The sequence below is a fragment of the Xyrauchen texanus genome, chromosome 31 (assembly GCF_025860055.1).
Source record: "Xyrauchen texanus isolate HMW12.3.18 chromosome 31, RBS_HiC_50CHRs, whole genome shotgun sequence".
Classification (NCBI taxonomy): Eukaryota; Metazoa; Chordata; class Actinopteri; order Cypriniformes; family Catostomidae; genus Xyrauchen; species Xyrauchen texanus.
Window position 1 is genome coordinate 20,732,618 of NC_068306.1, and position 288,358 is coordinate 21,020,975.

At 39.2% G+C, this 288,358-nt stretch overlaps 14 protein-coding genes, 2 long non-coding RNA genes and 1 pseudogene across 27 annotated transcripts; 8 read left to right on the forward strand and 9 right to left on the reverse strand.

The window, feature by feature from the left end:
• Positions 1 to 1,371: 1,371 nt before the first annotated feature.
• Positions 1,372 to 16,816, reverse strand: LOC127625181 (H(+)/Cl(-) exchange transporter 5-like). 2 transcript variants are annotated; one of them, XM_052100288.1, is made up of 12 exons: positions 16,688 to 16,816; positions 15,824 to 16,009; positions 14,699 to 14,850; positions 10,462 to 10,561; positions 9,591 to 9,901; positions 9,146 to 9,352; positions 8,505 to 8,585; positions 7,194 to 7,739; positions 4,544 to 4,730; positions 3,979 to 4,377; positions 3,403 to 3,619; positions 1,372 to 3,260 (listed from the first exon to the last, which is right to left on the reverse strand). In XM_052100288.1, the coding sequence occupies exons 2-12, from the start codon at positions 15,966 to 15,968 to the stop codon at positions 3,170 to 3,172; spliced, it is 2,436 nt and encodes an 811-aa protein (XP_051956248.1). In that variant the 5' UTR covers positions 15,969 to 16,009; positions 16,688 to 16,816; the 3' UTR covers positions 1,372 to 3,169. The 2 variants fall into 2 exon arrangements, with proteins under 2 accessions (XP_051956248.1, XP_051956249.1); XM_052100289.1 differs by lacking the exons at positions 14,699 to 14,850; positions 15,824 to 16,009; positions 16,688 to 16,816 and adding an exon at positions 12,691 to 12,935.
• A 1,549-nt stretch (positions 16,817 to 18,365) lies between these two features.
• On the forward strand, positions 18,366 to 19,859 carry si:dkey-22f5.9 (liver-expressed antimicrobial peptide 2-like). Its single transcript, XM_052100632.1, has 3 exons — positions 18,366 to 18,556; positions 18,773 to 18,936; positions 19,017 to 19,859. Exons 1-3 carry the CDS (start codon positions 18,485 to 18,487, stop codon positions 19,054 to 19,056), a joined length of 276 nt encoding a protein of 91 aa, XP_051956592.1. The 5' UTR covers positions 18,366 to 18,484; the 3' UTR covers positions 19,057 to 19,859.
• A 1,206-nt stretch (positions 19,860 to 21,065) lies between these two features.
• On the forward strand, positions 21,066 to 48,336 carry phka1b (phosphorylase kinase, alpha 1b (muscle)). Its single transcript, XM_052099812.1, has 32 exons — positions 21,066 to 21,201; positions 22,108 to 22,266; positions 22,644 to 22,691; positions 24,624 to 24,792; positions 24,880 to 24,962; positions 25,061 to 25,141; positions 25,240 to 25,338; positions 25,478 to 25,624; positions 25,770 to 25,823; positions 25,966 to 26,088; positions 26,196 to 26,291; positions 26,448 to 26,555; positions 27,119 to 27,197; positions 27,335 to 27,469; positions 36,716 to 36,825; positions 36,901 to 37,045; positions 37,131 to 37,209; positions 38,642 to 38,712; positions 39,878 to 40,039; positions 40,672 to 40,748; positions 40,946 to 41,094; positions 41,261 to 41,414; positions 45,447 to 45,526; positions 45,609 to 45,687; positions 45,797 to 45,926; positions 46,115 to 46,216; positions 46,423 to 46,538; positions 46,624 to 46,668; positions 46,799 to 46,960; positions 47,669 to 47,722; positions 47,834 to 48,034; positions 48,163 to 48,336. Exons 1-32 carry the CDS (start codon positions 21,124 to 21,126, stop codon positions 48,334 to 48,336), a joined length of 3,549 nt encoding a protein of 1,182 aa, XP_051955772.1. The 5' UTR covers positions 21,066 to 21,123.
• A 1,221-nt stretch (positions 48,337 to 49,557) lies between these two features.
• Positions 49,558 to 72,737, reverse strand: LOC127624863 (phosphatidylinositol-binding clathrin assembly protein-like). 4 transcript variants are annotated; one of them, XM_052099814.1, is made up of 19 exons: positions 71,950 to 72,737; positions 69,078 to 69,220; positions 68,570 to 68,645; positions 68,058 to 68,160; positions 67,791 to 67,884; positions 59,868 to 59,979; positions 58,053 to 58,159; positions 56,965 to 57,006; positions 54,682 to 54,767; positions 54,382 to 54,415; positions 54,068 to 54,210; positions 52,746 to 52,843; positions 52,377 to 52,493; positions 52,241 to 52,271; positions 51,390 to 51,522; positions 51,146 to 51,169; positions 50,962 to 51,018; positions 49,938 to 50,054; positions 49,558 to 49,705 (listed from the first exon to the last, which is right to left on the reverse strand). In XM_052099814.1, the coding sequence occupies exons 1-19, from the start codon at positions 72,077 to 72,079 to the stop codon at positions 49,691 to 49,693; spliced, it is 1,662 nt and encodes a 553-aa protein (XP_051955774.1). In that variant the 5' UTR covers positions 72,080 to 72,737; the 3' UTR covers positions 49,558 to 49,690. The 4 variants fall into 4 exon arrangements, 3 of the variants coding, with proteins under 3 accessions (XP_051955774.1, XP_051955776.1, XP_051955775.1); XM_052099816.1 differs by lacking the exon at positions 56,965 to 57,006; XM_052099815.1 differs by lacking the exon at positions 51,146 to 51,169.
• Positions 72,738 to 73,521: 784 nt separating this feature from the next.
• LOC127624890 (ras-related protein Rab-38-like) lies at positions 73,522 to 79,242 on the reverse strand (annotated as a pseudogene).
• A 3,582-nt stretch (positions 79,243 to 82,824) lies between these two features.
• On the forward strand, positions 82,825 to 89,042 carry LOC127625130 (ras-related protein Rab-39B-like). The gene is made up of 3 exons (XM_052100218.1): positions 82,825 to 83,127; positions 85,827 to 86,053; positions 86,880 to 89,042. Exons 2-3 carry the CDS (start codon positions 85,839 to 85,841, stop codon positions 87,304 to 87,306), a joined length of 642 nt encoding a protein of 213 aa, XP_051956178.1. The 5' UTR covers positions 82,825 to 83,127; positions 85,827 to 85,838; the 3' UTR covers positions 87,307 to 89,042.
• A 3,634-nt stretch (positions 89,043 to 92,676) lies between these two features.
• Positions 92,677 to 119,010, reverse strand: LOC127625129 (cationic amino acid transporter 3-like). 2 transcript variants are annotated; one of them, XM_052100216.1, is made up of 12 exons: positions 118,894 to 119,010; positions 100,511 to 100,976; positions 100,235 to 100,396; positions 98,658 to 98,829; positions 98,332 to 98,450; positions 97,996 to 98,218; positions 97,617 to 97,756; positions 97,414 to 97,516; positions 96,581 to 96,807; positions 96,201 to 96,367; positions 94,919 to 95,027; positions 92,677 to 94,825 (listed from the first exon to the last, which is right to left on the reverse strand). In XM_052100216.1, the coding sequence occupies exons 2-12, from the start codon at positions 100,875 to 100,877 to the stop codon at positions 94,680 to 94,682; spliced, it is 1,935 nt and encodes a 644-aa protein (XP_051956176.1). In that variant the 5' UTR covers positions 100,878 to 100,976; positions 118,894 to 119,010; the 3' UTR covers positions 92,677 to 94,679. The 2 variants fall into 2 exon arrangements, with proteins under 2 accessions (XP_051956176.1, XP_051956177.1); XM_052100217.1 differs by having other exon boundaries at positions 118,946 to 118,993.
• Positions 119,011 to 125,866: 6,856 nt separating this feature from the next.
• On the forward strand, positions 125,867 to 127,263 carry LOC127625306 (uncharacterized). The gene is made up of 3 exons (XR_007968273.1): positions 125,867 to 125,978; positions 126,196 to 126,258; positions 127,065 to 127,263. It is a non-coding gene; the product is annotated as an uncharacterized LOC127625306 (long non-coding RNA).
• A 2,607-nt stretch (positions 127,264 to 129,870) lies between these two features.
• Positions 129,871 to 130,497, reverse strand: LOC127625178 (uncharacterized). Its single transcript, XR_007968266.1, has 3 exons — positions 130,393 to 130,497; positions 130,241 to 130,304; positions 129,871 to 130,106 (listed from the first exon to the last, which is right to left on the reverse strand). It is a non-coding gene; the product is annotated as an uncharacterized LOC127625178 (long non-coding RNA).
• Positions 130,498 to 143,317: 12,820 nt separating this feature from the next.
• LOC127625177 (sorting nexin-12) lies at positions 143,318 to 153,615 on the reverse strand. Of its 2 annotated transcripts, XM_052100285.1 has the most exons (6): positions 153,243 to 153,613; positions 152,669 to 152,764; positions 152,354 to 152,478; positions 148,399 to 148,489; positions 147,049 to 147,064; positions 143,318 to 145,071 (listed from the first exon to the last, which is right to left on the reverse strand). In XM_052100285.1, the coding sequence occupies exons 1-5, from the start codon at positions 153,405 to 153,407 to the stop codon at positions 147,059 to 147,061; spliced, it is 483 nt and encodes a 160-aa protein (XP_051956245.1). In that variant the 5' UTR covers positions 153,408 to 153,613; the 3' UTR covers positions 143,318 to 145,071; positions 147,049 to 147,058. The 2 variants fall into 2 exon arrangements, with proteins under 2 accessions (XP_051956245.1, XP_051956244.1); XM_052100284.1 differs by lacking the exons at positions 143,318 to 145,071; positions 147,049 to 147,064 and having other exon boundaries at positions 148,372 to 148,489; positions 153,243 to 153,615.
• Positions 153,616 to 156,576: 2,961 nt separating this feature from the next.
• On the forward strand, positions 156,577 to 188,482 carry LOC127624642 (actin filament-associated protein 1-like 1). 3 transcript variants are annotated; one of them, XM_052099452.1, is made up of 19 exons: positions 156,577 to 156,702; positions 174,819 to 174,944; positions 175,327 to 175,410; positions 175,696 to 175,772; positions 176,396 to 176,492; positions 176,573 to 176,671; positions 176,765 to 176,976; positions 177,512 to 177,691; positions 178,196 to 178,288; positions 178,425 to 178,503; positions 179,696 to 179,851; positions 182,191 to 182,402; positions 182,494 to 182,639; positions 182,742 to 182,814; positions 185,697 to 185,796; positions 185,943 to 186,110; positions 186,706 to 186,881; positions 187,032 to 187,160; positions 187,609 to 188,481. In XM_052099452.1, the coding sequence occupies exons 1-19, from the start codon at positions 156,681 to 156,683 to the stop codon at positions 187,633 to 187,635; spliced, it is 2,256 nt and encodes a 751-aa protein (XP_051955412.1). In that variant the 5' UTR covers positions 156,577 to 156,680; the 3' UTR covers positions 187,636 to 188,481. The 3 variants fall into 3 exon arrangements, with proteins under 3 accessions (XP_051955412.1, XP_051955410.1, XP_051955413.1); XM_052099450.1 differs by lacking the exon at positions 156,577 to 156,702 and adding an exon at positions 168,241 to 168,377 and having other exon boundaries at positions 187,609 to 188,482; XM_052099453.1 differs by lacking the exon at positions 156,577 to 156,702 and adding an exon at positions 168,402 to 168,530.
• A 424-nt stretch (positions 188,483 to 188,906) lies between these two features.
• LOC127624648 (grpE protein homolog 2, mitochondrial-like) lies at positions 188,907 to 195,724 on the forward strand. The gene is made up of 4 exons (XM_052099461.1): positions 188,907 to 189,042; positions 190,066 to 190,225; positions 194,415 to 194,496; positions 194,604 to 195,724. The coding sequence occupies exons 1-4, from the start codon at positions 188,966 to 188,968 to the stop codon at positions 194,936 to 194,938; spliced, it is 654 nt and encodes a 217-aa protein (XP_051955421.1). The 5' UTR covers positions 188,907 to 188,965; the 3' UTR covers positions 194,939 to 195,724.
• A 21,277-nt stretch (positions 195,725 to 217,001) lies between these two features.
• On the reverse strand, positions 217,002 to 219,255 carry LOC127624645 (forkhead box protein I1-ema-like). The gene is made up of 2 exons (XM_052099457.1): positions 218,623 to 219,255; positions 217,002 to 218,516 (listed from the first exon to the last, which is right to left on the reverse strand). The coding sequence occupies exons 1-2, from the start codon at positions 219,173 to 219,175 to the stop codon at positions 217,966 to 217,968; spliced, it is 1,104 nt and encodes a 367-aa protein (XP_051955417.1). The 5' UTR covers positions 219,176 to 219,255; the 3' UTR covers positions 217,002 to 217,965.
• Positions 219,256 to 220,908: 1,653 nt separating this feature from the next.
• Positions 220,909 to 239,352, reverse strand: LOC127624643 (lymphocyte cytosolic protein 2-like). 2 transcript variants are annotated; one of them, XM_052099455.1, is made up of 21 exons: positions 238,977 to 239,352; positions 238,679 to 238,741; positions 237,814 to 237,860; positions 236,561 to 236,632; positions 236,420 to 236,457; positions 236,297 to 236,340; positions 229,908 to 230,079; positions 229,399 to 229,514; positions 229,254 to 229,299; positions 228,222 to 228,287; positions 227,756 to 227,784; positions 227,446 to 227,465; positions 225,783 to 225,923; positions 223,670 to 223,694; positions 223,038 to 223,050; positions 222,808 to 222,901; positions 222,570 to 222,610; positions 222,401 to 222,468; positions 222,007 to 222,081; positions 221,699 to 221,848; positions 220,909 to 221,579 (listed from the first exon to the last, which is right to left on the reverse strand). In XM_052099455.1, the coding sequence occupies exons 1-21, from the start codon at positions 239,052 to 239,054 to the stop codon at positions 221,454 to 221,456; spliced, it is 1,524 nt and encodes a 507-aa protein (XP_051955415.1). In that variant the 5' UTR covers positions 239,055 to 239,352; the 3' UTR covers positions 220,909 to 221,453. The 2 variants fall into 2 exon arrangements, with proteins under 2 accessions (XP_051955415.1, XP_051955414.1); XM_052099454.1 differs by having other exon boundaries at positions 229,896 to 230,079.
• A 1,650-nt stretch (positions 239,353 to 241,002) lies between these two features.
• On the forward strand, positions 241,003 to 253,977 carry LOC127624646 (oocyte-specific histone RNA stem-loop-binding protein 2-like). 3 transcript variants are annotated; one of them, XM_052099459.1, is made up of 9 exons: positions 241,003 to 241,131; positions 244,071 to 244,242; positions 251,863 to 251,985; positions 252,086 to 252,169; positions 252,375 to 252,458; positions 252,585 to 252,731; positions 252,861 to 253,028; positions 253,103 to 253,259; positions 253,349 to 253,977. In XM_052099459.1, the coding sequence occupies exons 2-9, from the start codon at positions 244,235 to 244,237 to the stop codon at positions 253,523 to 253,525; spliced, it is 948 nt and encodes a 315-aa protein (XP_051955419.1). In that variant the 5' UTR covers positions 241,003 to 241,131; positions 244,071 to 244,234; the 3' UTR covers positions 253,526 to 253,977. The 3 variants fall into 3 exon arrangements, with proteins under 3 accessions (XP_051955419.1, XP_051955420.1, XP_051955418.1); XM_052099460.1 differs by lacking the exon at positions 241,003 to 241,131 and having other exon boundaries at positions 244,038 to 244,242; XM_052099458.1 differs by lacking the exons at positions 241,003 to 241,131; positions 244,071 to 244,242 and adding an exon at positions 251,688 to 251,740.
• Positions 245,999 to 250,879, reverse strand: LOC127624649 (zinc finger matrin-type protein 2-like). The gene is made up of 6 exons (XM_052099462.1): positions 250,850 to 250,879; positions 248,220 to 248,310; positions 247,800 to 247,923; positions 247,585 to 247,658; positions 247,356 to 247,501; positions 245,999 to 247,049 (listed from the first exon to the last, which is right to left on the reverse strand). The coding sequence occupies exons 1-6, from the start codon at positions 250,865 to 250,867 to the stop codon at positions 246,906 to 246,908; spliced, it is 597 nt and encodes a 198-aa protein (XP_051955422.1). The 5' UTR covers positions 250,868 to 250,879; the 3' UTR covers positions 245,999 to 246,905.
• Positions 253,978 to 256,331: 2,354 nt separating the features above from the next.
• Positions 256,332 to 285,463, forward strand: LOC127624644 (protein FAM53C-like). Its single transcript, XM_052099456.1, has 5 exons — positions 256,332 to 256,742; positions 271,014 to 271,197; positions 271,319 to 271,376; positions 274,232 to 275,076; positions 284,233 to 285,463. The coding sequence occupies exons 3-5, from the start codon at positions 271,370 to 271,372 to the stop codon at positions 284,506 to 284,508; spliced, it is 1,128 nt and encodes a 375-aa protein (XP_051955416.1). The 5' UTR covers positions 256,332 to 256,742; positions 271,014 to 271,197; positions 271,319 to 271,369; the 3' UTR covers positions 284,509 to 285,463.
• Positions 285,464 to 288,358: the final 2,895 nt, after the last annotated feature.

Consider the following 288,358-nt stretch of genomic DNA (forward strand, 5'->3'; position numbering starts at 1 on the left):
TAAACAATTAGTACACACAATGATCTAATATGATTTTCTTTTGTAAAGTGGCCTTTTATCAAAATGACTCCCATTTTGATAAAGATGTAAATACTGTAAAACTGAGCTAAATTCAGAACAACACAAAATCGGCTGAAATGGAGGGGATTGCTGAGAAACAAGCAAGCTAGTGAGTTCAGAGGATATAAACTCTGGATGATCACAACTGTCAGATTCAAGGAGTGCCTATAAAAATGTATTCTTTTGATCATTGTTTAGAATGATCTTTGACTTCTTTCAATGTCCCATTGTGAAAGGTTTCTAAACACAGTGGTGTAGTATGCTGGCAGAGAAAAGAAAATTACAAAAAGTTGACCCAGGAATAAGCAAGCTGTAAACATTCAAATGTAAATATCTGGGTAAGTAATGCATATAATGAAATTAATAAATTAAAGTGACTACATTTTGCACGCTCAGATGACATTTTGACGTGATTGGAATAAAATGGTACAAGCATAATTATGTGTACAGGCAGCATTTGTTGGAGCAAATTTTGTTCCTGTGACAACGGAAGCAATTTCAGAAGGCCAATCTGACAACTGGGTTACAAAAAAAAAACAATTAATGGTAATGTAATTTTGCAGTAATTGCACATCCATATTAATTCTCCAAATGTAATGCTAACTTGCATAGGAAATTGCTTAAAAAACAAAACAAATAAAAATAATATTAACATTTTTAAATGGGAACATAAATTCCAACATATTAAAGTATATTCAGAATGAGACTTTTTTAATGCATTATCTCTTGGCAGAAACTACACAGTCCTTCTCTAACATTATAAGCTCATTGTATTCCAACCCAAACATTTGGAAAAATGGCCCTAAAAGCCTTACCTCATGAGGAAACTGTAAATCATCATGCTCATAAACCATATAGATTCACATTATAAAGCAAAACTAAATGATAGCAGATGAGCTTTTAGCTGCTGGAATATTTGTGCTCATAATAAGTGCTTATTCAAATCAAAGAGTAAAAACGAATATCGAACCAAAAAATAATGGTTTTAACTTACATCATGCATCATGCCATATTGGAGGGCAAGAGAACTTTTGGGAAATGTAATTTGCACATCCGTCACTGCTTGGATGTTATTTATTTTTTTGACACACAAGAAAATCCCCTGAATATTGAAAAATTAGGATGTAGTCTTCTCACCAGAGGTGTGCAAGGCATGAGAAATACAATCTAACAAAGGCCATGTACAACCCAAATTCCGAAAAAGTTGGGGCAGTATGAAAAATGCTAATAAAAATTTGTAAATTATATTCACCCTTTGCTATATTGAAAGCACCACAACTACACATATTATGTTTTACCTCGTGAATTGTATTGTTTTTTTTTATGTTCAGCAATTTCGAATAAGATGATTGTAACACACTCCATAATAATAACTAATAACAATTTGAAACGAGTTAAAATAAGGTGAATCAGGAGATGTTAAACAGGTAAGGCAATTGTGTCATAATACTGTATAAGGGGCCACCAAAAACAGCCTAGACCTTCAAGAGCAAGGATCATTCAAGGCTTGTCAATTTTCCAACTGATGCTTCAACAAATAATCTGGCACTTTGAGAACAATGTTCCCCAAAGATTTTGGGCATTTCACCCTCTACAGTGCACAATATAGTTAAAAGATTCAAGGAATCTAGTCAAATCTCAGGGAGTAAAGGGCAAGAAAACCACTTCTCCCTCTGACATCACTGTCTTAAAAAGACATCATTCATCTGTAATGGATATCATGAACATGGGCTTGGGATAACTTTAGTAAACCTTTGTTAGTCAACACCACTCGCCGCTGAATCCACAGATGCAAGTTATGACTTTACTATGCAAAGCAGAAGCCCTGCCGACTTCTCTGGGCTCGATCTCATCGTTAGATGGAAGGTAGAACAGTGTTTTTTGGTCTGACGAGTCCACATTTCAATTTTTTTTTAATTTTTATTATTTTTGTTTTAAATACAGCCAGTGTTCTCTGGGCCAAAGAGGAAAACGACCATCCAAGCTGTTATTAGCATCAGGTCCAAAAGCCAGTGTCTGTGGGCCAAGGGTGTGTCAGTGCCCATGGTATGGGTAACTTGCACATCTGTGAGAACACCATGAATGCAGACGGATATGTACAAATTTTGGAGCAACATATAGTTCCATCCAGCACAGTCTTTTCCAGGGACATCCCTGCATTTTCCAGCAGGACAACTCCAGACCACATACTGCCCAGATTACAAGTGCATAGCTGTGCAGAGAGTGTGGGTGCAAGAATGGCCTGCCTGCAGTCCTGACCTGTCTCCAATTGAGAATGTGTGGTGCATTATAAAGCGGATTAGATGGCAACGAAGACCCTGTACAATTGTGCAGCCAAAGACCAACATAATGGATGAATGGGGAACAATTCCACTTTTTAAACCAAACAAACTTCTTTCTTCAGCGCCAAAATGCTTAATATGTGTTATTTGAAGAAATTGTGATGTTTCACAATGGTAAACACTCAACTGTCCCAACCTTTTTGGAGTGTGTTATAATCATCTGATTTTAAATTACTGTACATTAAAAATACTTCATAGGGAAAAACATCATATAATGTGTTGTTGTAGAGCTTTTAATATAGCAAAGGGTGAATATCATTTACAAATCACTAATTTTTGTTGTTAATAGAATTTTCATACTGTCCCAAATTTATCGGAATCAGGGTTGTAGGTGAATGTCCATATTTTGCAGGAATAATAACAGATTTATTATATAAAAAATGTATGATTGCGATTGTAATCTTGAGTCTTGAGCATACTTGGTTTTCCCTGTCATCTCTTGCCTGTGTGGTAACTATTGAGATAGTCTTGATATGTTATGATAGGATGGCTTCTTACAAAGACCAATACTTTTTGCCTTCAGTTTCAATTCAGTTCCACCTCTAAAGCTATATGCTGGAGTGCATAGAATGTGTTTCTGTAAGTTCTCCATCCCGTAGTTGTAATGCCTGCACCAATGAGGCTCTACGAAATGGTTTTCACAGTGTGAATGGATTCTAATCCAGTACTGGCAGTTCTATAGTGCAAATAATTTGGCCAGACTGGTGTTTTCTGACCAATGGGTCATTTCAAACTGGCTGGTGTTTTATAAAAGCCAGTTTAGCACTTCAGTTGAAGAGAATAGAGTCAGGGTCTCGGTTGGCCATCTGGGCCATATGTTTGAGAATGTCCTTTTTGGTGATGATGCCCAATAAACGCCTGTAAAGGAAAAACAAGAACACAAAATTATGTAATATGCCTGATGTACAGTTGCACAAAAAGTATTCGGACAAGTGGTGTCTGCCAACAAATCATACTAAGATAACAAATATTTCTTGCTTATGATGAACTAAGCCTTTACCCGTTGTGAGTGACAAGACATTGGCGCAGGCCCAGCTTGCGGAAGATGTCCACCACAATATCCATGGCAGTGTGATCAGTTACGGTGAATGGGCTGAGGTCCATGATACCACGAAGCTTCAGTGGGGGAGGACTGTTGGGTGGTTGTGGAGGCGTGTATTCGGTGAAAAAAATTTGAGAGGCGCTAACCACACCTTCCTGCCGCTGACGAGCATTCTCTGCCAGAGGGAATTGGCAAATAAAGAAAACTCTCATGAGAGTCATATGTCACTTCACATTTAAGCCCTACTTTACTTATTAAAGAATCAAGTTTACCCAAAAATGAAAACATACTCATCATTTACTCATCCTCAAACCTGTATGACTTTCTTCCATGTTACATAAAAGGAGATGTAAGGCAAAATGTTATGGACTGACAGTATCAGTCACCATTCACTTGAAAGAGAATGTATACTGAAACTAACATTCTGAAGCCTACTTTGCTTTTACACAGATGCAAATTAGAAAGTCATTAGATCCATCCATCCAATTTGATTTAGAAATCCACCTAAAGCTGCAGTTTAGTGTACTTTCTTACCAATGGAGATGATCAGATCTCTTCGCAGCACAAAGCCCACAAGTCTCTGAGACTCATGTGAGACAACCACGGGGAAGCCGCTGTATGACGTTTCTGCAATGAGTGACTCGACTTCCTCCACACTCATCCCATCTTGAGTCACCACGGAGAGCGGGGGGTCACTTCGCCGAGGTCGCATCACATCCATGGCCAGAGTCTTGTGGCTGAACTCCTCCTTTGACTCCAAGAAGGGGTATCCATTGAGACGGATGTGGGCTTCATAGATGCCCTCTCGACCCAGAGCATCTGCCACCCATTTACTAGTCATGGTGGCAGCCATCAGAGGCACAATGTATTCCAGACCACCAGTAAGTTCAAACATGATGACCACTAGAGAGACAGTCATACGAGTCACGCCACCTGTAAAGTAAGATAAGTTTTATAGCAAATATTCCACGTTTGAAAATACTTCAAATGCAGGAAAGCCACCATCAAGTCATTTCATGGAGGCTTGACAGGCTTTTAAGTGCTCATTTTTAGTGGAAGACAAAGTCCAGTTCAAAACACTTTAACCGAAGACACTTACCTAAGCAGGCAGTGGCACCCACCATAGCATAGAGGCCTGGGGTAATGCAGTCTGCTCCAGGTGAGCACCAGCCTCTGAAGATTACCCAGTCATGATGGTAATATGCCAGTTGCTCCATGCCCACACCAAGCAGCCTGCCTGCAATCGCACCCACAGCCATACTGGGGATAAAGAGACCAGAGGGCACCTGAGAGGGCACAAAGATGAAAGGTCAATAGTAGGTTCAGCAGAAGAAAGAAAGTCACACATCTGGGATGGCATGAGGGTCAGTGAACTCTTTTGGATGAACTCTCCCTTTAACGGTGTTCAGCGCATAGGCGGTCTGCTGCCCAATTCTGTTCCAGTTAGATCACAAATAAATATGCAACTAGTGCTTCAAGTGGGAAGAAAAGTACTGTGGCAGTGTTGTGTTAACGTTCCCTCTCATCTTCCCACCTTGAAATTTTCAACTACTTTTGCAATAGCAAAACTCACTTGTGCACTTGTAAACCCATATGTGAGAGAGGAGGCTACTGATGTTGTGTGGGGCAAACGAAGTTGTGACTAATCACAACAGCTGGAACAACTGATGCTGGACCAATAAAAACTGATCATCTTAAAACACGATGACGATATATGCATCTGCGCCAGCACTGTTTTTTTTTTGTAGCAAAACAAGTCCAATGTTTGGTTGCTGTAGTGGCAGGATAAGTTAAGTAACTTGACAATGACATGATTTAGAGTGAGTTTATCATGTAACAGATCAAATTATTTGATCAAGTTGATCAATGCAGAATTCGGCTCAGACTGACCACACATGTTCTCTCTAAGGATGGTAATGAGAAATTCTCTAAAGAAATGTTTCTGCAGGATGTTTGTATTTGGTAAAACTAAATGGGATGCGACAATCTAACCAGCCGCATATGCCACCATAGAAGAGTTCCATATTTCCATGAAAATAATACATAGAGGTTAGGTTAAAATAGGTATACGAGTAAAGAAAGAATCTCAATTATCACAGATAACTTTCCTAAATTTTTTTTATCTTATCCAGATAACATTAGATGAATTATTGATGACAGCTGACAAATCCTTAAAATGTCAAATTGCAGCGTTCTACTATACTTCAGTACGTTTCTGACATTCATTTATCTGTATTATTTAATCTTTTATTAAAATGTTTAAACTGAAAAAAGTCTGGTATTATGTTGTTGCTTAAGTGCTTATTTCAGTTTTTGTGATATTTCAGTTTTTCTTTTTTAATAAATGTGCAGAAATGTCAACAATTCTGTGTTTTTCTGTCAATATGGGGTGCTGTGTGTACAATAATGAGGAAAAAAAATGAACTTAAATGATTTTAGCAAATGCCTGCAATATAACAAAGAGTGAACAATTGAAGGGGGTCTGAATACTTTCCGTACCCACTGTGTATATATATATATATATATATATATATATATATATATATATATATATATCATGCTTGCTGCCTACCTATAGAAGATTAAAATAATGCCTTTATTATTATTTCAGTTAGTCGTTTCTATGCTGTAATATTGCACTGTTGCAAATTAGCAAGCAAATGTTAAATCTTAATAAGCCATCCTGTACTTGCTTAGATGAATTGTAATGGTACTGTATTTATTTGAAGAAACCGACTAGTGAAATAAAGATAATATTGTACACAGTGTGCTTTCTGTTTGAAATGAGACTCTGTTCGTATATGTATCCAATCAGAATAAAACTAAGGTCATTTTTAAATGTCTTTTACATGACAGTAATTCATTTCTTAGAACAGTTTAAACAGACTTTAAACTAGAACTATCCACCCGTCCATGCTGTTCAGTCCTTCAAGCAGTAAGAAAGTACACCTTGATGCCTTAAAAATAAGATATATAATTTAGAACAGATTTGCATGAATGTGATGATTTGCATTAATCATGATTATTTCAGATTAACGTGGACATGTGCACTTTTAATTTAAATCACATATTGACGTCTAAACAAGGGAAATTAGAGAATACTAAAAACAACAAAAAAGCTAATTTCTATATCTTAAGTTCAGATGCAGCGGGAGAATAGATCCATCAAGTAAGTGCTATGATCTGTTTTGATTGGTCTGGCATTAGTTGTTTCAGATCTTGTGATTGGTCACAACTTCGTTGGCCCCGCCCCCACCCAACAAAGGTAGCCTTCTCTCTAACATCTTGATTTACAAGTGCACAAGTGAGTTTTGCTACAGGTTTATTGCAAAAGTAGTTGCAAAAGACAAGGTGGGAAGATCTGAAGTTGCAGTGCCAGATTTGAGCGTTTGTAACTGCCGATTTGTGGTTGTACTGCGAAAGTGATTTAAACTACAGAAGTAAATATGCAATACAAGTTTGTGTCTGTCATTGTATTTATGTGAACATTATTTTACAGATTTGTGACTATTTGTCTACGACTCTGAATTAAAAATACAGGTTTTGGATTATTGTCTGTAAGAACAAATTGCAACATTCAACTTCAAATTTTTAGATTACAAGTATACTCATCGTTGCTGTGAATGTAAATTTCAACTTACAAATATTTATTGTACAAGTTCTCAAATTCAAATCTACAAACACTTGAGTTTTGCAACTGATTTACCTTCACAAACAACAGCCTTCCCTCTGTACATTTCACCACATACCTTCATGCCGAATGTCACCACAGTGATGAGTATCTTGAAGATCAGGGCCAGTGACAGCTGCCACATGGCTGTGTAGACATCATATCCCGCTGGCCTGTCGGGCAGAGCATTGCTGTTGATCTTGGTAACGCTTACATTAGTGTAGTTGCAGAGCTGTGAGGAATCCAAGAGGCCGCAATCGTTGAATAATTCTGAGATAAGCTCACTGGTGCTCATTCGAGTGTAGCTGTTGGGGAACGCCAGCAGGGCTGTGACTGCTGTTACAACCAGCACCTCCAGCACAGGGTAGTGTCCTAGCCGTGTGGTCTTACGCTGGCGACACCAGGCAATGTTGGCACGGATGAAGAACGCTCCCCAGATTCCCCCAAAAATACCCAACAGGATGAAGGGTATGAGCTCCAGCAAGTGCCATGGTGAGTGAAACTCTACATAGAACAGCACCAGCCTGCTGTTACCAAATGGGTTGATAGAGCGAAGAGTGAAGGCAGCCACCAATGCAGCAAAGAAAGAGCGCCAGAGTGTCTTCAGAGGGAAGTAGTAACTCACCTAAGGGAAAAAGTGATGGTGAGATTCTGTAATAAGACAGTTCTGATTGTGACAATGACAAGGGGTGACACTAGATAAGGTGGACAAAAATTCTCCTCTATCAGAAAATAATAGGGCTGTCAAAGTAAACGCTTTAATGTCTGTATAACACCATAATTATTTTTTAATGGCATTAACTATTTTATTCATTTTAACCCTTTCATTCTTTTCGGTGTGATTTCTCTCACACAAATAAAAGTCCCTAGCAAAAGCACCTGTTCATCAGATAGGACATTTAATAAAAGTAATTTGCTATCTTTGTATGGTAAACTTTAATTATTATTGGACCTCAACAAGTGAAATTTCACCTATGAGCGAAACATCTCCATTCCTAGAAATTAAAACATGATCAGAAGACAGAGGCAGGCCAGTAGTATTTTAATTACACATGTAAGATTTCTACAGTAAAGTGTGGGAGTTTTTTTTTTTATTGAACTATTGCATATTTGTACTGAGATCTACGTTTACATTTCCAATGCATTTTGAGAAATGAAGAATCTGTTTTCTTTTTAGCATTTATGCATTCAGGAAATTTGTGCTATGAGTGTCATCCACATAAATTGATGAACAAAAACATTTGATTTGAGTGTCTTTGCATAAGTAGAACTGAATGTGTTACCTACAAAATATTATTATGAGATTAATAAAAATTGTAATCGATTGACAGTCCCAGAACATAAATCAATGTTGAGAGCATGCAAAAATAATAACATTGAGTGTGCTTGCCTCCTCTAGACTGAAAAGAACTCCACCGATGGGAGCCCCAAAAGCTACTGACACACCAACAGCTGCTGCAGCTGACAATACCTAAACAACATACAAATAAAACAAGGAAGATATTACTTAAACAATATACCAAGCTTATCATAGAATGGACTTGATGCACATGATCTATGTTTGGTCTTGTCTTCATGTCAATGAAAACATTCTCACAACGAAGTCAGTTGAAAACATAAAACCACAAAAACAGGCCACCAGAACGTTCTTAGAATCAAGCCACAAAAATGCAACGTAACAAACGCCCCTTAGAGCTGCTGTATTTTTAGAGGCAGATAGATATGAGACTATTTTAGAGTCCAAGTTACTGCCCTGCTCCTCAAATATTTACAATGATCACAGTCCGACATGTTTGTTCCAAACCCGTTTGACTGACTTTTTTCCAGTAATCAAAAAGAGATGTTAGACAGAATGTTAGGGACTTAAAACTTCTTCTTCCCAAACAATTAAATTAAATGGTCACTGAGACAAAACATTGGACCTAAAATCTTCTTTTGTGTTTCATGGGAGAAAGAAGGTCATAAGGGTTATGAAACACATGAAGGTGGTTAAATGATGACAGAATTGTCATTGTCGTTCATTCATCATACCTCTCGTCTCTTTGCTTCATTTTTGCGATACTTGGTGAACAGGTGGCATAGAATATTGGCACAGCAACATGCCACGTGGACCAGAGGCCCCTCTTTGCCCAAACTGAGACCAGATGATACAGCCAGCACCAGGGTGATGGTTTTAATCATAAGAGTCCATTTGCCCAGGTAGCCACGGATGATAAATCCACTCAGGATGGTCTTGATCTATAGGGTCAAACAAGAACAGGCATATTTACACAGTGGCCCACCATAGTGGTGTTATAAACCAATGACAACTCATCAGGCCCTCAAGTGGGGTTGCACAGTAAATTGAATAATCAAAAATACAATACCAATTATTTACTAATGTATAAAAAACAGGATTAAATAAAACTAATTTGGGGATGTGCATCCTACATTCATTTTTCGAGATGTATCCTACGTAAAGAATTCCTTTGTTTACCTCAGGTATTCCAGAGCCACAGGCATATGGAGCAAAGGCTCTGACTAAAGACACAGCCAAGAAGGAGAAGAGCAGTGCCCAGCAGACATACATCAGGTAATTCATAATGTAGGCAAAAGGGCCGTCATTGGTGCCGACAATGAGCTCAGCCCAGCTTTTCCAGTTAGGGCACTTGTCTCTCTCCTGGAAAGTAGTCTCGTTAGAGTTCCAGCAGCAGTGCTCGTGGTTGAACCAGAAGCCACTCAGACACACACCCTCCTTCAGGTCGGTCATCCAGTGAGCAGAGATGTCAATCCCACCAGCCAGGGCACCTGAGATGGAAAAAAGGGATGTTTGTTATAAAATAAACTGATGGGCTTCAATAATGAAAATTAGTCATGACTTGGTAAGGTTTAGCACAGAAATTATGAGAGTAGGCCAGATGTTGATGGTACTGTATATAAATTCCATTCCCTTTTAGAGTGGCATAATAAACTATATGATTGTCTATGCATTATTAGAAAATATCAAACCAAGTGGCATTTCAGATAAATATCACACAAACACAATCTTCAAGAAAGAAAATACAAAAAAGTTTTTTTTGGTTATAGATATATTGATCAAAGTTAAGTAATTCCATATTTTCTAGTTGGTAAACATTAAATATTTTCATATGAACTACAGCTGTGGTTACTTTGCTAGGACACCTGAACTTGAGGGAACTGAATTCATACTTCCACTAAAATATAATGATAAAGCATAATTTATTTTTCCTCTAATGCATAAGTGTCAGTATACATATACGTTTTTGTACCACTGTACTGTTGCTTGATTCCACAGTAATAACTCAAGATGCTGATTCATGCATTTATCAAAACAGAGAACCACCAACCTGACATCAGTCCCACAAGCAGCATGAGAAGCCAGCCAGAGAAGGCATCACTGATGCTCTTCATCAGAGCCCATGTAGACTCTTTACTTTTAGTAGCAATCTAATAAGTGGATAAATTGAAGACATCAGATGAATATAAACAAACTGAGAAGAACGATTCATCCTGATCTTGGTGCATGAAGGAATAGTTCACCCAAAAATGAAAATTCTCATAATTTACTGACCTTCATCTCAAAATCTTATGACTTTCTGTCTTCCACAGAAAACAAACAAAGATATTTGAATAGAGATATTATGTCTGTTTATCCATACAATGCAAGTGAATGGTGACCAAATTTGGTTGCTCCATAAAGTACATAAAAGCAGCATCAAGATAATCAATTAGACTCTAGTGGTTTTATTCATGTATTTTAAAGTTATCCAATTGATTTTGTGTGAGAACAGACCAAAATATAACTCCTTGTTCACTGTACATCTTGTCATTGCAGTCTCTAGGAACTAGAGATGCACCGATCGACCGGCCAGGGACCGGAATTAGACGATTTTCCGCATGCTCGGCCCGGACCGGTAACTGGCCGGTCAGCCTCACGTCTTACCGATTCCAAGAGGGTCCGTTTTGTTGCCAGCGGCGCAGGCAATAACGTCACAGCCGCATGTAAACATGTCATTGGCGTTAAAGATCATCACTGTGTGAGTGATGAATACATAAAGTTCGAAATGTGTAATAATTGTAAGGCCAAAGTAAACCGTGGGGGAACCACCACAATAACTTTCAGATCAACAAACCTAATTAGACATTTATAACACCATCACCCAGCTGAAAATGCCCATTTTAAAAAAGAAGCTAAAAAGTGAAAGCGGCTAAAGCTAGCCAGAGCTCAGAGCCAGCCACAAGTCAGCAGCCTCTCCTATCATTCCTTGTAATGAGCAGCGAAAAGACCAAAGCAATTACAAGGAAAATTATGGAATTCATGGCCCTGGATGACCAGCTGTTCTCCATAGTTGAGGACAGAGGGTTCAGAAATCGGATACATTTCCTCGATACAGAGTATGAGGTACTATCCGACGTTGCGTTGCCCGAGTTGTTTAATCTCGTGTCATGTCACACACACGCCTGTTATCTGTCAACATTTGGGTACACAAATCCGGGAGAGGGGAAGTGGGGTGCTGGATGGATCGATTGTGAGAGTAGGATGCGTTTCATTCAAGATCTGGCAACTGGATCACCTTGGAATAATATATTGATGTGATTATTCATATAACGTGGTTTGGGCCATACAAATTACGGGAGTTTTTTGGGAGAAATAACAAAATGGGAGACTCCCGGGAAAAACGGGAGTGTTGACCGGTACAAGCCGTTCCCGAAGCAGTGCTCAGTTTTACAACTGATATTTGTACATCTAACGTAAGTTGAGCGTATTGGACACTTCAGTTTTTCAGATCTTTAGAATTGTTTTGTTAGACGAGTAATAAAGAGAAAAAGGTCCATTTATAAAAATAGTGGATAATGACATTTGTTATATAAAGCAACTCATTTGCAGTTAATTGTTATTTCTACCTCTTTCCAGTCACAGAGCACTTTATTTGAGAGTTGTTTAAGAGAGAGAAGATCCTGTAACTTAGTGCAGTTTGGGGGAAAATGTAATGTTTAATAATTAATTATGAATGTCATAAATGTTTAATCGGCCAAGAAAATTGCAATCGGTGCATCTCTACTAGGAACAATCATGATTTCAAGCTCGATTACACTTCCTAGTGCTTGATGCATGTGCAGAGTGCTAGATGGCGCTTGGATGTGTAATCGAGCCTGAAATCATGATTGCCAAGTAGACTAATAATGTCAAGATTTATAGTAAAAAATAAAAAATTACATTGAGTTCAATTTTTGTCTGTTCTCACCCAAAACTGATTGGATCACTTCAGAAGATATGGACGTATATATTTCACTGGGGCCTTATGGATTACCTTTATGCTGCATTTATGTTCATAAAAAGTTGGTCAACATTTACTTGCATTGTATGGACAAACAGACATCATATCTCTGTTGAAATATCTTCATTTGTGTTCTGGAGAGAAAGGCAAGAGAGAAAGTCATACACATTTGCGAAGGCATGAGGGTGAATAAATGATGAGAGAATTATAATTTTTGGGTAAACTAATCCTTAAAACTGAAGAGTAATTTTTGGCACTTTTCCACTGCACGTTACGGTTCGAATCGACTCTACTCACTTTACTTTTCTGTGTTTGCTTTTCCACTGCTGTTTATTGCTGCATCAACGTGGGTGGGATTATAGGCTGTTCGTTATATAGTTGCGCCGCCTCTACATGACATCATCTTAAATGCGACACAAAACAATAACACAACCGCTAGCTGTTAGCTACTAGCTCATTGTGTTGCATAAAGCAGTTGATGCATGGTGATATTACACAAGTGTAACAGTTAAATTGGCCTGGTTGTTTTAGAAGCAAGCTTTCCAGTAGCTGGTCAACTAAATAAAGTGAAGCTTTCAAGCAGAATATAGAGTAAACCTACCATCCTCCAGCTGTGGCTGAGTCCAGGGCACTCTCCCTCCCATTGCTCGCTGGTCTAGATAGCGTCCATTTGGTCGAACCACTTCCACTTTTCCTTGATGGTTCTGTAGTCACTTTTAAGTTTTTTTTTTTTACTTTTCCCTACACTTATAGTAGGTCTGGTGGTAGCCATTCCTGAAAGACTTTTTTGTTTTGTTCGTCGCTAACGAGAGGAATGTCTGCACCTCGTTTATTCACCACGCCGTGTTTTTCCGCACAGTGGAATTTCTTTTTACAATTCGAAAGTTGTGTGAACAAATGATACTGTTATTGCTGTAGCTAACTTCAAAACTAGCGGGTCCCGTGTCGAAAATCCAGTGACGCTGGTAGATCACTGATTCTCTATGACCAATCAGTGATCTGCAGGTTTTTGACATCACATTTAGTATCGGCTCGTCTCGCTTGGAACCTTGACCGAGGTGGTACTAAAAAAGTACCAGGTACAATCCAAAGTGGAAAACCCCCAAAAAGCAAGCAGAGACGAGTCGAGTCGTACGGTGCAGAGGAAAAGCCCCATAGTCACTAACTCCACGTCCATGATTAATTTCTTGGTGACCTACTTTCTGAGAAAAGAAGATATTAAAGTCAACATGAAATCACAACTGACCCCATTTACTTTATTAAAGGGTTAGTTCACCCAAAAAATTGTCTCATCATTTACTCACCGTCGTGCCATCCCAGGTGTGCATGATGTCCTTTCTTCTGCAGAACATAAATTAAGATTTTTAGAAGAATATCTCAGATCTGTAGGCCCATACAATGCAAGTGAATGGTGGCTAGAACTTTGAAGGTAAAAACATAAGCATAAAGGCAAAAAATAAAAGTAATCCATAGGACTACTGGTTTAATAGATATCTTCAGAGGCGAGATGATGTGTAGGTGAGAAACAGATCAATATTTAATCCTTTTTTTACTATAAATTCTCTTCCCTGCCCAGTAGGTGGCAATATGCACAAAGAATACAAATAAAAAAAGAAGAATGTGAACGTAAAAGTGGAGATAGTAAAAAGGACTTAATATTGACCTGTATTTACCCACACATATCATATCGCTTTTGAAGACATGGATTTAACCACTGTAGTCATATGGATTACTTTTATGCTGCCTTTTGTTTATGTGCTTTTGGAGCTTCAAAATGTTAGAATTCATTCACTTACATTGAAAGGAACTACAAAGCTGCAATATTCTTCTAAAAATCTTCATTAGTTTTCTGCAGATATAAGAAAGTCATACACATCTGGGATGCAGGAGGGTGAGTAAACAATGTGAGAATTTAAATTTTTTTTGGTGAACTATCCCTTTAATCCACATTCCTGGTCGTATTGTGCATGACTTCTTGGTTCATATAATTCCAACATAAATTTTTTTTAAAGATTGTCCTCGCAATCTTTTATCAAAATGCAATAACTTGCTCTTCCTCTGAGATGATTTCCCTTTTCAGCAATCCCTCTAATTCCCCCACCCCATTTCACAATCCAATAAATTCCAAATGTATAAAGTATGTCTCGCCTTAATTTTTTCCTGTTTCACTTGGAAATACAGCACATTACGGAAGTTATATGGGCTGTGAATGCAGTTCCACATTGACTTTAAAATGAAAATGCTGTACAACACAAACAGCTGTGTAGTGGATTAGGATAGAATAAAAAGTACAGCATATTTTCACCTCTCTGTGGCGATCCCGATCCTTGGATTTCTCCCTGACCCAATCGATTGTGTTGAAGTCTTCATAAGTTCCCACCCCAGGCACTGGCTCATCTAGCAAATCCATCAGTTTAGGAACCCCATTGGGTCCATCTCCACCTCCATATGAAGCACCTGCACAGAGAAGAGACCGCTAATTATGCATGCAGGTGAAAAGTCGCAATAAATAGCCATCTCTGACAGTTAAAGCCTTCAGGGGTGAAATGGCCTAGTAATCACAAGTTTGCCAATTCACATTTATGGCGGAGCACAACCTGTTCCAGTGTTGACGGTTCTTCACATGACTTTCTTCAGTAAGACTTTAGCAGTACCAAGAACAGGAAATTAACTTGCACAACAAGAAACACAGCAATAAAACTAGTTATGGTTAATCATTGCCAACTTCTAAAAATTAAGCCCGTTTACAAATCAATTTCAGGGCAGTAGTATATTTTTTAAGATAAATTTTGCTTGAGAAATTCTGTCACATATGTTACGATTATCGCAATAATCAACAAACATGATGTGTGAAAGACCCTCACCTAACCACAAACAATAATAGTCCAAGAAGCAGACAAAACAGCAGCACCTGAGCAACTGATATCAAACACTGAGGAAGTTCAAGTGAAACAGATTGATGTGAAAACCTGACACCAGACAAAATATGAAACTAGCTACAAAAGAAATAACTTGAGGGGGGGACTTTGATCTCTCTGATAAAAGGATATGCCAGGCTTTTCTGCAAATACCAAAGTTGTGACCACAGCAAATTCTCACCACTATTTTCTCACAGTTTTACAAACACCAAGACCTATACATTACACATTCACCCGCAAACCTATATCAAATGCTGAGAGAAAAGAGGAAAAACTATGGGAATCTTGTGCATGACAATAAAAATGAAGAAAAGTACAAAAATGAAGGAGGATAAAACTGGGTGGCAGTTTCTATTAGAGAAATAATATGACTTACATCGCCACCCCTTCACAACATCACTGTTATTGTCATCATTGGAGACATTTTCGGTCCCCTTTTTTTAATCCCACTGAGAAAAAATGTGACACAAATAACTGTTATTGATAATCCCGTGGCTGAATCAAGCACTCACCAGAGCCAAAGTCCCGGTCCAGAGGGGGCACGTCATCTGTGCTGGAGAAGTCCAGTGTGGCTCCAGCGATTTCCACCATGTCCTCATCGCTGGTTCCGCTCTGCAGGCTGTTGAAGCTATCGCTGCAATAGCCTGTGTTTTCCATCTTTCCACCAGACTGTGGCAGACATAGAAATGTCCTTTGACCTGAGCATAAAAACTCCATTAACGTTAAAGCGTGACAGGTACCTCCCAACTATTAATGTTTGCCAGGCACATCTACATTACAAAGTAACTTGCATAGCTGAAAGCTCTGATATAAATCATGACCATTTAATTATATATATTACATCATTCTGGATGAGGAGCCTTGAAAAGCAGTTACATTAGTATTAAAGATTTTATATATTAAGTAATATTAACTTCAGCAACAGCACATCCATGCAAATAATGTATATTTAAAGCCAGATTCAGTAAGCCACTCTCTTGCAGTGTACTGATGCAAATGTATAAGTAACTGAAAGTTTACCAGCTGAGTACTAAACCTAATGACATCAGCAAACTTCAAATATAGGACATTTTATCTTAACCAAGTAGCTGGCCGAATAAATGTAAGTATGTACCAGTAGAATGGCATTGGACAATACACATATAACATGCGAACACTTCTCCAAACCTGATATAAACTAAGAAGAAACGTTAATTTCACAAGAACATACTGATGTGCAGATTAGCATGACAGCTAAAACAGGTAGATTACTAGCCAACTGTATTTTTCATAAACGAAAGTCTGGTGCTTGAATGGCTAATTAGACTCTTTTTCAGGATATTTTTATTAGGTGCCACAAATTGACTGTAATTATGCTGAAACTAGTAAATATTTACCTTGTTTGCTATTTTGTTTGACTCAAGCTCCGAGGCCAGTGACGTCCAATCTCTGAGAGACATGCATAGTCGAGTGTAGAGGACACACAGGATTTAGCATCGGCATTCGATTAACACTGTCACTCGTTGTTCAAATTAACGTTTCTGTGACTAAAAAGTAGTATCTATGAGCTTTAGACAAACAAACAAAAAAATTGAATAAAAACAAAACTCAGTACTTTGTTAAAATGGGTCATGGAAACTAATCACATTTTAAAGCATTGAGCGTAGCTCATTGGCACTTTCTATTGCTGACAGTGCAGTGCAGTATTGCCACAGAACATTTAGCAGAGATGGAGCACTTGTAGGTAATACAAGTAGGCTGGACCCTAAAGAAGCACAATTTATGAAACAGTTGTTGTCATATTTGACTGCTGAAGCTGATTTGAAATATGTTATTTGATTGTAATCATGACCAACCGTTTGGAGACTTCAGTCTTTTCACATTCAAATAAATAGTAGCTGAACATTAATGCCATTTGTGTCCATAGAAAATAGCTCAACAGGAGCTTTTCAAAGATGAATGCCCAGTGGACTGACTTGCCTTGTAAGTCACTTTGGTAGTACAATTTCTTCAGACCTAAAATCTTGTAAAGCATTTTCGACCAAAAATGAAAATGCTGTCATAATTAACTCACCCTATCATTCCAAACATGTATGACTTTCTTTTTTTTTCCATGAAACACAAAAGGAGAAATGCTGAAGAATGTTAGGGCCTCAGATGCAATGAAAGTTAATGGTGACTGAGTCAGTCTGTAACATTCTGACTAACATTCTCTGGGTTCAGCAGACAAAAGTAAGGCATATGGTTTTGGAATGACATGAGCATGAGTAAATGATGACAGAATTTTCATATCTGGGTGAACTGTTCCTTGGGGTCATGAACTTTGCATTGGCATCTATACTTTAAAATAAATCATGATGGTTCCCTATAAAATACAAAACATAAATCCATAACTGCCGACATGTAATGGGGATGGTCCAAAGGTGACTTTTCAAAACAGAATATTTTTTAGAACTTTCAGGTTTGTGCTGATTAAATACATAGTTTGTGAGGACTGGGTCACACTGTTCTACTAGGACCACACATGGTGAGCTTTCACTGTTCAGCAGTCTGAGCCTGCAGAGCTGACCCACAGAGTCGCATGTTGAACATACAAAAGGTTCACAAAATCAATTCTGTTCTGTCCAAATTGCAATATTGCAATATTTCAGGGAAAGAAATGTTTGTCAGTATGAACCGGCCATGTGAAAACTGAGTGTACTTTATGACCTATTGATTCAGAGAGATGGGAACATACCAGTCATTTAAAGTTACAAAAAATTTGTATTTTCATTTAATTTTCCCTAACCACCACAATAAATTGTATCAGTCTGTATGCAATGTTTTCCCTCATTTTATCACAGTTTTTAAAATCCATTTTAAACAACCACACATGATGCAAGATCCACTAAATCTTGAAAGCATATAGGGCAGCACTTCTGGCAACTGTAATATTTTACTACTATTAACATATCCCAGAAGCAAGATGACTAAACGTTAAGCTCGTTGAAGCTTATGTAAACTCTCAAATATTTACTAAACACGTGGTTTAATCTTGGCCATGGCCCTGTGCAGAGCAAGAGAACAGGAGAGAACAAAGTAGGATAGACAGAGAGGGTGGGAGGTAAGATCTGTGTTACAGGGTTATAAATACAGATGGTCAGTCCTATTGCAAAGTCTTCACTTATCTCCTGGACACACAGACCTCCACCAAAATGCATTTTCATCGCTTTAACCTGGCAAAATTTGGATTTTGCATGTTGCTCTTGCTAGCGCTGATATATCAGGTGGGTTTACACCTCTTTTTCCACCACATTTCTACACAGACTGAGATCAAGAATGGGAAGCTTTTCAGGCAATGTGTAGGCTATCTTTTGTTGGAAAGCTGACAATGTGTAGCAAAGTATAGAATACATTTATATTTTTACTAGAATCAATCAAGTATGAAGTTATTAATCAAAATTATGTGAGATGTTCCCTATTGACTGATACATGTGTGTCAGGTATCTAGTGTGCCATTGGTGACTCCTGAGGTACAATCAGATCTTCAGCTTTCACATATACTGCACCGCAAGATACGAATGTCCCCTCTATGGCGAATTATGGGGTTCAAACCATATGGAGCCTATTGCCAGGACAATATAGAGTGTTCCACAGGATTTTGCAGGTATGCAAAGCACAGCTCTTCTTTAAATGGTAAAAGCACTTAAATATAATCTGAAAACTGATTATATTTTCTACCCACAGGAATGGTCATTGTTCTTTCAGTGGGCCTGTTCATTCTTAGTGGAGTGGACAACTGAAATTTTGAACAGAAAAATATTCATTTACAAGTCAACCCAATATGTTCAAAATGCCAAGACTTTTTTTTTTTAAAACATGTAATCATAGCATTGTGAGTGTATGTTGTAAGCACTTTAACTTTTGATCTGTATGTAGCACAGTACACAGTGCATGTGAAGAAATCTGACTTGAAAAGTTACATTGGTTACACTGGATATCTTTTACTCTCAAGGCACGTATTAAGATTTATTTAATTAGATTTACTTATGCTAAATCCAAAGTCTCTTTGAATTGGGTTGTTATTTTGGATAATGTTTTAATTTCATTTATACAGACCCAAAAATGTCATGCCAAATTATTTTCCATTTCTAAGCCTTAACCCTTACATACCTTGTAATTATGCTTAGTTAAAGGGCTGTATTACCCTGTGTGAGCATGTGTTTTTAATTGTGAAATGCATTATTAAGAATTACTGTATGATGCCTCATTAGTGTATTTGTTATTATTTATAGACTAGACCCTTACTAGAAGTATTTTCATGGAAATTCCATTTTGATACAGATCATTTTTTTGCTCATTTGATCTTTGATATAAAGTACTGTATTTGATAATGAGGTAATAAGGGCATACAGGAAGGTCATTGTGACTAATTCTCAGAAACCCACTTCTAGTGACAAAGGCCATTGATTTTCCTCAGCATGCATGTGTTAGAGAGAGAGGAGTATTTGCACAAGAATGTACTGTAACAGAATGATGTCATTGTACTGTGAACAACCTCCACATTAAGTCGAATAAAACACTAATTCTTAAAAATCTTTTATGATCATTCCTTTTTTATGTCAGCATATGTCATCAGAGAATACATTCATTTTGTTTACTATCATTTTGTATACTTAAAAAAAAACAAAAAAACAAGTCAAAATATTTTTTAACACGTCCGAACTTACAAACAAAAAAACTAAAATGTTTTTAAAGGAAGAACAGGTAGAATTGGCTCTGTAAGGTAACATTTGCATGTTACCTCTTTATAAACCATATCATGGGCACTGTGATGGAATATGTGACTATCTAAAGAATGAACTCTCATATGAAGAAAACTTTTCTGCCTGTTTATTGTAAAGAATAATTCTGATAAATAGAATAAAATCTGATCTAATAAATGAGCCACAACAATACTCAAGGTCTTCCTAAAGAGATAGTTCACCCAAAAATGAAAATTCTCTCATTTACACACCCTCATGAGGGTGTGTAAATGAGAGAATTTTCATTTTTGGGTGAACTATCTCTTTAGGAAGACCTTGAGTATTGTTGTCAGACGTTTTTTGCGATTCACATTCTTCAGGCATATCGCCACCTACTGGGCAGGGAGGAGAATTTATAGTAAAAAAGGACTAATATATAGTGATCTGTTTTCCCACACCTATCGTAGTTGTATGTATTACTTTTATGGTGCCTTTATGTACTTTTTGGAGCTTTGTCACCATTCACTCTGTAGGTATGGACCTACAAAGCTGAGAATTTCTTCTAAAAATCATCATTTGAATTCTACAGAATAAAGAAAGTTTGATGAGGGTGAGTAAATGCGAGAATTTTCATGTTTTGGTGAACTATCACTTTAAATAAATTACACACAAACAACAATATATTTCTTGCAATATAAGTCTTCACTGTACCCACTGCGTAAATATTTACAGTGCAGAGTGAAAAATAAGTGAATCTCTAGGAGAATTATTTCAAGTTAACCTGGAGTCAAATCAATGAGATTAGAGGTGTTGGTTAGAGCCCCTCTTCATCAGTCCATGACAAGACCAAACCAGGTAGACCAGGTGAATCCAAAGGTTTATATACTTTTTTCTTTAACTGTAAATGGGTTTTAGGAAGCTATGACCCTTGTGTAAGCTAGGGAGCGCCTCAACACCAGTTGATATGTAACAGATACTACTGAACATCTCGTCCCTAATAGTTTGACATTTGCCTGTCTCACATACGGTATATGATACTTGCCCACCAGCAGCTAAAAGAGATTGGTGGTGAGATTGTAGAAGTAAACAGCATTTAGAAAGCAACCATAATGAGAGGTCGCAGTAATTCCGGAGTGAAACTTGATAACTATGCAAGAATTTTGCAACAGACAATCCTCTGTCACCAGGTAAGCCTACATTTTCTTTACATTCGCTGATTATATGGAAGCAGGAAAAGTTAAAACACTCACATTACTGCAGTGTTGATATCTAATGAAATGGCAGTGTTACTGTTTACATGCAATCCTCACCAGGTTATTAGAGTTTAATGAGAGCTATACATTTGTGTTATTGTAGATATACAGTATATCAAAACTTTCATTTTATAAAAAAAAAAAAAATGTGTTTCTGACACCACACTTTATTAGAGTAGATAAAAAACATCTGCCATGATAGACCAGTAATGATGCTTCAACTAATCTCTCTCTCTCTCTCTCTCTCTCTCACACACACACACACACACACACACACACACACACACACACACACACACACACACACACACACACACACACACACACACTACACACACACACACACACACACACACACACACACACACACACACACATGTTGTGTTTCCATGTTTTATGGGGACTTTCCATAGACATAATGGTTTTTATACTGTACAAACTTTATATTCTATCCCCTAAACCTAACCCTACCCCTAAACCTAACCCTCACAGAAAACTTTCTGCATTTTTACATTTTCAAAAAACATAATTTAGTATGATTTATAAGCTGTTTTCCTCATGGGGACCGACAAAATGTTTTACAAGGTAAAAAATTTCGGGTTTTACTATCCTCATGAGGGACATTTGGTCCCCACAAAGTGATAAATACACGCTCACACACACACACACACACACACACACACACACACACACACACACACACACACACACACACACACACACACACACACACACACACACACTAAATTATATAAATCTATAATTATGTGTGTTTACATATAATTTATATGAGCAGGACCCTCTCGAAAATGACAAATGCTTCCTTATGACGTTTTGCAGGATCCGGTGACAGGGTTACTTCCAGGTGATGAGCAGTTACCTCATGCCTGGGTTAGAGACAATGTATACTGCATCCTGTCTGTGTGGGCTTTGAGTTTAGCCTATAGGAAGAATGCAGACAGAGATGAAGATAAAGCCAAAGCCTATGAACTGGAACAGGTTGGTTGTAATGGCATGTAATGAACTAATCAGTGATATGAGAAACACACAGAATGACGATCCTCAATTTGTGATACAAGAAGTCTTGAGGCTTTTCAGGCAAGAGTAATTAGAGTTCCAGGAATTGTATTTGCTATTCCAAAATATGATTTTCACCATAACATACAATTTTGTCAAAGGGCATAGGAGACAAGGCCTTACAATATCCCAGAAACCTAATTTTTTCTGCTAATTAGGGTTTGTGTCAGGGAGAGCATGTAAAATGCCATAGGGCAAATCATTTGGCTCATGTTTCTTTCATGGTCATGCAGCAGATGGAGAGGATAAGGTCATGGTCAAGGCTGACTGCTCACTTTCTCTCTCTTCTCATTCTTTAGAGTGTGGTCAAACTCATGCGAGGCTTACTGCAGTGTATGATGAGGCAGGTATGGTAAATGCAACATGAGCAAAATACACATTTCATTCCATTACTAGATTAAATAAAAAAGTTTAGTGTGAAAAAAAAAACACTCTTAACCCTGTATTTCTCTTATAATATGTAAACTATCCAGAATAAAGGTTAAGTAAAAAGTAATGGTTCTTTGATACACATTGGTTTCATTAAAGATTTACATTTTCACCGTCAGTTCAGCAACAGTTGGTCGAAAGACTGTCAGCTGAAATCGGCCTGTGCTTGTTTACCAAAATTCCAACAACTGCTGCCAGTGCCAGAAGCTGGAAGGGTTGTCGAACGAATGGGCATGTGCGAGGTCCTGTTTCAGGGTGAAATGTCCACAGAATGGTACCAAAAGTGAATTGGTTTCAGTTGTTAATGATGTAATGCAGTCAACAGGAATGCATATTTTATTAACCTTTGCCCTAACTAAAACCTCAACCCTAAACCTAACCATCAATGTAGGAAGAATATAATCTCAGAGGGAAAATGCAACCTCTGCATTACGATCTTCATTGATGATGTGAATGTTATTACTTTCTGGTTTCCATTGTGTTTCTGAGGCTGCTTGCTCAACGCAATGTTAATAGCACCACAGGAAAAATATTAAATTACATTTGAACTGATGCAAATATGTCTGTTGGGAGATGGCGCTTTTGGTAGCAATATCAGTGGCGTAACTTGGATCTTGCGGGCCCCAGTGCACCCTTCTTGGTGTGCCTCAGTGGTTTTTCATTGCCAGTTCATCAAACATTGCCCAAAAACAGCAGCAGGCTATGAAGCATTTCATGCCTAAAAGAGCAGCACCCCCCGAAACAGTTGCACTCTACTCCCAGACCCCTCAGGGTCAATCTGAGCTGGCTGTTCACCAGAAAAACCTTGGCCAAAGCGCCGCTATCCACAGTCACTGCACCAAGGGCCCTGCCCATCGGCAAAACCTTCCTCTGATCAGCCTCAGTGTTCCTGACGGCTTCAGCGGCATGAAGAGTAGTCTCCTATCCGGGAGAATGTTCACAATTGTTTATCTGTGCCAATAAAGTGTATAACAAATGTGCACTCTGCCAGCCCGAAAAATACACAAATACTCACGAAAAGAGCTATGTTCCTTTTCACGCACCCAAACACTTCCCACAAACCATCAGCCCTGCCCCTGGGCCAGCTCTTCAGTGATTTCACTATCCCGTGTCCAGTTGGACCTGCTGTAATGTATAAAGTGCAGTACATTACACATCTTAATATCTAGATTTGATTAATTGGATATAAATAAAACACATTTGTGTTAGATGTTCTTCCGATGAAAGTTTTGGGTAGGTAGCATCTGTTAACAAAGGAAGACAATTTCCTCCTGGGTTATTTAAAGCAACAGTACATAGTTTAGAACCATAGACCTTAAAAAGCATCAAGCAATTCCTATGGCATCCAACATAATCACATGGTAAGTCGGCATGTTGTTTTATGTGAATTTAATTACTGCAGGACCGGCCACATCACTGACTAGAGGGATCTCCTATCAGACATTTTTGCATTACCTCAAACATAAAATGTTTACTCCGCAGATAGTTAGGTTTAGGTTTGGGGTTTGGGATGCCCATTTTGTTTATACAATATGCATTCCTCTTCACTCTATTACATCCTATATTGCTGAAAACAACTTGCTTCACAACTCGCTTTTGGCTCCCCTCTGTAGACATTAAACCCGGAAAATGGAGCTCAACTGCCCATTCGCCCAACAACACTTACCACATTGGCCACTTGGAGCAGTGTTTTGCCCAACAATACTTACTGCTTTGGCCACTGGATGTAGTGTTTCGAATTTCAGAAACCACAGACCAATATTAGCTAATGAAAAGTCAACCTACTGTGAGGTGTCATTGGTTTTTTTCTTTTCATAACTTGATAAATTGAGCCTGTATTTAATTCTCAGCTTGACAAGATGGAGAAGTTCAAGTATAGCAAAAGCACCACAGACTGCCTTCATGCCAAGTACCATACAGGAACTTGTGCTACTGTAGTTGGTGATCAGGAATGGGGCCATCTACAGGTGGATGCTACTTCCATCTTCCTGCTCTTCTTGGCCCAGATGACAGCATCAGGTCAGCATAGCCGTCATTAAATATTTAGAATGTTAAATCATTTGTGTGGAAATAAAAGTCTAGATTTTCACCACTTTTTGTTTGCAGGGCTGCATATTGTTTACACTCGTGATGAGGTTGATGTAGTGCAGAATCTGATCTTTTACATTGAATCTGCATACAAAGTGGCAGTAAGTGGTAATGTATTGCACAGAATGCTATTCTGATATGGAAGGATTTCACATGTGGTCCTTGGGTATCAAAACATTTTGCTATGGATAATTCTCAGGATTTTGGAATGTGGGAACGAGGAGACAAGACCAATCAAGGCATTCCCGAGATTAACGTCAGCTCTATTGGAATGGCAAAGGTAAAATAAAGTGGCAAATTGTGCTATTTAAAATGTCAAACAAGTGTCAATTTATGATTACGCAGTGATGAAATGACACTTAGTATGTTTGTATTCAGGCAGCTTTGGAGGCCTTGGATGGACTGAACCTTTTCGGTGCCAAAGGTGGCCCGGAGTCTGTTGTACATGCTTTAGCTGATGATATTCAGCACTGCCAAGTAATAACCTCCTTCATGATGATGTGACAGATGGGGAGAGAGTGTCCACAGTTCAAATTATTATTAATACTTTTTTATTATTTGTCATGACTCTAGAAGATAACAAAACAGTTTTCTCTGTTTGGATCCTTCCCAATAGTCTATTCTTAGCTCCATGCTTCCAAGGGCGTCTACATCCAAAGAGGTGGACGCTGGGGTTCTGTCCATCATTTCTTATCCAGCATTTGCAGTTGAAGATACTGACACTGTTAATATCACCAAAGAGGAAATTATTTCAAAACTTCAGGTGAATACAAATGTCTTCAGATATGGATCATCAAAACAAATTTAAATGGCATACAATAATAAATGCATTATGCAACGATTAAGAAAATAAATCAATGATTGGCTAAATCAGCAGGCATTACAATACTTTAATTAAACTCTCATAGGGCCGATATGGATGCTGTCGCTTCCTCAGGGATGGACACAAAACTCCCCGTGAGGTAAAACCATACCTGAACAGTTTGTCAGACAGACACAATATGTTATTGAGTCTATGATTGTGGCTATCTTTTGAATTAAGGGAAATTGTAACTTGCTGAGTCAGTCTTGACAACCTTATTCACACAATCTTTCTTTTCCAAGGACCCCAATCGCTTGTACTATGAGTCATCGGAGCTGAAGCTCTTCGAGAACATAGAGTGCGAATGGCCACTGTTCTGGACATACCTCATCCTGGATGGCATTTTTATCAACAGACCTGAACAGGTACAAACAATTCACTATCATCACGATGCAAATTTTTTATCAGAAAAAATATTTTCTTTCTTTTCTTTCTATATTTCTTTCTTTCTTTCTTTGCCTGTGATATTTAGGTTCAGGAATACAGAGAGGCTTTAGATAGTATTCTCATCAAAGGGAAGAATGGATTATGTCTGGTCCCTGAGCTTTATAGTGTTCCTCCAGATAAGGTACTGTCTGAACTGAAACTGTTGGTCTCTTAACATTAAAGCATTGAATTCTGTATCATTATGAAATACCTAAAGACAGATTCAAGGTTTAATGAATCTTCATGGGATATTCCAAAGGAAAATGGACTTTCACTTCATATGTGTCCTTTATACTAGGTTGATGAAGAGTATGTTCATCCACACACTGTTGATAGAGTGCCAATAGGCAAGTGTCCACTAAAATGGGGCCAGTCTCTGTACATATTGGGTAACCTGCTGGCAGAGGTACAGTAAATTCCATTAAAATGCTCAATGCTAATGCTACAGTATAGCAGTGTTTCTCAGTCCATTCCTGCAGAGCCCACTGCACATGCTGAATGTCTCCTTCATAAAACAAGCCTGATTCAACTCATCAGCTCATTAGAAAAGCATTCCATGACCTGAATGGGGTGTGTCAGATTATCGAGAAAAGTGAAATGTGCAGTGTGGAACAGAATAGATTTTGGAATGGAATGGATTGAGAGATATTATACTGAAATCTTTTAAATATCATCCACATTGTGTGCAAAGATATTTTTTGGCAAAATTAAAGTTTGCTTTAAGTCCCTGCTGATAAAAAGCAGTATAAACCAGCCTAAGATGATTTGCAGGTCTTAGTTGGTCTAGCTGGTCTCCCAGCTGGTGCTCGGCTGGTATAGCAAGTCGGCCAGTTGGTCTCGCAGTCTGACCAGCTGAAAAACCCTCCAAAACCAGCAAACAGACCAATCGGACCAGGCAGACCAGCGTAGGCTAGTTTAAATGCCTTTTTTCTCAGTTATAACATAGATACATTTTTACTGCCTTTATAGGGTTTCTTAGCACCTGGAGAAATCGATCCTCTTAATAGACGCCTTTCCACTGTCCCCAAGCCTGATGTAGTAGTTCAAGGTAGGACATAAACTGTTTAAGAGTAGGCTACTGGGTTAATTAATTTGGAAGCATATGTGTTTGATTTTTAATCTATTACATAAATGTTCTATCTCATCATATTTACACTGGCTGTTTTCCATACCTTGCGTGTTTAGTGTCTATCCTGGCAGAAAATGAGGAGATTAAACAGCTCCTGCAGGGACACGGCATTGATTCAGAAACCCTGGAGGACATTCACCCAATCAGAGTCCAGCCCTCCAGAGTCCTCAGTCACATCTACGCTAGACTAGGTCAGCTCAATTTAAAGTATAGTTCAAATTAAAATTCTGTTATTATTTACATACACTAATGTCAATCCAAATCCAAAAAATAGTTTTAATACTTTTTATGTCATGAACCGGTGAGATTCAATACACCCTGTTCCATAACTGTTCTAGGAAGACAATATGTCAAAGAATTCAAAATCCTAGGGCTCTGGAGACATAAAAAGACACTTACGTGCTCAAGCTGACACCACTGAGCAGCAGGCCGCATGCCCGGGAGCCAATTTGGCTGGAGATGTGAGGGAAATTCGGTAAGAATTGTTGAACTTGATGGCAATGTTGACAAAGGTCGTTGCTGCCTTGGAGGATCTTGCTGTAATACGTCGATCAGTCATTGCCATGGAGATGAAATTCACTGAATCTGCTTGACATTACAGGCCATAAGCTGGAAATCGAGCGAGCTCATAGGGTTCCGGCTCGGTGATCAACTGAGGGAGACAGGCCCCGATCAATTCTGGCCAAATTTCTTAGATCATCTGATAAAGATCTTATGCTGCGTGAGGTGAGGAGTAAAGGAAGACTTTTTTGGAAGAACCACGGCATTGTGAGGCTGTACTGCCGGCTCAGGTCCTGCATGCACCCACACCCCCACAATCTTCTTCCCCTGTCCTGTTCACTAAAAGTCTTCACCCGCCCGACGGCTCTTCCGCCCTCGAGCAGTTCGGCAGAATTTCGGAGAATTATGATGCTGTATCTCTCATGGCTTCAGACGCTGTCATCTTATCCGTGTCAATGGAGGACGCTGCCTGTTCTCCCCCCCTAAGATGTGGAGACCGTTCTTCAACGGCAGATGCATTCTCACTAAGGCTATAGACGAGCTGGAGCTTGAATGGTCACCTCCATTAGAGCCAACTCGTTCTCGGTTGGACGAGTGGTTTTTGCCGGGCCACCAAACTAAGACTGCCCTGTATAGACCTGGCCCATTTTTCCCCGAGGTCCATGCTGAACTCTCCAAATCGTGGAGTTCACCATACTCGGCGAGGCTGCACCTCTCCAATACAGCAGATTTCGCATCCATCGACCGCAGAGACCAAATGTGATATGGCTCGCTTCCCCCCATTGAATACCGGTGCGATTGTGCATTCCATGGGAAAACTGGTCTTCCTAGACCATCACCTTTGGCTGATGCTGACCGACATGTGCAATGGGGACAAGTCAGTCCTCCTCAAATGGTCTCTTCAGCAACACAGTGGAAGCCCTATCATAGCGTTTCCAGACAGCCCAAAAACAGCAGCAGGCTATGAAGCATTCCATGCCTAAACGAGGCAGTAGCCACTCAGCCCAGCCATTCACGCTCTGCTTCAGAGCAGCACCCCCCCAAAACAGTATCACTCTACTCCCCAGGCCCCTTAGGGTCAATCTGAGCTGGCTGTTCATCCGAAAAAGCCTTGGCCGAAGCGCCGCTATCCACAGTCACTGCACCAAGGACCCTGCCATTGGCAAAACCATCCTCTGATCAGCCTCAATGTTCCTGACGGCTTAAGCGGCGTGAAGAGTAGTCTCCTATTCGGGAGATTGTTCACAATTGTTTATCTGTGCCAATAAAGTGTATAACAAATGTGCACTCGGCCCGCCCTAAAAATACACAAATACTCACGAAAAGAGCTATGTTCCTCTTCACGCACCCACACACATCCCACAAACCGTCAGCCCTGCTCCTGGGCCAGGCGCTGAGTTAAGCTCTTCAGTGATCTCACTATCCCAGTGTGGAGCGGAGAGGGGCGGGGCCGGGCTAGAATGTCGCACGCCCGGTCCCCAATCGGCCTGATGGGGCGCGCGAGGGATAAAGGCGAGAGGGAGAGAGAATTATGGGCATGTCCGTCATGTGTGTGTTTATGTTTGTGCTTTTGGTTTAAGTTTCCATTAAATTATGATTTATATTGACAAGCCGGTTCTCGCCTCCTCCTTGCCCATCTTAACCCCCTTACATTGGTGCCGAAACCCGGGAAGGAGGAGGGATGCCCGTCGCAGAGTCCTCGACACTACCGTCCACCCAGGGGAGCGCCGCTACCATCTGCCGGGTGACGGAGTAGCCCGACCGCCCGGACGTGGGGAACGGCCACCGTCCATGGGGCGAGTGGGGACTAGATTTCCCGAACTCCTGGAGCGATGGAGCCACTGCAAGGGACGGAGGAGTGCCCTGCCATCCCCCAGAAACGCGGAGGGGGCAAGGGAAGACCGCCGTCCACGAGGGGAGGAGTGAAGTAACTCCCCGATTGCCTGGAGCAGTAGGGCCGCTAGAATGTTGCACGCCCGGTCCCCAATCGGCCTGATGGGGCGCGCGAGGGATAAAAGCGGCCGATGACGATGGTTCGAGGGAGAGTGAATTACGGGCACGTCCGTCATGTGTGTGTTTATGTTGGTGCTTTTGGTTTAAGTTTCCATTAAATTATGATTTATATTGACAAGCCGGTTCTCGCCTCCTCCTTGCCCATCTTAACCCCCTTACACCCTGCTGTCCAAGCGAATAAAAGCGTGGCATAGCATATTCCCAGGATAGCAAATTGGGTGTTTATAACTATAAAGCACGATTACACACTTCAGTTTGCGAGACGGCTACCGTACTTCAATGGCGTGATGTCATCTCAAAACGCACACATTCTGCGTGCAGAAATCAATAGCCTGCTAGCAGTACAGGCATCAAAAGGGCCTTTACAGCCATTATTTTCTTGTCCAGAAGAAAGATGGTAGGTTGCGTCAAATTCTGGACTTAAAGCTTCAGAATAGTGCACTGTCAAAGCGCCCGTTCAAAATGTTGACACAAAAGCAGATCAAAGCACACATCCGTCAGAACGACTGGTTTGTCTCAGTAGATCTGAAAGATGCCTATTTTCATATCTCGATCCTTCCTCATCACAGATGCTTCTTGAGGTTCACGTTTGAACCTTAGTTCACAGTTCTACCGTTTGGCCTTTCCCTCGCTCCGTGCACATTCATGAAATGTGTGGATGCAGCTTTAGCCCCTCTGAAAGGGGGCTAAAGCTCGCACAGGGACAGGCTGCTCGCGCATTTGAATACACTTGGCCTACGGGTCAATGTGAGGAAAGCTCATTAATTGTGTTTGAACTCTGTAACAATGCACACTTCACTCTCAGCTGAGAGAATACACTCGATATGCAGCACGGCAGTGAGTTTCAAATTGGGCAGGGCTCTGCCTCTGAAATGCTTTCAGAAACTCCTCGGACTTATGGCAGCCACAGTGGCGGTCCCTCCCCTTGGTCTGTTACACATGAAACCTCTACAATGATGGCTCAACCGCCATGTTCCTCAACGGGCATGGCGCTACGGGCACCATCGCATTGCTGAATCCCACTAAGACGGGATCTTCTCTCTCAGGCTTGTGGCTCGATTTGGCATCCACAGCCAAAGTTTGGTATCTACATGTGTGGCCGTTGAGTGGGTCACATTGGATGATGAAGACATCTTACAGGCAATAAAGAATATTGCATGCTAGAGCCCAATCTATGAGAAGGCTCTATACCTACAAATGGAATGTGTTTGTGAAATGGTGCAAAACACGACGTGACGATCCCATTAATTGCTCTACTTCTGTCATTTTGGAATTTTTACAGGAGCGCTTAGACGCAGATCTTACTCCATCTACGCTAAAAGTATATATAGCCTCTATTTCGGCAAATCATGCAGCTGTAGGGGGCATGCTAGTAGGTAGACACTGTTTCTTGGTCAGCTTTCTAAGAGGCGCGAGGCGATTGAATCCTCCCCACCCAGCTACAATCCCTACATGGGACCTAGCCTTGGCGCTGAACAAAGCCTCCTTTGAACCGATCGAGACTATCGATCTGCATTCTCTTTCCTTTAAAACAGCTCTCTTACTCACCCTGGCATCTATTAAGAGGGTGAGTGATCTGCAGGCATTCTCAACACACAGCTCCTGTTTGAAATTTGTTCTGAGCTAATCTGGAGCTAGAGCCCCTATAAGGTGCAGGTAGTCACTTTACAAGCCTTTTACCCCCCATTCCTTGCAGTCGGAAGAGCAACGCTCCTTCCATATGCTCTGTCCAGTCCGAGTGCTACACACCCATGTGTCCCGCATGAGCCAATTCAGAAAAATGGACCAGAGTCTGTTTCAGAGGTTGCTCGAAAGGCATGCCAGTCTCAAAGCAGAGACTGTCACATTGGATTGTCGACGCTATAACACTGTACACTATAGCATATTTAAAAACAACCAAAGTTGAACAAAGTGCTGCACAATATATAAAAAGACAACAATCAAGACATATAATAACAATAAACAATAAACTTACAAAGATAAAAGAAAAATGGTCAACGAATGTTAAAAGCCAAGGAAAATAGATACGTTTTAAGTTTAGTTTTAAAAGCTCAGATAGTTGAGGCAGTTCTAATATGTGCCGGAAGACTGTTAGCCAAGTCCAACAACAGCAAAGACACGATCACCACTATATAAATATAAGTTTAAGACCTGGGAACACAAAGCAATTCAGATTCACCAGATCTAAGAGATCTCGATGAGGTGTACGGTTGCAGCATGAAATAGATGAATGAAGGGCACCAATGTAAAGTGAGTTACAGTAATCAAGGTAAGAAGTAATAAAAGCATGGTTCACTGATTCAAACTTGCTTAATGACAAGAATGGCTTAACCTTAGATAACAAACGAAGATGATAAAAACATATCTGCTTATCAAATTTAAGTTTGCTGTCAAACAGAACACCCAAGTTCCTAGCTCACACGTTCCTATAAGGTGAGAGAGTCTAGGTCAAAATCACATGCACTGTTGTTATTTGAGCCAAACAGGATGATTTCAGTTTTACTCTCATTCAGCTTTAAAAAGTTATTCGTAAGCCATAATTTAAGCTCATCTTAACAGTCTAATATGGGCTGTAAGGCATGTTTGTTGTCACGCTTTAAAGGGAGATCGATTTGGGTGGCGTCAGCATAGAGATGAAAGGCCACTCCGTATCTGTTAAAAATGGAGCCCAGAGGAAGCATATACAGAGAAAACAATACAGGGCCAAGAATTGAGCCCTGTGGAACTTAGATGAAAATCAGAGGAAGAATGATGTCCAAGATGGACAACAAACCTCCAATTAGTAAGGAATGAACGAAACCAATGCAACACTGTGCACCGAAAGCCCACACTCTAGTCGAGAAAGAAGAATATGGTGATCAACCAAATCAAAGGCAGAGCTAAGATTTAACAGGACCAGAGCCATAGATTTCCCAGAATCAGTGGTTAGTAAGATGCCATTCGAAACTCGTGAGAGCAGATTTGATACTGTGATGATCTTTAAAACCTGATTGGAATATTGAGTTTATCAGACAAAAAAGACTGTAGTTGAATTAATACCACTTTCTCCAAGATTTTAGAAGCAAAAGGCAAGTTGGGGATAGGGAGAATGTTGATCAGGGAAGTGGGGTCCAGATTTGTATTTCTATAAGCTAAGCTTTGTATCTGTGCGACACAATCTCATGTCCTGCCCCTTCTATACACTCGGGGTAGTTAAAAGGAGATTCACTCTTGAGTGTTATGTGTCCTTTGTCCAGTACCGCGGCATGATTGTACATGTTCCCATAAGCATCAGCGATGCAATGGAAGTGGTAACTAATTTCATCTATTGTTGATTGCTCAATTGGAAACATTTTAGACTCCGATCATGCCTTGGTGTGTTTAGAGGTGTTGCCACATATGGAGAAAAGGAAATCATATAGTTGCCACTTTTATGTATCCCTTTTGCAAAATCCTGAATTCCAACAAATGTTAAAGGCTGAAGTATCCTCTGTGGCCGTGGCTTGGGAGGCACTTAAGGCTGTTCACAGGGGCCGGATCATACAGTATGCTTCATTCACCATAAAATCCAAAGCACGAGAACTCATGGAGTTGGAAGGGAATATTAAAACTGCAGGGACAGAGCCGAAGTGCCGAATGTCGTCTGATGGCCTCAGAGAATTGACCCAACTGAAATACAGATATAATACTATTTTGTCATGGAAGGTGGCGTTTTGGCTATTCAGGGCAATCCAGTCATATCTTGAGTTGGGGGACAAGGCAGGAAAACCTTTGGCTAGATATATAAAACAGAGAGAGTTTTTTTCTACCATTCCCCCGAAATATTTACATCAGCCATTGATATTAATAATGCTTTTAAAAAATGATATCTTGATCTCTATAGTTCCACGTCTTTGTCTATTGATAAGGATATTAGAAACTTTGTGGAACCATTAGAACTTCCTAAACTAATGCCTGAGCAAAAAATTATCTTGATTCCGAAATAACCTTGGAGGAGCTTAACGAGTTAATTAAGGCCTTGCCTACAGGCAAGTCTCTGGGGCCACATGGCTTTGCTGCTAGGTTCTTTTTAGATATTATGCTACAGAATTGGCTTCATTAAAGAATGTAAAGCTTCTGCCAACATGATGCAAACCCGGATCAGTATGATTCAAAAAAAGGACAAAGATCCAAGTGAGTGTAAGAGTTACCATCCAATCTCCCTGATCTAGCTAGACGTTAAAATAGTGTCAACATTTTTGGCTAATCAATTAAGTAAAGTTATGACATCTCTTATACATATAGATCAGGTGGGGTTTATCAGGGCCGTAGCTCTTCTGAAAACATTTGGCGTTTCATCAATATCATGTGGTCAGTGGCGAATGATCAGACTCCGGTCACTGCCATCTCACTTGATGCTGAAAAGGCATTTGATATGGTAGAATGGGATTAACTTTTTAAGATTTCGGAAATGTATGGGTTCGGGAGTACATTTATTGGTTGGATTAAGTTACTTTATAGACACCCAGTAGTGGCGGTACAAACTAATGGATTAATTTCAGAATATTTTACTCTGGATAGGGGCACCCGGCAGGGTTGCCCTCTTTCCCCATTATTGTTCTGTCTTGCCCTGGAACCATTAGCGGCCGCGATAAGAAAGGAGGATGATTTTCCAGGGGTGGTGGTGGGAGGTGTGACGCAGAAGCTTTTGCTTTATGCAAATTATATTTTGTTATTTGTCTCCGACCCCACTAGATCTATGCCTTACCTCCACAGAATTATTAATTCCTTTTCTATGTTCTCAGGATACAGAGTTAATTGGTCTAAATCCGAAGCTTTGGCTCTGACAGCGTACTGCCTGGTAACGGCTTTTCAGCTGGGCACCTTCCAGTGGCCCAAACATTAAGTATTTTGGTATTTTATTCCCAGCAAAATTGTGTGATTTAGTTATTGTTAATTTTGACCCTTTAATAAAAAGTTTTTTCAGCGATGTGGGCAGGTGGGCTTCATTTCATTTATCTATGATTGGGAAGGTTAATGTTATAAAAATGAACTGTATTCCAAAATTCAACTACCTGCTACAATCTCTCCCTATAGATGTCCCCACTCTTATTTCAAGAAATTTGGATAGCATAGCGAAGTCCTTCATTTGGAATGGTAAACTTCCCAGATTACATTTCAGTATGTTGCATAGGCCGATTGACAAAGGTGGGCTCGGCCTACCCAAGATTTTGTTTTATTATTATGCTTTCGGTCTCAGACATTTGGCTCATTGTTCACTTCCACCTGAGATAGCCCCTCCTTGGTTTTTTACTGCACAGGAAGTTCTTGCCCCTATTTCACCATTGCAAATCGGTGAAGTAAAATAACATTATGGACAAAAGTGTCCAGAGTGTTTAATACGGACATTTATTTAAATGTTGCCTCGAGCATATGGCTGAACCCAATATTATTTAATAATAAGTCCCCTTTCTGCTGGTAAGAGTGGATTGTGAGGGAGGTTAATACACTCTGTGACCTGTATGAGAGTGGAGTGTTGAGATCCTTTGAAAATTTGGTTCAACATTTTGGGATTCCCAGAATTCAGTTCTTTAGGTATTTACAGCTGCGCCACCTGCACTGAACTATTTTTAGCAGTAGCATACACCCCCTTAAAGCAGAAGATACTCTGGGAGTTGTGATTACTGCTTTTGGAAAAGATCATTAGGCATCAGTGTATTACTCCCTGCTAATTCAGAGTCTGTGGGACGGAGCTTTAACTTCTGCCAAGAGATTATGGGAGAAAGATTTAAACTTGGTATTGAAGGAGGGAGTGTGGGCTAGGATTCTAAAATGTCAAGTCAGCATCTAGAGATACAAGGTTGTGCCTTATGTAATTCAAGATTTTACATTGATTCTATTGGACACCCTCTATATTGTATAGGCTTGGTCTTAAAGACACACCCACCTGCTGGTGTTGCCAATCAGAAGATGGAGACACAATCCATGTCTTTTAGTGTGTTAAGATCCAAGAATTTTTGTTGAATGTTCAGAGTTTTGTGTGTGACACAAATTTCATTTTGTCCCAGACTCTGCATGAAGAATTGGGTCCTGGCCGGTGTTTTGATAGGTCATCCTTAGGGGATGTACAGAAAGCCCTCTTTTCGTGAGTGGTATGCAGAGATGAGCAGGGTGGCGCCATTTGAGGAGTTGGACCATAGATGGCTGGGCAACATAGATTTGTTCATCAGGAAATGTGGCAGCTATTTATCCTTTTTGGAAGTCTCTCAGGGAGGAGGACTGGTGGGAGACTTGTCGTTTTGAATGTGTGTGTTGCAACCTTTTTGTTTTTGAATGTATGCTTTTTAGTTTTTTTTTTAATGTTTCTAAATATTTATTACTGTTTTATTGTCTGTTTGTGTGTCATTGTCAGTTGACACTGGGGTGCCTGTTTGTGTCGGGTGGGGGATGGGGAGGTTAATGTTCAGGGGAAAGGGTTGTACAATTATATGATTTGATTCCAATTTTTCTGTTATGTTTAAAAAAAAAAAAAGTTTTTAAATGTATTTGTTATATGGAATCAATAATATGTAATAATAATAATAATAATAATAATAATAATAATAATAAAAATACTTGCTATAGTATCACATTTTATGGTTAATGGTGCTTTTTTTTTTTTACTTGGGATTGCAATTTTGGATCTTCACAGCCCCAAAATTAATTCACTTTCATTCTCTGGAAAAGAGTGATAAACTATTCAATATTCCATTTAATATTCCATTCAATATTCCAGAATATTAAAAAAAAATCACTTTTTACGTTTAATGAAGAAAGATAGTCATGCAGGTTTGGAATGACATGAGGTTAAGTAAATAATGACATAATTATATTTTTTGAAAGATTAAGATTGAGACAAAAAAGCGGGACTGAAGAATGTGTGCCAGATTGAGGCTTAAGGTTTTTCCTTTATGGGCTTCTTTCAGGGCGTAACCAAAGACTGAACCTGACTGGAAGGCCCTACCGCCGAATTGGTGTACTTGGAACATCCAAATACTACATTATTCGCAACACCATCTTCACCTTTACACCTCAAGTATGTCAGTTAAAAATATGTTAACTTGCCAGTATTTGCTTCTATTCACCCATATAATTTTGGTTGAATGTCCAGTTTGTAGACCATCATGAGTTTTATCTGGCTCTGGACAATCACATGATTGTGGAGATGCTCCGTACCGACCTCTCCTACCTCTGCTCTCGCTGGAGGATGACCGGCCGGCCCACAGTGACCTTCCCTGTTTCACACGACATGCTCAGTGAGTGATCTCAACATGCCATAAATATCCAAACTTGGAGAGAGTCTCATTCTGAGACACTTATTTAGTTTTTGATGTTTTGCAGCTGATGATCACAAATACATTGATCCCACTGTTTTGGCCACCTTGAAAAAACTACAGAATGGTTACTTTGGAGGAGCAAGGTAACATCTTCAACAATGTCAACACAGTCAGGGGGAATTCACTAGGAATTAATTGTGCCCGGCCACTGATCAGAATGTTCTCACTGGAAATCGTCGAAATTATTGTCAGCTATAGTCTGTCTTGGCATTAGGACTTTCCAAACTGTCTGCATTGGCCGAAATTAGAACTACAGTTAAACACATCTGCTTGACCAAATACAGCTCACGCAGTCTGAATTTTGGTGAACATTTTTTCGAAGTAAAACAGCGATTACCCACAGGACACTGTTGTGCTGTTAGCATGGTGCAAATAGGTTTGGGATCACTGCCTTTTTTCTGCATTGATAATCAGAACATTTTCCTGATAATTATTGGCATTTGTTCAGACAGGGATTTTCGTTGCACAATAGTCTTTGTCACTTCATACATATTTCTCAACACAACTTAAGTAAAACGTGTGCAGCAAGGAAACATAAAGTGGGTCGCACACCAGGCAAGTCAGGTGAACAACTTGGTGTGTTCTAAAATTCTAAACAGTCATTTTCTATGAAGGTACAATCACTGCTGCTCGCTGTCTTTCGCAGTACGCTTCAAAGGAGGCTGCTCAAAATCCTGCTGCACCACGGAGCGCAACTCGCATAGTTTTCCATTAAATTCTAACCAAATCATTAACAAAGGACATAGATTATTTTCTCTAGCCATTATTGGATGATATTGTATATTGTTATAGGCCAACTCTATATTTCATAAAGCCTACACAATATATTTTCAGCTACAAGAATGTCTTTTTGTGGATTGACAGCTTGCACAGTTACACCTGTAAAACCTGCAAATTAATTTACGTCACTTTGTTCATTCTTGAAGAAGTACAAAATCTATCGTACCTTTTCTGTGTACGTTGACTTCACAACTTTGGACTGCCATCTGCACCGCATCGACGAGTCATGTGTGTGATACCTGCGACTTGTCCTACCCGCAACAGGGCACTTCTCATCCAGCGTGTGATCGACATCAGTATTAAGTACTGTAAATGTTAAATCACCCCCTTGTGGTCTCACAAAGCTATTATGCCCAACTACATTAAACAGAAGGCCAACTGACAGTGAATTGGAAAGCACATAAATTAGGTTTCTATTTTAAATTCAGCTTACATTAATATTGTAAACGATGCCTCAAAAACATATCAAGAAAATATCAATGTACTGATGTTTTATGACATTCCAAGCAAACATGCCCAAAACACTGTGCTGAACGCAATTTGGATAGCACAATTCCAGATCTTACAGGTTGAATTTGAGTGTTACATTGTGGTGGATGCTGCAGACCATGATCTAGCATGCACTTTACTGGAAGTGTACAGTATCGCTCTGTTTAGTGAATTCACCCCTCAGAATGCAGTATATTTGTTCCATATGTTAAGTAACTCATGAACAAATAAGTTTTACAATTTAAGGGTTAAGACTGGGAAACTTTCCGCTTTTCTTGACACTTCCTGTTGTGCCCATCTTACGTTTATGGACTGTGGTGAGTGAAAATGCCACTGGCAGCCTTCAGCACATTTTACTAAACTTTTAGCTGAAGAGACTAAACCCATCAGATATCATGAGTGAAATTCTTCTGTTCAGTCAGTTGCCACTAACTACATTATATGCTTTTGCCTTGTTTGGAAGCTACTTAACATCGCATGTGCCTTGTTGTGTAAATAGCTCCCACTTTCCTTACGAATAGTTAACCCAGTAGTTACATTTGTGTCATAATTTACTCACCATCATCTAATTTTAAAGTAATATAACTTTCTTTCTTAGACAGATGACAAAAGTATATGTTTTTTAACAAATATCTCAGTCTGACTTTTCATAGTGCTCATGAATGCAGACTTGGAATATGATGCATGCACTTTTATGACACTTTAAGGGTCTTTTTTTAAGCTTATACAGGTTTGAAACAACAAGAATGTGAGTAAATTGTGACAGATACCTATCCTTTTAAAGAACTTCATTAAAGAAATTCTGAAAAATGTATCCACAGCACTGATACAAACTGGTAAAGATTTAAACAGTTGCCTTTTACTGGAATTTTAATTTTATTGGTTAAAAAACACTGACTAAAACTATTTTGGATGGCTCCCTCAACTGGTGCATCTTGTTTTTTTTTCTTTTCTTTTTTTTCTCTTTCCTTTTTTTTTTGGAAAACATTTAATGTGAAAAGTCTGGCCAATGCTTGGCAGTGACAGTTATATTTACTGAGCCATGGGCTACAAGTCAGTTGTGAAATACTCCATTACTTCTCAAGAATGACAGCCAGGAGACTTTGTATTTGTGGCTTTTATTTAATTGTGTGTGTGTATGTATGTGGGCGGATTTGGGTGGTTTATGAGGGAATTTGTTTTAGGTTACTAAATGGTAATTACAAGGGTATTATGCTATAAATGTGGTTTATGAGGACATTTCTAGTGTACCCATAATTCAAATCTCTTAGTGGGTACACTAGAAATGTCCTCATAAACCACATTTATTGAAACCACTCTTCAAGTCTTTTTTGAGGGTTAGGTTTAGGGGATAGAATCTGTAGTTCGTAAAGTATAAAAACCATTAAGTCCTCATAAGGATAGCTGCACCAGTGTGTGTGTGTGTGTGTGTGTGTGTGTGTGTGTGTGTGTGTGTGTGTGTGTGTGTGTGTGTGTTTGCAGAGGTGGATGACCTGGCTGTATATCTGGATCAGCTACTAGCAGTTCCTGGGCAGAGCACCATTAGTGCCACTAAAGGAGGCCTGAACCGCTTCAGGGCTGCCGCCCTAAAGACCAGAGAGATGGTGTCTCTAGTGCACAAAGCCAGAGAACTCAATATACACAGTGAGTTCAGAAAAGGGCAATTTTCAGGCCAAGGTTTCAATTCTGAGCCTTGTTCATTGTCATTTACGTTTTTTAACTTTTAAGTTGTAAAATAAGGGACACTCCACAGTTTTAGCAATAAATACATGCGTTAAATTATTTTATCTGTTAAAAATATATTTATTTGAAATGTTTTTATTATTTGTCTTCTTTATCTTATTTATGTATACATTTTGGTTGGTTTATAAGAATTTAGTTTTATTTTTATCATTTATATTTTAGTTGTTTATTTTTTTCCTTCACCTTTACTTGTCTTTATGACTGTATGTATGTATTCATACATTGTTTGATCTTATTGAACATTTATATAGAAATATATCCACAGATTTAGCACCATTTTTGGACTTTTCAGATGGTCCCTTGCCCACCATAGGAAAATCTTCCAACCTATATCAATGTTAAATTAATGATCTGGAATGATTTCACTGCAACACCATTTTACCAGCTTAAATGCAGGACAAATCATCTTGATTCGTAAGGGACACATCATTTTATCTTTAAATACAGGATGATCCATTATTTTACAGGACCGGTGGCAACCCTATCATTGCAAATGCTCAGAATGCATAATGTTTGTATTGACCTCTCCACAGATGTGCACATGTACCTTCCTACTAAACTGTTCCATTCTCCAGCACCAAACCTTCATTTGCAGAATAACAAAGGCAAGGTAGTGTACACATAATCTGTCTAAGCCAATTACTGGCTTTCACTGTGAACATTTGAGCATTAAATAGAATAATAATGCCATTGTCTCTGCGACTATTAAAAGCATGCCTACTTCCTTTTCGATTTTTCAAGTTATAGTGTCTAACCCATTTGCAGTTATCTACACGCAATGAGCTTTCATGCTTTATCATTGATAAGGTGCCTGAGTCACAAGCCATTTCTACAGAGATATCAATGCCCAGAGATATCAATGGTGGGATTGACCACTCAGCCCTTGTTAAGATGCTGAAACAAACTCAAAACTTGCAGGATCAGGCCGACATTCTCAACATCCTCTTCAAAGACAAGTTAGTACCACTGATAGTATAAAAAAACATTACATTTAATACGCTATATGTGTACAATGCTCAATTTTCTAGTGTTGCTAGATCTAATGCATAGGAAAGAGCTGTAAATGAGGTGTGAAGGTTGTGAAGAATGTTTTTATTTATTTGTTGGTTTTTCTGTTCTAAGGGGAATGGACTGGGACACTAGGTTACATGGGAAAGGGTGGACAGTGCGAAGGCTCCTGAGTGACTTGTATGAAACGGCAGGAAACCTTAAACACTGGGGCCTCATCCGGATGACCGGTGGAATGCTACGCAAGAAAGTAGAGGAGCTGGATGCAGTAAGTTCTAGTACTGCTACTCTTCTTTTGTTAGTTCTCTATGCCAGACTAGGTCAGCTTAGTGTAAGAAGGATAGATCATTCCTTTTCCCCTTCTGTCCCTCACTTGATGTTGTCGCCTCAGGGCCAGCCTAATGTCACTTTCGGAACTTGCGAGAATTATGAGATTTCGATCACTGCATCGGAGAGCGCTGTGGTGATGTTGGACTCTGGGGACTGGATTTGGCTAGGGATACTTCAAATGCCATTTCCTTAACCTTGGAATTAGGATAGACCTCACTGAAATTACCGGCCAGGTTAGACTGCGATGAAACTCACTGATCTCTGCCTGCATCACCTCGGTCTAATGATGGACTACACTCTTGAAATGGAATACATCGACTATCAATTAATTGCCAACAAAATCCTCCATCAGCCAACTAACAATACAATTGCATCTATGTGAACTTCTGCAGTTAATACAGGTCACAAGTGAGCGAGCGCAGTCGGTGCTGAGCTGCTGAACTTATTCAGGCGGAGGACGGCGGTTCCACTTTTCAGAGGCTCCTGGGGCATTTGGCATCCTCAGCGGCGGTCACGCCACTCGGGTTGATGTATATGAGACCGCTGCAGCACTGGCTTCACCAGAGAACAGTCACCCTCGTGGTGCCGAATTGGCCCACCCAGACTTGGTTCACGGACCTCACACTCCTCGCGACAGCACCTCCCTGGCAAATTCCCCTAAAGAAGGACCTTGTTTCTCAGGGACAGGGCTCCATAAGGCACCCACGCCCAGACATCTGGAACCTGGTCCCTGGATGGGATGCGGAAGACTTAAGTGGTCTACCACCCGCGGTGGTAAACACGATCACTCAGGACAGGGCTCCTTCCACAAGGCAGCTGTATACCCTGAAGTGGCATGTGTTCGCTAAGTGCTGTTCTACCTGATGCTAAGACCCCCAGAGATGCGCATTCGGATCAGTGCTTTCCTTCCTTCAGGAGAGGCTTGTGGGGCAGCTGTCCCCCTTCCACCTTGAAGGTGTTTGTAGCCGCTATATCGGCCACCATGATGCAGTAGACGGTAAATATTTAGGGAAGCACAACTTGATCATTAGGTTCCTGAGAGGCCTGAGGATGTTACATCCTCCTAGGCTACGCCTCTTCCCTCATGGGACCTCTCTTTGAAGAGCCCCATTCAAGCCCTAGAGCCAGTCGAGTTGATGCCGTCTCATTGAAGACTGTCCTCCTGAAAATGCTCACTTCCATCAAGAGGGTCGGGGACCTACAAGTGTTCTCTGTCAGCGAAACATGCCTGAGTTCGGTCCGGAGGACTCTCACGTGAGAGTTTCCATGGTTCCCACGACCCATTTAGGGGCCAGGTGGTGAGCCTGCAAGCGAAGTTGCCCTGGGAGGAGGCAGACCCAGCCTTTTCATTGCTGTGTCCGGAGCGTGCTTTGCGCATCTATTTGGATCGCACGCAGAGCTCTAGATCCTCTGAGTAGCCCTTTGCCTGCTTTGGCGGACAGTGGAAAGGGATCGCTGTCTCCAAACAGAAGCTTGCCCACTGGGTCATGAATGCCATCATACTGGCTTACCAGGCCCAGGCCGTGCCCGCCCCTTCAGGAATACGAGCACACTCTACAAGGAGTCTGGCATCCTCATGGGCCCTGGCCAATGGCACCTCTCTAGCAGACATCTGCAGAGCAGTGGGATGGGCAACACCCAATACTTTTGCGAGATTTTACAATCTCCAGGTTGATTGGGTTTCGTCCCATGTTCTATCAGGTAGGAACAGGTACATTTCATAATGCAGGGCAGCTGGTCAGGTGTACCGCTTGCATATAATGGCTTTCCCCTCCAGGAGGTGAAGTTGTGCACTCTTTTCTCCCATGCGAGTTCACAAACCCTGAATCCTAGAGTTCCTTCCTCCGTAGCCCTCTGGAGGAATTCATAGTCGGACCCAGTACATGTACTAACATGCCCTGTACTGGAGTAAGTGCTCCACAGGTGCCAGTTACCTCAGTAACCTCCTGTGATGTATTTTCCGTGGCACGGTCTTCCTTCAGTAGCCCTCTTTGCCCCGGTCGCTGTGTTTGTAGAGCTCCTCCCCTTCTAGGCAGGACCTACCGCCGTGCCTCTTCAATGTGAGGCCCTGAGCCCATGTGATGTATTTGTCACATGTCAACCCCCTCTTCGGGGCAGGGTGTGGTCTCTGTGGGGTCTTTTCTCCCTGAAGAATAGGAAAGGGGATGTGGGGAACTATACAAATTTTTTTGGCACATTGGGAGGGGCTACGTCCAGCCCAAGTGCGTCTGCTTTTACTCACGCTGTAGCCTGCTTGCACCTGCATCGGTAGTTCAATTCAGCTGTTGTGGCATTTTGTATAGGGACCCCTAGTGTCACTACATCGACACAACGTCAAGTGAGTGACAGAAGGGGAAAGTCTCAGTTACTGTCCTAACCTCTGTTCACTGATGGAGGGAATGAGACGTTGTGTCCCTCTTGCCACAATGCTATACTACCTGCTGAAATGTCCGGCACCTTGTCTCGGCTCCTCAGCACAAAACCTGAATGAGTGTGGGCATTCCAGCTCCTTTTATACCCGTATGTCCGGGGGAGTGGCATGCAAATTCCACTCACCAATTTTTATTGGCCTTTTCTGAAAGATCTGTGGTGTTTTGGGGCTCTCAAGAGCGACCCAAAGTGTCACCACATCAACACAACGTCTCATTCCCTCCATCAGGTAACGGAGGTTAGGACAGTAACCAAGACTTTACATACGTTTTTGAGGAACACCAGTATAGTACACAAAGACTTTCTCTAAACTTTGTTTCGATTTTTTATATTTTTTTTTAATCCCTAAACCAAGACCAAAATTTCTAACATCTCCTGAAGCTTTCAAGCTACTTCCACCAAGCCTGGTACAGACCTTCAAACTGTTCTGAAATAGTGTGCTATGACTTTTCAAACTGAGTTTTTAGCACAGCGGATGATCAAAAATGTGAAAAATCCATAGATTATGTTGACCAAATGTTTAAACAGGCAAACAACACAAAATGCCTTTAATCTGCTATCTATGTGACGGTTTATCTGACTATCTACTATGTGATACTCTGTCTGAATATTTATCTAGCAAGCAGTTCATCTTCTGGTAATGTCTGTGTAAACATTAAACTTTTAAAACTAGTTTTAACTTCAGACAAGGCTTTGTCAATCACATCAATGGGGAATATGCAGGTGGTCACTTCGATTGTTTTTACTGGTCACTTTGCTGTCCAGTTGAACAAGCACATTCCATAAAACCTGGCCTCATCAATGTGTCTCCTTCTATACACATAAATCCAATCTTCCATTATCACGCTATATGCAAATAGAACCAGTTCACTTCCATGAAATAGATGATCAAATTGAATAGATGTGATTTATTATTTAATTCCAAGTGACTTTACCCAGTGTGCGTGCGTGTATGTGTGTGCACGCTGTTTATTTTTTCCCTTGGTGCTAAGATATGTCTATACATGTCTGCTACACTCATTATCAGTGTTTAGTTCCAGTTTTGTTGGCGATCTGCATCAAATGAATGTCTCTTCTACGTGCATCCGTTTCTTAATTTAGTATTATTTACTGCACAACGTGACGTGATCCCTATGCAAATATTGTTTAACATTTTTCGGATGCTCAGCGGAGTAAAGTGTAGGCCTACATGTGTGGCTTGAACAGGCAGATGCATTTACACTTCACTGGGTTTCGAATGGAATACATCTCAAACCACCATCCGGATTTATATCCATATTGAATCCTTCTTGGAGGGCACTTACACTTGGTCTTTTCATGATCGTGTAGCTATCCGATTAGTAAAAAAAAAATGCATGAAGTGACCAAGTGGATATATCATCTGTTTCTTGTGACAATCTTTACCTAGTTTTGTATATTATAAGATAATCTACTATGTAATTAGAATTTAATCAGTATAATCTATATTATGTTTTTATGCAATTATACATAATGCAAGTTGGGATTGATTTACAAGGTTTTTGTTGAATATATTAAACAGGCTTGCTCCGATTTGTTAAGTCATCAGAAACATCTTACTGTTGGTCTTCCTCCTGAACCACGAGAGAAAACTATATCAGCGTGAGTTCCAAACACTTAAACACACACACACTGAATGTACTCACATTTAACTGATCATACCACAATATTTGTCTCCTTATAGCCCTATGCCCCCAGATAAACTGGCAAGGCTCATTGATGAAGCTAGTGAGAACAACATCACCATTGCTATTCTAACTCAGGTTAGAGTTGCATTCATACGGTCTGCTTTTTTATTATTTCATCTACATGTAAATCTTGTATGTTTTCATTCTTTGATTTTCCACCAAAACTCATGAATGTGTTTGGCAGGAGATAATTGTGTTCCTGGGCATGAGCATTCGTACCCAGCCAAAACTATTCAGTGAAATGTTTCGCCTCCGTACTGGCCTCATTCTTCAGGTCATGGTCACCGAGCTCTCCCAGTCCCTCAATTGCTCAGGTATCTTAGTTCCTGTTTCTTTTTAACTCCTCAAATTAACATAAAACTCATTCCTTTGCCATTCAGTATATATTTTAATAAGCTATCACAAATGTAAAGATAGAGCATGTATGTTGTTGTTTTAGTTTGATATTATTTAGTAATCTGGTTGTGAGCAAGAGGATCATATTGGTTATTTTTGGTCATAGGTGAGGAGGCTACAGAGTGTTTGATGAACATGAGCCCATCTGAGCTTAAAAACCTGCTGCTTCATATTCTCAGTGGCAAAGAGTTTGGGGTTCAAAAAAGCAGTAAGCATTCATTCATTCGCACAGTAGAGAGAGAGTTTTAGAACAACATGAGGGTAAGAAAATGATAACAGAATTTTCATTTTTGGGTGAACTGTCTCTTTCAGCTCATAGCCCCCATTGTACTTAACGCATCAGTTATTTGAATGTGTGCTTGTATTTTTTACCATATAGTTTTACCATTTGTTACCATTATGATTTTGTGTCAGTACGCTCAACAGGAAATGTGGTCAGCACTGCCATCAGTATCCAGGACAATAGCAAATCTGGCTCCACCAAAACTGAACTAAAAGTCAAAAGCAAACAAGGGTCTGATATCAAACTGGTGAGAGATCCTGCGTTGATTTAGAATCAATGTTTAAAATGTAGTTGCCATAGCTTAACAACAAGCTCTTTCTTATCTCCTGTAGTTTGTGTCAGTCCATTCCTTGGATATTAGTAACACTGAATCTGGGGTGAGTGGATCAGAAGTTTTATCCTTTTGTCCAAGGCTGGCCTTTTATTTGTAGGATTGCTAATATGAACTATTTTCAATGAAGCTATTGAAGTCATTTCGGGCTCTGTGCTCATCTGCTTGTCCTCCAGAGATACAGACTTCCATCCATCGAGTCATTTCAGGGATCGTTAGGAGCTACATTGGTGCATGACAGCAGACATGGTCAGTGGCTTCGTCGTAGACGTCTAGATGGAGCTCTTAACCGAGTTCCCATTGGTTTCTATCAGAATGTGTGGAAGATTTTGCAGAAGGTGAGTGCGACGACATTATTTACTCACCCTAATGTTGTTCCAAAACTATTATGATGAAAGTTTTCCATGCAGCTTGTGCATCATATTCCAAATCTACTAAAGACAGTGGTGAATTATCAGGGCCAGCAAAGGCTTCTCTGCTGGCTTAACATGCCTAATAAATGAATATTTTTAAATTCTTGTATGTATGTATTTTCAATCACTTTGAAAATCACTTATTCATCTACAAATGAATAGTAAAAAATGAAAATTGTATCTAATCAGAATTTAATCTTTGATTCTTATAACTGAAGCATGATGGCTTTTTCACAAATCGCATGCTCGAAGTCAAGCTTGTTAGCCAAAGCAGTATGTGAGTCTGAGCTCCACCCCATTAGGCCTTCAGAATGTCTACAGTATCCCTCAGCTGTGCATTGAATAGGCATCTAAAGTCAGATTGTCAGATTCATCAGCCAATAAAATGTATTTATTTGTTCTTGGTGGGTGTGGTCTTTAGGATATGTCCCAATCAAGGCCTTCTTGCTGGCCTTGAGTGACGCAATCACGCTTAAAGTGATGACCTTAATTTGAAAGTTAAAAAAACAAAAACACCTTTCGTATGTCTTCAGAAGACGTTGAATATGATGTAGGAAATTTATGTCATAATTTCATTTTAAGGTGAACTGTCCCTTTAAGCTCATTGACAAACCTGATCTTGTCCATAAACAGTGTCATGGGTTGTCTATTGAGGGTTTTGTACTTCCATCCTCAACCACAAGAGAGGTAAACAATTTAAATGTTTTGTGACATGTAATCATCTACAGTACATGTGGCCCATAAATCTCGTAAATTAGCTAGTCTTGAATTTACATCATAACAAACGGCCTTTTCCAGATGACTCCAGGAGAAATAAAGTTTGCGGTGCATGTGGAAACAGTTCTGAACCGAGTTCCTCAGCCTGAATACAGGCAGTTGTTGGTGGAAGCCATCCTGGTACTAACTATGCTGGCTGAGGTGGACATCCAGAGTGTGGGTGGTGTCATTCAGGTGGAGAAGATAGTACAAATGGCCAGTGACATGTTCTACAAAGATCAGGTCAGCTTCATGCAAGGTCTACAGTCCTTGTTATTTACCAATAACGTTCATATGAAGCATAATCTGCTGGCACATTAAGATCTAGTGTAACTACTGACAAAGGTTCATGTTCTCAACTGGTTCTACAGAAAGAACTAGGAGCTGATGAGGGTCTCCTCGAGAGAGATCAGTCAACCGGCATCTGCAGGCTTCTCTATGACAGCGCCCCTAGTGGTCGTTTTGGAAGCATGACCTACCTTTTTAAAGCAGTGACTACATATGTTGAGGACTTTCTTCCCAGTGGAGCTTGTGCTCTTCAGTGAGACAGAGATATGTAATTTTGTCTTAAAGATGCACTCAGTAATTTTTTCCTCTTTAAAATGTTTTACCCTAAAGAAATAAATGTTATTTTTGAAAATTATATTTAAAATCACACTCACAATTGATGACAACTTAAGTCATATCATTATAAAAAATAAAAGGTATGTTTTATTTAACATGGAGCTAGGTTGCCTAATGTGGATCACCATGTTGAGATCAGATGACCAGCTGAATACAACTTTCATTATTTTATTTGCTTATGTAGAATAAATTGATCATGGCCTATACTGCCAAATGTGCACTTCTACAATGACATTGAGATCTGAGAACTATTACTATAGAACTAGAACTAGATGTTAGCATAGGTTAGAATAAGTCCAAGATGACTTCCGTATTAGCCTGGATAATAAAAATCACTGACAACCACTTTAAGGATTTCAAAGAAGGCTAGTCAGCCTCATACCAATATTCAATCTGTTTCAACCTCAATATTGGACAGATAATCTGTTTAAATTTACTGTTAAATGCTAGGGGCAGTGATTTGTTTTCAATGTGACCACGCCTTAAGTGTCAGCGCACCTGAGTGCACCTTTAAGTTTTAGTTGAAAAGTGATTTGTTTTGAAGTTGGACACCATACAGTATTTGCAAGATATATAATAAATTGTATAATTTCCATAAACATACTGCTGTAATTTACTTTAATCCAAACAGCCATACCTTACCATACCTGAATGAGGCATTACAAGTCATGACAAAACAAACTGAACCTTTAAGGTGAAATCCAAAATGTTTGGGAATGAGACAAATGTACAAAAAGTGATCTGTACACATTTTTCCAAGACTCAAGAATTTGGGATGCCAGCCACTGTGGCACAATTAACATTGACAGTGGTTGATTCAAAACACTATTCAGGCAATGTGCATACAAAACCGTGGCTTGGTTTAAACATTATAAACATTGATTCAAGTGTGCACAATTACAACAATCACTTTTCCAAACGGATGGACTTGACATCATGACAACTTTTCATTCCACTGCAATTCACTGTACACTGTCATTCCATTTGAATCAACCTGTGACATCATCAAAGAGGGCTGCCTAAAAACACTAAATTTTGACACTTAGAAATGAAAGGTAACATGTAAAATGACAGAGGACTGTTATGTTGCTGGATGTTGGGGGAGTGGTTATGTTACAAATACACAGGTTAAAGGGGTAAAATGCCACATGAACACTTCTTCAGTCCTTATGAGCCATATGAACCATTTCTCATGTCTGCCTTTCCATTTTTTGGTTTTGAGTTTGTTGATGTTTTTCCTCGGGCGTACGTGTCAGTTCATCGTGGTCCTCAGTGCTACATAAAGTGCATCTGGAAAGAAAGAATTCAGCTTCATCAACAACATTATGCCATGTTACAAGGTTCCCACACCAACCTATTAATTAATCTTTTGACCCACATCTTTTAAAAAAAACACTCATTTGAATTTTTTTCACGACTGTGGGAACCATAGTGTTAGCATTTATCACTGCTACCACACACTCCCAAGTATAGATATGTATAGAACATTTTTCATTAATCGTTTTATCATTTATGACAGTACCTGAGCTCCAGGAATAGGGGTGAAAGGATTGGTGGTGCGGAGGATGGGCTGATTATATATCACAGGCTGAGGGGCCATAAAGGGAACTGACCCCATTTGGCCCAGAGTAGGAGGAATCTACAGGGCAACAAATGCAAAAACATAGCGTGAGTGCCACACATAATGAAGTCCTTGTATTATAGGGATAGTTCAACCAAAAATGAAAATTCTGTCACCATTTACTCACTCTCATGTTGACTTTCTTTCTTCCGTGGAACACAAAAGGAGATGTTAGGCAGAATGTTTGCCTCATTCACCATTCATTTTAATTGTATAGACAAAAGATGCAATGAAAGTGAATGGTGACTGACATTTCCTTTTGTGTTACATTTAAGAGAGAAAGTCATATGGTTTTAGAACAACATGATGACATCATTTTGATTTTTTGTTTTGGGTGCATAACTCCTTTAATTCTGTATATTATGATAGTAATAATTATTAATACACTCAAAACTTAATTTTTGCCTCTTGTTCAATTTACTTTAACCAATTTACTTAAACTAAAGCAACACAATTACAGAACATTTTGTTCTTGGGTTATTCATTTGGTTCTATCCATTCAAATTTGTATAATGGAAGTTTACTTAATCCATTTAAGTTGGGAATACATGATTACTTTTGTGGTGTTAATGTAGCATAGATGAAACTGGGCAGGGGATTTCCATGTCCCAGCATGCTTTGCATGGGACTGAATAGGGAGAACAAGTGTTAAAATTAAGTTATTTTATTTATTTATTTTATGTTTAATGTTCTGTCATATTGGTATTTAATAGTTTCTGATATGCTGGAGTTTTGTGGGTTACCTTTGTGTTGATGAATGATGCTTATGCATAGCTTGAGGATACATTTTCAATCAAGTAATGCTTCATTTGAGTGCTACATAGCTCTATAATCAGTCGCTATTTGAATATTTATTTTAAAATATTTTTTTTGTAATTATTCTAATTATCCAATATTATTAAGCTGCATGATGAGTAACACATACCATCCCATACACAGGCACTTGGGGGGTTGTCATCGGAAATGCTACCGGAGCTGGTGCCTGAGAGAGAGAGATAGACATTGAAAAAAGTCAAAAGTAATGCAAATATAAAGAAATATGCATATTTCTTTTGATAGTTCTTTGAAACTAGCTCATTCAGTTATGTTTATGTACAAGCAGGACTTACATAGCCAGTGTAAATCATTCCATTCTGTCGCATAACAAAAACATGCAAAAAAGCGAAAAACACAAAGGTATTACTGACAATGACACAAAACCAATTGCTTTTCTGTGTTATATAGAGTGCACAGACCATGTTGCTTGCATAGTGAATCCCATACATAGTCTATTCAAAACATGCCAAATCAAAGAAGCAGACTGAAATTTCATGACAGCAGCATGAGCCTTGAGGAATTAATCATTTTCCGTACCATTTGTGGCATCGGTATGGGAGCAGGAGCCAGGTGTGTGTGGCTCCAGGGTGCTGTGCCATTCATGGCTTTAGACTGCCAGTGGGAACCTCCTGATGATTTCTTCTCCAAATGAGCCCACTGCACTTCTGGCCTGAAAACAATGTATTCCTATTTCAGACTATAGCACTTAAGGCTGTACTTTCTACAACAATTATGGGTGTTACAGAACCTTTTCCAAGAAAGAGTTCAGCGTTTACGTCCGAAAAATTATTTTAACCCTCAAGTATGGTGTGAGTCCCCACGCAGCCCTTACCTTCATCAGAAAAACATGCTTAACATTGATCTATCAAGTTGATACTTCAGGATTTTCCTAATCTCATAAGAACTAGTTTTAAACTAAATTGAAACTAGACAACATGCTTCAAACATCACCTATGAACATTTTTACATCACATTTTTGGGAAATGTAGAGCATAAAAATGAATAAATGCAATTCATTTTCACATGATTAGATTTCATAACTGGTATAAACACTGTAGAGGTACAGTCCAATCTGTATGTTTCTACAAAATGTACCCCAAACAGAAACAATGTTACTATTTGTGATAACCACCAAATGTAAAGCTGATGCCTAGTTTGTGATAAAACAGAGGGTTAAAGCTTCAGTAATATCAGCCAACTGGGTTTTGACTAGGTCAGATGAATATTTTAAATATATTAAGATCATCATTTTGAAATTACTGTTATTATATTTAGACTTAAACATTTGGGGTCTCTGGACCCCAAACAACAATCGAATTTGACAGAACATAAAGGTTATAATAATTTCAAGCTAATAATTGCTTCTCTTTGACTCGAAGAACCCTTACTTTTTGGCTGGGGGTCCACCAAAATGTAGATCTAGGAAAAACAAAACACACGTACATTTTAAGTAAAGGTAACACATAGTTGAATGTGTTGAATTGCCATGGAAACTAAATAAAAAAAGTTTTTTGAAAGACTCACTGCCCACAAGATTGGCCAAGGACGAGTCCAGGTCATTAGTAAGTAATTTTCCTCCATTGTAGAACTGTGTGCCTTGACTTTGGACCTGTGAGGAGAAGGTGGGCTTCAAAAGTGCTCCTACGGGAAAAGCAACCTAGAACATAAAATGGAGGAATCGTGTCTAAGAATTTTCTCAAAAGTAAAAGCATTATAATCTTTATAAAAACTTGTGAAAGACTCACCCAGATGGGTCCCAAACAAGTGAAGAATATTCCATGAATTAATAAAGAAAAGGCAAGATAAATATTTCACCAATGACTTAGAATACAGAAAGAAAGAAAGAAATAGAAACAGTTATGTGCCAGTGTCAGGGTGTTCTGCTTTTGTTACCTCCCCAGCTGTTGTTATTGGCTGGTAGGGTGGTTGTCTGGGCAGAGGTGCTGGAATTGTGTTGCAGATCAAAATGGTCACTGTTGAAGTTGTGCACACTGTTAGGTATGAAGGGGAAGATTACAATTAAACCTTGTAAGTTGTTTTCACAAAAAAAGGTAAACAAGACCTTCAACTTCACTCCTGTTCTAGATTCGTACTAATCTGGTCGACTCTTGAAATTTTGTACTCTTAATCTTCTTGGCATCTTTATGATAAATTGCTTGCATTTCTCCTCATTTGTAAGTCTCTTTGGTTAGAAGAGCAACTTGGCTCTGCTATATGAATACATGTAAATGTAAAAGGCATATAGAGTAATGGTCCCCAAGTAAACCTCCAGATTTTTGTTTTTTATTCATGTGCAGCTCCTACTATGGATGTGATAAACAACATATTTTCAAACTCAACTAGTTGGAGGGTTGTCTAAGTGACTAGCTGACTAATTGGTCTTAAGGAAGCCCTGTATAATTAGGCTGGTTTGAGGCTCACCTGCTCCATATTGGGTGAATTTCACTTCTTGTGTCAAAAACAGATAGACAGAGCACAACAGAATCGAACAGAATGCAGGGATCTTTTTTTCCTTTACATGCCATCTTAAACCACAACACTTGTGACTGGATGCACAAACCAACAGCATGGCACATTTCCGATTTTGCAATACGGTTCTGAGCGAGTATAATGTGGAGGATGCAGCAGACCACTGTGATTTGACAAAAACTGCCGGGACTATACAGCATTACTCGGTGAATGTGATACAGAATTATCTCTTTAACTTGACTACACCACACATCTGGATATATGCCAGGTTATAACAATTTTCTCCATCATTTTATCATTATTTGAATAATGACTGCTGATATTATTGATAGAAAATACACACACACACACATCTCTTTTGAATCAAATTAATTTTTCTGTCTGCTTTCATATGGTGGGAAAAGCGCAATGTAAATTGCACCGGGCAATGAAGCGCAATCTATAAAGAGCCTAATTTGTAAACAACTAGTCTGACCCATCTCTAGCTCCTTGAGGCGTGGGGACGTGGTCATGTGTCGGTCTGCGGGAGAGAGAGAGAGCGGTAACCTGGTTTGTAATTAACCCAAACACCTGTGTCTTGTTATAGTGATGCGGAGCAAGACATAAACAAGACACAGGAGTTAGGGTTAATTACAAACCAGGTGACAAGCCTTACCGCTCTCTCTCTCTCCCACAGACCAACACATGACCACGTCCCCACGCCGCACTCCTACTCTAGCAAAATTCCAGAAACAGGACTTGTGTACCCATTTGTGATGGGTAGATCAGATGGACTGGAGAGAAATTCTGTGGCACCGCTGCTGGTGCAGCTGCTGTTGGCACTGCCCACAGACTGCCCACTGGGGGATATTGTTGGGGTCTGCATACCAATATCTTTGAGCTGAACAGCCTGCAGAACAGAAATAACATCATAAACTGAACCATTTGATACTGAATGTTTCAGAAAAGATAGTTTGGCTAAACATACATTGTGCAAAGATCTTTCATAGCGTTGTGAATGCTATGCTCATTAGCAATTTGACAGAGGTATGTACTCTGGCAAATTAATTCAATTTCTTACCTTTGCAGGCTGTAGTCTGTCACCCTCTAACTCCCTATGAATGTAAGAAAATTATTTACTGGAACATCAGATAGCCGAGAAACAAAAACTAACAAATCATTTGCAAGTTCGCAGTGGTTCTATGAGAACCTATTTTATAATGAGAACCACAATCCTATGGCAACGTTGATTATAGGTGTACATTTAACAGCAATACATGTCTTTTTATTTTAACTTTATTCTTAAAAATATAAAAGATCTTTAGAGCCACAATACCAATATGATGGAACAATATCAATAAGATCCGTGATTGTAAAGTACCTGCTGATGGTAGTGGCATCTTTCATTTTCTTGCCCTCCAGAGAAGCCAGGTGTTGCTCCAAAGCTTCTAAGAGACTGCTTGGAGCCTGATGGTGAAGTTAAATAAGGATGGAAGACAGGTTTTAGGTAATACAACAAAATGGTTAAAAGTAGCAATAGCAGATTATTTGCTAAATGCAAACACACACACACACACACAAACATTTTCACATAGGACAATTAGGAAGTGATATGTAAACTAAACATATCCTACCATAACAATGTATACACTTTAAAAAACAAAACTATACATGTTTCCTTTTTATTCTGTTTCTCTGACACACTCATATCTTCACACACATTAAGTCTGCATAACTAAGAGAACCTAACTGTGGTCATGGGTCTCTGAAAACAAAGGGGAAACACAACAGAAATAATTCAAGTGGAAAGGATTTAGCTTAAAGCTACACATGCAAAAAATATCTGTTTCCCATGTAAGTTTTCCGACAGGCCATGTCAAGACCTGTGAGGTCAACTGAGATCAATGGCCTCTTAAGAAGAATTAAACCATGAAAAACAGAAAGCAGACTGACCTACAAAGGAACTTTTTACTCGTGCACAGGATAAAAATGCACACACTGTACAGGTATCAAATGCCACAGCAGAACCTACTAATCTTTGGATTCCACTTGGATTTCTTTTAAATAAATCAGGAGTTTAATAAGGTGTTGCCTTACAAGTACAATTGCTGCTTTTCAAACAGTTTTTGTGATTAGAATGTCAAATAGAGTGTCTGCATAAACATTTTGATAGAATTTGAAACATTTGGAAGCCAAAGCAGGTTAACAGAAGAAAGGCAAACATTGATTGAGAGCATGTTTCCAATATTTTATGGTTTTACTTTGGTCTAAAAAGAGCAATGCCAATTGAATATTAATGTTGGCAAAAGGATTCAGTATGCAAGCATGTGTGTCTGTTCTTATACAATATTTGCCTTCCAGCCACTAGCTGTGCACAGTGTGCATGCCAATTTGGAGGAGGAAATTTCATGAATAACAAAAGAACAGATTTCTCAGACCCATAATCAGACACAATTGAGGGAGATTTTTTACTGAGAAATCTGAAACATAGGCAACGAAACAACACACTATTAAAAGGAGAGATAAACAAGGAAGAGAAGTTAAGACAAGGGTACTACAGGAGTAGGAGTATACAAAAGGCCATGATGAGTATCTATCTTACAGACAAGAGGAGCCACTTATTAAATAATAGGCTTTCAAACATACAATTGCTGATCATTAATGAAACTGCTAATGATAGTGTACTTGGGAAAATAATGCAGGCCTTCTGAATACTGCTTCAGCTTAAGTAACAAAGGCACTCCTTCCAATAAAATGTTTTGTTGACATAGTTGAAGTACCACTCTGTAGTGTGCCAGCCCAACACCTTCAGGAGTCCCTGTCCAATGTAAATAAAAATGTCAAATATGCCAAATGGTGACAAACTGAAGGGGGACGTCAATGCCCAGCACCCCTCTTCTGTTGGCATGGAGAACATCTGGTAAAACATGCAAAACTTGCAAAAACTGGAGGCCTATATATGCCTTTAATGCAGACTATAAAACTTTGGGAGGTGCCAGGCAGAATTTCATCCCCTACTCCAGTTTTAAGGCATTCTTTTAGTTGTGCACATTCACTGTTCTACCCATGAAGCTATCCAAGCAGAGTACCCTACCAATACAGAGATATATGGCAAAGGTGAGTGTGTACAGGTAAGGAAATGTCTTTATTTGGGAGCCCATGCCCATAACATCAGACTGGTCACATACAGTGTGGCAAAGTTCATCAGCACAAGCACCATTTAGCCATATTTCAATCAGAATAAGAATTACAAGCAGTCAGATTTCTCATGGATATGCCAGTAAGAAATAGTGGCTTGAGGAGCAAGCACTAAGATTTAATGAGACAATAGCCTGACTTCAATTACTGATCAAATGCTAAACGAATACATGTGGTTATGACAAAGGCAACAGCTATCAGAGATAGCACCTCTAAAAGTTCACATATACTAGCTTTATTACCCATTTACCTCGGATGACAACAGAAAATGCAAAACAGCACATCCGATTCCTTGGGAGTGCACGGGTATGGAGTAAGTTTCTTGAGGCCCCTATCCTAAAAGTCTGATAGATGAGGGGAAAATGAAAAGAATAAGGGCTGGGGATGATCGTCTATGGGGTGAGGCGTGAATGAGAGATCAGGGTGAAGCCACATGAGAGAAACTGAGATGAAATGCACCACTAACCTGTGAGAGATCTGGGATGTCAACCTGATCAATTCCAACTTGCTGTGACATAAAAGAAAAGGAAGGGAGGGAGAACGGAAAACAAAATGTGAAACCAAATGGTAAAAAGAGAACCGAGGCACGTGGAGAAGGGAGAAAGAGGAATTAAGAAAAAGAGCCATTACTCCATGCAGTGTTATGAGAACAGAAAGGATTTGTAGGTGGAGTGATAGGTGAGAAGACATTGAAATGTCACTTGTAGGTCATGGGAACAATGGCGAAATATTTACATGACTAGGTGAGAAACATCCAAAAGAAACACACAACTAATGTTGACTTTGGAAAAAAGACAAGAAAAACAAATGGCATACACACATCGTTATACAAATAAAGAAATGTGCTCTTAAAGTCAACTTTAGTCAGTTTTTGGATAGCACTTCACCTTTTTCCTGAAGAGTCATATTTTTCAGCCAAAAAGCAAAAGGAACCAAAAGAAAATTAAAACTCAAGAAGGATGTGCTTAGCATTTTTTCCCAACATACGCCTCCATACATATCAAAATAATGAGTAAACAGCTAAATTCCAACCATCATAGTGGCACAGTTGTCAAAAATAGTGTTTGTTTGCAGCTAATGAGGGTGCCCGGTAATTAGTCATCGATAGCGAAGCTTTATCTTGACAACTTATCAAACATACAGTATCAAAACGGTATAAAAAGAATCAACAAGAGTCTTTGTCTTTATGCAATTATGCATCCAATAGTTCCAGAGGGACTTGTGAAGGGCCAAATTGACAACTGTGCACTGCATCCAAACTGCAAAAACAAAGATTCAACTCACATTTATTTAAAAAGGGACTGTCACTGCAGAAACAGATGGTTTACATCTAAGCATCATAGCACTAATCTTGCTGTTGTTGAGAGGGACAGATAGATAGAAAGACTTTTTCTTCTAAGCATGCAGTGCAGGTACCAGAACAGGCAGTATAGGGGTGGGGGGCTTTGAAACATGTTTTTAGACCTAAAGGCAAGAGGGATACTCAGCATAAAAGGGCCTGAATAAGATGAGCCCAACCAACCCATGCATGGAATATATCTGGAGACGCTTTACCTCGGCCACCTTGAGAAACTCTGAGAGCTTGGTCATCCTGATAAGAAATGTCTTGTATATTTCCAGCGCTTCTTTGCATTGATTCTTCTTCATATTAAAATATTTCTCTTTGAAGTGAAGAAAAAAGTGAGTTTAGCAAATCCAAGCAACAACATTTCTCTTTGAAGTAAAACAGAATATATTTCTTCTATATAATATATTAATATCCTGTGACCAAAAACAATTGCAGTGCACTCTCATTTACAAACACACATATAGGCAAATTACACACTCGTTCAAACAAACACAGACTGGCATTAAGATTTGTCTTAATACTTTTGCATAGATATTTGCCCATCTTTTGACAAAAAGAATTTCCATGGCTTTTCCAACACTTTTCCTGTCACTATTGACCCTTCTCTAAGCTCCGCCTCCATTTGGTTACTGCTGCTTGCTCAGACATGCTTTGCAGTAAGTCCCATAGGAATAAATAGGAGATTACCATCAACGTTGCAATTTTCTGCAAAATATGCTTATTAATTAAATTAATATTATTCTAATGTTGTTTGGAATGTTAAGTGACATTGTAAAGCATTTTTATCTTCAGTGATTCTTGAATAAAACTGTTAAATTAAGCTATTGTCTCCCAAACCGGGGTAACTGTACCCCTGGGTGTACGGGAGGTACATAAAATAACATTCAAACCATTATTTTCATGTATTTCTCACTGGCAAAAAAACAATTTGTGTGCCCTCCAGTATTGAAACACCAAAAGGGTTGAGTCATAAAGGTCAGAGGAATAGCATGCAATGAAATAATCTTTTACAGTTAAAAAATGCATCTACTCATGAGTCGTACATGGGTGTGCAACAAGCCCAGCACACTGCATAAGCTTAGTGATAGCTAACAAAATGGATACTTCGCTGTTTTACCATACTAGCACTTGTCAGTCCTCTATTATTTTACTTTATTGTATTATTTTTTAATCACAGTTTGAAACTTAATTTTTATATACGGTGAGATGCATTGGGAGTTTTGATTCTGATGGTATAAGTTAATACGTTTTGTTATCAGCTATCAGATTTCACTCGCACCGATGCAGCCAAATAATTTTTTACATTCCCACACAGTAATTTTCACTCACATTTTCTCGCACCCTAGAGCCTTGTTTTTTAACTGTTGCATGATTTGTTTTTAGCAAATGAGCTCAACCTTGCTAACAGTGTCAAACGTGACATAAAAAAACTTCACCTGGAACAATTGTGCAGATACTTCCTCGCAATGCCCAAAGTCGACCGGTAATGCCATACCTGCAATGATGTGCAATTTCTGACATATAACCGGCAGCTATTCTTGCATACTGGAAGCTCTAATAAGGTGCTGGTACTGTGTCCTGCTCCCGTGACATGATGATGGGGAGTTTGCAAGTTATGCAGTTATGTCATATCTAGCACACCCATCCCACTAAGGAAAGCAATGGAGTTATCAATGGAGTGCCCTAGCGTATTAAACATTACCAAGCTGTGATTGGTCAATGGACATTTCGCGTTTAGTGAAGGGTCAACTGGACAAGGATTTTTACAAATTATTTTGTAGAGATTGCACTCAGAAAGAGCAATATTCTGCCAATGAATTATTTCAGAGCTGAGCATAAACCTTATCAATAGTATATTAACAAAATAAATGTCCATTAATTTTTAAGATTGTATTATTTCCCTGACTTTTACAGGCCTGTAAATCATAATTTTCAAATTCCCTGTTATTTCTCGGTTTTCCATTAACAAGAGAACCCTGTAAGTTACAGAAAATGCATAGAACTGAATGTGAATGAATTACCTAACAGATTAATGACACCCTCATTGTAAGCAGCAAAGATGCGGATGGAGTCCTTGAACAGCAGCGTGAAGGCACAATTGATCACCCCATTGGTCAGTTCACTAGAGCTGGCCTGGAGAGAAATGCAAAGTACAAATGTAATCAAAACATTCATGTTTCAGATCAGCCTTTAAGTCCTTGTTTGCTTTTATCTCCACATTTCTTCTAGGCATCTACAAAATTCACTATCAAACATCCATATTCTATTAAGCATAAAATATTTTGTACCTCATGGTCAGAACAAAAATGGCGTTTGGGGAAAACTGACTCTGAAAATGACTAAATGTTTTGGGAAACCTGTATATTTACAATATGAGGGAATAAAATGTCAGCATATTGCAATTTATTTATTTATTTAGATATATTTCTAGGCTAATCAAGTTATGGGTTTATGCCTCTGCAGACACTGTAGTGACCTGAAGCTGTCTATGTATTCACTGTCTCAGAGGTGAGTGCTTTTTTTGTTATTAACAATTTTTATTGATCCCATACAACAAGCCAAACAGACATAACTGAAAATGTGGAATCATATTATATGAAACTAAAACCATTCTCCCCAAAACACTACCCCATACTATTAAATCTTTCTCCAATAATCTCTATAGAGAAGTTGAAGCTCCGTCCCACAGACTCTGAATTAGCAGGGAGTAATAAACCGATGCCTCATGACCTTCTCCAAAAGCTGTAATCACCACTCCCAGAGTATCTGCCACTCTAGGGGGGTGTATGTTACTCCCAACAAATAGTGCAGAGCAGGTGGTGCAGCTGTAAATACCTAAAAATGTAACCTGGGAATCACAAAATGTTGAACCATATTTTCAAAGGATCTCAACACTCCACTCTCACATAGGTCACAGAGTGTATTAACCTCCCTCTCAATCCACTCTGACCAGCAGAAAAGGGACTTATTAATACATAACTGTGGGTTCCGCCATATGCTCGAGGCAACATTTAAATAAATGTCTGAATTAATCACTCTGGACACTTTTGTCCATACCGCGTGCAAATGCAAGATAACGGGGGTGTAACTTAACTTCTCCTGTTAGTTTGATAGAAAGGCTTTGCAATGGCGAAATAGGGGCAAGAACTTTGTTCAAAACCAGGGAGGGGCTCTCTCAGGTGGAAGCAACCAATGAGCCAAATGTCTGAGACCAAATGCATAATAATAAAACAAAATCTTGGGAAGGCCGAGCTCACCTTTGTCAATCGGCCTATGAAACTTGTAATGCCAAATTTGTGGCTCTAAGAATGGAAGTCCTTCCTTACAATAAAAATGAGCCAATCACCATTTTGATGGAGACATCGCCGTTTGGTTACGTATGTAACCTCCGTTCCCCGAGGGAGGGAACGACACGTTGTGTCGGAGAAGCGACACTAGGGGTCTCTCTTGAGCGCCGATATTCACCTCTGATCTTATTGAAAAGGGCCAATGGGAGTTGGCAGTCGGTATTTGCATATCCCGTCCCCGGACATACGGGTATTTAAGCGGCGCAAATACGGGAGTTCATTCAGGATTTTTCTGAGGAGCCGGAAATGGTCAGGCCACAACAGTGGCTCGGTTCAGCGACATGGCGGAGGAAAGACACAACGTGTCGTTCCCTCCCTCGGGGAACGGAGGTTACATACGTAACCAAACGTTCCCCTTCTGTCGCTCTCTCCACGTTGTGTCGGAGAAGCGACACTAGGGGACCCATTCCAATCTTGCCATGCGCTGAACCGTGTACGTGAACCGCCGATACAGAGGCGGGCAGGGATTTCATCCAGTGCTGGGCCTCTTTTCTCTCTATGTTTCTCGCATAGAGCAATCAATGCCGGGGCCCTTACAAGCATATAGGGAAGGGGTCTTACCCAGACCCTGCGGAGACCACACCTGCCCTTTTTCTTGGGGAGGAAAAGTGGTAGACACGTCACACGGCCGTCCTAGGGCTCGTGTGGAAAGTATGGTGCGGTGGTAGATCCCAGCCTCGAAGGGGGAGTTGCTACAGCATGGCGACCGGGGCAGCTGTAACTGCCTAAGGGAGACACGGGGGTCCGCTCGTAAGGGGACAGAACCGTGGAAATACACACAGGGGGCATCCGCACAGGAGGCCTTCTACTTTACCTGTGGAGCACCTATACCAGTACAGGGTAGCCATCAGGGTACCACGCAGTGGCTTGGGTCGGCGAGTTCCTCCGCTGAACCACGGACCCAGAGGGCTGGGGAGGAATCGACCAGGGGCCTGACTTCGAGTGGGGTGCCCTGGGAAGAAGGCGCACTACTTTACCTTGACGTCAGGAAAGGGCGCTGGGCACAGCTGATCCACCCGGCCAGTCGGTCTCACGTGTTACCGAAGTTCTCACGGGCTCAGACCTGAGAAAACACGAGACGCTAACCGACTCAACGCGGAGGTTGTAAAACCTCGCGAAGGTGTTGGGTGTTGCCCAACCCGCGGCTCTACAGATGTCTGCTAGGGAGGTGCCCTTGGCCAGTGCCCACGAGGACGCAACACCCCTTGTTGAGTGAGCTCGGACCCGTAAGGGCAGGGGCACGGCCTGGGTGTGATAAGCCAGTGTGATGGCGTCAACAACCCAGTGGGCAAGCCTCTGTTTGGAGATGGCATTCCCTTTCTGCCGTCCCCCAAAGCAGACAAAGAGCTGCTCAGAGCGTCTGGTGCTCTGTGTGCGGTCCAGGTAAATGCGCAGGGCGCGCACTGGACACAGCAACGAAAGGGCTGGGTCTGCCTCCTCCCGGGCAGCGCTTGCAGGTTCACTACCTGATCTCGGAATGGTGTGGTAGGAACCTTGGGCACATAGCCCGGTCGCGGTCTTAGGATCACAGACGTATCTGCCGGACCGAACTCCAGGCAAGTGTCGCTGACAGAGAACGCTTGCAGGTCCCCGACCCTCTTAATGGAGGCGAGCGCGATCAGCAGGGCCGTCTTAAGAGAGAGGGCCCTGAGTCCAACTGATTCGAGCGGCTCGAAGGGAGGTCTCTGGAGTCCTGCCAAGACTACCGAGAGATCCCAGGAGGGAACTAGGCCTGGCCGGGAGGGATTCAACCTCCGGGCGCCTCTCAGGAACCTGAGGATCAGGTCGTGCTTACCCAAAGCACATCTCTGTGGGTCTTCGGCTCGTGAAGAACACCAATCTGCGAACAAGTGCCACTATAGGGCGTAAAGGTGCCTGGTAGAGGGGGCTCTGGCTTGGTTGATGGTATTCACAACGGTCGCCGGTAAGCCGGCTAGCTCTTCCACGTCCCGTCCAGGGACCAGACGTGGAGGTTCTAGAGGTCTGGGCGCGGGTGCCAGAGCGTGCCCTGTCCCTGAGAGAGGAGGTCCTTTATCAGGGGAATTCGCCAGGGAGGAGCTGTCGCAAGGAGCCTGAGTTCCGAGAACCAAGTCCGAGTGGGCCAGTAGGGGGCCACCAACGTGACTTGCTCCTCATCCTCCCTGACCTTGCACAGCACCGGTGCAAGAAGGCTCACTGGGGAAATGCGTGCTTGCGCGAGCCCCGAGGGCCAGCTGTGTGCCAGCTGCTCTGTCCCGAGGGGAGCCTCTGTTAGGGCGTACCAGAGCGGGCAGTGGGAGGTTTCCTGGGCAGCGAACAGGTCTACCTGGGCCTTGCCAAACCGTTCCCAAATCAGCTGGACCGACTGGGGTGAAGCCTCCACTCCCGCCGGGCAGGCATTGTCGTGATAGTGCGTCCGCTACGACGTTGAGCTTGCCGGGGAGTGATGCACTGAGTCGCTGGCTCCATAGGAGGAGACGGCGGGCAAGTTGTGACATGTGGCGGGAGCGTACGCCACCTTGGCGATTTATGTACGCCACCACCGTGGTGCTGTCCGATCTCACGAGGACATGTTTGTCCCGAACTAACGGGAGGAACTTCCTGAGAGCAAGAAGGACGGTCAGCAACTCCAGGCAATTGATGTGCCAACACAGCGGGGCCCCTTTCCAACGGCCCGCTGCTGCGTGCCCGCTGCACACGGCACCCCACCCGGACCGGGAGGCGTCGGTTGTGACCAGGACGCGTCGGGACACCTGCTGCAGGGGCACTCCTGCCCGTAAAAAGCAGAGGTCTGTCCAGGGTCGGAGTGTTTTGAGGCAGGCGGGGGTGATCCTTACCCGATGCGTGCCGCGGTGCCATGCTTGTCTCGGGACTCGAGTCTGGAGCCAGTGCTGGAGTGGTCTCATATGCATCAACCCCAGCGGCGCGACCGCCGCGGAGGACGCCATATGCCCCAGGAGCCTCTGGAAAAGTTTTAGAGGGACCACTGTGCCTGGCTTGAAGGTCGAGGCAGTCCAGCACCGACTTGCAGCCTACAGGCTCGTAGTGAGGCGTGCTGTCATTGAAACTGAGTCTAACTCCATCACGATAAAAGAGATGCTCTGAACCGGAGTGAGCTTGCTCTTTTCCCAGTTGACCTGAAGCCCCAAGCGGCTGAGGTGCCGGAGCACCTGGTCTCTGTGTGTGCATAATAACTCTCGAGAGTGTGCTAGGATGAGCCAGTCGTCGAGGTAGTTGAGAATGCGGATGCCGGCTACTCATAGCGGGGCAAGGGCCGCCTCTGCGACTTTCGTGAAGACGCGAGGGAAAGAGACAGGCCGAAGGGGAGGACTTTGTACTGAAACGCCTGGCCGTTGAACGCGAACCGTAGGAAGGGTTGGTGTTGTGGCAAAATTGAGATGTGGAAGTACGCGTCCTTCAGGTCCACCGCTGCGAACCAATCTAGATGCTGAACGCCAGCCAGAATATTTCTCTGCGTAAGCATTTTGAACGGGAGTTTTAACAAGGCCTGATTGAAAACTCACAAGTCCAGGATTGGTCGTAAGCCGCCGCCTTTCTTGGGTACAATGAAGTAAGGGCTGTAGAAACCCTTCCTCATTTCGGTTGGAGGGACGGGCTCTACCGCGCCCTTGGCTAAGAGGGTCGCGATTTCTGTGCGCAGGGAACTGGCGTGCTCGCCGTGTACTGCGGAAAAGCGGACGCCCCTGAAGGGGGGCGGGAGCCGGGCAAACTGAATTGCGTAACCGAGTCGAATGGTCCGGTGCGGCCAGCATGATGCGTTGGGAAGCGAAAGCCACGCTTCCCAGCTCTGCGCTAGGGGCACCAAAGGGATGAGTATTTTGGACGTACCCGGCGGGGCCTCGCAGCGGTGCAGAACAGGTAATGCAGCGTCGGGCGGCTTCGTTGCGGCCTGAGGCTGAGGTGCTGAGAATAGACTCAAAGCACTTACCTTGCTCCGCACGCCCGGCAGGAGCGGGTTCTTGACTGAGGAGGAGGTCTGATGTTGGCGTCCTCTGGACTCGTCTGAACCGGCCGGCTGGGGGACAGTCGTGGGCAGGCGGAAGGCAGGATCGCCGCGTCTGGTGTACCGGGACTGTTGTGATCTGAAAGCACATTGCCGTGAGAACGGCATTTGTGGGCCAGGTGACCCAGAGGCAAAGGAAATAGCTCTTTTATTGAGAATGTGGGTACCACAGCCCCCGTCAGGGGGTGTGGCAAATGAAAAAACGAAGGATTCTCCTCCCGGCCCTCCACCGGGGGACGGAGTGGTCTTACCACCTCCGGAGCTAACGTCTTCGGCTCTGGGTCGGCTGTCTCAGGAACGCTTGGGAGCCTTCCGGGTCCCGGAGGGGGTTCGTGAGACAGGGGCGTGCGCCGCCTGCGGAGTGCTCGACGCTGGGGCTGAGAGCTGGGCCCGGGTTGAGGCAGAGCAGGAGCTGGTTTCCTCGCAGGGGGACGCACTCGGTGGGCAGACGGGGCAGGGCCCGTAGCGGCAGGTCTGCGGCGGGGCATGATGTGCGAAATGGCCTCCGTCTGCTTCTTCACCGTGGAGAACTGTTGGGCGAAGTCCTGGACGGTGTCACCGAAAAGGCCAATCTGGGAGACAGGTGCGTCCAGGAAGCGGTTTTTGTCAGCCTCACGCATCTCGACCAGGTTGAGCCAAAGATGGCGTTCCTGGACCACTATTGTGGCCATCGTCTGTCCGAGTGCCTGCGCTGTGGCCTTCGTAGCTCTCAGGGCGAGGTCGGTCGCTGAGCGCAGTTCCTGCAGCACATCAGGATCAGGTCCACGCCCGTGCATGTTTCTGAGAGCTTTGGCCTGGTGGACTTGCAGGAGGGCCATCGCATGCAGGGCGGAGGCAGCGCATCCAGCCGTAGTGTAGGCCTTCGCGTTAAGCGAGGATGTTGTCCTACAGGGCTTGGATGGGAGTACGGGGCGACCCCGCCAGGAGGTAGGGCTACCGGGGCATAGATGGTGCGCAACTGCCCTATCAACCTGGGGAATCGCGTCGTACCCGTGGCGCTCTCCGCCGTCGAGGGTGGAGAGAGTGGAGCGGGTGGCACCTAGACGAGCGGAGAGCGGGGCTCTCCACGTAGACGTCAGCTCATCATGCACCTCCGGGAAGAAAGGGACCAGGGGGATGCGAGGTCGCGAACGCGCGCTGCCCCCAGGAACCAATCATCCAACCGAGAAGGCTGTGGGGAGGATGGAGGGTTCCAGTCCAACCCCACGCTCAAGGCGGCCCGGGCAAGCATGTCGGACATCTGAGCTGCCGGCCTCAGCCTGGGCCTGCTGGCCCGAAGGCGGCAGTCCAGGGAGTCCTCGGCATCAGACACCGCACTCTCCGATGCAGCGGCGAGCTCATCTGCTTCGGATTCGGGAGGATAGACAGCCGGGCCGTGAGGCGAGCCGCTATCGCCGCGAGCGTGGACGGAGACCAGCGAGCGTGTCGGGAACGGGAGGTTCGCGGGGGCTACCCGGTGAAACTGCACCCGCTGCCGCCCCAAATCGCCCCAGCGCCAACCGCACCGTCCTTAATCCCGTGGGAAGAAGGAGCAATCGCGGGTGCAGCTGGGGTGGCTTGCTTTCTGTTGAAAGCGAGCCGCGACCGCAACGTGGTCATGGTCATGTTCTCGCAGTGAGAACATGAACCATCCACAAACGCCGCCTCGGTGTGATCGCGGCCCAAACACACGAGACAGCGCCTGTGGCCGTCTGAAGCACAGAGCACTCTACCGCATCCAGGAACGACACAGGGAGGAAAGGCATCTTGAAAAGACGCGTCCTTAAAAGGACGTTCAACGCCGCTGTGTTTGCTCTTTTAGAGAAAATTACTCTTTTAGTAAAAAACTCTTTTAATACACAGTGTGTGTGTGTATGCGTGTCTGCGCTGTCGAGCGCTCAGGGGCAACAATGCACGCCGTGCACTGAGAAGGAGAAAGCCGCTGTTGTGCGCCGTCAAGATCCAACAGCATGCAGATCGTCAGAGGAAAACAGGAACGTTTAAGTGGCGTGTAACTCGCAGCAAACTGCAGACAGACCATCGGCTCCGAAGAAATTTTCTGAATGAACTCCCGTATTTGCGCCACTTAAATACCCGTATGTCCGGGGGCGGGATATGCAAATACCGACTGCCAACTCCCATTGGCCCTTTTCAATAAGATCAGAGGTGAATATCGGCGCTCAAGAGAGACCCCTAGTGTCGCTTCTCCGACACAACGTGGAGAGAGCGACAGAAGGGGAACTGTCAGTTACATGCTTTAGCTGGACCAGCCTGAAATATAGCGGGGTTTTTTTTGCATGAAGCAGCTAAAGCAGCAACATTTATGACATCATTTTTGTCTGATTTTATTATCAAGTTAAATGGTTGTCTCTTAATCTGACCAGGAGGGAGGTGTCAGAACTTTCTGGAACTTTCACATGGAAAGTTCACATTTCACAATTTGTATTTGATGTTGATTTGATGTTATAGGCAACAGCTATAATTATCTTAAGATTGAGAATTTAATTCAATTGAAGTACTGGACATAAATGGATGACACACTGTGTGCTTTATATGGTTAGAAATTAAATTCCAGGGAGTGCATATTGCAAGTTAATTTATGTTAATATCTTTACCTCAAAGTCCAGAAGGGTGTCCAGCTGATTCTGAATGATAGGGAGGGTCTTCATCAGCTTTTCTATGCTCATAGTGCGCATCACTCCATCAGTCCTAAATAGAACAGATTGATGGCATGATGTTACAGAGCTGAAAGTGAAAAGTGTGATCACAGTTCTATGCTGTCAGAGGCTGCTTTAAAACAGCACCATTCTATCAGCAGTAATGTTTGCCATTTGTTTTGTTTGGCTCGTTATAGAATTTTTTTCCTCGAGCAGATGCCTCACCCTCTCTTCATCTTGGTGAAATCAACTGCAACTAGCCGGTAGGACAGTGCCCTCTCATTCAGATACCTGCTGTAACGTCTGATGTAGATGGACATATCGTAACCTAGAAGAGACATTCAATAAGAATAAGACTAATAGAATATTGTACCCTACTTTTATACCTTGTTTCTTTCACTACACAGATTTCAGTATCAGACACAACACACATAACATAAACCTATGCAGTAAAACATTGCACTAAAATATAAAGTCTACATTTATTTTCAGCCTTTACATTTATAAGTACAACCTGCAGTGATAAGTTCACATTTTCAACCACTTTCACTTTCTTCGTTATGAAGAAAATCTGGCTGAAACACTGAAAACTCATCCGAACTGAGTAGAAATGGCAGAAATGATTGCAACAAAATTGTTGTTATAAAATAATGATGAAAAAGTAAAGGTCTGAATAGTATAGGTCCATAAACCGAGCTATAATAAATTATGACAGAGAAACATAAAGGTTTACTTACCTTGTAATGCACATTTATCTACGAAATTGTTCAAGTTAAAGAGTGTGCTTCTTGATGCAAGGTACTGGATAAACCTCTGGTAATGTAAAAGACAGATAATGAAGTGCAGGATTGTGGGGTTACCAGTAAACTAAGTGGAATAATACAAATAAATACTTTTTGGAAAAGCATAAAAGAGAACATCAGACCCAATTGCAACAAACCCCTTAAGTTAATAAAACCCTTAGATATAATTGTAAGCATATTACTATTATTAAGGGTTTATTTAACAGGGTTTGTGGCAAAAAGGAGACTTGATTATAGTTTTTTGCTTCTAACAATTGACTGAATAGTTCTAGCAAATACTACTGTTATATTGATTTTGTGAGACAGTCCACTGAGAAACTGCAGCCAATTCCTTTAGTTAAAATACCCTTGCAGTTATACTTTGGAAAAAGGGTTTTCTTAACTTAAGGGGTTTGTTGCAACAACAACAATACATCCGATGATACAGGACGTGAGACCTTACCTCATTGCCATACATCATGAGGTGGTGTGACGTAATGAGAGCCTTGAACACCACCACCCAGCTTTGATTTGCTGTCCTCTCAAACAGCGTGTCAGCCAAGTGAGGTATGTTCATGTTCAGCTCATTGGTGCAGTGCATTAGATCTGGAAATGGTGTGAAAACAGAGCAGAAACAATGTCTTTACATGTTCCAGGGCGATTTTATAGTGGCTGAATAAGTCTTTGGTTTGTTGACCTATTAATAAGATACCTCACAGAAACACATACATTTTACAAACATTAAAGATGTTTCACCCAATAATAAAAATTCTGTCATCATGTTATTCCAAACCTGTATGACTTACTTTCCTCCATGGAACACAAAAGGACATGTTAAGCAGACAAATGGCTTCGGTCACTATTTAAATTGAATGGGAAAACTGATGGTGATTGAGGCTAATGTTCTGCATGATATCTCCATTTTTGTTTTACAAAGGAAAAAGTAATTCGAATTATAAACAACATGAGAGTGTGTACATTTTTGATGAACTATTCCTTTCATGTATATATTTAATCTAGAAATGAAGGAAATGTGTTTAATTATTTCATTGCTTAGCAAAATTGGATTGTCAACCAAGCAGATATATATGTTAAGACATGGCATACATAAGATATTGACCATGTTTTTAAAATATATTACAGAAAACTGCCAGGGGTACAATTGCAGTATAATGTTCCACTATGACAGTGACACAATATACAGTATAGTGATGTGATATTATGTAGTGATGATGGTCTGCTATCTAGTGTGACATTGCTTGAATTGCAGTTACTCAAAAGATACACTTGATTTCTCTCTAATTAACTGATAATAAAACCTGTGTCAGTGAATACTAGCACATATTCAGGGAACACCTGCTACTTTTATTAGGCTACATTGGATGAGCCTGGCAGTTTATTAGATCTATAGGCTGCTTTCTTTCTTTATGTCCCCCACAGGACATCTGCTCTAGACTCTGGACTGACAGCTTAATTGATAACCTGCTCCATTAATCAACTAAGCTTAGCTATTATTTGTGAATTAAAGAAAAACTCATTTTGACATAAAAGTAGGTGCACACACAAACCTTTCTATATTTAGACAACATGGTTGTGATGGTGTGTGTGTGTGTGGGGGGTTGGGGTAACTATGTTGCACTTTACATAAAAAATTTATACAAATTAAAAACTCACATCCAAACCTAAAATAATTATATTAATAATAATTCATACAAATATATTTTAAAAAACCTGAATCGGATTAGTGATATTACGATTGGTACAGGGGATGATTTCTGTTAAAATTATTTTTTATTGACTCATTTCTAAAGAGCAACAAACTGGGTAACATTATTATATGTATTAAATAGAATTTGTATACATATCTTAAATATGATTATTTCATAACATATATTTATTACACTAAAAGATCCACTTAAAAGGGTGATTAGGGGGTGGAAAGATGTGCTCAATCCACAACATTGGTTGTATAATATTGATTACTACATAAATTAATTTGGACTAAATTTAAAATTTAAATTTACTAATTTAAATTTATATTAATTGTTTTTTGTTTCTAAAGCAAACATTTGGGCTCAAGTGAGACACTTACAATGGAAGTGAATGGGGCCAGTCTGTAAATGTTAAAATACTGTTTCAAAAGTATAGCCACAAGACATGAACAATATGTTTATGTGCGATAAAATTGCTCTTTAAACTTTTCTTTGTAAAGTTATATTCAGTTCTACAACTTTGTCGGCGTAGCGGCGTAAACCCTAAAACGACTGTAAAAATTTGCATTTAATTCATCAAAAAAGTGCTTTTATAAAATTATAAGATACACATTTCTGCCTTTAAACCTTAAAAAAAAATGTTTGGCCCAATTCACTTCCATTGTAAATGCTTTGTAACCTCGATTTTGCCTTTTTTACAGAAAAGGAGGGACATGATGGAATAAATGTTTTGTTAATTGGCCTAAACTGGTATTGAACCAAAAGTATTCTTTTAATCTAAATTAAAACAAATGTATAGATGTTCGGGTTCATCAGAACAGGCTGAAATTACAGGTTATTGTGATGGTGAGGGCTGCAATATGTAAAAATCTCCACTGCATTGATAGTGCTGTCACCTTCAGTGACTCAGAGGATACCAAAAAGCACAAGTAAACAATGTATACAAATACAAACAGCAACAACAACATTAAAAAGTGAGATAAAGATTAAATTCAGCAACAATTTGGAAATTACAGTGCATACCTCTGATCTGACAAATTAGTGGTCACCATGCGTTGCCCTTGACATTGTATGTTGCATTTAATGGAATCAGAATTAAAAATGATTGTACAGGTTTCACACCACAGGTGTTCTATTACTGTCAACATAAAGGCAACAGCACAATTATTTAATAAACATATACGTTATCGTACGCATAAAATTAATACAGCTTTAAATGCATTTTTGAACAATTTAAATAACTAAAAGCGGTCAAGTGTAATGGTGAATACTTAGGTTGCAAATGTGTATATGCTAATTTGTCAGTGTGTCAATCATGCGTAGTAATTTGCACTCACGCGCGCGGCTTTAATGTTCGTATGGGACCATGAACGGGCCACGGTGACCTTCAGTTAATTGATTAAATTAATTCTATAATGGCTGTCTAGAAATCATCAGCTTTAATCATTTGAATGTACCCCATTGGGTTGTAACATACCAACAAACAAAAAAACAAACAAAAAAAAAAAAAACGTCTAGAAAAGATTGAATAGGATTACTAAATGACAACCGTTCAGCTTACACCAAGCCATGATGCATAATAAAACCTATGACATTTTGAAGAGCTTTTCTGCTTTAACCTACAATCAAGGTGCTTCTTCTTGGGCGCGCTGACTTCGTGCGTCGTGGCCTTGCACACGGCTTTGCTGATGGCAGATCCCGTCATGCTGTGCTGAGCCGCGGCGATCCGGTCCGTGATAGACTGTCCCGACATATTACAATTTTCAATAAATCGTCTTTCAAAAAGATTTTTTCACTGCAGGGGTGTGAGGGAGCCCACTCCGTGGGTTTTCAAAGGTCTTGCAGAGCGCGCTACCCTGATACGAACAGGACACGGCCGAGGATGCTCTGACATTCAGATAACGTCGATCACTCACGGTTATCTGCGCGCGGAAACGATGACAATTCCGAATAGCGATATATCGTTTCCGATCAGCGTTATTTAAATACCCCTTTCGGTGCACACAAAAAGGACACTGTTACTCGCTTTCCTTCGGTGTTGCCGGTTAACCATGTAATTGCTGTTTGAATGGAGCTATCTATAGGCAATATCTGCTAATGAAAATTGAACAAATCCGGTCGGCCCGTCTTTATATCGTAGTGTCGATGTCAAGTTGTCGATCTAGCAGCGGAAAAATTCGCCGTGATTCATTGCATGCATGTAGTCGGTGCATAACGGAATTTGATACCGAGCATCATTTTCAAATTCCTTCAGCCCTAAGTATAAATTCATAAGCCACTCAAAATATTAAATGTCATATAAATATCCAATTCGAATAGATAGGCTACAGCAGCGGTCCTACATGTGGAAATTCAACATCTCGTCGATGACATCTTTGATGAAGCAACAATTCCTATTTCCTTCAGTTAACAGTCGAACGCTCTGGCAAAATGGCAGTATCAGAATCAGGTGACTGAAAAGGGGGGCGATTGGCCCGTGTCAGAATATCTGGGGTGGGCACCTTAAGGTGGAATTTCCGCACTGCTTTAAACCCCTCTCTGAATACACATAAGAGTGCATCAGACGGCCATTTCATAGTCTTTCAGTATGTATCTTGTTTCTTTCTGTATTGCACAACCAAGGACTGTGCATCCAGGAATGAATGAACGAACATATTCAATTGCTTATATGAAGACAGAGAATACTGCATGTTTTATTTTCAATGCAAGAGGATGCTCAATAGCATTATTTAAGAAATAATGGGCATTGATGATTCACACATCAAGTCTTGAGCAAATCAGTGCATTCACATGACAAATAATAGAAATAGAGGCAACTTTTTATAAATGTTAAAAAAGTTTATCAACCATCTGCTGTCAGTATGTTCACATACATAACAGTAAGAAATGTATATTTGACCTAGAATGACATAAAATGGTTGTTGCCTGTATAGAATTGCCAAGCACTCACCTGCAAACAAAACTCTGATGGGTCAAAAACATGTTACATATAAACACCAAACTCTAATCTTTCTATACATTCCTTGCCATTTTGTTTCATTTCTCACCCCTCAAAGACTATACATTCTTTGTTTTGGCACCATTAAATGGCAGTCCCCTTAAATCTATAAGAAATTGCTACACATTTTGATTTCTTCTTTCATGTCTTCTGTCCACCTCATATATTCAAGATTTAGAACACATTGTGCATCTGGCTCAGACTCGTTCTTTGCTGTTGTTGTTGTACCCGGGAAGGGCCACCACATCTGGGTCTGTGTCACTGCTGATGATGATGATGTTCTCCTCATAAATGTGCTCCACCAGACATCTAAGATTAAGATTAAACTTTATTGTCATTGTGCAGATTACAGGTATAGAGCCAATGAAATGCAGTTGTTTTCGCATATCCCAACTAAGCTGGGGTTAGAGCGCAGGGTCAGCCATGAAACAGTGCCCCTGGAGCAGATAGGGTCAAGGGCCTTGCTCAAGGGCCCAACAGTGGAACCTTGATGGTGCTGGGGCTTGAACTTTCAGTCAGTAACCCAGAGCCTTAACCGCTGAGCCACCACTGGCCCCTTAATGTAACATTTACATGCATTGGCCGGGAATTGGACCCAGGTCTCCCACATGGTAGGCGAGAATTCTACCACTGAATGTGGTACAAACTCAATGTTTGTGTTCTCCTTCAGTGAACGTGAAACACTTGAAAACAAAAATGTGGATGTCCTATATCACACAACATCCACACATTTTAAATTAGAGCCGTATATATAAACACACACACACACAAACACATTCTACATATATTCATTACACACATGTCTCAAATAAAAGTAAAATATTGCATTAATAATAATAATGCATTCTTAATTGGATATACCACTAATGTGTAATTATATGACATGAACAGACAGAAATTGCAGAAATAGTTTTAAATGACCATATTTTGTCACATATTATTCAGTATTACACATTATTATCTTTGGCCAATGCATGCTCAATTAAAGTAATGGTTCACCCAAAAATAATAATTCTCTCATAATTTACTCAACCTCTTTCACGCCCATTTTCTTTTTTCTTCAGAACACAAATTAAGATTTTTAGAAGAATATCTCAGCTCTGTAGGTCCATACAATGCAAGTGAATGGTGACCAGAACTTTGAAGCTCCAAAAGGGGAAAAAAGGCAGCATAAAAGTCATCCATACAACTCCAGAGGTTAAATCTATATCTTCAGAAGTGATATGATTGTTTTGGTGAGAAACAGATCAACATTTAAGTCTTTTCCCATACCAGTAGGTGGTGATATGCACAAAAAATGTGAATCACCAAAAACAAAAGAAGAAGAATATGTATGTGAAAGTGGAGATTGATAGTGAAAAAGGACTTAAGTATTGATCTGTTATGGATTTATGCTGCCTTAATGTGCTTTTTGGACCTTCAAAGTTTTGGTCACCATTTACTTACATTGTATGGACCTACAGAGCTGAGATATTCTACTAAAAATCTTTATGCCCTGCAAAAGAAAGAAATTCACAAACATCTGGGATGACATGAGAGTGAGTAAATGATGAGAGAATTTTCATTTTTGGGTGAACTATCCCTTTAAAGTACCGTGTATTCAAATCAGAGCATGTGATATGAAGAAACCTTTAATCGTAATTGTATTCGTAAACTGCCTGGAGTTTTTTCTTTTTTCATTTTTTTAACTGCACTGGACTGTTTGTGATAGCCTCTGCAAATTAACTGAATTGGTTTGGTAAACAAATATAAGAAAAAAGTCATAAAGTGATTTCAAGTGATCCAGAGTTAAAGTGTCTCAGATTGTAGGGTGTTATAATCCTATTTATCCCAGGAGCCAGTTTATAGCACCATCTGCCATATGCACAACATTCCCCTTTCACACACCACTAAGTAACTCATTAAAGCAGGTCTGTAGATGGTAAACAAAGATCTCTCTGCTAATGAGCACAAAGCTTTCTTGCTGTATTTGTTAGTGTTAAATGCAAACACACACTGAGCTATGCTCACATAAATTCCTGACTTCTGGATCACCCCAGTGTCTGTGAAAATAGAGCAGAACCAATGGATCATCACAGATACAAAAAATCCCTATGAAGCTGAACCGATAATCCAGTCAAAACTAAAACATGTTGTAGGAAGGTTGTGATGACATTCCTCTGTTCTGTTCAATCTAGAACCTGGACTTCTAGGGCCCTGCAGCATTAACCCATTTACAATTACAAATAACCATTTCTAGCATTAGAAACTTGTATGAAACATCTGTAAACTGCACAATAAAAAGTGAAAATGTGCAGTTGTTCCCTTAAGGAGCTCTGTCTACCTGACCTGACCCTGAAAAATTACTTTTGTCGGTATAAAAAAGTTTACTGTAAAAAAATTAAAAAATACATTAAACCTGAAAAATGTGCTTCATGTTGTAACATATAAATTAACTGGTTTGAACATTACAAATACTATTTACATCACTGAATTAATGTGAATACCTTTAGATTACACAAACAAAAAATGTTTAGGGGTTAAATCAAGTAGAAATACTGTAGCTTCTTCAGGTAACAGTTGCAGGTTAGCACTTTTTACATTGTAATGTAGTCAGGTTCATTCAGTCATACTGTAAAACTCGGCTTGTTCTTTGGGGTTTCTTAGGCACTACTTTCTGTAAAGCAATTGAACCAATTTGCATTGTGAAAAATGCTATGCAAATAAAACTGACTTGACTTGATAAAAACAATAAAGCCACACTGGCATTCCATGTTTGACAATATAATTAAGTTAGATTAGGCCACTGTACAGTTTAATGAAGTAGCAAGTGTCTAATATTTTATAAAGTTAGATTTCACAGGTCAATATGTGTTCAATTATCTGTGTTCTTTCCTAGGCAATAATGGTGAAAATGTTCAATAGCTTTTTTGTTGCCAAGAATTTAAGGTATGTGCCAATACACAAATTGACTTTCAAAATTAAACCAACCCTGAGAAATATTCTGTGGAGTACAAAAAAAAGTTTGACAACCAGCCCTGGGCTCCAAAGGCCTCAATCTAACAAGCTCCACTAACCTTAGCAGAGGTCTCAAACCAGCCCACAAATCCATTCTCTTTGCAGAATGTATCAAGTTTTGAATTCTGGGAATGCAGACACTCATGTGATTGGTCAGACTTGTTGGCTAAAAGAACAGCTGGGACAGGTTTGCCATTGTTGAAGGTAACTTTAATGTCCAGGTCATCTTTCCATTTCAATACTGCATCAAATGTGGAGTTTCAGCTCTGGTCACGTCAAATACTATGAGTGCTCCCACGGCCTCCCAATAGTAAACTCTATGTTCCCATAGTGCTCCTGTATGACAAACACAGGATTGCAAATTATATCATAAAAATCACTCAGACATAAAGATCATAATATATTTAATCTCTATTTAATTTATTACAGGTAATAATAAAGAGAGTGAGTGAGTGAGTGAGTGTGTGTGTGCGTGTTTTTGTGATTTACGAGGACAATTTTGTAAGTTACAATTTAGTAATTACAAGGGTATTATGCTATAAATGTTATTTATGAGGACATTTCTAGTGTCCCCATAATTCAAATCGCTTATAAATCATACTAAACAATGTTTTATTGAAAATGTAAAAATGCAGAAAGTTTTCTGTGATGATTAGGTTTAGGGGTTGTGTTAGGTTTAGAGGACAGAATCTATAGTTTGTACAGTATAAAAGTCATTATGTCTATGCAAAGACCTCATAATGATAGGTAGACCAACGTGTGTGTGTGTGTGTGTGTGTGTGTGAGAGAGAGATGGGGGAGTTATGGACACTTAACTCATACTCTCTTGTGACTCTAGCATGAGCATGAGACCAGCTGAGATTTACAAGATAAACATTCCTTCATGTTCCACTAATAATTCAAGCAAAGGAACTGAGGAGGAAGGGATACAGAGGTGATATTTAAAGAATGGTCCACCAACACCCAAAGTAACTAGCATATAAAACAAGACTATAAGATATATAATTTATCCATCACTTAAATAATTTTGACCAAAAACCTCAATCAACCAGGTTGAAAGGCTATATATGGCGTCATTTTTATATCACCAGAACTTGAATTTGAAAAAGAATAGAATTCATAATCTTGAAAAGTGTAATTTGATGTTATCGAAACATTTTGCTGTTAATTTTAAATATTTGAAAATATTTTGTGTGAATTCACCTAAAAATAATTCATATTGTGAAATTCAAGTTTTTATTATTCAAGGTATGGATTTCAGGTCATGAAATTCAGGTCTCAATATTCAGGTTGTTGAATACGGGTTGAGAAATTCAGGTGGCAAAATTTGAGGATGACATCCGGGAATGCGAGGAAGAGCAAACGAGCATCGATGTAATCCATCTCTCTCTGACAATCGCAAAGCGATGGAAATAGCTCAAAAGTCATTTTAAAAGTATATCGTTGCTTTCTGATGAAAAACTAATTTTTCAAGAGCATGGAAAAACTATTTTTCTCATAAACAATCTTACAAGAGACTTGTTAAACAGACAGCCTGATTAAACATATTTTCATTGGTCATTTTGATGCACAAATCAAACAGTAGGAAGAGGTCATTTGGTGCATTCCGTCTATGGTAAAAAGTCAAAATTGCCAAAAGTGGAGATTTGCGTTTTTCATATATATATATATATATATCTCCACTCAAATCTCCACTCCACTTTCCACAATCCTCTCATACGGGGTTGCCCCCCCCCCCCAAAATATCATTACAATATGTGTATTGTAAATAATATAATGATATATTCTTAAAATAATTGTTTAAGAAATAAAATGTTACAAATGCAATCGGGGCAACAACAAAAAAAAACCCTTAGTGTCCCCTTCAAAAATTGCTCTTGAGAATTGTTATGTTTATTGTCCCCCCCAACATTTTGATGAAATTTTCGCCCCTGGTTACAGCCTTATTCCAAAATTGGGGTAGCCTGATTACTGTCATGTATGTAGGTGATCATTGTTTGTCCATGAATCTTTGTGATTTCTGATTGTTTACAACTTTCATGTATGAGGTTGTTTATTTTCTATTATGTCACAAGGTTATTGGCTGAGGACAGCCATTATTTTTTGAGGGGGGCCTCTGTAACGGTCACTTACAGGGATTACGGTAATTATGGGATGTGATACAGTTGCGCATAGAGAGCGCTGACAGGGAGAGCGTAAGAGAAGGTTTGTAAAGTGGAGGATGTGAGGAGATAGTTGCTCTCAACTTGTATTTCTTTTTGTTTCCCTTTTATTTTGTGTGACTAAGTTGGATGTTATACGCTTCCCCACTCGCCTTCATGTATGTGGAGGAGGTAGCACTCTTTTTTTGGACATTTTTTTAAATGCAGGTTGAAATGCTAACACCTGTTTGTCTCATGCGTCTCCTTCTCGCGTGAGTTATATCTATTTTCCCTCCTTGAGACACCTCTAACATCCAGCCTCCGTTACACTTCCTATTCCATTCCAAATATGAGAAACAAAACAAAGCTCATAAAACCCCTTAAAAATAAAGCAAATTAATCAAATAAATTATCAATAACATGTAGCATAAATTAAACAAAAGTAAAATAATTATTCTGTTTTCCCCTTCAAGTCGTAGAACTGGTAAAAGGCACGGATGGATTGCGCTTCTCTTACATTCTCCTTCTGTCCCAGTGATAAGAAAACTCAAGAACGCCACACCAATTTCCTCACGGTGGGCCCTGTTGTGTTAACCGACTGTATGGTGTGAAAAGACGTTTGATTAAAAAAAATAATAAATAAAAAAAACTTATGTAGGCCTAATTGTTCACACGGAAGAAGAATAATACACTTTATTTAAGAAAAAGAAAAAGTATGCATAGCCCCTTTAAATCTAAAATACATGCTAATTTACCTGACCAACCACTGGGCGGCGCCATGACGATTCCCAGATAATTTGCGTCTCCGAGATTTTTGTTTAAGAGCATTTCATCTGGACAGCATAATCTTAAAAACAGCAGTTCTATACACTGTATAATAAACGTCTCAAAGACATCTGCTGAGCCTCTTATTGACATCTAAGACATCCGAAAAGAAACGTCGACCTATTGCTGATGAGCACACAATTTAAAGGGATAGCTCACTCAAAAAAGAAAATTCTGTCATCAATTACTCACCCTAATGCACTCACAGATGTTTATGACTTTCTTTAGCAGAACATAAACAAAGATTTTTAGAAGAATATTTTAGCACTGTAGGTCCATACAATACAAGTGAATGGTAATCAGACCTTTGTAGCTCCAAAAATCACATAAAGGAAACAAACATAGTCCATACAACTCCAGTGGTTAAATCCATGTCTTCAGAGGTGATATAATAGGAGTGGGTGAGAAACGGATCAAAATTTAAGTCCTTTTTTTACTTTAAATCTCAACTTTTACTATTACATCTGAAAGTCACATGAGGTGCCGGTTTAGTTTCAATTATGCGTCTGAAAGTGAAAGTAGAGATTTTTTTTAAAAGGATTTAAATATTATTCTGTTTCTCACCCACACCTATTATATCACTTCTGAATATATGGATTAAACCGCTGGAGTCAAATCGATTACTTTTATTTTTCCTGTATGTGATTTTTGGAGCTGCAAATGTCTGATCACTATTCACTTGCATTGTATGGACAAACAGAGCTAAGATATTTTTCTAAAAATCTTTGTTTGTGTTCTGCTAAAGAAAGACATTTAGTACATTTGGCAGACGCTTTTATCCAAAGCGACTTACAGTGCACTTATTACAGGGACAATAACCAGGAGCAACCTGGAGTTAAGGGCCTTGCTCAAGGGCCCAACAGTGGCATCTTGGTGGTGCTGGAGCTTGAACCCCCAACCTTCTGGTCAGTAACCCTGAGCCTCAACCACTGAGCCACCACTGTCAGTCCAATAAAGAAAGTTATATACATCTGGGATGCATGAGTGTGAGTAAATAATAAGAACTTAAATTTTTGCATGAACTATCCCTTTAAAAAATATATATCTTTCAGATGTTCTCACTAGGGAGAAAAAGACTTTAGACGTTTTATGGAACTGTCAAAAATGCTTATATTTCATCCCTTCTCCACTGGGGGCGTCTGATTACAGTGTAGTTTATCACCGCCCTGTTTATCAGAGGTTACTTAAAAGGGGAAACCTCAGGAAAAGACTGTTAAAGTGTGGGATAATGATAGTATAATGGCCTTGCAGCGATGCTTTGAATGTACATAGTGGGAGGTCTTTGGTAGTGTAGAAATTACAGAACAGGTTGAGACAATGACTGATTACATACGTTTTTTTGTAGACTCTGTCATCGCTACTAAGATTTTCAAAGTCTACCCTAATGATAAACCTTGGGTGTCTAAAGAATTAAAGACCCTCCTAAATGAGAAAAGAAAGGCATGTATAATTCAGGATGTGATAACTTAAAGGGACATACAGAGGCAGATCAAAAGGCAAATACAAATAGATAAGCATATATAAGCAATAAATAGAGGCATCTCTGACATCTGATAACTCTAGACATGCTTGACAGGGGATTAAGATTATGACAAATGTCCCCCATAAGAGAAGAGGTAAATTGCCTCTGGTACTAATGAGGAGCTGAATATGGCCAATCAGCTTAAATCTGCTGTTTTGAAAGGGAATGTGGGGACGCTGTTTCAGCGATGTCGTTATTACCTACAACTCATTTTTCTGCTGCTTTATATTAATGAACTAGAGTTTTTACTGATATTTGTAGGGCATCTTAAAATACTGGTATTGTTCCTGCTTTATGGAAAACATCTACAATAGTTCCAGTAGCAAAATGTATTAGACTTTCAGGATTAAATGATTTTTCGACTAATAGCATTAACATCACTAGTGATTACGTTTTTTTTAGCATTTAGTGAAAAAGTACATCTCAAACACAGCATCTTATAAATCCTCTGTAATTTGGATATCATGCTTCTAGGGGGGTAGAGGAAGCAATCTTGACTGTATTGCATCTGTTGCATTCTCACTCAGAGAAACCAAAGACTCATTGTAAAGGTTTATTTGCAGATTTTCCCATCCGCCTTTAATAGTATTTACCCTAGTACATTGGACACTGACAGCCTTTTCCTGTACAGTTAGAGTTCAGTGCTGGGGACTTACTAAAAGTAGCAACACTACAAATATTATTATAATTTCAGAAGTGTGACAGCACACTACTCAACAAGGTGTGGTATAGCGTCACAATGAGAAACAGTCAAAGAAGTAATCAAACACACCTAAATCATATTTAGTGTTGAGAAGTCCAAATCTTTTAAGTGAATCAGTTTGTTCCGACAGTGCATGTGACTGAATCGGTATAACCATTAGCCGATTCAGCCATATAGCTTGGAAAGTCCATTTTATTTTAGTGAATCGATTCATTGGAATGGTTCATGTAAATTAACCAGTTAAAAATAACTGATTCACTTGAACCTCTGTGCATGTTACTGCAGCTTCATTTTGAAATAAAATATGTTATCACTGAAGTTTGTCATTAGCTTTGTTTCCATCGAAGTAGTGAATTTAATTTATGCAAAAAAACATAATATTGTAAAAACAATATGCAAATAAAGCCAAATTTTTTTCCCCATGTACTGTATTTCACTTCTGGATAAATTGTAGCCACTGTGACTCTCTACTTGCGGGTTAGAGCGTGTAGACAAATACTGTAAAGAACTTGTCTCATGTCTTGCAGCGACAGAGCATCACACATTTCTGGGAGCACTGTGTGTGTGCGTTCATCCATCCTAGTGACTTTATCGTGCAGATCTACAGTATAAGATATTTTGCAAAACCTGCCCTTCGGCACAGTTCAAGTTTGTATTCGACCTATTCGCTCTGTAAACTCTATGCAGGGTTTTTTTTATTATTTCAAGATGACCAGAGCAACATTTCAGATGTGATGATTGGTCTGCTGGTTAGTCCAGTTATTAACGAGTTATACACATTTCTTCTTCTTCTACTTGGATGGTAACCCATCTATGCTATGAATGTTTTTGACTCAATTTGTTGAATTTAGTAGCCTATTCACTTATATCTGTCAACTTGATTTGTGTGTGTCAAATACTTCTTCAGCAAAATTAAATAACATTATCTGATTGTCATACACTTAAAAAGGTATTCTTCCTTAAATAGCTTCAGTGTTAGCTTCCTTTTGTTAGTACCTTGTAGTGTAGCTAGCTATTTTTAAAAGGGTAGCTTGACTGTAGTTTAACTACTTTAACGTCTGAGTTGCTTGTAGCTTTGTGAGGTCCCTTGAAATGGACTTTGGTACAGGTTCAAAGCATCAGTGGGTGGGTTCAGAAGTGCAACGCCTCCCGGACGTTCCCTCTACGTTGAGAGCCGAGATTTGCAACACAGCCATTTTTGTATTACCCCATCTAGTGCGCCGCTCTGGCAGTTATTACGGTTATGGTACTGACGAGAGATGAGTCAGGCTATATGATGCTGATGATACTGCCATTTCATCAGCATATTTTCACAAACATCTCTTCATCCTAATTCACGAGGCTAACGATATGAATTTACAAATAATTTATGGGCGTTCTGAACGAACTAGTTATTGATATAAAGGCCCCAGACGCGTATGGTTATTCGTTTGGTTAGGCTATTTATTGCACACTCAAAGCGGGGACTAGTTGCACATTTATTCTCAAAAACATTCGGGTGTGCTTGGATGCCTTTCCTGGGAACGTCACTATACTACATGTTTACAGAATGAAAGAAAGCGATATTGGATAATATGGGAATTACTATTGTTAGACACTGAGCAGCATTACCGAGGTAATAACAACACTATATTCATGTGTTTATTTTAATAGTGCGATTTATCTGGATAACTTGCCAATATCGGACTGATAGGCCTGTAAGCAATCCCTACAATGCTCGTGCTTTATGGAATAATTTATCAAGAAACGCGGTGTTGTAATGAAGTTCATTATGGTTTGGCTAGGCCTATGTGGCTGGATTAAACTGACCGAATAACATTGCATTTTAATTCACGATTATCAGTGTGGGAATGCCTAAATATCTGATACAGATGCAAACTCTCAGAATAGGCCAAAACAGTCATTTTAAAACCCCGTTTTGGTCAATTTGGGCACTAATGTTTCCAACTTGATTAGGCTACTATTTGCAAATTGCAATGAACTAAATTAAATTGATGACTTGCACTGCCATTATAAAAGATTATAGGTCTTGCATGCATAGGGCTACGTAAAATTAGAGGAATTTAACATCTATTTGAATTTCAAGAAGCCCAGCTAATGTCTAAATAGGCTAGGGCCTACTTATTTTTTAAATTGAGTGTAATCCTTTATATTATATAATAATAATAATAATAATAAATATATATATATATTTTAGGATTTACACATTACAATTTCATAACAAAATTAAAGAGTAGCCTAATCTGTAATAAAATTACATTTAAAAACTAAATATTTTAAGTTTCAATAATTTGATTTGGCTAAATATTACACAGTTCAGTTAGATTTAATTTAGTTGTGAAATTGAAATTCATAAAACTTAAAATATAGACAAATACTTTTTGAGTGTATGCCTTGGCTAATATTTAAAATATTTGAAAAACGTGTTTTTAATAAATGAAAGATAAATAATACTCTTGAGAATACTACAATTTTCTTGATGATGTGTGGTTATATACACTGTAGAAAATGTACAAGTGAGGTTAAGGTGCTATATCTACCTGATCTGGCCTGAGTTTCCCGAAACCTTCTTAACGCTACGTCGTTCTTAAGTTACACCTTAAGCTGTACCTTATCGTTTCCCGAAACGTTCTTAGTTAAGTAGGCCTATACCTTCTGTAAGTCATACGTTCGGAAGGTTGGTCTGGAGCACTCTTAGCTATACCTTATCACTGTTGGCAGTTCACTCCGCTAGTGGGCACCACTGCAAAAAGCTTCTTTACATCTTAGTCTATACGAATATTATTTTAAATTGAATACACCCAGTGTTCAATTAGGCTAATTCAAGTGTTTTCATGCAAATAATAAAATTGTCATCGCACTGATTGTTGTTAGCTTTTTAATTATATTATCCAAAGGTAGCCTACATCAGCTGGCAAACCATTCGAAAGTAAAGGCTTATTCGTCTATTTAAAGAGAATGACTGTGGTGGGGAATTTGGTCAAACTATGGCAGCGATACAGCGAATAGTTGTGCTAAATCAAAGACGGCGCCGTCCGCGAAGCCATTTGCACTATTATATTCGCGAAAAATTTAGTCCCCTGGCTACCATGTCAGAAGATACAATTCAAAAGAAATTTCGCCTGCCACGACAGCAAATTCAGCAGCTTTTAGATCTTATTAGTCCGGATGTGTCAAGACAAACTCGACGTAACCACCCCCTCAGCCCCGAAATTCAGCTGCTTGCGGCTCTCCGTATTTATGCAGTGGGGAGTTTTCTGGAGGTGGCTGGGGATGGATATGGACTGAGTAAGACCTCGGTGTGGCGGTGCGTTCGTTCAGTCACAAACATCCTGCTCCGTCATGCCACAAATTATATCCGCATGCCTTCCGCCAGGCACGAAGTGATGGAGGCGCATCAAAGCTTCCATGCCATTGCCAGTATACCACAAATAGTCCTAATAGGGCTTGTCGACGGGACACTTATCCCCATAGCCAACCCATCAGCGCTCAACCAGGCCTTCATCTGTCGTAAGGGCTTCGCGGCCATCAATGTCCAGGTGGTGGTGGACCACAGGGGGATGTTTGCAGACGTGGTGGCAAAGTGGCCTGGTAGCGCACAAGACAGCTTTGTATGGGCCAATTCAGTAGTGGGTTAGACGCATGACACGTTTGAGCACGAGGTTGTGCGTTCGCGCACTCTTTCCGAAATTATATAAAATATCCAGGGTTTAATTTAGATAGCAATTTGTAATTTTTTATTTTTTATAATATCCCATGAGTCCAAATAAATGCAATTTCCACTATTTCCGAAGTGCTTCTTTTAAAAAGAACACCGCTTTCTCACATAACGCAGTGAAGCAGCCCCTGCACGAGAGAATAATTGATTCTCGAGCCATCGATATCAACAAATTCAGCACCATCGCCACGGACAGCACCGGGTAACGTCGCACGTAAGAAGGTATATCTTAAGCGGCTTCCTAAGGCATGATTCGAGGAACACACCTAGAAATGGTATACCTTCAGTTAAGTTATACCTTAAGAGTCTTCGTAGCGCTAAGAGACAACGTTATCGGGAAACTCAGCCCTGACCCTTAAAAATGACCTTCATTGGTGTAGTCCAATGCATTCAGGTCTATTCAGTAATAAATCATTATTAATTTACTAAAATAAAACCATGCAGTACATGTGCAGGTTGCCCGACATCACATTTTTACAGTGTAATCTATAAAATCACTCAAATGTGGATCATATGTTTGATTCAGCACACAGTTAATGAAGGCAGTCATTTTTTATTGTTTTGACAGAAACAGCTTTACTTCCATTTCTTTATAGATTAAGTAAGATATGGAAGCTATATGGCTGTACCAGTTCCGGCTGATTGTCATTGGTGACTCGACAGTGGGAAAGTCTTGTCTGATCAGACGCTTCACAGAGGGACGTTTTGCGCTGGTGTCTGATCCTACTGTCGGAGTCGATTTCTTTTCCCGCCTGGTAGAGATTGAACCAGGCAAGCGTATCAAGCTTCAGATCTGGGACACGGCTGGCCAAGAAAGATTCAGGTACATCTGGTGGTATTTAATGACATTTTACCTGTGTTGGCCTTATTAAGATTCGTAAGATTCAAAATAATATTTTGGATTCTTGTATTTCAACTAAAGGTGCGTCTCAATCAGCTCAATTAGTCCAGCAGTCAGGACACTGATCAGGGAGTTGTGAAATCCCAATCACGTACTCGTCCACTGAAACGTGGCAGGTTTTCTGAAGTCTCTCAAGTCGTTTAAATACGATTGCAATGGTAAGATTATGAAATCAGACTTATTTTCTCTTTAAAAAAGTCCATAATGGGCATGAAAGGGAAACAACAATCAAAATATTTTAGAGTATTTTGAAAATTAAAAACACACTCCTTTGTCTTTTTTATTTCTTATTTTATGTCATTTATCTTTCAAAATTACACAGTACTTTTTGAAAATGCACGACAGTGTCATTTATACAGCAATGTCGTTGATTAATAACAGCTGCGTTTAAACATGTAACATCGTTATCGTTTCACAGCTGAATGAGAAATAAGTGTCTTACTGTTCGGTGGATGAACACCCTTGTCAGTGCTTGAATTCATGTTCACCATATACTGATTTAAGACAGAGGGAGCGAGATGAGATGCACCCTTAGAAACCCGGTTTTGGAAAGTGCAGTTCTAATAGCCATTTATAGCAATTGATACTAGGTTATTATTAGTTCATTACATCAATATGCCTTTTTGTATAAAAAAAATAAATAACTTTTTCTGGTGTAAAGTTAAGCTCTTCAATCTTTGACACCCTTATTCTCATAATTGCCACCACCAGTCATACATTTTCTGCTCTTCCCCACTGTGTGATCTAGATCTATCACAAGGGCTTATTACCGTAATTCAGTGGGTGGCCTGTTGCTTTTTGACATCACCAACCGCCGCTCCTTCCAGAATGTTCACGAGTGGCTGGAGGAAGCGCGCAGTCATGTGCAGCCACATAGCATCGTCTTCTTATTGGTTGGTCACAAGTGTGACCTGGAACAGCAGCGGCAGGTGAGCCAGCAGGAAGCGGAGAAACTGGCAGTTGCTTATGGCATGCGTTACGTGGAAACCTCTGCACGTGATGCCATAAATGTAGAGAGGGCCTTCACCGAGTTGACACGAGATATCTTTGAGCTGGTCAAAAGTGGGGACATCACCATCCAGGAGGGTTGGGAGGGAGTCAAGAGTGGTTTTGTGCCCAATGTGGTGCATTCATCTGAGGAGGTGACCAAGAGCGACCGTCGATGCTTCTGTTGATCAAGTGACTCTGGCTGGTGTATCATGGCTCTTCACTGCAAAACCAGTGCTGTTCTTCTCCCTTAGCTTTACATTTCCCACTAATGCAGCCCTACAAATACTTTCTTCCCTCTTCCAGTGTTTCCCGCTCTCATAATTACTTCAAGTACAGTTCCTATTCTCAACATAAATTCAGAACTTCACATTCAAATAATGACCTAAAAGATAAGTGACAAAACTTCATCCACTTTGTGGCAAGATGGAACCAGCAGAACTGTGTTGTAAGAATGGTGCGAGTAAAAGGTTGCAGCATTTTCCAGACTGGAGATCTCAAACATGCATCCAAGGGAAAAGCTCATTCTTTGGAGCAAAGACAGGTCCAAAGTTTACACCAAATATTCACCCATCAATGTTTTCTTCTAAACAGAACATTTCAGAGCATGCACAGGAGGACCACACCAGTCAAAACATCAATTTTCTCATTTGCCCATTTAGCTCCTATTGTTTTCATCTGAGCCACATCCACACTTATACGTTTTTGTTTTAAAACACATACGTTTTGCTGTTTACACCTCTCATTCACACTAGAGTGGCACTTTTCTCCACTGAAAATGCTCTATATTACCTGCATACTTTGGAAAACGGTGATGTAAGAAAACTGAAAGGGGAGTCTTGCAACAAAAACAGATAAGTGTTGATGTGGCCTAAAGATACTCCATATGGTACTTTCACATCATGTCAGAATTACTGTAATTATGACTTTCCGACTTAAAAATGGTAAAAAAACCTCTTAAATACAAGTTCAGAACTTCGGATTTTATGAAAGATGAAAAATTGTGATGCAATGTAAAAATAAACTGTTAAAAGTAGTTTACACATATTTCTGTTTGAAATGGCATTTTATTATAGCCAGTTATCTTGTGCAATTTCGTTTTTCTTACAAAGATGTCAACAACAACAAAGCCGAAAATTTATCCAAATTGGCATTTTAAGTGTTGCCTAAAAAACGAATACTTTGAGTTGTCATCTCGTAATTACAGTCATTCCAACACAAAAGTGTAATTCCTTATTGGCATACTGCATATTGATTGTTTGGTGTGACGTCGGAGTTGAAGAATTCAACAAGAGGGAGAGAAATTCTGTTCCTTACTGTCGTTGTCTGACAAAGATGAAGACTGTGCCTGTAGAGGCAAGAGGATTTACCAATCATAGGGAATGTGAGAAGTAATATTTTGTTTTCCTTCAGGATTAACCCCTTCTGCTTTTGACATCTTTAAACAGAGATCTCTCTAAAAAGTAATGCCGTTAACAAAAAATTGTCTTTCAATGCTACATTAAAATATCTGATACACATCAACATCATCATCAATAAAGCTTCCAGGAAATACTCAATTCTAGGGAGCCGCATTTCAAAGTTTCTGACCTTCTCATTTAAAGTGGTGTATCACAATACCACAGATTTTCCACATGAATAGAACATTCAGGGACTTTATCCACATATCTATATGTAAAGCACTGATAGATCATGTCCCAAAGTTGTTCTTTTCAGATATATCAACAATGATATTAGATTTAATATCTGAATTGGTTCTTAAGAAATTCCACTTTCATAACCATCACTTGAGGTTAGAAGCTGCAGAGTACTTTTTTGACTTCAGACTAATAAAAGATCACTAAACCGACTGAAATTACTATTAACTGTGTATTTATTGATCTTGCGAGAGAGATGGATGAACAATCAATAAAATGTGACTCAAAAGATTGAGCCTCATCATGGTTTCGGTTTTTCTTTTTACATATATTTTGCTTGGTAAGACACAATAGCTATAAAGACAAACATCTTTGATCATTTTGATAATCATTTTATTTTACAAAACAAGAGAGAGAATGTATGAATTACAATGGAATCTTTACAATACAGCTAATTTTTTTTTTTTATACACAAGACATTAATATTTAGTTTTAAAAAAAACCCAGACACACACACACACACACAGAGAGAAAACCCAACATATCCAACACTACAAATAGTGTATCTCAAAAGGCATATGGCATGGCCTGTATTGATATCTACCAGCCATCTTTGAGGTACATTTTAAACTTCAGGCACTGTTCAACATGGACATACATCTCCAAAGAGAAATCAAAACTTTGCCAAATGTAAATAAAGCAAATAGTTTATCGAACACTTTTAGATGCTAAATTTTACATGCACGTTTCATGTTAGCAGAAACATTTCATTTGATTGTGAAACACAAATTGTAAAGCTATACAAAAATATGGTTCTAACAAAGTCATATTTTAATATAAAAAGACCAAAATAATTGTGGTTTTGAAAATGATAGTGGTTTTAAACTAAATGCATTTAGTTTCCAAGAGATTTCCAGCATTAGCTGTAATATTAATGGTTTCTATTGCTCTCCAGTTACATGACTACATTTAGGTTACACTGTTTTAACAAAAAGTCATTTGCAAAAATGGTTTAAAAAAAAAATAAAAAATTCTGAAAATCGCAGCCAGGTTTGGGGAGTAACGAAATACATGTAATGAGAATACACATTTAAAATACAAAATGTAAGTAACTGTATTCCACCAGTAACAATTTAAATCATTGGTATTTAGATTACTGAAGAGATTACTTTGCTTTTTATTGTCATTTGTTTTATCTAATATTTAGTCCTTTCAGATGGAAAACATTTATACATCTAAAGGATGCAATCCAAAGTGCATTTGAACAGTGGTGAAACACTTTCTTGTGATGCGTTACATTCATACGAGCAGTAAGTTTGAAGTAAGTTTAGAGCAGAAGAAATAGAAATAAACCTTGTGTAAATTGTCAGCTTTACGCTAAGATAAAATGCTATTTCTAGCCATTTTACATACACGTTACCAAGGACGATCATATGTTTTTATCAAGAAAATTTACGCTGGATCATAATTTATTTTTTCCTAGTAAGATCTTTGATATTAGGGCAAATATCATATTTTTATAATAATGTTTGTATTGTTTTCCTGTAAAAATATCTAAAGATCAGTTTGATTGATCTTGTTTTAGAAACAACACAGCATAAGATATTTAGGTTTTTCAGAGAATGTATTTTTAACATGTGTATTTTGTCTATCTTGTACTTTGTCTTATTTTGGCAGAGTTTTATAGTGATGGACTTTACGTTACAAATTACATTTTACAGCATGTATTCTGTAATCTGTAGTGGAATACATTTCAAAAGTAACACTCCCAACCCTGATCGCAGCATCCTGAAGAGCTAACACATTAATACAATAAAATGTAAAAATGGTCCACTGTTATAACACAAAATAATTAACAATTATGACTGAGCAACATAAACAAGTATTACAATGAATCTACAATATAGAAGAAACAGATAAAATGTAACATAAGCTCAAAGCCAATCTGCCAAGAACAAGTTTCAATGGAAACTAAAATTTGGTGAAAAAAAAATTCCACACAAGAATCTACAGCTTCAGATATGAAAAAAGGCCATTACAAGCCTTTAGGTATTCAGTCAGGTTTAGTCTTAACCTCGAACCTGTGAACGTTATTTGGATTCCAGTCTACCCTTACAAAAACACACCATGCTAACCATAGTTTCCACCAAAATATCATAGTTACTATTATTGTTATAAAACCATAATAAAATTATTATGGGTTTTACTTCAATGTACAACACTTTCAGAATCTTTCTACAAATGCTCATTCATTTTCTTTTTCAATGGTGGTTAATACTAAAATTGCCACAATTATTGTAGTAACAATAAGGATAGAAACTACGCTATTTTGGCACAACTATTAAATGTTTATCTGGAATCAAAACACCTACTTTAGTTTATTGAAGTTAAATGTATCCATTTTAAGGAAGTTTTGTGAATGGGTAAAATGTATATATCCATATAAAAGTTCATGTAAAAAAATAAATAATAATAATTCAGCATTTTGTAAAACGGAGTAAGAGGAACACATTCTCTGGCGCACAATCTAAAAATCACACACATACGCTTTAAATTAATGTTTATATCATAATGCCCAATACAATTATTCCAAAATATAGATTTTTTTTTTTATCTGTATACTCTTATGAGAGCTCATATACACCGGGTAAAAACAGCACTGTTAAGATCGTCAGAAGCCTCATGCTAAATCCAAAAACGCTTCAGTCATTCGAATCTTTCATCTTTTGTCGTTTAACAGTAACCAATAACAACATATACAGCCTTAAATGCCGTTGCATTCTGCACTTATAACACTAGAGGTCCCTACATACATACATCACGACCGGGTGGAAGGAGACCATTTTGGAATTTGCAGCAGCCAAAGGCTTATCATAGTGCACATCCAATGTGTTTTGAACTAGATAATGAAAATGATTCAAGTTTCACAGGCTCGCAGTTACCCTGTACACAGTTAGATCATTGTCTGAAAGACAATATGACTACTACAGTACAAGAGATTACAGCAGCAGCCACAGAAAAATTCAACCAGTATTAACAGTCCTGGGGCCAAGGCTGTATAACAACCTCTAACGGATGCTAAAGAAAGTCAAAACACTTTAGGGTTCCTTTAAGATGAACATTTGATATTATTATGAGAACTGAGATGAACTGAGGGGCAGTGTTGTATTCAAGACCACCTAAACCAAGTCAAGACAAAACCATTGTGTATCGAGACACATTAGCTACCTATGCATTTACTGTTTTTTTAGGGTGCTAGTTTCAATTGCTTGCCAGCTATTTGCCACCTAGCTAGGTGCGCAAGCTACCTAATTTAGTTAACATATATTGAGGAATGTAGCTAATGCGGTGTTGCAGTATTAGTATTAACCATCTTTATTCAACTCTCCTTTTCAAAGTTTTACAATCCACCTAAAATTATACAATTTTGTGCAAGCGTCGCATCTGGTTTTCTGGAGGACTCTTCCCCTAGAAACCATAATTATGTACAGAATATATCAAACAGTTATTCATTACTTAAGTCTTCTCTTTTCTGTCTTAAACAATACAGTACGTTTTTTTGTTGTTGTTTTTGAACCAAAAGGCGGCATGTATAATTGTGTGCAATTTGCTAACCACATAGCTAAATCTAGAAAATTGAACAAAGAATGCCAAACATAAGCAAAGCAGCCTATTTAAAATTTGACATTTTCATATAAGTGGTCTCCACTCTCTGCTGTCACATCTCTAGCTCTCTCACCCAAGTGAGGGAGTGTTACCACAGGATAAAGCATTTATGTCGGAACTAACATCGCTGTAACGTAACTTTATAGACATTAGGAACAACAATTTGTCCCCTCAATCTCTCACAAAGTTAACACCGCATTAGCTACATTCCTCAATATATGTTAACTAAATTAGGTAGCTTGCGCACCTAGCTAGGTGGCAAATAGCTGGCAAGCCACTGAAACTAGCACCCTTAAAAAAAAAAAAAAAAAAAAGTAAATACATAGGTAGCTAATGTGCATCACTAATACTTGCTAAATTTCTTAGGGTGAAGGGTGAAGATGAGTTTAGGTACAGATGCTGCTTTCCATTCAAATCGGATGTGAGAAATTCCACTTGATATCTCTGATTAATATCATGTAAATTAGGAACATTGACTCATCGATATTATTGAATAAAAGTGAATGTTTATCACTTATTTTGTACATCTTCCTGGGTGCCGACAAGATTGTGTGATGTCACACACCTACATCTCAGAGAAATCAGAGTTTAACAGTTTAGTATGACTTCAAGTGGTGTTCCATTGCACTTTTCCCAGTAGAAAGTTGGAAAATCCGATTTGAATGGAATGCAGAAAGAGGCAGAACTCTTTGTGGTTTAGGTCAGTTTACCCAACCTTTTTTCTGCCATGGCACACTTTTTACGATTAAAATAATCCCATGGCACACTACTATCCCACATAACCATCGTCGATAGTTTTCCTTTTCAAGAACATGTCCATATTTTCTGTCTGTCTTAGTAGCGTGAACACGTTTGAAATTCGGCTATGCAAAAAACGCAAGTAACATAGGCACGCTGTATAATGAGGTCACAGATTCCAAGAGCGCTACTTGGATAATGAAAAACCAACAAAATTGTGTTACAAATTGTCTTTTCCAATTTGTTCTTGCAAATTAAATTCTTGCAACAGCAATTAAAATGTATTATTTTTTATTTATTTACTGTATTTTCGGAAAATAAATTCTAAGTCGCACCGGGTTAAAATCGCGTTGTTGATAGAGAGAGAAAAAAAACACATGTTGCAATGACAGAGATTGGATACGGCAGGCATTAGGACCCGAGAGCAGCCGCCCGGCCTCCTTTCACTGGTTCAGATGTCAAACGCACTTTGTGAAGATTACAGTACCACAGAATCTACACATCATATCACTGTGTTTTTGGACTTGTTCAAAACAGGAGTATTTGCTTTTAGTAATCTTATTTAACAGTTTCTCATATTCACATTTTGTTTCATGAGAGAAACGAGACAAGTAAGCCACATTTATTCATAACACCTGTAACTATGCTGTGCACAAATAAACAGCTTTTAATCTTTGAGTAAAACAATATGCCTGTTGTATTCTATTCATTCGGTTCACTGACTGAATTTTTTTACTACAAGTGTGATGTGAAGCATCATTTTGTGGGCATGTGAGGAGTTGTTTGACAGCGGACTAGAGTTTGTTAGACCAATAATTTTATGATGGACAAAATATTTAAACTGGTTGCATAAAATACTTCGTAATGGAAAATATAATGAATTGGCAACTTTAAAACTCTTCTACAGTCTCTATGCCTTCATTAAAATACCAGGGAACATTTTTTTATTTATTTTGAGGAATTTGTTAATTTTCCACGGCACGCCTCACAATCTTTCACGGCACACTAGTGGGCACAGTGGTTGGGAAAAACTGGTTTAGGTAGCCAAATTGTATTACAGAAGATTTGTCTGACATCTTCACAGTTTCTTCTCCTGTCTCTCACATTCACTTTCTTGGAGTGCGTGTGGAGGGGGGCTGGGAGGTGTGACAGCCGTTAACAGTAACAAAAATTTCAAATTAGAAATGAGTCAAGTTATTGCTTGTATTTGAAGCAGGAAGTCTTCCATCCAATCACATTAATGATGTTAACAATTAAATCAGTCAATGCACAGGCAATTTAGTGATATCCCCGCAGTTGTGGTCTTGACCAGTCTTGAAATAAAATTCAGGGTCCTGGAAAATGCGATCGATTCCGAGACCTTCAAAAAGTGGTCTCAAGACCAAGACCGATCTTGAGTACTACAACACTGGTTGGGGGGGCATTAAATGAGCAAGAGTTACTTTTACATTAAATCTGCAGACTTCAACGGATGAATGTAGAACAGGAAGGCTAACTTGGCTAGCCCATCTGTCTTTTCATCAGGGAGAAATCCCCTCCAGCTCACTCTCATCTCTACCAAGATAGATAGGGCTTTTGCTCTTAAGTTGAGGCTCATATTTTAGGGTGGAGCTGTTCTTGGCCTCTGTGCTGTTCCGGATACCATAGCCGAAGTAGATTGCAAAACCTGAGGAGGAAAGGAGAGAAATGGGACATTTGGAACAAAGGAAACAAACAGCATGCCATCTCATTGAGTAGCTAAATTATCATATGTACTAACCGATGCCCATCCACACTGTGAAGCGACACCAGGTGGCAATGTCCAACTGCATCATGAGATAGATGTTGACAAAAATACTGAAAAGAGGCAGCCAAGGCAACAGAGGCACCTGCATACAAGATGATGTATCTTAGGGTGTATTCACACTTGTAGTTTTGTTCACTTGGTCCAGACCAAAAAAGAAAATGATACATTTAGTCCTGGTACGCGTAGCGTTCACACTGGCATTTTTAACACCAAACTTAGATACAAAACAAAAGGCATAAGGATAAGGTCACAACCTGATTGGATAGCTTTTATGACTTATGTTTTGCGAAGGAACTTGCCGAACATCCAAAACAATGCTGGCTGCTGGGCTAAATGCATGCATTGGTATTTTTACCAGCTGAGAACAAACAAAGAACTAATAAAATGTGTAAAAGGAGTCAAACCAGGAAATCCTCCATTGCACACACAAGCTGCAAGGATGGCTGACGGCGGTTCCGACACCTGTACCGAACTATAATGGGCAACATAGCTCCAATGATGAGAAAACCAGGTATGCTTGAGGTCAGTATTAAAGGCAAATTACTTCCTGTTATTGGCCTGTTTAGACATATGAAAGCAGCATGGACCAAAGATATGTCAAACCGCACCAGAGTTAGTTTGGAAGCGGACCGAACCCCACTATTCAGGGGCATGTTTGGTGCGCACCAAGGTTCAGATGGCAGCGTTCACACTTGTTCAAATGAACCGCACTAACAGAGCAATCGTACCAGAGTTAATTTTAATCTAACCAACCTTGCCATGTGTGAACTCACCCGTAGTTAACTATAAAAGGGTGGTTAGCATGGGCAGTTTGTCTCTGCTGGTAGATGCCATAAAGTAAACAATTATGGGACAAAAAACATCTTTTAAAAGTAGCCATTTACAATATAGCCAATATTTCATTAGCTGTTTTGCTAGTGCTCAATTTAAATGGATGTGTATTTTTAGCATGCAACAGATAAGAAACTATTTGAGATTAATGGACATGCAATGGATAGCTCTCTCTAGGCATTATTGGTACATTATTAAAAAAAAAGAAAACTCTTTTCTTAAACCGAGTTAGTCTCTTTGCATGCCAATTAACAAAGTGATAGCTTCTTTGGCTAGAAACTGAAAACAATTATTTGATACTGAGAGCTGCTTGTTTTATGAGCACATTTCATTTTACATCACTTATGGTCAAGCCAAGAGCAGATCCCAAAGTATTAAAGCATAATAAAAAGCCATCATCAATAGTAATCAGTACATCTAGTACCTTGAAGGCGAGCGCTTCCTTGCTCTCAGGCTGTCTGAAGATCACAATGACGCACAAGAAGCACAGCACAGCCAGAATGACACACATCGTCACCCACACAATCTCGCCATTCATGATGGCCTCCAGACGTACAGCTAAGACTACGCACAACACGGTCATCAGCACAGCTACACAGAAGAGAGGAAAAATAAATTAGTCCAGTAATTTTAACGGACTCCGGATCAGCAGTTTGTTTACAATCATTGCAACAAAATTACACACTGATTCTGCCAAAAACAGTATTGAGTCTACGAATTACAAATGGAATTAATATAAATAACAGTCAGTAATGTAAAACTTAGTGCTCATATGTTTTTCATCAAGTGAAAATTTTCACTTACAGATGACAGAGGTTGTAGCATAGACAATAGTGCCAGATGTTTCAGTCGGCGAGTCCTTAGAGGGAACCAGAAGGAGTTTCAGGGAGAACTTCTCTTTGCGGGGAGTGTCGTCCAGCTCTGTGCCATATTCATCACCACTGTCTCCACATACCGCCACTTTCTCCCCACCGACTAGTTCTACCAGTTTCTCAGTCTGACTGGAAGAGCTCAGGTTGCCTGGCTGATATCTACAGATATAAAGATGGGATAGTGCCAACTATATTGGATCTGACAGCAAACCTGCAACCAGTAAGCTTTCCTAGTCATTTCACATGTGAAGAGGCAAGTCAATAATAACATGGATCATTAAATTTTTAATATTACAGCACTCAATCTATTAATTAATTTCCATGACTTTTATAGTTATTTGCGATTACGAGAAAACATTTTTTTTTTTTAAGTATTTTTAGAAATTGCACTTTCTAGACCATTAAATATTTTAAAGCTGAGCATAACAAGAACATTTTAACTGTTATATAAAAATGTGTATAGATTTTTCCATAACCTTTTGAAAACTTTTATTTCATTTCCATGACTTTTACAGTCCTGGAAATCAAAATAACATATTATATTACTGTATATAAGAAACAAAAATGTCCTGTTAAATGCTAAATGTCACAGAGATGGTAGAAATAGTCTGTGAAAACAAAATAACATTTTTGGTGCAAGAAACCATGACTAACAAGTGGACCTAGAAAAAGAAAAAGTGACCCAAAAAGTGTCCAATATGGAATCCTAAAGCATTTTAGGTAGTTACTACTAGCAATGCCATTGTTTTTATAGGTCTGCCCTACCTAAGGATGAGAACACACACAGCCACCAGAGAGTAAGCCAGCAATGTCCCAATAGACATGAGGTCAACCAATGCAGCCAAATCAAAGAGAAAAGCCATGAGAGCTGAAAGGAGGACAAAATAAATAAACATGTTTTAAATCTTATCCAGCCATAACATATGAACAACTTAAGAGGTCTAATAAAAACAGAGAAAGTCTCTCACCTGCTACTATGCCAGACACAACGGTCGCCAACAATGGAGTTTTGGTTCTCTTGTTCATCCTGGAAAGTGAACGGAAGAGCAGTCCATCCTCTGCCATAGCGTAAATCACTCGAGGCATGGGGAACATGGAGCCCAGCAGACTAAAGAATAAGGAGATATTTTTGGCTTTTGTAAATCATTAATTACAATAGACATAAAAGCAGCATTACAAATAAACATGTAGATGCCCTTGTTTAAATAAAACCTTTTCAGATTAAATCATTAAGAATTATGAAATTTGAATACATAATTTTTTTATTGATAAAATTGACTATTTTCAATCAATGCCTATGAGGATCCCCATGTCGAGTAATTAATAATAATTACAACAAAAAAAAACCTTGTAGAGAGGGCGCAGAGTGAACCAACTGCTACAATATAGCGTGCTGGCGCCCAGCCCACGTAACTGAAAGCCTCAGGCAATGGACTCTGGGTGTTGAGCTTGTAGTAGGGCATCATGAGTGTAAGAGCGGCTGACACTCCAAAGTAAGCAAAGAAGCAAATGAGAAGAGATGCCACGATGCCCACAGGGATGGAACGCATTGGGTTTTTGGCTTCTTCACCTACAGGAAAAGAAACACTAAGTTTAAAAGTTTCACTAAGAAACACCTCGCAGATGGTTTTAGTAGAATTCTTTCTGTAATTAATCTATAATTGTGACATTTAAGAGACGCACTTGTTGTAGCAATGCAATCAAAGCCCACAAAGGCGTAGAAACATGTGGCAGCCCCAGACAAGATTCCTCCAGTGCCAAACGGAGCAAAACCACCACTTCCAAATGTGCTTTCTACCCGTCTGTGAAAACAAAATCATAGAGCCGTGTTAGACATGATCTTTTGACATGCCCTAGATATTAAGGGCCATGTGACATTAAACAACAAATTTGCATTAAATTACCTCTCCATGTCAAGAGATCATCTTAATAACACTTCTTCAGATGCAGCTTGTGGCAAAAACATTGAGTAGCAATATTATACGTTTTCTTTTCTCATAAAAACTCACTCTGGTTCGGTGATATTGGTATCATTGACGAAGTCCTGGTATGTGAGGTTCCAGTTCGCTGTATTGCCTTTGAAAAAGCCAGATATGATGACAAAGCCCAAAACTACCAGGTTGATCCCAGTGAAGATCTTGTTGACCAAAGCAGACTCACTTGCACCAAAAGCAAGCAGTCCTGGAGAGTAAATCACACATCTAAATGCAAAGTTTAAATATTCTCATAATTTAAGTTCTTCAAATGAATAGAAACAGCTGATAACACAAATTAAACATAATACATAGAAATAAATGTTTAGCAGGACACCGTTATTTTTAATAAAAGGGATAGTTCAACCAAAAATGAAAATTCTTTTGTGATTTACTCACTCTCCTGGCATCCCACATCTGTATGACTTTCTTTCTTCGCAGAACAGAAATAAAGATTTTTAGAAGAATATTTAATCTCTGTAGGTTTATACAATGCAAGTTAATGGGTTCCAAAATTCACAAGGCAGCATAAAAGTAATCCATAAGACTCCAGTGTTTTAATCCATATCTTCATACAAGATATGATAGGGTGATTAACAGATCCATTTTTTCCTTTTTGTTTTATCATAAATTCTCCTCTTCCCAGTAGGGGGCAATATGTATGAAGAATGTGAATCACCAGAAACAGAAGAAGAAGAATGGGAAAGCGAAATAGAAGATTGACTGAGCAAGGAGGAGAATTTATATGAAAAAAAAAGACTTAATTATTGATCTTTACACCCACACCTATCATATTGCTACTGAAGATATGAATTTAACTACCAGACCAGAGTTGTCTGGCGTACCTTTATTTTGCAGCTTCAAAATTGACACCCATTCACTTGCATTGTTTGGACATACAGAGCTGAGAAATTCTTCTAAAAATCTTTGTTTGTGTTCAGCAGATGAAAGAAGGTCATACATCTGGGATGGCATGAGGAAAATATGAGAGAATTTTCATTTTGGGGTGAACTAACCCTTTAAGTCAACTGTAACTTATTCAAAACTAAGTTATAAATACATCTTAGGGTATACAAAGTGGTTGATTATTTTGGTTATTCTGATACAGTAAATCATGAAGATTTGATCATTATTAAGGCCAAAACATACTTTATGCACATCAGATAACAAAGACGTCCCAGTTTCGCAAGCTCAATTTTGTGTGTTTTGAAAGTGTATCAGACTACAATTTATAACACAACGCAAGAATACATTGCATTCTCAACATTGCTGCAAGGGGTGATATTAGTGCCGATAAAAATCTACTTCTATGGTGAGTTTTCTCTTTCAAGCCAACTACGGTCATGGCGGAGCAACAGTTTGAAGAGAATAATGCTGAGAAAGTAAGGTAAATTCAATACTTAAACAACTTACCAAAATAAAAACATCCAGTTTAAATGGCATACACATTCGAAGTTTAATCTATTGCCCCCTTGAGTACTGAGATTTTTTACCACCATGGTTACGCAACAACGCACGTTAAGCAGGTTTAACCAGACCACATGCATTGGCCTAGTGCTCACACCTGCGTATGCACTCTTGCGAAAAGTATGCTTCAACCTTAGTTTGCTCACCAGTCAGTAGAAGGATGAGAATGAGGGCAAACAGGTCTGGATATTCGGCAAGAACCTTCCCAGGAACCTTCATAGCCATGGATGCCTTGAAAAAGCTAGAGATCTTCTGCTCAATCAAATTATCAAAAGTGGAGCTCCAAGCTCGTGCCACACTAGCTGTACCTATAACCGTAATTGTTACATTTAAAGTCACAAAGGATTTCTTTAAAATTAAAATTTGCTCTCTTTAATCACCTAGCAACTGAATGCCTTTTTCACAGTACTGGACACACTTACCTATCACATATGAGAGAATGAGGTTCCAACCAGTTATGAAGGCCCAGATCTCTCCCACCGTTACATAGCTGTACAAGTACGCTGACCCTGTCTTAGGCACTCGGGCTCCAAACTCTGCATAGCACAGTCCAGCCAGCATGGAGGAGAGTGCGGCCACGAGGAAACATAAGATGATAGCAGGACCAGCCTTCTCTCTTGCAACCTCCCCGGCTAGAACATACACTCCAGCTCCAAGTGTAGAGCCCACACCGAGTGCCACTAGATCCAGAGTGGACAGGCAGCGAGCAAAGCGTGTTTCCTCTCCAGAGCAATCCAGCACACGACGGCGAAGCAGCGCATGTCCAAAAGAGGCAATTTTGTCCACCATGGTTAAATGCAGAATGTGGTACTGAAGAGGTAAAAAAATCTGGAGAGGTTCTGGGTTGTTGTTGTTATAGTTACTAGTAACACTCCTTTGCTCAAATACCTATAAGAACACACAGAAGAGTAAGAAGAATTAGTTTAATTTGGGTGTGCGAGAGTAAGTTGCACAAGGCACCCCACAAAGCTGGGTTTCCTTGAACTGGTCTAGTCAGGGCCTGACTGAATTATTTCTGCTGTATCTATTTTAGTCACACCTTGCCAAATTTCAATGAATGTGCCATTTTGTAATTCTCTGAAATCTAACCTCAAAAGAAAATTACAGTGCTATAACAAAATAAAAATAAAAACAATGAGTTCTGTCTCTAACCTCTAGATTCCAGCCCTTTAATTAAATAGGACTTGGTTATGATCAGATAAAAAAGAATTAATCTAATATGCACTCAACCAGTAAAGGGGCATTCCTGGAGGACAAGTCAAGTAACATACTGTATTTCATGACATTGACTGTGCAGTCTTGTGCTGTTAACAACAAGGCTGTTGTATCAAATCTGACTTGCAAATATTTTGGCAAACAAAGAAAAACTTATATTAGGCAATTTCCACAAGTTTCGAAAGTATTTTTCCAATTCATATTTTCTATTAATCAAATCAACCAAGGTAAATCATAACATTATGAACTTTGATTCAGAGCAACAAATTTGAAAATATTCGAAAAAAAAAATCAAAAGTGCAAAAGGTGCAAGACACTGACTTTACATCTTTGGGGGAATTAACTACAATCCTATGAAACACTGACTACAAATGAAATACAATAAAAAAAAAATGGATCAACAATAATCAACTGATTTAAAGTTGTTAATTAAAAGTATATATAAAAATATTTTTTATTTTAATGAAAAATAAAATATTTTAATCAAAATATTTTGTATTTGTATTGCAAAATATTTAGACATATACAAATATAGCCTACAAATATTTTGACAGTGTAGGGAAACCATCTTGTTTTGGATCATTTGCGTCATTCACAGTGCATCATGGGAGTGGACGGTCACAGAAGTGTTTTGGTGCACTTTGCTGGCTATGTTGATTCTCTGGTTGGTGGGTATTGCAGTTATTCATCAAACATTCTGCTATTAAACAGTTTTATATAGTTAAAATAGCACAGAGGCTTCAACAGTAGTATAACAACCTTGGAGCTCAAGATAGGTTTGCATTTTAAGGTTTACAAGTTATTGTTAAAAATCTACTAATCTATGATGAAAATTAATTTTGCTCTATATTTACTCACTCAAACTACTTATCACAGGTGTTTGATTCCAAAGAACTTCAGCCAGCATATCAGGTCACATAGCCATGTTTGTGTCAGCAAGCAGTAGTAGGCGGATGTTGACTTTTAGTAGTGAGGAAGCAGTTCCTTACCTAGGTTATCACTTATACCTACAGGTGACGTTTATAGTGATGCTTGTTCCCAAATCATTATTTCTGTTTAGACTTGAGGGACGCAACTGAACCTCGAGTTCAGAAACTCAAAACAGTACACAACATTGGCAAAGGAAGCTGCAAAGTGGAATGTTCTTTTTGTTCAATCTACGTAATTTCTGCAAAAAACGCTTCCTTGTTTGGGCAATGAAGAAGTCAGAGGGCAGCGACCTGTCAACATGAGTATTTGTTTATTACTCTTCAGTGTCATACATAAACTTAAAACGGCACTCAGTGGCCAAGTAGTCACACACACAAATAATGAGTAATGGCTTCTTGTCGAGCACACACAGGTACCGACTCTCTCTGGTCTCTCTCTCTGTCACTTTTTATGCCTTCCTCCACAATCACTACAACAAGAAACAGGTGTTAGAGATAATGACAATAGGGTTGTGCCGATGGACGATATCATCGTCCATCGTGATGGCTGACCAACATCACAATGTCGAGCCACCATCGTGATGCCACGCCCCCTTTTGCGAGTCTTGCTAGTGTGACCCACTAATCCTAGTCTCTTCTTTAGTTAACCTAAAAACTTTGCAGGGATTGCTCTGTAAATTAAATTGAGAATATAACTAATGCATATATGCTATTTTAAATACTGTAGTATATGCCGGAGACGTGACGTGTTAGTCTGTGAAAATACCGTGTCAGGCAGGCTACACAAATATTGATCTTGACATTGTTAGCTTCTTGTCTTTTTTTTACATGTCTTACACTGTACATTTAGATTAAAATATTTTATGTTGTAGGCTACAAGAAAATAGCCTTTATTAATTAATTATTAGCAGTTGTAGTGTCTCAGAAAATCTTGCTCATTGTCACATAGCTCTTGTATACACTGAAGCGGCAGTTTAAGATAAACCCAGACCAGCGAACGTCAAATAACTTTTGTCTGGTTAATACTTTTAAAGAAAAATTTCCTTGGCCATAAATCCATAATGTCAAATCAAATGAAAGGAACAAGGTGAATATGAATAACACACATTTATTAAAACATAGAAGAACAACAAATAAAGAACTAGAAAACGGAACAACACTCAGACCGAAACTCGGCAGTAACATTTCACTTATAATTAGCAGCACAATTAACTTCAGCACAGGCTACAAAATAAATTATGTTATTGAAATATTGTAAAGTGGTCATATGAACTACACAAATGAACGTTTAAAAAATAATATTCAAAATCGAATAGCTCCGCAACGGATGGCGAAAAATGCGTAAAGAAGTCTAATATCTTTCACCATAGACCATGTTTAAATTTCGATGTTTCTGGCCAGAAATACCAACATATTCACTTTATCTGGTTTTAATAAGCTGCGGATTGGAGTAACTACACTACCTGCTGTGCTGAAGACCCGCTCTGATGGAGTACTGGTAGCACATATGCAGATATTTCCGTGCTAATCTTGCCATGAACGGAAACCTTTTGTCGTTCGTTTTCCACCAAGTCAGCGGGTCCTCTTCCCCATCAATGGCCATTTCCTGCAGGTACATGGTCATTTCTGCCTCGACCTTTTGCTCATCAGTGAGCGTGGCTGTGGCTGCTCTCTTCGCAAGAAGGCTGCCCAAAGACGACTTTTTTTCTTAGGCGCAATATATTAAAAAGCCCGGATGAGTAGGCTACTAATTAGTTGGGCTAGTAAAATAACGAAATTATAGTTTTTCAGTAGAAAAAAATATCTATGTAAAGAGATATATTAAAATAAAAAGTGCTTAAAAGTGCACAACTCTTCTTAAGTGGAAGAAATATTTTTCCCCCTTACGTGCAACCTATTGGAAAGCGCGGATGAGTCAGTTGGGATAGTAAAATAACGAAATGTTAGTTTTTAAGTGGAAAATAGCATTTATGTAAAGAGATATATTAAAATAAAAAGTGCACAACTCTTCTTAAGTGAAAGCTAAAAAAAAAAAATGCTTCACCTGTCGTGCAACCTACTGATAAATCGCCGACGATGGGTTGGGTTAGTAAAATAACGAAATGATAATTTTTCATATAATTTTTGAAAATTACTCAGGAGTACCTCAGCAACACTTCATGCTGAGATTTTGCAAAGGGGCACTGCTTCTGGATATCGCATTGCATAGTCCACCAGAACTTGTACAAAGCGATATCTGTGTGTGGACCATTCTAATGGCCTGACGAGGTCCATGCCAATTCTTTCAAAGGGGACCTCAATTAGCGAAAGGGGGCACAATGGTGCTTTGGGGGTGGCCTGTGGATTCACCAACTGACATTCATGGCATGTTGCGCACCACTTGCAAACGTTTCTGTGAATGCCCGGGCAAAAAAAAAAAACCGCCATTATTCTGTTGTTTTTTGTGACCTAGATGGCCAGCCATTGGATTATTGTGAGCCGTCTGGAAGAGGACTTCCCGACAGCTCTTTGGTACTAATAATTGTATTTGTATAATTGTAAGAAATGTATTTTCTTTTGTTCGAGTGTCCTGCCTCACTCAATATAACCCATCTTTGATAATTGAAAAATATGTGCGATGCCAGGCCAGGCAACTTTTGACCAATCGCTTGCTCTCAATTGGTCAAACCAGTGTTTGAGAGACTCGTCACATGACTGCTCAAGAGGGAAATCCCCTGAGGATGGGAACTCTCTCTCCTGTGCCATTGAGATGCAGGGGAGGGAGATGTGTTTCCGGGCTGTCAACCGGAAACACCGCCATGTGACCCAGGACCCAGGTAGGCTTCAGGACTGTAACCTGGCCCCATTTTGACGAGGGTCACCGGCGATGTGGGCTCCAGGGTTGCAGCTGCAGCCCTCTCTCGGTCTATCAGGCTCCGGAATGCCTGTCGGTCTTCTGCTTGAGCCTGGAGCAGGAAATGCTGCTCCTGGCATAACTCCATGAGGGCATGGTGTTGTGTTTGCTGGATGTTGGCAAGGGGCTTGATGATTTGGCCAGGTTTCGGCACCACTGTAACAAGTTCGTTGTTTGGGCAATGAAGGAGTCAGGAGGCAGCGAACGGTCAATGTGAGTATTTGTTTATTACTGTGACGAGGAGGATCGTGTGGCCGGGCTGTGAGTGTGTGTGCCTGGTGCGGAGTGGCCCAATCAGCGGGAGAGAGATAAGAGGGGGAAGGAGAGGGAGACGCACACAGAGCTGTGTATGTGTTTGTGGTCAACATCTGTTATGTTCCAGTTTGATGTTGTTATAAATAAAGTCTTGAGTGCTGATCCAGCTCCCACCTCCCCCTTTCCCAAACCAGTTACACTGGTGCCGAAATCCGGGACTTGAGGAAGATGCGCCGTCAGAGAGCCCTTGCCGCTGACAGAGGTTTAAATCGGGGGAGCTTGCTGACATTTGCCGGGTATTGGAGGAACTGCTTCTGATCACTATTCAATTCCATTTTATTTGTTTAGCGCTTTTCACAACACACATCTTTTCAAAGCAGCTTTACAGCAGATCAGGCATTAACAGACGATAAAACTGTAATGTCTATAATGTTGATGAATCATTGTTGTGTAATTAGATAAAATACGATTGTTAATAGTGTTTAAAAATAAGTAATTATATAATAATTGTATTAATAACCCCAGTGAGCAAGCTGAAGGTGACTGTAGCAAGGAACAAAAAACTCCATAAGACGTTGATTAAATGGAGAAAAATTATCTTGGGAGATAACAAACTCACTGTGGGGGTCAGTTCCCCTCTGGCTAACATCATGAATATAATGTAAATATTACTTATGTATATGTGGCAGGGCGGAGGGTGGGGCCAGGTCATGATCATACACAACCGGTACCTTATCAGGCTAATCAAGCCTCAGAGAGGGATAAGGGCCAACAGCGGAGGATTGTGTGGGAGAGAGAGATAGTTTACGGATATGTCCGTCATGTGTGCGTTTGTCTGTTAAGTTTATCATTAAAACTATTTATATTGTCAAGCCGGTTCTCGCCTCCTCCTTTCCATTGACTGCTTTACAGTATAGTTAAAGTCATGGTTTAAAATTATTAAACTAAGTAAGTGTTAAGGGTCAGTGTTTAAACATCAATTTTGTTTGAATTGTAAGATTAATGACCAATGTCTTTGAAGTCCATCCTGTATTAACTGCAGAAGTTCACATAGATGCAATTGTCCTTGTTAATTTGCTGACGAAGGCTTTTGTTGGCAATTTTGTTAGTCTATGCATTCCATTTCAAGATCGCAGTCCATCAATAGACCGAGGTGATGCAGGCAGAGATCAGGGATGTGAAACGCAGTTCAACCTGGCCGGTAATTTCGGTGAGGTGCGGTCCATCCTAAATCCAAGGTTCAGACAATGGCATATGAAGTATCCCATGTCTTATGGTTGGATATGGCATCAATTCATCCTCTGAAGTCCATCATAATAGACTGAAGTGATGTTTGGCTGGCACCGGCTGCATTTAGTAATCATCATTCAGCGACATGTAGCAGTGGAGTCCAACACGAAGCAGGAATGGTGCTGGATCAGCCGGTTCTGGTGACCTCAGGATAGCAGTCCCAAGGTTCAGACAGGGCAACAAATGAAACAATACAAGTAGAGGTCGACCGATATGAGTTTTTTTCAGGCCAATGCCGATCTTTTGAAATCCGGGTCGGCCAATGGCCGATAAACGCTGCCGATTTATTTTGGTCGATATGTGCTTGTTTTTAACCTCTTATTTTAACCTTTTATTTGAAAGATAAAATGTAACACAAATAATTACTTAAGATAGACAACATTTCTCAACAAAAACATTTATTGAACACTTGACCAATCTGCACTTGTACACTTAAATTAAAAATGTATAATGTAAAAACATATTGTATAAATAATGTATAACAAATATATTAAATAAACAAAGTAGGTGTTACGAACTGCTCCGAGACACGAAGGTTGAGATCCAAATGCAGCTTTAATTAAGGGGCAATCCAGACACGTAATCCAATATTCAGAGCATCCAAGAGAAGCACAGGCATAACTAGGGATGGGAATCGTTAAGGTTTTAATGGTATTACTACTCTTACCGATACTGCTTATCGATCCGGTACTTTAACGGTATTCTTAACGGTTCTTTTTGTTATATATACACACACATTTTAAACAAAGATAAACAAAAGATAAACAATTACACAAAGATAAACATTATATAGGCACAGTGATTTAATTTCAGGAAGGTCTACTAACATTACTGTTCAGGTGTGGTCTAAAAAGAAATTAATAAAGTAATCAATTGTAAAATAACACTGCATAGTTTATCATAGATAGATTAATGCAGATTAATACTCATTAATGCAGAAGTTATTCATTCAAGAGCTGTAAGTGATTTTGTCTTTGCCATTTGTTGTTTGATTCACAGTAATGGCTCAATCGTCAGCATGTTTATTGGACTGCTTCCCCTCTAAAACCGAGTGCAGATCTAATAGGCTCCTGATGCACCATATTTTCTCCCAACTATTTCCATAACTACGTTCATTTAAGACATAAACTGTGTTTAAGTGAATCTCCAAGCCGGTCAGTTTTACATATTTTTGTGTATAGTTGATCGTTTAGACGCGCACATGAAACCCAAAGTAGCCTATACTTTGCTTGTCTCGTTGCGGTCTGTTTCGGAGCGCGCGCCGCCTTAGGAACGGTATCTCTTGCGCTCCTTTTATTATTAAACACGTCCCGCAATTTAGCAACAGTAATAATCGGCTTGATATACTTGGATATTGGCCGATGCCGATTATGTTAAAAAAAAAAAAAAAAATCGGCCGACCTCTAAATATAACCATAGATGTCATTACATTTATTGCAGAGGCACTAGAGGGTGGAGAAGAGCTCACCACCATCTGCCGGGAGGTGGAACAGTCACTGACATCTGCAGTAAGGCTGAGGAGCTAGCTGCCGTCTGCCAGGAGGTCAGGTTCAGTTTCAACGGCCAGTGTCACAGAGGACCCAGCTGGCCGTGGACCAAATGACCCTCCTAACTAACCCTCCTTTCCGGAACCCCATTACAATTACTCTTCAGCGTCGTACATAAACAAACAAAACGGCATTCAGTGGCAAAGTAGTCACACACACACACACACACACACACACACACACACACACACACACACACACACACACACACACACACACACACACACACACACACACACACACACACACTCTCTCGGTCACTCTTACGTCAGGTGTGCATTTTTATATCTCCCTCCATTATCACTACAACAAGAAACATGTGTTAGAGGTAATGACAACACAGGTGACGAGCCTTACCACTCTCTCTCTCTCCCGCAGACTGACACACACGACCCCCACATCACCACAATGCTCTAAAAATATGTTTTGACTTCCGGTCCCATGACAAAGTTCTACGACCATGCGTGAAAACTGGTACAATGAAATTACAGTCAATTGCTAAAAATGGCTTAATAAAAGTTATGGAAATGCTCGCATAACATTCCATGTCCACAGATAAAAGAGAGGTTTCACAAAGAGGACAGAGGGAGAGAATTTAAAACATCCCTGTCATTCAGCATACAATAGAGAGGGTGAAATGGACTCTTTATCTGCAAGGTGGTTTGTTTCACTTGGCACAGCAACTGGCAAGATTCTTAAAGAGTTTAATCAAGCTCCATCCGGGTAAGGGCTCAGAATTTTAAAACTTTTGTATGTGTTGGCCTTACACAACACATACAATGACTGCATTCTTTCGCTACTCTCTGGCTTTGTCCGACATGGTGAATACACATAAAACATGTTAATGAGGAACCATAAACAGTTATGTAAATAAAAACTCTCTCACCAAGAGCAGGACTGACATATCTAGCTCTCAAAAGGGTGTGGAATTTTGCCTGCCTTTGCAGGTTGGCGCCCGAAACACTTGTGGTGGGTTGAATTTGGAAAAGGTTGCTGAGTGCATAGATATCAGTTGCCTTGAGAATGTTTCCTCTGTGTGAAGCCTCCCAGTCTTATCGCCCAGCATGTCTGCTGCTCTCAGGAGTTAGTTTTCTTACTGGGGCATACATGTACAGATCTGCAATAGACCAAAGTGAGGCCAGATGTACAAATCTCTTCCTTCTGGTCTTCACAAGGATGGCTGGGTGACACGTAGGTGAAATTAAATCTGTAAATAGTTTGATCTGGTCATGAGAAATACATGAATGTCATGACGTCTGTTATATCGTATCCTAAGAAAACTCACACCAACAAGACCAACACATCTTTGCTGTAACAAACGGACTTCAGCTTGGTTGTACTTGCTTTTTAGTGCTTGGGGATGAACTTTAGGCATGCAGACTAGAGACAATGTTGAAGTCAGACGACACGGACAAATATCCATAATTACTTTGATGAGGAAGGATCAAGTATATTAATGATTCAAGTAACCTGTTCACGAATGCATGAGATGGTGGTGTTGTGGAGTGACTCATTGGGCTTTTCTCAAAATAAATACCTCAATTGATACTAGGAGGATTACATAAAGACCTGCCAACCCGTTAACCTTCTTAACGGGAGAGAGGACTTCTGTTGGTTTACATTAGTTCTTGTTTTTGTTTTGTTTCTATTTTCTGCAAATTGCTTTTTGTACAATTGCAACTAAGGTAACATGTATCCAATATCTGAACTCTTAAGACATTTAAAACAAACACTGCATAAAAGTTTAAATTAGTACAATTTCCCTGATACAATTAAACTTGGGATTAGGGCTGCATGATTTGGGGAAAATGTCATATTGGGATTATTGAGGCTAATATTGCGATATGCGATATAATAAACAAATGGTAACATGAGTCAACTTGCTTGGTTATCAAGGAAAATGCACAAATAGATTACAGATAATGCTGAAATGTGTATTTCTCAACTCAAACATACAAACTAGCAACAACAAGAACAATAAATGCAGTGTTTTCAAATTAAAATATTCTTTGCAATAAATAAGAACATACACATTTTCATGAAGATAAGATTGTCCAAACAAACAGGGACATGTAATCAGGATGTAAAATGTACTTTCTATAAACTCTTTTGAAAAAGGAAACTGGATATAAAAGTGTGGTTCACTCAAACCACTAAAACTGTTCTTGCTGTTGTGTGTTTTTTTTTTTTAAATGACCAACTGGTATTTCCAAATCCTCTTTCTAAAAAGTTCTACTTCTCACTGGTACCTCTTGTCCAGTGTGTGGATCATTTTCTGAAATCCCACTTTGCTAACGGTGCATCATGTCTCTTTATATCTCTGTGAAGACTTGTCATATGGCGTGACACTCGCAAACACATCTGTAATTGTGCTTTGTTTTGTTAACTGGGCTTTTTAATGTAGTTTTAGTTAGAGATGCACAGATCGACCGGCCAGGGACCGGAATTAGCCAATTTTCTGGTCAGCCTCACGTCTTTCCGATTCCAAGCCGGTCTGTTTTGTTGCCATCGGCGCAGGCAATAACGTCACAGCCGCATGTAAACATGTAATTGGCGTGAAAGATCATCACTGTGAAGAATACATAAAGTTCGAAAAGTGTAATAATTGTAAGGCCAAAGTAAACCGCGGGGGAACCACCACAATAACTTTCAGATCAACAAACCTAATCAGACATTTATAACACAATCACCCAGCTGAAAATGCCCATTTTAAAAAAGAAGCTAAAAAGGGAAAGCGGCTAAAGCTAGCCAGAGCTCAGAGCCAGCCACAAGTCAGCAGCCTCTCCTATCATTCCTTGTAATGAGCGGCGAAAAGACCAAAGCAATTACAAGGAAAATTATGGAATTCATGGCCCTGGATGACCAGCTGTTCTCCATAGTTGAGGACAGAGGGTTCAGAAATCTGATAAATTTCCTCGATACAGAGTAGGAGGTACTTTGACGTCTCGTTGCCCGAGTTGTTTAATCTCGTGTCATGTCACACACGCAGCCTGTTATCGGTCAACGTTTGGGTACACAAATCCGGGAGAGGGGAAGTGGGGTGCTGGATGGCAGAGGCAGGCTAAATACTATAGAAATTGTGCCGTTGTGATTTAATGTGCTGAGTAACGTAATTTTTCCCACCGTGTCCGATATTAAAATCAGTGCGACACACATTGCAAAAGGCGTGGGCATTGTCGATATGGCTTCGGGATATGAAATTAAATTCTTCCATCCAGCTGTTGTTAAGTTGAGTCTTCTCCTCCCATCTCTACCAGTGATGCTTGATTCAACATCCCGCGTCTACTGCGCAGATATCAACAGCGCAACTGGGTTTTAGGTTGCAGTCATAAATTATTTTTAATGTGTATGATGTGTCGATTGTGAGAGTAGGATGCGTTTCATTCAAGATCTGGCAACTGGACCACCTTGGAATAATATATTGATGTGATTATTCATATAACGTGGTTTGGGCCATACAAATTATGGGAGTTTTTTGGGAGAAATAACAAAAACAGGAGACTAAGGGGAAAACGGGAGTGTTGACAGGTACAAGCCGTTCCCGAAGCAGTGCTCAGTTTTACAACTGATATTTGGACATCTAACGTAAGTTGAGCGTATTGGACAGTTCAGTTTTTCGGATCTTTGGAATTGTTTTGTTAGACGAGTAATAAAGAGAAAAGGGTCCATTTATAAAAATAGTGGATAATGACATTTGTTATATAAAGCAACTCATTTGCAGTTAATTGTTATTTCTACCTCTTTCCAGTCACAGAGCACTTTATTTTGAGAGTTGTTAAAGAGAGAGAAGATCCTGTAACTTAGTGCAGTTTGGGGGAAATTATAATGTTTAATAATTTATTTTATTATGAAAATAAAATGTTGCATTGAAGAAAGGTAGATTTTGTTTGTATATGCGGTCAATAATAGTTCTTAGAAAGAAAATCTGAATAAATAAATAAATAAATAAATAAAAAATTGGTATCGGCTGGTCACATTTGCAAAAAAATCAGCCAAGAAAATTGCAATCAGTGCAGCTCTAGTTTTAGTCAATGAAAACCGTTAACATTTTAGTCATATTTTAGTAACATATAGTCATATTGATATTTTAGCCACTGAACACTGGAAACAATTTAGCCATAAGAGTATTATTGATAAGCATTTGTCAATCTTGTCTATCCAAAACCAATATATATATCGTTTATATATACTGTTGTCATTTTAGTGTTATTGTTCAAATAAGATTGATCTTATCATGATGATCTCATCAACGATAATACAGGTTGCAAGCTGCAGACAGCGGGGGTGAGAGACAAGCGTCTCCGTGTTAGAGTGCGCATCACACGGCAGAACTTTATATCTCTCCCGGTCTCGACTCCCGCTCAGATGGTGTCTGTTCCGCGACTGGTTGAAGCGGCTCTGCCTCTGACCGCACCGAGAATGACAGTTTTGGAGTTTGTGTTTATTTACATGGCACCCTGCCGTATTATATGAACTTTAAGGATGAAATAAAGATATATCGCCAAGCTATGATCCGTGTTATTTTTTCTGGCCACCAGTTCAACGTCGGTCTGCTCGGCATCTATTTCCACGCTGAACACCGGAAACTCACATGACCACACGTGCCACTCCCTAAACTGAGACTGACTGGTCATCTTTTTATTAGCGGTGTAGAAAATGGGCAAACAGCTCTCAGAGAGAATGGGCTGTCATGTCCACACATGCACTTATTTATTTCATATAATTGCACAGGCTGACATCGCGATTGCGATATGATTAATCGTGCAGCACTACTTGGGATATATTGTAAACAGGTTCTGGGACCACAATTGAGGGTAGTTTGATCCCTTGAGAAACATTAAAAGGCATATTCAGACTTATTACAGTAATTCCTTGACAGGATTTGATAAATTCTTGCAGGAACACCCATTGTCAGAACTGTTCTTCTTTTGATACTTGGGTCATTGAAAAATAAGTTTGTCCAAGATTATAATTTTTTTTTTAAAAGCTAGTTTGTAGCACGTGTCAAGCTCGTGTATATATATATATATATAATATCTTCGGGTCCAATTTGATTTTCATAAACTTTAAAACATTTATAGCATTTTCCACAAAAAATATTTAATGATAGGGTTGCCACGGTGTATGGGGTTACCGCTTTTACTCTGTACAAGGGACAACACCGTTGTGAAATTTTATACTGGGTAAAATATTATGAACGGAACTTCCAATGTCAATTCAATAGCCTAACGAATAGAATAGCCTTAAATAAAGAATAGTTGCCTAATGAAGAGTTTGTGACCCATGATAAATGAACCTAAATAACGCACCAGATTTTTAGTTTTTAACCAACATATCAAATTACACAGGCAGCAGAGTACGCACACTGACAGAAGACATTTAATTGCAGGTAGCATGTGCATGGTGGGTAACTGTGAGACATCTCTAATTTGGAATGATACAAGAAATGCTGTTAGACAAAGACATGCGCTTGAAGAAACACACTTTATTATATTTTTAAAACAGATGACAGAAAAAAAACATTTGTACCCATTTCTGACGCACTGTTTTTTCGGAGGCATGCAGTCTCGTTGAACACGTGTATGTTAAGGGTTCTCACTCTTTTGTTGTTTCAGTATTCAGAATGGTTTTTTTTTTGCAAGAATATTATGGTCAATGAGAATGCTGGAAATGACTTCAGACAATTTCAGCTCAGGAGGTGCTCAGAGTTCAGTTTGCTTAATTTTCTACAGAGCAGTTCGTTGTGAGCGCAACTCTGCAGGGTCACTTTATATATAGCCTATACATCTGTGATAAAATCATAAAATAATACAAGAACACCCCGAACCAATATTTATATTTTAGGGATTACCATCATCATCATTATAACTAATATGTTTACATAATTGTTTTTATATCTTAATTTGTATTAATAATTTTCCACCTGTTGTCATAGACGGATACTTGCGTGATGGTAAATGGAAAGGTGGTTATATTATATACCTTGAGTTGAGTTGTTTCATTTTTGAATGAAAAGGCAATATGTATTTCTTCCTTTATTTTACAGTTAAATAATAAGAAGCACTTTGTTCTTACGTGAACTGCCTACCTCTTTGCACTTTAATAAAAAAAGACTGTGGTATTTGGCATATTTGTTTTTGCAGTAGTTTTTGGGGGGTTATTTTTCCTGTAAAGATATCGAGATATATATCGTATATCGAGATATAGCAAAATATATCGAGATATATTTTTTGCTCCATATCGTCCAGCCCTAGTTATATATGTTTTTGTTTTTTTTACCACTTGTTATTTTAATTGCTTTTTCTTTTAGTTTGAAGTGCAGTTTGAATTTAGAAATGTCTTTGGTGTTAGTTTTTAATTTTTTAAATAAATAAAGTTTTCAATTCACAATCACTAAAGCAAGAATATTCACTGGTCCCTCAGCCAGGGGTTTGAAAATGTAATTGGATATTATGATTAGAAACAACACTGAATAAGATATTTAGCTTTTTCAGAGAATGTATTTTTAACATGTGTATTTTGTCTTACTGTACTGGCAGAGTTTTTATAGTCAAAAAAAGATCTACCAGTGTTGTAGAAGTAATCCAAAGTATTTAGAATATGTTACTGACCTTGAGTAATCTAACAAAATGCATTACAAATGACATTTTACAGCATGTATTATGTAATCTGTAGTGGAATATATTTCAAAGGTAACACTCCCAACCCTGCTAATAGTGTACCTATGCAATAAACGAAATTCTCTGCAACAGAAATTTAAAACTGCATTGGGCAGGGGAGGCGGCTATTGACATAATGATAATTATTTTGTGTTACGTATGGTAGTCAAATAAAGAAATGCCTCCATTGCCATCTTTAACAGCAATGATGATCTACTTTTTCATCATGTTATTGCAACAAGATCTACCATGTACAATACAGGCTATACATTTTCACAATTCCAAAATTTAAGTAGTTGGATGTGAAATTTGATGATTCTCAATGTCAGCTTCAAAATCATAACAAATAACACTAACTAATATGTTAAATGGTTTCAAGTTCTTAAGTAATAATTCATGACTAGTGGTGTAGTGGACTAAAGCACATAACCGGTAATCAGAAGGTCAATGGTTCGATCCCCACAGCCACCACCATTGTGTCCTTGAGCAAGGCACTTAACTCCAGGTTGCTCTGGGGGGATTGTCCCTGTAATAAGTGCACTGTAAGTCGCTTTGGATAAAAGCATCTGCCAAATGCATAAATGTCAATGTAGAAATAGATTGAAAATAACAGAACAAAAACATTAAGAAAATTCTGTGCTTTATTACAGCTTTAACAGTTTTTAACAGCAGTGTGAAACTTCTTTTGTTTAATGGTCACTGTATTGTGATATATTTTTGGTGAAGGACTTTTATTTTGGGAATTGAGTCGTCATGGAGGATGATGTAATGGGGAGCGGGAAGAGAGAGGAAGAGGAGGAGTTAAGGTAGCGACAGAACGTGAAGTGTGGTGTCTCTGCTCTCCATTTAAGATTTTCTTTTATAACACTGCTTAATAAAAGTTGGTAGCCGTCAATAGTGGAGTCCATCGTCTTCATTGATACTGATCAATCTACGGACAGCTAAACCCCACGCCTTACAGCAGTATCAAGAAATGCATCACAAAACTACTTCTAGTAATCACTGAATGATTATAATACAGGAATACTTTTAAAAGCTACTTAAGTTACTCAGTCAAGAGCAGTGTGTGTTTTCTCGTTTTCATGGTTGTTTGATTATGATATGACACACTAGACAGCAGTAGGTCTATTTGCATACATTTATACATATAAGCATACATTATAACTTAAAAATTAGCTTTTTACTCCACGGTTTACGTTCACTTTAGACATTTAGATCACTCTCTGTGTTTACATGAATATCTCACCAAGACGGTCATTTTAGCAGAATTTTGAAATGTATTTGACCATTCAGACACACGTTAGCACGGGCATTTTCAGAACACACACACATACACCGCCTGTCAATCAAACAGGTTATTTTTTTGTTATCGACGTTTTAATCAATCTGCTTGTCTGTCCGAGCAAGTAAACTTCTCTTTCACTTGCCCCTTCAAAAACCCACTTGTCCCAGACAAGAGTTAATGTCGAGCTCTCCATCTGGGATGGAATAAGGGTGAGTAAATGAGAGAATTTTCATTTTTGGGTGATCTATCCCTTTAAACCACAGAAAACAAAATATCATAATAAGTTTAAACTCAGTAATTGAAAACATGTTCATCCTCAAAGTTGTACTTGAGCGAGCAAAAAAAAAAAAAATTGAATTGGGTTTCTGATACATTTTATGAATTACTTTAATAACAAAAAAAAGGAGCATCACATCACTGACCTGCTTAATAACTCTATAATTTATTTATCTCAGAGGCTGAGAAAACAAGTATGGCATGATGAGATCTGTGGGCACACTGACATTTAATATTCTGCATGCAGTGATTATAAACATAGGGCATAGACATCTTCTCATATCAAACAATGAGATATGCTGTTGAGAAGGAGATACTATCAAACTGTTTTGAGACCTTTAGGACTTCTGGTCCCATATTACAGGTAAGAAATCAGCATGAGACAATCATTCTTCAAGCACTAAACTGTTCATGGTTATGAAATGGTCTTGTACAGTCAGGCGGCACATACCGCTGTGAATGAACCAACTCCTCCAATAGCTGGCATGGTGCCGTTATACTGTCCCTTTCAAAAGGGCTCCAAAGACTGTGCCACAAGACAGAGATGCCTTGTTTGCATCATCTGACTGCAAACAGTGTGGCAACACCAAAAAAATGTGGGTTGGGTAATACAAATACAAATTCACTAAATTAATGTCATGGATGAATCAGGTACAAATGTGACATCACAATCAAACAGAACCTTTTGTTACAGGTGTAAGATTTGGTCAGTCTGAACTGGTTTCAGTCAGTTCTGGGCTGATGCAACACTTACAGCAGCGACTAGGAACGGGCAGTACCACTTATTTTGTTTTTGACCCAATACAAAGTACTTTTAAGCCAATATCGATAACAATACCGATACAACTATTAAATTGAATTTTTACAAATTATTTGGATAAAATGTGTAACTTTATTATTCCTTAATTTTTTTTTATATATTTATGGGCCTTAACAGAAAATTATTAGGCTGCATTATTTACCCTTTAAAATTTAGTTTGTATCAGTCACATATAAAACTTAAAAAAATGAAATGGTTAAATGGTTACAATTACTAAAACCAAGTTACAGTAATGCTGTAGTAAAACCATGGTTAATTGTATCAAAACCTTGGTTACTTCCAAAAAGAAAAACATGGTTACTACAGTCGAGTTTACTATGTTTAATACTATATTACTACAGTAAATCCATGGTAAGTTTTATAAGGGTATAATTTATTAACGAGGATAAAATATCATTATCAATGTTTTATCAACTCTGAATTTAAATAAGCCTGTAAAAATTGTCAAACAAGTCCATTAATAAATGTCATATCTAGATTTGTCATTACTTAGTGTGAATAACTCCAGACGCTGTTTTCTGTCATTAACTCTGGAAAGCACTGCTCCCACTTTGAACAAGAGCTATGACTGAAAGGGTGAGCAATGTATGACTGCTAGTGTATTTTAGCATTTCTGCACGTCAACAATTAGCGGAAGAAAAAAAAAAGTTCCAGTGCCATGCAACAATTCGCTAATATAATATTTTTTCCCAATACGAATCTTAAGTGAATCATTAATATTCATGTAATCTAAATAATACGATCATTTGTTAAAAAAATACAAATAAAATCAGAATCTATATTTTTATGCGAGGAACGATATTCTTGATACCTTATCAGAATAGATAAGTATCGATACTTTAGTATCGATCCGCCCATCCCTAGTAGCTTCCGGGGCAGTAACGTAGCCTACATTCAAAATATGCTGAGCGGGAATTCGCGTGAATGAATTAAACACGTCGAAAAAATACCTGTAAAAAACGAAATTAAATTATATAAATGTAAGAAACGAAAACGATGCACGAAATGTAAGCAGGTATTTAAATAAACTTTATTTATCGTAAGACATGTTCTACAAAGCTCGGTACAACACACATACGGTTTACTTCACTGAAAAATAACCATGCCAAATTACAGAATATATAAAACCGATATCTGTTTTGTCACCCATATATTTAAGAATATGTAATTAAGTATAATTGTTAAAACTGAAATAGAATAAGTTCCGATTAAACAAAATATATCAAAGCTATTCGTACAGTCAGTAGGTTTTGAATATTTATAATAATTTCTGGCGCCATTTACAGATGGACATATAGCCACTTATTGGATAAGATAAATGGTGAATTAAAGAGGACAGTGATAGCTGATGCACATGTACATTTTTCCTTCTGTTGACAAGAGTGCACTCATTTATTTGAACAATTTACATCTACATTATTTTGACATGAAAATACTAATAGAGACTTGCAAATATTGAAGGCTGACATGAATTCGGAGCTTTATATTCATTTTAGAATATGATCACATGCACGAGTTCGATTGCATCAGACGTTTGACCGTAAAGTACAATGGAATATCCGAGCAGCATGGTTGACAGATAAGAACAAACCTTACACAAAGCCAATGTGACACATGGCAAAGAGTGAAATGTTACCTTCAGAGGAGGCTTTTGGAAAGACGTTGATATCCTCAGATTGTTTTATTACCTTGTCTCCCGGCGACAGTGTGTGCAAGTGATTAATCCGAGGATCCGGTGTCTAGTCTACGGCTGGGTGCTATGTAGGAGGTGTCCTTTGAAGGATGTATATGCAGTCCAGGCGCCATGGGCGGCCTGGCCCGCCCTGTGAGTCACTAGTGCCCGCCCTGGACGATCCTGTCTCCCTTCATCAACTCTACGTCACGTCTCACATTTCATTTCATCGCGATCTCACAAAGCTCTTTTATTATGCAGCATGCTAGAATTCAGCACTGAACAAAAACTCCAACGTTTTGAGCGGTGAGTGGATTTTATCTGAAATGCATCTGATTGGCCATTGCGTTTTAGAAATCAACACATATGTCTGTGATTGACTACATTGCACAACGCTGCAAAAACACGTTATAATGAGAACATCTACTTATGCTTGCGACTGTAATCGTTATTTTGTTTAGATGTTCTTATTGCTTTTGTGCAATAGATGAATAACAATGTATTTGTTTTTGGATGTTTTATTTAGATAGGGAGTCCCACGAATCGTTTTATTCTCCCGCAACCCATTACCGCCCGCGCCCGCACTCGACCATCAAATCTAGTCGTGAATGTTAGTAGTCCCGCGGGTGTCGACCAACCACCAGTCCTTTTTTGTTTGCACTTTTATTTATATTTTTTTTATCAGTAGGCTACTGTAACTTTCGTTACAAGTTGGTAAGTTGTCATTTTGTATATGCATGATGAATGAATAAAAATAAAAATGTGTTTGGTCTGATTTAAAAAATTATATTTTTAAATGGATTTGATTGGTTTGTCGATAGTGAGCGCGGGAATGTTTGTTTGTGTCCTAAGCATAGTAGCGCTTAATATCGACTCGGTTACTGGCGTAACCTCGGTTCCCTGAGAGGAGGGAACGAGTATTGCGTAAGTAGCTTACGCTATGGGAAAACTCCGTTTCTCGAGAAACATTGAAGTCTTTATGTAAAACGCATTGCAGCTGCACAGCAGACAGCAATGAGCGAGGCAGCTCGGTCATTGGCTGTGCTGCGGCAACTTGCTCGAACCAATGACGGGGCGACTCTGAACGCGCAACCAATGAGCGCGCTTCGCGCTCGCACGCTCAGAGCCCGCCAAGATGGGCGTGGCTAAGGCTATATATTAGGCGCCCCGTCATGAGAGTTCTTTAGGTTCAATCGACTGAAGCGACTGACCAAGCACAAGCACGGCAGCTTACGCAATACTCGTTCCCTCCTCTCAGGGAACCGAGGTTACGCCAGTAACCGAGTCGTTCCCTCTCGAGAGGTCTCTCCTATTGCGTAAGTAGCTTACGCTATGGGAACACCATGCAAAACGCCGTGCGTGCTGACTTCGCTCTATAAAGCCAGAGGCAGATGCCTGAGCCTTAAAGCAAAGTGATTATTCAACGAGCCGGCCAACGACGAGCTATATAATCGGATAATACAGAGCGCCTTTGCCCCAAGGTGGCCCATGGTGGGGCGCTCATTGTAAAAACACAAGCACATATCTTATGTACTGATTTTTCTATTTACTGATATGCATAATAAACCCTCTAAGTCAGTCAGAGACGGACCTTATAAGGGAGGAGATAATGCTCAGCATATACGTACTCCAGTCCATACTACAGTCAGGCTGATAGATTGTTGGAATGCAATGAGGGGACCTGTAGGTTATAAAACCTGATAAATGTCGAAGGCGAGGCCCAGCCTGCCACCGCACAAATATCCTCAATGGGTATCCCACTCGACCACGCCCACGAGGAGGCCATGCTCCTCGTAGAGTGAGCTCTGACGCCTAAGGGGCATTGAAGGCCCTTGGCTTCATAAGCCAGCGCTATAGCATCCACTATCAAGCGCAATATTCTTTGCTTTGAAACTGCGAGACCTTTAGTGCGGCCGCAAAAGCATACGAATAATTGTTCCGTCTGTCTGAACGAGGCAGAACGTTCCAAGTATACTCTGAGTGCCCTGACCGGGCAGAGTAAATTAGCGTCGCTTTCGTCTGCTGGAGACGATAGCGCTGCCAGAGATATCACCTGTATCCTGAAGGGTGTGGAGAGCACTTTAGGAATATACCCGTGCTTTGGCCTAAGGACAACTCTGCAGTCGTTAGGTCCAAATTCCAAGCAAGCAGCGCTTGATGACAGCGCGTGCAGGTCGCCCACTCTCTTGACTGAGGCGAGTGCCAGCAAGAGCGCAGTTTTGAGCGAGAGCTGTTTAAGGTGCACGGTTCGGAGAGGTTCGAACGGGGCACTCTTGAGTGCGTCCAGGACCGTGGCCAGGTCCCAGATTGGTACCGAGGGGGAGGAGGGTTCATCCTCCTAGCGCCTCTTAGGAAACGAATGATTAGGTCGTTTTCCCTAATGAGCGTTCTTTATCAGGATTGTGTGACGCTGCTATGGCAGCCACATAGACTTTGAGCGTGGAGGGTGTGCGGCCCGCCTCCAGCAGCTCTTGCAAAAAGGCGAGTACACTTGGTATCTCGCACGATTTGGGGTTCAAGCTCTTGGTATCACACCAGTCACTGAACACTTTCCACTTTTGGGCATATAAGCGCCTCGTAGAGGGCGCTCAGCGCCTCAGTGATGGTTCTCAACACTCCGCTGGGGAGGTTCTCTGGAACCCGTTGAGGGGCCATGCATGAAGGGCCCACAGATCGGGCGGGGATGAAGAATCATCCCGTTGGCCTGCCTGAGGAGGTCCAGCCTCAACTGAATCGGCCATGGGGCAGATTGCATCATCTGCATTAGTTCTGGAAACCACGTCTGGTTCTTCCAGAGTGGGGCTACCAGGAGCACTGCACATTTCACCTCCCTGATCCGACTGATGACCTGAGGTAGCATCGCGATCGGGGGAAAAGCATACAAGGGGCGGCTCGGCCAGACTTGGGTGAGCGCGTCCGTGCTCTTTGAGAAGAAAAGAGGGCAGTGCGCATTTTCCCTGGAGGTGAAGAGGTCGACCTCTGCCTCGCCAAAGGTTTGCCATAACCACTGAACCGTCAGGGGGTGGAGAGACCATTCTCCTGGGAGAACTTTGTCTCTGGACAGCATGTCCGTTCCCTGGTTCAGGACGCCTGGCACATGCGCTGCTCTCAGCGAGTGCAGGTTGTGCTGTGACCATAAGATGAGCTCCCTGGCCATAGAGTGCAGGGAGCTCGACCTGAGTCCACCCTGGTGATTTATATATGATACTACCGTCATGTTGTCCGTTCGGACCAGGACGTGTTCGTTTTTCAGGTACGGAAGCAGGGCTCTGAGAGCCAAGGCGACCGCTTTCATTTCCAGACAGTTTATATGTAGGCGCTTTTCCGGGTTTGACCAAAAACCGGAGACAGGCCTGCCCTCGTAAAGGGCCCCCCATCCTATTTTGGAGGCATCTGTCGTGATCATTTTTCTCCGTGTGTTCACGCCCAGACTCACGCCGGTTTGATACCAGTCGATGGCCTTCCAGGGCGTCAGGGCTTTTATACAGCCGTGATTCACTTTGATTAAAAAGTGGCCCGAGCGCCACGCGTGAGTGGGGACATGGCTCTTGAGCCAGCGTTGGAGAGGACACATGTGCAGCAATCCTAGCTGGAGTACAGCTGATGCCGAGGCAATGAGACCGAGCATCCTTTGAAATCGTTTGACGGGGCGCGCACGCCCGCTCTGAATGATGTTGCAAGGCGCCGAATAGCGAGCGCGCGTCATCTGCACTGAGTCTAGCACTATTCCCAGAAAAGAGATATTCTGGCTGGGGGATAGCACGCTCTTTGCAAAATTGATTCTCAGACCCAGGCATTCCAGATGGCTGATAATCCAAGATCTGTGCGTCGTTAACTGACTCTCTGATTGTGCTAGGATTAGCCAATCATCGAGGTAATTCAGTATTCGCACTCCCCGCTGTCTCAGGGGGGAAAGTGCTGCGTCCATACATTTCGTGAATGTACGGGGGCCAATGATAGGCCGAATGGTAGTACTGTGTACTGGTATGACTGTCCCTCAAGCGAATCTCAGAAATGGCCTGTGATGAGGCGCTATCGGAATGTGAAAGTAAGCGTCTTTCAAATCCACTGATAGAAACCAATCCCCGGGCGAACTTGCGCGAGGATATGTTTGGTCGTTAACATTCTGAACGAGCGAATCATTAAAGCTTTGTTCAGATGTCTGAGATCTAGGATGGGGCGGAGGCCACCGTCCTTTTCGGACGAAAGTAGCAGCTGTAAAAACCCGCCTCGCTCATAGAGGGAGGAACAGTTTCTATAGCGCCCTTCTCTATCAGTTTGAGCACCTCGGTGCGTAGAACATGTGAAACATCTTTCCTCACTTTCGTCTCGACCACCGCTGAAAAGCGGGGTGGTCTGCGAGCGAATTGAAGCGAGTAACCGTGTTTTATTATGTTCAAAACCCATTTCGGCATGTCGGGGATTTTTTCCCAGGCTTTTGCTCGCACAGATATGGGCTGAATGCTGGCTGGGGGCATGTCGCAGTGACGTATGGGCCCTGCCAGTGAATTGCCTTGTGCTAACACTGAGCTTACAGCTCTCAGAGGCGCGGGAGCGCGCTGAGCAGCTTTGTTGAGTGCCGAGTGCAGGGGTGCGTGTGAGATTACAGGCACGCGCTATCTCCGTAATGCTCGCAGCATGAGCTGGAGAAATGTTTGAAACTGTATAGACAGTGTTTACGGGTGGGGGTGCATACATTGTAATAGGCACGCGCGCCACTTTCATAAAGCTTCCCGTTCTTAGCGGGGAGTTTCTTGGCTCGCGCATCGCATCTGTGATGCTCGCAGCATGAGCCAGAGAACTGTTTGAAACTGTATGGGCAGCGCTTATGGGTGGGGGTGCATATACCGTAGTAGGCACGCGCGCCATTTTCATAAAGCCTCCCGCTCACGGCGGGGGGTTTTTGGGCATGCATACAGTGTTTGTGTGTAGGGGTGCATGCATGACAGCAGGCACGCGCGCTACCTTTATAGTATTTCCCGCTTTTACTGGGGAAGTGTTTATAACTGTGGGAACAGTGCTTGTGTGTAGTGGTGCATACATGACAATAGGCACACGATCCACATTTATGGGGCGTCCAGCTTGAGCTGGGGAAGTATTCGGCACTGTTTGGACAGTATTGATATGTGGGAATGCGCACTTTAGTGTGGACACGTGACCCCTTAGTGACACAGGCAGAAAATGACTCTTTTGTGATTTCTGTGTGTTGCCGTTAAAACGGCGTTTGATTGCAGGTGAGCGAGTTCTGTGACTGGCCCATTGACTGCTGTACAGACATTTCCAGCCGCCTGTAAGGGGACTGGGTAATGTTTTACACGTTTTGGAGAGAGTGGTCCGGCTTTTGCGAGACACGCACTCTCTCTTTTTCTTCCTATGGCTAGGAAGACTTACGAGGCTCCGGGTTCAGCACGATCTTGGGCCGAGGTCCCTGTCGCTCAGGCGGCTGCTTTCGGTTAGCGGAACGCGAGCGGCGTCGATCGTCCGTTTCAGGTCTGGGCTGGGAGACGGGAGGCGCCGCCCTGGCTCGCTGCTGCAGCTGAGGCGGTCTCTGGCGGCTCTGTGATGAGCTGGAGCGCTTGGGCAGGAAGTGACGCATAGCCTGTGAATTCTTCTGGGCTTCAGTGAAGCGTTCAGCGACCTCTCTTACCGCCGGTCTGAACAGGCCGCTTGGAGCGATAGGCGCGTAGAGGAATGGCGCCTTATCCGTGTCCTTCATTTCTGTTAGCGTCAGCCACAGATGGCGCTCAAGGACAGTCAGGTTAGCCATGGCCCGGCCGATGGATGCGGAGAAGTTTGGCCTGATAGACTTGCAGCACAGCCATGGAATGAAGCGCTGACGCAGCTTGGCCGGCGGCGGCGTATGCGCGACCGGCGAGAGCTGAGGTAGATCGGCAGTGCTTCGAGGGATGAGAAGCTTTGGCTTTCCATCCAGCGGTGGAGGGTGGGCACAGATGGTTGGCCATAGCCTCCTCGAGGGGCGGGGTTCCCTCGTAGCCTCTTTCTCTCGCGCCGCCCACCGAGGAGAGCGAGGAATAGAAAGAAGGCTTCAGGCGAGCAGAGTGCGGGGCTTTCCACGACTTTGTGAGTTCGTCGTGAACTTTGGGGAAGAAAGGAGAGGGTCTCTGTCGAGGGGCCTGCCGGCGCCCTTGCAGGAACCACTCGTCCAGCCGGCTGCGGGCGGGTTCTTCCGGAGAAGACCAGTCGAGCCCGAGGTCTTCCACGGCTTTGGACAGGATGCGGACAATCTCTGAGTCCATGCTGGTGCCCCTGCTCGTGTCCGCTAATGTCGACGTTGCGGCGTCGAAAGGCCGAGCCCGGCCAGTCGTCGGATGCAATGTCAATGGAAAGGCTGTCATCCTTTTCACCGTCGTCCCCTGACGCGCCGAACGAGACGAGACCCACCGCTCCGGAGGGGTGCTGGTCTGCCGGAGGGGTGGTGGTGAAGCACGCGGGGACTGGCCCGGCGTGACGTCACTGAAGTCTGCGTGCTCTGGCGGCCTCCGTGAGCGGCGCTTTTTCTTGCGCGGCTCGAACAGAGGGGATGGCAGCACGGTGGTAGCAGGCTCGTTCGCGATATGCAATAGGAGAGACCTCTCGAGAGGGAATGATAGCTGTTATTTATTTTTTTTTAACAACTATGCTGAGCTATTTCGTGTGACAGTTACCATGGATATACAGCGTTTCTTTAATCAAAGACCACCAAAGTTGGCAGAAGAGAGCAGCGAGGTAAGGGGAGAAGACCCAGGGTGTAGCAGTTCACAAGAGGTCGATCCAACTCCCAACACTGCAGAGGCTAGCCATTCCAGCGATACTAGTTGGTCTAACGTTACTTGCCATAGCCTCAAGCAAGGGATGTCACGGCCACAGGTGAGTAAGGGCAGAGCCATATAGAGAGAGAGTTGCGACAACTCCATTGATTCCAATGGAACGTTTTTTTTACAGCAATGGTGGCTCGTGGAGCCTCTCAATAGTTCCCGGAAGTAGCAGCAAACACATGCCGCGCCGTAGAGATGCAGCAGAACAAACCGTTTGCGACACACTTTTAAAAGGTGAGACGTTTAAAGAATAATATTATCTTATTCTGTATATTATCAGTACATCTAAATAAAAATAACTTGTAAATTAAAACCTTATAGTTGAGTATTACTCATTAAATTAGGAGATAAGGGATGTTATCGGATAACTAACAGATTAGGCAAGGATTGGAGCTGGATAAAGTTAGTAACGAACACCCTATTAATTGTAAAATCTGTTCTCTTGATTCAGTTTCATCCATCGTTTTTGGAATTAGAGAAACGGAGTCTAAACATATATGTTTTGCAGGGTGAGGTAAGTTGCATATTAGTTCAATATAATGTTTGACCACGTGTGACAGCGGTGGGTGGAAGTGGTAAAAATGAGGATATCAAGTTTGTTTCCTATTACACGTATTAAATAATAAAGTGCACCCTATTGATATAAATTTAGTGTGAATTGAGTTTGCAAAACATATGGGTGGAGTGTTTTTAGGCATTGTGATTCAATTGACTATTAACAGTTACCTGTCTATATTTCAGCTCAGCTGAATTTTGGATTTATGTCAACAACAACAAAAACTCTTAAAATAGGGGAGCAGTTTTGAAAAAGGAAGCATACTAGGCTTAATGGGGAATCATACTAAATACCAGAACTGTATTATATAATACTACTTTATTATAGAAGTAATCATACTTAACATGTATTTTATATATATGGGCCCTCCTCTTTTTGACCACAGGACGATGCACAAAGATGGTGGAAATAGCATCTGGTCTCAGCCTACTCTTGAATTTTTTTGTCATGACAAATTGGTTTGCCTCAAAATGTGCCTGCAGAGTGATTTGAGTTTAGTTTCCACACACAACTTTGTCTACCCACATACTGTACATATCGCATGATGGTTAAAGGCACAGTTATAGGTAACACTGATGACTCCCTGCAATGTGACTGCACCCTTACCATGAGATTTAGCTCCCTGGGTTTTGCAAGACTTTGCTTGGTCCTTATTTCTAGTAAAAAAAATTCCCATTGGGGTATTTCCATGTGAAAAAGTGCAAATAAATGTATAAATGCCTCACACATTTTTTTTTGTTGTTGTAATTTTTATTTATATTTAGATTGCTCCTGCTGACTTGAGCCAACCATTTTTTTCTCCTCTCCATGTCAGTGGGGAAGCCATACATTCACACACCTTTCTCTGAGCGATTGGAGCATCCCCATGCAGCACAGCAAACCATGGTGAAGACTATGCAACGACAACATGAAAGAAAGGACACATACAAAATGCTTGGCATGCTATTTCATTTATTAGAACTGTATTCATGAATTGCTGTAAATAGTTATTGCATTTATTTGAATAAAAATACAAAAAAGTGATATCGTAATATATTATTACAATTTAAAATAACTGTTTTCTATTTTAATGTATTTTAAAATGTAATTTACTCCTGTGATGCCAAGCTGAATTTTCAGCCTCATTACTTTTGAACGGCAGTTTATATACGAGTATGCTTAAGTTGTTTTAAAGCTGAAAATATTGTGTATATGAATAAGTATTGTAAGAATTATACATTAGATATATAATATTTATAATACATAAATAATTATATTACTATATATAGAATTGTAAACAATAAGCTTCATTTCACTCAATTTTACATCTGCTGTTAATAGTTCATTGACCCATTGTGCGGTGCGAGCTGGAAATCACCTGTCACCAGCCTGTCTCTGTACTATCTGAAAAGTCATAAATATGACATTAGTTACCATGAGATTAGTGAAAACAATGAACATGAGGTAACATAAAAGGCAACAGAAACCCTAGCCTGAAATAAGTTGAGGCAAATAACGGTAGCTGAACACTAATCCTCAAATATTAGCTGATTTGATCTTTAAAAAAACAACATCGCTGTAACAACATACTCATGCTACATACATATGTCGGTGTGTTACATAAATATATAAAATAAGTGCATTTATTGACTACTAATTACCAGAAATCGCAGTTCTGTCACTCTACTCTAACAGTTTGAAATGCCCGCCAAAACACTTCCTGGAACTATCTGAAGTCTACGTGAATCACGTGACGATCAAGCATTTAGAACGTCCCTTGTCGCAACTGGCTCTGCATTACTCTATCCATAATGGAAGGTATCATGGTTGCTATGACAGCACACCACTCTTTAATAAGCGCTTGTACTTTTAGTGACAAGGGAACAAAGTCCCTCTGGAAGAGAATGTAAGAGGTACATTTAGGAGAGTTATAATGATGTAAAAAAAAAAAAAATATATATATATATATATATATATATATATATATATATATATATATATATATATATATATATATATATATATATATATATATAGCATGTGTACTTTTAGTCTGATTCTTTATTTGAATTATATATTAATATAATACATATTATATAGCTACTCTGCACCCATCTACTGAGGTACTTCAACTTGGGAATTAACATTCCTTGTGTTTGGCGTCATTTTTATAGACAATTCCGTTGAAGCAAATAATTATGGGTTGTGAGTGCCCACGAAGGATACACCTCATGCATCCTCCGAATTCCCGTGAAAGGAGGTCACATTCGAAGGCTGCATTCGAAGTGTCCTACTCGCTTTTCTGAAACAAGCTATAGTATCCAGCTGCAGATCCGCAGCACCACCAGTTTCAGAACCCCAGCGCCAGAACCTGAAGTGAGGGGCGGAGCTTACGTTCTAAACCGAGTAGCGCTACCTAACGTTTTGGAGAGTAGGCTACACCATAGACATAATAATACATAGACGCCCTATTGGCCGCTGGAGCGTACGTCAACGGGCCGCCATATTGCGGAGGGCAACATTCCCATTTCTCTCATAACGGGAGTTGAGGAAAAATGCCTGCCTCATGTGCTGCTTGGGGCTGTACAAATCGCCGCACTATTGAAAACAGGTCTCGGGGAATTACTTTTCACAAGTAAGACTGAACATTTGTTTTTGGTTGTATTTGGTCGTTATATAATTAGTAACAGTAACGTTAGTTGGCCACCGGGGTTAGTCAGACTAAAATAGCTTGCTTGCGAGCTGTGAAAGTTGAGACATGAGTTGACATGATTTATAGTATAGTTTTATCTTATTTTTTATATTATAAAGTACATTCCCTGAAAATCTAAATATTTTCATAAAACCGACTTTTATGACAAGTACTCGTTACACCATGTACGAACCACTGAAATAGGTTGATAAATGTAAACGTTATTTTTGTTTTTATCCAGAAAAACCGCAACTCACCCGTTTACTTGCATTTGATTACAGCGCAGTCTTGCCCTCCGCAAAATGGCGGACGCGTTGACGTATCGCAGCAACGTTCCAAAGCGGCCAATAGGGCGTCTATGTATTTATTATGTCTATGGGCTACACCACCAGTTTCAGAACCCCAGCGCCAGAACCTGAAGTGAGGGGCGGAGCTTACGTTCGAAACCGAGTAGCCACCTAACGTTTTGGAGAGTACTTTGCTGTTATTACAAATTGAAATATCATACTTTATACGTATGTTATAATGATTCTTTAAGGTACAGTACAATAAGCATTTTAAAACATTGATCTTGTGTAATATAATTGTATATATTTATCCGTTTCATTGTATTATGAGAGTTACTTCCTGATCATGATGGTGAAAAAAATTGCTTGAAACTTATGGGCATTTTATATAAAATATACTTTATTTCACAAGAACATGTGCAGCATGCATTTTTCTTTATGTAAAATAAAACATGTCAAAAAACTAAAAAAGACAGAAAATTAAGCATCATTTTAAAAGAAGCAATAAAAATATATACAACAAATGACCAATTCACCCCTAGGCCCATTTTAACATGACAATCCTGTATAAATTAAACTTAAAATGTATCAAATGAGGCATTCACTCTCAGGCCCATTTTGTCCTTACATTCTTGCTAAAATAACTCCATGTCATCCCTGAACACAAAATGAAATAGAAAGGGCTCTCTGGAAGCTTCTGACTGTTCCAGGAGATTGTTGCGGGCCTTTTCCTTGTGGTCTTCATTCATTCGAATGAAAAGAGGCTCTTCCACTGGACCCCTGAGCAGATGGCTGTTGGAATGGAGCCATTTCACAGCTTCTTTCATGTGCCGGATTATTGGGAGCTCCTTCATTACAGAATATTAAAGGAAAATGTGACTTTATAAATGTGACATATAAATGTATTATATGTTAAGAGATTATATATACATATATATATATATATATATATATATATATATATATATATATACACACACACCGCCTCACTGCTGCTAAGCGTAGCTTGTTCTTCACATGGAAGGGACTCTTGTAGGGTTTCTGCACTGGAATATATATATCTTGGTTAATTTAAAATTAATCAGAAGAGGGTGCAAATGTAACGGTGGGCTGGAGTAAATGTCCAGTATCTACCTTTCAGAGAAAACCCCAAAGTTCTTCAGAAGAATAAGAGCCCACCATCTCCGTATGTTTGGAAAGTCGCACTGGAAGACAAAAATAGAGAAATCTTGATATTTCAACTGCTACAACATCATAAAGGTCAATTACTTGAACTGGTAATTACTTACAGACATAAAATCAAAGGGCGCTCCCAAGACAAGATGTAGAGCATACTGGAAAACAGCAAAAATTAAGGAACATTATCTCTGTAAACGTCAAATTAAAAAAATTCTTCCTTGTTCCGTATTTAACAACTTTAAAAAATTAAAATAAAAACACCACCACACCAATCATTGGTTTAATTATATCAAAACAATGTCTTAATACAATAAAGTATGACAACATATTCAAGCTTCAATAAGATGATAAAGTTATGCACAAATTAATTATTTAGCAGATAAACGCTGAACTTAATATATGCGATAATTTTTCACCACATGATTTCAAAAACGTTAGACAACGTTACACAACTCACCATGCTCTCCGCCATGCTTGTCTCATTGTCAATAACTCCGCCCCTCACTTCAGGTTCTGGCGCTGGGGTTCTGAAACTGGGGTTCTGAAACTGGTTGTGCTGCGGGTCTGCAGCTGGATATGTCTCGAAACAAGACCGCCTCGATGACGTATGCGGCCGACAAATGCGACCTTCGGAGGACACAGCCATTAATTATTTCGAGTCATTTCGCGATGGTAATTTGTAGTATATCTACTATTCACGTCCTCGGAACTTTTAAAGGGATAGTTCGCCAATTTTTTTTTTTAATTCTGTCGTTATTTACTCACCCTCATCATGATTTTCCTGTTCGTATTATTTGCCTTTCTTTCTTCTTCACACGTTTGAAGAAAATTAGACAAATATATCCTCATTGAACTTCATTGAAACGACTCCAGCATTTAAATTTGTCTTCTTAAGCGATTCGATCACTTTTGGTGCAAATATATATATATATATATATATATATATATATATATATATAAACCATCACTCCTTGAGGAGTGGGTGAACAGTCTTTGGTGTGACGTACGGACGCAATCTGACGTTCTCCACGGTTGAGACATCCAGGATGAGCACACAAACGCACCATTGTGAGTAAAGAAACAGATAAATGCAGATGTTAACCAAAACCAACTAAGCTGCTGTAAAGCATTCCCTTTTCTCACCTGTAAACAGATAATATATTTTTCAAATTTTCTTCAAATGTGTTCTGGTGAAGAAAGAAAGTCATGCATTCCTGAGATATCATGAGTGTGAAAAAATGATGTGAGAATTTACATTTTTGGGTGATCTATCCCTTTAAGTCATTATTGACAACACTTATAACACTTTGGTGTTGATAACAGCAAAATGTTATTCACTACATTCATTCATTCACCTCTATATATTTTTCCAAAAGCTTTTAGAAAAGAATATATACATCAGGCATCAATGGCATAATAATATGGCTTATCAAACAGAATTCATATTGGTTCCTTTAACATGACGTGATGATGTTCAAGTCAGAGCTTTTATAGAATTCAGAGTTTAGAATGTGTATTTACGAGTTATATGAAGACGTAAACACTCTCATAAGTTTTTCTATCTGAACGCACCTTTATAGACATATTACATTTTTCACAGGAACGAAAATGAGTTTGTGCGGTATAAAAGTCCTTGAGATCACATCTCATTTTCAAAACTTTTTTTAACTTTTTTTGTCTTCTAAAAGTATTTTGAAAAGATGTCATTTTAATGCGTTTTCAGCTGAAATATCAACACTACAGTACAAGCCATTAACATTTTTCCCTGATAGCCATCAAAAATTAAATATGGCGATACTAAAGGTCTATAGGTGCAATATGGAACATGAAGCACATACTTTATTACAAACATGTTATAAAATTATGAAGTTATTCAGAAGGTTTTTGTTACAAATAGAGACCCTCCAGGTGATCTCATGAGAAAAATTACATATAGTAATTTTAAAAGTATTTACAACATAGATAGGCTATTGCTACCTATCAGTCTGCTTTCTCACACATAATCTTTGTTTAATTATGACAGAGGGCACTGTATCTTGTATGTACAGAAGGTTGGTGAGGTTTAGGCGGGGCTCTGTAAGGAACGCTAGAGTATAATTTAAGGTTTAACATTTAGCTCTGCTGGTACTGGCCAAGTCCAGCTGGCTTAGTATGGTTTCCACTCAATAAAAAAATAAAAAGCGATATGAGATTTCTGTGCCCTGTGGCTCTTTTTGAGGTGTAGTTTGAGTGAGGTACTGTGGGTGTTGTAAAATACATTTCCTCCCATTGGCCTTGACAAAGTTCAGTCCTCTCTCCCATATCCACATAAACAGTCTTCATAATCTGAAACATTTCCAAGAAGTGAATTAGAGGAAAAAAGGAACACTTGGCAGAAGGTATAGGCCATAAAGAGAGATGTAGGTGGAATCGTTGTCGGGAGGAGGCACCTTTGTTGATAGAGGCCCACTAATGTCCTCTTTCTATAATCAGCAGAGGGGGCTGACCAATCAAAATTTTTTCCTGGTCCCATTAATTTTAGCAGTGGCCCTGGATGTAGGTCTACCTTTAATTAAAAGATTATAAGTTATTAATGCATCTAAAATGTCTTCTTTTTTGGTTCTCATCCAGACAGAAAGTCTGGAGCATATCCTCGTTTTTGTTTGATCTTTTTCCATCCATAAAGTTGACTGAACATCAAGTCTCACATCATAAAAGAATGGTTACCAGTGGAAACCAGGTCACAGCCTTACATTCTGTGATCTCATCCACTGCAGTTTCAGAGTTAACAAAGCACTTGTAATCTCACTTCTGTCCTTATAACTTTTGTTTACATAGGCAAGTGAATGAATAAAATGGAATGCAAAGTGTTAATGAACTGAATTAATACTTATACCTATTCTTCCCTGCAGTGTTAGTGAGGATGGGTAAGAGGTAACCCCTCTTTTTACAACCGAGATTGCCTGGGTGGTCTCTGAAGAAAAAAAATAATAAATAAAGGATTTGTGAAAGATATAGAAGCATTAAATTCTTATTGGCATTATGAATGAGAATATGTTGAAATAACTAAAAAAGGTTGCAGAGAAAATATCATGTGAGCTTGTTTGTCTGTTTGATGCCTCTGATTACAATCAACTATTAGAGTATCCCAGAGTATCTAAATTAGGAACAAATGAATCCTCTTAACACGCCTCTTCTTGAACTAATTGTGTCTGTCTATCCACATTCAAGCAGTGCTTACACAGCTTACTTGACAGGCTCTGTCCAAGTAGAGTTCAAACTACCTGTTCACAAACACTCTTCCTCCCCATTAGTAATCCATGCAGATCAGAGCAATTCACACAAGGACGAGGGGCCACAAAAATACAATTGTCTTGAAAAGAAATGCCATAAAATTAACTTGCAAATGTATGTTTAATGAAAAGGTTGGTAGAAGCATTCAAGTTTATTTACAAGACAACAAATAAACAAAATCAAGCAAACAATGGTGACTACTGCAAGGCACTTACAATGGAAGTGGATGGGGGCAGTCCATGAACATGAAAATACACATGTATAATACAAGGTATAGCTACAAGATGTAAATATTATAGATATTAACATGATTTGATAGTGTAATAAAATCACTTACTAACCTTATCAGTGTAAAGTTATATTATTATAACAACTTAATTGCCATGACAATGCCAGTAAACTAGTGATTTTATCACTAGTGTCATGTTTACATGTACAGGTGCTGGTCATATAATTACAATATCATCAAAAAGTTGATTTATTTCAGTAATTCCATTCAAAAAGTGAAACTTGGATAATGTATACATTCATTCCACACAGACTGATATATTTCAAGTGTTCATTCCTTTTAATTGATGATTAGAACTGACAACTAATGAAAAACCCCCAAATCAGTATCTCAGAAAATTAGAATATTGTGAAAAGGTTCAATATTGAAGACACCGGGTGCCACACTCTAATCAGCTAATTAACTCAAAACACCTGCAAAGGCCTTTAAATGATCTCTCAGTCTAGTTCTGTAGGCTACACAATCATGGGGAAGACTGCTGACTTGACAGCTGTCCAAAAGATGACCATTGACACCTTGCACAAGGAGGGCAAGACACAAAAGGTCATTGCTAAAGAGGCTGGCTGTTCACAGAGCTCTGTGTCCAAGCACATTAATAGAGAGGCGAAGGGAAGGAAAAGATGTGGTAGAAAAAGAAAGTGTACAAGCAATAGGGATAACCGCACCCTGGAGAGGATTGTGAAACAAAACCCATTCAAAAATGTGGGGGAGATTTCACAAAGAATGGACTGCAGCTGGAGTCAGTACTTCAAGAACCACCACGCACAGACGTATGCAAGACATGGGTTTCAGCTGTCGCATACCTTGTGTCAAGCCACTCTTGAACAAGACACAGCATCAGAAGCGTCTCTCATGGGCTAAAGACAAAAAGGACTGGACTGCTGCTGAGTGGTTCAAAGTTATGTTTTGCATTTAAATTTTGCATTTCCTTTGGAAATCAAGGTCCCAGAGTCTGGAGGAAGAGAGGAGAGGCACAGAATCCACGTTGCTTGAAGTCCAGTGTAAAGTTTCCACAGTCAGTGATGGTTTGGGGTGCCATGTCATCTGCTGGTGTTGGTCCACTGTGTTTTCTGAGGTCCAAGGTCAATGCAGCCGTCTACCAGGAATGCTGCTGACCAACATTATGGAGATGCAGATTTCATTTTCCAACAGGACTTGGCACCTGCACACAGTGCCAAAGCTACCAGTACCTGGTTTAAGGACCATGGTATCCCTGTTCTTAATTGGCCAGCAAACTCGCCTGACCTTAACCCTATAGAAAATCTATGGGGTATTGTGAAGAGGAAGATGCTATACGCCAGACCCAACAATGCAGAAGAGCTGAAGGCCACTATCAGAGCAACCTGGGCTCTCATAACACCCGAGCAGTGCCACAGACTGATCGACTCCATGCCACGCCGCATTGCTGCAGTAATTCAGGCAAAAGGAGCCCCAACTAAATATTGAGTGCTGTACATGCTCATACTTTTCATGTTCATACTTTTCAGTTGGCCAACATTTCTAAAAATCCTTTTTTTGTATTAGCCTTAAGTAATATTCTAATTTTTGGAGATACTGAATTTGGGATTTTCATTAGTTGTCAGTTTTAATCATCACAATTAAATGAAATAAACATTTGAAAAATATCAGTCTGTGTGTAATGAATGAATATAATATCCAAGTTTCACTTTTTGAATGGAATTAGTGAAATAAATAAACTTTTTGATGATATTCTAATTATATGACCAGCACCTGTATACTACTTTTGAAACAGTGTGTATTTGAATGTTACTGGACTGGCACCATTTACTTCCCTTGTAGGTGCCTTACTGAATCTGTGATTTTTAAATGAGCGAACAGTGACTGTCGTCCCTATAGGCAAACTAATGTAAGAAATTCCATATTATGTAACTCTAGTCAAAAATTGGACATGGCCCCTATAAGAACCAGAGTTTTGCGACACCTAGTTTCATGCACTCATGTTAAAGACATGAGAACATACGTTGTGCAAGATAGCTCCCGTTTTGTTCATCATTTGATACTTTTTTGGGTAAATATAAAATGCATATTAATTGCATTAAACATGTTCAGAAGAGTTGTATGTTAAAAACTGAGTTTTTGTTATGGGTTACTTTTGAAGGATGCATATGTATTGCATGTGTGGAATTTGACGACGTTTTGCACACATGCAAGGACTGGGTATGTACATTTAGAATTAGCTATATCTTATTTAATGATTTATAGCCCAGAGTGTTTTCCAATTATGTGAACATGTGTAATGAGAACTGCATTTTTTATAACTTTTAAATGTAATTGAAGCGTGTTAAAAATGTGGAGAGTGAGGCCACGAGAGGAAGAACAGTAAGGATAGACACCTGTGGAAAATGATCTCTCACAGCTGTTTGTGTTTGCAGTGAGAAATGAGAGGGATATAACAGCCCAGGAGGAGAGACACACGCAGCAGAGTGTTCTGTGTGTTTTGTGTTGTGGTGAAAAGCAAACCTTTTTTTAGATGAGAATGTGTGTGTGGCAGCGGGGGCGTGGTCAAGCGCCCGTCCGGGAGAGAGAAGCGGTAAGGGCGCTCACACCTGGGCCAAATTATGACTAACACCTGTCTCTAATTGCAGTAGAGTGAGGAGAGCGGTGAAAAAGCCAGCAGCCTCAGAGCAGAGGGAAGCCGACCAGAGCAAGCCAACCCAGTGCGCTTGTGTTGTTGTGTGTTGGTTTTTGTAAATGATTGTGAGACAGACAGCCATTAAAAACCTTACCTTCTCGCTGAAACCTTCGCTTCCTGTCCTCCTTCCCGTGAGGGTTTTACACTGGTGCCGAAACCCGGAAACCATAATAATGGAACAGAGTCGCCCCATAGAGTCCTCCCAGCTGGCTGAAGTCCTCCAGTCCCTCAGCGACACTCCACCAGAGCCACCAACAATCCCTGCTTGAGCTCCGCAAGACCAGGATCGCCGCTTTTTTGAAATCATGCGGGCTCAAGCAGAGGACCGGCACGCCATCCGAGCCTCCTCAGCCAGGAGGCCGCTCCAGCCGCAGCCGCGACCCTCGACACCACGCCACATTGCCCCCACCGCGCTACAGAAGATGGGGCCGGGCGGATCTACCCAGAGGCCTTCATCGACCTCTTCGAGAGGATCGGCGGAGATTTGGGGTGGCCCCAAGACCAGTGGGCAGCCCGGTTAGTCCCTCTCCTGTCCGGGAAGCACAACTCGCGGCCCAACAACTGCCGGCAACAAGCCTCCTGGCTTACAACGACCTGCGAAAAGCCATCCTGCAACGGGTTGGTCGGTCCCCAGAAGAAAGTCGCCAACTCTTCCGGCCTTAAAACTTGAGAAATCCGACCGCCCGCTTATGCCGCTCAACGGCTCCGCGGATGCGTGTCGGAGGTGGCTGCTTGCGCTGGACCGCGGGCGCCGAGGAGCTCGTCGACCAGGTGGTACTGGAGCAGTTTGTCCAGCGCTTGCCCCGAAGACGGCCGAGTGGGTCCAGTGCCACCGCCCGGCGCCGCTGGAGGAAGCCGTCCGCTCATGGAGGACCACATGGCGGCGATTCCTAGGGCGGACGAGCCCTCTTTGTCTGTCTCCCCTTCCTCTGTGTCTTCCCCTGTTTTTTTTCCCTCCCTCTTCCCTCTCGCCTGCTCTCTCCCCAGGGTCCGCTCCTGCCCCCCGCAGGCGTGGAGCTGCTCACGCTCCAGCTCCCCGGTCTTGGGAACACCCACCAAGCCCTTTCTCCATCCTTCAGCCGCCTCCTCCTCAGGTGGGGGCTCGCCAGCACGGTGCGGCCGCAGCGCCTGGGCCGGTCTGCTGGAGGTGCGGAGACCGGACCACTTCCGGATCAGTGTCCGCTGATGGAAATAGGGGCGGTGGTACGGGTCTCCGATGTTCCACAGACTGCCCCCGATCGAAGCTGGAGCGCATCGGATTCCGTAAGAATCTAGGGTACATACCAAGCTTTGTTGGATACCGCTGTAACCAGACCACCATCCACCAACGCTTGGTTCAACCCGGGCTTTGGGCTCAGCTAAATTGGTGAGGGTAAGGTGGTGCACGGGATATTCACAAATATCCCGTGGTGACTTTGGCGATCAAATTCAGGGAGAAAAGCATAGTGTAGAGGCAGCTGTTAGTCCCTCACTCACCCATCCGCTAATTCTGGGTACAGATTGGCCAAACTTTAGGAAATTATTGAGGGAGTTTGCGCGGATGGGTCCTGCGTGAAAGTGAAGGGGTGTGTGATGTGCGAGGCTTTGGCGGGGAGGCGGAGCCAGGGCCGCCCTCTGCTGCTCCGAAAGTGACGGGAAGGGGCAGGTGGACCCTCCGGAGTTCCCGGAGGGGACTTCCCTTGAGCAGTCGCGGATGAAACCCTTAAGCACGCTTTGACCAAGTGAGAGTAATCGATGGTCAACAACTCCGCCGGTGTCGCCGCCTCATATCCGCATTTTCGCTGATCAATGATCGCTATACAGGGTGACGAGGACGCTTCAGACAAAGGAAAAAGTAACTCAATTGTTGATTCCACGGAGCCGCCGGGAAATGGTTTTCCAGGCGCTCACTATAATCCTATGGCCGGTCACCTAGGGGAACGAAAAACACTTCTCCGCCTAATAGCCCGCTTCTATTGGCCGGGCATTGGCGTGACGCCCGCGAGGTGGTGTGCGGCGCGTCGCGAATGTCAGCTGGTAAACCCACCGCCACCCTAAAAGCCTATTGCGCTCTCTACCATTAATCGAGGTCCCCTTCGAAAGAATTGGGATGGACCTCGCCGGGCCATTAGAACGGTCAGCACGCCGGACATCGCCGCGTTAGTCCTAGTGGATTACGCGACGCCGGTATCCGAAGCAGTGCCTCTGAGCAACATCTCCGCGACGCAGTGTTGCAGGGGCACTCTTCAAGATAATCTCCCGGTGGGGATCCCGAAAGAGATCCTCACCCACCAGGGCACAACGCTTATGTCACGAAGCACTTCGCTAACTTTACGAGCTCTTGGGCATCAAATCGATTCAAGACTAGCTGCTACTCATCCTCAGACAGATGGCCTAGTGGAACGGTTTAATAAAACGCCAAGAACATGATTCAGTAAATTGCATACCTATGACGCTTAGAAATTGGGATAAGTGGCTAGACCCCTGTTATTTGCAGTACGAGAGGTCCCGCAAGCCTCCACCGGTTCTCCCCGCTTGAGTTGTTGTAACGGACGACGCTCACGCTGGGTCCTCGATGTCATCCGTGAAAATTGGGAGGAGGGACCTTCTAATGCCAAAAATGAAATTCAATACGCTTGATCTTCGAAAGCAAAGCTCCACACACTGGGGCTTACTAACACAAGAGCATTTGCTCCAGGCTCAAGAACGCCAACGCCGGCTGTATGACAGGGGTGCTCAGCTACGGAATTTGCACCGGAGATAAAGTGCTTGTATTACTCCCAACATCGAAGCTCAAAATTACTCGCCAAGTGGCAAGGACCGCTTGAGGTCACACGACGCAGTAGGGGATCTCGATTATGAAGTCAAACGCATCGACAGAGGGGCGCTGCACAAATATATCACCTCAACCTCCTGAAATTGTGGAGGGAGGAGGCGGCCTCTGTGACGCTGGCCACGGTAGTTCCGAGAGGGCGGAGCTCGGACCGAGGTAAACAAAAACTACAATCTTAACACCCGTCACTTGTGGGGACCAGCTCTCACCGCTGCAGCTCACAGAGGTTTCTGAGTTACAAAAAGAGTTTGCGGACGTGTTTTCCCTCTCCCGGCCGCATGTAACCTCATACAGCACCACATCGAGACCGAAGCCGGCGCTGTGGTGCGCTGTCGCCTCTATCGCTACTCCAACATAAAAAGAAAGTCGCTCGAAGAATTAGATGCAATGCTCGATATGGGCGTAATAGAGGAATCCCACAGTGATTGGTCCAGCCCGGTTGTTCTTGTTCCCAAGAGTGATGGGTCGGTTCGGTTCTGTGTGGATTACAGGAAAGTCAACGCTGTGTCTAAATTTGACGCTGCACTCAATGCCCCGTGTTGATGAACTGCTCGATCGGGTTAGGTACTGCTCGATTTTACTCGACCCTGGATTTAACAAAGGGCTATTGGCAGATCCCCTTGACACCAATGTCCCGCGAGAAAACAGCCTTCACCACGCCGCTTGGATTACACCAATTTGTGACGCTCTTTCGGTTTGTTCGGGCCCCAGCCACGCTCCAGCTTACTCATGGATCGGATCCTCAGACCGCGATACCGCTGCACGCCGCTGCCTATTTGGATGACATTATCATCTATAGCAATGATTGGCAGCGCACATGCAACATCTGAGGGCCGCCCTGAGATCGCTGCGGCGGGCGGGCTCACGGCAAACCCTAAGAAGTGTGCGGTTGGGCGGTGGAGGTACGGTATCTGGGGTTCCACTTGGGTCATGGCCAGGTGCGCCCCCAAATTGAAAAGACTGCGGCGACAAGTGACTTGCCCTAGACCTAAGACCAAAAAGGGGGTGAGACAGTTCCTGGGGCTGGCTGGCTATTACAGAAGATTTGTGCCTAATTATTCGACGCCACCAGCCCGCTGACTGATCTCACTAAAAAGGGGGCTCCAGATCCGTCCAATGGTCGGAGCAGTGCCAACAGGCGCTACGCGAGATTAAAGCTGCACTTTGTGGGGGCCGCTTACATGCACCTGATTTTTCTCTCCTTTTATTTTGCAGACGGACGCTTCAGACAGAGGGCTGGGGGCCGACTCACGAGCTGGTGGAGGGGAGGAGCCCGGTGCTGTACATTAGCCGAAGCTCTCCTTAAGGGAGACTAAGTACAGCACCGCGGAAAAGGAGTGTTTGGCCATCAAGTGGGCGGTCCTCACCCTCCGCTACTACCTGCTGGGGCGGCCTTCACCCTCTGTTCGGATCATGCCCCACTCCAGTGGCTCCACCGCATGAAGGATACTAACGCCCGGATCACCCGCTGGTATCTCGCCTCCAGCCTTTTAAATTCAAGGTGATCCACAGACCGGGGTGCAGATGGCTGCCACGACTTCCTCTCCAGAAATGGGGAGTGGTAGGCAGGTCGGATGACGCCCGCCTGAGTCGGGCGGTGGGGGTATGTGGCAGCGGGGCGTGGTCAAGCTCCGTCCGGGAGAGAGAAGCGGTAAGGGCGCCACACCTGGGCCAAATTATGACTAACACCTGTCTCTAATTGCAGTAGAGTGAGGAGAGCGTGAAAAGCCAGCAGCCTCAGAGCAGAGGGAAGCCGACCAGAGCAAGCCAACCCAGTGCGCTTTGTGTTGTTGTGTGTTGGTTTTTTGTAAATTATTGTGAGACAGACAGCCATTAAAAACCTTACCTACTCGTTGAAACCTTCGTTTCCTGTCCTCCTTCCCGTGAGGGTTTTACAGTGTGAAAATAAAAAACTTCCTCCTTGAGAAGAAAGTCAGAGACCTTGTCACAGAAACCCTGGATTTGGAGGAAGTTACGCCATAATAGAGTTCTCGCCCTTCGCCGAGTTGATCAAGTCCCTCGCCAGAATCCACCAGACGTAACATCAAGCTCTGCTTGAGCTCCAACAGTAACAGGAGCAGCAATTCCAGGTAATCCTTCAAGCTCAAGCAGAGGACCAGCAAGTGCTAGGGAGCTCGATACCCTAGGGGGCTTCCACTGGCACGACCTCGGCCGCAGCCCCCTCCATGACCCACTTCTGATATCAGGACTTGAAGCATGCATCTTACAATGGGCCTGCCACAGCGCAGAGCAGCAGCACTTCTGCTCTGTGAATCTGGGCAAGCTCGGTTGCCCGTTTGTCTTTTTCCACAGCTCCGTGATTCCTGCCGATGGTGGCTGCTGGCAGCAGAATGCAATACCGTAGGCTTTGTCGACCTGAAGGTGCTGGCGCAGCTGATCAACCGACTACCAAAAGGGACGGAGTAATGGATCCAGCGCCACCGCTCCCGGCATCGCTGGATGAGGCGATCTTGCTGGCAGAGGCCCATATGGCAGCGTATTTGAGGGCCGCGAGCCCTCTTCTTCTCTCTCTCCTCCCTCATCCTGATCTTATTCCCAAGAAACTGGGAATTCCTACCCCAAAACCAGTTTCCTGGTCTCATGGACCATTCAACCCGGTTTCCCCTTACCCACTCTGCTCTCCCCCACAGGCTGGATAACCAGTGTTTACCACCCCCAAACGGATGGCTTGGTCGAACAATTAAATCAGACACTAAAGAATATGATTCGTAAGTTCATGCATGAGGATGCTCGGAATTGGGAATCAGAAGTGGCTTCAGCCCCTATTATTTGCAGAACGAGAGGTCCTGCAAGCCTCCACAGGGTTCTCTCCATTTTAATTATTGTACGGGTGTCGACCGTATTCAATACGTTCTTGATCTGGGAGCAAAACTCCACATGCTGGGGCAATTAACACAAGATAATGTGCTCTAGGCTCAAGAACATCAAAGCCGGCTGTATAATAGGGGTATTTGGCTTCGGGAATTTGCTCCGGGATAAAAAGTCCTTGTATTACTCCCCATATCGAGTTCTAAATTATTTGCAAGGGCCCTTTGAGGTCACATGGCGAGTTGGGGAAATCGATTATGAGGTTAAACAAACGGATAGAGGCAGAGCACATCAGATTTACCACCTCAATCTCCTAAAATTATGGAGAGCCCTTTGAAGTCACACGGCGAGTTGAGGAAATCGATTATGAGGTTAAAAAAACGGATAGAGGCAGAGCACATCAGATTTACCACCTTAATCACATAAAATCATGGAGAGAGGCAGTCCCTGTGACTTTGGCGACAGTAGTTCCGGAGAGGGAGGAGCATGGACCGGAGGTGAATTTTAAAGCCACCGATCGATTCAACCCAGTCACATGCAGAGACCACCTCTCACTGGCTGGCTATTATCGTAGGTTTATGCCTAACTATTCGACCGTGATAAAGATCAGCCAGCCCACTGACTGATCTTACTAAAAAGGGAGCATCAGTGGATGGAGCCGTGTCAGCAGGTGTTTCACATGGGTGAAAGCTGCACTTTGCAGTGGGCCGTTATTGCACTCTCCTGACTTCTCTCTCCCTTGCAGATGGATGCATCGGACAGGGTGTTGGGAGTGGTACTGTCCCAGATGGGGGCCCCCCACACTGTCAAATGTATTATAAGTAGTGTTATGAACATACTAACTAATGGCCCCCAAAAGGCTAGTACCGAAGGACGAGTTTCATCAAAAAAATTTTTTTGATGGTAATTACAAATTGACATAATATGCAACAAATTACTTTAGTAACATCATTTGATGAGGCATATCAAGAAAACAATGCAAGTCATATAGCAAAAAGCCACAAACTACAATCTGAGAACTCAGTAGAGGTGACAGCGAGGATTTTATTGATGGGCAGAAATTATGGCTACATCTGTTAGAAATACAGCCATTTTTTTTATTTTTTACATATAGTCTTTAAAGTAACAATAATAAAAAGTGAAAGAACAAATCAAAATTTTTCAAAAGAGGGCTTGTATAAATGTAATGTGAAACATTTTGTCAATGCAATTCCGTTTTCACAGTAATTGAATTTGTACATTCCCAAAGCCTGACTTCTTACACTGACACTAAACAAAAGGAAAAACTATTTAAAATGGTTGCAAAATCTTTGTTTTAACACATATTATTTCAAGGACTCAAATGAAACATGGAATGTGATAAAGGAAGACATTGTCAATGTGCAATCCCAGTTAAATTTATTTTTAAAAAATGCTACATTGAGTAATCTTGTTGTGGGAAGGGGTTGCTTAACTAACAATGTCACTATTTAACAAATGCATTTATAACTTTTTAAGATAATGAGATCACTTTTTTTTGCAAATCCAATTATATTCCATTACTGCTTGTAGCATTTGCAGTAAGAGGCCTACACCAATCAGCCACAACATTAAAACCACCTACCTATTATTGTGAAGGTACCCCTCGCTCCCAAAGCAGCGTCAACCCGTATCTCGGAATAGCGTTCTGAGATGCTATTCTCAACACAATTGTACAGAGCAGTTTTCTGAGATACCATAGACTGTCTGGCCATTCTCTGTTGACCTCTATCATCAACAAGGCATTTCCGTCCACAGAACTGCTGCTCTCTGGATGTTTTTGATTTTTTGGCACAACTCGGAGTAAATTCTCAGGAGATCAGCAGTTACAAAAATAGTCAAACCAGCACATCTGGCACCAACAATCCTGCCATGGTCCAAATCACTGAGACCATTTTTTTCCCCATTCTGATGGTTGATGTGAACATTAACTGAAGCTCCTGACCCATATCTGCATGGTTTAATGCACTGCTGCCACACGATTGGCTGATTAGAAAATCGCATGATGATTGTTGATGTCAGATGGGATGGTTTGAGTATTTCTGTAACTGCTGATCTCCTGCGATTTTCATGCACAACAGTCTCTAGAATTTACTCAGAATGGTGCCAAAAACAAAACAAAAAAACATCCAGTGAGTGTCAGTTCTGCGGATGGAAACGCCTGGTTGATGAGGGAGATCAACGAAGAATGGTCAGACTGGTTAGAACTGAAAATTGTTACAATTGTGGTGAGAACAATAGATCTCAGAATGCTATTCTGAGATGCAGGTTGATGCAGTTTTGGTGGCACAAAATACAGACCTACACAATATTAGGCAGGTGGTTCTAATGTTGTGGCTGATCGGGTATGCACAATGATGAAATAATGAAGAACACACTTTTCAAGGTGTGAAATGGTATAAAATATCATACTGACCTGACAGTCTTCTATTTATTAATTAGGAAAGTGGTTGGGTTGTTGAGTTTAAACCAGTTCTTTAAACCATATTTAAAAACCAAAAAAGGAATATATATTTTTTTCATATTTGTTTTAAGATAAGCAAAAAGCAAACAGTACTTCTTCCCAAAGAAACTTAGTGTGTGAGGTATAAATGCAACATGAGTTCATCTTCAGGGCGAAATAGATGTTACAGTCTAGCTCTATTTGAGAAAAATATATACAAGATATAATGGAGAGCAGCTGTGAAAATCTTTGATTCATGTGCAGAAAAGAGCTGGTAGAGCACATGGGTCCCGGACAGGAAGGGGCCTTACCGCAACCTTTGGATTAGACATGGAACAAAACTTAGAGAACTTACTAATGCAGAGCATATTTCCTTTGAAGTATACCAAATTGAATAATAACATGATGTAAAACAATACTACCTTGGGTGATTGGGTTGCTAGCTCCTTTGTTTTTTAATTTCAAATAGGACAAAACGGAACAACTTGTTTTGACAATGATAATAAAAGCAAGCTTAAAAGCTACACTATGTATCTTTTGTCCCTTTAGCGCAGACCTAGACAACTCTGGTTAAATGTGGAGATTTATACTTGCGCAAATTGGAAATAGCTAAAGCATGTGAGAGATGAATATGTATTTGTATTTTTTATTTGTGCAATTTAGAACCTGTATGTTAATTTAACTCTTGCATTAATCGTTCATCATAGTCATGCAGCCTGTTTTATTCAGTTGTGGGCAGAATGGAAAGTCAAACCACTGATCATGAACCTTTTAGCACATAAACGGGTAATGTTTTGAGAAAAGAAAAAGTACACTCACCAGCGTTGTAACACATTTAAAGTTCTTTCATTTTCATTTTCATATTTAGAGAGTGTTAAATTGAATAATAAATTAACAGGGAAGTAAAATAAATAATTTATAGTAAGCTCAGCATTTAAACGACTGATAGAAAAGTATCTACCTTTGCAGAGCAATACAATACTTTAGGCAACTGCAGAATATTCCCATTAGTCTCATAAACACAATACAATTATTTCTGGGCTTAAAAGATCAAATCAATGCAGAACATTGAATCTCTAAATGCCCCCAATGTACTACTTAAATTACGATGTGGCACTTTTACCAAACTAGTTGCCCACCACTGCTCTATATCAGATAAAGTCAACCGGTGGAAACTATTTTAACTTAGCTTGCAGGCAAATAGACAAAGGTAGAACTGGTTCAGAGATTGACGTTGTTACCAGCATAAAGTTAATTTTTTCACATTGTTCTTTCTCAAAAATTAAGTAAAGCACTTTAGTACCACGATCCATAATAAAACTCATAAAATTAGAGTGGCTGACACCATTTAACAAACTACCACATAAGAGCTACCTGGCTCACTAACAGTCCAGTAAAATCTCTAACCTGTCGAGCAAGAAAAAGTAATCTCTGGATCAGTTTTAAATCCTTTAAGATCGCCGAGTTGTTGCCACCTCTGAAAAGCTAAGTCAATGTTGCGTTTTATTTTTACGGGCTCTGTCGGTTTCCCTTTTGCTAGCAGACTCTTCTCGGTTTGAGGTTTCATTATTTTGAAAACAAGTGATTCCCCAGAGGGTTGCCTTTTTGACTGATCCATGGTCAATATTGCTCATTTGTTGTTGCTACAATCTTTCAGCTTCAAACTACCACCACACAAATCACTGCACATATACACGTGCCATAGTAGCTCCGTACCTTCTTTTCTATATTTACATACAAGTAATCAAGCACGGATGACTGACGGAAGTATGCATTTTCCCACCAAATCGGTCCCGAAAGCTTTAAAATACAGTTTAATTATTATAGGCTTCCCAAAGTGAATTTGGCTAAGGTAAATACATAGTTTGAAAGATGGATTGTTGGTGTACATGATGATTAATTAAATGTTGTTCATTTTTAACATAAAAAATCTTACATAGTGTAGCTTAAAGAAACTAAACGGAGTTACAAATTACTAAAATTTTGTATGAAGCCAACTTACCTAAGAAACCAGACTTTACAACACAAAGCATGCAATCAAGACATGCAGCCAACAACAAATTAGCAGATAGTAGATTTTGACTGTTAAGGAAAGTGACAAGCTGATGCAAAAAGAAAATTAGCAAAGCAACAGAATGTAAGACCACATTAAAAAGAGAATTGTAAGTATGACCATGAGATTACGGTTTCCCCATAATATCACTGCTTAGAATTATTAGCAATCATGCAAATAGTGTTTCCCCACATCAGTTTACAACATCATGATATAGAGAGTGTAAAAAAACCAAACAAACCTTACTTCATTCACACCTAAAATGGAAGAGAGAATAAACACAATAAGGGATTTTTCTGATATTACAGAATCTCCAGCCAGTGCTCTCTATTTTTACTTTATTTACAGACAAACGTCACAGGCACAAATCGATGAACACAGCCATTATAAGGAAAATGACTGAACTTTGGCAGTACAACTTTTACTCGGTTGGCACATATTTTGTCCTCTTAGGAAGCTGTTTTTGGATCTTTTAAACTAGACAAAATCTCACATTAAGACAGGTCTTAAGCACTTATTTCATACTAAAATTGGTACATTTGATTATTCATTACTTGGGGGAAATTCCAAGCAAGCAAATTACAAAACTCCCAAACAGCACTAGTAAATGCCATTCAAGCTAGAGCCAAGATTAAGTACTGTTGGAACGTGTAATACATACACCTAACAGGCCTGATATACTTTACATTTATTAGTGATCTGCAGTTTGATATCAATACTCTTTGAACAGCATAAGCTTTCTTTTGGAAGAACATATTCAAATAGCCAAGTCTTGTCACATAAAAATGGAATTAAAATGCTCTCACCTCTTCCTAATCCATTGTGGCTGAATAAGCTAAGTGTATACACTGAATGGAATGTTAATTATAGTTAATCAGACTTTCAATGCTGTCAACATCACATATTTATGAGATGGTACTTTACATGTTATGTCATTTTATGCATTGGACGGTTAAGGGAGCAACAAGCAGCATTCCCAAGTTCCATTTGTCAATTTGAACACAGACTAGTATATTACTCCTTCTGATAGTCTCGTGACTAAACAAACAAGTACGACTTTCAAATACAAGTTTGAAACACCACAGAACATTTTTGAGCTAGTGCCTTTGTCAAACAATGTCGACCACTAATTAACATAATATTAACAAATATCCTCCTCCATTAATGTTTGGTTTACTCAATGAGTGAGCATTTGTGCCATTTGGAATTAAATGAAACACTCCTCTCTTGGATTTGGGAAAGTATTTGTTCTCTAACAGTCGCCAAAGAGGACAAAGATATGAGCCAGCCCTCTTTGCTTTACAGTGCTACAGCTTCACGTATAGTTGTATAATGTACACACATACTAACAAGTACATTGTATAGATGTAAAATAAATACAATGTGTGTTAAGAGAAACACTGTCAGACACATGTAAAAAACATGATCTGTCAAATTAAATAAAGTCCTGCACAGTTTATCACATCTCTAGATTTGCTTGGTGTGAAAATAAATGTTATCTGAACTATTTGCAGAAAAATGGGAATAGAAACGGAAAACTGAAGAAAGACGACCCTCCCTTGTCCCAGTTTGGAAATCCCTACTGCCGTACTTTTCCAGGAATGTAGTTCCGGTCAATACTTTCATCCTGCAAGAACATGTGAAGACAGCGTTCGTTCTGGGCCAAAGGATGACCTGCAATTCTGAACAGGAATAGCAACAAAAATATTACGTACAATTTGGATGCACTGAAGTCAGCAAATGAATACATAATTACAAATATATACTGTGATCAAATTTGACAAGATAGCATATTTAATTCTCTCAGATTATAATCTTGCTTCTTTGTAAGAGATACATTATCAGGGCTCCACAATAACGGCTTGTATTGACTTGTATGCGACCGGTGGATTTTTGAAGGGGCAAGTGAAAGAGAAATGTACTTCCAAATCCGGAAATGTTGATTAAAACGTTAATAAAAAAACCAACCAAAAACAAAACCTGGCTTTATTTGTGATGTAGCCTAGTGAATATCAGCAGGTTGGGCTCAATATAGTACACAGAAAACACCGTAAAAGCACTGCCTTTGTGCGACCAAAAATAGTGATTTTTACAGCATCATATGCCATCCAAACAGTGTAAAAAGCGGCGCTTTTCACATACACTAAAAACCATCCAATACGCCATTTTAAACTGATTTCTCGTGTCTTTTACGGGATTTTGAATTACTATGCCGTACTTTAAGACATTATGATTGGTTAAAACGCCACAAAATACATTGTTTTAGATGTAACTGTTAAAACTATCATGAAATTCTGAAACTGTGGCTTGACATAGTTACTATGGCAAAATTACGCCAAATGCCTGTCTTGGTGAGGTACTAATGTAAACACAGTGAGCAATAGTGAATATAAACAGTGGGGGGTAAGAGCGGATTTGTATCAAAATGTCGGACTTTGTCTAGTGGTTTGTTAATATAAATCAAACAACCATAACAAGAAAACAAATAAACCACTCACTCCTCTTGGCTGGATAAATTCGGTAGCTTTAAAAAATACTAATGCATTATAATCATTCAGAGAAGACCAGTAGTAGTTTTATGTTGAATTCATTCTGAATGTTTATTTGAATACTTTATGCTGCTGTTTAAAAAAATAAGTTTTCATTTGTATTTTTTTCTTTTGTTTTTAATTTGTTTCCATTTGCTTTTTTTTTGTGTTTTTTAAATACATTGTATTGTGTACGATATGCATCAGCCGCGATGTGTTTATTTATAGGTTTAACAGCATTAACATCATTATCAACTGAACGCAATTTACAGATGCTTGTACTAAATTATGAAACCTAAATTATAGAGCTCATTTCAATAAAAAAAATATGTCAAGCCAGTCATGTTAGAGGGCATTTTTTTCCTGTCAAGAAAATCAAAACGCAAACTGCGTCTTTCCATGAACTTTTTACCCCATGTCAAGAACTTCTGCTAGAAAAACAATAAGCTGAGATGGGGGGACTATAGTTTGAACAAATAAATGAAAGCAGCACAGAAACATTTCTAAATAAAAACTTTCTTTTATTATGTTATTTTTTAATTACTAATGTAATTATGAATTATTAATTTCATTTTACAAATATCAAAATCAGTTGTGCAGTACATAAATGTAATTATATTCATTTTAGAGACTGGGCGCATTATTTATTTTATTACATTTTTAATAAACTGATAAATATTTAGTCATGGCAGTTTGTCTGAAAGAACACAACAGGTCCGGATATCTTGCGCACAATTTACACATGGTCTTTAGTAGGGCTGCCCAGAGTCTTGGTCAACCAAGTTTTGATTGGTTGGTTGGTCCAGAAAAAAAAAAACACCTCTGCATGAAAAGGACGAACACCGGTATTACCGCTGGTTGGACACTAGGTGGTACTATGGGATCATTTATGTTAAGCAGGGTTAGGGTTAAGCTTACACAATAAAGCAAGAGGCCTTGATTTCAAATTTTGAACTTTATTTTTTATTTATTTTAACAAAAAATTCTAATGAAACTGAAAAAAATAAATAAGGGCATTTAAAATATGTGTTGTTCAACTTTTTGAAAGATGGTTTTACAACAGTTGACAACATCTCTTTGGCAAAGAACCTCATCCATGCACTCTCTACCCGTTGGGTATTTCGTTATCCGTGAAAATTCATCATGTGTGTGAATACATTTGTTTTGCTCCCTCCTTCACGATATATATATTATATTATTATATATATTATTTATATATATATATATATATATATATATATACACACACACACACACACACACATACAGGGCTGGTCTGGTAATCTGGCATACCGGGCATTTTCCCGGTGGGCCGACACACTTTGGGGCCGATCAGGGTCGTACTGACCATCGGGAGAACAGAGCAGGCCGGTGGGTCCTCTGCGAAAGGGCTGAAAGGGCCGCAATAAGCTGAAATGAGCCGCAGCGTTATGCAAAACAGACCACAAAATGGCCCACGATATGCAGAAAGGACAGTGAACACCCGCCATTATATATATCTCAATATGAAATACATCAAACTTCAGGGCTGAGGGATCAGTGAATATTCTTGCTTTTTTGATTTTGCATTGAATAAGTATTTATTTAAAAAACTAAAAACTTAAATCAAATACATATCTAAATTCAAATTGCACTCTAAACAAAACGAAAAAGCAAATAAAATAATGAAGTGATAAAAAAAAATTATATATACACACACACCCCTTTCCATTTACGGTCAGGCAAGTACCCATCTAAAGAAGCAGGCGGAAAATTTAAATTCAAGACATAAAAACAATTATAAATGTAAAAATAATAATTATAATGAAGATGATAATCACTGAAATATAAATCACGGTTCGAAGTGAACATGTTTTTATTTTATTTTATATATTTTTGTATTATTTTACAGGCTGCGGAGTTGCATGCAAAATAAACTGCTCTGTGGAAATAAAGTGAACTGAACTCGAAACAGCTCCTGAGCTGAGATGTCTGAAGTCATTTGCAGCACTTATAGACGATACTGTTCTTGCAAAAAAAAAAACTAATCAGAACGCAGAAACAAAGTGCGAGATCCTTAGATGCGCGTGTTCCACGAGATTGCATGCCTCTGTATCAGCCCGTCATACGTGCGCATTGACGGCTTTTCTGCCATCTGTTCTTAATAATATAATAAAGTGTGTTTCTTCAAGCATGCGTCTGTGTGTCTACGGGCAAATTATTGTAATATTAATTTGATAATAATAATAATAATAATAATAGATTAATGGGAAAACTAGCAAAATATCATCTTGACATCAAAGTTATCAGCTATTGGCGATCACTCTGACCATCATCGATCTCGAGATCATTGTCTGTCTGCACAACCCTAATGTCCATTCCTCTAAATATTCAGACAGTCTCTTGCTGGTTTTTCCCAACACATTCAGGGTCATTACAGCTTTTTCTGGTGTCACTGCAGCTCACTTCATGCGTGCGCTTGTAAAATGTATATTTTAAAGGCTCATTATTACGGTTTATTATTTCTCTGTAATGTAGGACAGTGTTAGCAATGTTACTTAGAACATTCTTTCTCAGCCCTGGAACTCAAACCATTTTCTGATGCCCCCCAACATATATTAAGTCATTAAGATCATAAACGTGCGATGACTAGTCGACTAATGGCTTAAATTAACGACTACTAGTCGACTAGGAATATTTTTGGTCGGGGGCAGCCCAAGTTGGGAGAACCTTTTATGAATGCGAAAATGTATGCCAGACCAGCTTTACGAACGATTTACACACAAATTTGTTCTGCTTGTGCTTCATGAATGAGGCCCAATGTGTTCATTTATAGTTTATGCATATTAAACTCCATCATAGTTTATGCGCATTTCTTCTTATCGAATGAAACATTATCCACCTCAAGCGAGCGCAAAAGTTTTTTTTTTAAAGACATTTTGGATATTTTCTTTGAATCATGGCATTTCCATTCAGCAGTTTTTATGTGATTTCCCACAATGCACAGAAAAATAAGTGGATGGAAAGCTAATGGCTAACCTGTTGATAAACTGTTCAAGGCCAGATCGTCTCTCCTCAATGAAGGACTCTTCAAAAATGCCCTCATCTCCACGGAAGGGGAGCTGTCTCTTCAATGCCTTTCCAGGCAAAGGGGGTACAACAATCTAGGAAACATTTTCAAACCTTTCAGACACAATTCAAACAGGACAGAATAAAGCTACACATAAAAAGGCTGTTTAAAGTAAAAATATTTGTAAATATGTTAAAGAGCATGCAATTAACAAATAGTCGTTTTATTAGTTTACAGTTATTTCATTGTAGACGGCTTGCTTGTGGGGTTCAGAGATTACATACCTTGCTGTCTCGTTCCAGCTCATTCTTCAGCCACTCGAAGTCACTGTATCTTCGTCTTACACATGACTCCTTCAGTTTAAATATGGGAAGATTTGTCTAGATGGGAAAGCATAAGTCATAATCATTTGAAATTCAGCCATCACAAAACTAGCTACATTTCTAAAATATTTAAAGACATTTGAAAAAGTATGCATTTTTAAGAATAAAGTATCTCGCATGTAAATTGACAGTTAATATAATATATAAGATAAGATACAATTTAAGATAATGCTTTAGATGCAAAATGACCAACTCGCTGGAGGTTGTTGATGGTTGACAGTAACAGCTACATTAACTCGGAACCCGTCGAACTGCATGAATCCAGCTTGTTTACACAGAAAAGTGAATTTAGAAAACAATGTACCACAATATACCGCCCCATTGTAAATGCTTTGAGGGGGGTTTATATTCTCAAGACTCTTATCCGTCGTCTGAGGCGTTGGTGAGCATGTTAGCGCTCAAGCTAACTAGGCCGAACCCAGCCGCAGCCTCTCTGACAGATACACAAACACGTCCATTCACTGAGCCAGCCTACCCTCATCCGGACTTCGTACGTGGTGAACCGATTGCGGCCGACTCCTATAGTCTGCGGGTCGTACACGTCGATTTCCAGAAAGTTGCTGGGAGGCCCGTAAGCGTCCGTCAGGTCCTGCGGTTTGGAGTTTAACCGGCGAGTATCGGCCACTGTGGGTTCGGACATTTTTGAGGACTTCTTTGAGACTAACTATGTCGAGGTGTAGTCTACAGCACGTACGGTTGAGATGGTTTTGATTAAGACATTAAATCGATGGAGATTAAAGTGGTCTAAGTACTTTAGCGAATCTAAAACTTGACTGTCCAATTCAGCAAAACCACAGGAAATCCTGCGTTTTTCGATGTGTAGCAGTTAACGTCGTTCAAATGACACACCCATTTTGCCCAACTAGCCAATAGAATGTTTGTTTTATTATGACTGACAGGCAATTGACCTATAAGATTTGAGAAAAAAGGGTAGGAGCTTCAACGGTCCAAAAAAAATTGTATAACTGGAAGAGAAAATGCGACGGTGCAGACATTCCTGGATTTAAATAAAATGAATAGAATTGCACTGATTTCCATGTGTTTTGATAGTGACTTTAGTTTGAAAAGTTTTACTGTTTGACAACTAATTTTAAATGTTATACAATTTTGTCGATTTTTTAACATGCTGTCAGTGGAATACTACACTCGGGAATAGAACATGTTTTAATAAATTGGCTACTCTGTTTTTATTCTATAGATACATTAAATTATGTGCTTTAACAAATTTGTATCTTACCACTGTAAGATTGTAAGAGTGCATGCATTCGTTATTCATGTACAAATCGCTGTTTTACCACTGTACATATTTAATGACATGTAGAAACATATGCAGTAGCGGTATTAACAACATATTTGTTTTATTGAAATATTTGAAATATTATTAAGAACCTTTCAAATGTAAATTCATATAGGCTATTTTCCCTTCTTTTTTACTTCAGGTTAATGCCACACACAAAATGAATTAAGGCCAATAGCATCTTTTAATAAAACGTCTTACTATTTATATTAGATTTTATTAACTCCTGATATATGCTCCATTGTTCTTTTCTGATAGATACAGAGGAGAGCATTATGTAGATTTTTAAAACATTTATGAACCGATAATGCCATAATTTTGCCTCTGGAGGGTGCTGATTTGTGCTGTGCTGATTTGTGCTGTGCTGTGCTGTGCTGTGCTGTGCTGTGCTGTGCTGTGCTGTGCTGTGCTGTGCTGTGCTGTGCTGTGCTGTGCTGTGCTGTGCTGTGCTGTGCTGTGCTGTGCTGTGCTGGAGTAGGCCTACTCTGTCCATGTGCTTTCTGACTTGTGATGCAAAGCCATCATATGGTTTGAAATGAAAAAAATAGTCAAGTTCAGTGTTGATTAATGACCAAGAAACACCCTTATTGGAAAATGTTTTGTGCATAACTTTACAATGTTACCATTATTAAAAGACCATTTTGTTGAAGCAAGACTTTATATTTTCATAGTTTCAGTTAATATTATGATGCATGGTATTCAGTACAGTGGGCATATCTTTAAACGTCATCATACCCAGAATGGTAAAAATTTTGTTTAAAGATATGCCCACTGTAATTTGAAATGTGAAAATCTTAAAATTAATGATAATTAATTTAAATATAATTTAAAATATAACTGATCTCTCTTAAAAAGTAAAATTACTTAATTTAATGAGGGTGGGGGAAGGGCAAGAAATCGGGAATTGTTGTATTCTTTAAGTAAAAAGAAACATTGATAAAAAGATTTTTTTCCCTTTGGGATTTAATATGTAATTAATTAGTTCATCCAAAAATGAAAATTCTCTCATGATTTACTCACCCTCTTGTCATCCTAGATGTGTATGGCTTTCTATTTTCAGCAGAACATTTCAACTCCAGTGGTTAAATCCATGTCTACAGAAGTGATAGGTGTGGGTGAGAAACAGATCAATATTTATGTAATGTTTTACTATCAAGGTGAATTACTGTATGTCATTTCTGTGCTACTAGTGGCAGTGGCACCAAATGGAATTAGAAAATAAAGTATTAGAAAATCAACATTTGCCAACACCCCTAGACTCATCACATGCTTTTGCAATCTCTGATTCCCTCTGAACAAATAGTTAATGCCATAATAAACAAGACCAGTTTAACATATACACACCGGACAGAAAGCGTCGCAGAGGAATCGGTCGTCCGATAACATCGCCAGATTGTACAGCAGATGGGTGTGCATGGGATCCAGCATATGAGTTAGGATGGTTCTTCTGGTAACTAGTGACATATTCTAAGTATCTTAAGAATTTATCTGAAACTTGACAATGAGTTAACTTGAATGTAGCTTAAATGTTGAGAAGCAATTCGGCAAGTTTGGCATCTCCATTGAACCCCAAAATTCCTTCAAAGTCCTCCACCTTATAAATGCGATGGCAATATTCACTCTGGTTTTATTCCGTTCTCTGTCTCTGTGTCTTTTAGCAAATCAAAAATTTTGGTGAAGCTAAATTTATTTTCCACAGTAACACATCTGCCATGGATGGTCATATACACCTGGCTGAACAAATAGCCACACCCTAAACTCATGCTAAAGGTTGAGCTAGAAAGGGATGGGTGGAGATGAGTTTAAAAATATAAACATCAATTTGTTTATAATTTTCGGTGAGGTAAATCCACGAATTGCTTACTTATGGTTGTCAATGATCAATAAACTGGGTTATTAGAACATATTTTCACATCAATAAAATTGAATCACCTTTAAACCCTTTTTTTTTACTATAAATTCTCCTTCCTTACCAGTAGGTGGCGATATGCATGAAGGTTGCAAGCTGCCAAAAACAACAGAAGCATGTGTTATAGATTTATAGTAAAAAAAAAAAGACTTAAATATCGATCTGTTTCTCAGCCGTACCTATCATATGACTTCTAAAGACATGGATTTAACCACTCGAGTCACATGGATTATTTTTATGCTGCCTTTATGTGCTTTTGGAGCTTCCAAATGTTGGTACCATTCACTTGCATTGTATGGACAAACAGACATCAAATCTCCACTAAATTGTTTTAGTTTGTGTTCTACATAAGAAAGAAAGTCATAATAATCTGGGATGGCATGAGGGTGAGTGAATGATGAGAGAATTTTAATTTGTGGGTGAATTATCCCTTTAATGCATTTTAGTGGGTTAAAAACATAGGTATGGATGACATCAGTCATCCATACCTATGCAAGGAACTGGGTGATTTCATGCTGAAGTCATTACCTGACGCGCGCTAGGACCCGGATGTGTTGTGATTTCGAGTGGTCTTATGCACGCGCCCCTGTCAAAAGTGAAGTGTTGGCTACACGCGCGCTGCACAGGATTCTGGAAGCTGGTGTACATTTCAGTGGGAATCTGCTGAACTGTGTTGCGGAGTACACAAGGAAAATATTCTGTTCGTCATGGAAATCGACGATTCCACTTGTAAGTCTGAAAATTTTATTCATTTAAAAATGGCATTACAGTTATTATCTTTGAAATACGCTGTAAAACGTGTTTAACATTACTAAGATAAGTCTACCGCACGTTCTCAGTGATGGAAGGTAAATTTGATGTAATTATAAAAGTAATTCGTTATTCAAGACAAAAAGACAAACTCAACAATACTCAAGTAGAGTTGGTGATGCAATAGATCGCCAACTCTTAATGGGTTGTTAGCATGTCATCACTGTCTCTGTGTCAAACTATTCCTGATCTTTAGATTAAAAAAATAATAATAATAATTTTCATTTTTCAGACTTTTGTTCCCCCCATATTTTACAAAGTTTTCCTCCTGAAATTAGTTTATTAAAGGTGTAGATTGTCCAGACCGAGATGTCCAGTGTATGAAAATCCAAATTTGAACTAGGGTCTGTAATTGTAATTTCCACTGCTATTTCTCACCTTTTCTATTAACACCACAAAATATTAAAACCTTCTTAGATCAAAAGGCAAGACCTTTATAACCATGCTGGCAAGCTTTGTGTGTTTTTGCTGCACTTATCCATGCAGCACCCCTACATGTAAAAATATCTTGCATCCTCTTATCCTGTTCTTCATGTCCTTACATTTCCATTGAACCCAGCTATCAGCTCTTTCATCCTGCTGTCCTGACCTGGTTGAAGGCCAGTTCAGCATGATGTCTATTCATGATCTGAAATAAAACTTCCTGGTCTCTCATGCAGGAATTCTGCTTGAGAATGTGTTTGACTCTTGAGTTTGTATGCATAGATGCCAGGAAAAAACAGCCCATTAGCTAGGCTACTTGTTACTGTTTTTAGGCCTGGGCTGATTTGGAAATGCCCTTTTAAGTGTGTGCTTGTTTCTTGTTAGGAAAGTTGGTGAATTTAGACATGTAAGTGAAACTTGTACCTTTTATGAATTACATGAAAACCAATTTGGATATACAGTATTCATTCTGTGTTCTGTTGCAGAGTCTGTTTTGCAAATGTTGTGTAAGATTATTCAATTTCTTTACAGTAAAGGTTTGTTTTCCTTGTTGCTGTTTAACACATCGGTTCACATTTAGTCACATTTCAATCAGACTAAAGCAAGTTATTGACCAATTATTATTTTGGTCCGGCTGAAATCAAACTTTTAAAGTACATGTAAACGTACTGACTTTGATCAAATTTTGGGACCTATTCATCTCTCCCTTCCCTCTTTCATTCAAACTTTAAAGGGTGGGGTGGGGTGGGGTAAGGGTATGGTGAGAGAATTTGTCCTGTTTCCTCTCCACCAGTTCCTTGTGCACATGGCTTACATCTATAAATACCCATGGCCATAGAGACAAAGGATTCTCTCTTCTGCAGCTTGTGAGCATGATAGGTCCGCACAGGCCTGACACTGTCCTCACTCCAGAATTCCACGGACTGACTGCACGAGAACGGCAGCCGTCAAGGGCAGCTCTTGTCTGCAGAGAAATCACACAGGGTTATTACAATACAGAGTGTCTGGAAGGTCTTTATGTGTGACCCTGTGGGCCCTTCCACACTCATGCCCTCAATGAGTGAAAATCAAAGCCTTTAATCACAGGGGTTTACTGTGGATGATCAGTGTATTAACCTCTTAATAAAAGGAGGTAAGATGTTTAAAGGGGGCTCTTCCGGGACAGAACTCAAAAAGATTTTCTTTTTCAATCTTCCTCAATCCTATTGGTCATGCAAAATATGGGCAAATATACACTCACCTAAAGGATTATTAGGAACACCATACTAATACTGTGTTTGACCCCCTTTCGCCTTCAGAACTGCCTTAATTCTACGTGGCACTGATTCAACAAGGTGCTGAAAGCATTCTTTAGAAATGTTGGCCCATATTGATAGGATAGCATCTTGCAGTTGATGGAGATTTGTGGGATGCACATCCAAGGCACGAAGCTCCCGTTCCACCACATCCCAAAGATGCTCTATTGGGTTGAGATCTGGTGACTGTGGGGGCCATTTTAGTACAGTGAACTCATTGTCATGGTCAAGAAACCAATTTGAAATGATTCGAGCTTTGTGACATGGTGCATTATCCTGCTGGAAGTAGCCATCAGAGGATGGGTACATGGTGGCCATAAAGGGATGGACATGGTCAGAAACAATGCTCAGGTAGGCTGTGGCATTTAAACGATGCCCAATTGGCACTAAGGAGCCTAAAGTGTGCCAAGAAAACATCCCCCACACATTACACCACCACCACCAGCCTGCACAGTGGTAACAAGGCATGATGGATCCATGTTCTCATTCTGTGTACGCCAAATTCTGACTCTACCATCTGAATGTCTCAACAGAAATCGAGACTCATCAGACCAGGCAACATTTTTCCAGTCTTCAACTGTCCAATTTTGGTGAGCTCTTGCAAATTGTAGCCTCTTTTTCCTATTTGTAGTGGAGATGAGTGGTACCCGGTGGGGTCATCTGCTGTTGTAGCCCATCCGCCTCAAGGTTGTGCGTGTTGTGGCTTCACAAATGCTTTGCTGCATACCTCGGTTGTAACGAGTGGTTATTTCAGGCAAAGTTGCTCTTCTATCAGCTTGAATCAGTCGGCCCATTGACCTCTAGCATCATACAGGACTGCCGCATACTGGATGTTTTTCCCTTTTCACACCATTCTTTGTAAACCCTAGAAATGGTTGTGCGTGAAAATCCCAGTAACTGAGCAGATTGTGAACTACTCAGACCGGCCCGTCTGGCACCAACAACCATGCCACGCTCAAAATTGCTTAAATCACCTTTCTTTCCCATTCTGACATTCAGTTGGGAGTTCAGGAGATTGTCTTGACCAGGACCACACCCCTAAATGCATTGAAGCAACTGCCATGTGATTGGTTGATTAGATAATTGCATTAATGAGAAATTGAACAGGTGGTCCTAATAATCCTTTAGGTGAGTGTATGGTAGGGCTGCACGGTATATCTAATTTATAGAAATATCGTGAATGTACATATCGTGATGTGCATGTTGCAAGGGCTTGCGATAACGTCATAATTTTAATAAGTTGAAAAGTAACGTTTATGGTGACGCAGAGAATAGACCGGGCGCACGATTGTCACTTGATGTGTGTACGTGCAGTGTGCACGTCAGAGGATGGGTTTCAATAAATGGACTGTCCCATCAAGTTCAGTGCGGACTGAGATCAGGTACGTTAAACCAACGCGAATGTCAATGGCAAACGCTTCTAGACAACATTTTCAGAATAAAAGTCCCAAATTGAATTACGTACTTATAAATAAATACAAACATGAATTTACAGTTTAAAAATAAAATATTTCACAACATAGACTATTTTAGGATATCGTACAATATAGTGAAATCAACTTTATATTCTTTTTACAAAAACATTTTTATATAAATTTTAATATCTGCTACATAGCTAATGGTAATACTGTATATATTGTACACAGTCTAAATAAAATTTTGAACAAAAGACAAGTATTTTTGTGATCACTAGGCTGTACGAAAATTTTTTTAGGCTATAAGATAATTTTTTTTACATTTTATTCCTTTAAATGTCAGTTTATTTGAGGGGTGAGGGTTCCGATATTCCACGCACACCGATGACGTCATCATAGGATTATTGTATCGAATATTGCATTATCCAACAACACATCGCATTTTTCCTTCTTATCGTGCAGTGCTAATATATGAGTAGGAGCTGTAATTACTCTTGAAAGATACAAATTTGAATGATTTATGGACTGATTTAGAGGATGGGGTGCATGTTTTAACAGAGAATTCAACAATGTGCAAAAGGATGATGCGTTCTGATTAATGAATTGCGATGAGTTGATACCATGGGCTGGGAATTAAAAAGCAAAAAGTGAGATACTCAAAAGAAACCTGGACTTGATAAAATATGATTGAATTATCAGTTTAGTGGGATGGCCTTGTTGTTGGTGTATTTGCAACTTCCTGGCCAATCTTCTACTTGTTAGAATCTCATATTTAAACAGTAAATTAAGCCTCTTGGCCAGGTTGCATAAAACATTTTTAGACTAGTCTTAATAGTTAGTTGTCTAAAATTTTGGTCTTTACTTTTTCAGCCAGTTGCATAAAACGTAGATCGGTCCAAATTAAGACCAAAATGTAAAACAGCTCACCCCCAGGCTAACTTTTGTTTACATTCTATGTTGCCATGGAGAATAACTGCCAGCTGAGCCAGTGGGGGCTTCATTTGATCCTTTGGAGAAGTCATTGGGCGAATTCCAAATGCTGTTTTTGCACCCTTGAAGGGCACTGTGGGAAGTGGACCCTACACAATGGGGTGTTTCAAATGAAATTGGGCAACACAAGCCCTCTATGGAGGGCCCTCCACAAGGCTGTTAGCAAAGGGTACGTGTGATGGGTACACTTTGAGGAAGTAATTTAACCATTTATGATCACATGACATTGGGTGGCGTGTCCTCGGGAAATATTTTAAACCAAGTTTGTCGATTAGAACAAATTACATGTTCAAACGCTCAGGCAAGTGCTATAGCCCTATTATAACAGATAATTCTCCTCCTCCGCAGTTTACATTCGTCCTCATACATAAGATAGTAGACAGCCATAAGCAGAGAGATACTCCAAAAACAGGGTACATTTTTTCCTGTAGGCTAGTCTAAGCCCTGTGGTTTATTATTATTTATTTATTATTAAGACCTCTCATGCACCAAATAACTTTCAGCGGGAAACGTTCATTTCTGTATTTTATATGCATTTACGTAATAAATAAGACACAAAAGGCAATGTTTAAAAAAACTATTACAAAATTATATTTATTTGCAACCACAAATTAACAGCAAAAAAAGAGATTCCTGTTGTTTGAACAGCTGCGCTGCATCGTCATGGTAACGTGTCAGGCGCAGATAAAGTGGAAGTGTTGTATGTCTTTCATTACTCCCTTCATCAAGGGTGTTCCAAACGGCCATATATGAGACGTGAGTGCCCTGCTCCCTTCAGAGTACACACTTCAAGGGCTCAGCCCTTAGGACGGAGGAGGGCATAGGGATGCTCACTTTCGTTTGGAATTCACCCTTTGACTTCCACAATGATAACAAAATTTCTTGTGTTTTTTTATTATTTGGGTTAAAATCACTACATTTGTTCTTTACAATAAATTTTGAAGCATTGTATTCCTCTAATAATATAATATTTTCAGCAAATGAAAACATTATTGCGTGTCCACTGTCTGCCATTTTTTTTAAAGCTCTTCAGTGTCTTAATTTTCCTACAATGCCAATTATACTGTGTTAAGACAGCTGTGAGCTTGTTTTATGCAACAGGCCTTCTATGGCATCTTTAGCTAGTCGGTGGGGCTTTTCCAATGCATGGTACAATTCGACTCGACTCTGCTCAATTTTGGGGATTTTCCACTGTGTACCTGGTACCTGATACTTTTTTTTTAGTACCACTTCAGTCAGGAAGTGTCTCAGCTGTTGGCCGCGGCTAACACCGGACCTACCAGCAGTGTAGGGAAAAGTTAAAAAAATAACTTCAGAACCATCAAGGAAAAGTGGAAGTGGTTCGACCAAATGGACTCTATCTAAACCGGCGAGCAATGGGAGGGAGAGTGCTCTGGACTCAGCCACGGTGTTGATCCACAATGGAGGATGGTATGTTTTGTTATGTTAACTCTATACTCCGCTTAAAAGCTTCACTTTATGTAGTTGACCAGCTACTGGGAAGCTTGCTTCTAAAACAACCAGGCCAATTTAACTGTTACACTTGTGTAAAATCACCATGCATCAACTGCTTTATGCAGCACAATGAGCTAGTAGCTAACAGCTAATAGCTAGCGGTCATTTTATTGTTTATGGTCAATAATGTTTGTGTCGCGTTTAAGATGATGTCACGGCAGTAGAGGCGGCGCAGCTATGAGGATCAGCCTATAATCCCACCCACGTTGAGGCAGCACCACACTGCAATGGAAAAGAAAGATTATTAAAGTAAAGTGAGTCGAGTCGAGTCGACCCGTAACATGCATTTAACATCTTAATGCAACCAGCCCAGTGAAAATGAAGTGATGGTGATAATAATGTTTATATTTGAGATCTCTCTTAAGAGCGATCATTTGAATTGGCTTATTAGATGGCATAATTGCATTCTTAGTAATGATATTTGCCTTATATGTGGGATTGCTTGAACTGAATATTTCTTCAAAAATCACTGAAAAAAGCACAAAAATATATGTTTGCTAACTTCCTTTTCATCCAAATTAACTAAACAATAAATTGCAGGGCAGATCTCCAGTAGCAATCCAGAGTTAAGTAAGTTGTTTAGGAGAACATAGTGACTGAGAAGGATTGTGATCTTAGTTACCCTCCAGTTCTTGGGTCACCATTACATGCATTTAAATCTGCAACCCAAAGCTTACCAGGCCAGATCCTTAAACATTAAGCTGCCATTGCCACACTATGGCTATTTACTCTCTATAGTAAAACCTAAACAACAGTCAGGGCAGACGGATCATTTTGGTGTCTTGCGGTCAAGGTTGTTTGTTGAGTAGAATGTGCAAATGCAACTCTCATGACGGTGTGCCTAAAGTCTTATGACTGCAGTGTAGAAACAGAGAAGTTAAGCACAAATATTTCAATTTAGGTCCTTTGATCTTTCTCTTTAAATATTATCTCTGTATGGAATTCACATTCATGGTTAAAGTTGAAGTCTGTCATTCTACTGTTCAATCATGTTCGGTTGAATTGCAGCATGTTTTTGAAAAATAAATATCAAAGCCTAAAATGATAGAAAATTACCAAACATAGAGTCTGTTTTATGTGAGTGAACACAAGAGTGCAATTGCCTATAAGCAAAATTGTCAATCTGTGTGGTTTTGCAAAATCATAATTGTTAGTATTATCCTCCAACCAGGAAACATCACTTGTAGTGCAAAGGATTTTTTTTTTTTATATCTAAAAATGCAAGTGGCTGCACAGTGCATGGCATTAAAATGTTATAGGACCTACACTGTCAACCCTGATACTGTCATTAATAAAACCAGTTTACAAGTGTAAATTTAATATGTTGGAATCATAACACAAAATATCCACTTTCCTCAAACTTCTTTTACTTCAATATCCATATAATTAAGATTTTAAGTGTAAAAACTTTAACTTATTGTATTTATGGGGACATACTGTATAATTGGTTTTAGCTATTTTGAATATTGTTGTTGTTTTCTTGGATTTGGTAGTAATGTTTGGTGTGAAGTCACCATTAGGGGGATGAGCATTCCCTTGAACTTGGCCCCTGTTGAATTCAAGCCATTACAAATATTTAAAAAAAGTGCAGTTTTATGTACACTTAGAGCTAATGGGAAGAATCAAGTGTTTTCAATACCTGACCCAGTCATAACTTCCCCTCTGTACCACATGCTATAATATGATATTCAAAAAATATTTTAGTGCTAATTCAGTTTAAATTAAACAAGTGAAAATAATGATATTTTCACCTTAAATCTTAGTTACATCTGTTTGCAAGTACTTAACATTACTAAAAAGGGTAAAGAGCTCACTCTTTAAGAAGACCAAATTAGTTGAACTTGATTACATAAGTTAAGAGAAACTCCAGAAATTCAACATATTAGTGTTTACATTGTAAAAATTTGAATATATTGTAAAATATAAATAATCTTTAGCATGCAATCAGTGATTGTTGACTCACAGTCCGTATGTAATCTATAAGGCAACCACAATGTATTGCAACTTGTTTCTTGTGTTATGCAGGAGGATTTTTCCCATGGATGGTCATTAACATGTTCAAGCCATCAATAACCATGTTGTCATCCTCAAAGACTTCATCCCCTCCCTTTCAATTATGTGGCCTGTTGTTCCTCTGTAATTGACCCCACCCAGCAAGCTGTCATCCACTAAAATAGTGAGCACTGAATTATAGATATATTGCCCATATTCCATGTGTCCTCCATGTGACCTTGACTTGTAAACATAAAAGCCCTCTGTATGTGTCGGCTCTGCTGTATCATCTACAGTTTATGGCACGTGATTTCTGCCCACCCTGAATCAGACAGCTGATAATCTTTTTTGGGATAGTGTGATGTTCTGCATATGATATTTCATGAGAGATGCTAACATGGTCTGTGGATAAGACCACTAAACAGGCACAGCTGGTGCCTGCTGTAGATACAGTGTGTGTGTGTGTGTGTGTGCTAGTCTTATGCAGTCTTCCTATGGAACTGGTCCAGGTGGGAGTGAACTGAAAGAGAGTGCTCTGGATAGTGAAGATAGTGGTGGGGGTGGTGGGGGTGGGGGGGGGGTGGGGGTAGAGGAATAGGAAACAGAAGGTTTGGGATGATAGAAACTGCTGTCGTCAGCCCAGACAGGAAACTACAGCTGCAGGACATATCCCTTTACCCACAATGCCCTTGCCTCAAGACCGCACAGCTGCTTTCCTTAGAATTTATTTAGCAAATGTTTAAATGTGTGATGAGCTGTAGTGTATTTGGGTGAATGAATGTTTGTGCTGCATTTGTGAATGCTACATATGGCATTGTCCTGTTTTCCTCTAAAGTGATGTCATTGAGTAATTTTGGACCTCACAATGGCACGTTGTCTAGGGTTTTCTATGCAGACCCACTGAATGAAAGTTCAGTTGGAATGGCATGTTGTTTAAAACTTTGCCTATTCTATACAAAAAATGTACTTTTGGATTTGTTAGAATGTACTGTTTTAAATGGCTTCATCCCAGTACAAACTAGGAACACTTCTTCACTAAATAAACCATGTTTATATCATGTAAATGTCAGACTCATCAAATATACAAAGGACTACATGGTTCCCATGGTCATGGAAAACCTGTAAATATCAGGGAATTTAAAAATGGTGTTTCCAGGCCTGGAAATGAATACAATTTGTGAGAGAATCATTCTTTTGAGTTGGTTGTTGTCAAGGAATCAGTCAAAAAAAAGTCTGAAAGATTCATTGATGAATCATTTTGAACATGAAGGATTTTTTAAAATCCTGATCCAATAGTCACAAATGGCTCAAAAAGTAATTTAAATTAATTAATTGATTGAAAGGTGTGGGGCCCGCACACACACACACACACACACACACACACACACACACACACACACACACACACACACACACACACACACACACACACACACACACACACACACACACACACGTGTTTTTAGTTTTATTTTTTGTAAGGTAACCTAGAATGTGCTTCATGTGGTAACATGTATATTAAAGTAAACATTAAAAGTAAATTTATGGGTTAGATCAAGTAGAAATAGATCTTTGAGTGTAAGATTCTCATGTTACCATTTGTTCAATGTAGTGCTAATAAAAGTGTTGATGAGAGATGTCTTTTAAACATTGATAAGTTTAAATACAATGTGTCTTTGATCAGGGAGTGTCAGCAGAGATGCATTAAAAGATCCACTGAATCAGTCAGATAGGTTCAACAACCTCACATTCCCACTTATTACACACACAGAACAAATGTTAGCCTAAAAAAATGTGCTTCATGTGGTAACATTCCAGACTGACCTCACTGTGAAATTGGTAACAGTAGGTTGACTTTTCTTTAGCTAAAATCGGTATGTGCTTACTGAAGTGTGGAACACTGCCCCAGAGGCCAAAGCATTAAGTGTTGTTGGGTGTATGGGCACGTGTGAGGTCCATTTCCCGGGTGTATTGTCCATGGAGGGGCACCAAAATTAAGTTGTAAAGTGAGTTGTTTTCAGCTGTGCAGGCTATAAAACAGTAAAGAGGAATGAATATTTTATAACCGCACCCCCAAAACCCAAACCTAAACCTAACCATCAGTGGAGTAAAAATGTAATGTTAGGGGGAAAATTGCAAACTCCGAATCGCTCTTGTCACTGATTATGCAAACGCGATTACTTCCTGGTTTCAACATGGCATCCAATCCCGGGTCTCACATGCTGCTGATGCAGCATGCTTCTGGTCGCGCCACTGGGGAGGGCAAGCATGGTGGAACCAATGCAAACAAGTCTTATAGGAGATGGCACTTGTCAGTGAGTCTGCTTGATGTGGCAGATCCTAGGGTACCTTAAATACACTCTTCCCGTGTGATCATGATGGTAAATTAACCGGTTTAATTTAAGTCATCATCGAATCAACCTAAAAACATTAGATCATCAACAAAACAAATTTTAAGGGTTAGATCAGGGAGAAAAAGCTCCTTAAGGTAACAATTGCAGATTACTTATTTTTACATCAGAATAGTAGGAATGCACCATAGCAGAAACTGGGTAGTCTTTGGAATAGTTGTAACTGAGCTGATTGTACTTAGTTCCACAAACTTGACCCAGTTTCCAGAGAAGAACATGGTAGGCTGAAGACTGTGGATATGGATGCAGCGGGTGTGGGAACTTAAGTTGCTCGGAAACGGGACGGGTCACTCCCTCATCTGTGTCAGTAAGTGCACATCCAGACAATGGCCCTCTGGAGAGCTGTGGCTCAGGAGTTGTAATTGCGCTGCTGTAAATACAATAACAGAGTCATCCTACTCTCTGCTCTCTGAGTTTCCGCCTCCTACTCTTCTTCCACCCCTCTCTTTTTCTTGTTTCCCCTTACAGACACACACACACATTCATATTTCCTGCTCTCAGGGAGAGAGAAAAACTCTTATGAGAATTTGAATAACAATTATGCAGTCCTTCCAAATGTATTGATGAGATAGAGAACCATAACTGTTTGGAATTCTGTTTGGATTTCTTCTGCCATTCAACAAGCAAAGACTTATTTTACTGAACAGATCTAAGAATTGCTTAACTTGTTGTAATAAAGTTGTAATAATAATGATATGTGTAAAGACACTGTAAATATATTTATATTTACTGTAAATATATTTACAGTGGCCCCAAAAAAAGTATTTTGACACTTTGGTTCTCTTAAGTCAATGTATGAATGCCATTGCATTAGATAACAAAACATCAAACCAAGTGCCATCTGCAAGCAAATGATTATAGAGCATTTCTTAAAATCAACTTTACGTTTCTTAGCCATTTTTGCAACAACTTTTAAGCAACTGGTGTCAAGGAAATGTTTAGTAGACGGATGAAGTCAGTTCCCCTCAAGTTCACACAGGTGTCGGAGAGAAACTAGGTGTAGTTCAAGTCATCATTTTAAGAACTTTCTTATTTTTGTAAGATGTTTGCATGAATTGACTGCTAATGTGACCTTTAAAATAAATTCCACATGGTTTGATATTTTGTATTATAATGTAATGCAATGGCATTCAGATATTTTTAATTGTGACTTTAGTGTCCAAATATTTTTGGGGGCTGTTACACACAAAAAAAAAAACGATCATATTGTTTGTGTGTATAGTATAGTACCAAATAAAGACATCAGAAACATACTTTAGAAACAGGTTGCTACAAAATGATTAAACCATCTTTAATTGTAATTCTGTGTTTTTCTTCTTAACTATAGATTTTAGAATGTGAGTGAGTGAGAGAGAGAGAGAGAGAGAGAGAGAGAGAGAGTAAGCAGCGTACATCCCCTCATATCCTAGCAGTGAGGAGGGACTCTTCAGTAGATAATCACTACTGAAAGCTCTCAAAAAACACATTGTCTTTTTATCACACCTCAGTCAAACAGAGCTCAGGTGTTTTTGTTAAAATGGTGGGGTTCTCGTCTACATCAGCTGTCGAGACCGGTGAGCACTTATTCAGGGGTTTACTTTTATCTCTGTCTTTTACAGCTCTGTGTTTTCTGTGTTGACAGAGCTGAACAAGCATTTTCGTTATCTTCGTTTTTTGTGACTTGCTGTGAATTATATGGTTCCTCATCTGTTGACAGACAAGGCAAGGTATGAAGTTTGAGAGTGAATTATAATTTCATTGTTAGAGCTGTGAACTGATTTTTTTATATCTCAACAGAATATAGTGCGTCTTACTGCCATCAAGTCTTTTATTTATTTTATTTGGTTTCAATAATACAGTATGTTTTATCGTATGTTTATTTTAGAATGAGCAATTTTAGGCGGAATATGATAAAAACTTGAAACTATGAAAACTGATTAAATTATTATAAATCTTGCAAGCTTGTGTAAAATAGGAGCAATAGAATGACTGCTAATTAATGGATGGTGTAATGTTCTGTCTTTCAGCTTTATGTATGAACAGACATAGACATTTTAGCCTCATCCCAATGTTTCCCTTGCATTATCTTGAAAGTTATTTATTTTAAATGACTCCCTGAAGAGCAAATTTTTACAGCGCTGAGCGCTTTAATGAAATGTTCTGCATAATTACTGTCTTTCTCAGTGTTTCATTATTCTTCATATTCCTTACTCTTCTGTATAAAACACTGTGCTGATATTGAAGCACAGATAAATTCTTTTGTTAATTATTTTTCAGTTACAGGTTACAGCTGTTTTCCAATGTAATTTATTGTAATTATGTATATTAGCATGTACTATGTGTAATATTATACCTGTGCATGCCTTAATTTTGCATGCCAAGGGAAAAAGAGAGGTCACATATTGCAGTAATTACTTTGGTCCAAAAATAATAATTCATGCATCAGCAAAGTGCATTTGCATAAATGAGTGGCAGGTAGCCTTGAGACTTCTATCTGAAGAGGTTTTTCTTCCCCATCCCTCTCTCTAGATTCGAGTCTGGTGTGAAGTGCTTACATGTGCTTACATATGAAAGACAGTGGCTTGCATATGACAGGGCCAGCAAAGCCTTCTCTGCTGGCGTAACATGCCTAATAAATAAATATTTTTTCATCCTTTCATTCTCATTCAATATGTATTTCAATCGCTTTCCACTCCTAATTCATCTACATAGGAATAGCAAAAAAAAGAGAAAGGTTTATCCAATCAGAATTAATCCCTCGATGCTTATAAGCAAATTGTGTCGGCTGTTTCACAAATCGCATGTTCCTTACCCAAAGCACGCATGACTTCCTGAGCTCCACCCTGCCAGGCTTCATAATTTCTGCAGAATCCCTCTACAGTGCAAATGAATGGGCATCTAAAGTCAGATTGTCAGATTCATCAGCCAATCAGATCTTTAGGATATCTTCTAGCTGGCCTTGATTGATGCAATCACACTTTAAGTGATGTACGTAATTTGAAAGCGAAGAGCGTGAGATCTTGCTTGATTAGATGGCTTTCATCACTGCTGTTATTGCCGTTGAGAAAGAGATCCTTATGGATTTAAAAACCTGAGATGTTCTGCATGATCATGCAATTGATTAATTAAACAGGAAAGGAGGACTGATGTTCACTTCCAGCAAATTGGTAAGTGCTTTTTGCATTGTTATAGCAACATCAGGAGTTTTCTAAGTGTAAATTAGGCTACTGGAGCATTCAATGACGGATCAAGTTTTGAAAAGGCCTAGACTTAAATTCACGGGCCACCACTGATGAAAGAGTTAGTCACCATGACCATAACAGGAAAGACGCGGGAAACTCTGGTCTCCTTACTCTGTTTTGAGAAAGAGATTTACCTCTGAATATTTTCAAAAGGCAGCATATATAGTACTGTATACTGTAGATCAGGGCTGGACTGGTAATCTGGCATACCAGGCATTTTCCCAGTGGGCCGATGCACTTTGGGGCCGATCAGGGGCAGACTGGCCATCGGGAGAACCGAGCAGGCCGCGATAAGCTAAAATAAGCCACCGCGTTATGCAGAATGTGCCACAAAATGGCACCACGACATGCAGAAAAATGACAGCGAACACAACCCTGACGTGAAGTTTTGGGCCAGTTGCCATGTAAAATCCCGGGCCGATTTCTACAGTTATTGTCCATTATAAATGTGAACAGCGCTATCAATTCACAAATTGTGTGTGTCACAGTTTTACTGAAATTGCCTCAGGTGACTTGATAGAACTGGCTCTGCCAGAATGTGACTGACAAGACAAGACATGAAAATGAGTGGATGTGTCATGAGGAAAGAAATAGAAATTGATTGTAAACAAGTTTGAGCTCCAAATTTGAACATAAACTATATAAAGGTGATGAACATAAAGGGTCTACCTAGAGCTCAAGTAGTAGTTTATTTTTATACTTAATCAATCTAATCAACTGTAATAAGGAAGACTGGGGCTAGTTGTCACAAAGGCTATACATATTTTCTCTAGCAGTGCTATAAAATGTTGGTGTAACGAGGCAGGCGAGGAATGAGGATCTAAATGCAGCTTTAATGAAACAAAAGATAAACAACTAAGAATATAAAGAAACAAAACCCAGGAACAAAACACATGGAGCAAAGTACAGAGCATAACTACAAATGAGAAGACTGACAAAGAAACCAGGGGAAACAAGGGATTAAATACACAAGGGAAAACAAGGAACACCTGGGGAAACAATCAGGGAATGAGGAAAACCTGGGAAAATAATCAGGGTGAAACAATCATGAAATAAAACTATAAAGGACTACAAAAATAACACAGGAACGGGGAACTAGACAAAAACAGGGAATACATGACAGAGCACCCCTTAAATGGAGCAGATTCTAGAAGCTTTACAAAAATAAAAAAGGAATGTGAGTGGAAGGGGGTTACAGCCAGTTCAGAGTGCACAAGGGTAAGGGGAGCAGAGGAACAAGGCAAAGTCAGGGAGGCTTGTGACCAAGGTGGAGGGATGGAGAGCGAGGGCGACACTGCAGGCTTGGAGGACCAAGCTGGAGCCAGAGGTACAGAGGGCTGAGGTGGAGCTGGTGACCAACCAGGCCAGGGCAGATAAGCGGACGGCCAGAAGACCAAGGAGACCAGAGCAGATCAGGCGGATGGCCAGGAGACCAAGGAGACAACCTCAGGGTAGCAACTGGGTGGTGGCTGTAGGGCTGAGACAGGGTCAGGAGGCCAGGGAGGTAGCCGCAGTGGGCTTTGAATCTCACCCATTTTACATGTGTAGCACTGGCAAAGTCCGGAATAACCATAATGTTGTAATCCTCCCAGCACAACTTGCCTTTAATACTCGCCACATGTAAAACAATGTCTCTGTCTGCAAGAATCTTGCCAGAATGGAACGGGGCCTGTCACCTGCTTTGGGAGGCTGACCAGGAGCTCTGTGCATGCACTTTATTTCCAGATGATGGCCCACTGTGTCGATCAAATTTGGAATGAGCCTGTCAAGAAACTTGATCATATCTTGACTTTTCTTTCCCTCGGGGATTCCAAAGAAGCAGACATTATTGTCTGCTTCAATTTTTCCATATCCTCAAATTTTTCCCCACACCTGATCCAAATCAGTTTTGGTGGCTGGTGGATTAGTCTGCAGCTCTTTTCCAGTTGCTTCCAGAGACTAGATTAGCTTTTCAGCCTCGTCCATTCTTGTGATCAGGGTGGAAATGTTCGCCACCACAAATGTAGTCGCTCGACATATTTCTGTGAGGCCCTCCGTGTCGGTCGAGATTTTCGTTAGCACAGCATAAATGTTAGCAATATCGTGACCTAAAACATGAGGCGTGCAGTCATTCCCAACTGGACCCCCACCAACTTGCTCTTGAGAGGCATCAGACGTGTGCACAGGTAGACGATTTCAAATTCTTCAACATTCTACACTCCCAGTGCAGTTTAACACTCAAAACTAAATCAGTTCAAATCAAGTCATATTGATTGAAAGGATAAAGTGCAGTGGAGCTCGCCACTAGGCTGCTTCCACTCGCGTAGTGTCACGTGACTCCCAATCTTAACTACTGTTAATAAATAAGGCCTTATTGTAAAGTGTTACTGTTTTCTTTTTCATAGTTTTTTTTGCTATTCAAATTTGCTTGAAAAGCTTATAATATGCTGTTTGATTTGAAAGGTTCTATTGTGACAACTTACCCCATATAGTGCTACAAAATGCCCTGCAATGTGGCAAAAACATTAAGGTATTTGCCTGTACAGAAACTGATAGTTTGACAAAAACAACTAAGGCTACATCTACATTAATCCAGATACATTTGAAATGGCGTTTTCATTTCAAAACGCTCTCCGTCCACACTAGCGTTTTCAAAAGTTTTCCAAAAGTTGCTTGTCCACACTGAAACGTATGAAAACGCTTAAATTATGTAACTGTGCATGCTGAAAATCCCCGTTGCATGTAAGGTCTGAAACGCGATTCTCCTCGCACTCCGTCGCCGTACACCAATTCCGTGTGATGTGATGGTTGTGCAAAAGAACTTTTATTATTTAACAACGTTATCAAACTGAGTATCATGTACAACAGCATCGCAATAACACGGGCCGCCATCTTGATTGTTTTGGCTGGATAGATCACATGACTGTGTCACATGACAACAAATACATCATCTTTTTCAGATATATTAATTTTCACTGTCCAGAATGTGCATGCAACACAGATTTGCATCACAACCCAGATGTTTACACCTAAAGACAGCTATTATACAAGTTCACCATTGTTCACTAGTTTGTTCTGAGACATGATCCAGGATTTTCTAAAAATACCTTTTCTCTTTAGGGGGGTTTCTTGTTTCCTGTGTTTGTTAAGTCATTCATAACAGTGCAGCTATTGTTCACTGTGTGCACAGATTTGGAAGCACACTGCCAAAATAAATAAATTCCCGTCAGACCCCTATCATTGCTTGCTTTTTGCATTAAACCCTTCAGGATCTCATGTTTGGCATTTTGGCAAGGTTTCTCCAACAAAAAAAACTAAAAATCTTAGATGTCCATGTGAAGCAACTGAGGCCAACCTTATTACAAAATGATATTTTATAATAGAATATATGATATATATAATTATAATTATACATAGTTATCTTTAAATATTTCCAAATTATATATATATATATATATATATTATAAAACAAAATATTCAGATAATTAAAATGCATTACATTCTTGTGGCAGAAGAGTTAATCATTGATAAGGCAATACAAAAAGTGGTTTTAGAATACAATGTAACATAAAATGTTTAGGTCACTGTGTCAATTTAAATATAGTTTAATACTCAGTCTTTAGCACCTCTAAATCTGAGGCTATGGTTCTCAGCACGAAACCGATGGAGTGCGTACTCCAGGTTGGGAAGGAGGTATTGCCCCCAGTGAAGGAGTTCAAGTACCTCGGGGTCTTGTTCACGAGTGAGGGGATAATGGAGCGGGAGGTTGGCCGGAGAATCGGGGCAGCAGGGGCGGTATTGCACTCGCTCTATCGCACCGTTGTCACGAAAAGAGAGCTGAGCCGGAAGGCAAAGCTCTCGATCTACAGGTAAATTTTTGTTCCTACCCTCACCTATGGTCATGAAGGCTGGGTCATGACCCAAAGAACTAGGTCGTGAGTACAAGCGGCCGAAATGGGCTTTCTCAGAAGGGTGGCGGGCTTCTCCCTTAGAGATAGGGTGAGGAGCTCAGTCATCCGTGAGGAGCTCGGAGTAGAGCCGCTGCTCCTTTGCGTCGAAAGGAGTCAGTTGAGGTGGTTTGGGCATCTGGTAAGGATGACCACCTGGCCGCCTCCCAAGGGAGGTGTTTCAGGCACGTCCAGCTGGGAGGAGGCCTTGGGGAAGACCCAGGATTAGGTGGAGAGATTACATCTCCACACTGGCCTGGGAACGCCTCGGGGTCCCCCAGTCAAAGCTGGGTAATGTGGCTCGGGATAGGGAAGTTTGGGGCCCCCTGCTGGAGCAGCTGTCCCCGCAACCCGACTTCGGATAAGCGGTTGAAGATGGATGGATGGATGAACTCAATTTTTAAACACATCTTAAGATCCCTTAGTTCACATTTGCGCTCCTTCAAGTGTTTTGAACACAAGAACATAACGCATATTTGTGTTGTTTGGCCTTCTGAAGTGTTTTCTTCACTGTATAAACTGCGCGTTGCTCATACAGCTGAAATTTCACTTACTGCCCTCTGGAGTAAACAGGTGGTACTACAAGCTTGCATTTCACAGAAATCTTCCTTATTACGGTCCGGGGGCATTGCAATTAATTGCGTAAATTGTTTTAGCGCGTTATTTTTTGTAAAATTAATCGCCCTGAATTAACGCGTTAAATCGACAGCCCTAGTATTTAATAAACTTTGTACTTTTGGAGGCTGCAGGAAATATTTAATCACTTTTCCTGCTACTTTACCTGTGTCAGATTCTGCAGACATGTTTCTGGCCACTGATCTGGTCTTTTTGTTGCGTCCCTGTGCAGGTATGGAGCACCTAATAAAGGAGTTGAGTCTGCTCCTGAAACTGCTGGAGAGTGAGAGTTTGAGTTCAGCCACAGCAGAGAAGATGAGCGTGGTTAGGAACCTGGTCAAACAGCTGCAGCCATCTGGTGAGACAGAGCACCAAATACAGAACAGCTGAGGAGGCAATTTTGGCCATGGCCTTGCTAAAAGACCATTCACACTCACACATGAATGTTTATTGCTTACAGTATGTGAATGAAGAAATTAGTACCAGACTTACATATGGTAGAGAAACACTTAAATCAGTGATTTTCCATTAACGTTCCTCCAGTAGTATGGTTTTCTGATTGTCCTAATGACATTCTGATGCATTTGAATATGTTATGCATGTAACTTTTTGTAAAAGGGGTAGATGGTTACTTAAGAAAGCACACATATAAGCATTTGTAAAGGTCATAAATCTTCCACTCTGCAAAGTCATACAATTTGTAGGTATTCATTTATTTATTTATTTAATTTGCTTTGCAGTGAATGGCTCTGACTTCATATACATGAACACATCTCTCTACGGAAATGGTACCAGCTTTGTTGAATCATTGTTTGAAGAATTTGGTGAGTTTGTACATATGTCTTAAACTAACCATTTTGTTCATTGCTTACATACTGTATTGTAGACTTTTTTACAGAGTTTAGATGAAGAGTTTCCATTCAGTTCTTACTTTTTATTGGGTTTGACTGTTTTTAACTGCTCAACAGTACCTAAAACACATTCACTTATAAGAGTTGCTATAAATTGCTTACTAAATGCCAGCATTGATTGTTATAATCATATTCCCAGGATGTAAGATAATCTACAGTACATGTATTATAAGAAGTCCTTTTTTGGTTTGTTGTCAGATTGTGACCTGCAGGATCTGAGAGACTCCTCTGAAGAGATGAAAGATGTGGTGCAAGAAGAGATGCCCAAACAATCGGTAACAGAATCCATTACAAATGCACTCATACAAAATGCAACCTGTACATTTTTTTAAAACAGATAGGCCCGTAGGGATGTCCAAACAAATAGAGCAATGTTTAAACAGAGGTACAGTATTATGGCAAGCCGATTGAGCTTTTAATGCACCCGGCGTTACGTGTTGTAATTGTATTTGTACTAGTAATAGCTCATTCTGATATTTAAATTAGAGAGCTCTATAATTTATTTTTTGGAGTTCTCTATTTGCATTTTTACTAGTAAGAATGCAATTGCAGAGCTCTGCAATTGAATTACAGAGCTATGCGATTGTATTTTTTACTAGTAAAAATTTAATAATAGAGTTCTGTAATTGGAATTCTTACTAGTAAATTTGCAATTATGACAATTAATGCTGGGAACATTAAAATATAATTTGGCCTTCCATACATTGATGACACATTGAGAAAATCAGCCAACAAGTGGCTAACTTATATTTGTCTCTGCATATTAAGCTAGGATTGGATCAAATATTTTATATAGAAAAAACATTGCACAATTCAGCTTCTACAGCTTTAATATAACTAGTTTTCACACCAGTTTGAATAAAATGTATTAAATTGAAATTAATTTATTGCATCTCAGAGTCCTCCCCTTCCTACCACACCTCCTCCTGATGATTACTATGAAGAAGCCATACCGCTCGGACCAGGCACAATGCCCCAGTATATAAACACACGCAGTGAGTACAAACACAAACAAGCCTGAGATGGCTCAACAATGGTCAGTTAGGAAACCTAGCATACTTTGTCTATTTACCAGGCAACTCCAGTCGTCCGAACTCAATAGAGGATGCTTATTATGAAGACGCTGACAACAATTACCCAACAACCCGCCTGAATGGGGTCCCCAAAAACTCCTGTAAGGATCCTGTGAAGCCACACTTGTTTGTTATGCATGTGCATATTCAATATACTACTGTATATTTGTTTTAACAGTAACTCATTTCAACAGACAATGATTCAGACGCACTCAGTAGTTCCTATGAGTCGTATGATGAAGAGGACGAGGAAGCTAAATGCCAAGAGAGGACACACCAGTGGCCCTCAGAGGAGAGTCCAGTGGGCCAAATGAAAGACTGCCGCAAATGTGCTTTTCTGCTGCGCAAAAAACGCTTTGGCCAGTGGGCTAAGCAGCTAACGATCATCCGTGAGAACAGACTTCAGGTGACTCACTCTGGGGAACAGGAATGGACTGGGTCTCAAAAACAGCCAGGCTCATCATAACCCATTGCGGATAACCCCGCAATATAGTAGCTATCACGTGCATATAATACAAACTTGACTGCTGTATTTCATACACTAAAAGGGTAACCTTCAATTGTTACCTTAAAGATCTATTTCTACTTGATCTGACCCTTAAAATGAGTTTTGCTGATGTAGCCTAATGTAATCAGGTTGATTCAGTGGTGTTAAATATATTTTTTTTACTTTAATAAATCCAGTTAATTAAGATGTTACCAAATGATTCATATTTTAGGTTAACTTTTTTTCAGTGTAGTTCTTATATAGGTCTATAATTTTCTCTATATTTTAAAATGTCTTAAATAGCTGTTTCAATTACTTTTCAATTACAAAATGAATATAAAAATATAAAAATCTTATACTGTGTAGTAGATAGATATTTAGGGACAATCTAGGAACACATTTAGAAACAAATTGTACATTTGTCCTAAACATGGCATATTTATTTTCTCTGCAGTGCTTTAAGAATCCCAAAGATCTTTCTCCACACGTTGACCTCCCTCTTAATCTCTGCAATGTGATCTATGTGCCTAAAGATGGACGTCGAAAGAAGCATGAGCTTCGTTTCTCCATGCCAGGAGGAGAAGCTCTAGTTTTGGCTGTACAGAGCAAAGAACAGGCCGAGAGCTGGCTCAGGGTGCTTCACCATAACCTCAACATTTAATCTCTGACCAATATGTAAAGGTTAATGCACAGTAAATGAAATCAATCCAGGCAGGGTGATTAGGTCACCCTGAAAGCCAGTCATTATTATTTAGCAATAATGACTTTGTTTATTCCCTTTAATTACACAGCTACTGATCAAATAAATGAATAAATAGACAAGAAATAATGATTTGAGTTGAAAATATTAAATTTTATGAGAAAAATGAGACAGAAAAGTGATACAGGAGACATGAAACTAGCACAAGTATGTAGGCCTGGGTCAACAGTCAGTGTAGCGGTCATTATATATACATATTTAAGTGCAGAATGCCACGATTGACCAATCAGAATCAAGTATTCCAGTAAGCCATGTTATAACAGTGGTTAGTTAATCCACAGAGTTTAGATTAGAGTTGATCATGAGTTGTTAATTTATCGGCTATATGACTCATGTCTTTGGTTGAATAAATCTCATTTGATCATTAAATCTCTATAGGTCATTCAGGAAGTTTGTAATCTGGCAAGCAACACAAATGGAAAAGAGAGCTCATCCTCTCCAATGATCCTGCGAAAACTAGAGCTGGAAAAGGCAAGTCTGAAAGTATGGCTAATATCCCTTTGCCCAGAGGAAACAATACAACACTGATACTGATTGCAATGTTCATATGAATATAACCATTGTAGTGATCCCTATAATTGTTCTTTGTGTTTGTTGATTATTGCAGATGATGTCACCAGATAAACATACTTCAGATTCTGACAGCGGAGCAAATGGTGAAATTACACGAGAAAGCTGTGAGAATGGTATGGACACAGATAATGACTTGAGAAAATAAGCTCTGTGCTTAGTGAATGCTTCTGGGGTTACAGTCAGTTTTTCAGGTGCAGCACATTTCCTCTTGTTAGTTTTGTGATGTCACTCTTGAACAATGGCAGTAGGAACCCAGGAAGGATATAGCTGCTCTGTGCAGTACTTTCTCTGTCTTTGAGGTGTCCTGAGTTCAAAGTTTGTTTCGTAACTCCCATTTTTGCTTATTTTTTCAGGTTGCGTAGGGCAGCACTTCTCAGTTGGTTTTGTTCAAGACCCACATTTTACAATGGACCCAACTCAATTCCTAAATTGTTTATTGTACAACATTGAATGTTGAATTTTGATGGTTTAATGCTCTTGGCAGCCAATTATTCACAGCACAAAACAAATTATGGTCTGTACAATCCATGTTTATCCTTGTTGCAAGTGAGCCTATATTTAACTTCGTATATGGTCCTATTGTTTTTATTTTTTTCCTTACATAGTTTTGTTCATGGTTTTTGAGGATAAGGGCATGTAATGCAACCTGTCCATGTTGGCATCTGCCTTATATGACTGGCATCAACATAGTGACAGATTAATTGGTTTGGTCGAAATTAGTTTTATTGGAAGCCTAGACATTACATTACATTTGCATTTATGCATTTGAAACACTTAATCAAAAGCAATTTACAGTGAATTGTGTGTTGCCTGTGAATTGAACCCATGACCTTTGCGTTGTTTGCGCGGTGCTCTAACAGTTATCAACTATTGCAGTAAGTGTAAAAATCGATTTATTTTTCTATCCTTACTATGCATATTTATAGTTGCAAATGATTGTATTATTTGTATTTAAAAAATACAATCCTACTGTCCGCGAGCATATCAGAACAAACATGTGACCGGTATTTGGGTCACAACCCACCAGTTGAGAACCACTGCTGTATATTATCAAAGAAGCCAAATCTCCAGCTTTTGTAACTTTCCAACAACAAGTGTTGCCGATCCTGACATCTCACAGATTAAAATCACTTAAACCAAATGTACACTAAAGTGTCCTTTTTGTTTTATAATTTTTTTTCAACTCAACATTCTTAACAAAGGAAGTCAAAGACTGATCGGGAATGGGATCCAAGCATATGTTTCATATCTTGTTCTTGCTCTGTGTGCATCCTCTTACAAAGCTTCCTGTGCTTGTTCCTGTAGGGAAGGGCAGGAAGGGGACATTCTATGAGCTGACTGGATCTATGAGTCGAGCTGCTGGCAGAAAAATTAACCGAATCATCAGTTTTTCCAAAAAGAAGCAGCCCCTGCCAGGCGAGACCAACACGTTCTCCCATCTCGATGACAATCCCCGTTGTGGTGAGGGCACAGAAAGCCATCTTGGCTTTTGCAAGTAGCATGTAACTGTTCAAAACATTTTACAGACTTTTCTGAAGGCTCTGACTGGTTCTATGTTGTATTTATAATGAGTTATTTTAAAAAGTCCCTTTAAGGCAAGTCACTTATTCATCCAGATAGAACACACAGTGAATTCGGTGACAGGAGGTTGAAAGTTCTATTTTGTGCTTACTAAAATTTAACCAGTGCCCCCAGAAGCTGGAAGTGTTGTGATATGTCCACAGGTTGGTGCTGCAAGCGAGTTGTATTTTTAGTTGTATATGATGTGATACCACCAAAAAGCATATTTAATTAATCCTAACCCAAACCCCAACCCTAAACCTTACCACCAGTGGGGTAGAAAGGTTGTTTTATGAATTTCGCTAACCATCGTTTATATATACTCGATTACTTTGTTTTCCATTGGACAAGAACCTGTTTCTCATTGATTGCTTGTGCAACATGCTAGTGCCACATGGGAAAGTAAGCACATTTAAATTGATGGGGGATGGCGTTTGTCAGTAATTAGGGAGATGGGGGGTCAATTTCAGGGAAAATTAACATTCGTAAGCAGCATGTTGATTTCCCATGGGCAGTTATTTCCAATCATGCAAGCAACGCTCCTATCTACCTGAATGGGGAAAGACCGAAATCTCTAGAACTGTTGGTCAAGATTTCATTCAGATCAAATCAATAATTATATACAGTGCATCCAGAATGTATTCACAGCGCTTCACTTTTTATTCCAAAATGTATTAAATTCATTATTTTCCTCAAAATTCTATAAACAATACCCCATAATGACAAAATGAATTAAGTTTGTTTGAAATCTATGCAAATTTATAAAAAATTTAAAATGAAAAAAAAAACAATCACATGTACGTAAGTATTCACAGCCTTTGCTCAAGGACATTCACAGAGTTTTCCCGTAGCCACTCCTTTGTTATCTTGGCTGTGTGTTTAGGGACGTTGTCCTGCTGGAAGATGAACCTTCACCCCAGTCTGAGGTCCAGAGTGCTCTGGAGCAGGTTTTCATCAAGGATGTCTCTGTACATTGCTGCATTCATCTTTCCCTCGATCCTGACTAGTCTCCCAGTTCCTGCCGCTGAAAAACATCCCCACAGCATGATGCTGCCACCACCATGCTTCACTGTAGGGATGGTATTGGCCAGGTGATGAGCGGTGCCTGGTTTCCTCCAGACATGATGCTTGCCATTCGGACCAAAGAGTGTAGTTTTGTTTCTCATGGTCTGAGAGTCCTTCAGGTGCCTATTGGCAAACTCCAGGCGGGCTGTCATGTGCCTTTTACTGAGGGGAGTGGCTTCAGTCTGGCCACTCTACCATACAGGCCTGATTGGTGGAGTGCTGCAGAGACGGTTTTCTTCTGGAAGGTTCTCCTCTCTTCACAGAGAAACGCTGGAGCTCTGTCAGAGTGACCTTCGGGTTCTTGGTCACATTCCTGACTAAGGCTCTTCACCCCCGATCGCTCAGTTTGACCGGGCGGCTCTAGGAAGAGTCCTGGTGGTTCCAACTTCTTCCATTTACGGATGATGGAGGCCACTGTGCTCATTGGGACTTTTAATGCTGCAGAAATGTATCTGTACCCTTCCCCAGATCTGTGCCTTGATAAAATCCTGTCTCGGAGGTCTACAGACAATTCCTTGGACTTCATGGCTTGGTTTGTGTTCTTACATGCACTGTGGGACCTTACATAGACAGGTGTGTGCCTTTCCAAATCATGTCCAATCAACTGAATTCACCACAGGTGGACTCCAATCAAGTTGTAGAAACATCTCAAGGATGATCAGTGGAAACAGGATGCACTTGAGCTCAATTTTGAGTGTCATGGCAAAGGCTGTGAATACTTATGTACAAGTGATTTTTTTTTTTTGCTTTTTATTTTTAATAAATTTGCAAAGATTGCAAACAAACTTCTGTCACGTTGTCATTATGGGTTATTGTTTGTAGAATTTTGAGGAAAATAATTAATTTAATCCATTTTGGAATAAGGCTGTAACAGAATGTGGAAAAAGTGAAGCGCTGTGAATACTTTCCGGATGCACTGTATTGTGCTTCTTTAGCTCAAACAATGCTACAGAATTTTTTTTCAGGCCGGACCAGCTAATGCATATGCACATTCTTGAGTAATCAAACAGGAGATCCAGTTTTACAGCCGTGATTTTTAGTGTTACGATACCACTATAAAAAGGCGGAACTACAGTCACCATATTTTTGCACTACAATTTTTCTAATTCATATACAGTATATACAAGTTGTCTGTCTTGTCCCCTCATAATGTCTCTCGGTGTTACTCTTGCTAGGCTACTTGAATGTTCTGGTGAACCAATGTTGGAAGGAGCGCTGGTGTTCTGTGAGAAATGGAACACTTTATCTTCATAAGGACAGAGGGGACATTCACACCCATGTTAACTCTACAGCCCTTCATGGTGTAGAAGTCTTACCTGGTCTTGGGCCCAAACACCCTTTTGCGTTCCGCATCATGCGAGGCTGCACAGAAGTAGCAGCCTTGGAGGTAATAAAATGGATTTTCATGAGAGGTCTTTATGTATGATCAAAATTTGGGTCATTCTTTAATATTGTAAACCTGTGTCCATGACAATAAGGCGAGCTGTTCAGTAGAGATGGGTCGCTGGCTGGGGGTTCTGTTGGCTGAAGCAGGCAGTGCAACCACCCCCGAGGCGCTACATTATGACTATGTGGACGTGGAAACTATCAGCAGCATCCAGAATGCAGCACGGCACTCTTTTCTGTGAGTAGATCTGAGTATATTTAGCATGCTGTGTAATTTACAATCTTTGATTCTCAGGGTTTTTATACTAATTCTGTTCAATCCCATTCTTTGATGCCATAGCTGGGCGACCACCTCCAGCAGCGTCTCCACAGACCCACGGACTTATGACGAAGTTCCCTATGAAAGTGTGATGGTAAGGTGCAATAGTAGCAGATACATTGGAATTCTGATGCTTTTCAGTGTTTTAGAAATGTTCTTCAAAGTATTCAGTTTAGAAGTAATAATTGTGACTTATTTGTTAAGGACTTTTTTCTTTATATATATATACACTCACCTAAAGGATTATTAGGAACACCTGTTCAATTTCTCATTAATGCAATTATCTAATCAACCAATCACATGGCAGTTGCTTCAATGCATTTAGGGGTGTGGTCCTGGTCAAGACAATCTCCTGAACTCCAAACTGAATGTCAGAATGGGAAAGAAAGGTGATTTAAGCAATTTTGAGCATGGCATGGTTGTTGGTGCCAGACGGGCCGGTCTGAGTATTTCACAATCTGCTCAGTTACTGGGATTTTCACGCACAACCATTTCTAGGGTTTACAAAGAATGGTATGAAAAGGGAAGAACATCCAGTATGCGGCAGTCCTGTGGGCGAAAATGCCTTGTTGATGCTAGAGGTCAGAGGAGAATGGGCCAACTGATTCAAGCTGATAGAAGAGCAACTTTGCCTGAAATAACCACTCGTTTAACCGAGGTATGCAGCAAAGCATTTGTGAAGCCACAACACGCACAACCTTGAGGCGGATGGGCTACAACAGCAGAAGACCCCACCGGGTACCACTCATCTCCACTACAAATAGGAAAAAGAGGCTACAATTTGCAAGAGCTCACCAAAATTGGACAGTTGAAGACTGGAAAAATGTTGCCTGGTCTGATGAGTCTCGATTTCTGTTGAGACATTCAGATGGTAGAGTCAGAAATTGGCGTAAACAGAATGAGAACATGGATCCATCATGCCTTGTTACCACTGTGCAGGCTGGTGGTGGTGGTGTAATGGTGTGGGGGATGTTTTCTTGGCACACTTTAGGCCCCTTAGTGCCAATTGGGCATCGTTTAAATGCCACGGCCTACCTGAGCATTGTTTCTGACCATGTCCATCCCTTTATGGCCACCATGTACCCATCCTCTGATGGCTACTTCCAGCAGGATAATGCACCATGTCACAAAGCTTGAATCATTTCAAATTGGTTTCTTGAACATGACATTGAGTTCACTGTACTAAAATGGCCCCCACAGTCACCAGCTCTCAACCCAATAGAGCATCTTTGGGATGTGGTGGAACAGTGTAGTGTATTTGTAAACTTGCATGATCAAAGAGCATTATGGAAATTCATACTGTTTATTGTGAGTGGGACCAACTTCAGACCTGTTGAGTGTTGTTTTTGCAATCCGGCAAACAAAATCCTCTGTACTTGGAGTTTTAGTCTGAAGGCAGCAACAAAAGTAGCTATGTCATTGCGGTTTTAACCTAGTTTAATCCCTATTGTTGTAGTAGTAATGATGGCCAAAGATAAGGGTAGAAAAAATAGGGGGGAGAAATAAAAAAAGGTGAAATAAGTTCAAATAAAACTAAATAAAAAGTACATTTGAATGACACTAAGTGACAGTATTATTAAAACTAATGCCGTTTTGCATGAGGCTGATGCCGTGCAACAAATTTAAAAAAAAGGGCATCAAGGACAATTAAAATCATAACAGCAAAGCCAACATTATATGTTTGTGTGCATGTCTGCACTATTACATGTATGTGTGTATTCTTGTATGTTTATTTGAATAAGAACGTTTGTATATACATGTGTACAAACAACTGCACGGCATCAGCCTCATGCAAACCGGCATGAGTTTTAATAATACTGTCACTTAGTGTCATTCAAATGTACTTTTTATTTCGTTTTATTATAACTTTTTTCCACCTTTTTTTTCTATCTTTGACCATCATTCTATCTCTCACACAACAACTCCACTCCCACTTGTCTCCAATTCCACATCCCAACCTTTAGCTTCCCTCGGCCCATCCCATCTATCTTCACTGGCCACCCCCTTTGGGTTTCTACGCAACACATACCTTTCAAGTATGCTTTGATGTTTAACGTACAATTTCAATCTATCTAATCGAACAAAATCCACAGATTGCGAGTTGAAAATAAATACTATTAGTATACTATTAATACTTTTAGTATATTTTTAATTGACTGACCCGGTCTCTCCAGATCTCCTAACAGTACTATTTCTAGGGTCAATTTTAAATCAACGCTATGCATTTTCAAACATTTCTGAACCTGAGACCAGAAACAGGCTACCTGAGGGCAATACCAAAATTGATTCTGTATCTTCGCATACAAAATCTGCAGAGCTTCAATGATTTTATGCCCCAAATATTTAACAATTTGTTGGTGGCAAGAATTCTATCTAATAATTTTAGCTGATAAGCACGAAGTCTCGAATCTTGCTTTGTTTTATATATCAACTCATACACCCTGTACCATGGAATCAGTACATCAAAAATCTCTCCCCACTTATTTTGCAATCTGTATGGCACAGTTGTCAACATCCTGGTCCTCAAATGAAACTGGTATTCTTTCCTGTTTATGCTATTTTTATTCCTCCGCCAATTTTGATCCTTATATTGGCAGACAGACCATTTCCCTACCTCCTTCTGCTGCCACCTGCCTCATCCATTTTTGGGGTAATGCTGTAATCAATTTGTTGTACTCTTGGACTGAGCAGACCTTCTCGTACAATTCTGATAACTCCTTGAAGGACATAATAGTAGTAGCATTTCTTCCTTTGTTGGCGTGAGTTCATGTTGTGCAAGTCTGTGATAAACAGTCTTCATGTTATGTCTAGTCAGCTAAAAAACTTTCGACATTGCATGCACATTCTTTCTAAAACAGGAACTTTTAAGTACATCCTTTTTAAGATCATTGTGTAATCTCTAAGTAAATATAATCACTGTAACTGTAATTTCTTCCTTTTGTTAACCTCTACTCCATCTCCCTCACTATCCTACAGGTCGATGAGACACAATCTAAACTGAAACGTTATTCCTCAATGTCTAGTGTGGATACTGCAAAGGCTGACACACAGGTCACAGTAAAGCGACATGGTTCCTGTAGGTCTATTTTCATTGGACTATCACTGTTGACAATTTAGTTGCCATTTGAGCTCCATCTCTAAAAGCAATCATTATCATAACTTTACTGATGTGAGACATGATGAATGTCTAATCAATTGCCGTTCGTTGTTTTTGTATTGTAGCTGTGAATCATTATGGTAAATATGGAAAGACGAGGGCAGAGGAAGATGCAAGGCGATATCTCACTGAAAAAGAGCACCTAGAGAAAGAAAAGGAAATTATCAGGAAGAGCCTGCTGTCACTACGCAAAGAAAAGAAGGAGGTGAAGGACAGGCTGAAAAATGCAACGGGTAACTGAATCTCCCTAATTAAGACTTGTTAATTACACAGTATTTTATATTTAGTGTTAGAGAGTGTCAACCAGTAACATATAAAATGGCTGGTTCCAATTTTTAGGTCAATATTAGGGGTGTTAACATTTGCATGATTCATAATTATTTTCAAAATTATGCTCCTCGCCTCCTGCCTCGGCCACTGTTCCATTGAATGGTTCTGCGCTGAAAGTAAGTGGGTATCTGGATATGGTGGATTTATTCTACTACAAATAGGTCAATAGTTGTGTTCTGGTTAATAAAGGAATCCATTGGGTATTATTATTGAAATTATAATAGATTATAATCTCTGTAGATGATGCATTTAATTTTCATTGTGTCATCAATTAAATTTGATACACGAATTTAACACCCCTAGTCAATATTAATTACTGGCACTTGGTTGAGTCTTGCATTGATTGGCGCCACCTGCTGACAAAATCCTCAGTTTATTCATTATGTGATGTCATGGTCATTGTACTGTAAATACAGTATATGAGCTGTTCATTTAATATTATATAATAATTATATATAATTTGATAATGTATTTTTATGCAATTCTGTATTCAAACAGATAAGCAGCAGAAAGCAATGGAGCAGCAACTGGCCCAACTGGAAGAAAGCTGTCATCAGAAGGAAGCTGAGCGTGTAGACCTGGAGTTGCAGCTCACGGAGGTGAAGGAGAAACTGAAGAAGTCTCTGACTGGAGGAGTGCTGGGTGCACCTGTGGAGAGCAAACCCCCCATAAAGGTACCTGCCCAAAAAGCCTTTAAAATTATGCTAAATGAAAACAGACTGAGCTATATTGTTAGACTCTTATATGCATAACCCCTCTTTGTCTTCAGAGTAACCTGATGTTTCAGATAGTGAAACTAATATAATAATCTATAAAACATTTAGGTCTCAGTTAAGAAAAAGGAACATGTATACAGTGACCCGAATGTACCAGTCAACTGTGCATCTGAGATGAAGAAACGTCCCCCGTCTATCTATGCATCCACCAAAGGAAATGTGATGCAGAAAGCAAAGGTATACAGCTTAAAGGGATAGTTCACCCCAAAAATGAATATTCTCTGATCATTTACTCACCCTCATGCCATCCAAAATGTGTATGACTTTCTTTCTTCCGATGAACACAAACTAAGATTTTTTTGAAGACATTTTCAGCTCTTTTGTATAACTTTTATGCTGCCTTTGTGTGCTTTTTTGAGCCTCAAAGTTCTTGTCACCATTCACTTGCATTGTGAGGATCTACAGAGCTGAGATATTCTTCTAAAAATCATTGTTTGTGGTCAGCAGAAAAAAGAAAGCGATACACAGCTGCGATGGCATGAGGGTGAGTAAATGATGAGAGTATTTAAATTTTTGGGTGAACTATACAATAATCTAACAGGTCTAATTAAAATTCAAAACAGTTGTGCTTAAGAATTTATAACATTTATTCTATTCTGCTCTGCTCAATTCTATTTTTATACAGGAATGGGAGTCAAAGAAGGGGATGTAATTATACAGCTGTCATCAAAGTTGTCTGAAGATCTACGACTTAGACTGCCTTCAAGTTTCTTAAAGCAAAAAGAAAGAGCAAGTCAAGGAGAGATTGCAAAAAGTGAACACTCTGTCTGTCCAAATATTGCACTTATCTAAAACATTTTTAATTGGAAAGGACAATTAAACAACTTTAAGGCAAATATGTTCATATATTTGATTGTAGTCTGTATGTGAATAAAATGTATGTTAAATAATTGCATGAAAGACAATAAGGATAAGGGAATGTTACAGAAACAAAGTATTTTGTATAAATATATTGTTAAAATGTGTGCCTGAATTCTGTGAAGTTTTTGTTTTATTTTTTTAGCCATATAATGTCAGCATATTGGTTCCTGCTGATTTCTATGTTCAGTACTGAGTTACAGTGTTAAAATTTGTATATGCTATATAAAACTGAACTACATTCAAATGATTGACCCCCTTTATATACAGTATATAAACAACACTAGGGCACTTAATGTACCAAATTTATTTATTTATACTTTGTAAATAAATCCATTTCAATGGAAATTATTTTCTTGTTCTTTTTGTCACTTTATAGTAACATGAATATTCGTGTTTTAAAAAATTGGTTTGTTGGAGTTCTGTACAAAAACCTTACTCACAGCAGCGCCATCTTTGATTTTTGAATGACAACGAGGTTGTGATGGATATACGTAGTCTATTCAGCGCTTTAAAGTGTTATTGGATCAATCCGCGGAATAAAACCTGAAAAAATTTATTTTCAAGAACACTCAGTAGACCAATAACTCAAAACAACATGAGTTGTGCAAAATCAGATAAGATCAGGAGCTTTTTACAGCTTTAAAATGCGAGTCCCACTGAAGAGATGGTAAGTCTATCCCTCAGCCTCGTTTTCATTGCCATTAAAATTCAAAGATGGTACTACTGTGAATAAAGTCTATTTTCTCCTTCACACTGTTTACAGGGTGTGAGAACAACAACTAAAATGAGGTGTTGTCTGAGGGTTGTCCCCACTAAAATATCAATAAAATATGTGTATTGTAAATAATATAATTATATATATATATTATTCGCCAACATTTTGACGAAATTTTCGCCCGTCCAATGGTTTAAATAAAATCTTCTGAAGTGATCTTCACAAATGAATTTGTTTTGTGATATGACCGTTTATTCAATTGCAGAATCTCCAGAGTCACATATTTGTAGAGCCACGTAATCGAGGTTCAAATTCATTTTAAGGAATCGACTCACCAATTCTGAACAGTGAGTGACTCGCTTTGCGTGTCACGCGTGCTCGACCACCCACGTTCACTACTGAGGAAATGGCTGTACGTTTTCTGTCCGTAACGAGAAGATATTCCGTCGATTTGTGCAGGTTAACACCAAGCGCGTCCACCAGGTAAAACATTTATATGAATTATTATGCACAAAAATAAGACGTTTTTATTCGCAAGTTCGCCCTTAATCGTTTCAAGTGTCGCGAAGAAGCGTCGGTGCTAACTGGTTAGCGAGTGAGTAAACAGCCGATCGGGAAACAAACGACGATATAACGATGACGTTTAGAAACCACAACGATGTTGAAGGATTGAAAATGTCAAATACGTCGACATTTAAAGTTATGTATCTTAAAATTGTGTCATTTAGGGACTTACAGCAGTTTTTAGTAAGTAGGAAAACCCGCCTTCACATCTGGATCTTCCAGTTGCGCAACTGTGAGGGTATGATTAAAATAAATCATACTTTTATAATACTTGTTTATCTCTATAAATGTATATGAATAACCTTGTTCCATATTGTAATTTTTATTATCTTGTAGTAGTCTGATATCACTGATTTTGCACCTCCCGCTACTGCTAGGCTTGTGATTGGCTCTTTTGTGTTTAAGGGATTGTTTGTTGTTTTCATAGCTTCAGTTTCCGCTTTGTAATCATTAATCCTACGGGTCATTTACTTTAACAACTATTTACGTCAGTGGATTTAAAATGTAATTACCCATGTTTATGAATGGATTTCATGACATTCCTGTGGGAATGTCTCTGTATTTGTGTACCGATTTTAACCGTGTGCAATGGCCTGCTGAAGGATTTTTGTTTTGTGTCAGCTAATGTTAGTTTGCCTTTCAGATTCTACGTCGAAAGTACGTTCTAAAGAAAACGTGCGTTGCGTGTATTTCTCTCTCGTGAGCTTTGCTGTTCAGTCGAGCATTGAGTAGTATTGTGTTCAGCAGAAACCTGAGTGCCAAAAGCCTCCACGTTTAACTGTGGTTGGATGTAATGCCTTTAGTTGCCCCTTTTAAAAAGCAAAAGTATATTTATAAGTAATTTCCATGATGTGTATCTGACAAACCTAATTAACTCCAAACTGCTTAAATACTTTGAATGCAATATCCACTTTTCCCCATTCTTTCCTTCTTTTACTCCAGGTCCATTATTGGCCTCTTCAGCACTGCAGTGGAACAGCATAGTGCTGGAGATGATTGTCATGGTGACGATGGCGCCGATGACCATAACCATGCAGTGACAGATGTCCGGATGTTGGAGATGAGAGCTAGAAAACTTGAGCAGCAGGTTCATGACCTCACGGTAAGTTCATTGTTGAGGAAAAAAAGAGGTTTTTGAAATTACTTCTTGTAACCACAATAACTGTATTAAATGAAATTACTGTGATCACTGTGGTAATTTCACACAGCAGGTAACTGCACTTCCAGATTCTTTTAAGCATAATTAAGTAATTTGTGTACGTTTTTAGAAAGAGATATCTATGTTTTACATTGAAGAAATATTAGAAGATTCTTTCTAACTATCTCAAACCCAGTTTTAAAGGTATAGTTCACCCACAAAATTAAATTCTCACCTTTGAATTGTATTCATCCTTATGCCATCTCAGATGTGTATGATTTTCTTTCATCTGCTGAACTCAAATTAAGATTTTTAGAAGAATCAAATTATTCTTTGGTCTAATCAGTGCAAATGAATGGGTCCAAAAATTTTGAAGCTAAAAAAATAATAATAAAAGTAATCCATAAGGCTCCAGTGGTTAAAGAAAACTATATGATAGGTGTGGGTGAGAAACAGATCAATATTTAATTCCTTATTTACTATAAATTCTCCTCCCTGCTCAATCAATATCCACGTTAACAGTCACATTCGTTTTGTGTTTTTGGTGATTCACATTCTAAATATATATCACCCCCTACTGGGCAGAGAGAAGAATTTCTAGCAAAAAGGACTTAAATATTGATCTGTTTCTCACCCACACCTATCATATCACTTCTGAAGATGTGGATTACTTTTATACCGATTGCAAATGCTGTTTGCTATCATGAGTTTAGGGCTGCAACTAACTATTGTTTTGATAATCGATGAATCTAACGATTATTAGAACGGTTATTCGACTATTCTGCGACTATTGCAATGATTAATCATTAGCTCTTAACCGACTATTCAGCTTGTGTCCTGACTTAAAAGGTTGTATTAAACATGTTTACTAACAATAAAGAGGACAAAATCATCTTTTAAAAATACCTCTAAATGACATTCACTGAATTAAAAGGGGTAAATACTTTTTATAAGTTTAATTAAGAAATTCACTGCAAAAAATCGTCTTATCAAGTTCTTTTCTCTTGTTTTCCATTTAAAATTTTCTGAAAAAAAAAAAATGCATTTTCTTGAGAAGCAACATATAAGATATTTAGACTTGCTTTAAGAGAATTTATCTTAAATATAAGTGTATTTTATATATCATTGTATTTTTTACTTGGTTATACTTCTGCGAGTGCAGTAAAGCCAAAATATATGAATGCAGGTGAATGCATCTTTTTTTAAAGGATTTTTAGATTTTTTCAAATGTTTGTATTTTTAATATTAGATTCAGCATTCTCAGATAATATTTTTTCTTCTGCATTATAGCTGCAAAAGAAATTGTATGTTGTTTTAAAGGAGTTTTTCATATTTATATTGGAAAACAAGCCAAAATCAAATCAAAAACTTATTTTGTTGCGGTGTATAAAGGGTGAAGACTTCCTCTCTCACCTTTCTGTTCACTTCAATCCATCTTTAACTTACTAAAAAACAATCTCCCTCTTATTAATAAAGCTGCATACTGCCAATTTTCTTCACGATAAGAAATGCGCAGTAACATATATTATGATTCAGTAAGTCACGAGACATCACGTTCTGCATTAAGCGCGCATGCTCTAGGGACAAGCGTCCCGTGACAGAGTGTGGCTCAGCCGGGTGCAGTTTCAATCTCTCCCCCTTACCGTACGTTCACACCAGAGGTAGGGGAGCGTCAAATCGACCGGAAGTCATTCATTTTCAGTGACCGCCAGCGTCTCTCGGCGGCGAGAAGCGGCGCGGCGAGTATTGGGCGGCGTGGCCGTCAGATGGAAGTTCAAGTGCAGTCAACATTATGGTAATGAGCTGTGACGCGGTTCGGCGGCAACCTATTGGAATATAGAAGTGCTCCGCTCTAGCGAAGTCTAGAGAACATAACTGTGTAAACTTTGGTTCCCACTAAACATTCGTTCCGAAGATAAAATGGAGGAGAAACGAATTATTGCCGTGACGGGTTTCCCTGTAATATATGACCAAGACCACAGTTATTATTACAAATGTATTTTATTTTGATAACAAACAACTATAATTTTAATTACTTTCAGCCATCGATCGATTTCTTATTTTCACATTTTAAAGAGTTCATGAGGATATACGCTACTTGTGATAGGTCGGCAAAAAGTAAATGGGTCGACATGTCTGGATGTTTAAATTGCGGCCCCTTTAATTATAGTAAACAAAACAAAGCATTCTGAACAAACGTTGCCGCCTATTTCAACTACGTCAGAGCGTCCTCAAGCGTCGAAGGCAGGGCAGCCAGAGCGAATTTTGACGCTCTCGCCGCTTCTGGTGTGAACGTACAGTTAGATTGTGACATTTGCACCGCACAGAGAAATGCCAGAGTTTAAAGTTATTTACATGATCTGATGCCATATTATTTGAACTTTTAATAAAACTATAACGTATGAAATATAACTGAATTTATGATGTAACGCCTGGGTCTTTCCTTTAAAGAGCTCCGGATTCGCTTATTCCACAATGAGAGTGTTTCTGAAGCTGTTTGGAAAGTTTAGTGCATCTGGACTGTAATCTGTGTAATTCTTCCTCTGCTCAGTCTTGCGTGAACTGCAGTGCTGCTCTCGCACGCCATCATTACAGTTTACAGACCTCCTAATTTGTATCTATTTATATAATGGTACATAAACCAATTTGAATGTGAAATATGTGTGGAAAACAGTCTGAAGTATTTTAAACTTGCATACAGTGCATCCGGAAAGTATTCACAGCGCTTCACTTTTTCCACATTTTGTTAAGTTACAGTCTTATTCCAAAATGGATTAAATTCATTATTTTTCTCAAAATTCTACAAACAATAACCCATAATGACAATGTGAAAGAAGTTTGTTTGAAATCTTTACAAATTTATAAAAAATAAAAAAAAAACGAAAAAAAATCACATGTACATAAGTATTCACAGCCTTAGCTCAATACTTTGTTGAAGCACCTTTGGCACCAATTACAGCCTCAAGTCTTTTTGTGTATGATGCTACAAGCTTGGCACACCTATTTTGGGAAGTTTCTCCCATTCTTCTTTGCAGGACCTCTCAAGCTCCATCAGGTTGGATGGGGAGCGTCGGTGCACAACCATGTTCATATCTCTCCAGAGATGTTCAATCGGGTTCAAGTCTGGGCTCTGGCTGGGCCACACAATGACATTCACAGAGTTTTCCTGTAGCCACTCCTTTGTTATCTTGACTGTGTGTTTAGGGCCATTGTCCTGTTGGAAGATGAACCTTCACCCCAGTCTGAGGTCCAGAGTGCTCTGGAGCAGGTTTTCATCAAGGATGTCTCTGTACATTGCTGCATTAATCTTTCCCTCGATCCTGACTAGTCTCCCAGTTCCTGCCGCTGAAAAACATCCCCACAGCATGATGCTGCTACTACCATGCTTCACTGTAGGGATGGTATTGGCCAGGTGGTGAGAGGTGCCTGGTTTCCTCCAGACGTGATGCTTGCCATTCAGGCCAAAGAGTTCAGATTTTGTTTCTCATGGTCTGAGAGTCCTTCAGGTGCCTTTTTGGCAAATTCCAGGTGGGCTGTCATGTGCCTTTTACTGAGGAGTGGCTTCCGTCTGGCCACTCTACCATACAGGCCTGATTGGTGGAGTGCTGCAGAGATGGTTGTTCTTCTGGAAGGTTCTCCTGTCCCCACAGAGAAATGCTGGAGCTCTGTCAGAGTGACTATCGGGTTCTTGGTCATCTCCCTGATTAAACCCTTTCTCCCCTGATCGCTCCGTTTGACCGGGCAGCTCTAGGAAGAGTCCCGGTGGTTCCAAACTTCTTCCATTTACAGATGATGGAGGCCACTGTGCTCATTGGGACCTTCAATGCTGCAGAAATGTTTCTGTACCCTTCCCCAGAATACTTTGCTGTGAATACTTTCTGGATGCACTGTATATCCTATCCTGTTTTACTGATAAGCAATGTTAAGGCATGCCGAATGTGTGCCCCTGCCTGTAACCGTCTGTGATACATGATTTATATTGAGATTGTGTTTTGGTATTGGGATATGGTATACATTTTACTTGTTCAGGTCTTGAAAAAGGTCTCAATTCTTAAAGATGATTTTTAAAACTCTGCGGCAACCCTGCATTAACAAGGAATAGTCTTGCCTTTATTTAATAATTGTTCATCAAAATTCTTTGTGTTTTTCACAGGAGAGGTACAAACAAGCTCTTACTGATTCAGACAATGTAAGAAGTAGAACAAAGAAATTTGTTGAAGATGCCAAACTCTTTGGTAAGCTACTCATTTAGCTTTACTAACACATTATAGCTTGCAAATCATACTGGATATAGGTATGTGTTCCCTTTAATATTACATTAATCTGTTGTGCTCTCCTTCAGGGATTCAGAGTTTCTGCCGTGATCTCGTAGAGGTGGCAGACTTGTTAGAGAAGAGCGCAGATGTCAAAAAAAAGGAAGGAACACAGCAGCTGATACAATACCTGGCACATATACATTGCCGGCTGCAGGACGCATTCACCAAACATGGACTAAAGAAGATGACACCCATGGGAGCCGCTTACAACCCTTATCAGCATGAAATAGTCTGTCATACCCCAGCAGAGGGAGTAGAGCCTGGCTCTATAGCTGTGGTAAAGCAAGACGGTTACATTCTCCATGGACGTACCATTCGTCATGCCCTCGTGGGTATTGCTGTAAAGACACAGGAGCATTAACATGGCCGTGGTTCAGTCTTCTTCTGCTTAACAGTTTCTTTACACTCTTAGAATGTACAATACCATTGTTTTTACATCTCTAGACAACAACATTTGATTTACTCTGAAATAATGGTTATGTATTTATAAACAGTGTTTTTTCTGATTTTTCTAGCTTTAGATTTACAGGCCCTGTTTTTTCCCCCTTATTCTTATTTATAGGATGTTTACAATGCCCATTTAATGTTATGATGGATTCAGTCATAACACACACATATATTGTGTCTTTATGATTCAGACTGACTGATTTATTGTGTTACAGGAATTGTAGTGTTGTAATGACGCAAAAATTGCACTTTACACCCATGTCGTGGTAGTTTGTGTAAGTGATTAGTGGCGTTTGAAGGAAAAACAATAACTTTTAAAATAAAGCTTTAGTGGTTCTTGAATGTGTCAAGTGTTTTAGGCCACCATTACCTAAAAACAATTGCTAAAATGGAGGGGGAGGCGGGGTTTGGGGAAAGGGTGTAAACAGGATATATATATGTGTGTGTGTCCAAATTGGAATTGAATGGAATAATTTGGGAGAGAAAAAAATAAAACATGTATTTATTTGGTTTGTAATAGTTTGTCCTGATAGGTTACTCTTTTTGTAAACGAGAAGAAATTGTAAGCAATTCACATTTTCCTTTCAAATGAACGTGTTTACAATATTATGCTATGTAAATGTCGAAAACAATTAGTTTCTTCTTTTTTTGTATGTATACTATGCAGAAGTGTTGACTGAATAAAATCTCATTATTTGTCCATTCTGTGCACTAGGGGTCAGTGTTTCTAAAATAATCTTTCAGTGCGCGTGTCGCCAAAATACGGATGTAAAAATGAAAAAGAACGCAAATGTGCTGAGAGTTACTACACATGTGAGCTGTGGAGCAACACATTTCTCCGAAATTAAACCCCAAATTGTATCATATATATATATATATATATATATATATACACAGGTGCATCTAAATAAAATAAAATATCGTGGAAAAGTTTTATTTCCGTAATTTAATTCATAAAGTGTAACATTCATATATTCTAGATTCATCAGCCTACACATAAAGTGAAATATTTCGAACCTTTTTTGTTGTAATCTTGATGCTTACGGCTAATGGAAAACAAATGTTCAGTATGTCAAAATATTACAATAAAGAATTTGTAATACAGAAATGTCGACCTTCTGAAAAGTAGGCTATGTTAATTTATGCACTCAATACTTAGTCGGGACTCTTTTTGCACGAATTACTACATTATTGCCGCACCAGTCTGTGGCACTGCTGTGGTGTTACGGAAGCCCAGGTTGCTTTGATGGCGGCCTTCAGCTCGTCTGTATTGTTGGGTCTGGTGTCTCTCATTTTCCTCCTGACATACCCCATAGATTATCTATTGGGGTCAGGCCAGGTGAGTTGGCTGGCCAATCAAGCACAGTAATACCATGGTCAGCAAACCAGTTACTAGTAGTTTTGGCACTGTGTGAAGGTGCCAAGTCCTGCTGGAAAATGAAATCAGCATCTCAATAAAGCTTGTCAGCAGATGGAAGCATGAAGTGCTCTAAAATCTCCTGGTAGATGGCTGCATTGACTTTCGACTTGAGAAAACACAGTGGACCCAACACCAGCAGATGGCATGGCACCCCAAATCATCACTGACTTTGGAAACTTCACTCTGGACTTCAAGCAACTTGGATTGTGTGCCTCTCCACACTTCTTCCAGACTCTGGGACCTTGATTTCCAAATGAAATTCAAAATTTACTTTAATCTGAAAAGAGGACTTTGGACCACTGAGCAATAATTATTTGCAGTAAAAGGAGCCCCGACCAAGTATTGAGTGCCTAAATTAATAGTTTTCAGAAGGTCGACATTTCTGTATTATAAATTCTTTATTCTAATATTTTGAGATACTGAATTTTTGATTTCAATGATGTAAGCCATAATAATCAAGATTACAAAAAAAAAAAAAAAAAGGCTATGAAATATTTCACTTTATGTGTAAAGATTCTAGAATATATGAAAGTTCCACTTTATTAAATAAATTACGGGGGGAAAAAATTGAAAAACTTTTCCATGATATTCTGATTTTTTGAGATGCACCTGTAAATATATATATAATTGTTTTGCTAAATATGACAAAAATGAAGAGACAAAATATCAAGAATTAATTGCTAATGTAAACATCTCAAACCCTCTTGCATAGCGAAAACTGAGCAAAAAGCTTTACAAATGTGTCAAGAAAGGAGAAAGATGAGTTTTACTATTCCCATGTTCCATTGACCACTATTTGATCTCAGAAATGTTTGATTGAGATATTTTAATGCAATTATCTTTTCAACCTTTAGGATTGTTGTGTTTGCCAGGGACGCACTTCCTATCAACCTGTATTGGGCACTGGTGGCTCAGTGGTTAAGGCTCTGGGTAGCTCCAGGGGCGCTGTATCATGGCTGACCCTGCACTCTGACCCCAGCTTAGCTGGGATATGTGAAAAATAAATAATTTCACCATGTATATGCAGAAAAGTATGTATAATGTGTGACAATTGATCAATTTATTTATTTTTATTATATTGCCATTTACCAATCATGTGTGAATACGGAATCCTTACCTATGCTTAAGTTCCATCCAAAGTTGTAAGTGCATCAAAAGTTTACACATGCATTTAAATTTTCTTCTCTGAATCAGATTGCACATACAGGGTCTAAAGGGTTAGTTAACACAAAAATGAAAATTTTGTTGCCATTTACCCCCCTATGTCATGCATTATATGACTCTATTCCATGCAAAACTAAAGGAGAGGTTAGATAGAATGTTGTCTCCATTAACTTTCATTGTATGACGAGAAAAAAAAAATCAATGCAAGTTAATGGTGACTGAAGTTGTCATCCCATATATTCTGCAGTATATCTTAGTTCCACAGAAGAAAACATAATTTGGATTACTTCTTGTTTGTTAATGATGATTTAATTTTTTTGGTCAACTATTCCTTTAAGAATTTAAAACAACCTTATTTATTTTTAATTGTTGATACTGATGTACTTGTATTCATCTTTCTGTAGGGTCTGGGCTTATCAGCAGGCTCAAAGTGGCCCACCTGTGTCATCGTGGTCAAACCCCATGATGAGTGTCAGGAGAACTATACACTTCCAGAGTGAGGAAAAAGGCTGGTAAAAATCACTCTGGACCCCACTCACCCAGCCCACTACCTTTTTGAACTGTTGCCTTCTGGCCGGCGCTTCAGAGCTCTGAACACCAAAACCGTCAGACACAGGAACAGTTTTTTCCCTCAGGCTGTCCATCTCATAAACAATTAAATTGCCCCATTGAGCAATAATTATGTGCAATACACAGTTAAGTCTATTTATATTATCCAACATATCCACTTCTGCCATTACATACATTGCTCTGTACATAATATACAGTTTTTTGTTCTTTATATAACAGATTGTAATAGATTTGCACTACATGTGTATGTGGGTATGTATGAAGGTGAGTGTATGTATGTAATTATTTATTTGAATTCTTCTTTTTTTTTTTTTAATTATCTATGTCTTGCTGCTGTATTTGTATTGTTGTACACTGGAAGCTTCTGTCACCAAGACAAATTCCTTGTATGTGTAAGCATACTTGGCAATAAAGCTGATTCTGATTCTGATCAAATTATTGCCGTGGGTGACTGCACGGACTTCGTGTTCACCAGTGCATCTGTTGAGTCATTTCAAGATTGACCCCTATTCTTGATTATTTGTCTCTTTTGCAACCTTTTCGTTTGCATGAGGGAGCACAGATGTATGATTACAGTTGATGGGACATTTAGTAAATGAATCTTTTGTTGGAATGTGCCTGTCACTTCACAATAGACTGAGCCATCAATGAGCCTAATGTATTTTTCAGTATTTGCTGCTCTTGATGTCTATAATGTTTGATTGTCGGTTACTTATATATATATATATATATATTTATTTATTTTTCTTAACCGTTTGTTTGAATGGGTCATTGAATTGGTTTTGGTGAAATGAAGATCTAAGAGAGATCATAATAAATCCAATAGGCTTTTTGTATTATGCTCCACATTATCTTGTTTCTTTGTGGGTTCTTAAATCAGTTCAGTTCTTTCACTTTCTTAATCCAGACAAACCTCTTTTTCATAGTGCTTTTTTAAAATGGCTTTGTGGTGTGAGACAAATTATTTCCTTTAAAAACAATCATTCCATTGTTTACGTTTACATTTTTGACAGTTGGGAGTTTGAAATAACAAGCATTCAACATCAATGTAAGTCTATGGGATTTTTACTGTTTTTTTGAGCGTCTTCTGTTTGAAAAGTTTAAGTTTGCTTAGTTTGAAAAGTCATAGCACACTACTCCAGAACAGTCAGAAGGTCTGTGACAAATTTGGTGGATTTAGCTTAAAAGCTCTAGGAGTTGGTGATAGAAAGTTTGGTCACATTTTTCAAAATTCCTGAACTGTGTAAACAAATAGTATGCTGGTTTCGGTTTGAGGAGATGAAAAACAAGCAATTTAATAGAAACATTCCATGTGTTTACCCCTTCTCTACTCAAATTGTTTCAAGCAAAACATTTGACTTTAACAAACGTGAGTTCCTTAAAGGTATATTTCACCCAAAACTTTATATTATCTCATTGTTTACTCGCCCTCATGCCATCCCAGATGTGTATGACTGACTTTCTTCTGCTGAACACAAATTAAGATTTTTTGGTTTTCCATAAGACTCCAGTGGTGTAATCCATGTCTTCTGAAGCAATCTAATTGGTTTTGAGAGAAAAGACCAAAATATAACAATCATAGCGATTGTGATTTCAAGCTCGATTAAAGTTCCTATAGTGCTATCTAGTGCTCTGCACACGCATAAAGAGCTAGGAAGTCATGATTGTGCCTAGAGGCAGCAATGGCAATATGTACAGTAAAAAATGAGTTATATTTTGGTCTGTTCTCACACAAAACCAATTAGATTGCTTAAGAAGACAAGGATTAAACCACGGGAGTTGTGTGGATTAATTTTATGCTCACTTTATGTGGTTTTGGAGCTATAAAATTTTGGTCACCGTTCTCTCGTATTGTACAAAGCTGAGATATTCTTCTAAAATCATTGTGTTCAGCAGACAAAAAAAAAATAATATATGTCTGGGATGGCATGAGGGTGATTAAATGATTTTTGGGTGAATGGCATGATCGCCTAATGGATTTGATTAATTCTGTTATGTTTTGGTGTTAGTTGGTTTGTCTTACTTCAAAACAGTATTAGTTAAAATTACAGAAATATGTATGATATTATGAACATTTTAAAAAATGGTTAAGCATACAAAATTAACTTCAAGTTGACACCCTCATGTAAGCTGACTCTCTATCCCTTACTGAGCAATGGCTGACTTAAGCTCTTTATTTCCATCCTTTTAATTTTCTTTGCATTGTGTTAATAAACACGTTAGAATGAGCTAAATGTGTCTGAGCTTGACTAGTGTACTTTTCTTAAAGTCATAATTACAAAATAGTCATATATATATATATATATATATATATATATATATATATATATATATATATATATATATATATATATACACACACACAATATCAGCCACAACATTAAAACCAGTCTGGCCATTCTCTGTTGACCTCTCACATCAACAAGGCATTTCCATCCACAGAACTGCTGCTCACTGGATGTTTTTTGTTTCGGGTTAAATTCTACAGACTGTTGTGCATGAATTTCCCAGGAGATCAGCATTTACAGAAATAGTCAAACTAGCCCGTCTGGCACTAACAATCATGCCACGGTACAAATCACTGAGATCCAATTTTTTTCCCCATTCTGATGGTTGATGTGAACATTAACTGAAGCTCCTGACCCGTATCTGGATGATTGTATGCACTGCACTGCCGCCACATGATTGGCTGATTAGATAATCGCATGGATGGTTGTTGGTGCCAGGCAGGCTAAATTGAGTATTTCTGTAACTACATATATATATCAATCACCTACAAGTTGGCCTACTCCTATCTTTGGTGCAGATCTGGGCATGTCCACATATATGTGGTATTATCTTTCCAGAAACTGATTGTCCTTTAAAGATTGTCTCCCAGTGACCTTAGTTTCCATTCACACAGCACAGTTCTACCGAAAATACTGTTGTCTGTTGTGAGTCTTAGAAACGTAAAAGTGTCAGTCCTGTTTAGAAACAAATTGTGTGTATACGTAACCGTATTTCACTGATTTACTCTAAAACAGCACTGGCAACCGTATTCTGCTGATGTGTGAACGTGTCCATAGATAGTCTTTCTTTTACCTGCTGCAAAATCTATATTGTAACATGATGACATGAGAAATGTCCCATCATTCTGTTCTCTAGCACTCATATATTCACTTAAAACACATGCCTGTAATAAAATACATTACCACAGTAGTGTGTCGTGCCTCTTTGTTTGGTGAGGCAACACACTGTATGTTAGGTGTTGAAACTCTCTTGAGTGTGTTATGTTTCACTAGGCCTAGATTCCTGGTGCTTGTTCAGTCTGTGTTGACATCTTAAATATTTAATGCTGAAATGCTCTTACTCCCATGACGGTTGTTGTTTTCTGGCACAAATTACTCCCAAATCATGTATAAAAACACAAGAGAGGGATTTTAAGTCCAGCACTTGGTCAAAACTTGAGAGCAGAATGATGTAGCTAGATAATAAGAGTACTGGCAATTTTTGTGATGAGGCACTTAAAGACACCAAGAATAGGAGGTATGGACTTCTTTAACTTTTTAATTTGTACTTGTTTGGGATTATACAGTTTCCATGTTTCTGGATCCAGGATTACAGTTGTACTTTTACCGTGTCTGAGGAGGTACTTGGAGGAACTAATGTGGCGAACGAACTTAAGGCTCAATGACAATGAGGAGCAATACTGAAATTTATCTTTTGCAGTCAAAGGAATACTGTGTGGAATTGTGGATATTTTTTTATGTTATGATACCTGAGATTTACTTATACGCATTGATGAGCTCATTATAATACATTTCTTTAACTGAACACAAGCTGTTGCTAAAGGGATAGATCAATTCTGACATCATTCACGCACACTCATGTTGTTTCCGAAACTGCATGACATTCTTTCTTCCGTGGAACCCAAAAGGAGATGTTAGGCAGAATGATAGCCTCAGTCACCGTTCACTTTCTTACAGTGCATCTTTTTTTCCATACAATGAAAGTGAATGGGGATTTAGGTTGTCAGTCTACCCAACATCTTTTGAGCACCACAGAGGAAGAATAATCAAACGGTTTGGAGGCGAGGGTGTGGTCGAGCAGTTATTATTACTGAGTGTTTTGTTTGAATGCTGAAAAGTGTAACTTTATTTGTGTATGCTGAAAAGCACTCTTTGTTTTAAGTAAGCTGTAAAGCAATTGCTGTGTATTAATAATTCAAATCTGACTCACGTGGATCGTGGAAACTGGCTCTCACTTCCTATATTTCTGCCTGACAACTAACTTTGTTACACAGGTTTGGAAAAACATGAGAACATTATTTTTTCAACGAACTTTTCCTTTAATGGATGAGCTGTTGGGGTAGAAACAGCATTATTGTGCCACAAAAAGGAAAGACAAGTTAGTGACAAGGACATTCATATGTCCTTTCTGTGGGTGTGTGTTCTGTGTTTTGTGTGTGTTTACTCTCAACAACAGGCAGACCTTAGAGATTCAAAGGACAGGGTCTGGCATGAGTCACCTGTGTCCAGGGGGTGGTGACACATCCAGTGCCACAGTGAGTTTACCAAACATGCCTAGAGTTCAGCCATGTTGTAGTGTACACATTTCAAAGTGTGGTCAGTGTTTAATGTGGGCACTCGAGAATAAGCAAGCCAAAATTGAGTTAAAAGTAATCAAATCCTGTATTTAAAGAGTGTGATATTGTTTTGCCAGTATTGCACCAGCATTCAATCGTGCTTGCCAAGGCAAGTACAAAATATAACCTGTCTATTGAATATTAAACTTCAGCACGCAACTCTTCCTGCATTGTTTCAGCTAAGGACATGTTACCCAAGGTCGGTTAGTGGACCAGACCAATGGGGCCAGAGCCCCAAGGCCTCTAACTGTCAGGGGCTTCAAGCTGTTGGAAACCCAGAAACAACCCACTAAAGATTAAGTGTTTATTCTCTCTATACCAACTGTATTTCTTGCAATTGTGACGTTTATTTTGTCTCTTGTAATTTCAACATTACATCTACTAGCAATTGTTACAGTAATCTTTAATGATGCCACAAAAAATGTGACTTATTCAGGAGCACTGTTACTTTTCTAAGCGATCTAATGGATTTTTGCCTGGCAGATGATAAATCAAGCAAAAAATCCCATAGTCTTACCATAGACCATATAGACCATAAAATGTATCGGTTGACCACTACTCTTAAATATGGCAACCACTGGAAGAACGACAATACCCATATTCTCTGTAAATATTACCCACAAGCCAGTAATCACATTAGTTATTTATCTAATATTTTCTCTATTCTGCCGATGTCCAATTCTTGTATGAATCAAACTTTGAGTCAGTTCTTTTCAATGAATTGTCCAAAACAAGTTAGCAAACACCTGAATTGTTCGCAATTCGATTTAAATTATTCGGACAGCTGACTAACATGCCTTAGCAATCACAAGAACACCCTAGCAGTGCTATAAACACTCAGAACACCTTCGCAACTGATAAAAAAGACCCTTTCAACACCCCAAAACAGCTCAGAATTATTTTGGCAAGTTTTACACTGGCAAGCAGCACCACTCTAAAAAAATAAAATACAAATCTAGCTAAAAAAGATACAAATAATGAAAGATGTTTTATTGTTGTTTGCTAACTTGACCTTGCTGTAGTGTTAATTGTTAAAGGCATAGTTCACCCAAAAATGAAAATGCTGTCATCAGTTACTCATCCTCATTGAAACTATTATTCTGCCTAGCATGCCTTTTGTGTTCCACTTAAGAAAGTCATATGTATTTGGAACAACCATTAAAGCTTTTACATTGCACAGAAGGAAAGAGCACTTTTGATGACTTGTGAGACGGCAAAAATTGTGAAACTTGGAATACAGAGCACTGTGTGGTTGGTTTTCTTCCACACCCTTGTCTATCATTTTGTGTTCATCTTTATCTCCCCCCCATATCTCAACACGTTTTCTTTTTCTGTTATATCTTCTATCTGTTGACATGTTAAACGTACCAAGTAGGCTGTTTAAGGTGGAAATGCAGAAGAATGCAGGTCCCAGCCCATTTACTTTTCTTAGTATTGTAGCTCAAAATGTCTTTAAGAGAGTTTGGCACTGTCCTCGTGCATGTTTAGGGTGTCAACATCGCACATGCTGCCTGCCTTCCCCTCTCGAACCATCAGCACGTGCCTCTGTGACACCCCCTCGCCTACGCTCACCTCCTACCAATTTCAGTCCACCAGCTACAACCGGTTCACGTCCTATATTGCACGTAAAATTCGACACTGTACATCGGATCTCACCGCTGGCTATATAAATGGAGCATTACTGGAATATTAGAGCTATGTCTGTACTCTTGTGTGGCCCACCTCTGCCTTTCAACGCTCTCTCTAAATTCTGGGCCACATCCCCCCTCCAAAAAAAAAACTGTAGTTCTTTTAACTGTAAGACAAGTGTGGTAAACTGAAAGCAGTATTACTGCAGTACTGAAAACTGCAGGAATACTGCATCCAAATTACCACACTTGTACTGCAGCACTGAAAGTGTTAAGAGCACCAATCATTGGCAATGTAGTTTTAAATATTTAACTGCATGATTTGTTTTTATAGTTAATCACAGAGTTTGAAAATGGTGAAATATATATAATATCGTGACAACTTGCCCCAGTGTGACACATCATTGATAAAACGCAGGAGCTGTCCATGGTTCTAAAGCAGCTATAGGGGATATAGTGATGTGCATACGCCCTTGGCGCCAAGCACGCTGCCATAAATCACAATGATTTCTGGGACAGCTTCGGTGGAAGTGATCTCCCCAGTTTGAACTGAGACAGACACTGTAGAATGGCTGAAGCAGTAAGTCTCTTTGCTGGAATAATAAAGCCTCTGATTGCGCCAATCACAGCCAATCGTCGAGGTATTTCAAGATGCGTACGCCGCTCAGTCTCAGAGATGCGAGAACCGCATCGATGCACCTTGTCAATGTGTGAGGAGTCGGGGACAGTCTGAAGGGCAGGACTTTGAATTGATACACTGTTCCCTCGAACGTGAATCTCAAAAACATCCTATGACATCGAACAATTTTGATACAAAAGGATGCATCCTTCAGATCTATCGACGAAAACCAATCTTGTGGGCGTACATGCGATAAGATCCATTTCTGAGTAATCATTTTAAATGGGCGCTTTATTGTGCGATTTAAATGTCTCAGATCCAAGATTGGCAGAAGTCCACCATCTTTCTTTGGAACAAGAAAATAACTGCTGTAAAACCCTTTCTGTGCTTAACAATTTGGCAAAATCTCTATTGCGACACAGAAACAACATTTTGATCAATATTGTGAACAACAATATTCCTTTCACAGCAAACAGTAGTGGGGAGATGGGGAACAGTGTTTTGTGTCTCCAATCGGAGACGCAACATAAAGCTCAGCAAACTTATTCACTGAGCCTCCAAAAAGAACGGCTGGAGACACTGGAGCATCCAACAGAGTGGCTTTTTCCTTGTCACTCCTTTCTGTGAAGGTTAACCATATATGTCGAATCCAGAACTGCCAGGTGTAGTCTGTAGCAGTGCAGAGCAAAGGCATGCTCGTTCATTTGCCTGAGGAGCTTGGCTTGAAATACCTGAAGCACTGCCATTGCGTGAAATGCTGATCCAGCTTCTTCTGCCGCTGAGTAAGCTTTTGCCGCAATTGTGGATGTTTGTCGACGCTGTTTGGAAGGATGTATGTGTGCCGCTATCACCTCCTCCACAGGGGGTAATTGGGTATAACTGTTTTCTGCCCCATGATCCACATTAAAGAGGATGGCATCACTGCACGTTCACCCAGAGAGGAGCACGTGCCAGGACTTTGTTCGTTAGCACGTGCCAGGTCAGGTTCGTTATGAACTGGAGAATGAGGCAGATTTGTGGGACGCTGCCTTGATGCTGTTCATTGAGGCGAGACTGTTCAGGTTCCTCTGGGGAGAGCACTCAAGGTGAAGCTCTTCGACCACCCTTATAAGGATAAGGTTAGCAGTGGCGCGAGCATGTTCCTCTCCCTCGCTGGGGGAGGGGTGGCAGCATCATCCACTGGACACTCGCCTGATGCAATGAGAGACATGACATCATCATTGTCATCCCCAGCGTCAGAACCGCTGCACGAGACGAGGCCGCCCGCTCTTTCAGAAGGTTGGAGCTCGTCTCGCACATAACGTAAAACATGTCATTCGGAGAGATCGCAGACCTCGCAGCCCCGCCGTGCCTCCTCGTGTGAATCCTCGGGTGTCAAAGAAGAGGCGGGTGGGAGTGTGCGTGAGGCTAAATCGTCCCTCAGAAAGAGGGCAATTCGTAAGTGAAGCGTCTTGAGACTCATGCCCTCACAGTGAGGACAGTCTGTCTCCATAAGAGCTGTCTCTTCATGGGCGTGGCCCAAACAGTAAATGCAAAAAGACGCGAACGTGTAAGTGACTCTTTTAGATATAAATATATAAATTAATATATATTTATATTTATATCACACAATATACAATACACAATATACAATTGCTCTGTAAGGATACACAAACCCTGGCGAAGTACTATGGTGAACCAGGATGCTGATGCCCGTTCACCAGTGATGTGTCAAATGGTGAGGCGGAGTGATGTTCGCTGGAGCACTGCAGGGGAGCGGAAAGTCTTCCCGTGAAGATTCAGCCCGCTGACTCGTGTATATCAATGGCAAAGGTAGAGGGCTTCTTGACAAGAAATGATCGCTGTCTTGAAGGAAGAAATTCTGAGGAAATGGTGTTTGTGCACCTGTTTTTATAGCGAACAGTTTCGTGCCAAAACAGGCCATAACCAATATTAGAATATTGCCGTTATTGTAGCGAGGTTTCAACTAGGTTGTGTAAGAATTACTACGCATGTCAAGTGTACTGAGTCGGAAGGAAACTTTAGTTTGCAGTGTTTGTTCTGTACAAAAACAAAATACAGTTAATTGCAGGGCCCAAAGGCCATTTTGTGGCGTGTTCTGCATAACGAGGTGGCCCACGCCGCCCCATTTCGCAGCCGGCCCACCGGGAAAAGTCCCGGTTCAACAAGCCTCGTTTAAGAGACGGCCTTCATGGAGCAAATGGAAACAGAACATATCATGGTTGCTATGACCGCACGCCACTCTTTATCAAGCATGAGCGTTTTGAGTGAGAAAGGGAACAAAGTTCCTTTAGAACGGAATGTACTGGATGAGGTAAAAGCAAAGAATTGTGGGTTGTGAGTGCCCATGAAGGATACACCACATTCATCCTCCGAATTTCCACGAAAGAAGGTCGCATTTGAAGGCAGCATTCGAAGTGTCCTACTTTCTTTTCTGAAACGAGACGGGCTCGATGACGTATACGGCCGACAAACACAACCTCCGGAGGAAGCAGCCTTCCAAAAGAGACACAGCATGTGTGTTTGTTTATGGTGTGTGCATCTCTGTGTAAGGTCCCCGGTTGCGTCGCAAAGGTTCTGCCCTATTGCAACTCGTGTTTAGATAGATCTTACACAGAATAGAATAGAATGCCAGAATCTAATATCAAATTGGTAATTACGTTAATCATGTTAAAAAAATAAACAATGTGTCAAACATTGTAAATTAATTGTATGTGTTAATTTCAACAGCCCTAATTTAGACGTTTTAAAACTGCAGTTTTGTTCAATGTGAAAACTGCATTTGCAACTGAAGCTCCATTTAACTGCACTGAACTGCAGGTGAACTACACAAACTACAGTTGAACTGCATTGATTTAAAATTGTTGTTTTGCAATGTACTGCAGTTACAGTGTTGAATTCAGGTATACTTCACTGAAATGTAGTAGAACTACACTGACCTGCACCTGCAATTGTAATGTAGTACAGTATATCAGTACTGCAGTTAAAAGGCATTGTATGTGCAGTATAGCTTGTCATTATGCAGTACAGCATCTTGTGCTATACATAAAATGGCACTTTTCGCATTTACATTTATGCATTTGGCAGACACTTTTATCCAAAGCGACTTACAGTGCACTTATTACAGGGACAATCCCCCCAGAGCAACCTGGTGTTAAGTGTGTTCCTGTGGGGATTGAACCAGCGACCTTCTGATTAACAGTTATGTGCTTTAGCCCACTACGCCACCACCACTCTGTTTGCTACATAGATTGCAGTAATTCTATCCCAGGCAAATGCTGGTAATAAAGTAGGTGAAACAAAATATTTACTGATTTCTCTGTATTCTGTTGAGGAATAATTCTGAGCCTGGGGCACGAGGAAGGTAGACCCGCTGACCCTCGACACCCACTGACTCTTTACTGTGAGGAGTGTCAAGCTGGAGTAATGCCCTCTGTCAGCACCATAAAAAGAAGGGAGAGAGTATAAATGGTAAAAACTACTGAGAAGTTGTGTGTCAAGCAGAGATTTTGTTCAAGATCATTTGAATTGCTCATTGTAAAGGTGCTGAAGGCCAAAATATTTACACAAAGTGAGAAGAGAAATGGACTTAGTAAATTATACTGTCCGAGTGCTTTGGAGCTTTGGGGTTTACGCTTTAGACATGGCTTTTGACATCAAGATGTCAGGTCAGGCTTTAGATAACAAAACCCTTAAGATCTTTATAAATGGCTGCTGCTTGACCTCTATTTGCATAACAGTGACATTTTTATTTGAACTCCAAAGCCTTTGTTTGTTTAAGTGCGTGTGCGTGTATCGGGCTATTTGGGTGTGAGTGTGCCATCAGGACAGCCTTGGGGCAACCTGTTATCCCTCTCTACATACAGTAGGTCTCACCAAGAGCTTGTGGGGGCATGTTCTCCACCTCTGACAGCTTTGCCGTTCCTAATCTCCTGTCAACCCTGCCATCCAGTATACATTTGAGTGCACCATCCACGCCCCTTTGGAGTGCAGTGCTGAAATCAAAGGGGTCTAGCAAGAGAAAGTCACCAAAGATAAATGAATCCGCTGGCGACAAGCATCTGTTTGATTGATAAACCATTTGACAAGCATCCATTTGGCACAAATGAAAGCTTACGCCATTGTTTCATCCATACTGAATGAATGCAGTTAAAAAGCCATTCAACGTCAAATTATTTAAACAATTCGTTTTTTGTGCCTCAAAGTACCTCAACACAACCTTTAGGGATTTTCTTCCGCTTCTAATTTGTCATTGCCATTCTTATCATCATAAATTACTGGAAATGTGGACGTTATGGAAATACTTCACGCCAATTTTTCTTCCAATTTATTTGCGCCGTTCCATGACTGTTACATTTAGTTTTTCTGTAATTACAGTTTAGTTATAGTTATGTAAACAGTTAGTATATATTTGTTTATTTAAAAAATGTAAGTTTTAATATTTAGGGGCTGTCAAATTTGCTGCCATTGTCTTAACTGTTATCATTTAAATTTTTTTTTTTTTTTTACATTTTTCAGAGCCATCTAGTGTTGTCGCTATCTGTCATTATTTAAAGGAATATTCCTGGTTCAAAACAATTTAACCTCTTTTGACAGCATTTGTGGCATCATTTTTGTTACCACTGAAAATAATTTTGGCCCCTTTTTATTTAAAACAATACATGATGATAAAATACAAATTTACTATAAAAAACAATAAAATTAATAACGTTTCAAAAGTATATCCAAAAGACAATTACCATAAACATTATACCTGTTAACTTTATTTTAGTGTAACAAATTGCTTAATAACCTTTTTTGTATGTAGTTATATCCAATTACAGGGTTTACTGGCATTATGTTGGTTTTATTATTGAATATAACTTTACTCCGAAAAGGTTTGCAAGCTATTTTATCACTCTAAAACCATGTTAACTATTTATGTCTCGTGGCTACACTTTTGAAACATTGCTTATTTTATTGTTTATGGACTGGCCCTATTCACTTCCATTGTAGGTGCCCTTTTTACATAAGGGGTGAATCAAATACATTTTTGTGGTAATCAACATTATGCCACAAAATATGTTGATTGAGGTTAACTTAGTCGTGGCCTATTCCTTTAATGAATGCTAGTTGTAAAGTTTTCAAGAATTGTGATATAAAGTTCATTAAAAATTTAAATTAATTGTTGGTCTGTGTTATTTTATTATAGTTAGTTTTGAAGCTATGGAAACTATTTTAATTTGGTTTCAGTTTTGTCAAATTATGCTAACTTTTTATTTCAGTCAACAACATTTGTTTTAACTTCTTATATTTTACGTTAACGATAATAACACTGCTTCACTCAGACATGCAAATGTAAAACTCCCCTCTTTTAAATTTTTATTAGTTGGTTGTTTCAAAAAGCCGTTTAAAAGATTCATGAAAGCCATTCAGAGTTTTATGGTTTTGGATGTTAAGCAAATGGCAGATATCCATGTACGTTTGTTGGTGTATGTGAACTAGACATCTAGAGAAGGTGATGCTTGTGGCTGTAACATCTGATTTATCACACAATTAGTTTATGTCTGTAGCCAAAGGCTTTAACAGAAGACCATGGACTACTGGTGAAATCCATTACTGGTAAAATGTGTTAACGGATGTAAATGTGAGTCTTGGAGATTTCTTGTTACTACACATTCTGATACTCTTTCATGTCTACTTTGTGACTTTTAAACAAAACCCTTTTCAGCATCATATGAAAATATGTAACTGTATCTAAGATGCTTACCCTGAAACAAAGAAAAAGTTGTTTGCATGTCCACTTGCACAGACTTGTAAAGACCCCAGTAAACCCCAGTGACATGCAAAGGAAGTTTAAACAAATAAAACTCTACTTAGACCTCAGTCAAATATTACTGAATTCTGAAATACTGAAAGTGAACAAATTTAGTAATATCACAGAATTCTTTCACAAGATAGCTCTGTCACATAATATTCCAGTTTCACATTTCATTAACCATTAGAATGTTTTCCTGAAGGAAAACAAACGCTTTTGATGGTAAGAAACGAAAGGCCTAATACGTTGCCACTTTTGCTTCAATGTAAGCTGGCATAATTTTGCTTTTGTGCTTGATTTTTTTGATTATGGTGTTTGGTTGCAAACATTTATTGTCAGTAAGACAAATCTGTGTAAAACGAATCCTCCGGCCAGACAATGGAATCGATGACAAGCTGGGTTTCATGAAGACTGTCGCCAAATGTGTCTGAAGCTGTGAGAGTTGGTTTCTAAGTGGCCTCTCTCAGGCATCATAAGGGAAACCCGTGGGACTGGCGCTGTTATATAGGGGTAGAGAGCTGGGTTATAGGGGTCCAACAATCCATCAACAAAAGTTGGCATGCTGGGGCAGGACATGCAGTCAGAGGATTATTCATATCTATTGTCATCTAAGACTGATGTTTAAATCAGTGATTTACACAATAATTTGTTTCCAGAATGACTGCTCTTTGATGATGTTTTCCATATTTAATGATTATCTTTGCCTCTATGCTGCTAAATGTTCTTTTTTTGCCTTCAGCAAAGTATAAAATGTGCCATAGAAGCTAATTTCAGTTTAATCTACTACAGTAAATCTTAGTTAAGTACTATTACTAAGTACTACTACCTTAAGTACTACTGTACTACTTACACCCCTGATTGGGACTGTATGTAGTATAACTAAAAGCTAGTTGAGAACATGCCATAGAATTATTCATTAAGTTGTGGATTTACAGATTAATTAATCACATGTGCTTTGTTTTATTTCATCAGTGTGAACTTTTGGTTAAAATATATTCTTGGTTTCAAAGGAATTTCCGTTATCTATGCTGAATCCCAAGTGTTTCTTTTTCTTTTTGCATTCCCTAATTTCTTATTTCTCTCCAACACCAAAAAATGGTTTTAAAATTACTATATTGTTTCTTATGAATTTGTGAAAAAATTGTAATGAATTGTAATTTCAAATATTCTATAAGAACTATTTTCAGCAAACAGATCATGTTAAGATGGGAACTCATACAGTTTCATAGAAAGAACCAGACTTTTATAATGCAGTATTTAGGAACCATTTAAGCCCTCTAGGATGTACACCAACAAACAGGTTACTTAATATCATTTAATTCTGCTATTCATTTTCTTACATTGCACAGAATAAGGCTGACTCTGAACATGTTCTCTGTAGATACATCTGCTCAAATGAGTGCAACAGGTTTTCTTTCCACATCTGTGCTTGATAAGGTTCCAGGGTGTCTTTAATCAAGTTGTCTCAATCTATCTTCCCATCGGCCCTTGTGTTTACAAACATTGACCCATTGATGTGTCATTAAGCAGTAGGCACACTTACAGTGTCGTTGAACAAGAGACAGCACATCGGAATTCACAAATTTCAATGGATTAGCCACCTCGACAAGGCCAGACAGAATTGAAGCTATTGTGTGTGCGAATGGAGATGAAGGAACTTGTTTATTGAGGTAGGGTGAGGTTTCTAAAGTGTAGAGACGTGCTTGTGTGTGCATATGAGAGGCACATGCCAGGTTTATCACAGAATCTGATTTGACGTGGTGATCACGAGTTCTCTGTTGTCATGCACAGACGGCAAGACTGAGACCTTAATGTTAGGCCTGCTTAAAATGGATTTAAATTAGCCAGGCAAATTGGCAGCACACCCATCATTACAGGACAATTTCACTAACCGAGAGATATTTGGCACTAATTGCAATCATTAAGACCATTTTTCAACCTTACAAATTTCATCTAAATGTCTATAAAATATTTTAAAAAGCTTACCATTGAAAGACAGAAAGAAACAATAAAAAAACAATCAAAACTCCTCTGAAAAGGCATTATAATTTTCCTCAGTTCAGAAAACCACCAGAAATGTGGTTTTCAACAAATGCAGGGTTATTCCAAATAGGACATGAATTGGTAACAATTATGGTGCACTATAAGCAACCAGCATTTTTTTTTTCACATACATTAAGCCAAAGGCAATCTGATTTAGATCAGTTTGAGGGAGTCACAGGAGAGAGCAGCTGGGCTTGCACCTGGCTATAAACACACGGCACACTCTCTGTGTTGTTAGATTCAATCGATTAGATCAAAGTGACACATCTAAATGTAGAGTCAATTTGTTGTGTGGAGACAGTGAATCGTGTGTTTTGACAATAAACATTCGAGGCAGGAATTGAAGGCTAGAGGGAGGGGACTCTGCTTGTTATAGGCAGAGATGATAGTTGTTTCTGTATATCAGCACAGACTGGTCTGATAATGTCCTGCTGTTGTCATGTGCTGCCGCTGGGCAATAGATCTTGACTTTGTGTTAAAATAGGGCTTTTTCACAAGCAGGCAGCATCATTATAAATTCATGATTACTTTATTACTTAATTATCATATTACTATATAGTAGCACAAAAACGAATTAAAATGTAGTTTAAATTTAAATTAGAGCAAGGATGAATTATGGCCCAGGCAAATGGGGCCAGTGCCCCAGGGCTTCTGACTATCACAGGCCTCTTTCTTACTTCATATTTCAAAAATGCAACTTTATTTGCAATGTCATTTTTTTGTTATTTATACATTTCATCTCACAATTGCAACAAGAGGGAGCCTTAAATAGTGCTGTTGCCCCAGGGTCTTCCTATCCTAAGGAAGGTTTCATGTTAAAATTGTTTTACATTAAAGTTTTTGTCTTGCAGTATATACATAGGAACACTTTAATACTTCAAAATGTTTTTATTTTCAAAATTATATATTTTCATGATTCCGTGATTAATACTGGACAACTGTCCTGTATTTATTAGCCAGAACATCCCTAATTTTGGCCGAAATGAAGGTATTTCGTTCGAGATGCCTACTGTCCTGTAATTTGGTGGCAAAATGCTGAAGGTGGACCCTCCAACTACTACCCGCTTCAGACAGCAAAATGCCCGAAATGCAGATCTTATATACAAAATATAATACATTTAATGACAAAAGACAATACAATACACATACATCTAATACACACAAGTGTTTGCACTTTAAAAAAAATATATATATATATATATATTTTAAGAAGCTATTTCTGCCTGCTCTAAGCCTTAAAAATGTGTTTAGTTATAGTGTAATCTAATGTATTCAGGCTGATTCAGTAATGTTAAATTATATTTTTGATTGAAATAAAACCAGTTAGTTAAGATGTTACCACATGCAAATACATTTTTTTAAACTGTTAGGAAAGGAAAGTTTAATGATGAATTCAAAGTCATTTTTACACTTCTATTTACAGTTTTTATGTATTTAACTATGTAAGGGATAAAAGATGTACAGTATTGCACTTTAAAAAGTGAAGCTTTGCAACTGTAAACTTATGAAGCTATTTGTACATGTTCAGAGTCCTTAAATTACTTTAGTTGATGAAACCTCATGTAGTCAATGGAGTAAATGTAACTGGTTCAGTTATATAAGATAACATTTTAGACTTCATTAAAGCCAGTTAATTTAGCTGTTCCCACATTAAGCATATTATTGGTTACTTGATAAAATGTTGTGTTAAATTTATGAAGGGTGAGGTATGGGATTAGGGAACTGCAAGTTGAAATAATGCTGAAAGCAGCAGTGTCAAGTAACAGCTGACTCACTTTTATCTAATCTGATAAAATGATTTTACTGCTTTATTTTCCCCCTTACCTAAACATTCCTCATTCAAATGAGAGCCGGCAAGCAGTGAACATGGCCGGGTTTCCCTCTGTTTGGTTACAGGGAAAGGGGATAAAAAATGATTCCCACGACCATTGTAATTAGATAACAAGTGAACTCAGCATTTCTGAACAAGAGTATAAATGTGACTTCTTTAATGACCTTTGCATACACAGAACAAAAACAACTGGTCCAAATGATCAACTTGAAAGTCTTCAATTTACTGTCCAAATTTGCTTTCTTTTTATCTCCTCTTCTTACTTTCTTACATGCAGTAAGAAAGTTTGACCTAGAAGTAATGTTTAGTTAATGATCTCTTCATTTGAATGCCAATAGATTCACTCCCTGGGGGAGTAAACATGTTAGATATATTGCACAATGTAACTTATAAAGAAATAATATTATACACCTTTCAGTCATACTCAAATCAATTCATACCCACTGTGCAATTCTTCTTGACCTACGTCTCTGCAAAGTATCTTAACCCTATTTGCAGAACCATAAATATTGGATTTTACCATATTCTTTAACTCTTTTACCATGAAGGTAAAGAATAAGAACTGTGGATAATAGAAGGAAATTTCAACCCACCAAAACTGAAAACTTACAGTATATTTAATTGCCCACTTAAAGTTTTAAGTGTAATCAAAGGGTTGCCAAAGTTACAGTGTAACATCATTGAACTTTTTTAATAACATTGAATTTCATTTCTTATGAAGATAGTAAAGTTGAAACTATTTAAACACTTTACCGAATTTACAGAAATGATCAATCCGATCTCATGAAAATTCGTACATAATTTATGAGTTGGCTATTTTGTATGATCTCGCAAGTACTCGTATGACTTCACATGAAAATTCCCAGATGTCTAATGTGGAAGTAAATGTGAGTTCCACACACGAGGCTTTAAGGACATTGTTATTAATATTATGTCATTACCCAAACCCTTTATCTAAACTTAACCAATCAGTAGAGTATGTAAACATGATATAAAGCTGTGGTGTGTGACAGAAGCAAGTAATTGGCACCTATTAGATGGAAACGATTTCCAGCGATGTCATTGGCTGTAGTGAAAGTCGTAGGAATTCAAACAAGTGTAGTCGCACAATATCATACGAATTAGCCAAATTTAGAAAAGTCGTATGAATCCTGTTGATTTCGCCTTGAGAGTGTGTTGGAAATTATTGTGACAAGTTATATGGAAACAGAAGAGAAAAAAGCATTATCACATAATGATGAAAACATTGTTTACATTGTGTATTATAGCTAGGCTTATTACAATCAAGATCTAGATTAGAGGGAAATATTGTCTTCTTCTGAGTACCTGTTGTCAACCAAAGAAAAAGATCTCGAGATCCTGAGGAACAAGTTTAGTTTCATATATCTTTTTTCTCTCTCTTGCTGTCAAACCAGTCTTTTTCTCTGGATTAGGGTTTGTTGTTTAACGGTTCCTTAGCTGTATTCCCCCTCACCTTTCTTTTTCTGTGGGTCAGTGGCTGTACTGACAGACAGCAGGTAGTTTTGACTTAACTCAGATTACAAATACATGTTGGTCTCTTAGTTTAAGAGCAGGCTCTAAGCTCTTAGTTTAGAACTACCCATTTTTCACGCATGAGCCGATTGTCCTTAATGCTCCTTTTGCTTTTCTCAACCCCCCCAATCTCCTTTGTACTGTGGATCAGATAGATTGGATTTAACTCAGCCCAAAGCACTAATAATTATATTTTGCTCTCTCTCTCTCTCTGGTATTAATGGCTTTTTCTTGTGTTTAAGGTGTGTTGTTTAATGGTTCTTTTGGCAGTACCCCCACCGCCACTGCTGCTCTTTTAGTGTGGAATGGATCACTGACTGTATTGGCAGATGGGAGTTGAAACTGAGCCACAAGCGTTGACACTCACATCTTGATAAACTCTAAGATAAATCAGACTGAAATATGGGTGAAAGTGTTGTGCTATATTTGCATTTCTGCTGTGTGCGTTACCTAAGTGAACTTCTTCAAAATGATTTATGTTCCCCCCCCTCATGTTTCCTGTTTCAAAATGGACAATTTGTCTTCAATATACAGTTTCATTGCGTGGCTCTCTGGAAACAATTCTGATTGGTCAATCCCACTATCCAACGGTCTGATGTTTATGAGTAATGATCACAGCTCTGGGTATAAAATTATATGTAATGGTCATCTGGGTATTGTGAGTGAACAGACAGTATTTATTTTGCAAAATAAACACCAACAGAATACTGACGCAAACTGAAAGTGGAATTTTCTGGAAACTCTGCACTCTTCTCACATAAAACATAATTTCAATGCAAATCAATATTTTATGTGTTTTTACATTTATTTGGTAGGTAACCATGTAATAAGTGGGATAATACAGTCAGCCTGTAATGTTCACAATAAAAACATAATCAGAACTCTGAAACAAACTGGAGGTGGAATTCAGCTATTTTTGCAGATTCTGCACACTTCAATATTTTAATATTGTAAATCAATATTTCATGTCCATTTATTTATTTATTCGGTAGGTAGCCGTATAATAATGACATAATCTACATTCTCCCAGTCATTATTGCAAAATAAACCCCTCCTAATCACATGCCAGCGCTTATTATGCAACAACGACTGGTTGACTGTACATTATCTTTTACACATTACGTAATCAAAAAAGTACTGTTACTTAACCATAAATACATAATTTGAATAATAAAATCAATAATGTAATTATAATTGCAAAGGTGGTTTATTAATGCAAATAAAATATATATTACAATCACAAAATATATAAAGAGAACATAAATACAAAATATGAAACAATGGACAAAAAGATTAATATATACTACAGTTGCATAAGTCAGTGCATTTTCTGTATGTTACATTACAACAGACTTCAATTTAACTAATGGAAATGTTTTGCAAAAATACACACACACACACACACACACACACACACACACACACACACACACACACACACACACACAAACATGACTGGAAGGGATTCTGGAGGGTTGGGTGATTACTATTATCTTTCAGATGCAACAACATTTCAGATGATGCAAGCGAGTCTGATAACAGTGCGTGTAAGCGTTCACACAACTGTACAATACAGTGAATCCGCTTCATGTCCAATCTGACCTGCTGACACTGATACTGCTGTGGGAATTTTGCTCACATAGCAGGTTAACTGCTCTCGCAAGTGCCTGCAACCACATTTTATGCCTTGTGTCTATCAGACTTTTCTTGTGTTACACCTCTGTTCCCTCCCGTGAATACAGCAAGTCAGTTGAGCCCAGCACTGGATAGAGCTGGCTGCTAAACTGGTTGAGCATTGAGTCACTGTAGCTGTGTGTGTACTGAGTGGGTGAAGAAGAGATGTTGGATGGAACAGCGGGAGGAACGTGCACTTCCCATTGTGGCACGGTAGCGCTTGGTGAGTATGGGCCGTACAGCTCAATCGAAGAAGCTCTTTGGCTTCCATCCAAAGACAAAGCAAGAGGCAACGGGAGAACAGAATCCCTGCCAATGTTGCTGGAGCCTGATACCACATCACCCATTTGAGTTAAGAAGCCATTGAGACAAGGAGTTGGGTCTGTGGAGACTGGAGAGTTTCCTCTCTCTGGTGTGTCACTGGTGTTGCTGGGCTCTTTAGGACTTGAGAGAGCCGAGTCTGATCCACAATAGATTTTCCCTTCCTCCTCAGCCAGAGAGTCTGACTTTCTCTTCCTCTTGCGACGGAAGTTGCCATTATCGAACATCTTCTCACAGTTTGGGTCGAGGGTCCAATAGTTACCTTTGCCTATTCAAAGGAAGAAGCATGTTTCTTTATGTTACACATATATGGATTCGATGGATCTGTTCTACTTAAGCAGTAACACAAAAAAAGAGTCTAAACATGTTCTTACCTGGATCACTGTCATCTCTGGGCACCTTCATGAAGCAGTCGTTAAGTGAGAGATTGTGCCTGATAGAGTTCTGCCAGCTGGCCTTGCTCTTGTTGTAGAAGGGGAAGTTTTCCGCCACATACAGGTAGATCTGGCTGAGTGTAAGACGATGGTTTGGGGCTCCATGTATTGCCATCGCAATAAGTGCTGAGTATGAGTAGGGAGGCCTGACTAGTTTCATTAGGTCTTCTTGGGAAGGCAGAGAAAACCAGCTGAAGCCACCCTCGGAGCCTCCAATTCCTCCTGTGGCCATGTAAGGCTTCGTCATACCATGGTGCTGAGGCCCTCCACTGAGGCAGGGAGCTGAACTGAGACCAGGACCATTGAACCACAGGTAAGGGTTTGTAGCTGGGCTTGCAAAGTCTCCAAAGTCATAAGCAGATGGCAAGGTTTGCTGTGGACTAGGCAGAGGTTGAGTGCTGTAGAAATTGTCGCTGTACAGGCTGAACTCCTGGGATTCCTGCCCCATGTTGTGGAACTGGGATGAAAGGGATTGCGGTACAAATGACGTCATGTTTTCTCTATTTTTCCCTTTGTCCTGTCAATGCTGGAATATGGAGTAAATTCTCTCTTCTGTTCTGCTGAGTGTGTATTGATCAGGTGCATCTCAACCTGACACCTGTCTTACCTGAACAATTTATACAAGTTTTGTAACACCCTCTCGTCTCTGATTGGCTGCCACGGTTACACCTCAGCCCTCTGGCACCTCTGGGGGGGATAGCTGTATCAGTAGGATATCTTAAGTTTCGTGAGTCACTAAACTGGATTAATTTGGTTAAACTTATAGAGAAAATGTACATTTTACCTGAAATATCATTGTCAAATACAATTATTCCACATTTAGGGTTAATTCAGGTAAACGGGGCAACTTTTTGACAGTCGTCTAAATGTCAAAATGTGGCCCAATTCACCTGAATTTAAAAATAAAACTTAATAAATCCCTTTTAACACTGTAGATAGATTGTAGATGTAAATTATTGCAAGTCCATAGTGTGTGTGTGTGGGGGGTTAAATTCTACACTCAAAATGTCTACCTATATATATATATATATATATATATATATATATATGTATATGGAATCTGACTAAATCTGTAATCTGACAAAATTTATCTTAAAATTTGGTTAATTTAGATAGCAGATAGTTACCACATGAAGCACATTTTTAGGGTACCTCTCAAAACATTTGACAGTGTAACAAAGTTAGCTACTTCTCATAGAGACTGTGGAACAAGTTACATGTCTAATGTGCAAACAAATTTAATAATCTACCTCATGTTACAGTATGTGTATCCCAATGTGGTTTCTGTGGTATTATAAACATGTTAAATTGAAGATACGTATATGGTCACGCTGTTGGCTTTTTTTACATTTAAAAATCACCAGGAACATGTGGGGGTGAAATTAGCCCCAACAGCCCCATTTCGCAGGAGATAATATGAGGCGAATTGGAGCCATTCGTGTCTCTATCTCTCGTAATTTACATTTTAAAACAGATCGCGTGAGCACTATCCATTCCTGCACGCGCCAAGAGATCAATCTGCTGCCCTGAAGGCATAGCCTGTTCTCGCGGGATGAATGGAAAGTACATTTTGCACTGTTTGATTTCACATTCTGATGCACGGTGGCTTCCAGTGGGACAAATCTTTAAGCCATTCATAAGCATTCCGTGCAGTGGTCAGATATTTGAACTCTCTCTTAAAATGTACACAATTAAAAAAGACAATTGGAACGACTATATTCTCGTTTAGAAGACATCTCTCCCCCCTTGTGATTTATAACTTTTGCGTCAGATCTTCAGCAGCGGTAGAATGTCGTTGCACGCGGAAGCCCACGAGCGGGGAGGGGGAAAAAGCTTCTCGTGCGTGATTGCGTGTTCCGCAGTAGAAATCCATCATAAATAATGGCCCCGGGTGATCAGTACGATATTAACTTGCTGCAAATTGTTCAGTGTACGTTTTTGGATATCCACGAACCTGAATAAAACAAAACTTTCGCAGAGTTCATGCCAGCCTTCTGAGAACGAGTAAAATCATCGTGTAACTGATGATTAATGTAGCCATACTCTGACGTCGCATATGCCTGTCATGTAACCGAATCCACTTGTGTACACTGATGTTCTGCACGCATGATGGCAGTTTGACTGTCGTGAATGCATTGAAGGGAAACGTTGACCTTCATGTTCCCTTTAGAATGTGAGTCTTCAAATCCTTGCATGGGCAGGTGAACAGAAAGATATAGACATTCTACAATCTTTATTGCCTTGACAATAGGCTATACATTTAAGAGAGAAAGACATTATGACATGAACACAATAAATAATCATTTGACATTGCAATCGTGGAACAAGGTGGGAATAAAATACTTTCTTTTTGTTAACTGTAGCTCTCCATTTAATAGCTTTATTATAGTTTGAGGAATGCAGACATCTTTCAGAATATAAATATTGATCTATGCAATCTTGTTGTTGTTTTTTGTGTGTGCAATATATACATTTAATTTGTTAATATCTATTAAGTACCATGTAATGTGTGACCATGCATTCAAAAGCTTTACAAGTCTTTACAATTTTTTAAGTTTTGAATGGCATTGCAAGGTTTTAATTTTAAAAATGTCTCTGAGAGAGAAAAAAAGGAGGAGGAACAAGTAATTGATTCCATAATTTTCAATGACTGAATTTAATTAAACCACAGAATTAAAGATCTATCCCAGAGATCAGATCAATTTCTGAAAGTACTGGCTGAAGTCCAGTGATGTTGTCCTGTGGAGTCTAGACTGGGGTAGAATAAAGGTTTAATATCCAGCTGGGTAAATCAGAGCACACTGGTTCTGTTGGCTGGCCTCTCGGTTCTTAGCATCAATAAGAAGGAGTGGCATGTGTCTGTGTTGACTGATAATGTTGCAGATCCGTTCAAAAGTCTGTCAGAAACAATCAAGAGCATTATTAACTTTTAATGACAGTCATTTTGCATGTATACCTATAATGTTCTAGATGTAAACAATTTTATCAGTTAAAAAAACCCCAAGTGTTTAGATACCTCTGAGCCTTTTAGACCAGTGCCAAGCACAAAGCCATCTCTTTCTCTGCGTATCTGAATGTTGTAAACCTTTTCCTGGTACAGTACCACAAGTGTGTAGGGCTGGTTAGAGGAGCGATTTGAACTGTCTCGCACAAGGAATGCCCCATCCTAACAGAGGCCACATTTCAAATTAATAACTTAATTAAATTCAAAGCCAAGATTAAAAATGACATTTTTAGTCTATGAGTTCCTTGAAGTTTGCATAAGAATAAGAACACACTTATATCTGGCATATATGATGTGGTTAAATTGAACAGTGATCTCACCTTGTTTACTCTTCTCAGACAGCTCTCAGCCTCACCACGGGTGATCTTTCCAACATACCAAGCTGGATCCATGTCCTATAGATGGAAAAATTAAAAGATTTTCAAAATAGATATTAGGGGAAAAAATGGCTAATAGTTCCTTTTCATTTGTCTAAGAGAAAAAAAGATTATTTTTAACCATGATAATTGTTATGCCTTGAATCCAATTTAACCAACTATTAATATGAAAGATATTTTGTAAGAAAAAAACTTTTCTAACTGTAAAAACCTTTTTTTTTAACACTGTAAAAGAAATGCTCTCAAGCAGCTCCAAAGAAGAAATGTAGTTCAAGCATGCCTTCTGCTGGTTGCTTTAGTATAATTGTTTTAACACAGCTCAAGAATTTCAACATACCTGCTTGCTGCTCCCTGTGTCTGGTTGTGGCAGTGCTGCTCGTGGACTACTCCGTTGAGGAATCATTGCTTTTATTAAACAAAATAAATAATTTATTTAGTTAATTTATTGAATATAGAGTAAAAATGTTCAAACAAGTGTAATAATGAATGCAGGCTATGATGCTCACCATTCTGCAGTTCTGCTGGTAGTGATCGACTGGGAGTAACACTGTGAAAAATGAGGGGGTGGCAGATGGGGAATTACCATTATGAGAATATCTGCACCACAACTGATATCTTTACTGAATGTTGGGATTAATACAGCTAGTATAAATATATGAAAGGTTTTCAAATAGAGTTAAACAACATGCAACAATGCCCATGTTTTGCTGACACCAGTGTTCTCAAAGTCATCTGAATATGTACCTGTCTGTTTGAAAAGGCTGTCCATGTGTCCCTGGCGGTCTTGGTGATGGATTCCTGGCATGCAATGGAAAAGTGTTGGAGGTATGCCTGGCAGCTGTAAAAATCACAGTATATCAAAACATTCGATTCTTGTGGTTACGGCATATATTCAGCACGTTATTGATATTGCAGCTTATAACTGTTCTACCAAAATTACACCCAACTTGACCAAGAAAGAAACACTTGCTTACTGTCATCATGAAACTGTTGGGAGCAAAGAAAGAAAATAAAAGTGTGAGAGACTTTCTTTATTGCTGTGAGTATTTTATAATCACAGTTATACAAATGTAAATTTATACACAGGTTAAAGATAGATAGATAGACAGGCAGACAGACAGACTGATAGGTAGAGGAAAGACAGACACAGACAGATAGATAGATAGGTAGAAGACAGACAGACAGACAGATAGGTAGAGGAAAGACAGACACAGACAGATAGATAGATAGGTAGAAGACAGACAGACAGACAGATAGGTAGAGGAAAGACAGACACAGACAGATAGATAGATAGGTAGAAGACAGACAGACAGACAGACAGATAGATAGGTAGATGACAGACAGACAGATAGATAGATAGATAGACAGACAGACAGACAGACAGACAGACAGACAGACAGACAGACAGATAGATAGACAGACAGACAGACAGATAGATAGACAGATAGGTAGAGGAAAGACAGACACAGACAGATAGATAGATAGATAGATAGATAGATAGACAGACAGACAGACAGACAGACAGACAGACAGACAGACAGATAGATAGATAGGTAGAAGACAGACAGACAGACAGATAGATAGACAGACATCTTAGTATGACTACCTCATTTCTGTGATCAAGTTGATCTCTGTTTGAAATAAAGAAATACAGGTTACAGTTATGTGGTGTAAATGAAAATAAAACTGCAAGAGCACCTCTGACAACTGAAGTATGCTTGTTCATTGCACTATATCCCATGTGTTATTAGTAGGGCTGTCAACAGATATATATTTTTATTGAATTAATTATATATGTCGATTAATTAATCAAATTAATTAAAATTAATCACATAAGTATTTGCTGAGAAAGGCCCTCAAATAACAATAATTCAATATATAATGATTAAATCGTTATAAATAGTTATTAATTATAGACTATATTTATTATAAATATAGGCCTAATATATTTCGCAGTATATATAAGTAATTCTGATAAATAAAATGCATTACATTTTTGTGGCAGATGAGTAAAGCACTGATAAGACAATACAAAAATTGGATTTAGAAGGCAATCTATTATTTATTTCCATATTATTGAACATAAGACCTTCAGTGTTTACAATCCACAGCAATCCATTCTGCTTTGCCATTTTCACTTACTGCCCCCTGCTGAAATCAGGTGCTACTTTAAGCTTGAATTGCACCGAAGGTAGGAATATTCCTTATTACGGTCCATCCGGAAATGTGAATAATTGCTTTATTATTATTAATTTTTTTTTTTACGTGTTATCAGGGACTAAAAAAGAAAGGTTTTTAATTTCTGTTTGTTCAGAGAATAAACTGTATTGTTTTTTAGGTTGGACTATGCCTCTTTCACACATTCTTTCCACGGTTGAAAAGAAATAAAAGAACGGTAATCAAAAAACGTTTAAAAATGTGTGTGTGTTTTTTTTTTTTTTTTATATGACAGTACTCTGTGCTAAGGGTGGGTGAAATACCAGCTGCAATGTTGCCAGATCTCGCAGGAGAAACAAGAGTCCTGGTCTACAAAAACAAGCCCAAAATAAGGCAAGTGTCTCACATTTATTTGCATAGAAGTCATAAAAGCATACAGTTAATTCATGTTAATAAGCAAGTATAATTTTAATTACAGATCTGCTTCGCAGTCAAAACCTGACAGCATCAAATCTGTATGAATGCATCATATCTAATTGTAATTCATTGAAGTATTGGAAACAACTGAGAAATTTCCTTTTTAACTCTAATAATGTTTTCCTTGTATCTGGATTAACCATGAATCTATATGTAATAATTATATTAAGTTGTTAAAAAGGGGCAATTAGGCAAAGAAATATGTAAGGCAGCAGTTGAATGAAATTAACCTGTTATAACTGGGTTAGAGCATTTAAAAAATATTATTCACTCCAGAACAATTGAAAATGAATTTTTCCACATTTTTGGTTATGTTCTGCAAACAAATTCATTCATTTTTTGTTTTAGTTTTAGTTGGGTTCCAAGCATTTTTAGTCCCTGCACGTTATTTTTTATATAAAAAAATCCCATTGAAATATCACATTAAAGGGTTAGTTCACCCAGATATGAAAATTATCTCATCATTTACTCACCCTCATGATATTCCAGGTGTGTATGACTTTCTTTCTTCAGCAAAACACATTTGAAGAAAAATAGAAAAATATCTCAGCTCAGTAGGTCCTTATAATGCAAGTGAATGGAGATCAGACACTTTGAATCTCCGACATCACAGACAGTCAGCATAAACATCATCCATATGACTCCAGCGATTAATGTCTTCTAAAGTGATATGATCGCTTTGGTGCAAAAAAGATGAATATTTCAGTACTTTTAACTATAAACCACTTCCACTTCCAGTCAGCATCAGTATGTGTGCGTGACGTAAACGCATTGGCATGTAAGACACCTGAGAACAGACACATGTGCAACACACCCGGAAGAGCAGCACTGTTTACCACCGAGTAGGAGGATCACCATCCACTTGCATTTTAAGGACCTACAGAGCTGAGCTATCTTTCTATTTTTCTTCAAATGTGTTCTGCAGAAGAAGAAAGTCATACACACCTGGGAAATCATGAGAGTGAGTAAATTATGAGATCATTTTCATTTTTAGGTGAACAATCCCTTTAAATTGACAGCCCTAGTTATATGGTATGCCTGACTGACCCCAAGTTGTCTCCGATTAATAAAGTTGTGTTGCTAACCGGTTTTGAGAGTAGCCTGGATTAACAGAGGAGGCGCTCCTCCGCACACCAGAAGGAGGAAGTGAGGGTTTGGGTATTCGCTTTGGGTCTCCTGGCATCTCCACTGCCAATGCAGGCAGTCTGAGAGGAGCAGCACTGTTGCTATAGGATAAAAGCATTTTAGCTGTTTGTTTTACAGAGACAAATCTAGCTAGAAAAGAAAGAAACTTAAATTATGCCTCTACAGTGCATGTATTTTATGTATGCAAATGTCATTTGAATTGTGAGAGTGCTATAAAATAAAACCAAGCCCATTAGGGAAATTTAATCCTACAAAGACTAAATTGCCATACTAAATACTATCAACGTACTAAAGCTCACACTTTGTCATGTGCATATGCAGGGTTGGGAGAGTTACTTTTGAAATGTATTCCACTACAGATTACAGAATACATGCTGTAAAATGTAATTTGTAATGTATTCTGTTAGATTACTCAAGGTCAGTAACGTATTCTAAATACTTTGGATTACTTCTTCAACACTGGTAGATTTTTTTCACTTGTTTTGACTATAAAAACTGCCAGTACAGTAAGACAAAATACACATGTTAAAAATACATTCTCTAAAAAAACCTAAATAGTGTTATTTCTAAAACAATATAAATCAAATGTATATTGTTTTAAGGATTTTTAGATATTTTTACAGGAAAACAATAAAAAAATTATTATCAAGAATACTATTTTTGCCCAAATATCAAATGTCTTACTAGAAAAAATAAATTATGATTCATATGAAAAAATGTGATCGTGTCTGGTATCATGTGCATGTAAAATGGCTAGAAATAGCATTTTAGCTTAGCGTGAAGCTGACAATTTACACAAGGTTTATTTCTATTTCTTCTGCTCCAAACTTACTTCAAACTTACTTTTATATCTGCTCGTGTGAATGTAACACATTATATAAGAAAGTGTTTCATCGCTGTTCAAATACACTTTGGATCGCATCATTTATACGTATAAATGTTTTCCATCTGAAAGGACTAAATATTAAATGAAACAAATGACAATAAAATGCAATGTAATCTCTTCAGTAATCAAAATACTTTTTGAATGTAACTGTATTCTAATTACCAATGATTTCAATTGTAATTGTAGTGGAATACAGTTACTTATATTTTGTATTTTAAATACGTAATCCCGTTACATGTATTCCATTTCTCCCCAACCCTGTGCATATGCCAAATCTTAGACCAAAGCAGACCACAAACTAACTACACCTCACACTTTAAATGACAGAATAGCTCACAGCATAGCAAATGTTCAGATTTCACATCAGCCATGGACATTGTGATTTACAATGCAATTTATTCCAAAAATTCTATTAGACCATCTTTTATCTCCAGTGTGAGTTCTGATGCATCTTTTTTTCTGTTATATTGAATACTAAAGCAGCATGTTTCAAACACTGCATCAGTGGATAAGTCAATTTAGACTAAATCAGGCAGAGTAGGTTATAGTGTAACATATGTTCAAATAGCACATACATGCTATACAAATTATAGCTCAATACCAGCAGAGAGGACCAACTATGCTCTGTTCTCTCTTGCCCACTGAGCGATACATTGGAGTATTACATCAAACTAATTTATATCTGCAAAGGATGAAAACGAAATAAATAACTGTACCTTTTTGGTAGTTGAGAAACCTGCAGGAAGAAGGAATAAATATTAGAATTTCAAATGGATAGACCAAATACTAGAAACCAGGTCATTTATAGGTCTAGGATATAAGCATCTTTGGACTATGTATGGATTTCTGTAAGAAGGTTTAATGATCTATGCCTCAGTAAACAACAAATACGCTGTTTTCTAATTCTGTGCTAACTACTGTTTGGGAAATGCAGAGAAAACTGGGTGAAGTGAAAAGTGATATACAAAACAATTTTTGTTTACTGAAATTGCTTAAGCACATATACACAGGATGAAAGAAACTTACCCTGTCAAGTGAGTTACTGACTCTTACACCTGTAAAGACACAAAAGTGTAAAGAACAAGACTGACAAAACACAACCACAAGAGTTCCCTTTGCAAACCACGTAATGCATCCATTTTTGAGGGGTTACCAGTGATACCTGGTGCCCTAGCTGTGAGAAGACATGATGATCAAAATAAAAATAAAAACACTTTTTAACAATTTAGTTGTTCAATACAATTTTACAATATTAGATGTATCTGTCAAGTGAATATGCTTTTGCATAGCAGGAAAGTGGATCCGTGTTCAAATCCCAATTTAACGTCATTTAAATAAATACACCAAGCATAATTGCAACTGACTGTCAGTGATCAGAATATCTCAATTTAAATGGGTATGATGCTTTTGATCAAATTTACCAAGGTCACTCAGAAAGTGCATTTAGAAATAACAGTGTGACTGCAACCACTGTTGAAATGAAACAAGGTACCAGCTACAGGTGAGGGATGGCTCCTGTCCAGCACTCCTGGCTTTTTACTGCGGTCCACACGAGGTGCTATAAGAGCAAGAGACAGTAGTGAGGAATAAAGAGCATATAAAGGGGTATAAATTGAACAACATCATAGACAGTGCAAACACATAAAACATTGTCTTAATCAGAATTTTTGTATTTTAATTCAGTAAAAAATATTCTTAAAACCAATCATTTTTGGAGAAACAAAATTAGCCAAGATAGACTTGCTTGCAGAGCATTATATAGATTATATATTTTTTTAAAACTTTTTACTGCATTAGCAAATTGATAGTTTAAATCTATTAAGTATACATCTAAAAGCTTAAATCAAGAAAAATACTTTTTTGCATATTGGGTAGAAAAAGAGTTAGTTCACACCAAAATGAAAATTATCCCATAATTTGCTAATTTGCTTGGATTGAGATCCATCCTAGTTGTATAGACTTTCTTCTTTCAGCCAAACACAATTGGAGATATATATAAAAAATATCCTGGCTCTTCCAAGCTTTATAATGGGAGTGAATGGTACCTTAGATTTTGAAGCCCAAAAAAGCACATCCATCCATCAAAACAGTAATCTATACAGCTCCAGGGGGTTAATAAAGGCCTTTTGAAGTGAAGTGATGCATTTTTGTAAGAAAAATGTCCATATTTATAACTTTATAAACTATAATCACTTACTTCCGGTAACGGCCGTCTGCACGTTTACGAGAGAGTCGAGTTCCGGCATATGATGGAGGCGTAGCATAAGCTCCGGTGAGAAGTGACGAAAGCAGAAGTGCAGAGGGTAGAGGAAGCCATTAACCCACCTGGAGCTGTATGGATTACTTTTTTGATGGATGAATGGATGTGCTTTTTTGGGCTTCAAAATCTTAGGTACCATTCACTCCCATTATATAGCTTGATAGAGCCAGGATATTTTTTTATATAACTCTGATTGTGTTTGGCTGAAAGAAGAAAGTCTATTTATTTTTATTTTTGTATTTTTTGCAGAACAAACATTCTTACCAGGGTTTTTTTGGGGGGCTTGCTCTTCTCTTGGATGTAGTCCAACCTACAGAATTCAAAATAGCCTGTTATGAAATAGAAGATTCAAAAAGATATATAAAAGTCAAAGAGGGACACATACTGTTTGGAAGTATGAAGAACTCACACTTGGCCTCTTTACAAGAGGAAGAGAAGCGCTAGGACCAGGGCCATGGCCAGGTCCAGGACGCTCTGGAGGCACAGGAGGTTGGCTCCTGTTCACGCCACGGCTACGATTATTATCTGATAAAGCAAGTAATCAATATTCAATAACAATCAAACTTATTAATAGTACTCAATATGACTTATCCAACACAGAAAGAGCATATGTCTGTAGGATTTATAACATTACAGCAGTAGTTCAAGGTTCTCAGTTTTTTTCTATACAAATTTAAGGGACCAAATTGAAAATAACATGGTTGTATAATGCACAGTAAAGGTCTGCATCACCTCAGTACATGGTAAGACAACTTTTGGCATTTCATTTAAATGTGAAATGCAGCCACTCATATGTTTTGATATTTAATGTATGGCTTTTGCAGGCCCTTTGGAAGTTTGCTAAGGCCCCTTGTTGAGAACCATTGAATTACAGAGTAGAAAAGGATCGTGCACAGTTCTGTGTACCAATATATTCACTGTTTTCTATGGGTTTAGCAGGACAGATCTGGGGCATGTCATCAGAAGGCTCGATTGGTGGTGGCTCATAGTTATTGTCACTGTCCGATCCCTCCTGTGGAGACTCATAATCTCCACCGCTAGCTTCGCCTTCGCCATTTGAATCAGGATTCTCGTAATCATCCTCACTGTCCTTCATAATCAAAGAACAGATGCATTGGGCCAATCACAAATGATGCTGGACACTTGAAAGCAGTTCAAGACTTGATTTAAAGGGATAGCTCATCTAGAAATTTGAATTCTGCCATCATTTCTCATTGTCATGTCTTTCGAAACCGTTTTACTTTCTTTATTCCGTGGAACACAAACGACTCGGTTACTAACGTAATCTCGGTTCCCTGAGAGGAGGGAACGAGTACTGCCTAAGTAGCTTACGCTATGGGAAAACTCAGTTTCTCGAGAAATATTGAAGTCTTTATGTAAAACGCATTGCAGCTGCACAGCAGACAGCAATGAGCGAGGCAGCTCGGTCATTGGCTGTGCTGCGGCAACTTGCTCGAACCAATGACGGGGCGACTCTGAACGCGCAACCAATGAGCGGCCAGCGCTCAGGCTCAGAGCCCGCCAAGATGGGCGTGGCTAAGGCTATATATTAGGCGCCCCGTCATGAGAGTTCTTTAGGTTCAATCGACTGAAGCGACCGACCAAGCACAAGTACGGCAGCTTACGCAATACTCGTTCCCTCCTCTCAGGGAACTGAGGTTACGCCAGCAACCGAGTCGTTCCCTCTCGAGAGGTCTCTCCTATTGCGTAAGTAGCTTACGCTATGGGAACACCATGCAAAACGCTGTGCGTGCTGACTTCGCTCTATAAAGCCAGAGGCAGATGCCTGAGCCTTAAAGCAAAGTGATTATTCAACGAGCCGGCCAACGGCGAGCTATATAATGGGATAATACAGAGCACCTTTGCCCCAAGGTGGCCCATGGTGGGGCTCATTGTAAAAACACAAGCACATATCTTATGTACTGATTTTTCTATTTACTGATATGCATAAAAACCCTCTAAGTCAGTCAGAGACGGACCTTATAAGGGAGGAGATAATGCTCAGCATATACGTACTCCAGTCCATACTACAGTCAGGCTGATAGAATGTTGGAATGCAATGAGGGGACCTGTAGGTTATAAAACCTGATAAATGTCGAAGGCGAGGCCCAGCCTGCCGCCGCACAAATATCCTCAATGGGTATCCCACTCGACCACGCCCACGAGGAGGCCATGCTCCTCATAGAGTGAGCTCTGACGCCTAAGGGGCATTGAAGGCCCTTGGCTTCATAAGCCAGCGCTATAGCATCTACTATCCAGCTGATATTCTTTGCTTTGAAACTGCGAGACCTTAGTGCGGCCGCCAAAGCATCACGAATAATTGTTCCGTCTGTCTGAACGAGGCAGAACGTTCCAAGTATACTCTGAGCCCTGACCGGGCAGAGTAAATTAGCGTCGCTTTAGTCTGCTGGAGACGATAAGCTGCCAGAAGATATCACCTGTACTCTGAAGGGTGTGGAGAGCACTTTAGGAATATACCCGTGCTTTGGCCTAAGGACAACTCTGCAGTCGTTAGGTCCAAATCCAGGCAAGCAGCTTGATGACAGCGCTGCAGGTACGCCCACTCTCTTGACTGAGGCGAGTGCCAGCAAGAGCGCAGTTTTGAGCGAGAGCTGTTTAAGGTGCACGGTTCGGAGAGGTTCGAACGGGGCACTCTTGAGTGCGTCCAGGACCGTGGCCAGGTCCCAGATCGGTACCGAGGGGGCGAGGAGGGTTCATCCTCCTAGCGCCTCTTAGGAAACGAATGATTAGGTCGTTTTTCCCTAATGAGCATTCTTTATCAGGATTGTGTGACGCTGCTATGGCAGCCACATAGACTTTGAGCGTGGAGGGTGTGCGGCCCGCCTCCAGCAGCTCTTGCAAAAAGGCGAGTACACTTGGTATCTCGCACGATTTGGGGTTCAAGCTCTTGGTATCACACCAGTCACTGAACACTTTCCACTTTTGGGCATATAAGCGCCTCGTAGAGGTGATCAACCTCAGAGAACCATCAACCTCAGTGATGGTTCTCAACACTCCGCTGGGGAGGTTCTCTGGAACCCGTTGAGGGGCCATGCATGAAGGGCCCACAGATCGGGGCGGGGATGAAGAATCATCCCGTTGGCCTGCCTGAGGAGGTCCAGCCTCAACTGAATCGGCCATGGGGCAGATTGCATCATCTGCATTAGTTCTGGAAACCACGTCTGGTTCTTCCAGAGTGGGGCTTCCAGGAGCACTGCACATTTCACCTCCCTGATCCGACTGATGACCTGAAGTAGCATCGCGATCGGGGGAAAAGCATACAAGGGGCGGCTCGGCCAGACTTGGGCGAGCGCGTCCGTGCTCTTTGAGAAGAAAAGAGGGCAGTGTGCATTTTCCCTGGAGGCGAAGAGGTCGACCTCTGCCTCGCCAAAGGTTCGCCATAACCACTGAACCGTCAGGGGGTGGAGAGACCATTCTCCTGGGAGCATGTCCGCTCCCTGGTTCAGGACGCCTGGCACATGCGCTGCTCTCAGAGGTTGTGCTGTGACCATAAGATGAGCTCCCTGGCCATAGAGTGCAGGGAGCTCGACCTGAGTCCACCCTGGCGATTTATATTCGATACTACCGTCATGTTGTCCGTTCGGACCAGGACGTGTTCGTTTTTCAGGTACGGAAGCAGGGCTATGAGAGCCAAGGCGACCGCTTTCATTTCCAGACAGTTTATATGTAGGCGCTTTTCCGGGTTTGACCAAAAACCGGAGACAGGCCTGCCCTCGTAAAGGGCCCCCCATCCTATTTTGGAGGCATCTGACGTGATCATTTTTCTCCGTGTGTTCACGCCCAGACTCACGCCAGTTTGATACCAGTCGACGGCCTTCCAGGGCGTCAGGGCTTTTATACAGCCGTGATTCGCTCTGATTAAAAAGTGGCCCGAGCGCCACGCGTGAGTGGGGACACGGCTCTTGAGCCAGCGTTGGAGAGGACGCATGTGCAACAATCCTAGCTGGAGTACAACTGATGCCGAGGCCAAGAGACTGAGCATCCTTTGAAATCGTTTGACGGGGCGCGCGCGCCCGCTCTGAATGATGTTGCAAGGCGCCGAATAGCGAGCGCGCCATCTGATGAGAGGCGTGCCGTCATCTGCACTGAGTCTAGCACTATACCCAGAAAAGAGATATTCTGGCTGGGGCATAGCACGCTCTTTGCAAAATTGATTCTCAGACCCAGGCATTCTAGATGGCTGATAATCCAAGATCTGTGCGTCGTTAACTGACTCTCTGATTGTGCTAGGATTAGCCAATCGTCGAGGTAATTCAGTATTCGCACTCCCCGCTGTCTAAGGGGGGAAAGTGCTGCATCCATACATTTCGTGAATGTACGGGGGGCCAATGATAGGCCGAATGGTAGTACTGTGTACTGGTATGACTGTCCCTCGAGCTGAATCTCAGAAATGGCCTGTGATGAGGCGCTATCGAATGTGAAAGTAAGCGTCTTTCAAATCCACTGATAGAAACCAATCCCGGGGCGAACTTGCACGAGGATATGTTTGGTCGTTAACATTCTGAACGAGCGAATCATTAAAGCTTTGTTCAGATGTCTGAGATCTAGGATGGGGCGGAGGCCACCGTCCTTTTCGGACGAGAAAGTAGCGGCTGTAAAAACCCGCCTAGCTCATAGAGGGAGGAACAGTTTCTATAGAGCCCTTCTCTATCAGTTTGAGCACCTCGGTGCATAGAACATGTGAAACATCTTTCCTCACTTTCGTCTCGACCACCGCTGAAAAGCGGGGTGGTCTGCGAGCGAATTGAAGCGAGTAACCGTGTTTTATTATGTTCAAAACCCATTTCGGCATGTCGGGGATTATTTCCCAGAATTTTGCTCGCACAGATATGGGCTGAATGCTGGCTGGGGGCGTGTCGCAGTGAGGTATGGGCCCTGCCGGCGAATTGCCTTGTGCTAATACTGAGCTTACAGCTCTCAGAGGTGCGGGAGCGCGCTGAGCAGCTTTGTTGAGTGCCGAGTGCAGGGGTGCGTGTGAGATTACAGGCACGCGCGCTATCTCCGTAATGCTCGCAGCATGAACTGGAGAAATGTTTGAAACTTTATAGATAGTGTTTACGGGTGGGGGTGCATACATTGTAATAGGCATGCGCGCCACTTTCATAAAGCTTCCCGTTCTTAGCGGGGAGTTTCTTGGCTCGCGGCATGAGCCAGAGAACTGTTTGAAACTGTATGGGCAGCGCGCTTATGGGTGGGGGTGCATATACCGTAGTAGGCACGCGGCGCCATTTTCATAAAGCCTCCCGCTCGCGGTGGGGGGTTTTTGGGCATGCATACAGTGTTTGTGTGTAGGGGTGCATGCATGACAGCAGGCACGCGTGCTACCTTTATAGTATTTCCCGCTTTTACTGAGGAAGTGTTTATAACTGTGGGAACAGTGCTTGTGTGTAGTGGTGCATACATGACAATAGGCACACGATCCACATTTATGGGGCGTCCAGCTTGAGCTGGGGAAGTATTCGGCACTGTTTGGACAGTATTGATATGTGGGAATGCGCACTTTAGTGTGGACACGTGACCCCTTAGTGACACAGGCAGAAAATGACTCTTTTTGTGATTTCTGTGTGTTGCCGTTAAAACGGCGTTTGATTGCAGGTGAGCGAGTTCTGTGACTGGCCCATTGACTGCTGTACAGACATTTCCAGCCGCCTGTGAGGGGACTGGGTAATGCCTTGCAGGAACCACTCGTCCAGCCGGCTGTGGGCGGGTTCTTCCGGAGAAGACCAGTCGAGCCCGAGGTCTTCCACGGCTTTGGACAGGATGCGGACGATCTCTGAGTCCATGCTGGTGCCCCTGCTCGTGTCCGCTAATGTCAACGGCGCGGGGTCGAAGGCCGAGCCCGGCCAGTCGTCGGATGCAGCGTCAATGGAAAGGCTGTCATCCTTTTCACCGTTGTCCCCTGACGCGCCGAACGAGACGAGACCCACCGCTCCGGAGGGGTGCTGGTCTGCCTGCGTGAATTGAACTGGCGGCAGGGATTCCTCGGGTGGTGGTGAAGCCACGCAAGAAAAAGCCCTCCGCTCACGGAGGCCGCCAGAGCACGCGGACTTCAGTGACGTCACGCCGGGCCAGTCCCCGCGCTCTGGCGGCCTCCGTGAGCGGCGGGCTTTTTCTTGCGTGGCTCGAACAGAGGGGATGGCAGCACGGTGGTAGCAGGCTCATTCGCAGCGAAGGCGGCAAAGCGAGCGCGCAGCTCGGTGAGGCCCAGGGAGTCACATTCGGGGCATCCGCCTCGAGTGAGAGCAGCTTCTGCGTGGTCAGGTCCCAGGCAGCGAGCGCAGAAAATGTGACGGTCCCCGTCAGGAAGAGGGCCTCTGCACGAGGCGCAGGTCGAAGGCATTTGAAACAACGCCTCGAATTTGCTCTTTTACTAAAAAAAAAAAAAAGCGACAAAAAAGCGTCGCAGAGGCGAACACTTGCAAAGTAGCTTAGTAAAAGGATATCAAGGTGATGCGCGCCGGATGGCGTAGCAGAAGGCTTTGAAGGCGGCTGAAGGCGCCGGCGTCCTCGTATCAGTCCTGCAGTAGGCTTGTCGACGGTGGGCGAAAAGACTCCAATAATCCGGAGGATCCAGTGAAGAGAAGGTCTTTGCTGAAGGAGATTAAATCTAAAGAACTCTCATGACGGGGTGCCTAATATATAGCCTTAGCCACGCCCATCTTGGCGGGCTCTGAGCGCGCGAGCACGAAGCGCGCTCATTGGTTGCGCGTTCAGAGCCCCTTCATTGGTTCGAGCAAGTTGCCGCAGCACAGCCAATGACCGAGCTGCCTCGCTCATTGCTGTCTGCTGTGCAGCTGCAATGAGTTTTACATAAAGACTTCAATATTTCTCGAGAAACTGAGTTTTCCCATAGCGTAAGCTACTTACGCAATAGGAGAGACCTCTCGAGAGGGAAAGTAAGTATTAATAGCTGAATGTCAAAGCTGCACTTGTCCATACAATAAAAGTGAATGGAGACCACAGCTGTCAAGCAAGATTTTCAATGAATAACTATTTAATTTGGGCCTGTTCCTCACACAAAACTGTTGTATGGCTTAAGGAGACTTGGAATATAGCGCATAAGTCATATGAACAACTTTAACAGTGCCTTTTTTGCCTTTTGGATCTTGACAGTCCCTTGTCCACTTTATCTATATGAAAGAGAGCAGATTGAAATTCCGATAACTTCTCCATGGGTGTTACATGGATTATAGAAAGTCATACAGGTTTGGAAAAACACAAGTGTGAGTAAATTATGACAGAATTTTCATTTTGGGTTGAACTATCCCTTTATGAGAAAGACTTACAAACTCCTCAGAGTCCCATGCTTGTTCCGCATGGTCAACTGAAACTAGAAAGAAGAGAGAATTTTAAGACAATAAATTTAATAAAAATGTTGTGTTATGTTTATAACTTTATATCATCTGAACCTGGTGGTTGTGGATAGTTGGGGACTGGTTGTGATGGCCTGTTACAAAAACATTAGTTATCTGATTACAGTAGTTATAAGTCTCAGATATAATAGAGTATTAATGATGTATACATGTATAATTATATTAACATGTACTTGCCTTATTGTTGGAATTGGTGGAAAGAATCTCTTCTTTTCTTTGTTGATTTCTTGACAAATCTTGGAGATAAGTCTAAAGGGAAACCTCAAATCCTCAAAACTCAACAAGCTTTTGTGGCATGTTTTTAATTAGTAGGTGTTAAAGACTAAGTATAGCTACTTGGTCTAAGGGAACATCACATCATTGCAACAGAATCATCATCATTGCTGTTTGTACAAGCTGAGGTTTCAGCTCAGGCAGGATGTGGTAACTGAAACAATTTTCTGACCCTTATCCTGTGTACCTGACACTGCTCAACATCAAACTAACAGCAATTACCTTACAACGACATTACAAAATCACAATCACACATCTCATGCCAGATATTGTTTTGGGAAAAATCAATGAAATAGTCTGCATTTTTGTGTAATTTATGTGTGGGGGGTTTCAACCATTTCACATCATACATGCACTACAAAAAAGCTTCCGCATCAGTGCAATGGTTCCTGCCATATCTGCCCGTCTTGGTTTATCTTTCCTGTGCAGTGTTTCCTCTTAATGCCACACTGTCATCTATGATGTTCTTGCACATTTCTACCTGGTTTGTACTCTTTTAGTAGGTAGAGCAATATAGATACATTTATTTAAAATCATTTGGAAGTGTTTGGTGAAAAATTGAAAAGTTTGTCTTTGAATACTGTGGATATGATACATTATTCTGCACTTTATTCTTATTAAATAAAGCTGTTTACATCTGTCCTTTGTTTTACATAAAACATTTGTTCACTCCAAACTGAAAAGGCACAATGGGAGCCTCAGTCACCATTCACTTTCATTGCATTTTATTGGAATGGTGACTCAGGCTGCCATTTTGCCTTGCAGCTCATTTTGTGTTCTAAAGAATAAAGAAAATACGAGGTTAAAACAACATAAGGGTGAGTTAATGATGACAGACTTATCACTTTGGGGTGAACTATCCCTTTAACATGCTTAATTTACTTCAGTGCCAAGAGTATAGCAACAAGCTTAATAACCTATTCACTAAATATAGGCACATTTACATTTACATTTATGCATTTTGCAGATGCTTTTATCCAAAGCGACTTACTTTGACAATTACAGGGACAATTCCCTGGAGCAACATGGAGTTAAGTGCCTTGCTCAAGGACACAATGTGGGGATCGAACCAGCGACCTTCTGATTAACAGTTATGTGCTTTAGCCTACTATGCCACCACCACTCCCATAGGCACAAAATATACAAGCAGTACTTACGGTGCATGAAGCTTCGGGAACTTTTGAATGTCATTTTCGGACATACTCTACAAAAATGAACAAATTAAAACTATTTACACAGACTTGAACACAGTCATTATTTATGACCATAGTTTAAATTAATTTAATTATGTAGGGGAGACCAGGGCTAGTTGTCACATTTCTTACTACAGTGAATATAATGGTAGATTCATTTCTGACAGTCTACGTTCTTTGATGTCTTGGCTGGAATTATTTTTTATTTATTTTTTTAGCTTTACCACTGTTATCCCTCCAAAAAAAGGCTTTTCAGCTAAATTTAAACAGGAAAACAATTATGAAACACAAAACAATGCATTAAATTGCTAAATTTTAAAAGGTAAAAATGATCAAACAATTGTTTTGGAGGGTAAAATTCACAAGAAATATTTTATTTTAACAGGGTTTAGAAACTTGGTGTTTCAAACCTAGTAATTGGATATTTGACTCAAAACCTTACTGACGTATATCCCTTATGACAACTTCCCATATGATAACTAGACACAGCCCCCATATATATCACTTTTATCGTTTTATGATCTACAGTGTCTCTGACTCCGACATTCTAACATTTTGTGGGAGTTTCATTTTTTAGCAACAGCACTTCCTCATTTTTATTTTTATAATAATGCCACAATTAATCCTTTACCATCTATTTTGTAAAGGGACATTTTGTCCTCTCCCACAGCCCATGACAAAAATGACTATATTTATAAAGACTAAGTTCCAAATTTCAAAGGCTACATATCTGCAGATAAACCCATTAACAAAAAAACATAGCATGATTTAATACATTATTTGATAAACTGTGGCATTTGACTGACAAAATGTTTCCAATGGTACATACCAGGAATCGTTGTCCATTTATGTTAAATCGTGCAACAACCTTATCACATCCAGTTAGATTCCTCTAATGATAATAAAAAAAAATAACAAAAAAGGTCAGTAAGATATGTATGGAATAACAAATATGAATAGAACAAAATATGAATGGTTCTTTTTTTTTTTTTTGGCTAGATGATTCAATAGTTCTACTTCATAACAAAGCCTCTCAGTAACCATTGTTTTAAACTGTACCAAACTGAGATCTGTGTTGAAAATATCAAGAAAGTTACATTTGTAGATGGAAAGAGAAAGCAACTTACTCTCTTCAGAAACTCAGCTAACCGATGTGAATCCCAACCCATAACCTCCGATTTGGATGGAATACAATCAAAACTCATTGTTGACCGGTCTTAAATATGAGTAAAAAAAATCCAGATATGCTCAAGCACTGAAAAACTGCTGCGTCTCTAGCAGTGAGCTAACAGTGTGCCAGACATCATGGCATGAGATCACAAGGAGACAGACAGACAGATTTAGAAAAAACTAACAGAAAATGGTGTTGTTTGGTTTAGAAAGATTATATATATATATATATATATATAGAGAGAGAGAGAGAGAGAGAGAGAGAGAGAGAGAGAGCAAAACAAAACTTTATCAAGTTAGTGAATTATTGGTAAATAATAAGCAAGCAAGAAAGAAGACTAGAGAGACAAAAAAAAAAAAAAAAAAAAAATTCACAGAAGGAAATAAATAAAAATTAGATGACAGGAATTATCTTTCAAATAAGAAAAAAAGGAGAGATACTGATATGCAAAGATTACATACAGTAAATGCTAACACAACATTTAAAAACTAAGAAACCAACAACCGTATTTGTCAGAGAGCACTTTGAAAAGAATGACATTCACTTCCCCAAAGACTTCCTGTTAATGATTGTTGTGACAACTAGGGGAAGTACAGCCCCTTTATGGAAAAAATAAGTTATTATTTCATAACATCAATAAAAGTGTATAGATTATTTCAACTTCACCCACCTCTGGTTGATGTATAGATTTGAACATCAAAATATCTCTTGAAACTTGAATCTCTTGAAGTGCTTCCTAATAACAGGAGCTCTTGATAGTATTAGGCGAAATAACAAACAATTGCAAATCTAAAAACATAGTTGTTCATTTGGCCTCATTAGCAGAATCTTGCCAATTCCAAAAGTCATGTGATCCTAAAGGGCTTTTTGATTTTTGCTCCCTGGATTTTTATTACGTTACATTATTAAAACAATAAAAAACATGAAAAAAATGTTGAACACAACCTTGCCAAGAGCTAAACTTAGTTTGGTATGTTAATGTCAGCGTTTCACGTAAACTTTTTGAAATCATCCTCCTTTCTTATTGCTGCTGCTAATGGTTCCATGGCAAGACAGAACAATTATGGGGAAAGAGGGCAACCCTGCCAGGTGCCCCTTAAAGAGAAAAATAATCTGAAATGAATCAATTCATTAGTACCACCTCTACCACGTGTCTATTAAGTAACTTAATCCAACCAATAAAAGTATTTACGAACCCGTACATTTCCAAAATCTTAAAAAGATAATCCGAGTGGGATTTTGATATGGCAGCGACTGGAGTCTGATCCGGCCATGGTTGGTAGAAGCTTTCCATTCTTTAATGACTTTAATGATAACTTCTAGCAAAAGTGGAGCCAATTCTGTAGCATAACTCCTGCGGTGCGTATTTTTTTTCCGTACCCATGTTAACAGGTTAGAGCTTTTACACTGCACGCGGATGCAGTCCATCGATCCGTTCCAGTTGCGGTGCGTATACAGCAACCCAGTCTGTATACAGCAGTGCAGCGATCGTTCCGAGTCTAATTTTGCTGTGCTGCACCGCACTGAATTAAAGCGGCAGCGCATTGTTCACATTAAAATAGACATAGATTGACAAGAAACTGTAATAATTTCATCATATACGCATAATTTCAGTTAATGTGTTCTACAGTTACTAAATTAAGGGTCAAGAAAAACAAAAAAGTATGATTATAGTCCCAAAAGTTGCAAAATGCCATCATATATGATTTTTTTACCCTAAAAAAAAGACAGAGTGAACCCAAATGCATCTCATCTTCTCCTTATTAGCAACAGATATAGCGCGATTCTTCTGTCAACAACTCGAACAACATGTAAAACAAAGAATCACAATGATTAAAATTAATTTTCATACGTCTTAAACAATGTCAAAGTTAATGTTTGGATTTAAAATCAAAATGACTTAAACATTTTTTATTTTGTGGCACACAGAAACTGCAGATCAGTAGCGCCCTGCAAACGCAGCATATGTGAAAGCACTATAGCGCGTGCTGCTCCTGTACCGTATACGCACCGCACTGCACACGGAGTATGTGTGAAACGGGCTAAGATTGTAAAACTGTTGAAGGTTCAGGCACGGAAAGGAGGGGGTCAGGAAGCAAGGTACTATTCAGGTAAGACTTTATTTTCTCCTTCAGCACATTATACAGACTCTTTTGTGCTTTTCTCATTAATAAAGGAAACTCAGCAAACATACATTTCTGAATGACACCGAGTCTTAAAACAATCAACACTCAGGAAGCATGCCAGCACTGCTTTGATGTGTCGCTCTCTCCCTCTCTGGCGGTGGTGTAGCCGTTTATATGCCGCTCTCCCCATGCTCACTGGAATAATTTAGCTCAGGTGTAAGCGCCCTTCCGCTTTCTCTCTCTCTTGACGGGCACTCGACCACACCCCCGCTGCCACAAAGATCTAAAAAAAAACTCAGCGGCAAAGCCATCTGGCCACCTGTAAGCAAGGCCTTAATTACCTTACCTAGCTCCTCCAAGGTTATCTCAGAATCAAGAGACTTTTTTTGCTCAGCCATCAGTTTAGGAAGTTCTACTGGTTCCACAAAGTTTCTAATATCCTCATCAGTAGACGAAGATGCGGAACTATAAAGATCAAGATAGAATTCATTAAAAGCATTATTAAAAATCAATGGTGGAGGTAAATATTTCACCATCAGCAGATGTCACTGAGAGAATGGTAGAAAAAGACTCTCTCTGCTTTATATATCTAGCCAGAAGTTTTCCTGCTTTGCCCTGAATACCAAAACCGAACCTTCAGCGACAAATTAGTAGCTCTCTGAGGCCATCAGATGACATTCAGACATCTATTTCAGCCTTTAACCTTTGTTGGAATTCAGGATTTTGCAAAAGGGATACATTAAGGCACCAACTACATGATTTCCATTTTTCCATATGTGGCAACACCTCTAAACTCTCCAGGGCATGATCTGAGACTAAAATGATGTGATGTTGTGATCGATCTATCTATCTTAAACATCTATTCTCCAGTAAATCTTATGGACTGATGAAAAAAAAAATTATAGTCCCTACCAGATGTGTTAAAAATAAATCTCCAAATATCTGTTAGACCAAGATTTTTACACTTCCTGTGAAGCGTCAATGTTGCTCTAGGTTGCTTACACACTTTTGCTTCACTAAGATCAAGGACTGAGACCATCAAAATATTAATAAAAATATAAATAAGTCTCCTCCTCACATTATATCATGAGGGGTACCAAGGGTATGCAATATCCTTTCAAGATCTATACAAAAGCCCTGATCATCAATGTTAGGCACGTAAACATTATCCAAAATAAGACTTTGCCCCTGAATTTCTTCTAAAACTGTGTAATGACTCTTCCAAATGTATCTTTAATCTGTTTGAGACATTTGAATTGCAGATACTTACTTATCATTGTAATGACTACCCTGCTCTTATTTGAGCCAGCACTAAAGAAAACATGTCCACCCCATATTTTCCCAAAATTTTCAGCTTCCTGCAGGGAAAGATGCATTTCTTGAAGAAACACTATATCATATTTCTTACGCTTAAGAAGAAAAATAACCTTATTTCTTTTTATGGGGGTGCCCCAACCCATTCACATTCCACGTGGAGAGAGACAATCCACTCATATTAACTTTTGACATTTTGACTTTTTAGAAAAAGATTGTGTCAAAAACAAAATGATAAAGACCACATTCCAACATTAGTGCAACAGTCAAACCACAAACTTCTCCCCGAACCGGAAAAAAAGAAAAAAGAATTTTTTCCTTGCGCACGACAGAGCCAAATGTTGTCCATCCCCCTCAAACTCAAACAGTCCATGTACACGTTCGAGAGTCCCCATTACAACTTTGCCATCGGATTACTCAAGTCCGGTGTTTCTATACAAATTTTGTGAGATAGAATTACACACCAAAATACAATCTATAGTACAAACTCCAGCCAATAGGCAGAATAAATACAAAGAACTAGTAGGTTCATCCACATAACTGTCCTGAAGGTGTGTTCCTCCACAAAACAAACTCCAGCCACTAGGCGGAAGCAGCAAAAAAAAAAAAAAAAAAGTGCTCAGTTTCATTGGACAGTCAAGTGAATATTCAGTGAGTCGGTCCACTTGGCTGCAATGTGAGTACCACAAAATAACTCTATTGACTTTATGAAGGACATCACTTGCTGGGGACATGTGAATGTTTTACGGCCATAATTGGCATCTATTCTCAGTTTGGCCAGGAACATCAGTGCAATCTTCCGTTGATGTAAGAGTTTCTTGCATTCCTTGAATTGATCATGTTTCTCTCTTGTCGAATTAGAAAAGTCTGGGAACAAGTATGCTGTGGTTCTTCCAAGAAAGAGTTCCTTTATTACTCGCCTTGCGTAACACGAGATCTTTATCAGATGATCTTAGAAATTTGGCCAGAATTGATCGGCCTGTTTCCCTCAGCGGATATCCGTGCCAGAACCCTGTGAGCTTGCTTGATTTCCAGCTTATGGCCTGTTATGTTAAGCAGACTCAGAAAGAGCCTGTCCAGGTATTTCACCATATCCTGCCCCTCTTTGGCCTCAGGAATTCCAACAATATGCATGTTATTCTGCCGGCTACGGTTCTCAAAGTCCTCCAACTTCACCCAGACACGCTCAAATTCCACCTTGGTCACTAGTGGATTAGCAGATAATTCCCTCTCAGATCCACCACTCTTGTAAACACCTCAGTGAATTTTGTCTCCATGGCAGTGATCAATCGGCGTATTACAGCAAAATCCTCCAAGTCAGATACGACCTACGTCTGCATTGCTGACATGTTCAAAATTTCTCGACGAATTTTCCGCATTTCTCAGACATCAAAATTAGGAACTTTAGTACCCTTTAGAAACCTACTGTTAGACTATAAGGAAGGGCTTTCCACAGCCGTGGCCAAAAGTATTGACAGTGACATACATTTTGTTTTTGCAAATTCCTGCAGAATTTCAGTCTGTCCTTGATGTTTTTCTTTGAGAGAAGTGGCTTCTTTGCTGCCTTTCTTGACACCAGTCCATAAGTCTTTGTCTCATTGTGTATGCAGATGCACTCACACCAAGCTGCTGCCAATATTTTGCAAGCTCTGCACTGGTGGTCACACGATTCCATAGCTGACTCCTCAGGAGACAGTCGTGGCACCTGCTGGACACTCTGGGCCATCCTGAAGCCTTCTTTACTGCAGCTGAACCTCTCTCCTTGAAGATCTTGATGATCCGGTAAATGGTTCTTTCAGGTGCCATATTCTTTGCGGCAATGTCCTTGCATGTGAGGCCATTTTGATGCAAAGCAATGATGGCTGCACATCTTTATTTAGAGGTAACCATTGCTAACAACAACACAATGACTGGAAGCATTTCCACTAGCAATCAGTCTGCTCTTATAATCCAATCATAATGATAGAGTGATTACACCTGACTAGTACTCGTTCACACTTTCCCAGGTGTTGCTAATATGAGTCGTGAAATGATGTTAGCTGGTCATTTTGTGCCAGGGCCAAAGAACTGTGAAATTTGGGTTTTTGTGATAAAAAGTTTTTTTTGGTCAATTAAGCTTTTTGCAATGCTTTGAAATGCATCTGATCACTCTGCACAATAATCTAGAAACAATGTGAATCAACACCATAACAACTGAAGCAGAAAACTTTGTGAAACACAAAATGTATGTCACTGACCACAGCTGTAGACACTACATTCCATCAAATAATTTCACTGTTTCTAATTTAAATACATTTTATTTAATTAAATTGACTTGTGACTGATGCTTATGATTCTTTCTATTCTCATTTCTTAATGGGTACACATTTGCCTTAGATCACAACGCATTGTCTGGTGCTCACTTTTTCCTTATTTTAGGTGACACCGGCATTAAACACTACCAGTCAAAAGTTTTGAAATACTTGACTGAAATGTTTTGTAGACAAAAAAAAAAAAAAAAAAAAAAAATTGTGCCACCATATTCATTTATTTCATTTTAAGACTAACATTTAATAATAATAAAAAAAAAATTTAATTGATAACTTGTACCAAATAGTAACGAAAAGCAGCCAATAAGTGCCCAACATAGATGGGAACTCCTTCAATACTGTTTAAAAAGCATCGCAGGGTGATACCTCAAGAAGTTGGTTGAGAAAATGTCAAGAGTACATTTCTAAAAATTCTAGGCAAAGGGTGACTATTTTGAAGATGCTAAAATATAACACAGTTTTGATTTGTGTTTTGTTTAGTCACAACATAATTCACATAGTTCCATATGTTATTCCATAGTTTTGACAATTATATTATTCTAAAACGTGTAGAAAAAAAACCCATTATAGGATTTCAAAACATTTAAATTTCCTCTATGCACAATGTGTGGTGACAATATGGTATTTGAAGGCAAATTAAAAAGCAGAACCCTCTGGCCGTCTATCATCTTGTCTCCGTGAAGAAACCTGTAAAGTATCACAGAGATCGTTGTGCTGTTTGAACAGCAGAACCCCAGAAGGCCATGCTAACACTAATGTCTTCTTTTAAAAACACATTGATTTTGCTATGTTTGCGTCTCTCATCCGCAGAACAGTGTTTTCCTCCACAAAAGACTTTTGAAAATGCTATGCATACAAGCATATATATAGCATATAAACGCAAACAGAATTCTTAAAATTAAAAGGATTTGTGTGGACGTGGTCTTAGAACATATTTTGCCTATCTTTGGCTACATCCCCACTAATTTGTTATCATTTGAAAACTCAGTTTTCAGTTTTGTAAAGTCATCATTCTTAAAAGTAATAGAAAGTGTTTTTAGAAAGGCTGTTTTTGGTGGAGGAAAACACTGTTGTAGTATGAGAGGTGTAAATGTAGAAAAATCTATACGCATTAGTGGCCTTTAAATATGTACTATGTTGTCACTTGGACTTTTTTCACTGACAACGATTATAAGAGAAATTTATTTAAAATTAAAGATGCTATCTTTAAAAGGTAATTCACACTGGCCCCGACACATGGATATATACACTAACAGACAGTTGTTGGGTTTTTATGGATCAAATCAGCCAAGTTTAGAATGTCTGGAATTCTGGAAACCCTTATTCCAAAAATTAGCATGAGTGTGTAGAATACATATTTGATTATGTTACATGTAATTCATTAGAATTATTTAACCACAGACTGATGATACAAATGTTTGGGGCTGAACAATGTGGCTAACAGTTTAAATATTTAATACAGTTTTGATTTGACCAATGCTAAATATAATTTTGGCAATTGTTTGTCAAAGGTTTTGGGAAACAACAGCACCATCAGGTGGTTATTTAGGATTTAAAAAAAATCTAATCTTTCTAGTTTATATTGTTTTGTACTGGAAATACACTTAATATTGGGAGAAACTCTGAAAAGGTTGTTACACAAAGCTTTAATGTAAAATAAACTCAAAATAATTCAATCCATACAATTATAAAAAAAAAAAAAAAGTTTTGTCCTATTCTCCAGATCTGCCACTGAATAGATGTATTCAGATCTTGTCTTCCAAAAATGTTGCATTGCTTTAGTGTTTCCTGTTCCATTCTTCATAAGGGGTAATAGGTTTACTTCAGTCTTAACTCACAAAAGATTAAATGCGTTATGCAGGCTTATTTACAACAATTACCTTATAACAACCTAATTATAATCAAGAGTGAACGCTGCTTTTTTCCTGACATTCTATTATCAAGGGTCAAAAAATGGATTTGCCAACTAGAGTTTTACTACACTAGCTGAAAGAGGAGTATTTAACAATAGTATTTAACAAGCTGTATGGTCAAAGAATAGTAAACGTTCTTGCACATGACATGGGACCTGGTGTTCAGGGATACCAATACAGATGAGGCATTGGTAAACAAAAGCATTGGTGAAAGAGAAATTGATCAGTGGCCTTTTTTGGAAGATCCAAACCCAGAGAATCCCATAACAGCAGCCATTTCATCCTCATCTTCAAAGTTGAGCTCTTCTTCTGCCTTTCTTTTCTTTTCCTTCTGCTTCTCTTTTCTGTAGGCTTTTGCTTTCTCCTCCTTTACAACAGAACACATCAGGACAACATGCTATAAATAAAACTAAAATAAATAATAAGTAAAATACAATTATCTTCAGACAAACTGTCAGTATTGAAGAACAAAGTGAAATTTTTAATATTTTTGTTTTGTCAAATAAGTTATTATTACCTATATGACAAGTGCATTGGACAAAAGAAACAGAAATTAAACAACATACAGGATTTTTTTGATTGTTTGTTATTATGATTAATTGGCTTTCATTACACATAGTGTTTGCCCATTAACTCAGTAAATGTGCAAATGAACCTAAATTCCAGCACTGACCTCCTCTCGTAACTCCTTTATTCGTTCCTCAAAATCGTACTCCTTCTGCTTTTCCTCCATCTTTTTCTTGTTTACTTCAAAACGATTTTTTACTTGGTCCAATGAAGAGCGCTCTACTCGCATGGACATTCCCAGGTTTCTCTGATCTGTTTAAGGGGGAAAAGTGAAAATCTGGTCATATTTACTCCTAAACTACTCCAAAGATAAGAATAAAGTTTTTGTTTCTTACGTTTTTTGCCATTGATATGATCCAAAAAGTTTATGGAATCTTTTACCACACAATCACAGACATTGCAGTAGTATCTGAATGAAAATAAGTTAAGAGGTAAATTAGGAAGACTGACACAATTATTACAGTAACAAATAGCAGTACACCCTGAAATAAACATACATAAAGCAAACACAACACTGAATGTTTGTGAATAATGATAAGTAGATGCTCACCCCCCCATCTCAGCCTGGGGTGTGGTCTTTGTGATGACAATAGTTTTCCCCAGTTTTGACTCCAGATCCACTTTATAATCTCTGTGGCGGAGGAGCTCCCGCTTGACAGGAGGCACAGGCTTGCCTTGAGAGTAGGACAGAGAAATGCATGGATTACAAGGAAAATTGTAATTATGCCTACTTCCATAAACAATTTTAATGCCATTTATTTGAACAACATAAAGACATTCTAATCAAAAGAATTTATTGCAATTCATCAGTCTGAGGTGGAAAATAAACCCATTCATTTGAATTCATACAGTACTTACAGCAATATTTGATTAAATATATCACTTCATTAATCTGGTCATTTTCTAAATCAAATGCACCAAAAACACCAAACAAAGCAGCAGTAAAAGATTACAACAATTGTTTGCATACCATCTTTTTTCTCTCTCTCCTCCGTAAGGCGTTTATCAGCCAGCTGTTCATATTCATCTTTGTCCCATTTGCGCCGAAAATCATTCTTAGACTACAAAAGCAAGCAGACATTATACAAGTAATTTTTTACATTCTGTACACAATTGCAATTATGACTCCAGCAATTTAGAAAATGTCTTCCTCCTTACCCTCATTGTAAATAATATAATAATTTACTGCTTTAAAAAAAAGCAAACTGGATCTAACTGGGCCAAAGAGAGAATTAGGCAGCCCAGATACACAACAACTAAAAAATATGTACATCAGAGTCTCTAGTCTGAGAAACAGACTCTTCACAGGTCCTAAACTGGCATTGTCAATGACCAGTACATGCCAAACACCAGTTTGATCTGCAACAGTGAAGACTCTGGTATGTTGGCATTTTAGTGAGAGTTTCAAAGACAAACCCACGTCTGAAACTGGCAAATGAAAAGAAACAAGGCAAAGGGTAGAATGCGCTAACGAGCTTAAAGTCTGGATGGTAAATTAAATGTTTGAGGTTTTGAGTTGTTGTTAGAAGAGTCTGATTATAATGTCCATGACATGTCCTTTAAACCAATTAAGACCACGTCTTTGGGAAGCGCTTCAGAAAACGGGATGAAAATTCACCTGAATATCTTAAAGTAAATTGACAGCAAGAAGGCCTAAGATGTCATTAATGCAAGTGGAGTATTCTTGGATGAATATAGTGTTTGAAAATACAGCATTTATTTAAAAAGAAATAGAAATTTGAAATAAATCAATTTCAAACATCCTTGGTGAAGAACATTCATTCATCATTTTCTTTCAAAAACATAAAAAAAACAAACATGGTAATTTCAAACTTCTAAATTGACTGCTGGCTGTATATTTACTGTACTTAATTACTGTAAAGCAGTTCAATGGAAAGGAGGTGGCGAGAACCGGCTTGACAATATAAATAATATTTTTAATAAAGAAATAAAACCAAAAGACACAAACACACTCGTAGGATGGACAGCTGCCCGTAAACGTTCTCTCTCTGTCGCATCACCGTCCGTGGTCAGCCGTTATCCCTCTCGGAGGCTTGATTAGCCTGATAAGGGTGTGTGACAGGCCCCACCCTGTCACAATTACTTAGGCTCCATATCTAATTTACACATTTATATTAACATATACATTGCTACATACACAAATTTTATTTTGCACATTCCATAATATACCTTGCCTTCTACATTGGCTACCTGTAAAATTTCATATTAATTAAAAAATCCTGTTAACTACATGTAGCTGTGTGATGATGACTAATAGCAGCCTGTGCCAGCCAAACATCACTTCAGTCTATTACGATGGACTTCAGAGGATGAACTGATTCCAACTCCAACCAGAATACATGGGATAATTAATTTGCCATTGCCTGAACCTTGGATTTAGGATAGACCTCACCGAAATTACGGGCTGGTTGAATTGCGATGCACCTCACTGATCTCTGCCTCCATCACCTCGATCTAATGATGGACTACATAGACTACATAGAATTAATTGCCAACAAAACCCTTCATCAGAAAATTAACAAGGACAATTGCATCTATGTGAACTTCTGCAGTTAATCCAGGATGGATTTCAAAGACATAAGTCATTAATCTTACAGTTCATACAAAATCTTTGTTTCATCACTGACTCTTAACACTTACTCAGATTAATAATTTTAAACCATGACTTGCACTATACATAACATTGGCATTATATTCATGATGTTAGCCAGAGGGAACTGGCCCCAAAAGTGAGCCTGGTTTCCCCTAGGTTATTTTTCTCCATTAACCAACATCTTATGGTGTTTTGTTTTTCTTGCCACAGTTGCCTTCGGCTTGCTCACTGGGTTTCTAAATACAATTATTATCTAATTACTTATTTGTAACCCAATTCACAATCGTAATTTATCAAACTACACAATGATGACCTAAGACTTTATAGATATTAGTTTCATTTTCTGTTAATGCCTGATCTTCTGTAAAGCTGCTTTGAAACTATCCGTGTTGTGAAAAACGCTATACAAATAAAAATGACTTGACTATTACAATGATCATCTGCACTATACTAACATTTTGTATCCCATTTATCAATTGCACTACCATTCTTACCTCGTTTGCACTTTACCATAATTTATTTATATGCGTGTGTATCCAGCTATATATTACTGTTTACACTTCTGGTAAGACGCTAACTGTATTTCCTTCAGTCTGTACGTGCACACCGAGTCTCGACAGTGACAATAAAGTTGAATCGGATCACTGCTGCTGAAACTAACATATCCTGTACACAAAATCGAACATGAATAAAACATCTGTGATCATGTCGACACTTTAGCAAGACTGTCGGCCAGCTAGATTCCCAAATGTCTCCTAATTCAAAGATATCTGGGGGGTTTTCTAGAATATAACAAGCTACCGTCACAACCTCATTTAGCTTTGTCCTTCCACCTACTACAAAAGTATTTAAAAAAATATTGTTCTCCACTTCCAAGACAATAAAGTAGGAAGAGACTGTGTTCGTTGGCGATGTTCAATAACGCGGAATGATTAAAAAACTATAAACCAAAAATTAATCAAAACCACACTTGGCAATTTTCTTACCCCACTGCCTGATGCCATTTTGCTACCGTGCTGCCGTAAAGTGTTCGTGGCTGTCGTATACGTGTCGAAACGGCACAGGATGCCTTTTTTAAAAAAAAATGTTTTATTATTATTACAAATTATACATCACAAAAACAGGGAGCATTCAACAACGTAAGACACAGAACAAACTTAAAGAACAAGGACAAAGAGCAAGATTCAAGACCGAATATGATATATATATAGATTCATATACATATATGCATATACACATACATACATAAACATACATATATACATATATAAAACACAAAACAAGGATGTACTAAAACAACAAATACTTTGTTGTTAGCATAGCAAAACATAAAGCTTCAATCTTTCTATTTTCTTTTTTAAAATATTTGAAGCTCTGGAATGATTTCACAAAATCACATAAAAATAAATTAACAGTAGGCCTATGCCTTATTCACTGTACAAATCTCCCTGTTTAATTCAGAAATTAATGTCAGACACGCATTTTATCCCCAAAACTCTCAGTTAATAGTGTTTTATATTTTATTATTTAATATGATAAGAACTGCTGAGGAGGAATTAAGCCATAGAGGATAATGGAAACCATAAAACCATTTTTGGTTAATAACTTGAATTTAATCGATAATACTTGCACTTTAGACACTTTCACGTTTATAACATAGCGCAGTTGTTTCTGTTCACACGAAAGCGTTAATAATGTATTTTATTTTATTTTTTGATGATTGGCGGTATTTTACCTTCCTCAATCGCACAGCCCCGCCCCCGTGACACCTGTCGCTGATAAAAAGCTTTGTGAAACGCAGCGCGTTGTGTGGCTGTAGCCAAATTCAGCATGTCAACTCGGACAGAAACCCTTCTTCAAAGCCCCTTAAAGTCGCGGTGTGTGTATATTTATTTTAATGTTTTTATTGTATTAACATAGGTCCTTATTAAAAAAAAAAAAAAAAACAGTTCTGTCAATTTGGTTACCCATAATGTTATATTATGTCTCTTCATTGTAGAGTTCTGCCTTTTCACCTGTGGCCAACAGACATACCACAAGACTTAAAGCCTAAAACACACTCATGTAGCCCAGAACCTTGGCTTCTTCCAGGCTGCAGTTCAGTGTATGATAGTCTTGTCAGGTAAAGTCAACATCTCTGCAAATTCTGGAACAAAGTTGTGTTTTTATTTTTTAGTTTTTTCGAGATTGCAGATCGATTAAATGTATTGTCTGAACTGCAGATTCCCACCTATCAGCTGCTCTAAAACCTCACAGTCGACCTACCATAATGGAAAAAAAACCTCTGCTTTTCAGAAGCCTCGCAGGTATTTCATTAAACAATTTTTTTTTATGTTGTGAGGGCTGATGAATACAGAGGAGTATTGAAGTTTATACTTTAACATGTAGCTACTATTACAAATCACATGCTACTATTTATTTTAAAGAGCTGAAATATTGTGTTACAACATTAATGTATCTTTTCACCATTTAAAATTTTCTTTTTTTTTTTTTTATCCGTTTTCTGTTCAGGTCCTCCATTCTTGAGAGGTGTATCCTAAAGATGTCTACAGCTAGTGTTGCTGTTGGAACGGAGGATGTAGATGGAATCAAGAGGTCTGGTGTATGGCTTTTAAAAGTAGATCAAACATTTAGAGTTTAGTTAACCTGCTGAAATCAACTAGCTCAACAATGACTTGTGTCAGGTGATTTGTAAACCATGAAAGGAACTTGTTTTTGTAGGTCACCTTCAGGGCGACAGTGGTGCTCCCACAATGTTGACCAAGCACAATTTGAAACTAATGAGGCAGTTTTGAAGCGCAGACAAAAACAGATTCAGTATGGAAAGAACACCTGTGGCTACCAAAACTATGTGCAGCAGGTTCCAAAGTGAGAACTAGGAAGTGGACTTCTAACTTGCTCTTTTTCTGACAGTGTTTGACAATGTTTTGAATTGTTGTATTAAGTTGTGTAGGTAAGCATTATGGGTATTTTGAAGCTTGTCATTTAACCCTTTAGGCCCCTGCGCATCTCTGGGGTTCACCCATCCACTCCCAACAAATACCGCAAATATAGCCGTAGATCTTGGGATATGCAAGTCAGGCTTTGGCGTAGAGCACTTCACGCATGGGATCCACCATCTGCTTCACAGAAAGACATTGAAGGACAAGACCCAATTGATCAACTGTAAGTCATCCAAAAAAAATAAATAAATAATAATAATTTTAAGGACATTTTTAACTCCAATTTATACTCTTTAGCCAGGACCTGCTTGAGAAGATGAATACGGAGTTATGCGAATTTGGAGAAAAAGAGGGAACAAAGTGGGAGATGGCACCAGGCTCTTGTGCTTCCATGATTTCTCAACCTAATGACATATCAACTGATAGTCCTTGGCTGTCTTTTAATGCCTCTCAAGTCAGTAGACCAGTAGTCCATGTCCTTTTTTTTTTTTTTTTGTGAATGTAAATGTTGGATTCAGAGCTAATCTGGCTTATTTCCTCCAGGTTGAGATATCGTACCACCAGAGCCAAACCTCTCAGCTTGGATTGGGCTATACTTTCAGCAGTCATCTAACTGCTCAGGAGAATGTTCTAGGATGGTTGCGATTTCTCCTTGAGACCGACCACAACCTGAACCAGGCACCTTTGCTGCAAGAAGAGCCTTTCTGGAGATTTACATAGTGTCTTGTCAAATGATGTGAATGTCTCTACAGAGCATGTGCAAAACTTTTTTTCTGGCAGTGTTTGATGTTCTAAGAAAGATTACACTTTGATCACCATCTCCTAGATCAGTATGCTGTACACGTATGCATTTCGGCATCAAGGCATCATCTCTAGATAAATGTTAACTATTTCACACTTTCACATACCAGTTAACACTACTTTGTTATTGACTTTCTAATTTTTCACCTGGTGATTTTATTATTTTTTTTATTATTTTTTTTCTCTCTCTCTCTCCCAAAAGCAGTAAAGCACATATTCTGTTCCTGATTGGTTCCATGTTCTTAACACTGTTTCTCCTGTTTGTCACGTCACTGTTTTTCTAAAAACAGACTAAGTTTAGACATTTTTATTTTTATATATATATTTTTTGTGTGGCTCTCTAATATGAATGGAATGCAAAACTAATAAAGATGTGGACCAGCTGTAGTTGACTTGGCATATTTGTGAAGTGACATTTTTTATAACACGTTGCCCTACAGTAGGATGTCGCACCATAGAGAGAATTATGATGCGGGCCTAACAGCACATTGCCATTATACTTGTAATTGTTTAGAAAATTAAGTGGTTTGGAAAGCTGCTTTGATCCATACAAACTCTTTAAAGGTGCACTCAATTCTTTGTTCATGATGTCTTAGACTTAGCCTACTGATACCTAAGGCTGTGGATGCAGCATCAGTAAAACATAATACTGCTGCCATTTTAGAGCATTCAGATTAGCTTGCAGCCATCAAAAAGTGTCCAATAACAGGGTGGTTACTGATATTGAGTGAGTAGGTTTCAGCTGGTTATGTGATCCTTACATTGCAGTACCCTTGAGTGGACCCTCTCCATGTTGAATAAAACCGCGAATAAAATAAGGCTACTAATGTGACTGGAGTCTTCATGTGAATGATCATGATTTTATACCTATGTGTCAAAATTACAATTATTTATTTAGTAAAACTTGGAGGAAAATTACCCCTTTAAATGTACCTTTTTCAAGGTGTCCCTACTGTGATATTGATATTTTCCCACACAGACCGCAGTAAGTTTAATGGCGATTTATAGCAACAATATACTGTAAAAAAATAAAATAAATCCCATTGTTTTTATACACACATAAACTGGCAGCTGTGGTTGCCAGAATAAGTATGTAAAAAAATGTAAACAACTTTACAGAACATCCTGTAAATTTTACATTTTAAATCTGTTGTTTCTATGGTGCGGTACCATTTAATATTAATAAATTATAAAATGTATATTACCCTTTTGAATCTGTAAAAATCTGCTTTTCACTTTCACTTGAAAATAATGTATTTTCAGTCACTGTAGCAATTACAGAAGGGCACATGATTACATGAAGTTCATCAGTAATGGCCCTTCCAGGAGCAATAACCAATAAACATGTAGAGAGAGTGCTCAACATCACTCACACAAACACTAAGCACCATCAGAGTAACATATGTGATATTAAAATTATGTAACAAACATTAACTCATCTACATAAGATATAACACAGAACATCCTGAAATACATAACTGGTATTAAAAAGAAGAAACATCGTTTCCCATAAAATATAATGTAATGAATAACGCAGGTAATTCTGGGAACACCTGGTTACTGTTTAACAGTAATTTACTGTAAAAAGAACATGTACTCTCTTAAAAATTATATATTTTATCATAAATAATCATACTGTTTACATCTAAAAAAAAATTGTTTACAACATTTTCCCGTAAAAATACTTAAATTGTCTTTTTAAACATATTTAAACTATTTTAATGTATATTTTACAGTAACTATTCATTAACCAATTAATTTTTTTATTGTAGCATTTTTAGTCTTTTACCATTAAAATTACAGACATTTTTACAGTGTGATGCTATGAACCTCTTGAAACCTGTAAAAGAAAACTACTTGAGACATGATCCAGACATCTTACATCTCTGAGATGTCTTTTTCAGAGCGTTTCATCTGGAAAGCATTGCATTGTAATTAAAATCTGATAGACATCTTAAAAAGATCAGATTTACAAACATTCTAAATCATAAACATCTCAAAGACAACTGATGAATGGCTAATTTACATCCAAGAGGAAACATCTTATAGACCTATTGCTGATGAGAAAATGTTTCATAAGCAATACCCCCACCCACCCACCCACACACCCACACACATCACTCAGACATCTATTTGATGTGTTTACATCTTGAAGATGTAATTTTTAGATTGTTTGCTCATCTGCAATACGTTTGCTATTAAATGTCAATAAGACATTCAGCAAATGTCTTTGGGACACTTATGATTTAGAATGTTTGTAAATCTGTTCTTTTAAAGATGTTTATCAGATGTTAATTAGAATGTGATGCTTTCTGATGAAAATAACTAAAACAACATCTCGTAGACGGATGTGTGATATACGTCTGGGTGAAACGTGCTATAAGTTGCAGGTAACCTAAGTATTTTTGATCACCATCTGATTCAATACCTCAAATAGCCTGCATGCATTCTACCTCGTGAAATAATTTGGTAGAATAAACCAACTCTTGTACGCTTTTAGAATCTACTATAGTTTATGTCGAATTTTAAAATATACACTACAAAAAAAAAAAAAATCACCTTTTTTTAATACACTTTAAAGCACTACAATTCCCATGATGCTGAGTTTCGTATTATCTCGGGATCGGCTCAGTCCAAAGAGAGTCGAGTGGACTCGCTGAACTTTATAGTTTGACACCTCCAAACTTTCTCTCGTCTATTATTTCCTGCTAAACGTCTATCCACACATTTGCGTACGTACAGTTATAAAATGAGCATGATATAGCCTGTATATATGCCCGGAATGTTTTTTACAAATTCCTCCATAGAAGGGGCGCACTCGATTCTCCCTAGTGGGCGACGTTGAGAAGACAGTCTGTATCGACCAAGCGTGCAATTGCAGACCAATCCGCAGTTTTTCACGCGATCCTTTAAATCTTTTGTATCATTCTTCGCTTATAGTCCAACGTATTATTTTAACGTTATGTTTTGTTTAAGCAGATCAGTCGGAAATGGTATACAGATATATTTCCAGGCCAAGGCAGTTTATTAGACAGCAAGCCGACCTGCTTTAGCTTGTACCGAAACGGACAAATCTCTCGGTCTCGAGCAATATTTCAGGCCTGGGTTTTGATGGACCGCTCACGGCTGAGTCAAGGTAAGCCAGTATCGTCGAAAATCGTCAGTTTATCTTCGTTCATATGTGTTATTACTCGTACATTTAGTAGTTTCGCTGCAGTCAGGCTCATTGTGCATGGCTTAACATCTGACATAGAGATCGGTTAATTGATCACAATTGCGTTTCAGAAACGGGTGTAAACAAATCAGCAGCACATGGCAGGGATGCAGTAATTTGGTTCAGCATACTCGTGGTCAGACTATGCTGGATATGATGGACAATTAATTCAAACCTAATTTCTTTAATGGGCCTGTTTACTGCTCAGCGTTAGCTGTAGTCCTGTCCGCGGTTCCTGATTGGCTCGCCATGAAGACTGTTATTTTTAATAAGAATGAAAATGAGTCGCATTTTATAAAAGCGAAAATACTGATTTGAGAGTTTTAGGTTTTCTTGTGTTATATCCTACTTAAACCGTAAAATCAAATCAAAAGCAAAGACGGAACAACCGGTGCGCAAATGCGAAAATTAAACGCCTTTCTGTTAGCTAATATTGTCCAACGCTTATTTGTTATAGTCTATATTAATTAGCTTGCTTTCAACTTGCAAAAATCAGGTCACAACTAGCCGAATGTGTGTACATACTCTAAATGGCTGAGCCTTGGCTAATGCCCCATGCAAACACAGCTGCTGTAATGTAACCCAGTGGCCTACCCCGACCTTCAAGACAAGGCGACACGCTATTTATTTAATGTTTGTGTCGATGCGATCGTTAAATGTATTTTCTATTGCTGAAAACGGGTTGAACCGAAAACGACGGATGTGTTGTGGTACACGTCACGCTTAATGTGCTTATAACGAAGACGACAGGGAGGTTTATGCTCCCCCTCCCCCTCCATCAGCCGACCACTCAGCGCGTTACCAAGGCAACGGCGGAACCGAACCCGAATCTGCTCGTGACCACTCATGAAACGTCATCACGGTTGGACGTTTCCACACTAGTGCAGTCAACAGCGTTCGATTTAGAACCTTTAGAGTTAATAACGTATAGAGTCTAAACCAAAATAACGTGTTCGCGTTGGACGTGGACAACGACACTACACATATAAATAGGTATTTATCACTATCAGTCATATAAGTGAATGTGGTTTTTAAGGCTTAGTGTGTTAATGAGTACAGACAGTGAAGGATGTGTTCCCACAGTCGCAGTAGGCCAGCGGAACAGCCGGTTCCTTGACTCTGCAGCTTTCCCAGACACCTGTCACCAAGCAGTCCCTATTCATATTTGCTGAAATGAGAGACCACTAACAGACTGGGCCTGTGCCCTGGAAAGCATGGGTGATTAAGTTCAAATAGTCAAGTCACAACACACACCGTTTCAAAGCAGCTTTACAGAATATCATGCATTAACAGAAAATGAAACTAATATCTATAAAGTTTTTGATTTAACGTGTAGTTTGATTAAATAAGATTGTAAATTGTGTATAATAATGAAGTAATTCAATAATAATGGTATTTAGAAACCCAGTGAGCAAGGCGAAGGCAACTGTGTTAAGGAATACAAAACTCCACATAAGATGTTGGTTAATGGAGAACAATAACCTTGGGAGAAACCAGGCTCCCTGTGGGGGCCAGTTCCCCTTTGGCTAAACAGCATGAATATAATGCCAATATGAGTTATTAATGTGCAGTGCAAGTCATGGTTTAAAATGAGTATACCAAGTAAGTGTTAAGGGCCAGTGTTAAGATGTTGTATGAACTGTAAGATTAATGAGTTATGTCTTTTGAAGTTCATCTTGGATTAACTGCAGAAGTTCATATAGATACATTGTACTTTGTAGTTGGCTGATGGAAGGCTTTTGTTGGCAATTAATGGATGGTCTTATGTATTCCATTTTAAGAGTGTAGTCCATCATTTGACCAAGGTGATGCAGTCAGAGATCAGTGAGGTGCATTGCAGTTCAAGACAAAATTATGTGCTTATTTTATCGGGCAGCCGTAGAGAGCTTAATTACATATGGCATTACAGTATGGTTTGGTAACCTTATGGTTCAAGCAAAGTCTAAGCTTGGGTGCCTGGTTAAAATTGCAATGAAGATTGCAGGGAAAAGGGAATATCAGGCCCTTGAGTCACTGTATGAACAGTCGGTTCTCAGGGAAGCACATAAAATTATAGCTGATCCACTGCATATATTGCACTCACAGTATAAATTGTTACCCTCTGGAAGATGGTACAGATTGTCAATGTTTAGGTATAATCGTTTAAAAAAATATTTTGTAGCCTAGTTACTTCTATTAAAATGTTAAACAAGGAGTAATTTATTTAAATTTTTTTATACATTTAGGGATTTATGTTTTTATTGTATTTGTTCTTATTTGTATTGCTATTTTATGGTCCAATGTAGTTGTCAATGTAAATGCACCTTGAGTCCAAAACAAATTTCCATCTGGGGACAATAAAGTGTATTTCATTTCATTTCAACCAGCAGATAATTTCGGTGAGGTCTATCCTAAGTCCAAGGCTCAGACAGTGGCATATGAAATATCCCACGTCTTACAGTTGGAGCTGGCATCAGTTCATCCTCTGAAGTCTATCGTAATAAACTGAAGTGATGTCTGGCTGGCACTGGCTGCATTTAGTCATCATCACTCAGAGACACTTAGCAGTGGACTCTGACACGAAGCAGGAACAGAGCTGGATCTGGCCGGCTCTGGTAACCTCTGGATATGAATAGAATAATATTAGCATCAATGCCATTCATTTTTTTTGCTGTGTTATAGATCATGATAAATGTTTCTGGTTCCAGCAGACCTAACTAAAGCAACCTAATTGTGAGTTGATGGATAAATTAGGTGTATGCCTGGCTAAATAGATGAGTCTTTAGTCTAGACTTAAACTGAGTGAGTGTGTCTGCGTCCAGAACAATGTTAGGGAGACTATTCCATAGTTTATGAGCCAAATAGGAAAGGGATCTACCTCCTATTGTGGATTTTTTAATTTGTATCCTATTTTCTCCCCAAATTGGGTTGCCCAGTTCCCGCTACTTGTAGGTTCTCGTGGTGGCACGGTTACTCACCTCAATCCGGGTGACAGAGGGCAACTCAGTTGCCTCCGCTTCTGAGACAGTCAATCCGTGCATCTTATCACGTGGCTCATTGTGCATGACACCGCAGAGACTCTGCATTTGAAGGCTCATGCTATTCTCTGATCCACACACAATTTACCATTCGCCCCATTGAGAGTGAGAACCACTAATCGCGACCACAAGGAGGTTACCCCATGTGACTCTACTCTCCCTAGCAACCGGGCCAACTTGGTTGCTTAGGAGACCTGGCTTGAGTCACTCAACACACCCTGGATTTGAACTCGCAACTCCAGGGGTGGTAGTCAGCGTCAAAACTGGCTGATCTACCAAGGCCCCTCCTTTTGTGGATTTTGCTATTCTGATTTTGCAATCGTAATGAACGTGATGGAATATAGCATTTAGAAGGTCACTTAGGTACTTTGGAGCTAGACCATTCAATGCTTTGCACGTAGTTAACAACCAGCCAATGTAACGACGATAAACTGGGCTAATATGATCCTATTTCTTGGTTCCAGTCAGCACTCCGGCTGCTTTATTTTGAACCAATTGAAGTTTATTTATTGAACTTGTAGGACATCCTCCCAGTAATGTATTTCAATAATCTAGTCTTGAGGTCATGAACGCATGAATTAGGTTTTCAGCATCAGCAACAGAGAGCATGTGTCGTAATTTAGCAATATTTTTGGAAGAATGCTGTTCTACAAACATTGGAAATTTGATTTTCAAAGGACAGATTGTTATCAAATATAACACCTAAGTTACTCGCTGTAGAAGACGATGTAACAGTACATCCATCGAGAGTCAAATTATATTTTAGCAGCTTATTTTTAGAGGTTTTTGGTCATATAATGAGTGCTTTGATTTGTTGCAATTGAGTAGAAAGAAATTTCTGGACATCCAGTCTTAGATTTCATTGTTACACTCTGATAAGTGCAGACCCTATACTGTGAATGCTGACTGAAATTGTTAATATATACAATTTTTCTGTAGAAATGAACATAGTTGGGAGGGCACTACCTTTTCTAGTATTTTTTAAATAAAGGTGAGATTTGAAATTGGTCTATGAGGCCTTGTTCAGACTGCCACTAAAAATCTGATTTTATGCATATCCAGATTGTATCCAGATGAGTTTTTGATAGTCTGGACAGCAAGAAACCACATGAAATCAGATTTTTCAGAATCTGATTCAAACCACATCTGCAGAGGTTTGAGATTGATGCAATAATCGGTATAAAAAACAGAGTTGAAATGCGAGATGTAGACAAGCTGGAAAAAAGAAAAGAAAATGGGTGCGTGGTAATATACACACAGTTGAAACAAACTAATGAAGCACGTGGTAAAATGGATATAGAGGAATAAGCACTGCTAAGCAAGCTTGCAAGCTACAAACAAACACAGACTCGAGCAGCATGCCATTAGCAATGGGAACAGTAATTCACTACTTGAATTTATAAATAAACAAATATTAATCTAACACTCCACAAAACATAAAGGATACTCCAAGTAAAACAAACAACAAAAAATAGGAAAGTGTTTGTTGGAGATTTTGTATAATACATTTGGAATTGTATAAATTAATTGTATAAGAGTCCACTGAAAGAAAGAATTCATTTTTGGCATGTAGGTACTGTGTGCTTGCCTGATACTGTTATGGCACAAGACAGAAGAATGTAGCGGTAGATCTATATATCAGTTTTACCGAGTTTTGGTGCCAATAGTTGCTTTTTGGTACTATCGTTTATCTGCTAAAATCTATGCTGATAGTTGATTTTTTGGATTATTATTTCTCCATTTGGAGCTGGAGGATTCTACAGTATAACAGCGGCCTCTAGAGGTGAAATAAAAACAATCACGTGGGGATTTGCCATCTCAGATGTGTGACATTCTTTCTTTTACAGAACACACTAAAAAAAGATTTTTAGAAGAATATTTCAGCTTTGTAGGTCCATACAATACAAGTGAATGCTGGCAAGAACTTTGAACTTTGTCATAGTAATGAAAGACTTTAATGTATAAATACATTTTAAAAACTGTCTGCTGATTAATTGGTTTTCGGCCTGTTCCACCACCTTAGTTGAGTTCGGCTGGCCTCTAAAAGAGAATGTATAATAAATTAAAGAAGAATGATTTTATACTGAAAGAGCAGTATTGGAAACGAATCTGAAGTTGGGCAGTTATTTTATAATGAGGTCTATTGATTAGGACCACGATAGTCTTAAAGGGATAGATCACCCAAAAATAAAAATTCACAGTGTTTAAAGATCATTTAAATGACCACCAAAAGTGATCGTGTTGCTTTAGAAGACATTAACCGCTGGAATCATATCAGTGAGGTGTATGCTGAATGTCTGTGATTTCTGGAGCTTCAAAAGAGTAATCTCTATTCACTTGCATTTTAAGGACCAACTGAGTGAAGATATTTTTCAGTTTTTCTTCAAATGTGTTCTGGTGAAGAAAGTCATACACACCTGGCATGAGGGTGAAGGGGTGTTGAGTTATTTTGATGACGTCTTGTTAATACATACTAAAGGCCAAAGTATACTTCGGTTGTCCGTGTTGGTGATCGCTCAGCGCACAGTACGGGCAACACAAATTCTGACATCAGCACAGTCTGCGCAGCCTTTCTGCGGGCGGCCCAGACTTCCTTGTCGGTTCCTTCGCCTGTCATTGACTGTACTAAAAGAGTATCACAAAGTCGTAGTCTGCATGTGTTGAACCCATTCAGATTTGTTCATGGTCAGAAGAGTATACTTAAAAGCAGCATAGTTGACTGGGTGCAATCCGATCTGGAACGCAAGTATTCCCGGGGTTAAATGTACCCAGGGTGCATTTTTAATGCCCAGATTGATATTAGTGTGGATTGATCTAATTAGGAAACTTATTTTTTTGAGAATCAAGTCAACTTTAAAGCTGCCTATATTGTTGTTAAACAGATAGTTCACCCAAAAAAGAAAATTCTGTCATAATGTCTTCTGCTGAACACAAACATAGATTTTTTTTTAAGATTTCGCAGCTCTGTAGGTCATCACAATGAAAGTGAATGGTGTCCAGAAATTTGAAGCTCCAAAAAGCACATACAGGCAGCATAAAAGTTATCCATACAACTCAAGTTGTTAAATCCACATCTTCGGAAGCTATATAATAAATGTGGGTGAGAAATGGATCAATTTTGAAGTTCTATTTTACTATCAGTCTCCACTTTCACATTATTCTTTTGTGTTTGGTGATTTCCATTATTGGTGCATATTGCAACCTACTTGGCAGGGAGGAGAATTAATAGTAAAAAAGGACTTAAATATTCCTCTGTTTCTCACCCACATCTAGCTTTTGAAGACATGGAAAATCACAGGAATAATTTTAATTAATTTTATGCTGCCTTCATGTGCACTTACATTGTATGGACCTACAGAGCTGAAATATTCTTTTAAAATCTTTGTGTTCAGCAGAAGAAAGTCATATGTATAGGCCTGTCACGATAATTACATTATCGACTTATTGTACGATATAAGGACATGACCTCGATAATTTTAGCTGACCTTGATATTGCCCGTTGTGTTTGCATGCATACATGTTTGTTTACATAAGAATGAATTTCACCAACATTTTAGCCAGTCGCGCTGCTTCTGTCCTCTCGTCCGCTCTGTGTAGTGGGTGGGTCTCAGGAAGCTACGACGCACGCACGCACAGCGGACAGCGACAGGTGAAGATTAGCTACGTGTTACGTGAGGCTAATAATTGTTTTAACAGGCGTTTTCCCCAACGACTGCATAATTCCAGCCGGAAAGTTAGTCCAAGTGGATTTCGTTTAAAAGCCGCATTCCAGAGCTCCGGTGTGAAAATATGGAATGATATTCATCTCATTATTATTAATGAATGCACACACAATTATGCATGTACTAGATACATTTTGTGAATGTATTTTACTAACCACAAACAAATGCCATTTGATTTGAATCTGTGGAATTTGGGATTGAATGATTGTGCAGCAATTTGTACAAATACAGACATGTTTGCAAATAAACATGTTCTGTTCTACATTAATAAATAAAAAATTGCTCATGCAAAAATGAATCCGTGCATTTGTGGATCAGAAGACACGCGTGCATTTATTGACATCTTGTTCGAATCGATCGTGTTCGGTTCATTTGGATTTTGAGACTTCCTTTTCGCAGTTTACAGCATTCCACCCACACATACACAACTAACGAACAAGCCAGTGCTCTTCATTAACGTGATCACGATTCATAAATGTGTGTCACTATACAATGAAACAAATGCTTTTCAACCGGTGTCTGTAGAATTAAGAATTACATAAATGTGCAGCAATTTGTACAAATAAAGTCATGTTTGTGAGTATAAATGTTCTGCTTTGTATTAAAGTGTGACAATTTCCACGTGCAAAAAGGAATCCGTGCATTTGTGGATCAGGCGACACGCGTGCATTTATTGATTCCTTGTTCGAGTTGATCCTGTTCGGTTCATTTGGATTTTGAGACTTTCTTTCCGCACTTTCAGCAGTGAGGATCCACACGCAACTGAAAGGCAAGGCAGGCAGCTACCACTAGATGGCAGTCGCAGAGAATTACAGAGTTGGCCTGCCCTGGTTTGAGAACAGGTGATAATGGACATTTTGGCATTCTCCCGAAGAACCTTTAAAACATGGATAATACCATTTTAAACCAACAAGCTGGTTGGGTAAGTAACACTAATCTTTTCTTTTTTTCTTTTATTGCATACTGAAAAGAAGAAAAAAGTAACTTTCTATAGACTAGCAAGTTAAAAACAATGTACATTTGATATATTTGACATATTAATTACATTTTATAAATATTCATTTGATGAGATATTAACAAAAAAATGTTGGCTCTTCATTATGTATGTTAGATTATTGTTTAGAGTGCGAGCTGATCAGGGAGGAGAGAATGTTGGCGTGGCTCGTCTGATGTTTTCTGTACGTGAGAAACTGCAAGAAAAACAAAACTAAGGACACTTGTGACAAATGTCAAAAGGTAGTGTGTGGGATCTGCACATGGATGGTAGAGAGTACATGTGTTGACTGTGAGTAATCGATCCACAAGCCTCAGTGAATGATGTGCGGGGTTTGCCCCCAAAACAACCAGATGCCTTGTTCAAGTGAGCCCACTTGAAATATGACGACAGACATTAGAAGCTTGACATTTGGTACAGTCTAGTATGAACGGTCAGAATGACCGCTATGGCCATTCTAGTAGTTCTAGAATTCCGGTAGTTCTAGTGTTAAGTGCACGTACAAGTCTATTGCTTGATTAGTGTCCTTTGGAAGATCAAAGCGTGTCTCAGCCATGACAGTATTACAAATGTCATAGACAGTAATGTCTTTGAAGGCCAAGTTTAAAATATATCTCTATAAATTCATGCGCATCCATGCTTTCAGTATCTTTGAGTAAATGAATGATGCAATGACACAATCGGAAAAGAGCTATACACACACCGGAAACTGTAACGCGTGCGCACGCGAAAGTCTCTTTGATTTTTTTTTTTTGCACAGGTCACTTCGGGGGCTCCGACCATTAGGAAGATGCTCGTGGAAATTCTATAACTACTAGAATGGCCATAGCGGTCATTCTGACCGTTCATACTAGACTGTACCAAATGTCATGTCATATATACATTCGACACTTCTATTGAGGTTTTAGAATGAAGCTTCTAATGTCTGTCGTCATATTTTATGAAGTTATCACCCTAAAAAATGTCAAAATCCTCGAACAAAATCCTCAATTAGAATAAAATAGAATAATATGGATTAAATGGAGCACGGAGTGCCAAGCGAACGCAGATAGTCCAATATAATACAATCTTTTTTTATAATATATAATAGTGCTAGACCATACAAAAAATATATGTATATTAGCTGCTAGACTGCCTCGGAAGGTGCATGTCTCGCTTTGTTTACAGCAAGTTTTTTCACCACAGTGAAAATGTTTTTGAAAGTCTAAACGCCAACAAACATGGATTGAGGCGGAATATTTCGTTAGATAAAAACATGTTGTGAATTTAGGAAATTATTACATCTATATTTTTTCAAAACATGTTGACTTTTGGACTTTACAACGCTCTGGAGTTATTGGAAATGTTTGGACAACACGAATTGGAAACAATCCTATGCAGCCACCACTGGAATCAAATCCATGAATAAATGAATCTGTTATATTAATAATAAACACCAGGACACGATTCTAAATTCTAATGAATGTGAAAATGTATTAGTTCATCGAAAATCACAGAACTTGCTATTGTAGCTGATTACAGATGCAACTTTGATTATTTATATTAAATGATTTTCTTTGTAAAATAAAAACAAATCAATACAATAGCTTATAAAAACATCACCAAAGTGTATTTCAATGCATAGTAAAAACATTAGACATGTATGAAACACATATAGGCCAAACCCAAAATGGCCAAAACAGTTAATAAAGAATATGATCATTCGCTAAACTGTGGGAAAACTGATTTAGAAAGCAATATTTGTTTTACTGTGAGCAAAAATATCATGCTGTAAAACTATAATGAAAATATTATGCTGTAAAATCATTATGAACGAATTCTCCTAAAAGTGGGCTCACTTGAACAAGGCATCTGGTTGTTTTGGGGGCAAACCCCGCACATCATTCACTGACGCTTGTGGATCGATTACTCACAGTCAACACATGTACTCTCTACCTTCCATGTGTAGATCCCACACACTACCTTTTGACATTTGTCACAACTGTCCTTAGTTTTGTTTTTCTTGCAGTTTCTCACGTACAGAAAACATCAGACGAGCCACGCCAACATTCTCTCCTCCCTGATCAGCTCGCACTCTAAACAATAATCTAACATACATAATGAAGAGCCAACATTTTTTTGTTAATATCTCATCAAATGAATATTTATAAAATGTAATTAATATGTCAAATATATCAAATGTACATTGTTTTTAACTTGCTAGTCTATAGTCTTTTTTTCTTCTTTTCAGTATGCAATAAAAGAAAAAAAGATTAGTGTTACTTACCCAACCAGCTTGTTGGTTTAAAATGGTATTATCCATGTTTTAAAGGTTCTTCGGGAGAATGCCAAAATGTCCATTATCACCTGTTCTCAAACCAGGGCAGGCCAACTCTGTAATTCTCTGCGACTGCCATCTAGTGGTAGCTGCCTGCCTTGCCTTTCAGTTGCGTGTGGATCCTCACTGCTGAAAGTGCGGAAAGAAAGTCTCAAAATCCAAATGAACCGAACAGGATCGACTCGAACAAGGAATCAATAAATGCACGCGTGTCGCCTTGTTTCATTGTATAGTGACACACATTTATGAATCGTGTTCACATTAATGAAGAGCACTGGCTTGTTCGTTAGTTGTGTGTGTGTATGTGTGGGTGGAATGCTGTAAACTGCGAAAAGGAAGTCTCAAAATCCAAATGAACCGAACACGATCGATTCGAACAAGATGTCAATAAATGCACGCGTGTCTTCTGATCCACAAATGCACGGATTCATTTTTGCATGAGCAATTTTTGATTTATTAATGTAGAACAGAACATGTTTATTTGCAAACATGTCTGTATTTGTACAAATCGCTGCACAATCATTCAATCCCAAATTCCACAGATTCAAATCAAATGGCATTTGTTTGTGGTTAGTAAAATACATTCACAAAATGTATCTAGTACATGCATAATTGTGTGTGCATTCATTAATAATAATGAGATGAATATCATTCCATATGAAAACATGTAGGCTTTAAGCCGAATGAGAGAGGAGAGCTTATTAATGTGAATGAGCCAGTATGTCGACTTTGTTTTAAACCAGTGACAACGAAAAGTGGCAATACAACTCGGGGCTCGACTTTAACGCTTGTATGTATGTATGTATGTATATATATATATATATAATATTTGTTGAGGTCAAATTCATTTTAACAAATACTATTCATTCTTATGCCATGAATATTATGATATTTTTGGTGGGTTGTTCCATCTGGCATTTTATATTCTGCTGGGTCATGCCAAATGTTTTTTCAGGGATGTAAGATATGTTGCTAGAGGGGTCATGTTAAGTGTAAAGGTGTGGGATTGTTGATTAATTTTAATATGTTGATAAATCTTCAATCTTGATAAAAGTTTACAGTTATTTGTCAATGACCCACATACAGTATTAAATAAACAGGGTACTTTCTCAGGCTTTATTAGAATTTTAATGCATTTTGTTAACATAACAAACAGACATTTTTACTGCTAATTTTACAAAACACAACAGCAAAAAAATAAAAAAAAATAAATAGAAATTATTTATGACAAGTTACTTTGTTTACTCTGACAAGTGAATGACCAATTTACTTGTCCAAAGGACAAGCACATTACAGTGCTTAATGTCGAGCCCTGTAATCTTAAAGCTCATCTAAATCATAACCATTCCATCCAGTTTTCCAAGCTAGGAACAAAAACCGCAGTTGGAGATGAAGAGGGGCCTTCCCGACTTCTGAATTCTTAATATTCTTAAGAACTAAAAGTTAATTGCTCTTTGAAAGGGTGTACTTGCATTATTATCCTATTATATTTTCCTTATATCAGTAGCATAAAATGGTCTTAAAATGACATCAATATTGTTTATCGCAATTATTTCTGGGACAATATATTGTCCAACAAAATTAGTTATGACAGGCCTTTTCATACGCATCAGGGATGGCATGAGGGTGAGTAAATTATGAGAATTACAATTTTTGTGTGAACTGTCATTTTAAGTGAATGTAGTAGGTAATAAAAAAATAAAGAATAATAAAGTTATTTCCTAACAGCCTAAATGCCTGATCCTAGAAAAAATATTCTTGTTTTTGGTAATTTTGGATTTGCAAGCTTATTTTCAAGTCACCGAAGTCCTTTTTTTTTTTTTTTTTTTTAAAAGAGGTTGTTCACCCAGAAATGAAAAATTATTTTCTCACACTCATGTTTTTCCAAACCAGTATGATTTTTTTTTTTTTTTCTTATTTGGAACACAAAAATTGTTATGCAAAAGGACTGTACCTCAGTCTCCATTCACTTTCATTGTATGGAGAATAGAAGCAATGAAAGCAAATGACGACTGAGACTTACATCTCCTTTTGTTTTCCACAGAAGAAAGTCATATCGTATTTTGAAAGCCACATGAGGGTGAAAATTTACATTGGATGAACTATACCATTAATTGTAAAAGTGTGATTTCAGCTATTAGGATTAAGTTCTCATGAATCAAAGGGAATTTTATATGTGCGCTATGGGTAATACATAGTTAATAAAGATAACTTCAATATCTGCAACATAGAGAGAATTGTTTGTATAATAAAAGTAACGGATGTGAAAAATATTTGATCTCTCTCAGGTCAGGCGAAGACTCCAAAATAAAATGTAAATGTATACAAAAAAAGGTGGTGAATGGTTTTTCCCTTAAAACAATGTATTTTTTTCTGTGTATCCTCTACATTGTAGTTCACTTGCACAGGAAAGGTTCTTGTCAAGGATTTATAAACTTCCTTGCAAACAGGATAGGAGACCTTTTGTGAGCATGTTATTAAATTCTCTTTCCCATTCACAGAGTACAGTAGATCAGACATCCTGGAATACTGCTTAGTTCTGTTAAATGTAAGATTCCTTGCATTTCCAGCAATTGAGCAACTCGAGAAATTCACAGGACCTTTTCTTTTTTTTTTCTCTCCCCCTTTTCTCCACAATTTTAATGCTCAGTTCCCAATGCAGTAAGTCCTTGTGGCGTAGTGATTCACCTCAATCCGGGTGGCATAGGCCAAATCTCAGTTGCCTGAGATTTACCCACGCATCTTATCACCCAGGCATCTTATCACGTGGCTTGTTGAGTGTGTTACCGTGGAGACCGCACGTGTGGAGGCATCCATGCACAACTCGCCACGCGCCCTACCGAGAGCGAGCCACATATAGTAACCAGGAGGAGGTTACCCCGTGTGACGCTACCGGGCCAATTTGGTTGCTTAGGAGACCTGGCTGGAGTTACTCACCACGCCCTGGGATTCGATCTCACAAACTCCAGGGGTGGTATTCAGTGCACTCGCCATGTTGTTTATCTTTACATTATTGTGTGGAACTAATTGGGGGTACTCTTTAATATGTAAAGAAACACAAACCTCTAACAACACATTATTTCAATATAAATGTATTGCTTATTAAGAAACATTTTTATTAACTAGTATACTGGATAATGTAGCAGTAAAATTAACAATAATTACAGTATTCAAGTTTTCAGTAGAAAATAAATTAGTGTTTTCATTTTGCCTTTTGTTTTTCCAAAATATTTTTCAGCTTGCATCTGGATTCAGATCTCTTTTTTTTATTCAATTTAGTATCAGCTCACTTTTCATTCACACAGTAATTTCTTGGAAACCATTCAACTTAAATGTTGTTATAAATTTTAAACAAATACTAATGATGGCAATAATAATAATAATAATGATGATAATAATAATAATAATATATTATTAATTTTATGATTATTGACTTTTTAAATATTAAATACAACAGTTATCTATTTAAATTGTGCACTATTTAAACCCTCATGCTTTTATTTTGACGTTCTAAACTCTCCAGAATGTCCTGTATGTCTGTTTGTAGGCAAGTTCACAGTAGTTTAATTTCACTTCTTATTCAAACTCTGGTAAAATGCACCTCAAGTCATTCTAAATGCATATCATAAGTGAACCGAACTATTGAGCATCTCAAATGCTGTTCTTGAGTAGCGTTCAAATATTGCGCATCGCTGTGAAGGCAAAAAATAGCTGTGTGTGCATCACCAGCCTCTGTGTGAGTTTGTGTCAACAGAGCAGGACCATAAACTAATGCGCTGTTGCTGCGCATACTATATATTTACTTATTAAACGCAGCCTTTTGTGATTCACTGAGCTATCACACATCTTCAAGTGGCTTTGAATAAAATGCACGAGTCAAATGAACTGCTTTATTGGTGTTTTTTATGGTTCTTTTATGTAATATTTGGAGCTTGACAGTAACGAACATGACTAACACACAGTATCAGATTTGGATTGGGCTCGTTGGACAAATACCCGGTCCGTCTAAAAGCTTAGTATCGTATCGGTGCATCCCTAGAAGCTAGAATCACCAAATGTGGCATTTAGTGTCCACAACCATTTATTTGTTTAGATCTCATGAATGCTGTTATGTTAATTAATTTTAATTTTGACTTGCCCAAGGTGAGGACATCATCATGGTTCCTGAGTGAGACTTGGGCAGCCTGCCCTGGATGTTTGGTGGACCTAACTGTGCTTCAGTTTCATCTTGTGCACTTCAGCCACTTTCCCCACCTTTCCTTCCTCCAATTTTCCATGCCATGGTTTCGTTCGTCAACATCAACAACGACCTCTGGACAGCAAACTGGTAAAACTTGTATTTTAGCACTTTGTATCTGCACATGTTTTTTCTTTTTTACAATTTTCCTTTATATTTGCATAGTAATGCAGTGTGTTGTCTGAGATCTGATCTCCAGTTTTTCTTTTAGTCTCTTCTTTATTGTCAGAGCCCCGAAGACAGCAGGCCTACAGATGGATTGATGCCTGGTGAGTATTTTGTGACATCTTGTGAAAGTAGCCTACTCAGTAACCTGAATTGGCTATTAGTAAAAAACAGAACAGCGGGAACTGGAGGCTAAAGGATGCTGGATTGTTCCTTACTCAAAAATAAAGTCTTTATGCATTTATCATTATGTTAAAGGGATAGTCCACACTGAAAATTCTCTCATTATGTAGGATATCTCAGGTGTGTTTGACTTTCTTTCTTCACCAGAACACATTTGATGAAAAGCAGGAAAGTATCTTAGCTCAGTAGGTCCTTAAAGTGCAAGTGAATTCTATTTCTCTTTCTCTTTTGTTGCTGACAGCCAGCATAAATGTCATCTATATGACTCCAGTGGTTAAATTATTGTCTTCTAAAGCGATACAATCACTTTTGGTGTGAAAAAAAATTTAAGTACTTTTTTAACTCTAAATCATGCTTCTGGTCAGGAGTGGTGCACGTGTGACGTAATCGCGTTGGCATCTGAAACACACAAGAACTGAGGCAAGTGCGTCACAGCCTGAAGAGCAACGCTGTTAACCAGTGTGTAGGAGGAATGCTATACAGTAGCTTGATTGGTTTTGGATTTGACCTGTATTGATCTGTTTCTTTACTCACAATGGTGCATTTGTGTACTTATCCTGGATATCTCAACTGAGAGGAGAACATGAGATTTCGTCTGTATAATGGCAATGGAATATGTCACACGAGAGACCACTTAGACTCCACGCTTTTGTGAACCCAAACTGAAGCGATGGTATATAGTTAAAGAGTACTTATATATATATAATTTATCTTTTTTCACACCAAAAGTGATCATATTGCTTTAGAAGACATTAATTTAACCGCTGGAGTCGTTTCGATGACGTTTATGCTGACTGTCTGAGATTTTTGGAGCTTCAAAAGAGAAATCTCCATTCTCTTGCATTTTACAGACCCACTGAGCGGAGATATTTTTCTTCAAATGTGTTCTGTTGAAGAAAGAAAGTCAAACACACCTGGGAATTTATGATGGTGAGTAAATAATGAGAGAACGTTCATTTTTGGGTGAACTATCCCTTTAATAGTGTTTTTAACATTTTTTTTTTATGATAATCTTAAAATCTCCTATAAGCTCTAACCTTCAGTATGATGTGCTTTCTAAAGACGAGCTGATATCTAAGACATATGCAAGGTAAACCTCATAATTACAACATGGACACATACTTGTATGAGGACAGCAAGTCATAACATCAGTATACATACATACCAAATACATGACCTATAAAACAGTATCTCATGCTTCTCGCAATTAACAATAGTGAGTGTTAAGGGTAGAAGAGGTTTTTGACTAGTGTAATTTAGAGCAAGGCATATATCGCAAGTGAATGCACTGATTATGTTTAATTGCTGTTCACGTTTGAATTCGCTCTCTCACCTTAAACTGTGATTATGTCCACACCTAAACAAATGACTTGCCATTTTTATTTGTGAGCAATAGTGAGAGTCTATAATGCAAATATTTTTGGGTGGGGGTAGCACAGTTGAGAAATCTGGTTACAATCAATATTCTGATATCACGTGCTATTTTAACTGCATTTTAGGGCTGCAACTCATAAGTATTTGATACAAATGCATCTATAGATTAAATTATTAATAATAATCAGTTAAAAAATATATTTATTTTGAGCATTACCAGTCACTTATTCACACACACACACACACACACACAAACCCAAGTGTGACATCAATTGACATTTCACTGTGCATTATGAGAAAACTAGGGCCGTCACGATTATGAAATTTGGCTGACGATTAATTGTCAAACAAATCATTTTGATTATGATGATTAATTGTGTGTTTTAGGGATATGACTATTAATTGTCTCTTAAAAGCCTTTCACTATTATTTATCATATAATTTCTCATATTTCTTAAGATGTGCTTTTTTCTGCTTGTGTGTTTCATACACCTTCAACATAAAATATATGTCAAATAATAAAAGGGATACGTGATTTTCTGTATAGGCCTTAAAAACGTATGAATTATATGAAAAAGAACGTTTTAAATATCAAAATATTTCTAAAAACACTAGAAATATGTCTGTCTTTTTGGTTAACTTTAGTTTGGTCAGTTTTACATTTACACTGTTTTTTTTTAACATATATATTTTTATGATTTTGTTTTTTTAATATACATTTTATTATATTTTTATAATATTTTATTATATAATGTAATAGTAAAATATTTCTGTCCCAATTTCTTCACTTTCACATGTTATTTAAATACTCTGATTAAACCTTGAGCCCATATTTGTGATAAAGCCAATCCTTTGAGATTTCGTTTCATCATTTGATCACAGAAATAGAGCAAGTGTGCTTCTCCTCTGTCACTGCATGTATGAACCAGGAACATTTGCCAGTACACGATTGTTTAAAGTGAAACTGGAGCACTTTGCTGTCACTATCACAGTTTATACTTGTTTGTTTATATTTTCAAGTTAGTTTGTTTGGAGCAAGCCTCTGCTGACAGCGCACGCATCACGTGCTCTTCCAGACACTAGCTAGTTGATGTCCGTGGTGCGGTTCAGTGGCGCTTGGACTCGGAGTTCAACTGAATGACACACAAATGCACTGTTCATGGCATTTATACAGTATATTCGCTTAAAATTCCCTTATTTGGGCATTAAAATGTGATTGAATTTGAATGCCCAATAACCGTGGTTATCTCAACCACGATCAGATGGTTATTTAATGATTGTGACCGGCCTAGAGAAAACTCGCATTTATAGATAAATCTCTTATTGTTAATACATAATCAGTGTTGGGTTGTTATCTTGTAGACCATATGAAGACTCAACTCTTATGTCCTTCCTCTTTCAGAGAGCAGTTACTGGCAGCTCTGCCCTCCTTCAAAGTCCAGCCTGCAGGGGGTGCTCAGCTCCAGCTTCCCCCCTGGCCCCGTGCCCCTGGGTCCTCCAGAAAACCACTTGCCGGAGGGGGATGCCCTGAACCGTCCGCTTGCCCCTAGTACCTCTGTGACGGACCTGTCTTTTCCCGGGCTTCCCCCTCCCCCCCCGCCACCCCCCAAACGCCACTGTCGTTCACTGTCTGTGCCAGAGGACCTTTCCCGCTGCCGGTATACCTGGCGGCCGAGCGCATCCAAGGTCTGGACACCAGTGAACAGCAGATGCCACAGTGGAGGGGGCGCGGGGGGGCCGTGTCCGCTACGTGCCCCCAGCTCCTCTCTCAATTCCTCGCTGCATTCTTCTTCCAGTCCCACCTTTTTCAGCTTAGCCCTTTCTCCGGATTCTCCGTTGCCGTGGAATTTTCCATGGGACCCGAGTGACAGTGCCGGAGGTGGTGCTTGCTGCTGCTGCTTTCCCTCGCCATCTTCATGCTCCTCCTCTCCTTCTCCGCTTCATCCACCGCCTCCCCCGCTGCGTCGATTTTCCCTCTCTCCGGTGCTTATCCGTGAGGCTGCGGCCCAGTTTCTGCCACCACCTCCGGTGCCCCCGCAAATCACATCGCATCCACTGCCTGTGCCCGCCTCGCCCTCGTCTGCCTGCAGCACTCCATCTTCAGTGCGCCGGGCTCTTCCTCCTCAACTTCCACGGTGCCATTCTCAACCCTGCGACCTACTTCTGCTCAAACCTGGCCTAAAACGCCGCAGGGACCCGGACAGACCATGTGCACGTCCTGTGCTGGACTTTGCCAAAATGACACAGGTGATGTGTGTTTATCTTTTAATAGTTTTTATATGCAGTAATTAGCTAATATAATATTATTACAAAAGCAGCACCATCTAATATAGCATGTCTATAGGGTATTCGATAAGTGTATAATGTTATGGTGTAAATTCAAGGTCAACATGGACACATACCTGGTCGTATTGTGCATCATTCATCAGTGCACATTATTCCAAAGGAAAATCTTTTTATTAAAATGTAATAACTTGCTCCACCTCTGGAACTACTTTCCTTTACGGCCAATATCATTTAGGCCAGTGTTCCAAAACTTTTTGATTTAGGAACCACTACAGCCCTGTTAGTAAGGCTCAGGTTTCCCTTAATGGTCAGCAAACTTGAAATGTGTTCCTTTTAACTCATACTGGATCATTTATCATTATTAGTAGAGGTAGACCGATATGTCGCTTTTACAGATTAATCGGTGCTGATAGTTACTTTTTGAAACTTTCGGTTATTGGCAAAAATCTATATTTATTATTCGTAATTACAATCAAGTGGGGATTTGCTGTATTATATATTTTTCATCATTGATTATATTTATTCATGATTTTATCCTCACTTCTGTGCTTATTTTGACAAGATAATCAACTGTTGAATTGAGGGCATGCAAATAAAAATGCGACTATATGTGAATGTGCCCCTTCAGCATATACATCGTGTCTCCAACTTCATGTCTTATGAATAATAATAAACCTGATTCTTCATTAAACCTCATCTGGTAAAATACATATTATATATACAAAAACCTTCATCTGGCAAATATATAGTATATAAGCAATAAAAAGCTTTATTTAAATATAGAGCATTGTGATGGCGCCAAGTTTCCGTCATTTTAAAATAAGAGTCCCCGGTGTGTTTCGGGCTTCTTCAGATGTTATAGATCTTTTTTCTGGTTATTGTGATTTTGGTTCAAAATGCATTTGGGATTGTATTCATTTTGTATTCTTGTAGCTTCTATGTCTGTTCCTGACATAGAAAGTAAATATTTTTTATTTTTATTTTTTTACATTTCATATTTGAAAATCTATAGACTAATTAATTGGTTATCGGTCATTTCCACCGCCTTTGTTATCAGGATCAGTCATATGCACTATTGGTTGACCTCTAATTATCATTTATATTATTTAAATGGCAATTATAACTGAGGTTCACTTTAAAACTAAAAGTGATTGATACTGTGGGCAGGGCTGCATTAATGCACTGGGCTTAAGCCCAGGTGCCCGCAGCAGCAGGGGGGCCCCGAAGTATTTCCCTGTCGACGTTCTCGGGAGGGCACGTATGTAAACGCGTTCTGCGGGAGACGCTGATGTGCGCATCAGCTAAAGCCATCAGATCTGACTGTAGCTTTCTCTTAAACTGAAGCAGTGTGAGAAATATAGAATATGTCATTTAAGAACTGCATTTAGTTTCATATTTGTTTGATTGGCTGGGATGTTTATTGGGACAAAAATAGCAAAACCTTGCTCATTATTGAATTTTCTTAAAAAGTAACATTGTGTTTACCCATTATCAAAAACAAACAAACAGACAAAAAAAAAAAAAAAGAAGAATAACTTGAGAACTTTTCTATTATTTAATTCTTCTTTTGACAGTCTTTTTATTTCCATATTATATGGAACTGTTCAAGTAGCAGTCCAAAAACCCAGAAGAGAATTTGCATTTTTGAGCCCATGGGTTCCCTCTGTTTTTTTTCTTTGGGTTTATAATGGTAGTTTTGGATTTATGAGTAAAATAATGTCTGTGGTTAACATTACTGTAAGACATTTGAACGTTTTGTTCTACAACATAAATTCACACAGTTATGTCTCTAATGTGAATTTTGAAGTGGCAGTGTTTTAAAAAAAAAAAACATTTTGAAAACAAATTGCTAGATAATAACTATTACAATTTTTTTGTCTAGTCAGGCGTATTTAGTCACATGCTTGAGGTTTTTGCAGTCCTTGTTTAGCAACTCTCTAGTTAAAAAAGCCTATATGGCCATTATTTACAGCTAGTAGGGATCACATTAAAGGAATAGTTCACCCAAAAATGAAAATTCTCTCATTGTTCACTTACCCTGATGCTATCCTAGATGTGCCTTGACTGGCTGTCTTCAGCAAAACACAAATAAAGATTTTTATAAGAAGATAGAGCTCCGTCAGGTCCTTATAATGCAAGTAAACCGGTGCCTGCAATTTGACGGTCCAAAAGTCACATTTAGACATCATAAAAGTAATCCTTGCAACTCCAGTCTTGTCTTCTGAAGCAAATCAATACGTTTGTGTCAGAAATCGATAATTAAAACGTTATTAACTTTAAAAAAGAGATTTCTGCCAGCAGTTGACACATCACGTAGCTGTCATGTGACACAAGTGCGTCAAGTTCAAGCGATAATTCGGAAGTGGTGCTTGTATACAACAGATGGCTAAACGAGAGCCATTTCAAACCACATCAGAGCCCTGGACGGAAGTGCTGATTTAAAGCTAAAACCACTTTAATTGTCTACTTGTTTCTTACAAAAACCTATCGATTTGCTTCATAAGACATTCATTGATCGACTGGAGTCGCATGGATTACTTTTATGCTGCCTAAATGTGACTTTTGGACAGTCAAAGTGCTGGCACCCGTTTACTTGCATTATAAAGACCTGACAGAGTTCTTTCTTCTAAAATTCTTCATTTGTGTTCTGCTGAAAAAAGGGTAAGTGAAAATGTTTCATATTTGGGTGAACTATTCCTTTAATATCCAGATGCGGAAAGACATTATTTTATTTTATTGATTTTGTACAGCATTCACTAGCTTATGTTTCCTACACACAATCTGGATAGGAACAGGGCATATCCGAGAGAGCCGGTTGAAAATAAATATATAATAATAATTAAAAGAAAAACATAAAAAACACAATAATACATAGGATAAAATAGTCAAAGACATTTGTCTTCAAGAAAGGCCCAAAGAGAAGACAAATGTGCCAGAAAATGTCAGACCTGTGATGAAGGTCATATGTGAGTTTTTCTAATGGCAAAAGAGAAGTAGCCTGACTCATCCACATTTTGACAGATGGTACCTGTGAAGTTGACCACAGCAACAGTATACATTTTTTAGACCGAAAAGTAAAAAAAATTCAGTACACGCTCCATCACCGTCAAGATTCACATCAGCATTACAATTCAAAAGATCAATTGGACAATCAGAGACATGGTTAAGGTCTTTCCAACAATCTTTAGTATAAATTGTTGAATCTCTTTCTAGTAAGTTTTAACCATGTCACAATCCCAAAATATATGCATCACAGTACCAGTGGCCTCTTTACACTTAAAACAAAGTTGGGAAGTGTTGGGAAAAATTGTGTCTGAACTGGTGTTCGACAAGTCCTGTGGATAAATTAAAAATGTTGTTCATGAGGTGAAATTGAAGCACCCTTTTGGACCTTGTCTCTAAAATGTGACCTTGCATCCTTTTCCCATGTCATCCTCAGACAGTCAATTTGACAGACCAACATTTGACAACATTGTATATACAGTAGTTCAGATATCATCACCTTAAGTTGAAAAGCTGTCATTCTATCATTCTGAGTTGAAAAGCTGCTTTTCCACTTCATTAAGAACAAAGCATAATTTACCTTCCCTCATTTGAGACTCTAGAAAATGTTGTAATTGATGAAACTTATAAAAATCTTTATTGGGCAAGTTAAATTCCTGTCTCAGTTGTTGAAAATATAAAATTTTACCATCTGTAAACAAGTGACCTAATACCAAAACTCCCTTTGACATCCATGTCTTAAGCCCAATATTTTGTATTGAAGGGGGAAGATCGGAATTAAAAGTAATGGGAGATTTAAGAGAGAAATTATTTGGACTTCCTAACATCCTTTTACACCAGACAAGTATTTGTCACAGTAAAGTTATTAGTAATAGATGGAATTTTTTACATATTATAAATAAACAGCAATGAGCATAACAGTCTTGATAACACCTGGAAGATACAGTCCCAACCCAAAGGGATTCAAGTCTATTATGAAACCATCTCAGTATGTGTTTTAATTTGAGCAGACCAGTAATACAGTTCAAGATTAGGTATTGAAACCCCACCCAGTTTCTTTGGTTTCACGAAAATAGAGAATTTTAGGCTGGGCTTTTTTTTTCTTTATTATTACAAATGTACTTTATAATTGAAGAATGTACCCTTTTGTATTCAGATAGCAAGGCAGGCATTGGAACAAAAAATTCATTCTTATAGTATTACCCCTATCAAAAAAAGAAGTTGGACGGTTTGACTAGTCAGACAAATTCAGTTTAATTTGAGAAATTAAAGGTGGATAATTGGCATTGAACCGATCCTCCAAATTAGGCGTAACATTCACTCCCAAATATTTAAAACCTGAAGATGTCGATTGAAAGGTGGATCCCAAAGTGACCCCAGGAGGGGCACGCATAACAAAGCTGAAAATGTATCCAAATTAATTGTATACCCTGAAAAACTACTATATATATATATATATATATATATATATATATATATAGTGTATATATATTAGTATATATATATAGTACAAAGCATAATTATATATATATATATATATATATATATATATATATATATATATATATATATATATATTACTGCAAGAAATGTCAATTGAGGCCTCTGGGTATTTGAGATAACAAATCATCATCAGCATAAAGAGATATTCGATGTTCCTCTAGACCTATTTTGATGCCACATATATTTCTGTTGGTTCTCACAACTTCTATAACTAAAGTGTTGAGAGCTGGCATCCTTGACGGCAGCTTCTGCCCACTGGGAATTTATTAGGTATTGGCATTGGTATTGACTACAGCCATGAGTTTAGAATACAAAAGCTTGACCAAACCGATAAAATTAGTATGGCAAACCAAAACTGACAATTTTCCGTGTCGAATGCCTTTTCTGCATCAAGAGATACAATAATGGCCTCTGTCCTATTTAAATGATCTATAATTTTCAACACTCTGCAAACATTATCGGTACCATATCTAGATTTTATGAACCCGGTCTGGTTTGGATTAATAATATGAGGCAAAACGGTTTCAAGCCACCGAGCTACAACTTTAGCCATATTAATCTGCATTAAGCAAATTAATTGGATGATAAGAGGAACAAATTGCCAGATCTTTTTTCAGAAGTAAACCAATAACAGCCAATGACCTAGATTTTGGCATTTATTTAGTTTAGTTTCCAAAAGGTTATTTATTCCAGACATTAAACGAGTATTAAACGAGCGCAAATCTCAGGCCAGAATTGTTTATAAAATTCTATTGGGAACCCGTAAAGACTGGGAGCTTTGCCAGAAGTGATTGATTGTTGGCTTCCCAAATTTCTTCCTTGGTAAAAGGAGCATTTAAACAGACTTTCTCATTTTCTGAAACACTGGGAAGAGAAATACCATTTAAGTATTTCAGCAAATCCTCCCCGGGACCACTGAACTCCGATGTATGCACTATAAATGTACTATTGATAACTAAAGGGTCAAACGTTACGTTGCCATTAGATGTCTTAAATGCTTTAATTACTCTTTCACTCTGCTCCTTTTTTTAAGTGGTAAGCAAACAAATGGCCAGGTATATATCCAAACTCATAATATCTCTGTTTACTAAAAAATAGTAATTTCTTGTCATGATCTGAATTATCCAAATTAAGCCTCGCCTTAGCATTATTTAACAAAATCCAGTTGTTATGAGTTGGTGAATGTATATGCTGTTTAAATTATTTACCTCAACCTCTAAAAGTTTCCTGTTTGGAAATGTTTTTGTTTTTATTTGAGAGAGAGGTATAAGCAATGAGATTGCTACGCAATGTAGCTTTGGCGGCATCCCATAATATCACAGAAGAATCAGGCAAGTCTTTATTTTCTGTCTAAGAAATAAAAAAAAAAAGAACTACAGCCCAAAAAAAGAAGTGTTAAATTTCAAATAAGTTCACTTTGGAATTGTTATACTGATATCAATAACTAAATATATGGGGCTATGGTCAGACAGCACAATAGAACCGATCTGACAGGAGTTCACGCAGTTTATACATCTGGAAGGTATGAAAAAATTATCCATTCTGGAGTATAAATCATGTGGGTGATAATAAAAATAATCTCTATCTCATGGATCTAACTCCCTCTATATATCCACCAAACCTATATCTTTACACGCACTTTTAAGAGTATGTGATAATTTACGATTTATTCTAACTTGGGGAGAGGATTTATCTAAATTACCATCAAGTATCAATTGAAGTCACCTCCCAAAAGCCCAATGCCCGCATAATGTTGGTTGAACTTTAGAACCACCTGTGACATGAATCTGGGACAATCTTTATTTGCTGCATATATGTCAATTATAGTAATGTGTATCCCAAGAATAGAGCCATTAATCAGCACAAATCTACCTTCTGAATATTCAACATGGTCAAGAACAAATGGGATGTTCTTATGAATAAGAATCACTGTGACCCTACTACTTGAAGAAAATGATGAAATGGAAATTTTTCCACACAACACAATCCCTCTTCAGCTTTCTATGTTCCATATCGGATAAGTAGGTTTTCTGTAACAGTGCTATTGATACGTGTTCTTTTTTAAGAAAAGTCTAAATTTTCTTTCTTTTGACTACATGACCAATGCCCTTCACATTCCATGATACATTAATTTAAGGGAGTTGTTCATACAAAGGAGCCAGATAAAGTAATGTCATGATGCTAGTAGTATTTACAAGAGAATTGTACATGTCAGCATGAGATACCAAATTTGAACAGAAAATTTCCAAAGTAAACACACAAACCAAACCTATAAAACCCTCCCCCCAAGACACCATCCTCAAACGATGAGGCACAGTTAACATCAGAGAGTCACAAAAAAAGCACAAAGTCTTATAACAACCAATATCATTGAAGATTGCTACCAAGTTTCGCAGCAAACCTACTTCGGGCCTGCTCCTTCAACATAATGGAAATAACTGCCATCTAGACTAGTTATACACCTAAATGGTCAATAATATAAAATAGAAAAAGAAAAAATATGCTGGCCTAACATGACCGGCAAAAGTGATGGTGTTACCTTATTGAAGTCAGGAGAGCCTCGCCGGGTAGGCGAATCCTTTGTACAAACCTCGAGCAGCCAGGGCTTTCCCCACAGTGCTGAATTTGCAGCGTTTCTGCTGGAGACCAGCTGACATATCCAAATAAAATTGAAGCGCAGAAACAAACTAAAATACTTCTCGGAGCTGAATTCGGAATGCCTGATGCAAAAGTGGATGTTCTATGAGCCCTCTCAATATCTATGTTGGGAAAATCTATAGGCAGCTCAAGCCACTTTTGGATTGCGTCCTGAAAGAAACATTGCAAGAGGGACGGCCCCTTCTGCTCTCTCTGGCAGACCCACTATTTTCAATTTCTTACACCATACCCGGTTTTCAAGGTCATCCACCTTTGTTTTGTAGTTGTTCCACCACTACCCTCAGATTAGCCAGCTGATCTTCAGTGACTGTTGCTGAATTTTCGGCAGGAGAGATCCTCTGTTCGGCTTCCATCTAGCAGTTTTTGGTGCCCATGACTGTCTCTGTTAGAGCAGCAAATGAGTTCTGAAGACAAGAAATCGAGTTGACTATACCCTCCAGCCAACTACAAGTTCCATCAAGACGCGAACCATTAGCCTTAATCTCGGACAAAATCAGTAACGTATTCGATGGAGAGCCTTCCACGCTAGCATCCGTGTCAACCTCCCCAGGTGGCGAGGGCACGGGATGATTAGCTCTTTTCTTTTCCTTAGTTTTCTGCGAGCGTGTTGTAGTGAAAATAGGGAAATCTTTGTCTGTCGATGACAGTTTAGAACTGTTTTAAATAAACATGCAGAGGAAAAAGAAGCCACATTTTCGAAATTGGAGTGGACCAAAGATCTCAGGCAGCCATCTCTCTCTGGGTCACATAACATCTGGCAGAAAGATCATTTAACCAAGCAAATATAGGCTCACTGTGCCCCAAGCTCGGAAACCTATAACAGGGCAATGCAGCTAGCTAGCTGCCACAGTTTCAATATAATTAATGATGTTAGCTACAGTGAACGTCTTATTCTCAATTGACCGTTAGCCACTTATTTTCCAAGTAGAGAACATAGTCTAGCCTATTCCATCAGCTAGTCTACACAACTAAAATTAACGGGATAGTAACTGACTTGTCAGCCAAGTTGGTATGCATCTGACAGGCAGTGCAGAATCACATATTCCTCATACGTTCTTCCATGTCTGGATTTATTTCCTCTCCCTTTTAGATTCGTAACCTGCTGTGTTCGATTCAGTGGGTCTCTTTTGGGGTTTTGCCATTTAACCAGGTGCTTGATAAGGCTGTGGAGGCTAGAGAAACTTCATGTTGTAGTGTGGACTGTAAAAACAGATATATCTGAAAACATTAACGTATTTGTTGTCATGTGAATCAGTCATGTGTTCCATTCAACCAAAACAATCAAGATGGCGGCCTGTTATAGCAATGCTGTTGTGACTGATTTTCACTTTGATAGCGTTGTTTATGATAAATGTTACTTTGTACAACATTCACAATGCATTCCTTCAAAGGCTACATGAAGTTTACTCGGAATTGCTGTCCAGTGACGGAACACGATGACAATTGCGCTTCTGTCCGTATATGCAATGACGATTTTTGTATGCGCAGTAAGGGGATTTAAGCATTTTTTAAGGGGCAAGCAACTTTTGGGAAACACCTGAAAAGAACAGTGTGGACCGAGAGCATTTCGAAAATGAAAACAGCATTTTCAAATGTATCCGGATTAATGTAGACGTAGCAAAGTAGTAATCGACGTTACAGCAGTTATAGCAAATGACAATGGATTTAAATGCATTACCATTGGGATGAGTTGAGATGCTTGGGTTACGCAAACCTTTTCTACTGTATAAACTGATTAAATTTGACATTTTGGTATGATAATTTTTATTCTGTAAATTAGTTTGTATTTTTTGTCTGAGATTTGCATTGTTTTGTCAGATCACTTTTTGAGTAGATCTTAAAATCCCATTGCTGTTTGGGCATATATATGTTTTAATCTTACCAGTTCCATCTTGGTAAGTTTGTTACTCAATTTCAACAGAGCTTAATTGTTATTTTACTCTTTCTTTTCAGACCCGAAGCACAGATCCTCTCAGTTATATGGAACGTGGCAGACTGGCCTGTGGGGGGGATGTGTGTATGGGCCTTGAGCCATTTTTTGGAGACTTCAGAGGCTCATGTTCACCAGCTGAATGCCTTGGCAGGACGAGTATTGGGCCATTGAGTGAAAGTGATGAGGAGGAGGAGGAGAGAGAGGAGGAAGACCCTGAGGAGCGTGACGGGGGACAAGCGAGCGTGTTTGAAAGGGATTGTACTGAACTAGATATCACTCTCATTGAGGAGAACTGAACGTTGTCCAGGGGAAGATCTCATTTCCCTTCCACCGCCAGCATTCAGCTCTCTCTGCATCACCTGCTACCTTACACTGGCAGGCCTCTCAGGAACCCTGCTGCCCTCTTTCGAGGCTCACAGGCGTAGAAGCCAATTAAGGAAGACATGCAGACTACTATCATATGCTGGGAGTCATGAACGCTGACCCATCAACATTGTACATTCCAGAATCAGTTGCTGAGACATTCTGCAAATATTGGATGCAAATATTTCAGAGCTGGAGAAACCAGCAAAGGAGTTTTATGTGTATTGGACAGCCTCCTAAAATGAATCCTCAAACTGGCAAAACGGAACTGGAGGCAAACATCCCTTCAGCTTCCTGCTTCTTTTCACGTCTTTCCTCTCAACTTGTTTTGATAGTCAGAATAGACTTTAAAGGATGATGGTTATAAATATCAGTGTTTTTTTTTTTTTTTAGTTCAAATATAAAAGGGCAGTACGACATAGCAGTATTTTACTCTGCAGACCTTTATACTTCCTGACGAAGGTCCATCAGATTGAACATAAGCCAAGATGCCTGTTTTTTTGTTTTTTTTTCTTCCTCTTTATCAAAAGTTTCCTTAAGGAAATTAATTGTGTACTGTAGCTGTTGTTCTTTGTTTTATTTTCTGCAGTCTCTCTTTTTTTGTTTTTAATCTGTACAATGCATTCCTCTAAATTTGAAATATGTAAACATTTATTAATGCACTGTATTTGGGACATTTAGAAAGAAACAATGAAAGCAACCACTGTATTCCGAAGGCACATTGTTATACTGTATTGTACAGCGAGTATTTGTTCAAATAAGTTGTGTAAAGATGGTAGCTTGAAGTTTGGAGACAGGCTATTGCTGTCATTTAGAGATTTTTTTTTATTGTACGTGTGATACAAATTCAGACTCTGTTTATGTAAAAATAAAGTTTATTTGAAATTATTTTACAGAGAATGGAAATATGAACCCAAATGAGTGTTTTATAAAAATAGAATAATTTGCAGCATTAAGAAAAACTGGTAGAGAAGCTAACAAGTGTTTGACAGCATGATGAAAAAAAGGTATGGCTGCTTCCGTTATCTGTTCTTTTCAAATACCATCTTCAAAATAAGTTGTTTTTATTTTTTTATATATTTTATTTATTTAAGTTTTTATTACAGTAATTATAACATTTCCTTACATTTGGATGGTACCTGGAATCTTAGTCAAGGCATTCAACAATTGGGTATATTGGCTAAAAATAAATAAATAAACACAAATATAAAAACCAGCAAAACATATTTTGTGAAACAGATATTACATCCAAAATTATAGGAGAAAGAAAAAAAGGAACATAAAAGTCATCAACTGAAGTAACAATAAAGTATGTTGCAGGGCAATGTCAGCCAACCCAATATTTCAGCTTTTTTTGTAAATTCAGTAAGCTATATAGTTATACACTCACCTAAAGGATTATTAGGAACACCATACTAATACTGTGTTTGACCCCCTTTCGCCTTCAGAACTGCCTTAATTCTACGTGGCATTGATTCAGCAAGGTGCTGAAAGCATTCTTTAGAAATGTTGGCCCATATTGATAGGATAGCATCTTCCAGTTGATGGAGATTTGTGGGATGCACATCCAGGGCACGAAGCTCCCGTTCCACCACATCCCAAAGATGCTCTATTGGGTTGAGATCTGGTGATTGTGGGGGCCATTTTATTTTAACTTGTTTTATATGGTTTTTAGTAGAACACAAAAGAACAGAACAAACAGGTCACTAGGGGTATAACATACAATTATGTTGTTCATAAACTGTTAATGTCAAATCAGGGGTTACTTTCCCAATAGTCTCAGAGGAGTGAGAAATAACTTTTCCTTTTCCCCCCTCTCTTCCTACCTTTTATAATAATATCAGGAGAATAATTGTAATTGTCCCTTCAAGTCAATAAAAGTTTCAAGGTCCCATCATACAACATTCAGTTCCAGCATGTTTTCATTGGATAAGTATTTGAATGAGAAAAGAATAAATAAAATAAAAATACTAATAATTTGCATTACACTCACAATATCTCCTTATATTCACTCCCTGCTTCTATACATTAGCCATTTTGAACAGTACTTGTACAATTTGTCCATGTTTAATGGTAAAGAGAAGGTCAGCTTTTCCATATCATATAAATGACTTAAAATCACTATCCACTCATCTTTTGTTGGTGGACTCTCATGCAGCCATTTCTTAGTTATGTTTTTTTTACTCGCAACTAATAATACATTAAGTAGGTATTTGTCTTGAGTATTAAGATTATTTGGTATATTTCCTAAATATATAGTACTGAAATTGTATTCCGTCTCGAATCCCGGTATCAATTTTATTTCAGAGATTATCTCTAACCAAAAAGGCTGAATCGTTGGACATTTCCAGAATATGTGAAAGTAATCTGCCATAGAGGTACTACATTGTTTCCAACAGAATGCAGAATCTGGTTTACCATTCTGTAAATATTTTCTCTTGGAAGTAATAAAGAATCTTATGATATTTTTCCATGAGAATTCTCTCCATTGACCTGAACTGGTGGTAGTATACTGTGTTTTTGTGGGTGCCATTTTAGTACAGTGAACTCATTGTCATGTTCAAGAAACCAATTTGAAATGATTCGAGCTTTGTGACATGGTGCATTATCCTGCTGGAAGTAGCCATCAGAGGATGGGTACATGGTGGCCATAAAGGGATGGACATGGTCAGAAACAATGCTCAGGTAGGCCGTGGCATTTAAACGATGCCCAATTGGCACTAAGGGGCCTAAAGTGTGCCAAGAAAACATCCCCCACACCATTACACCACCACCACCAGCCTGCACAGTGGTAACAAGGCATGATGGATCCCATGTTCTCATTCTGTTTACACCAAATTCTGACTCTACCATCTGAATGTCTCAACAGAAATCGAGACTCATCAAACCAGGCAACATCTTTCCAGTCTTCAACTGTCCAATTTTGGTGAGCTCTTGCAAATTGTAGCCTCTTTTTCCTATTTGTAGTGGAGATGAGTGGTACCCGGTGGGGTCTTCTGCTGTTGTAGCCCATCCGCCTCAAGGTTGTGCGTGTTGTGGCTTCACAAATGCTTTGCTGCATACCTCGGTTAAACGAGTGGTTATTTCAGGGAAAGTTGCTCTTCTATCAGCTTGAATCAGTCGCCCCATTCTCCTCTGACCTCTAGCATCAACAAGGCATTTTCACCCACAGGACTGCCGCATACTGGATGTTTTTCCCTTTTCACACCATTCTTTGTAAACCCTAGAAATGGTTGTGCGTGAAAATCCCAGTAACTGAGCAGATTGTGAAATACTCAGACAGGCCCGTCTGGCAACAACAACCATGCCACGCTCAAAATTGCTTTAATCACCTTTCTTTCCCATTCTGACATTCAGTTTGGAGTTCAGGAGATTGTCTTGACCAGGACCACACCCCTAAATGCATTGAAGCAACTGCCATGTGATTGGTTGATTAGATAATTGCATTAATGAGAAATTGAACAGGTGTTCCTAATAATCCTTTAGGTGAGTGTATATTTATTACTCTGCCTATAGTTTGGGTACCAGACCTGATCCGTTTTCCATTTTTTTTAATATTAACTATATACAAAAGAAAACACTTGAGGATGATGCATTTTAATCCAGAGGTACTCTCATTCCCAAAATGGGTATTTCTTTTTCTTTTTATTCCTATCATTACTTCTTTTATTCATATCCTTCGTATCTCTTATTCAATAATTCTTAAGATTTCCCTTCTTTTCCTAAAAAATATTCACAATTTCTACACTAGGTCTGGTCTAAGTGGGAGAATGTAGTCTATCC

Bases quoted from the DNA above. Each gene is read 5' to 3' on its own strand.
- LOC127624643 (XM_052099454.1), bottom strand. From the start codon at position 239,054: ATGAGTTTTGATTGTATTCCATCCAAATCGGAGGTTATGGGTTGGGAT. The intron at 227,466-227,755 runs GTAAGTTTCTTT...TTCTTCCTGCAG, and splicing joins TCAGTAACTCACTTGACAGG to GTTTCTCAACTACCAAAAAG. The intron at 225,924-227,445 runs GTACAGTTATTT...TTTATCCTATAG, and splicing joins GTTTCTCAACTACCAAAAAG to CAACAGTGCTGCTCCTCTCA.
- LOC127624644 (XM_052099456.1), top strand. The intron at 275,077-284,232 runs GTGATGTGTGTT...CTTTCTTTTCAG, and splicing joins ACTTTGCCAAAATGACACAG to ACCCGAAGCACAGATCCTCT.
- LOC127624863 (XM_052099814.1), bottom strand. From the start codon at position 72,079: ATGTCGGGACAGTCTATCACGGACCGGATCGCCGCGGCTCAGCACAGC. The intron at 68,646-69,077 runs GTAAGGTCTCAC...TTACATTACCAG, and splicing joins TCATGATGTATGGCAATGAG to AGGTTTATCCAGTACCTTGC. The intron at 57,007-58,052 runs GTAAAGCGTCTC...TTTATGTCACAG, and splicing joins AGTTTCTCAAGGTGGCCGAG to CAAGTTGGAATTGATCAGGT.
- LOC127625130 (XM_052100218.1), top strand. From the start codon at position 85,839: ATGGAAGCTATATGGCTGTACCAGTTCCGGCTGATTGTCATTGGTGAC. The intron at 86,054-86,879 runs GTACATCTGGTG...TGTGTGATCTAG, and splicing joins GCTGGCCAAGAAAGATTCAG to ATCTATCACAAGGGCTTATT.
- LOC127625181 (XM_052100288.1), bottom strand. From the start codon at position 15,968: ATGGAAAACACAGGCTATTGCAGCGATAGCTTCAACAGCCTGCAGAGC. The intron at 10,562-14,698 runs GTGAAAATATGC...TCCACTTATTAG, and splicing joins ATCGGGATCGCCACAGAGAG to ATTGCTACTAAAAGTAAAGA. The intron at 8,586-9,145 runs GTATGATGAATG...TATGTTGTTTAG, and splicing joins ATGAAGCAAAGAGACGAGAG to GTATTGTCAGCTGCAGCAGC.
- LOC127624648 (XM_052099461.1), top strand. From the start codon at position 188,966: ATGGCTGTACGTTTTCTGTCCGTAACGAGAAGATATTCCGTCGATTTG. The intron at 190,226-194,414 runs GTAAGTTCATTG...TGTTTTTCACAG, and splicing joins AGCAGGTTCATGACCTCACG to GAGAGGTACAAACAAGCTCT. The intron at 194,497-194,603 runs GTAAGCTACTCA...GCTCTCCTTCAG, and splicing joins TGAAGATGCCAAACTCTTTG to GGATTCAGAGTTTCTGCCGT.
- LOC127624646 (XM_052099458.1), top strand. From the start codon at position 251,694: ATGTCAACTCGGACAGAAACCCTTCTTCAAAGCCCCTTAAAGTCGCG. The intron at 252,732-252,860 runs GTGAGAACTAGG...TTAACCCTTTAG, and splicing joins TATGTGCAGCAGGTTCCAAA to GCCCCTGCGCATCTCTGGGG. The intron at 253,029-253,102 runs GTAAGTCATCCA...TATACTCTTTAG, and splicing joins CAAGACCCAATTGATCAACT to CCAGGACCTGCTTGAGAAGA.
- LOC127624642 (XM_052099450.1), top strand. From the start codon at position 168,341: ATGGTGGGGTTCTCGTCTACATCAGCTGTCGAGACCG. The intron at 176,493-176,572 runs GTGAGTACAAAC...TCTATTTACCAG, and splicing joins CCAGTATATAAACACACGCA to GCAACTCCAGTCGTCCGAAC. The intron at 176,672-176,764 runs GTAAGGATCCTG...TCATTTCAACAG, and splicing joins TGGGGTCCCCAAAAACTCCT to ACAATGATTCAGACGCACTC.
- si:dkey-22f5.9 (XM_052100632.1), top strand. From the start codon at position 18,485: ATGCATTTTCATCGCTTTAACCTGGCAAAATTTGGATTTTGCATGTTG. The intron at 18,557-18,772 runs GTGGGTTTACAC...CATGTGTGTCAG, and splicing joins TGCTAGCGCTGATATATCAG to GTATCTAGTGTGCCATTGGT. The intron at 18,937-19,016 runs GTATGCAAAGCA...TTCTACCCACAG, and splicing joins TGTTCCACAGGATTTTGCAG to GAATGGTCATTGTTCTTTCA.
- LOC127624645 (XM_052099457.1), bottom strand. From the start codon at position 219,175: ATGACGTCATTTGTACCGCAATCCCTTTCATCCCAGTTCCACAACATG. The intron at 218,517-218,622 runs GTAAGAACATGT...TCCTTTGAATAG, and splicing joins CAGAGATGACAGTGATCCAG to GCAAAGGTAACTATTGGACC.
- LOC127624649 (XM_052099462.1), bottom strand. The intron at 247,924-248,219 runs GTATGCAAACAA...CCTACTCTCAAG, and splicing joins GGAGAGAGAGAAAAAAGATG to GCAAGCCTGTGCCTCCTGTC. The intron at 247,050-247,355 runs GTCAGTGCTGGA...TCTGTTGTAAAG, and splicing joins TAAAGGAGTTACGAGAGGAG to GAGGAGAAAGCAAAAGCCTA.
- phka1b (XM_052099812.1), top strand. From the start codon at position 21,124: ATGAGAGGTCGCAGTAATTCCGGAGTGAAACTTGATAACTATGCAAGA. The intron at 26,556-27,118 runs GTACAGTAAATT...CTGCCTTTATAG, and splicing joins TGGGTAACCTGCTGGCAGAG to GGTTTCTTAGCACCTGGAGA. The intron at 46,539-46,623 runs GTGAGAGATCCT...TATCTCCTGTAG, and splicing joins AAGGGTCTGATATCAAACTG to TTTGTGTCAGTCCATTCCTT.
- LOC127625129 (XM_052100216.1), bottom strand. From the start codon at position 100,877: ATGGTGGACAAAATTGCCTCTTTTGGACATGCGCTGCTTCGCCGTCGT. The intron at 96,808-97,413 runs GTAGGGCAGACC...TTATATCTGTAG, and splicing joins GTGTGTGTTCTCATCCTTAG to ATATCAGCCAGGCAACCTGA. The intron at 95,028-96,200 runs GTACTAGATGTA...TCTTGTATGCAG, and splicing joins AGGAAGCGCTCGCCTTCAAG to GTGCCTCTGTTGCCTTGGCT.
- LOC127625177 (XM_052100284.1), bottom strand. From the start codon at position 153,407: ATGTCCGAACCCACAGTGGCCGATACTCGCCGGTTAAACTCCAAACCG. The intron at 152,479-152,668 runs GTATGTAATCTC...AATGTTTCCTAG, and splicing joins AGCTGGAACGAGACAGCAAG to ATTGTTGTACCCCCTTTGCC. The intron at 148,490-152,353 runs GTTAGCCATTAG...ATTCCTGTTCAG, and splicing joins CTTGAACAGTTTATCAACAG to AATTGCAGGTCATCCTTTGG.